The following is a 242,196-nucleotide window of genomic DNA, read 5'->3' as shown; positions in this document are numbered from 1 at the left end:
TAAAATAAGAACACTAGCAGGCCTATATTCTTTATCCTCTGCAAAAAAAAGACTAATATTACTATAAACTATTAGGCACGTACACCAGAATCAGTTCATTTCCTTGAAGCAAAAAAAGTGCTACAAAAACAGTTTCAAATCTTTACTTTCTATTTAATTATGTCACTACTGTTATAAGAAAGTACAATATTATAGAGTGCTATTTTTCTCATTAAAAACATACTACAAAAACAAATTAATGGCAAACAAGAGGACACCACTAATGAAAATGGATGGATGGATCTTTATTGATCCCCTGGGAAAATTCATTCAGGGAAATGTTCCAGCAGCATTTTAAAGAAGAAAAAATATCTATAAAATATGCAAAGAAATAAACAATAATATATATTTTTTTTAAAGAAAAAGAAAAAAGGCAAGACTGGAATTTGCCAAACTGCATGTTGACAAGCCACAAAGATTGTGGGAGAAAATCTTATGGACAGATGAGACCAAATTTTTGACAAGGAAGATCCACTCTATGTACAAAATGAAGCATACAGAGAAAAAAACACTGTGCCATTTTTTGTTTTTTGGGGGGTCCTTGCCTGTTTTTGTCCATGAGCTGAGCCTTGAACCACAATCCAAAAGCAATGTCTGATTTTCATTAGTGAATTTTCATATATTTTTTAATTTATTATTACTTTTGTTAGATTAAAGCCTTTTCTGTGATCACTGTTTTTTTCTTTCATTATAAGATCTTTGTGCAGTTTGTCTTTTTTTTTTTATACTCGCGACTGCCACCTCTGGCCCAAAGCATAACTGCAGCATCTGTGTCAGGCTCATTCATGTGCACGATCTTAAAGCGACAGCCACAGTTGACAAACAAAGACATGACTTCAAATGAGGTAAGAAAAACTCCGCCCCTCCCCTATCCAAAGAAACTGTGCAGGGTCCCCACACTCCACTATAAAGGGAAGATAAAAGCTGATAGATGCAGTCAGATTAAAACAGACAGGGCTCTTCATACTCACGTGGGCATTGGTGGAGCATACATGATGTAGAAAAAGCTTTAACATTATCTTTTTAAACGGCACAATGCACTTTAACACAGAATTTTGTCTATGTGTGTACAGTATAAACTTTATCATGTGTTTTTTTGACCTGGTCAATGTATGAAGTGTCTTAGAATAAATAGTGCCTTTTGTACCTTATATTTTCCATAGAATGGGTGTCTTCCTCCAGTGATCAACATGTCTTCATCTCTGTCCAACATGCACCTGACAGGTCGTCGCAGCCTGGTGCACAAGCAGAAAAACCTTATCGGCATGAATGTACAAGCCTCAATGAGAAGTGATTGATAGGCGTACTTGTGTGCTGCCACGGAGACCACAGTGGCCAGTAAAGTGGTCCGACTCTCTTTCCCGCCGAAGCCTCCACCCATCCTTTTTACTCTGGCTACCACCCTGTTGGCAGGAACGCCCAATGCCAAGGCCACCAAAGACTGACATGGAAACAATTAAGGCCTTAATCAAATCACATTCTCACAAAGTTTTCCCTCACCTGTGCCTCAGAGGGATTCTGAGTGGAAACAAAGAGTTCCATTTCACCGTCTTCCCCTCGAGGGACAGCCACAGTCACGTTGGTCTCCAGGTAGAAATGTTCTTGACCGCCGATGTGCATGTCACCTGTCAGTCAGTCAGTCAGTAATGTGAGCAGTTGGATCAAGTCCATTTGCATTCACGAGCTCACAATTTCACCTTCCAGGATGTGATCTGCCTGTTTGAATCCGGCCTCCAGGTCTCCCTTCTGGAGTGTTCTAATGGGCTGGTAGAAGGACTGGGCGGCAATAGCTTCCTGTCAAGCAGACCAGAAGCTTCTTAGAAGAGCATTTTTGAAAGGCCAGAAAGAATATTCAATCCAACATGGCGTTTATTCTGCAATGCAATTTTGACATGGAGCCAGTCACAAGAAGGAGTCATGCCAGGCGGTTTTTAAGTTGTCCTGCCCCCAATTTTAATCACAATTTTACGATAGGATGGGCAAATAAATCCAATCCACACATATTTGGGACAAGGTAAATCAAACAATATGTGACTTCTATGCAGGCTTCCCTAAAATGATCACTATCAGAGTGCGATAGTGCTATTTTATTTCTTTCATAAACAATTCCAGTTGCATCACTTCAAACTTAATTTCAATTTTCAGAGTTTCAATTTGACACCGGTTGCCAACAGCACAATCTGTTCTGAGTGAACACACAATTCAGTGCACTCCAAGGTGATTTTCATTAACGAAATAAAATAAAAATGAAAACTATATTAAAAACTAAACAAAATTACATGTAGCAAGTGGGTTGTGGTAGCCCTTTAACCAAATTAGGGTTAAAAGAGAGCAGGTGCTTGTGTGGTGGTAACGCCTGATTCGGTTTTCGTCTTTGATAATTCATTTAATGCATGAGCCTTTGGGTTTAATTTTAAATGTGATTTAAGTACTGTATACTGTATCTATTTAACCGTAATAAGAAGGTTTGAAAGTGTGTCACATAGAAGTGACGCCATCTACAAGCAGCCAATAGAAAAGCACCTTCAGATGACGTCGCTCCTAGGCGACAATTTTGCTGAGCTTTTTCATTTAATTAAGCCGAAATACATTTTTTTAAAGCCAATACCAAAACTAAGCATTTTGGAAATAACTAAAACTAAAAAAAATTAAACTAACAGAGCTGCCCTGAAAACTAATTAAAACTAACTAAATTTAAAAACTAACTCAATTAAAAAAAAGAAACTATCGTGAAAATTCCAAAACAATAGCCCAATACTGGAAAATCCATCCCCATGAATTCTAACCTGTATGGTGATAATAGGCTGCAACTCCTCATACTGGATCCTGACAGCTTTGGCGGCTCGCTGGGCATGAAGCTGAGTGTCCGCCACAACGGCGCCAATGATGTGACCCACACATGTGACCTACAATGAGAGTTGACACCTGAACAGCGGGATCATAATGCAAGCCTTGCGAGTGACTAGAAAGAAACCTACCTGGCCATCAGCAAGGACGGTCTCATCGTGCATTATCCCGGTGGTGTTGCTGCCAGGAATGTCGCCGGCAAAGACACAGCAAATGAAGCCGGGCGAACACTCGGCTGCTGACGAGTCAATGGAGCTGCGACACAAACGCGCGGTCGTGAAGAGTTGACAGTGGGAGCATTCGTGTACAGCAGTGGTCCCCAACCACAGTACCGGTCCGAGACATTCGGTGGTGGACCAACAGACCCACTCTGGGTGTCACTGTCTCTCGTTACCCCAAGATGGGAACAGCTAGTTGAAGATAAATGAGCAAAAAGCTTCCACTAACTACAAAAAATACATTTAGCATAATGGTGAGGTGTAGTTTGATTACTTCACTTCTATTCGTTTCAATATTTATTGGTCTGTCAAAATATTGCTTTTGGTGAAACGGGTCGGTGGTGCCAAAAAATGGTTCGGGACAGCTGTCTGAGCTGAAGTGTGCAAGCGAATGTCTTACATGATGCGAGCGTGCGCCTTGCTGCTGGTAACGAGCGCCAAGTACACCTCGTTCTCAAACAGTGGTATGTCGTCGCAGTACACCGCCTCACCCGTCGCCTGCTTCAGAGCTGAGAGGTGCATCATGGGATGTCCCAGCACGTCATCTTGGTTCTGGGTCTGTGGTACCTCCTGCAGATGAACGCGTTCATTTGCTGTTTTCTTGGCAATGGGAATATATGCCAGGTGTTGGTTGGTTGTACCTGGTAGATCTGAACGCTGGATGGCGTCTCTTGATGGTAAATCTCTGTTGCACTCAGGAGATCAGATCGGACCACTTCCACATTCAGACCCTGACAGACAACCGCACTCAAGTTGAGTCTTTTAAAGATGATTGACTAGATGGCTGTTTTGCTAGTTTCATGTCGGTTAAGTCATACAACAAGAATTCTTTGTGATGATTTTTTGTCAGTACATAGGCTATTAATGTCAATTTTGTTAACAAAAACTAAACAGAAATATTTTTGTCAACACACCTTTTTCACCGGATGAAAACTAGACTAAACTAAAACCCTCATTAATAAACAATAACAGGGACTAAATCAGTATGCATTTTCATCGACTAAATGTACTTCACTTGATAAAAACGGGACTAAAATCTACGGACATTTTAGTTCATGAACGACGAGACGAAAATTGTATGATTTTGTAAAATCCTGTCTGCTTATCTGTCACTGTGACACTGTCATGTGACACACAGTCAGGGGACGCGGCCTGTGTGTCGCTAGCCTGGAAATCCAGAGGCGGAGAGTGAGTTTGGTCAACAGCCCTATCAGTCGCATTTCTGAGGCGGGGCAAACCTGAGCTAACAGACCAATGAGTGAAGAGCAGACGTGACGTCAGAAAAGCGCCTCGTTGAAGAATTTTTTTTTTTTTTGCCGAGACGGAGTAAAAGGAAACCGTAGTGAATGACTTATGTCGTTGTTGCAGGAAAATCTTGAAGATTTATGGTGTCATGAGTCACTCTGCATTAGCAAAGACGATAGACAAATTTGATTGTCCGACCTGTTTTTGGCCGAATAGCTGTCAATGGACGCCTGTCCAGACCCAATTTCTTTTTCAAGAAAGTAGGTGTGGCCTGACAGGCTAGTGTGTCGCAGCAGTGGCCGGTAACGGTGTTAGCGTGTGACTTACGGAAGTTGTAAATCTGTGGTATTTACCCCATAAAATGTTGTTGTCTTGGACTAAAATGATAGATTTATAGTCGACTAAAAGTTGACTAAATAAACACGGGGTGAGGTTGACTAATTCCATCCATCCATCCATTTTCCTAACCGCTTGTCCTCATTATGATATAAAATCTAACAAGAGTGATTGAAACTGGACTAAAACTGAAACTAAATTTAAAAATCCATCCATCCATTTTCTTAACCGCTTACTCCTCACAAGTGGCGCAGGGATTCTGGCGCCTATCCCAGCTGGCTCTGGGCAGTAGGCGGGGTACACTCTGAACTGGTTGCCAGCCAATTGCAGGGCACACAGAGACAAACAACCATCCAGACTCACAATCACACCTGGGGACAATTTAGAGTGTTTAATTAACCTGCCATGCATGTCTTTGGAATGTGGGAGGAAAAATCAAGAACGCATCTGTCGAGGAAGGACGCATCTGTACCTGCTCCTGCACTCGCTCGTGACTTCTAACAATTTTTGTTGACATTGGGATTTTTAACTAAATTGTTGCAATATGCCTGGCGGAAAAAGAGCTGACGAAATTGAGGAGATAAAATCTTCTCTTGCAAAACTCAAAGAAATGGTCACCAAAATACTTCGCATCGAGCATCGAGTCACTTATGCAGGAAATTCAGCAGTTGAAGAAAGAGACACAAGAAAAAGATCGACACATTGTCACCTTGGAACAAAAAGTGGATGATTTGGAACAGAATCTAGTTACAGGTTACACATTAAACCACACCGCGGCCCTCGGGCGAGAGCTGCGGCCAGCACAAGTGTAGCTGATTCTGACCAAGCTTCAGCGAACGAGACTGTCGAGCAGCAAGTGACAACTCGACTCAGAGATTTGGGATTAATTGAGGATCCAGCGCACATTCAGATGTGCTTTTCGCTTCCAACTGGGGGGACACGACCACCGGCAGCTCTGATCAGATTTGTTGACGAAAGAAAAATATTGCTCTTTTGAGAGATAGCTACAAGCTTAAAGGTAAACATGTCTACGTCAATGAAAATCTCACAAAACGAAATGCTGACATTGCCAGAAGGGCGTGACAATTGAGAAAGAATGGATCTTTATCCAAACAAAAGAAGACTCATCTTCTCAGAATAAAATAAACGGATCCTGAAAAGAGTGGGAGAATTGGCGGAGTTTGAGAGACAATAACTGCTATCACTAACTCACATCATTAAATTGTGGATTATGTTTTACTTAAATGAAATTAATGTAACATATTGCTAATTAACCCAAAACTGGAGCTGTCATAATTTGAATAATATAAATATAGCATATGATTACTTGCTGACACTGCCATGGTTAACTCTCGTTTATACATCTGCATTGATAACATGTATTGCTGTTCCTGTAAGAATGTAAACATTGTCTGGCTCTATTTCTGTTTGGACATTTGTTGCAACATGCAAGGCTGTCGTGATAAGGTTGTATTGTGGCTGCAATGTATCTGCTGTAAATAGTTACAATGGGGTTGGTGAACATGGTTCCGGGATGCGGCTAGCGGTGGCTACTCCGCCGGGTGGGCTGGCCTTGGTGAGCGAACTTAACTTCAGACTTATTTGAAGGCTAAGAATGAAGACTTTCGTCTTACACAGATGTGAGTGAGACACCGGTTACCTGCCCTCGGAGCTTCTGCAGTACTGTCAGGTAGTACTTGTAGAATAGACTGAGGCTAAGAGTTCGCCGGTATGTCACCATGCCCCCTGGCGCAGAGGGATCGAGGGTCAACTCCTCTGCCAATGAGGAGCAAGCTTCTTCAAGCAACTCCTCCCCCCAGCATCTGGATGATATCAGAGGGCGTTACGTTCCCTCTTCCTTCCTTTATCCATTTCTATTTTTTTTTGCTTATACCTTCCCAACAGTTTGTTTGCTGTATTTTTTGCAAGCACTGTGGTCGCTGCCATGCCGCCATAACTTAGCCTCAGATCCTCCACGACGCACGTCCCGGGCGTGAAAGTGACACTCATCGCCGCGGTGACAATGCTGATGTCGTCCTCTCGGCGAGGTGACTGTTTGAAGGCTGAGACAAATTGATTCTACAGAGGATAAACAGAAACATTTAAGTAACAGCACAGGATTATGAACCAGTACAGGAGCTGAATCAGTACTTCTATTTTTACAACTTATATTTAAGTATGTGTGAGAGCATATGCTCATACTTACTGACACTTGGTTACTCTTTCAATTGCATTACTCTTTGTCCTATTTTATTTAGACTTTAGTTTCAGGGTGACAGACAATGGTTAGCTGATCTACCTTCCTGCTATAGGGAATCTGGATGGACAGCAGGATTTCTTGTGGTCGCAGCACAGTCCTCCTGTAAGCCACAAAGAAACTGTCGTCCATCTGAACCACACGACTGCCATCTAATGAAGAGAGAGGATAGGATAAACTCACTTAATTGTCTTACAAGTGAGGAAAACGCTACTAGTTCATGAATCTTAAACTGTGTCTAACCTTTGTCCATCAGTGTGAGTTTGCTGTTGGCCGCCATAAAAACAGGATTAAGGTCTGATATAGGGCTGGCAGTCATGATGTTCCCACCAATAGCCTGAAATGCAGCAAACACACATTTGATTAATGTCCGGAAAAGTGAATAATGACAATTCAATTAAAGGGGAATATGTTATATGCAGCCACACTAATATAAACACGAAATTCTGATTAATATTGCGTGTATGGATAAGTTAAGAAGCAAAATCTACAGGTTGTTATCCATCTCATGGGGGGTGCATTTTTTCACTTGCTGTCGACTGAAAATACTATCACAGTTGCTCAGCAAATGACAAAATGGCCTGAGATGGATAAAAACAGGTGGACTTTGCTGCTTAATTCATATTCCACAAAAGCAATATTAATCAGAATGTCGAGATTAGAGTAGTGGGGATACATACAACATATTACAGCAAAGAAAATTTTGAATTTTTCATTAAGAAAAAAATAATAATAATAATGTTACTTTAAAAGGAACCATGACTGTAATGACAAGTTTGCTCTATATTATTTATTTGGTTGTTACTAACATAACTATGAGATTTATTTTTCAAAACTCATTTCCAGTTGAATACATTTTGTAAAAATTTTATTTGGACGTACACAGCCATTGTTATTTACGTCTCAATGCATTCAGTGCGTAGTGACGTAGAATGGTGGTTTTCTCTCTTCCGAGCAATGTGAAATGCCTATAAAGAAAGCAAGGTAAGCCTCCGTGGCGTTTATAAAGGGACGATCAAAACTCTTGAATGGTGAATGACGGGAGCACGGCGTGTGCGAGGGTGACTCTCCCGATCGCATGTTGTTTCTTTAGGAACGCTGCGATGCTTACCTTGCTTTCTTTATCGGTGTTTCACATTGCTCGGCAGCAAAGTTATCATAGTTTTGGAATTTTCATATTAGTTTTTATTTCATTTTAATTTTTTTAATTTTTTTTATTTAGTTAGTTTTAATTAGTTTTCAGGGTGGTTCTGTTAGTTTTTATTAATTTTAGTTTTTTTTTTAAATGCTTAGTTTCAGTTAGTTTCAGCATTAGTTTTTTTTTTTTTTTAACGTGTATTACTAGTGCGCAAATCCAGGTCCAGAAAGTAAAAAGCTTGCCACAGTCTCGCTTTAGCCGTTGATGCTAGCTAGCTAGCTCCCTAGCAGGTAAACGAGCACCATGGGAGCTAGCTAGCTAGCACCTGGGGTTAAAGCCAAACTGTGCCAGGGTTTTTACTTTCTGGACCTGGATTTGCCACCTCTGCTTGTGCGCAAAATTTAATAAACGGCATGGTAAAATGTGAAAAGTAACTAATTTCTTAGCTAGCGTTGCATTTCGTTGTCGCCTCGGAGTAACGTCATCCGAAGGTGCTTTTCTATTGGCTGCTGCTAGATGACGTCACTTCTGTGTGACACTTTCAAACGTCCTAATTCAGGTTAAATAAATATACTTAAAATCACATTTAAAATCATCCCCAAAGGCTCATGCATTTAATTACCAAAGACTAAAACGAAGGACATTTTTGCTATAATTGTAGTTAGTTTTAGTTAGTTTTGTAAACGTAAAATGTAGTTTCAGTTAGTTTTTAATTTTTATTTTATTTCGTTAACGAGATTGTGTTTTGAATTTTTGTTTTCGTTTTTTCGTTAGTTTTTGTTAACTAAAATCACCTTACCCGGCAGAGAGCCTGCCTCCATTGTATGTCACTACGCACTGAATGCGTTGCTATGTAAATAACAATGGCGGCGTATGTCCAAATAAAATTTCTACAAAATGTATTAAACTGGAAATGATTTTTGAATAATGAATCTCATAGTTATGTTAGTAACAACCAAATAAATAATACAGAGCAAACTTGTCATGACAGTCGGGGTTCCTTTTAGTTTAGTTGTAGTTTTGTCTGAGTTTGTGAGGGTTTTTATTTTGATATAAAACAAAAAATTTGGTAATCTTGTAGTTTTATGCCTCATTTCTTAGCCCTAGCTGCCCTGTGTGGCCGCACATAATGCACACAGCAGGGGTGCTCGCACTCACCGCAACGTTGCGTATCTGCTGACCCGCAAACCACCGCAACTGCTCCAGGATGGCGAGGAAAACCTCGGTCTGATGTGAAGGGAGCTCTTCCACCGCCTGTTTCAGTACCTCACCCACTTGGGTGAGAGTGCACGCTGCGCCAAACACGATACCTACAAGCACGACCCACACAGACTCGTTTTCATAATCACATTTCCTAATCTATTTTTAATAGGAGTCACGATCTGTCTCAGTAGTCACCCTCATCAGTGTGTGTCACTCTGTGGAGTTCCGGGATGAAGGCTGGAGCCAGAATGACGGGATAGACCATGTTCTTGAATTTGACTTCTATACCTACATACGCACAAACACAGTGAGCAGGTGGTTTGAGATACTCAGTGTGTTTGTGTTTGAGTGAATGGGAGTTGACACGTACCCACTTCAGTGTTTCCCACCACCACTCGAGCATCAGGATGCTTCCATTTCAGACTGAGAAACTCATCCAAGTCGGCAGGCTGCAGCCACACTGCCCTGTCGTTGCAAAAATGCAGCGAGCGAGTCTTCGGACTTTTGCTCAGGGACTACACGGGTGTAGACATGTAAAAAAGTGAAAGTACTCACATGGAGTAAGTAAGTTGAAGTACAAATATTTCAAAGTCCAAATACAAAGACACACAAAATGCAGGGTTGTTTTCCTAGCTGTGGATTTTGAGAAGAATGGTAAAGTGGATTCTTCTTCTTAAAAAATGTTGGTAATAAAATGAGTATTAATATATCCAGACAACCACAGCATCTTTGCTTCGACTTAAATACAGAATGAGATGTCAGATGTTTTGTTTCTCACCATCAGTTCTGGAGGGAAGATGACTTCCTGCGTGGGGTCAAGTGGTGCAAAGTCAGCAGCGTTGAACAGCCTCGAGGACACCTAAAAATGTTTTGCATACGCTGTTACTTCACTTAATAACGCTGTCTTGTTAAAGTGCAAAACACTTACATCCAGTTCCACCTCCTTCTCCTCTGCATTGCCATTTTTCATACAGCAGCCGTTGTTCCGTCCCTTCCCACCACAGCATCCACCCTCCTAAAGGGACAACCTAAACTGAGTGATTCACAGACTATAATAATCCCTAAACCAATGCACAATAAAATAATAATATCAGGTATGCCATAGAATATAAACCCATTTGGTCCGAAAATTATTAATTTACTATAAATGATGTCTCTTTATTCATCTATCGCTGCCAGTAACGTTTTGTGATTAAACACGAGTTGAAAGAAGGATACAGTACAGTTAGCCTGTGTCTCCATTTCATGTGGCCTTTATGTTTGGATGTGTGCATATTTTCTTTATCCTCTGCACAAAACAACAACAACAACAACTGGTAATAGTATTGCAGTTATTGAGGCAAGTCATCTGTTCGTATCTTCATGACTGATGGCTAAGTAAAATTAATCATCATCACAAATTGTTTAATTCTTTCCATTCTATTCAATTATGTTTAAAAATATATATATTATAGAATGCAATTTTCCTTTTTATAACATGTCACTTTTGGGGGGGGGTGGCTTGGAACATATTAATGGCATTTCTATTTATTTTAATATATTGCAAAAAACTAAAATTTACCTGTAAAATTTAGAAAATTTAGAAAATTATACTTGGCCCATATCAACCACAGCGGTCTTGAAAATAGTATTTTTAGACTAAAAACAAGTAAATATTGACTTTTTTTCAAGCTGTAATAAATATAACTATTTTCTTAAAATACATAAGTATTTTTTTTTTATGGTTGGATAACTTAACCTGAGCATCAAGCAGCGAGGTAACAGGACCCATTTTTATTGCCTTTGATATGACCCAAACAGGGATTGTACCCACAACCTCCGAGTGTAAATCTTAAAATAAGACAATTCAATTTAGTAAACCTCAGTTCAGGGCCTTTGATGTTGGTTAGTTGTCATCTTAAAATGTGGAAAATGCTTGTTTTAAGCCTCACAGTACTTCAAACTGGCTGTTAACACTCAATGCCTAGACTGCTTGATCAAACAAGACAATTAAGTAATAAATATTTTAAAATAAGCATAAAATAACTTAAAAATAAGCAAATTTAGGTTAAATTTAAGAAATTATATCTTACTTAAGATTTCAGTTTTTGCAGTGTAGTGAAAGCCAAGATGATTTGTGTTTTGAGTTATAAGTGTAGTCTTGCAACAAAATCAAAGTACTTTCTGTATGAGCCTTGTGGCTCAATAAAGGTTGAGAAACTCTGGTCTAATCTGACTGTTTCTCACCACAGTAAAGGTCTTGTAGGCCTCCAAGATGGGTCGATATCCAGTGCAGCGACAAAGGTTTCCTAAAAAAAAAAGAGTATACTTTGTTGAAATTAAACACAGAATATGCAGCATACAAATTACATGTTAGGGATATTTCATGTTTGTAAACAAGTAGCACCAGGGTACTTCCTGGTGGCAAAAGCGAGTTGCAAACGCTGCCCTGAACTGAAAGACAAAAACTTGTAGTAGTGCACTTGGTAGTGTTGCCTGATACAGCCCATAGCTATCCTTTGCACTGTCAAAAAGACACATCTGTGCCATTAATCTGACCAACAGAAGCATCTGCTGCGTGTCCAAAAGTTCTTAGATGACTTTTTGTTCAGCAGATAGTGACAATTTCTGGCAGACTTTGGTTAGATAAGATGGATAATAGACTGCCAAACCCTAAGAGATAAGAGATGTAAATCAAACAGCAATAAGTCACAAAAAAAAAAAAAGGCTGACTGGTAAGCTAGGCTCATTTGCTAATTATGCTAGTATGCTAGCCTTGAGGCTATATCTACCATGATCAAGTTTAAGGCCCTTTATTTTTGGGTATCTCCTGAACTAATTAGTTAGTGCTTCAATGGTCATGTTAACTTGGGTCCATACCTTCGAATAAGTTAATCAGTTGAAATTTTAATTATGGCCACCATTTTGTCGCTTATCTCATCTTAGTATAACATCACACATTCAAATTTAAACTGAACAGCAGAAGGCTAAAATAATCATTAATCGTTTGCAAACGCTCTGCTTCGGCCAAATAGAAATTTTTGTTACACATTAAGCTTTTGTCACCCGGAAGTACTATGCGCGTAATGTGATGGTGAAACTTTCATTACCTTGGAAGGCCTCCTCCACGTCAGCCATTTTGGGAATGGGGTTGTTTTTTAACAGTGTGTACATGGACATAACGATACCCGGAGTGCAGAAACCGCACTGCGAGCCATGGGCCTTTGCAATCCGCTCCTGAATACAACACAATAAATAGTTCTCCTTTTTAATGACTGTGTCAAGTGTTTGTCGAAACTGGCAGTTCTACTTTCACATCACTTTTATTGAAACTAAAGTCCTTCGTCTGCACATCATAATCATTGTTTTAGTGGCAATTTCACCATAAATTCAGAGGTGAACTCACTTGTACATGTAATGTCAAGCCTTTTAAGGCTTTATTCAATGTCCTACTAGAGTGCTGAATTGTCTAGGAACTAGTATGCTTCATTCTTACTTGTAGCAACTGTGTCTTGCTACTGTTGTTTTCCATTACTGCCTTCCACTGCCGCATTACTTTACTGCACACTATAGTGTAAACCAGTAAAGTTTTTGTCACTCGTAAATTTTAAGTAACTTTTACAAGGAGAGTTTTGAGTACATTTAACGTGTTTATATATATTAAAAAAAAATAAAATAAAATAAAAAACAAAAGCTATGTAAGCGTTGAGGAACAAACTCATGACCTTCAGCTTGGGTGACAGCCACTCTACTACCTGAGCCATGCCACTCCTTCTATATGTTAGTGTATTGCTGGAGTCAGATGGAACTAGTCAAACGTACTTACTCACAACTCTCCTTGTAACATTTACTTAGAATTTCTGAGTGAAAAAAACTTTACTAGGTTTTTTCAAGTAAATATTACTCATTTTTACAGTGTAGTAAAGCAAATACACTTTACTAGTGAGGCAAAACTGTGCGAACGGTCAAGAGTGGCATGGCTCAGGTGGTAGCATGTCTATCTACCAAACTGAAGATCATGACCTTGTTCCTATATATATATATATATATATAAACTAGTCAAACTTACTCACAACTCTCCTTGTAACATTTACTTAGAATTTCTGAGTGAAAAAAACTTTACTAGGTTTTTTCAAGTAAATATTACTCATTTTTACAGTGTAGTAAAGCAAATACACTTTACTAGTGAGGCAAAACTGTGCAAACGGTCAAGAGTGGCATGGCTCAGGTGGTAGCATGTCTATCTACCAAACTGAAGATCATGACCTTGTTCCTATATATATATATATATATAAACTAGTCAAACTTACTCACAACTCTCCTTGTAACATTTACTTAGAATTTCTGAGTGAAAAAACTTTATTAGGTTTTTTCAAGTAAATATTACAAATTTTTACAGTGTAGTAAAGCAAATACACTTTACTAGTGAGGCAAACCTGTGCTCTAGTTGACAACAGCTTGCTACTAGTACTACTAGAGAAATTATACAATTGTACTCGTTACCATCTAGCGCTTAACTTAACTAGTAGAACAGGTAACGTGTAGATGTGAAATAGTGTACGTTTTTGCCTCACTAGTAACATTTTCTACTAGTGCACTGAAATCTCATACAGTAGCGGAAAAACCTTAGCAGTAATACAATCGTTCTACTAGTGTAAGCTAATCCACTCTGCTAATGTGCAGAAATATCTTACAGAACTGAGGGGGGGGGGGGGTCTCATGACAAAGAAATAGTTCTTATAGCACACCCTCGTTATTCTACTAGTGCGCAGAATTGTCATAAAGAAGTGGAAGGCAGTGGTAGTAAAAGTTGTAACAAAGACATAGTTTATTCTACTAATGCACTGAATTGTCATAGAATCATGGAAGGTAGTAGTGGAAATTAGGTTACTAGTAAGGCATGGTAGCTCTACTAGTGCATTTAATTGTCTTGGACTTTTCAGCACACGAGTAGGTCATTTAAAAAAAATTATGAATGCCTTTCCATAGGACAGTTTGGGATCCGTTACCTGTACGGGATGCAGCTGCCTCGCAACACTGCCGATTCCTTCCACTGTGGTCACAGCAACCAGATGCAAGGAGCAGATCGGGGCAAGGCAGGCGTTCACAGCATAATGACTGAGCAGCGCTAAGGACTCTGCCATATTTTCGTAGAGAGGCACCCGTGCGCTCAGCGCACATCTTCATTTTTGTGCCGGGCCAAGTCTAGTTTAGAGTTTGCCAATTTGACAGCTGCATCTTGATAGGCATCGCACGCCACCTTGCGCTTTGGCAATTTGTTGACCAAAGATTTGACTGGGCTAGATAAAAGGACGTCTAAGTTGTGGTGCAGGTGGTGTAATGTAATTTTGATGGATTTGATCAAGGTGCAGGCAGACTAATCCTGAGCTCTGCGGATGTGTGTGGTGGATGTCATCGTATGTCATTCATAAATATGACAGCATGGTTATCAGCTTGAAATCAGTTTGCTCTCGACGTCAGGTGGCAACACATGACTGTGAGTTGGCAGGATACAGTAGGTTTTGCGTGTGAGGTTGGTATTTGGACAGCATCACTGTGCACGCACCACAGCCACCTTCGGCACAACCGAGCTTGGTCCCCGGTAGGCCCACTGAAAGAAAACACACATACAAATAAAAAACGTACACATTCCATACAAAGCGTATAAAGTCCTCAATGGGTCACAAGGAAAAAAATTGATTGATTAGAGTCTGTGTGATGCAGGGCTGCAAAGTCAGCCTGGGAATTTGAGTTGGAGAGGCCCTCGATGCGCACGAAACAGAGGTATACAAAATAAACGGTGACAGTGAATTTAGGTCTCATCATTTTTGTGGTACAAACTGAAGAGACTCTTATGACGTTGACCTTCAAAGCACTTAAGGATGCCATGTTGATGCCTGCCTTACATGCACGCATGGTAAAAAAAAAAAATTAACATCGCACTGCCACTAAATAAATAAAAAAATCGTATAGCCTATCGGAGACATTCACACAGAATCAACCAAGCCAGCTACTGTGACTGTACTAAAATGTGAACTACTTTTCAAAACCTTAAACATCAGAAATGGGTTATTTACGAACTCAGTCAACATAATCCAGAAACTTTATGTAACCAAGTGGTGCAGATATCCTAGCAAAAATAAGTAAGGCACACTCCATCTAAAGGTGAAAATGTAAAATAAATGAATAAATAAAAGTATTGGGCAGTTGAATGCAATACTGGCTAAGTTTTATCAAAGGCAGTCAAATCACATACATGCAGAGTACAAATTATAATGACAAATATATTTTTTTAAAGTCCAACTCAATTTACAGAATGTCAACCAGATAACCATGACAAAATCTTCAAAACTGAACATGCAATGAACCAAGCATACATCAATTAACCAATAACAGCGGTACTAAAAATAAAAAAAAGGAAAATAAAAAGAAGCAGCTTTATCAAATCAAAAATATTGAGACAAAAAAACATCCATATCCCATCCTGAGTAGTTCCACAAAATTGATGATTGATTGCTTTTCTGTATGCATTCATGAACATGCTCTTTGAGAGTCACATCAAATTTGGCTTCTTGGCTTAGCTGTCACAATACTGGACTCTACCTCTGGTGACACGACTGCTAGATCTGTATGAGCAAAAACATTGTAGGCCTAATCAATAACATTAAAAAGGAAGATAGACGTCTAATTCATCAGGCCATCAAAACTACTACAATAGTGAATAGGCTCCTAATTCCGGTTTTATTGTACTTGGAACATAAAAATAAAATTATTGTGTAACAGTTAACTCTACGCATAATACAGGACAATTGCCAACCCAGTACAACACAATCTGTACAAGTCTGCTTAACTAGTAGCTCCTGCTTCATTTGGTTCCTTCTCCTCCTTAAATGAGGCCAACACAACTCCCCTGACTGAACGTGCCCTCGAGCTCGCAATGTGAACATCACTTGACCCAACCCACAAAACATGTGAGCCGTGATATCCGCAAACCCGCTCTGTGGCATAAAAAAGGTTGGGGAGTGCCGTACTGTGCTGAAAAAAATATCTATTACATCATTAATCACTTGACTTCCACTTTGTTATAGTCAACTATAAAAATAAAATAAAAATAAAACTGAGTATTTCTGCTACTTCATGAGTGTGTGTGCGTGCGTGCGTGTGACGTACGCTTCCTCCTCAGATAGGTGAGTAAGGTCATGTCAGGATCTGCATTTGACTCCACAACCTGCACAACAAGAACAGAAAATTTCACTTCCGCTTTGTGCGGTCTTCACATCAATAAGTCATCCATAAATTGCTGAAATAACAGATTGCCTCCCCATGTGATGAACTAAATTCTATGTAATGATTGTGTTGAACAGATGTTGCAGCCCAAAATGTGAGCAGTTACTTATTAACAGCTGCAGGCTTGTTTGCAGACCACACTGTCGGCTGCTCTTTAAAACACCGTCGTCACATTTGCTGTCTTCAGCATTCGTTATTCACCAGTTAAGATTATCACAAGGTAACAAAAAAAAAAAACTTCTCCAAAGAACCATTTAAAAAATGATCTCTTAAGATACCAAAGCCTGCCAATATATGAATTATTTTTGCCAAATATGCTTAATACAGTAAATCATGTTGGTATATTTGCCAAAAAATTGTGGCCAAAACACATATATGACAAACGTGTACCGATATGTAGGCATATTTGCAAATGCCCCCTTTAAAAAAATATAAATAACATTACCGGGTACTAATTCTTTAGCTCATTTCTTATTTTACAGATGAAAATTAGCTACAACGCTATAATCTGGTCTTGAGTTTGTTTTCTGGACGTGGTCTCTGACAAATAAACAAACCTCTATTATGTAAATAAACAACTGTGATAATTGTAATTAATGACGTTTTTTTACCTTTTTCCCATTGACGAAGAAGACGAGGTCATCAGATGAGGAGCGGGCACAGTTCGTGCACCCCCTCATGTTGTTGTCCAGTTCCTTCATGTTGTGAAAGCGCTCTGTCCCCTTCAGAGTCTTTTATGATTCCAAGCGTCTGCTGTCTGGAGAGTGTGTGGTTGTAGCCCCACCCCTTGCAGCAACCCAACAAGGTTCAAGTTTCAACTTTATTGGTCACATACTCAATTATACACTTAAGCGTCTTTGTTTTGAGGGTGTTAAGCTGAAGTTTGCCTGATGGATGATCTTGGTCGTCATTTAGCTGTGCTCTCTCTAAAGAGTGTACAGGGAATAGCAGGGGGGTAAGCACACAGCCTTGGGGTGCCCCGGTTATGTGGGAGGATGAAATGTGGAGACTCAAACAATTCGGTTCAGTTTTCGAACGGAGCCTGAATCGTTGATTTGCTTGCCTAAAGTTAGGTTAGGAGCAGATGATACTGGTGCTGGATACTTGCAAAGCTTCAAACAGCTAATGTTTCTTCACTTCAAAATAGAAGTCCAATGTTTATTGTTGCACCACCCAGACATTTAGATAATATACAGTAAATTGCTGGACAAATGTTTTGCAGTTATTTTAAGAGCTTTACAACTATTATACAAAATATTTTAAACATAAAATCATGCCTTAGTGTTTTATTTGACTCGCTATAAAATTATATTTTCCTTTTTTTTTTTTTACTTAATCTGTTCACTTAGTTGCACCACCTGACATTTTGGGCTTTTGAGCAGCCAAAACAAAATAAAATAATTATTTGAATCCTAATTAATGGCCTAAATAGGTTTTTATTTTATTTTTTTAAACAACATTTTTATATAATGATAACATCATTGATAACAGATTTGTATGTTATTTCATTCCCTCACCCAATGAGAATTGATAAGAAATTAATAAGGAGTATCAAGACTGGAAGTGGAATCCCTAAACTCATATCAATTAGCCCGTAATCCGATCTGGACCGACAGCCTTTCACATGTGAGTCACCTGTGTGTGCGTCATGTCAACAAAACATGAAAAAGCTAGTGGCCCCTATGGTTTCATGAGAGATCAGAAATGTTACTTTAAAGGCCCAAATATTATTTACTGCAAATAAGATAATAATAAAATAATATATCTTTGTTCATAGAGCTATGCCAGTGATGTACAGTGACAGTAAAAATGTTCTTCTTGTGTATCGACTTGTTGCCATTCAACAACAAAATAGCTTTGTGTTTGATTGCATAATTCATGCTGTGATCGTGACGTTTCTGATCCACTGATTAAAAGGAAACTTTAAATCGCTCCGCTTTCATCTATTACCACCTCAAAACACAAAGTCTATGCAGGAATGGTGGAGAAAAATGTTGGTTTGTTTTGATTATATCATGTGTTCTTTTAAGCGCTTTGTTACAGCTGCAGCTGTTGTGAAAGCGCTACATACATAATAGTTGTGTTAATTAAAACAAACTCAGCAGATCTGCCGCACATTATTTTTTTAAAGGAAGATCATTTCTATGAATCTTGCTCAGTGGTTGGTAAACATTTATCCAGATCGCTGGATGTGATCTTTGACACCTGACAAAGCACAGGAAGATCGTATGAACGGTATAATTATTTACATTTGGCCTGCTGTCTGGAGGCTAAGGTCCAAATATACAGCCAGCTGTTTATTGGTAATCTGTTTTTAGTAGAGCAAAATATTTTTAGAATGCCATTATAGTAAAGTTATGTTTTACATAATGTTAAGGTCAAATTTGTCATCAAAAATACTGCTGCTATGTGGTATTATTTGAAGCAGTAGCGCCTTGAGATTTGAGTGACCGTGTTTTTCCAAGACCAGCATTTAAGAGGCGTGCTTATTCAGGATGGTCACAAGTTGCCACGGGTTGCCACATCAAAATGATGATGCAGCACTTTATCCAAAATAACAAAAATTAAGCAATATCATAGAGTGATGTACTGTATAAACTAAGTATAAAATAGCTGCGATTCGGTCGTGGATACAAGGTCGCCGTATACAAGCGCAATTTGTTAGTTAACAACAGATAATGATTTGTTTAATAAATTATTTGGCTCTGCCAAGACTAGTATGACAACTAATTCCATTAAGATGATACTGCTGTGTTATTTCCATGGTGTAGTTTTGTATCAGCTGGCTGACAGTGACATCAAACTGTTGACCGTGTTGTTTGACCCAACTGGTGATGCATGTAGCATTTGAATGCTATCGCTAGCATTGAGTTAGCTGTACAAGTTTGGGACTTGAGGATAACTTCATTGTCGTGGATTTTTATTAACACCTCCACTTTGAGCCATTTTATACTTATCTACAATATATCAACACTGTGCGCTGCTAACATTAAGTATATCGCTCCTGTAGCCACGTGTCGTGTTTATTCCTGCTTTGAGGATTGAATGAAGTTTGACACATAGCCAGCCGAAATGAAATATATATATATACATAATTGATTGATTGGTTTTAGCGTCTGTTGAAAGTGGCCCTTTGCATCCTTCCATTTTTCTGTACGTGGGCCCTGAAGGGGGAAAAAAGGATACCAAGAGGCACGATACCATCTGTGACAATCATGCATGTATTTTTGTTTGTTGTATAAAATTAAATACATTTGACTAAATGTGGGCCCTGGGAGGAACCACATATCTCATATAGACCTCACGCGGAAAGGGTTAATACGTGATAGCAGTGACTTAAAGTGACCTCCCGCGCCACTGTGTCATGCACGGCCCAAATCCATCAAGTTTCACATGTTACGGCAACCCGTGTTCAACTTGTGACCATCTTAATTAAACACGCTTCTGACGCATGAGGTGTCAACGGATACACGACTAGAATTCTTTGTCCAAACATGTATTGTTGCCCATTACTCACTTTTTAGGCTATTTTAATCTTTTATTCCGTTAAATTATTGCTATTTACTCAAATTCAACTCAGATTTTTAAGCATGGCAATAAATACCTGTATCACAATGGAAATACAACAAACACCAATTTATCGCAGGGAACACGTTCCTATTCCTAAACCACACGAGACAGGGTGCGACGAGGGATCCTGGAAGTTAAAGTAAGCTATTTTAAACTAAAAAGTTAAACCTTTGCATAGGATGACGCTGCTGCGTCAGTGCATCAGTGTACAGCAGGGCACAAAAAAAAATCGGCCCTGGCATTTTGACTCGTGCCCACCGGCCCTGTCCGGCCCAACTCCTGACCATACCTAAAATGGAGTAGTACCTCTAAATTGTGAGCCGGTCTCTTTGGGTAAAATGGAGGAAAATAATAACTAAAAAGCACTGCATCTGCCCCAAAAGATGCCGGCCCACCGGGCATCTGCCCTGTACGCCAGATGGCCAGTCCAGCCCTGGTGTACAGTGTACACTCCGCTTCAATACAGATGTACATCTTCAAATAAGTGCAAGAATGAGGCTCTGTAAAGCACTTTGGACACCGCAATGTTGGTGGACAAAGTGCTACATACTGTAAGTGCACGTTAACATTTGGATCAAATTGGATTTTTCATTTGTTGGACTAGGAAGTGATTTTTTGGGAAAAGTAAAGTAACCGATTCGAGTTCATTTGGTATTGGCTCATTAAAGTGAACTGTAAACACCAATAGCAAACGTCGATTTTTGGCTGCGCATCCTGTTGCGAATTCTCCAAATCTTCAAAATAAATGCCTACGTTTTTATTTTCTTTTTTTGCCTAATCATCTCATGATGCAAATGGTTCCATTTTTTGTGTTTCCTGAAAAATCAGAAAAAAAATGACTTTGGCGATTAGGTGTCAAAATAAGCAAAAGTGCACTTGCTTCAAGTCTAAAACGCTCCAAGCTGTGTATTTGTCACTCCCAGTTGAGATGGACTATGAACCTGACAGAAAACAAAAGCATGTGAAATAGCAAAATATTAAACCAAACCATGTCATTTTGTCAAACAAATGTCTGTTAGCTCAATGCTAACATCATGTTAAGTAATGCAAAATGCCTTTGACAGGCAAAAATATGCTAATACTTACCGTATGCTAATTATAAACCTTTAAACAACTGCTAGTGTACCACACAGAGACGCATCACATATAACAAAAGAATTAAAGCTCCTGGACGCAGAAAATTGAATTTAGAATCGCTACTACCACCTGTGGCCGAAAAATGAAACTGCATTTTCCCTTCTACACATATACAACCAAACATGACATCACATCCGCTGACAGACGGCTGGAAATTCGAACCCGATGTCTGTCTGAAGACTATTGGCCAGAGGTTTGCAGGAGTACCCATTGTAAACAATTTAAAGGTGTTAATCTACTAATTTGAAGACGTTTCAGTCATAAAATGGTCAAATAAAAAGGCAATTGTAAAGATTTTGTTGGCTAAATTGTTACAGAGAGCGGCTTTAAGTATTGCATATTAAAATAGCAAAATGATTAACCGACCATACAGTACAACATTCCTCTTCTCTGCTGCGTCTACAACCAGTAGAGCTCAACGCAGCACAACGGAGGACTACACAGGAGACGTGCAACTCAATTTGGACTACGGATGCAAATCTGCGACATACAAGTGGCATTCACATTGAAATGCAAAATAGCAAAGTTCACTATAGATGAGTAAGACAAGCACTGGTATTTTTTTTGGTGCATGTTTATAAAACCCAAGGACTAAACTGTGACTGATTATATATGTCCTCAGAATAAAAACATACATTCATCTTTAGACTTTTAAAGTTGTATTCTTTTCTTTAAAATAAGAGCTATAAAATACATTTGTACATCAAATCATATAACATGATGCAGACATAAACTTTACAGTCATGCATTGTTCACAGATATACAGCGACACAAATACATTTGAACATTTCTTACATAACAATTTGCCAAGTTGTCTTTTTTTTTGCAAGACTACAAAAAGATGACAATTAATATCATTGCTTTATAAATTGCATTCTTTTATCAACACTTTAGGTTTCTTTACTGCTTTCTCTTTCATTCATACGCATAGACAACAACACTCATGGGAGGAGGGAAGCAGACAAGTAAATATGTTGCGAGTTCCGTTTTCCGGAAAATATGCCTGTGAGCATTTTGTTTTGCCGGAATGTGACGAAACAGTGCAGCCAATTTACATGAATTAACTGCACCCACACTGCATTTGGCTGCTCATGATCCACCATTTTTCGGCACATGGCCGGACTACGCTGTCTAAAACCCTGTCAAAGGCAAGAGGTAAGCACAGCTGCAATTGAGTTTTGTTGTTAAAAAGAACGCACGGAGCAGCTACGATGAATAAGCCTTTTCACAATGTTTCTAAACATTAGATGCCGGGGTACTTCAAACTGACTAGAACAGAAAACGATGACAGGATTGGTTGCGTCTGGAGTTGTGCCATTGAATTAACACTAACAATTTTTGAGGTTTTTTTGAATTTGTAAAATATAAATTAATCCAGCCAAACCTGTGGAACAGCACAGCCATTAATCCTAGCATTAGCAACATAAATGTACTAAGTTCCAGTCCCTAAAAGATCATGTGACTTATGCCACTTACCTCTTGAAATGTAAATCACGGCCGGCGTTCTCGCTCTCCCTTGGAAGCAATCTACCTCACGTAGCATCTTCTTTTCAAATGACACTTTACACCGTCAAACTTTGGCAGTAGAGAAAAAGGCTAAACTCATCATTCAAGCCATTGAACCTGTTTTCCCAATAATCACTCTGTCTTGGTCAAATGATATGAAAGGGTTTAACTAGTGGTGACAACAGAGTTTGACATCACGTTGAAAAGGTCCAAAGACTTAAGTATATGAAGTGTAGTGTTGAAGTGTTGCCTCTATAACTGGAAATTGTTTTGTTGTCTTTACAAGTGCTTGCTTTTGAAGCCACTTGCCTTGTCACAACCCACTAGCTCCACCCCCAGTTGTGGTCAGTTTAAAGTGAGTAGGGATGAATCAATGCTCATTTTCCTAAGACCACAATTGCCCCCTGGTCAGCTGTATTGGGTTACTTAGATGAAAGCGTGTCACAGGCATGTTAATTAAGACACCCGGAAATTGTTTCAAACTGTGAAAAAAAACAAAAACATAATAGTCTCCTTTCAATACAAACATGCACAATCAGCAAGGCAAACTGATGCATTTGTGTTTCATCGGAATTCACGCACACTTCGGAGGTAGACTTTAATTCATGTAACTATCCAAATATAATAAATGACAATAATTTAATAGAAATGACCTGTATATTCTGTCTGTTACCTTTAGTCTAAATCAAGTTTAACACTGACCTTTGACCTGCTTTTGCTCACAACTTGCGGCACCATGCTGACAAACATGCTAGAAATGCAAAAAGAAAAAGACAAAAATGAAAACAAAAAACTCAACCAAAAAAAATTCCCCCATTATAAATCCTACGTAACATCATGAGATGATTTAAACGTAAGCTCTTGCACACACATACTTGCATGCGTTCAGAAATAAACGTAAAACGGGTTTGGCAGAGAGTAACATGGCACCGAAGAGGTGGAACGCAAAGTGCTTTTAAATAAAGAACTGTGAGACTGGATGTTTTACGTGGGTTGGCGTTATTTGATGTTCTTCAGCAGTGAGGTGCGCGCGTTCACCACCGCCTTGAATGCATCTTCACTCCCGGGGGCCACACATTTGTCCGGGTGCAACAGGACCGCCAGTTTCCTGTACGCCTTGTTGACCTCCTCCCTGGAAACAAGCATGTAGGAAGGAAGGGAGAGAGAGAAAAAAAAAAAAAAGATTCGCTCAACTCATTCAATGCCAGTCATTTTCAGAAAGGACAACCCTATAGAGTGCAAGCCGATTTCAAGTATTTTGACTTATTTTACAACACTTACAAAATATTGTGTTTTAAAATTATCCGTACAAAGAATCTATCTTCTTATTTCACCAGAAAAAAAAGTTTAAATCGATTTTAGTAATCAACAAAAGAACACAGCTAAGTTTGATATCAGGGTGATGGCAAGAAGAGCTCATCGCTAAAGAGGAATGGGCAAAAATATCCACTGGGTCATGCAAAAAGCTGATCAGCAACTATAGGATGTGTTTTATTTGCTGTAATAGCCAATAAAGGCTTTTCTATTGATTTTTGAGAAGGGCATAAACAATTTGGGATGTGGCATTTTTTTTTTCAAAATGTATATAAAAGCTGAGGAATATATTTTTTTTTACACAATAATGCCTCTTGTACAACATCCTATTATTTTCTGGGAGACGTGTCATTTCCAATCCGGGTAAAAAAAAAAATAATGGTTGAATACAAGTAACTTTCGATCAAAATTTTCCGGAATTATAAATAATTTCGGGCTTGTCTGTATGTTCCCTGTTCGAGCGTATGATTCCAATTGTCTAAGTGAAAGTCTGTTGAGTGCCGCCATTGCAGCCACGTAAAGCCCTCCTTCCCAACTAGTAATCACATGACGTTACCGACCCCCACCTATCGACCCAACAGGCCTTTGGGTGCGGGTGCTGCAAATGGCCAGTGAGACAAATGCTGAGGAGCGCTCGTTTTGCTTACTGCAAGTTACTTTGATTCATTCATTTGTTCATTCATTCCAAATTTTCACGAACCGCTTCACAATGGTGCAAAAATAGGCCGAACAAAGATGTAAAACAAAGTTTCACACGACATCATTTGCCTCACATTGTACTGTATGCCGTTCACGGGTCCATGGAATGTCAAATGGGAACGGACAAAGAGGTGTCCGGAATTGGAAATATACATCGGAAGCATTTCCTACCGACAAAGTCTACCAAAGTGTGTTCTGACAATTTTGATGAAGGTAACTGTCATTGCTTTTACCATAATGCAATGATGGTGATATATGTGAGCTGCTAGCTCTGGCTTAAAATAGATCTGGTGGTCAACATTTTTGATTTTGAGATCTCTCCAAAGGTCTCTTATTTTCCTTTCCCAGCAGCCCAAAAGTTTAAATTGTTGTTAAAGTGTACAGAAATAAGTGATGAATCAACAATGTTGTTTTGTTGTAACATGCTAGCACAGTTAACGTAGCTAGCGCGGTCGGGGAACTAGCTAACTGGCCAAGATTCTTCACCTTGAATTCACAATTGATAAATGAACATGGCAACCAATAAAAGCCAAAAATGACGGGTGTGTCAAAACAGTGATGAATGAATCAATCAATCAATTAATCATTCAGCTACTTTCTTGCGGCGAGTGGTTCCCCATTTTCATGAGACAGGATCAACCCCTCAAAACAGGCTGAGTTTGGGTTAAAAATGTGTGAAAGCGTACTGTAATTATGTAATAATGGGGGGGGGGGGGTATTTGGATGAAAAGGAAGTCACAGACTTGCTAGCAAGGCACCCGGGAACCGTTTTAAATTGTGGGTTGTGAGAACCTTGTGTCTATTTCTATTTTGCCTTAGCTTGTCAACTCACCGTGTGGCGCCGGGTTTGACCCCCAGCATGTCCCAGGAGTCCTTGCTGTTTCTGATGCGCCTGATAGTGTCTGCTTGCTCTTTGGTGAAGCCTACGCTGACCTCTGACACGGGGCGCTTCCCGCCATTCTCACACATGTCAGTGATGGAGGAGAAGAATGCCTGGGCACAAACAAACACACCAGACTGAGTCGACATTACGGTTCAGAGCCAGGTGAGACCCCGGTACGTTCTCCCACCTGGAACATCTCGTTGATACCCTCTCCACTTTGCGCCGACGTCTCAAAGTAATGAAACCCCCGAGACTCGGCCCACAGACGCCCTTCACCCTCGTCCACCACTCGCCGTTTCGTCAGGTCCACCTGTGAACACAATCAGGTCACTTCCTGCCTTGGGAGTTCGCTGCCAATCAGCCTGAGGGGCCAAGCGGGACCTTGTTGGCGCAGACCACGAACACGATGCTGTCCATGTTGGCCTGAGAGCCCATTTCCTGTTTCATTTCGCCCAGCCAGCTATCCAGGGCGTCAAAACTGTCCCGAAGACCGACGTCGTACACCAGCAGCACGCCCTGGCTGTCCTTGTAGAACTCATTCCGCACCTGCAGAAGTAAAGCTGGATTCATCCAAGTGCACCCCCTGCTGGTGTCTTCGCACAATATTAACTACTGTACAGTAAAGAGAAATCTCAAAAACACGCAGGACTCTTGGATCTTGACACATTGCTATAAGCAATTACAAACAGGCAGTTTACTGTTTGAACTTTTTCAGACTCACTTCGTAGAAGAAAGGATGGCCAGCCATATCGAAGATATTGACTTTGATTTCTCGGTCGCGAACCTGCACCCTGACAACGCATGTCTTCATTAGGGTCATATTGCAAGTACATGCAAATCTTAAACCGCACACACCAACAAAAGTGAACACACTTACTTGGTGACGCCATAGTCAATTCCAATAGTGGCCAAATATTTGGGAACAAACCTCTTCTCACAGTAACGTTTAATGATGCAACTCTGCAGGGAGAAATGAGAACGCCTTACATTTAAATCCATTTGGCATTAGAAATTAAGATTGATGGACAAACGATACATTAATTTGCTATCACATGCAAAGATGGTTCTTAAATGTCATACAGGGCTGAAGAATTAATACAATTCAAATTTACATCAAATTGTAGTGGAATGCAAGTTTATTAAATCTAAAGGACCACAAATTTAATTTTTATCTCACAAATACACAACACAATTACAATCGGAGGCTTTAATTAGTCTAGTGTAAAACTGGCACCGGAATTTCATTTTATAATGCATTTATTATATTTTAGCCAATGCATATTCAGCAGTTTATTATTATGTAATGGTGAAAAACAGCCAAACACAAATACAAAATGAGAACACTTGCAAAGAGCTGCTGACATCCACAACTCATGTCCAAACTCTCTCATGCAAAATACCCCTACACTCTACCGGATTCCAGTTGCTGACTTCACTCACTAAGCCACGCCCTTTATCTGTACACGTCCAAACACTCGAATATCACAGTACAAATTATACTTTACATAGGCAGTTAATTTATTTACTTTAAAAAAACTGTATTACACAATATAGTGTTAACTTCCTTTGTTTAAAACACGTTAAGGAAAAATGGTGGCTGTTGAATGAAAGTTTAATTACATCACGACGTTACTAAATGATGACGATTGATCATTAACGTTAAACTTACCTTCCCGACTTCAGCGTTGCCGAGGCTTATTACCTTCACGCGGAGCGGCTTCTTGTTGTCTCGTCTCTTCGGCACGCTCGTTTCCATTTTTTTAAATCCTTGAAAACTGAAACTTTGGAAGGAAGCAACGACCAGCGGCTAACGACAAACGTTAGCAGTAGCACCTAGCACGATCCATGAACGCGCGACTGAATCTATACGATACAATTACGTTGAATTATTTATGATATGTAATTATAATCAAGTATGGAACGAGTGACATCATTTGGCGATCTGTCGTAAAAGGCAGCATAAACAGCTAGCGAACTTGCTAGCGCCATAGCCCTAATGCTGTTAACCGCTGTGGTAGGAGATGTACTTCCGCTCGTCCGTTTCACAATAAAACGACAATAATGCTCAGCCGTGCCAAAATTAAATGCATACATAAGTAATGAATTGATTCCTAAATACATGTATTTCTCATTTTATATTGTATGGAGAACTAAAAGTATTCACATGAAATATAGGGGGGGGGTAACTATGTTAAATAATTGATTAAATGAAGGGTCAAAATGAGGCAGAGGTGGTATCATCTTGGCTATGATGGGTGATAACCGATACGATACTGTCTGATTTTAAGATATCAGAACTCGCGGTGGTGCCCTATACCATTATCGGCCGCCCTCCTGCAGCCATTTTACGATGTGGGACTAGAAATTTGAAATTGTATGAATATAAAGTTGCCATTAGTTTTTGCCATTTAAAAAAAAACTACAATCATTTAAAATTCATCCACTAGTGCATATTAAATTGTAAATATATGACTTTGGCGATGGCTGGCAACAGTTGCTCCGTGATCTGTTGCTTCTTTGGTACGTTAACGTTTAAAAAAGGAATGGGAAAAAAATAAAGCTGTTTCTTCTTATAGATATAGCGCCTCCCTAATGGTGCAACACTGCAACTGCAGTTATAATGCGTTGCTGCCGAGCTCAATCAACACAGCTGGAGCGCTGTGTTGAGCGATATCAGTGGCTCAGGCTGGAGGTGGCCGCCTCTGAATTTTGTACGCAGGAAAAACCCTGATTAAATGAGTCATTAATTAATTAAAATTTAAATTAAAGGCTAACTCAACAGGATATCCGACTCTTGCTACACCCCCTCACTAAGATTTGAAATTGGCGCTCAAAGGGGGTGTTGCCTGGAGGACCGTTGGGTTGCGAATGGGGAGAAGCCGTTTAAGGAGTACGAGAATGAGCCGGTGGGCGGTGGGGGTAACAACGTCATGCGGAACAAATGACGTAGTATGTATTGTCTCGTGTAATGAGAGGATAAACAGCCAAATTGAGTTTATCACAGTGTGTTACCTGAAGATGGCACCAAACACATGTTTTTTTCCCCAAAATTCAAGCATTCAACAAACATGCACTAAAATGTCAAAGTAATGACCAGAACATGTAGACAGAATTTGTAGACATCCGTTTATACAGTTCATCAGCAAAAAATAATAAGAATAATAATGATTTGGTGTTGAGTTATCCTTTAAGTTATTAACCTTTTAACACATACACACTGCTCATTTTCCAGAGGTGGGTATTAATGTGCCACATTCATTCCATTACATTCACTCAAGTAACTTTTGAGATAGTTTAGATACATAATTTTTACTTCTATATTTTAAAAATAAATTTTATTTTTAACTCCATTACATTAAACTGCATTCAGTTCACTGATTTAATTTGATCTATTTCTGAATTTATTTCTTTGATAAACCTCAACTTAATTGATTTTTTATTTATTTTATTTGGGTGGGGGGGGGGGGGGGTCGTCTGCGAGATTTCCTGCTCGGATGCTGTTCACCAACCAATGATTTCTCAGTTATAGAGGAAGTTACGAGCGTCTGAATGTACAGGTGCAAATGATGTGCACATGTACCCACACTTCCACCCCTCAGTCAAATGTGTCACCCTGGCCATCCCAATGAAGGATTTCTGGCTATGACCCTGCACATCTGCTAACAGTTTTATGGTCATATGATTTGACATACTGTATGTAGCCAAACTGTCAAATGTGCATCCTTTGGCTGTCTCTCTCCCTCACAATATGGTTGTAGTGCAACTTTGGTACCCTAAAACATAGCTATAGAAAGCATACTTTCAGACAAACTATTTATTATTGTTGCTGTTTTAAATGTCTAGGTCACAGAATATTCCACTATCCTGGTGTGGTGATAACTAATAAATTCCCTGTAAACGCCTTGATATTTTTGTTTATTATTTTACGCTCAGTCTGCATGTGTTGCTGCAGCTTGTGTTTAAATGAGCGTTGTTTAAAGGTTTATAATCACCATAACATCAATGCTAGTTTCATTAGCCCATCTTTGACGTTTTGCCTTGTTTGTTAGCATTAAGCTAACAGATGTTTTGCAAGACAAAGTTAATGTGGTTTCTATTTGTTTTATATTTAGTTTGATGGTGAACTTAAACTGTGAATGGCAATGATCAGTTTGAAGAGAGCTCTTGGCCTCTTTTTTTTTTAATAATTGTCAAACTGCTGTTGGTTGTGTTACCATAGCTAGTAGCTACTCAAGACAACAACAACAACAAAAAAGAAATAGGTAGAACAACACATCTCGGAAAATATCAGGTCGGGTCACTCATAAGTCGAAGCACCACTTCATACACCGTAGGTGTGTCTAGCCTATTTTTTTTTTTTTGGGGGGGGGGGGGATCTTAACCCCCTTAATGTAAATCCAAGCAACCACAAAATTAGAGAGAATTTCAGATTTAATTCACTGTGTGTCTTTCTTTAAAAAGCTTAAGTGCTAAAGTCAAACACAAACACATTCATGAAAGTGCTGCAATCAAAAAGAAATACATTTGTTTACATATTCATTTTGTATGCATATTGAAAGAAAAAAGATTCATCACCAGTACTGACAATGTTTATATGTCATTATACAATTAAACATATGTGTTATTAATTAATGATATAAAACAGTAGAGGTTGATTGATCAGACATGGAAAAGAGCAACAAGCATGATATCGTTCTAGCGGGCAGGAAACGGCTGCATCTTGAGTGCGTCGTATGTGTCTCTGGTCGCTCTGCTGAGACCCTGAAGTCACATTTCAAACGTGACATTTCCGTGTGAATGTGGTGGAAGATGAAAATGATCATTATTTACTGAAATTAAGATTGCACTCACTTGGTAAACCTGATCGTTTTTTCGGGGTCGCTGGAAGCAGCAAATTAATGTGAACAGATAGAACATGTAAGTGTCTGAAACAATCCCTGTCATTCGTTTACAAACAAAATAATTTGATAATTACTGTTTTTTTTTATCTGACACACAAAAAGAACAAAAATGCTAAATCTCTATATAATCTGCAAAAAAAACTAAAAATGCAAGTTCAAAACCACAATTGTATCTAATGTTTTGTCCTTCCTTGTTCTTATATTGTGGCAGTTAGCAAAAAAAAATCTTAACGGTGCATTAGCACCACCAACTGATATTGGCCTTCCATTGCAAGGAAACCAACGTGATTTAGGATTGAGTTAAATTTGCTTCTGCCATACAACGGCGGGAGACTGAAGCATACACATATCTCAGATTTTTGCTTGTATCTCAAAACAAAAACATATTTTGAAAAACGCGTTACAGTATGAGTACCTCAGGGCACAACTGAATGAAAAATCAAGCATTTTTGTCATTCTTTTGTGCTAGAAAAAAACAAATTATCACTTTTTAAAAATGTTGATTGTCAAATGGAAAGAACGAACGATAAATGGATTGTCATGAACGAATCTGAGACATTGAAGCAGACACTCACGTCTCTTTTTACAGGAAGTTCTTTGTACTCGTCTTCTGTTCTTCTGTTCAAGCCCTGAAATGGCGCACGTGACACAGTTTTATTTTGTTTTCAAAGGACAAACTTAACTCAGATGTACTGGTACCGTGTATGTTGAATTATCATTCGTCCAGCGATTCTGTAGGACAGATTAAAGGGAGAACATTGTGAAATATGGTACACATATATATCTCACTGGCATGTTGTGTTCTTTAGTTTTAAGTTTCTGCATTCTTTTACACTGAACATTTGACAGTTCTTGAGATCTTCATATTTCATTTCCATTTATGCTTTTTGCCATTTTTAAGAATATTCCTCAATTGGTTTTCTCCAGGATACTTACATGTCCTCTTTCCAGGTCTCTCAGCAGCAAGTCCCCGTCACCTCTTTGGCCTCTAACACCCTGATCGAGCGAACGAGACAGCATCGAGATTGTCACTAATCAAAATGGCGGCAGGAGATGCTCCACTACTGCTTGTGGGTCTCACCGTGTAACCGCCGTCTGTCACGTCCTTCGTTTTGAAGAACTGCAGAAACGTTTAGAGATTACATGGTTGCAGTAGACTGTGTTGTATAATCAACAGACTGACCTTCTCCTTGATGAACATGGCAGTAATGACCAGGCCGTACAGACCCAGGAAGCCATCCAGGATGTAGCACAGCATGGGGTCATATAGCGTCATCATGGCATCTACAGATGAAGTTGTGGTCAACAACAATGTCTGCCAATAAAAGCTTCCCTTCTTTAGTTCGAGCAAAGGTCTTCTTTTCAAAGAGGAAAGCATGTTCCTGAGCAGCCGAGGTGGTAAAAACCACAAAGTTGCTTCCTGGTTGGCCGCCTCAAGAAAATCATCTCATATTGTACGTAGATGATTACTTTAAAAATTAATCCATCCTTTTTCCAAACCGCTTATCATCAAAATCAGTTTGGACTATGTTCAAAATGCACAGTAACATTTATCAAATCTAACCAGGTTTGTCTTTTTTTTAACACATGAAGAGAAACATCTCAAGCACTTCCTGTGTGCTTCAAGTAACAGCCAAGCACAAAATAAAAAACGACTTTTAATTTGAGGATTTGATAAAGAGTTTTACCTGCGGGCCCGATCGTCAACACTAGAAGACCTGATGTCCACCAGAACGCAATCCTGAACTCCTTGGAGCCTCTCAAACGTCTTAGGCTGTGAAGTAGGACAGGAAGTGGCGAGAAGCTACTGCGGCAGGTGACATCGCGCCCACGTCAACTCACACGCAGTCGTATGTTTTTGAGTACTGACAGCATTTGAATGAAATTAGCTCCACTAAACACTAAAACCCAACGGTGGTAGGCTTTGAGATTACCTCAGTGATACACATGATTACGCAAAGTTGAACTCATTTCGTTATTTATTGAACCTTGTATGTATGTATTTTGTTACCTATAAGTATTTTCTAACCATATGTATTCATTTGAACTCCAATGACATTGCATAGCATCACTTAAAGCTCTGCATTTTCTCCCTCTGTATCTGGATAGTGCCTGTGGTCACAAATATATTCTGATTAATATTACACTGGTGGAATAAGAAATAAAGACCCTTTTTAATAAATAAATAAATAAAATTGAGATTACCGTAATTCAAATCCATCCATTGTCACCCTCAGAGCGCAGCCATTTTGTCCTTTACCGCCCCCTGCTGTCGACTGAAATTATATGTGTCTTCAATCCTCGCATTGCGAACGTCACGTGTCCAAACCCAGCAAACAGGTGGTTGGAAACACACAAAATGAAAGAGCTTTGAAATAAGTTATTTTATACGTTTAGCAGGGATCTGCGCAGTATTAAATGCTATTTTAGATTCCATTTATTTTAGACTGAGACCATATGACACCACAGTTATGGTGTTCAAATAGCAACATCTTAACTTTGTATTAATATTTATTTACAAACAGGGGAGGTAGAGACATTGTTATATTATACAAACTTTATTTATAAACAATATTTTCATGTTCTTTCTAAAAATATAATTAAAAATCAAACATTCTTGACTAGGGTGGACTGGCCATCTGGCATCCAGGGCAGATGCCCGGTGGGCCGGCCTATGCAGTGTTTTTTTCATGATTATTTTCCTACATTTTACCACAAGAGACCGGCCTACAATTTAGAAGTGCCAGTCCATTAATCCATTTCAAATATAGATAGCAAACTGAAACATAATCAATAAACATCAGTGGCAGAACGACATGTTAGGCAAGACTGCCTGGGCCGGGCCGGTGGGCCGAAGTTAAAATACCAGGGCCGTTTTTTTGTTTTTTTTTAAGTCAGCCCAACCCTGTACTCGACTAAAGACAGATTCTGTTAGCATTTATATTCAGATCAATTGTAACTTTAAATATTTGGTTACCCTAAGTCAGTGGTGTCCAAACTCGGTCCTCGAGGGCCAGAGTCCTGCAGGTTTTGGATGTTTCTCTTCTCCAATAAACCTGCAGCTCATCAGCGAGCACTGCACAAGCCTGATAACGATCCTGTTCATTGAAACAGGTGCGTTGGAGCAGGGAAACATCGAAAACCTGCAGGTCTCCGGCCATCGAGGACTGAGTTTGGACACCACTGGTCTAAGTGAATTGTGGCAAGGCATCAAGGCATTTAAGAATACTGCATTCATGTGAAAGTGGCAGAAAAATCACAGGTAGGAAATTCTTCCCCTAGAAGCGGAGGTGGCCAGAGGCCACCCCTGGTCACCACGTAGCTCCGCCCCTGTGGACCCATATCATTTTCCAAAACCATCTCATTTCAATTGTGCCCGGTCTTTCAATATTTATAACAAGTCAATCCAAACAATGACACTGCAACTGTATGTATGGCACTTGTAAATGACAGAAGATCAGTGACTTCACTGGAAGGCATTCACAATATGATTCACTGCAAAGAACACACTAAACCCTCATGAACGTCACTTGTGCATATTAGTTGGGGAGGCTTGGTAGTATTCATCCGGACTGACTGTCTTCACCCCGCCAAAATAATCCAGCACCCACACCTGCAACACAGAGGGTATGACAAGAAAGATCATGTTTTTGTTGTTTATTTACAGTTCTTGACGATTCCGAGCTTACGTCACAAGTCAAAATGGGGGTCTAATGCTGCATTCGAGGACAAGAGGAAGATGGTAAGTTGGACTTTTCCGACTTCAAACTTTGAGATCCGAGTTGTGAACTATACTATACCTCTTGAGGTTGGGTTAGAGCCTTGGCAGCATGACTCAAACCTACCTGTGTAACGTTGAACTTGGCAAAGAACCAGTTATGGTCTGAGGGCCAGTCGATCATTTCGGGGTGTCGAGTGAAGAGGGCTTTCTTCGCAAACTCTGCCTCTGTCCCGTTCACCTGCAAAACAGCAGGGGCATGTGAATGGTCTGACATAAACCTTTTTTTTTTTTTTTTAAAACACCAATAGCGTGAGTGTCAGTGTAGTGTCCGTGGTGCCACACCTCCAGCATAGATCCCGATAAAATGATGTGAGCGCACAGAGGACTCTGAGGGTCGAAGCCCTGCTGCCGGCAGTAGTCAGTCTGAGCCAGAGACATGGACAAAGACGCCTGTTGGTTCACCTGCACGGAGACAAGGTTTCAGTTCACTCCATTCAAGCATTATAATGGACACACAACTAAAATAAGTGCATCATTTAAATTTCAATTAAGGCTCATTCGATATGGATTTTTTTTAGGCCAATTGCAAATTCAGAGAACCGAATAATGGGCCGATTAATTCAGAAAATGTATTTATATATTATTTTTGTCTTATGTTATAATGTGTTTAAAAAAAAAAAAGATTGATATATCGGTTGAGCCCTACATTAATTTCTTTCACTGAAGAGCCAAAACAAGAGCCAATGTTGTATTAACTAGAACTCATCTCCCCAATCCATTCAAAAATTAACAAAAATGCAACCCACATCCAAAAACACAAGAAATTGCCTTGTGAAAAGTATTTTTCGATGTGTTTCATGACTGGACATATGTTGCACTTTTTGAATTTAACTACTGCAATAAATGTACTACGTCCTACAAGATCCTAATTTATTGAAATGCATCTTTATTACTCTTATTTAACATCTTAGTTCATATGACATATCGACTGACTTTTCCCCACTCCCTAATTTGACGGCAGTAGAAAAAAATAATAATCTGATCAGGCCATATTTTCACGTGACTGCATCTCCAACATGTGACTGTATGTCAAAACTGCTGAGGCACGGTTGAAAAGCTGCTGAGTCATGGTGACAATTGTGCAGTTGCATAAAGTCGTCATGTTACATATTGACTTATTGAATACACACATGAGCAAAAATGGAACATGAAAAACATGAGTGTAAACCGTGACTAAGAAACTAGATGTTAAAATTAGGGCTGTATTGCATGGATCTTAAATTATTGCATCATCAAGTGAGAGATATGCAACAGATTACATACAATTAAGAGTTGTATCAAGTCATTAATTATTTACATCCCCCTAAATAGAATTACCGCATACATTAATTGTTCATGTACCAGCCGATCCGCAGACCTCACCCCAACGGATTTCTTCGTTTGGGTGTTGTCAAAGATAAAGTACATTTTTCTAGAAAAACAGCAAACACGCACTGTTGATGTAAATTCTCTAGCAAAGTAAAAGACCGAATCGCATCTGTCTCGCGCACAGGGCAGCTAAAGCCAAGTGCATTAGGAATTTTTGACACTTTATGTGTCACATTAATCGAAAATTACCTCCAGGTCCTGCACGGAGATCTCCATGCGGGTCAAGTACATGAATGGCACGCCAGAACTGGAGCCCGGTGGCCCGTCACTCACGGAGAATACATTAGAGAAGGGCTGTCCCACCACCGGCTTGTGGCTGCTGATGGTGGCCAAGGAGGCCCAGTCGCACTGGTGGACGACGAAGCGGGCGACCCGGGCAACCTGATCGTGGGGGGGCAGGCGGAACCGGGAAGAAGCCGCGGCGAGCCCGAGAAGAAACAGGCAGACACCCCGCAAAAGAGCTCTCATGATCGGCTGTAAAATTCGGGGGAACAACACGGCAGAAAGCGCAAGACAAGAATATAAACAACTGGCTAACTGGAAGATCCGGTCCAGATTTTCAAAGTCATACAAAGTCGCTAGTACTTCCGTAAATAAAAATGACGGACATGTAACCAATGGGGAACGCGAAGATCCTGTCCATATTTTCGAAGTAAAAGTGATAATCTATCATACTCGTTTCAAAATAAGACCAGTACCACTGTAGGCTATAAATTGTAGCCTAAAATGGGCATAGCTTAGTTTACAAAATTAATACTGAGAATTTGTATGACTGCTGAGGATTTGTATGATAGCTCCTGCTGCTGTAATTAAATAAATCTTGAACTAAAAAAAATAAAAAAAACTACAGTTGAAATGCTGGTGGGCTGAAGTTTACTTTTAATCTTTTAGACTCCAATGCAAACATTTTACATGATAAGAGCTAGAAAAAAAACAAACATAAAGCCGTCAGTCTTTACACCTACGCATTTAGAATTGGTCTCCGTGTGATTAATTAAACTTAAAATCTAAAATGTATTGACAGATAAAAACGCTCTGAACTTTGTTGCCACTTTCAACCAGGCTAATTATTTTTAAACCATTGTATTTGCAGTCCGTGAATCCGTGTTTCACTTGTAAAACTGTATTGAACCCTCAATACACCTTCAAATTATCCTTCATCCTTTTCCATATGTCTTCAAAATAAAACTTCCTCTCTCTCTCTCGCGCGCTCTCTCTCTCTATATACATACATATATATATATATATATATATATATATATATACACACGTGTGTGTGTGTGTGTAGGTGTGTGTGTGGACTGTAATTGTTATATATAAACGAGTGATATTTGAATATGTTTCTAGTATTTACCCTTTTTCAAACTATTTTGAATAGATATTTTTCTCGAACGTCAGATGTTTCCCTCCCGCGGTGTGATTATGTCATCATTCAGCACTAAATACTAGTTAGCAGCGTGATTAGTAGCATATCTACGTGATGCTGTATCAATAATTTATTTTAAAAATAATTTTTTCTTGTATTCGCGGTAGCAACGTCGATATGGTGACGTCAGAACGCGGTCTGACCCGGAAGTGACGCAAGCGGGCCCGTCAGACTGTGTTGATGTTTTGTGCACGAGCTCTCGCCCGGGAAGACGGAGACGTATTTTTTGTTTTTTTCTCGTTTGTTTGTACGCTGTGTTCCGTCCAAACGTCGATGGGAATCGTCGTGGTGTCGACGGGGAACATTCGCTCGATGATTCGCGGCTAGCCAGCCAGCTCGACGCCGAACACAGACAATTTTTTGATCCAAAAAGGCGGACTGACTCGTCGCCCTCTACCCCTCCACCCCACCCCCTCCTCCTCCCGCTCCTGCTCCTCCTCCTCCCCACCATGACGATCCTACCCAAAAAGAAGCCCAGCTCCGGGGTCGGGGTCGCGGATCACGCTGATGACAGCGACCGGCGAAGCGTCGCGGACACTCACCAACATCCGCACCCTCACGCGGGGAGGACCGGAGCCCGGCCGCGGGCTTCTCCGCCGCCGTGGACGTACCAGCCCACACCGCCTTCCGCCAGAGACGAGCGGCGGAGCATCGAGGCGAGCTCCCGGCCGCAGCAGGCCTCTCCTCCGCCTGGCGGCTCGGTGGCCTCCGCAGGGCCGTGCGACGGCAGGGAAGGCGCTGGCGGCGGCGGCGGATTGGGGGCGACCTCCCGTGGGGACTTGGTGGTGCAGGCCGGGGTTGTGGGCTGTGGCGGGAGTATCGGCGGTTGTTGCTCCGGGCCCGGACTCAGTAAGAGGCGACGGCAAGCGGGCACCTGCTCCGGCTCGGCGGCGCTGGCCGGAGGAGGGCAGGCCGGCGTGAGCGGTCCCGGTGGCGTTGGCTCCAGCCAGGAACCGGACGAGGGAGCTGGTGGCAACAACAGCGAGGACGAGTACGAGAACGCCGCCCGCCTGCAGGCCGTTGACCCGGCCACCGCCGAGGAGGTAAGCGCCACAATTCCAATACCGTGTGGAGGTCCTGGGTCGCGTCTAAAATGGACGCTACGGTACGTGGGAATGAGTGAATGACAGAATGACGACGATTTTCGGTTCACGTCTATCTTGTCGTCGCCATGGCAACACGTGGTTGGGCTTGCATTTAAATACGTTTCTGATAGCTAGTAACGTATTACACAAACCTCGCTGCTACATTGAAGTACATTTTTCTAATCACTTTCGCCCACTACATTTGAAAACAGATAAACTGTAGGCTGTTTACTTTGTACACCAAATTTACTTTGTCAGATAATGAATGGATGGAAGTCTAAGAGCATAAACAAAATGTGCCAGGGTACTTAGGGTGGCTGAAAGTGATTGACTACAACTGACTTGAGGTGAAAACCATATGGTGCCCCCCCACCTTCTTCGAAAAGGACAAACATCAGGCTTGGCATTTCAGGTATTTTCCACAAGTATATGTAAAATGCTTGGTTGGTGTTGTCATTATAGTAATTTGGCAAAACATAATGGTAGGCATGCTAGAAGACAACAGTGCGCTATCCATTTAATTGTCAAAAGAGTACATCTGTGCAATGGAAAACTTGGGTTAATTATACAGTCCCTCTATGCTCATGTCGTAAGTTTCCACCACCTCTATTTTTGAACCAAGTTGACACTTAAAATGTAAATTACTACTGGCATTCTGTCTCACCTCAAAGCAACTTACTTGACGTCAAATCTTTTTCAACTGACAAACAACGGTGGTAGAGGAGAAGGTGGAAATTGCATTCAGAAGACGTGTGACGTCATGGCGTAAAGCTAGGGTAGTTACTTTTTCAACGTCAACGGATGCCAACGACCTAGGAAAGATGTAAATAGAGAGAGGAAAAGTCAATGGTTGAGATCTTGAATGATTAATTGATTGAAATCTTATGCAGGAAAAAAAAAGAGCCAGAGCAATGATGGCAAAGCATTAATAACAAGGGCAACAGATTGGGCTAAGCAAGATATTTCCCATCCATGGCATTATTTAATAGCACAGTCTATTGTTGTCTGCTACAAGAATGATTTGTGGCAAATGTGTTACGTCTCATGCCAGCCTAAAAAACACCGAGCTGAACTGATTGAGCAGCGGAAATGTGACAATCCCGACGGTTTTAGATGTAAATAGAAAGAAAAACTTCCTTTTAATGAAGTTAATACACTGCATCAACTCGCAGGTGTAGGCTACACTCCAATGCATTTGAATGAGATAAGTGAATATAGCTTTGTAAATGTACGATGAAGAATAAGCACTATATAAGTGCACTCCATTTACCATTTAACATTTTGATAAGTCGACTTGTCATTTGTTGGACTATGATGTGTTTTTTTTGTTTGTTTTTTCGGAAAAGCGCATGTTTCAAATCAATTGGCAAATGGAGAATTTGGGTGCGAGCCTGAGCTGTACTTAATATAAATATGCTCTATTAGAAGTATACAGATTAAAGTATGCTACAGTGAAGGTTTGTAATGTACACCATTAAATGTCATTTAAATTAAGGCAGCCCAAGCTAACTTAATTGCCATGTTACATTTAATATTTGTATTTATTTTTTTGTATTATTGTGTACTGGGATATTTTTGTTGACCTGCGTTGGTTCCTGTGTAATTATTTACATGCAATTTGCGTGTTGTTGCAGATGTTCTGTGAATGTAAAAAAAAAAAAGGTATTACGCCACATTATTATAGGCGTCTTTGGCGCCATGCATTCTATTTTAATTGGATTGTTATTTACTGGAATTAGGACATTTTTACTGTGTTAGCGTAGCTTTGTGATAGACTACAGCACGTTCTGGACGCCAAAGGCATAGCGCTATATATTACATTGCAAAAGCGATAATTTAGTCGTATGTCGCAAACTTTTGACCCAAGGTATGTGCGTTTTATCTGGCCTGTGCAACACCTCTACATGGGAAAAGCGTGCAAGAGCGCTAGCTGGCAGCAGCCATGCACTTACACAGCTCGTTTTTAGGATGTTAAATTGTTGGAACTGAGTTGGCGTGGATACAGAACTTGCTTGTAAACCGAGGACTTTCTATACAGTGTTTTCACTCCTCGCTGCTGTAATGACAATCAATAATTCTGACTGTGTGTGTGTGTGTGTGTGTGTGTGTGTGTGTGTGTGTGTGTGTGTGTGTGTGTGTGTGTGTGTGTGTGTTTGTATGTGTGTGCAGCAAGAACACTGGTTTGAAAAAGCTCTGCAGGACAAGAAAGGTTTCGTTATCAAGAAGATGAAGGAGGACGGAGCGTGTCTCTTCAGAGCCGTCGGTAAGTCAAATGCTTCCTCTTTTGGCCACCATGTGGTGTTTGGTTAACCAAAAAAGTGATTATAGTAATGTCTTCAAAGTTTTTGAGTTGACCTTTTTTTGGTTGATGTTTGTTTTGTTGTGTGAGCCAAAATTTGAGGTATATGAGTGACTTTCAAAAAATGCATTTGCTTTTGGGAAAAATGAAGCAAATCAAGTAATGTAATGTCCTCGCATTTGGACAATCAGAGCCACAGTCACTGATTCATTTTCAGCGCTTTAATGAACAGGACAAATATTAATATTACATCACGTTTCTTCTACACCATTATTTTCTTTGCCATGAAGTGATGACTTGAAAATAAAAAACAGTGATGCCTTTCTTAATTGGTAAAAACACATCATCTTTGACAGAGCATTTGAAATAAATGATGTACGGAGCGATAGTTCAACTTGGTGCCAAGAAACTATTTTGAAGTGAATCGAGGAGTTTCATTTAGACAAAGTAGTGTTTTGTCACTGTTTGTGGCAGGGTTCGGCCCCTATTGCTGATGAACACTCTAGAAATGTGTTTGGCAACTTTTGAAAAGTGACTTAAAACGCTAAAATTGATGCACTTTACCATTAAACGACACCAAAAAAAAAATCTTGTTACACAGTCAACTGACTGCAGTTGATCAAATTACAAATTAAGGAGCCAAATCATTTAAAAACATTAAGTTCAGAATCACACACATTAGTATTAAGTTAATACTCGAACATGTCGAACCAGCACCGATCTGCGAAGGTGAGCACCGCGGTGGGTGCGATCGCGCCTGGGTCTGGGTGGGTCTCGCCGTTTGAGACTCGCCAGGTTAGTGATGGAGAAACCGAAGCTTTCTGAAGCAGTGAATCAATATTAAGCATTGTGTTAAAATGGTTCAGTCAGTGTTATGAAGCATTTGCCACAAATCAGTGTGGTGAGTCGTGACACCGCTTCACCGCTGCTTTCTGTACCACTGACTGAAGCAATTGTGTATAATGCTTCTGCGCTTCAAGGCATATGACACAATTCAGTGTGGTGACATCTGCTGGACAAAAATATATTTCATTTTCAGTCAGCAAAAAGGGCAAAGTGTCATTAAAAAATAAGACACTATTGTGTCAGTTTTAAATAAAACAATGAAATGATTGTGCAATGAAAACTGGGGATTTGGGTGTTTCACAAAAAACGTAATTTCTGCAGCATTTGGTTTCAGTCCTATGACCTCTCCAGCTTTGGAGAAGACTTTTTCGGTTATCTGATTTATATTATAAAATCAGTGTATATAGTGTGTGAATGAATGCCGACAATATGTGCAATTGCAAATTAATATATTGTGTAATAATCTAATTTCACCTCCACTGTAAAGAACAAAAAACAGGGGGGTGATATTTACTTAGAAAAAAAATTGTTAAGTTTTTTTTATTTATTATATTGTAAATTTTACAAGGGGAGTTTTGGGTACAATTTCCCAGTTAATTTATTTATTTCAAAAGTTACTAAACTGTTGAGGAGCGAACTCATGACCTTCAGCTTGGTAGAGAGACACTCTTCATGTGAGCCATATTAGTTTTGTTGTTTGCCATTTATAGGCTAATGTATTTCTGGTGTAACTCGAGCAAAAACAGCTTGGAGGTACGAGGATTCCACCTGACAGCAGCAACACGGCAGGAGTGGCATGGCTCAGCTCTTAGCGTGGCTGTCACCTATTCTGAATGTTGTGGCCCTTGTCGACCCTTGAGTATTTTTTTCATTGAAGAAAAGCATGATAAGATCTACTCGTAACACTTCTTGTAAAATGTACTTAATTCTGGAGTGAAAACACTTTCCTAGGTTAAGTAAATATTACTCATTGTTTTTTAGTGCACCTTTCCTCGTTCTCAGTGACTTAATGCACGCAAAAGCTCTCCTCATCTCAATCTTGCCCCCAAGAAGCATTGTGAGTTTGACTCAATCAAATTGACTGACTCAACAACTCCTTACCTGGAGTGACACGTCGACAGTCATGACCGACATGCGAGTGACGTAACAACGCAAACCAAAGTGCATTTAAACCAAATTAACAAAAAAAAATCCTCCAAACATATCATTCAACAAATACATTCCCAAATCTTCACTCCTCGCACCTTCCAGCCTGGTTGCTTCCCTCAAACAAGAACAAATGCAGTAAATATTCAGACAAATATTAACTAAAGTGTGCACGCCTTAGAAAATGCTACTTACTTAATATTAACTGAAAACATTAAATAATTAAGCTAAAGCAAATTCAAACAATACTGACATTAGATGGTGGTGATAAGGGTATCCACCACAGTACATAACTCCACATCAGTTCATACATCGTGTTGATGCCTTCAGTGAGAATCTACAAAGTAAGCAGCCATGAAAATAAAGCAAATTCATTGAATAGGAAAGTGTGTCCAAACTTATGGTCTGCACTGTATATTCAATATTAAAGTTATTAAACTGCGCAAAAGTCAAAACTTGGTTGATTCAACATCGATTCAACATATGTTCGAGACATTTTTAAAAGTGGTGCTTCCTTGATTTGGCTTGTGCAAAAACAGTTATTAGGCTTTATGTTCACGATTCAGTGATTTCACTCTGTACTCGATTGAAATTAAAGCCAGCCCTGAAAGTCTCTCCTAAGCCTAACACAGACAGTCATAAACAATTCTTACTTAAAGTCACCACTGTCTTTTCTTTTCTCTTCTCCCTCTTTTTTTCCTTCGTTTTTCACTCCCAGATGGATAGCTTTTCTTCATCCTGTCAGTCTTGTCGGAGAATCTACTGTCACCCTATTTGTTTACACTAGCACATGCAAGCTGCATGTGTCTCTAATGAGCAACAAGTGGGGGAGGGGCGAGTTTGGCTCGCAGGGCCCCTATAGGGAATTTGAGATAGTCAATTGTCATTGCACTTTGGCACTCCTAATGTGAAAGAATAAGATATGCGGTTTGTGTGAAATCTGTTGACCCTCTGGGGGGCCCTCTGACTAGGGGGCCCCAAGCAATTGCCTGGTTTGCCTAATGGCAAGCTACGCCTCTGGGCATCGGAACAACGTATCGAGACACATATTGCCGCGAGCGCTCGACATTTGCCGAGCGTCTGCTTCGAGCGTAACATCACTAGTATTAACAAGCACATCCTCACTCACTGCAGATAAAATCAAGCTCGTCCAACTTTAGTTTTCATTTCTCCGGTGGCTTGTTTGCTAACTTGAAGTGATGCGTTTAAATAGTTCCCCACTTGCAGTTAAAACCAAACAGATATAGAGACATATATATTAGATATAACTAAAACAAACTTTTAATTTGTTGTTTTCTTACAAATACAAATTTAGAATGATAAACTAATCTTAGTTCACACATTTAAATATATCATCACGCCATGGCAAGGTCATTTAGCAACCAGCCAGCAACATATCTGGAAAAGGAGTTGGCAACTCTAAATATGTGTGTGTGCGTGTGTGTCAGCTGACCAGGTATATGGCGATCAGGACATGCACGAGGTGGTGAGGAAACACTGCATGGACTATCTGGTGAGTGGCACTTTCGAGTCATTCCTACAGGAGGTTAAAGAAAAATGTGTTCAAATGCATGTTTGTCATGCCTTTGTCTATGTGAAAAAATGTATTAGAATATTATCTAGTAAAAATATGCAAGTTGTATGGATTTTTTTTTTTAATCCGACTTTTTCCTCACAGATGAAGAACGCCGATTATTTTTCCAACTACGTGACGGAGGACTTCACCACGTACATCAACAGGAAGAGGAAAAACAATTGCCATGGCAACCACATTGAGATGCAGGCCATGGCGGAGATGTACAACAGGCCAGTGGAGGTGTACCAGTACGGCACAGGTGTCTTCTCTTCGTTCTCATCTCGCTATTAAATTGTTAATTTTAGGGCTGCAATGATTATTCGAGTAACTGTAGCAAAATCTCTGCCTTAAACCTTTACAAAGATAATCATCCACATGGACTGATGTTGCTGCAGTGACACATCCCACTCCGTGTAGAAATAAGTTAGCATGAAGATAAAATGCTATATGTATAACAAAAGCACGTCTACGATCGCCAACACAAGGAAATAGCTCACACCCACGTCACTCACCAGACCAGGCCTGCCTTTTAAAGCCATGCACACTCAAAGATACACATACTGCAGTAGAACGTGAGGCTGGTGGCCAAGTGGAAAAAATAATACTGACACGTCACATACATGTTAATGTGTTATTAATGCTAAATCAATTTTTATCCAATGATTATGTGGTTTAATCTGAAGAATTATCGAGTCTGATATTCGATATCTGCAGCCCTACTTAGTTTTGTTACGCCCATTGTAACTATCAGTCATCTGCCTTCACGTTAAGCCCCGCCTCTTCCTGCTACAGAGCCAATCAACACCTTCCATGGCATCCACCAGAATAACGACGAGCCCATCCGAGTTAGCTACCACCGTAACATCCACTACAACTCGGTGGTCAACCCCAACAAGGCCACCATCGGTGTGGGCCTCGGCCTGCCCGCCTTCAAGCCAGGGGTACGAACCTGCATCCTTGCACACACATAGGGGGGGGGTATTTGTAATTATTTATTAATCCATCTTGTCACCTTTAATTAACTGCAATGTTTTAAGTAACAGTATTCACATATTATACAGTGATACTTGAATTTAGATGTGCCCCAACTCGCATTTTGAATTTAATTGAATTTGAATTGGCTGAAAAACTCTTTGTGGTAGTGCTTATTATGCTAATTAACCATACTATTAGGCCACATTGGGAGCTGATGTGCAGATCAACACATTTAGGAAAGTAGTCAGAAAACAAAAAATTGACTTGTTTGTATAATTTGACACTTAATGGATAGGCAGACATTCCTGACATACAACAATGTAGATACAACACATTAAAAAGTAATTTTACATATTATGACCCTTTTATACCACGTCCTTAGTACGCGGACCAATCTCTGATGAAGTCAGCCATCAAGACGTCCGAGGAGTCGTGGATTGAGCAGCAGATGTTGGAAGACAAGAAGCGAGCGAGCGACTGGGAGGCCACGTGCGAGGCCATCGAGGAGCAAGTGGCCAGGGAGTCGTACCTGCAGTGGCTTCGGGACCAGGAGAAGCAGGCCCGACAGGTCAGCGCCTTGTCTGCTACTTTTGACAGAATGAGAACAAGGGTAAAACAAAAGACAATTGCTGTGGTAACTTGATTAACAGGTGTCCTAGGCTAAGTTATCATTTGGTAATTTTTTTGATTTTGCTTTGTTTTGTTTTTGCGTTAAAAAGTAAGGTAAACAGCACTTACGTGAAGTAAAACAAATGATACAATTAAGATAATACAATGCCCTTACTTATGGGCAAGATGATTTTTGTGCTTAATTCATATTCTGCAAATGCAATATTAATCAAAATACCCTATTAAAAAAAAAAATCCTTTACTTGACTTATGTTTTAAACCAACACATTTAAAATGTTGATAACTCATAAAAGTAAGCAACTTTGCCTACTGCAAGACAAAATAATATACATGAGATATTCATAAATAGTCTCACTTAGTGCCATTTCTGTCACTTTTTTCATTCAAATCTCTTTGGGCGTGTATTAAAGTAATTCCTACCTATTACTTGCAATCTCCCTCCTTCCAGCCCAGGAAAGCCAGTGCCACCTGCAGCTCAGCCACGGCAGCGGCCTCTAGTGGCCTGGAGGAGTGGGTTGCTCGGTCACCGCGGCAACGAGAGACTGACCCTTCTCACTCGGACCTCACCAGCGCCCCTTCGACCGTCATCAAGCCGCCTTCTCCCGCCGGCGCCGCCCTCATCCTCAACAAACCGCCCTCACCTTGTGCGCCAGGTAACGCCCACCGGTGACTCGGGTTGCAAAGGGGTGGAAAATTGACAGTACATTTCTGGATAGTGTGGGGTAAATTCAAGTCAGATGACAGATTCTGGAGAAATGTTGTTTTGTTTTCTTGGCCTTTTTGGTGAACACTTTTATGTGATACTGCATGATCAAAAAATACCTTCAAATTACAGTTTCAGTTAAAAATATTCACTATTAAGCTCGTATGAGCCAAAATTCTGAGGAGTTCTCCTAATAATTTGATAATTTTGCAACCTGCCTGGGCTACTTTGTGCGCGTGCGTGTTTTTAACGTGTTAAAATGTGTTTGTGTGGTTGCAGGTCCCAGTAATCCGAGTCGTCATCATTTAGAGTACAGAGCCATTATGCAGGAGATGTCACCTACAGCATTTGGTGAGAAACATTAAGTGTGTCTACTATGTAGGGTTGGGTGATGTTTTTCACAAAATCCATGGTTCAGTTCTCGGTTTTGTGGTCACGGTTTTCGTTTTCGTTTGGTATGCTTTGACTCTTAAAAAAATCAATTATGTTTTGTAGTTATAAGTGAAAGTGTATATTCACAGCACTATTGTTGTATTATTTAAAATCTTATTTTGTTCTATCTATGCCAGTAGTATATAGTGGCTGGCATAAACAATAACTGCTCTTGAGTTGGATGGCAAAAGGTACACGAAACCTGTGAATCCATCTATCATAATTCCCTGCAAATACAGTGTTCCCTCACTTTTCGCGGGTTACGTTCTACGCTCAACCACGATAAGTGAATTTCCGCAAAGTAGAGGACTTTTGTTTTGCTTTTTACTGAGCCATAACAAAGCCACCACACAGTTCCCACCCTTCTAAACACTTGTTAACTTTGTAAATATAATAAAACAATAGCAGAATAAATGAAGAATACATGAAATCTGGGAGTGGTGGATAGCAGTGCGTGTGGGCAGGGGCGGTGGTAATAATCTCTGAGAAACCTGCGAAATAGTAGAACCCAATATAAACCCCGTAATGTATGAATTTTTGACCCAAATACGAATCTGCGATATAGTGAATCTGCAATAAGTGAACAGCGAAGTAGTGAGGGAACCCTGTATATCATATTAGTGTTCAACTATACAAAATTAGATTTCACACTAAGGCTACGTTCACACTGCAGGCAAATGCGACCCAGATCTGGTATTTTTGCCGAAATGCGACATGTATCTGACTTTTTTTTTGTCAGTCTGAACGGATTAAGACCTGCAGCGTGAACGTAGCCTAAGTACATCAGTGACTAAACTAGGTCAAGATCATTTATATAACAGTTAGTTGGTCTATATGTGCCTCCCAGTTCTGAACAATCGGCGGCGGCTAGCTGCATGCTAGCATCAAATATCGCTGGATTAAGCCAAGTTCCAGTGAGAAACAAAAAGTCATGAACAGCCAGTTGTAATTCCAACGTCTGCGTTATGTACCATCATACCATGTGACATTATTGTAGGTTCATAGCTGTGCTTTTATGATCTTAATCTGACAAGGAATAAGACAAATATTCTTTAGAAGTTTTGGAAGTGTTCAAACTAAAATGTAAGAAAACAAATATTTCCTTAGTTTGAGTTCACCAAAACCTGACAATACCTACCATTTAACCAGTTTTGGCACCACACGTTTGTCATTTTGTACTGATGTCACCATGTAATTCAACTGTAGTGTCTCGGTCTGAACACTAAAGAGCACCAATATAATGACTGTCTTAAGGCCTAGATACACCAATCCGACGTCAGGAGTCGGACAGCGTTGGGCGGATGGCATGAGCCGTGTGATCAGTGTATAAATTACTGTCGTAAAGTCGGATCGAGTTGGAATACATCGGGGGACGGGGCAGCGGGGTTCCCCACAGTACTCCGAATCGGGCTGTCACTCTCTCCCAGAGTGTTCACACGTAGTGAATGTCAGCCTAAGTAGATGGGGTGCAGTTTGGCAACACAAGACTGCTCAAGGCCGGTGGTCTGCAGGGGACAGGTCGCTGCACATCAATGTGCTGGAGCTGCGGGCTGTGCATCAGGCCCGCATTAATTTTCTGCCCTTCGTGGCAGGGCGCCATGTCCTGGTACGATCGGACAATACCTCCACTGTGTATCACATCAATCATCAGGGCGGGACGAGATCTGCCCAGTTGCTACGAGCCTCACGGAGGCTTCTCAGATGGGCCACCCGCCGTCTTGCCAGCCTGTGGGCCATGTTTCTCCCGGGCATTGTCAACCAGTCAGAGGATTCCCTCTCCCGCCATCGTCCGCCTCAGGGGAATTGGCATCTCCACCCGGAGGTGTTGAGCGCCATTTAGAGTCGCTTCAGGAAGGCGACGGTAGATCTTTTTGCCTCCGAGGAGTCCACTCACTGTCCCCTCTGGTTTTCCCTGAGTGAGCAGAGCCGCTCACTCGGCCAGGATGCTCTGGCACACCCCTGGCCAAGGCGCCTGCTATATGCTTTCGCACCTTTCCCCCTCATTCATCTGACGCTTCGGAGGGTCCTTCTGGAGGGTCACACATTGTTGCTGGTGGCCCCTCTTTGGCCAGCCCAGACTTGGTTTCCTCTCCTCCGCAGTCTCTGCTCCTTCAAACCGTGGCTCCTGCCCAGTCGTTTGGATCTACTGTCCCAACAGCAGGGTCGGATTTGGCATCCCGATCCTCGTCGGCTCCATCTGTGTGTCTGGCCGCTGAGGGCCGAGACCCATTGCTGACTGAGTGCTCGTCTTCGGTTAAGCATACGATCCTTAATGCCAGGGCTCCGTCCACTCGTTTGCTGTATGCTAACAGGTGGAAGTTGTTTGCGGAGTGGTGTGCAAGCTGCTGGAGGGATCCTGTGACGTGCCCTATTCCCACTGTTTTAGAATTCCGTCTGTGGGTTGCCATAGCCCAGTGGCCTTCGTTCTAGGAACCCGCCTCGAGTCCCCACCTGGGACCTTCGTCTGGTGCATGACGCACTGTGCATGTCCCCTTTCGAGCCCTTGACCGAAGGGGAACTTCGCTGGCTGTCTCGTAAGACGGCATTTCTACTCGCTAAGCGGGTGGGGGAGCTCCACGCTGTATCTGTTAGCCCCGAGTGTCTTCGTTGGCATCCCAACGGGGCAGGGGTCACATTGTGGCCAAATGCTGCTTTTGGCTCCAAAGTTTTGTCTGGCTCTCAAGCCAACCACTCTATTCGTCTCGCTTGTTTGACTCTACAGTCGTCGGATGGGGTTGTTACTCCAAGTCTTTGTTGTCCTGAGGACGCTCCGGTCTAATTTAGATGCTACGGCATGTTTCCGTACATCCACCCAGCTTTTTGTGTCTTACGACGGCCCGAACTAAGGAGCTGCTGTTTCCAAGCAACGTCTCTCCCATTGGATCGGGGATGTGATTCGACAGTTGTACCGGATCATGGGCCGTTCTGAAAGGAGTGTCCTTGGAGGACGTCTGTGCGGCTGCTTCTTGGTCGCCGCCTTGCACGTTCTCCAGATTCTACAGTTTGGATATCACCTCTCCTCATCCACTGGATGTGGTTCACGGTCCTGCGAAGGCCCCTCTGTGAGGTACATTTTCCAGGGTCTTCGTGACATCGCTGGTATTCGGCGTTCCATGCTGTTTCAGCACCGCCACCTGCAGTCGGGAGGTACGAAATAGAACAACAGTTACGTATGTAACTACGGTTCTATGAGTCCCGAACGACCGCCAGCATTGCTTGTCACTCAGAGCCCTCGTGTTTGCGCGACAAGGTTCCGGTTGCGATGCTCTTTTATACATGAGGATCACGTCAGCTGGACCCCTGGAAATATCCTTTTATGAATTCTTTCTCGAGTGACGGATGCGCGTGGTGGATTCGACATGTTGAATCGGCGTCGTGGCATTTGATCACTGTGATTGGCTGTTAGCTAGCGAATCAGCACACAGGGCAAGAAGAGAAGGTGATGTACTGATGGAAAGCCTTGACCTTTTTTTCCCCCGCTCATATTTCATGGAGTTTAACTTTTTTTGTCAACGCCATAACGTGTGCCACCAAAAGAGAGCATGTGTCATTGATTTTTGTTTTTGTGACAACTGAAAAAGAAACCACTGTTGTATCGAGCAACATACATCGGCCAAGGGTATCAGCAGATGGCAGAAATATTGTGCGAATAAGTGAACGTATCACAATCCGCTGTTCGAAGAAAACTTCGAAAGAAGAAATATTCAGTAGATGCCACAAGGTGCAAAAGGAATTTCAGATTTACAAAGAAGCACAGAGATGAGCCACAAATTGGAAGAAGCTTTTATAGACTGATGAGACCAAGATTAATCTCTACCAAAGTGATTGAAAGGCCAAACAAAGTATGGTAAAGAAAGCATCAGCTAAAAAGACCCAAGTTCATCATCAAGGTGTGAGGCAGGGTGGAGGTAATATCATGGCTTGGGCTTGCATGGCTGCTTCTGGAACGAGCTCACAAGTCTTTATTGAGGATGTAACTCATGATGGTGGCAGCAAAATGAATTCTCCAGTCTACAAAACAATTTTGTCTGGCAATTTACTGAAAAATGCAACCAAACTAGTTAGGAGAAGCTTTGTCGTGCAGCAAGACAATGACCCAAAACACACACAACACAACTAAGGACTTGATCAACCAGGGGAAAAAAGTGGAAGATGTTAAGCTGTCCAAGTCAATCACCGGACCGTAACGCAATAGACCCTGCATTTTTCCTCATGAAGAGGAGACTGAAGGGAGAACCCTTAAGAAACAAACACAAACTGAAAGAGGCCGCAGTAAAGACCTGGGAAATCATTTCAAATGAAGACTGCAACAGTCTGGTGAAATCGACGGGTTGCAGGCTTGAAGTAAGAGTAATGCCACCAAAGTATTAAATGTATTCACGTTCAGTTAATTGAATAATGTCTGTTCCAATACTTTTGCTCATTTGAAAAGTGGGTGGCTTAAAACAAGGTTCTCTGTCCTGAGTTGTTTTAACACATGTAAATACCACAAAATAAAAGATGGAATTATGAACTTATTGTGTGTATTCATCTTTTGATGTAAAACCCAAATTTTGTCAATATACAGTCAGTACAACAAAAACAAATGAATTGACCTTGCCGTTCCAATACTTTTGAAGGGAACTATCTGCCGTAAAACACCCTCCCTCTCCCCCCAGGTCTAAGCGACTGGGAGGACGACGAGATCCTGGCATCCGTCCTGGCCGTGTCCCAGCAGGAATATTTGGACAGCATGAAACATCAGAGCGGCGCCATGCAGCATCGAGAGCGAGAAGCGTCCCCCGACAGCAGCTGATGGACGCACATACATGACCTACGAACCCCTCCCCCTCGTAAACCACTGAAGACAAAGCCAGAAGAAAGAAATGCATTTATTTTTTTCTCTCAAACTGTCATCCATCCTTCCCTCCCTATCTTGTCCTTTCCTCCGAGCGGGAACTTGAGCAGATTCTGGCTCAGCGAGCCAGTCGGGAACCTGCTTACCACACAATATGTCACGTGAGAGAGCTAATCCATGGGAACAAAACACGCGTTTCTTCTGCTAGCATGTTCCGCATTATCACATATGATCACTCACCCGCCATGACCACAAGCCAGCTCTTGGCCACCGGAAATAATGTCCTCAGATGACCTCACTTTGATTTTGTTTTAATTTATTCTGGTTTGCACAAGTTACACTGCTCTCAAAAAGAATACAGGACTTACGGGTGAAATTTCAGGAAGAACCTAAGATGGGATATACGTTTCCCGGGTGATACTACATTTGACCTCCTGTTAACTTTTGAATGCACTTGTCCTGTGAGATTCATCCTGAAATTTTGCCCAATATCCCAAATTTTATTGCGAGTTGTGTGTGTATATATCGAGAGGAGTTCACGGCAACCACCTCTCAGCCATTGCTTCATTCTGATTGGTTGTCGACCCAACTATAGATTCATTTTGTCCAACAGTAGCCAAAACACAAAAGCTTGCAAGGTCATGATGTCATCATTTTAAAGGATAGTTTCTAATTAGCTCCTATGCTAATCTACTGTTTGCGAAAACGAGATTTCCTAGTGCCGTGTTATCTGATAGCAGTTAGCTGGGACAAAGGGAAATTTAAACCAGGTTGAATTGTTTTCAACGTTCAAGATATTTGTTAGGTTCTACTTCAGTGAGTGAGCATAAATCCCCTAACTGCAACATAAGAATGTTGTCACTTAGTGCGGCTCAATTGTAGCGGTTCTTTTTGACGAGTTAGCATTAGCATCCTTTCAGTTGAATTTCTGATGACTGGAAAATTAAGTTTCCCTTCTCGTGGAAAGATTGTTATTGAACATGTAGCACAATAAAGTGTGAGGAAGGCTAATCTGACAAAAGACAGCGGCGCCTCATGCCACACTTAACGCCTGAAGTCTACCCTTCCTGTTGGTGACCAGCTTGTTCGAGTTCCATTGATAGCTTGGAAATCTATTTTCTAAAACGTGTGTCTTCCTCTTCTTACCTCCATCATCATCATCCTTTGCTGCATGTTTGATCATGACCAATATTGCCATGGAGACAAAGCGACAAATGAGAGGCAAAAACAGAATTGTCAACACTTATCCTCTTTATGGTTGATTATTGTTATTATTAATAATATAAGTTTGTTTTTATTTTATTGCTTGGGATGAAAATACCTTTTTTTTCTTGGAATAAAAAGGAAAAATGTTTCAGACAGAATGAGCTGCGGATTTGTGAGTGCATTGCAGATTTTTTTAATTTTTTATTTTGCTTTACAGATTATTCACTGCAGTATGGTACATTTTGTGCTGATTATTTTTCCACATGGACTATTACTGCAGACTTGCGTGAGCCAGGAGGAAAGTATGACGGACAACTTGAAAAGTATCATTTCACACTTAAAGCTTAAGTGTGATGTACCTTTTGGAAAGTATACAACAAATTGTAATCGCCAACAGGCGGTTTGGATAGACAGAAAATGGAAACAGCCACTGGTGTTCGTTCAATCACTTTATTGAACAAGCATAATATTGTGAGTATGGCAACTCAAAGTCAAGTGGAGAAAGATAATACCTGTAGTTCACATGCATATAATTTATTCAGAGCAACCAACTTCATAGTGCAGATTTATTTGCATTATTTATATATATCTATATATATATGTGTGTGTGTATTTCGCCAAACTATGGGCTTGAGGCAAATTGGCAGAACGAGTGACATTAAAGCAAAGATTTAAACAAAGTGCAAACTATCCACTTGACTTGGGTATTGTAAACAAATTGCATACAGTACAGTTTGCAAACAATACAGTCACACAATGATGCTAAGGGTAACAAGTAACAACAACAACAAAGCCGGGAAGTGCTGAAAGTATTTGCGTAACTGCACACCTTAAAGCTTGCAAGCATTGTTTAAACTGCTTTCAGCCTTAAGTGACAAAACTACAGGTGCATTTTGTACCATTTTTAACTGTCCTAATGGAGTTTCTAGGCAGCAAAAAACACCATTGCAAAGCTCGAGAAGACGGAAGTGTACGCTTGTAAACCTCCGTCCACTCTGCCCAGTGGTTGAAGTGGCTGGGGAGAGGAAAGTCTGGTTTTCCCTCCTAAAGCTGTTGCCCCCGCAACCCGACCCTGGATAAGCGGTAGTAAATGGATGGATGGATGGATTGATGTATGTTTTGGGAATATAACTGTCAATTTTACAGACGGGATGACATAAGATTTTAACCTTTAATATATTTCTAAGAGGAAAAAAAGGCAGAACAGTCACTCAATAGAGAATTAAAGAAAAAAAACACTCACTGTCATTTAGGATTAATTTGTAATAAGTTAACAAAAGTGCTGATTGAACTGTCTATAAAGATGGGCACCTTCTAGCGCCCATTTTTGAAGGCTGAAACCATTACAAATGCAGTATTTGCACCAAAAGGAGAGAGTTTGCATATATTGTGGCACATCTGCAAACTCATGAGAAGACAGCTATTTGTCATGGAGGTATGTTTTAGTTTGGAGTACCGTATAATCAATTTAAAGGTGGGGTTTTAAGTTTTTACTCAGAAATAAACACTTCATAAACACTGGATGTATGCACATGAAATCCTTTTCAATCAACACCTCTGTGCTTCAGTAAATGTGTGGTGGTGATTTTGCCATTTATTTTGCCATTTTGTTGCATTTTGCCATAAGAGGGACCTTTCTGGGTGGAAAGTCAATGTTTACCCCTTCAGCCAATCACAGAGCGGGGGGCGTGTCGCTGAAGGCAGGCAATGTTGACGAGGAGAGTAGGGGTTGAGCCATGGGAGGAGTCTATTTTGAAATGTTTGTTTACAAATAGAAACTGTCAAAACTTAAGACACCACTCTTGTTTTTTCAGCATGAAAGCATAGGTGGTGTTGCAAATTATTATTAGAGAATTTGGAAATTGAATGGGGCTAACCCTTGAACCATTGTTACACATTATTAACATTTTAATTCTTTATATTAACCTTGTCGAAATGTTTTGTGTCCTGTGCAGAGCAGGTGGTGTTGATTTCGGTTTAATCTGACCTTAAACTGGGACATACTATTTAGTCTAAAAAGTTCCTTCTCAGCGTTTTGTGCGAAAATACATTTGGTCCTTGAGAACAGAATCTGTTTCAAACACGCACTCCTGACTCTGTTTTCGCCATCGCTCATGGAAAAGTACCCAGAGAGTATGTTTTGTCTACAAATGAAAGAGAGGAGGTCTTTTAACTATAAGAAGCCATTGTACACGCGGAAGAGACACATTTCGACGCTCTGAATCCCACTTGTTTAAGTGATGAATTAGAGGCTGTTAAATGTCCAGAGATCTCTGTTGGATTAAAAAATCATTTTTGCAAAGGTGTTTTTTCTTACATTAAATCTGTCTTCAAATTTTGGAACACGCAAAGAGGACAAATAATTTTATTCCTCTTTCACCGCCGGGGTCCCGTTGAGGTGTTGGATGGGGTGGGTGGTGATGCGGTGGGCTGGTGCACCTCCTGCCCCCGCCGGGTTGGGAGATGCCCCGCTGGTTGCTCCTCTTAACTCACTGCACTAGTTTTGCACAATACACTTTGTTAATAGACACGTAGGGCACATAACACACACTTTGGGGGGGGGGGGGGGGTGGAGACACCGTTTTCGCCCTACAACTCCCCTCCAATTTTAATGCACCCCACAACTAGGGGAGGCGGGTGTGTCGGGGTGGGGAGCCATAGGTTGGGGCAGACCGCAGTATTAAGCATTGCTCCGGTCCCCCATCTGGATCCTCGCCGCGCCACCATGCCCCCCCCCCCTTATTTTTGGTTTAATGCACGTTGTGGTGGGTGGCGGGTGTGGGTGAGGGGAAGGAGGGGGGGGGTCGAGGGGGGAGCGAGGGCTGTGGGCCGATGGGGTGCCTAGTGGGCCGTGTTGGGGGTGGGGGGCGCTCCTGGCTCCTGGGTTTGCTCTCCGGCCAGTGGCGCTTGCGGGGCCCGGGGGTTGTGCCTCGGCGCTGCCCCGGCCTGGGGGGCTCTGGGGGGTTGTGCTTGCTCTGTCCTGGCCAGGGTCGACGGCTCCCCTCTATGGTGGAGGTTTTCATGCATGCCAGATCCACCACACCAATATCTACCGAAATTCAAACACAATCTGCTTCTTCCTCTGGTCGTTGAATCGTGGAGGCTGGTGTCAGTGGATCTCACTCTGCTTCATCTATCCTTCCTTCCTTTCCTCAGTCTTTCCTTTGGTCTTGATAAAATTAGAAGAAAAAAAGATCATTGAGGTTTCCCTAATTTGTTGGAATTTAGATGTTTCTGGAGTTGGTGAAAGATTCTGGTTGGTAACCCATTGGGTAGTAGGTGATGTCTGGTCGGCGCTGGATTTCACTTTTCTTTCTTTTCTTTGATCTTTCCTCGGGTCTCCTGACAACTTCACGACTCTAGCTGGATTCTGAAGTATTCGGTTTGATGAACGATATGAGATTTTTAAAAGGTTTTAGATGAATTAATGAGCACACACTCACACGCACGCACATATGCACACACACAAAAAGAAAAAGAAAAAAAAGAGAGAGCAATGATGATGACATGTTGAATCGGTAAGATTACCGAATGAACAATACTGAGCTCTCTCAGAAGAAAAAAAGGACTAACCTGAAGTTATTTAAGTGGAGTAAATTACATCAGTCTCCTTAGTCAATAAAAATGACAATTTTTGAGGGAGTTGATGTGCAATATATTTATAAGAATAACCTGTGTTGTAATATCCATTAAATCCCAAATAAACTTCTCTTTAGGTTTGAAGAAACCTGGTCTCAAGGTGTTTCAGTAAAGCCTAAACTTAGAACATATATGCAAATCAAGGACTTATTCCTGAACAATATGTTTTATCTCGATTGTCTAAAAATCAAAGATCATTGGTTGCTCAGCTAAGGTCTGGTATTCTCCCTCTAGCCATTGAAACCAGTTGTCCTTTAAGACTACCTGTAGCCTGGCGGGGGAGGAGTATTCCTAGGGCGTGCCGTTCCCAGGACAAAGGGCGCTGGGTGTTCCCTTCTGCGACCTGCAATCAGATATAGTTGCAAATGGGGAGGAACAATCATCTTGACGACAGGTGTGGGTGAGGCCTTAACCCCAACAACACCATGCCAATCGTCAAGCATGGCAATGGTAGTATGCTGTGGGGTTGTTTTGCTGCCCATACAACTGGAGCTTTACACAGAGTTAATTGGATAATGAAAGAGTAGTATTAACTACCTTTAGTTTTTTTTCCAAAAAATAATCACCTCAAAGTTTGGATTTTGGACACTGTTGGGTGTTCCAACAGCACAATGACCCAAACACACATCAAATGTGGTAATGGAATGGCTAAATCGAGCTAGAATCAAGGTTTTAGAATGGCCTTTCCAAAGAACTGATTATTATTATTATTATTATTATTGTTATTATTATTAAAACCCCATTGAGAACATGTAGACAATGCTCAAGAAAGTTCCTGTCAGCAAGCCAATTTGACTGAACTGCACAAAATTCTGTCAAGAGGAGCGGTCAAAGATTCAACCAGTAGCTTGTGGATGGTGAAGGATTAAAATATAATTTGTAATCTTTTGCGTGTTCAAATAAATCAAAGATGAGATTCTTGTGAAGAGGGTCCTTGCAAGGATGGTTTATTACAGAGATCTCTGGTCACACAATTGAATATCACCAAAGCAGTGTCATCCAAGAATGTGTGATCCTCCCCCCCAGGAGACACACCCCTTTTATTCAAAACATCAGGAAACGCCTCTGTCATCCCGTGAGGTACAGAATGAGTTTGCATTTTGCCAGTAAACTAGATCGTCCTTGAACTTGGATTTTCACATTTAGACAAAACAGGTTCTCAGTATGCCAGATTGCACTTTCTTCACATTTCGACAAAACAGAATCTCAGTATGCCAGATTGCACTTTCTCCGCATTTCGACAAAACAGAATCTCAGTATGCCAGATTGAACTTTCTCAAGCAGGACGAAGAAAGGGAATTTATTCAAAACAAGATAACAGATAGGTTATGGTCGAGTTATATTGAGTTTAACATTTTTAAACCTGCTCTCACATCTATAACTAAATTCAAAATGGTTAAAATATAAAATGTGATAATTAAAAATGTTAACAATGTTAACAATGGCAACCAAAAGTGCCTAATTGAAGTGAACATGGCCAAGAGACCAAATATTAACATTGCTGTATGTATATTTTTGACCCAGCAGATTTGCTCACTTTTTCTGTTAACCCCGAATAAAGTCATAAAAGAACAAAAATTCTTGAATCTTTTTTGTGACAAGAAAGTATCCGTTCCAATTGCTCTATCAGAGAAAAATGTGAGTTATAGAAATAACTGGAAGCTCAAGAGAGCCAAGGCATTGTGTTCTTTACAAGTGTATGTAAACTTTTAATCACAACTGTAGTTTAAAATAGAGGAACTAAAGTTTTGTTTTGTTTTTTAAATGGCTCATGGAAAGTCTTTTTTTATTTTTTTTTTTTTTTCCTTCCTTTTTTGGCTCATGGAAATTCTGATTGGCTGGTAATTTTAGGCGCGCTAAGTTGAGATAATTTTTTTGCGTGAAAGTAGCCTCAAAAAATATATTTCACATAGGATATCGATCAGTTGCTGCTAGGGTATTATATTCAACACACACACACGTCAGAAATTCATTGATTACTGATTGTGTAGGGATCATAAATGTTTATGGCGACCACATTCAATCATAGAAATTCTGTCTTACAATCATTTCCTAAAGACACTATTTATCAGTTAAAAACTAAATATTTTAAATTATATATATACATGAGTGGCTTCATCCGAACTTTTTCCAGTTAAGAGAATTTTCTCTGCAAGATGTTTCTTTTGGTGTTGTTTTAAATGTTACAAACAACTACATGACTAATAATCTTATCCTAGGGGAAAAAAATCTATACAAACATAACATTTTGAAGTCCCAACGAGTTTGTTTATTTTTCAAAGACCCATACACTTATAAAAAAATATGTATAAATGCTTTCAATCTTATTTGCATAATTGACAAATACATCTTATGTTAAAAGCCCTAGATAGTTTTATTTTATTTTATTCTATGTTATATTGTATACTGGTTCCTGTTTGAACTGTGTAATTTACTATAATAAAAGCCATAATTGCTGTGTTTGACACAGATGTTCAATATTATTTAAAATATATATATATATATATATATATATATATATGTATTTTCGAACGCGCCCGTTATATCAGGTGAACATGTGAGCAGCCAATAAGATTCTTTCCAACTCAACAGCCAATAGAAATCCTCTATGAGACGATCCAGAATGTGTTTGTTAGTAGGATCTGTGAAGAGGTCTCACTCTTGACAAGAACTTGTCCACTTTGTCGATTTGCATAGGTTCATCCAAAGAGTTTATCTAGCGAGAGTGACACGTCACGCCAAGGTGTCTCGCACTCGCCAACACAGCGGAGAGTTGCCTGTTACCCGGACGTTGCAGCTCTTCGGCGGGCTGCCTCCCTCCAACAGACTCGGTGATCTCCCCGGTGCTGCTGCAGCGCCCTGCCCCGGCTGACGCTGTCTCTTGGACCCAAATCTCGTCTGTCAGCCACGTTCGGACGCCTGGTCGGGCCTCCGTTTGTCCGGACGCCGCTAGTCGCTGCTAGCGGGGTGTTAGCCGGGCAGGCGTTAGCATGGCTGATGGAAAACGCAACCTGGTGGCCGAACACAGGACGAAGCAGGGACACTCTGAAAGTAAGAGAAGTTGTGGGTGTGGGGGTCTTTTGGTGTTCCTTTGGGTGGGTGTCATTTGGTGCTCCTTTAGGGGTCATATTAGTTGTAGGTAATTTGTTGGGACTTCTAGTGACTGAGTGGTTTTAGTTTGTAGTTCTAGTTGTTGGTGCAACATTTTTATAAATCACTCCGACGTGACGTCATTGTGGTGCGAAAGTTAGTGAACAGGAGAAAAAAAGGAAGTGACGTGAGCAGGTACTGTTAGTTGTGTTCCTATGCGGGCGTGCCACGGAAGTGAAAGCAAGTTGGTGCCGTTGCTTTCCCAGTGCAAACATGGGCTGAGTCAATATTACTATAAGGAGCCTTTTGTGATGCACTCACACATCACATTTAAACTTTTTTTTCTTTTTTCTTTTTAAACAAGGCCCCCATTCATTCTAGCTCACACTACGTGGCGTTTGACGACTCTTTCTGCTAGCATTAGACCGTGAAGAGGAATAAAATAATTTTGTCCTCTTTGCGTGTTCCAAAAATGAAGATAGATTTAATGTAAGAAAAATACACCTTTGTAAAAATGATTTTTAATCAATCAGAGATCTCTGGACAGATAAACGACTCTATCATCACTTAACTCTTTGACTGCCAGACGTTTTCAAAAACGGGTTGTCGCCAGTGCCAGCCGATTTAAGCATTTTGAGTGATCTTTCAAGGTCCACAGAAAATGTTGTGTTTGGACTATGGAAACACACATCCTACCAAATGAAAGATTGGACTCTCATCTTTCATCGGAAAAAAAAAGTTTGTTTCTACCTTATTCCGTTCTTCAGTAATCAACAATAGAAAATGGTTACTTTCACCAAAATTCTCTGTTTCGAAACAAAAAACGGAGAAAAAGAGCTTTTTGTGAAACGATGTTATTTCATGCACTCTAGTGAATTGTACACTTCTTTTTGTCCATGAATGATGCCACAAACACCTAAATAGTGCTTTACTTCTGTAAAATGCTTTCACCAACAATGAAAAAGTGTTTTTTGATTGCAAAATGCGTTTATTTCCATTCAACAGTGTAACAATTTGACAAAACAATTTCGCATACTATTTACAAATGTGTGCAACTGTGGTACTACTTACAATTATGTGGATGTTTCAAATACAGTTTTTCTTTTTGTAACGCTCTCCTGCGTACAAGGAGACGCCAGGACTCGCACACAGTTTACTTTCACTTTCGCATTGGTCCGTTTTGCGCGCAAACGTTACACTTTCTTGATGGCCTTTTTTTCCAGGGAATAAAAAGCAAGTAGCAGACTGTACACACTTCCTCCGATGAATATGCATTGGACTCGGGGCACTCTCCGTCGTCCGATCGAACGTCCGCCTGTGCGTGCTCGGTTGCGCTCCGCGTTACGACACCGTCATAGCCGCCGCGTCAGCGGTTCCAATTTCGCCATCAAGCTCGGATTCACCTTCATCATCATCGATGATGACCATCGTCGTCATCAATGTACTCTTTTAGCGTTGGTCGATGACTTTTGTCTTGTTAGTGTAGAGCTGCTTGCAAACGCTCGCCATTGCCCGTTCCCTCCTCCATCTAGCTCCATCTAACGTCTTCTACTGCCGCGTCAATGCTTTACAATCACGGAGTCACCACCATCATCTTCATCATCGATGATGATCATCGTCGTCAACAATGTGCTCTTCTAGCGATGCTTTTGGTCTTTGAAAAAAACGGCTCTGGCGTGAGCTCCTCGCGACCGGCCTGCTCGACGCTCTAGCTCCGCCTCTACTGACGCCCACCCGATCTTGTCAAAAGAGAGTCATCGCTGCCCTCTAGGGGCCAAGAATAGTCATCAGGCTCACGAGACCTGCTTAAAACTTTCAGGACGGCTCCGCAAGCCTTCCCAGCACCCGTTTCAAAAAAAAAAAAAATAAAAATGGGAGGACGTCTTTGGCGCTCCTCCGTAGGTTTTTGCAGAACGTCATTTAACCTCTTTGGCAGTAAAAGAGTTAAACATCGTGGGATTCAGAGCGTCAAATGTAGCTCTTCCGCGTGCACAACGGTTTCTTATAGTTAAAAAGACCTCCTCTCTTTCATTTGTAGACAAAACATACTCTCTGGTACTTTTCCGTGAGCGATGGCGAAAACAGAGTCAGATGTGGGTGTTCAAAACAGATTCTGTTCTCAAGGACCAAATGTGTTTTCGCACAAAGCGCTGAGAAGGAACTTTTTTAGACTAAATAGTATGACCCAGTTTAGGTCAGATTATACCGAAATCAACACCATCTGCTCTGCACAGGACACAAAACATTTTGACAAGGTTAATATAAAGAATTAAAATGTTAATAATGTGTAACAATGGTTAATAAAATAAAATTAAGTATTAAAAATGTTACAATATCTATCAACCGCCATTTTGACTTGTGACGTAATATGGGAATTGCCGATATGAAAAGGATGTAACAATAAATGTTAAGGAAGAAGTTAGAAAGGCACTGAAAAATATGAAAAATGGAAAGGCAGTTGCTCCTGATCAGGGGCGGACTGGCCATCGAGAATTTCGGTAGTTTCCCCGAACAGATCGGTGCCGCCCCACTGTGTCGATAAATGTTAAGTGTGCTGGCCGTGTACAGCCGTTCCTGGCTGTAAATAACAGTGCCACCTGAATTTTGAATCGTTAAAGGTGGCAAGTCACAATAATTTATTACCAAAAGTAGCAATAATAATTTAACACACAACTAGAAACAACAACCCTATTACGCCCTATCTTTACAAAATAACACACATCCGGTATAAAAAAAAAAATCTGTCAGAAATAGGGGTGCACCTATCGATCGGCCCCGATTTCCTTAGTTTTGGGGGATCGGCGGATCCCTTAAATATAAACTGATCTTTTCCATCAATCTCATCTCCCTCCTCAGAGGTCTGAACAAGTCAGCCACTGTCCTCTTCTGCTGTGATGACTAATAAGCTTTTCATTTTTATTTCGGAAAACTACTTAATTTGCAGTTGAGACAACTCGTTTGTATTATTTCACAGATATTGTTCAATGTTTTCCAATAAAATGAGATTGGAACTCTGAAGGTGTATGCTGCTTGTTATGAAAAAAATCGAGATCGGAAAAATCGGGATTGGCAGGTCAGATTTTTTGAAAAGATTGGTGATCGGCCAGAAAATTGTGATCGGTGCATCCCTAGTCACAAATGTTAATTTTAACTGCAGCAAAGCTATGCCGCTTCTTAATGGCCTGCTTACAAAGTTTGAGTGGGGTAAATTGGTATTATTGGCAATACTGAACCCAAGGTATCGGTATTGATTCAATCGAATTCAAGTGCATGCAAACAATGTTATGACTGGCCATAGTCTGTTCTCAGTACAATAATTTAGTTTTTTGTGACGTTAGTCCATCGTGAAGTTTAATGCTTCCTCTTGAGATGCACCATGGCATTTTCAAAGGGATCCTTCCAACATATTGAGCCTCAAAAGAGTAGAGTAGTGCCCCAGACTTTATGTGACTGGGTTTCAACTTTCAAAAAGTAAAAAAAATAAAAACTGGAAGTAAATGTTGTTGACTCTACAAAGTTTTGATAATTCAGCCTTGCGTGAACTGTGAAGTTTCTCAATGCTTGTTACCAACCGACGTTTGGTCCCTTTTTGTCCATTTTAACTATTTGTGTTCTCTCATACCTGTTTTGTTTTTTTAATGGTCACATTAGAATAAAGTGTAATTGGACATCCACTACATTAAGTGGCAGTGACGCTCTCATTGTCAGAGTGTGTGTCGGGCAGCATAACAGTAAGGGATAGCGCATTTAGCGGCAGCTGCATCTGTTGTGGCATCAGTTACGTTACTTCCGTTTATGGTGCGCCATCAGCCACCGCCTTTGCCTTTTTTCTGACGCCATTCAATTTGGTGCCACTGCCGTTACTCATTTCATGGCATCGTGTGCGTTTGTAAACTGATAATTTTTTGGGTTTGTATGTGTTTACGAACGACGTGTTTTTTTTTTTTTTGTTGTCAATTTGCTAAATACTTTCTTATTTTCACTGACTAAATCACAAGATGTCGCTGTTCCACTTGCTTCCGGCGCCACTGCATTTGGCATCATGCCATAATAAATGAATATTGTTTTATTTATTTATTAGACATGTTGAATTGTCTCTGGGTGGTTTCCACAAAAAAGAGCCACCTTGCTTCAATGTTCCTTTTGAACTTGGTCATATAATTTATGTAATATTTCAAAGGCCACTTCCTTCACCTTATTAGTAAGCAAATACTTATTTGGAATACACTAGACCTTTTTTCATTTAATGGCCGTTATAAAACAGTTCCAATACGTAACAACATATGACAATATTCTTCTGAAACGGAGCACGGATTTTCTTGTTGCCATTTTTACGTTGTGTCAAGCAGAGATGACCAATCTCTGTCTCTAAAATATTGGGGAGAGAAAGAGGACAATATAAAAGTATTTTTAAAAAACATTTTAACACCAGTCGTTATTGCATCAAACAATTTGGACGCTAACTATGACAATATCAGTAGGACAAAATGCCAGTATGACACAATACAATGTTGGAATACAAGTATATATTTTTTAAATTAAAAATATAAGAGTTGCCTCCTGTAAACATCATTAGGCATATCATTTATCCATGAATTTAAGGCCAGTTATAAAATGTTTGAAGTCCTCTTGTTAATGGTTAAAACATCTCCAATTTTGATACTGTAAATGTACAGGATCGTATGCTGAGAAACGTTTCTTGGGAGTAGTAATATGGCGGCCCCGTGGCTTCAAAAGTCTTGGCCTATATACAGATCAGTGGCTGTGTCACAATGGTGGACTAGCCGCCATTTTAGCATCTCGCTGGCATCGTTCCATATTTGGACCGGTCGGGCCCTCAAAGTAAGTGACGTAGTCAGATGCTCATTTAGCCCATTTTGCAGTATATCTACCTTTCGCACGTGACGTCACAGCCCTCATGGGAATGCCCCCGCATGGGAACGCCCCCTCGGGGAAGCTGTTCGGCAAAAGAGCCACTTTTCCGCCTGCATTATAACCATTGAATCTGGTACAGCGTAAAGTCCTTTATCTAATCGATTATCTTATAAAATGGTCATATCGTGCTGTGCGTTCGGTTGTACAGACAGACAAAGGAGTAAACCAAATGTTGCTTTTTATCGCATACCTACTAATGAAGACAAAAGACGTCGATTGTTAGCAGCAATCGACATAAAGGACTGGCAGCCCACAAAGTATTCACGGATTTGCAGCGACCAATTTTTGCCAGGTTAGTAAATAAATATTGTAATTAGTAGATAAATGTTCAAACATTTTACTAGTAAACGTACACTCTAACAAAGATTGTAACAGAGGTGTCGAATTGCGTGTTACAAATCACATTGCCACGAGCCAGATAGTTAGCGTCCACTACAACTGCACGAACACAGCTTAGTTTTAAAAGGCACCTTCTTCAAAACTATTAAGTGCTTAATCAAAATCAATCTCCAGAATCATCTTGTGCTCAATGTGGGGAAGACAGAGGATGTGATATTTGATACAAAAACTGTGGGTGACCACGGGGCCAGTCGTCATTAAAGGCAACCACATCAGCCAGGTGGGTTCATACAGGTATCTGGGGGTCCACATTGACGACACACTCAGCTGGAGGGTACATGTTGGAAGTCTCTGCTCCAAACTCCAACAGCGTCTCTATTTCCTACGCAGACTGAGGGTCTATGGAGTGGAGCAGAGGATCATGCTGTTGTTCTACCGGGCTGCATTGGAAAGTATCATCAGATACGGCATTGCGGCCTGGTACGGCAACCTGACTGTGCAGTCAAGGTCACAGATTGCCGGTCTGGTGCGGACTGCCATGAAGATCATGGGGGTCAGGAATCATCCTTCCCTACAGATGCTTTATGAGCGGTCCGTTACCAGACTGGCACAGAAAATTGTTACTGACCCGACTCACAAAAAGTTCGTCTTCCAAACATTTATTTCCCATAGGAAACCATTAAAATGAGAATAATCCGTTCCCAGGTCCCCATAAAACATAATTTTCTACTAAATAAGCCTTAAAACTACACAAAATATACCTTATTCTATGTATAATAAATGTGCGATTGTATTGTAATTAACTAAGTCACACAAACGCACACCTCGTTCGTGTTTTTCGATGATCTCCTTCTTCTGCTCGACCGTAATTTTCTTTAAGGTCTTCTTAGGCTTAACACTAGCCTGTGGTTGGGTCTTTTTCAGTCCCATGATAGCAAAAGTACACTCCAAAATGGTCCAAAATGTCTACCAAACACAAATCACGTCCGCACTCAAAGAAAGGGGGTGATGAACTGGGACGCCGAGAGCGTGCGTCAACTTCTCGTGATTTCTCGTGTCGCCTGATTTGGTTCGTCCGCCGAAAACTAGTTCGTCAGCTGAGACTATATGCTCGCGAATTTAATGTTCGTGAGGCGAAAAGTTCGTGAGCTGAAGCGTTCGTCAGCCGAGGTATCACTGTAGAACCGACTCTGTAAAAAGAAGTCAGTTAGCATGATAAACAAGTTTTATCTTTGCATTACGAGGTATTTTGTCCCCCGGTGTGAGCGTAGCATCTCGTCCCAGAGACTCAGCTAGCGACAAGCTTTTAAATCAGCCCCAATGTAAGGAGAAGAGACGGCATTGACTACGTAATTGATATAGGTCGTGCGCTGTGAATTCTGGTAAAGTCGGCGATTTGATAAACTTGGTAAAAGCAGCAGGGAACAGAAGGTAACGGGCTGTTTTCAAACTAGCAATCTCCAACTAAAGTAAATATCGCGCTTTGAGTCTCGACTAAATTGCAACTTTGGTTGAAGTAGTAGATTCCATGGCTCGATGGGCAATAATAACTTTTAATTTGTAAAATAACAGCCACTAAGTCGCTCCGGGTCACGTCCACTTTTTTTTCAACAACCATTTCCTTCCGCCGTCCGATCACGTGGCGTCGGTGCAAATGCTCAATACAGATGTATTTTACTATGTGTGGGGTTTTTTTTACAAGCAAGAAACGTGTAGCTATAATATATATTAAAAACCATACAGTTTGAAAGTAATATTTAAACAACAAAAATACAGTACACCCCCCATTTGATTGAAAATGGTTTCATCCAACTGGACCCCTCCCCTCTCTGCTTTTCCTTACAACGAAGCAGTGCAGAGAGCGGAGCGTGTCGTCCTCCTCCGTCCATTCACGGGGTATGTCTGTCTCGAGTAGTGAAATGAAGTGTTCCTTACTTACACCAGGATATGTGAAAAGTATTTCACCTTCTACCACTCAACACCAACACATTATTTTCATTACTAGTCTGCTTATTTGCTCCTCAATCATGTTGCTACTTCCTAATGAGGGAAACTTACGTGTAATTCTCACTGTAAACTGTGTGGAGCTGGTTTACTGTCGATGCGTATGTTGAGCTGTTGTATTAAAAAAAAGAGTACCCTTCCCAAGAAATTAGGGTTATGATATGTTTATATGTTAAGTACTTTCCTCCTTTGAATAACTTTTATTAGATTTGGTTTACGCACTGACTTCCCATGCCATTTTTGGAGCCAGCAATAAAATGTGGTTATGCGCGCTACGGGGTTTGATAACGAGGATTTCTTGACAGCAACCATGTTTGTGTTTTGTTTGTCTGCGTGTGTTGCTTTTGGTGTCAGTGTCAGTCCACCACAAGCTGAAGTACATAAGTCTGGCGGTGCTGGTGGTCCAGAATGCCTCACTCATCCTCAGCATCCAATATGTGCGCACGTTACCCGGCGAGAGATTCCTGGCCACGTCGGCCGTGGTCATGGCGGAGGTCCTCAAGTTTCTGGCGTGTCTTGTCATCATCCTGCTGCAGAAGAGATGTAAGTCTCAGGTTCCTTTCATCACAATTATCGGTACTGATAATAATGATGTTTCTTGTGTGCGCACATGTGCTCAGTCAAGGTGAAGGAGGCAGCGTTGCTCCTGGTGGACGCCATCTTCTTTCAATACAGGGACACGTTGAAGCTGGCTGTTCCGTCGCTCATCTACACGCTGCAGAACAACCTGCAGTATATCGCTGTCTCCAACTTGCCCGCCGCCACCTACCAGGTCACTATATGAAGACAAAGCTTGCCCTGATTGATAATGGCAGCAGTTTTACCCTCGGCCCTCGTGGGACTTGACCCCCCGCATTCAGCTTGTTCTTGGCCATTTTTGGCAACGTACAGAAACAATTCATAGTGTATACAGACGCTCCCCAACTTAGGAACGAGTTACGTTCCGAGCGATCGTTCGTAATGTGAATTTGTTCGTAAGTTGCTTCAGTGCTATATTTTGTATTATAATTTATGTTTAAAGAGAATACGTACAGTACTGTACTACGTATGTTAGAGAGAGAGAGCGAGAGACACACACAGTATGTACATGTACGTAATAAGATAAATAAAATGAAGTTTAACTTACTTTTGGAAGATGTACTCAATGCTTAAGTATTTGATGGAGGAGGAGGAGGAGGAAGAGGAGGATTTTATATCATGAGAGGTTCTTCGTCGTCGCTGGAATGGGCTTCAAAAGTTACTTCCTCCTCCGTAACTTCAATGTAGGAAGAAGTTGAGGGTCGCGGAGAAGAAGATGAGGGTTGATGAGTATCTTCCTTGGAGGATTCACTAGAAACTGGCCGAAAGAAGCGATCTAACTACGATTGCACAGTTTTCTTCTTTTTTCATCATAAATGATGCGGTAGCACTGTATGGCATCATTCAATTGATTTGCAACCTAGCCTCCAATGCTGGGTGAGCTCTCACAGCACCAAGCGTCGGTATTAGCGGCGGAAAGAAGCACTACAGTACTCGGAAAAAGGTGCGCAATGAAAAATCTAACTTACAGCATCCCTTTCCGAACATTTTTTGACATGCGCGCAGACATGTTCGTATGTACCGTTGTTCGGAACACGAATGTTCATAAGTAGGGGAGCGTCTAATTAATTAATGTTGCTCCTTTTACAGCTTAGTTTTAGCAAAAGTTCTAGATAGGTGTATAAAATAAATAGCCATTCATTTTTGTTTTGAATTTGAACCCGTCAAATGCCAATTTATATATATATATATATATATTTATATATATATATTTATATATATATTTATATTTATATATATATTTATATATATATATATTTATATATATATTTATATATTTATATATATATATTTATATATATATATATATATATATTTATATATAATGTGTTAAGCTTTTTAAATTTCTGGAATTTGACAACCCTAGTAGTGAGTGAGTCATCTATACCAGGGGTTCCCAACATCCGCAGGCCTGTTTTAAAAGATAGTGAGACCTATTGTCAGTTATTCAATTAAACCACTAGGTGGCGCTAAGGACTACACACTGGGGCTGAAAAAAATTAAATAAGTGACACCCAGTGGCCAGAAAAAAAATCCTAATCAAACTATGTGGTTGTACTTAGAGCTACAATAAAAAGGGAAGTCAAGTCAAAAGTGTTCCTTACAATAATATGTTCTATGTGGCTCCACTAGTGTAAACACGGTATTATGATTAATATTGTGTTTGTGCAATATGAACTCAGTGGCAAAATCCACCCAATTTGATCCATCTCAGGGTGTGGACATTTTGTCTTCAAAGTTTTATAATTACCTTTAATTGTCACAAGATGGCAGCAAAGCCCTTCAAGCTGTTCGGCACCAAAATGCCAGAAGATGGCAAGATGGATTTGATGTTGTTTTCAGCTTTTGGCCCCAACCCAAAACGGAGTCAAGTTATTTAATGAATAACGTAGGATAGATGCACATTTCAATCCATATGCAAGTAAATTGCATTAGGAGGTTGGTCACAAAATGGATTAAATTTCTATCACAATTCTTTTTTTCCCCAGAAAATAGTTGCAGGAATAAAGTCATATTTATTCCCAAAATCAAAAGAATCACTTGTAAACTGACAATAATGAAGTCATGTTTGTTTGAGCTAAACTGTTTTGTACTTCTGTGGAGGTGGGGGGAAAAGTCATATTATCTCAAAAATGAAAATACTGTATTACGACAATAGCTGTATTTTAATGGGTCGCTCTTTGTATTACAAGAATAGAAATTGTTATTTTTTTTCTCATGCTGGTGAAGTTTGTGACTGCGGTGTTTGGTTCTCAGGTGACGTACCAACTGAAGATCCTGACCACAGCGCTCTTCAGTGTGCTGATGCTGAAGAAGTCTCTGTCCAAAGTGCAGTGGTTCTCACTACTGCTGCTCTTCATCGGTGTCGCAATTGTGCAGGTAGGCCACCTGCGCACCGCCAACCTCATTTTATGATATATACATAACTGTGTCAATATATTGTTCCTTCAAAATACAACCGTTAATCTGGCAACAAAAGTGAGTACACCCCTAAGTGAAAATGTCCAAATTGAGCGCAGTGATTTTCCCTTTCCAGTGTCATGTGACTTGGTGGTGTTACAAGTTCCCAGGTGTGTTACATTTGGTATTACAGCTCTCACACTACCTCTTAAATTTCAACATGGCACCTAATGGCAAAGAACTCTGAAGATCTGGAGGAAAAAAATCTGTTGCTTAGCAGTTTAAATGGGACAAATTCCACTCCGAACATGCCCTCATCACCACGTGTGTCCGCTCATTGGTCTGCAGGTGCAGCAGGGCGGCAGCAAGGGGGCGGAGAAAGCCAACTATGCGGTCGGCCTGGCGGCCGTGGTCGTCAGCTGCCTGTCGTCGGGATTCGCCGGCGTCTACTTTGAGAAGATCCTGAAGGGGAGCTCGGCGTCGGTGTGGGTGCGCAACGTGCAGCTGGGCATCTTCGGCACGGCGCTGGGCACGTTGGCGCTGTGCTGGAACGACGGCGCCGCCGTGGCTCGCCACGGCTTCTTTGCGGGCTACACGTCCATGGTGTGGTGCGTCATCTTCAACCAGGCGTTCGGCGGCCTCCTGGTGGCCGTGGTGGTCAAGTACGCCGACAACATCCTCAAAGGCTTCGCCACCTCCTTCTCCATCATCGTCTCCACCGTCATGTCCGTCTACCTGTTCGCTTTCCGCGTGGACCCGCTGTTTGCCGCCGGCGCCGGGCTGGTCATCGGCGCCGTCTACATGTACAGCCTCCCTAAATCGGCACCCAACCTCAATTCGTCTCCCGCGGCGCCAAGAACTGAGGACGGGGTCAAGATGGAGGCCTTTCAGACAAAGTCAGTGGTGGTCAAGTGACCCTTCAAACCCCCTCCCCAACCTTCTTGTCTCTCATTGGCTGTGTTCGAAAACACTCACATATTCTCTACTCCTTTATGCGTACACTGTGTCAGATAGGGAACAAGCCATAAAAAGCCAAACATTTACGAGTAACACCTCCCCAAAGAAGATTAGAGTTGCTTATAATGCCACAAGATGGCGCCAAAATAATTTTATATTCCACGTGGCTTTGGACTTAAGCACTTTAACAGAGCAAACAGATGAGTTTTTAATTGAATAACTGACAATAGGTCTCACTATCTTTTAAAACAGGCCTGCGGATGTTGGGAACCCCTGACATAGATGATAGCTTCTACTCACTACTAGGGTTGACAAATTCCAGAAATTCAAAAAGCTTAACTGGCTATTTGAGGAATTTACTACGTTGAAAGTTGTCTCTTCATGTAGTTGGGGGGGAAATGTGAGCATTTTGGATCACAGCCTCGCACTTCCTGTCTGCTTGTGACCTTTCCCACCTAACACACTAACTGGCCGCACAAAGCACACGGGAGACCGAGAAGCAGCCTTAAATAGAGGGGCCTTATTGATCACTGATTTTTCGTGATCTTTTATGCACCACACGCACTCCAAGAATTGAAGGCTTGATTATCGTTAGAAGTGTGTTCGGACGACTGAGTGCAGCTCGCCTGCGGACGGGAGACAGGTGCCTTTTTCTTCTCGTCTGGACCCGAGCCATACCGTTGGGTCACGTGACCCCGTGGCAGCATTATCCGCTCATATCACAGCCACCTTAATTAACTGATAGCTGGCAGCTGTCCACGTGAAATATTCATCGTCGTGTCCATGCATCTGCCAAGAACGGCAGCGGGGTGGAGCAGTGGGCTACTTGACGCCCTGCTCTAAATTGTTCAGAGGTCGGATTGTGGGTTGTTTGTCAATGTGTGTCCTGACATTGACTGGTGACAAATCCAGGGTGGACCTCCGGCTCCAGCTCATCCGGGACCCAAATGAGGACATAAAAATGGATGCATCGATAAAACAGTCCTTTATTTTCCTACAACATATTTCTATCAAGTGAATGCAAGAAGGTTAAGAAAAAAATCAAAATGGTGTCATCAATGGGATTTTTGTTTTTATGTATGATTTGTATTCAATGCAAGTTTGGGATTAAGTGTGTGGGTTAAAAGAAACAGCTTGTAGGGCTGGGCGATATGGCCTAAAAATATAGTCTGCCAATTCCCCCCCCCCACAAAAATCTATTTACCGATTTGAATGTGTTTCAAATGTATAGTCTTGTAACTGTATGGATCCAACCAGTCTCCACCACCCTCATAAATTGTACAGGTGAGGCAAGGTGAATTGGTATTGATGACTTGTTTGCGCATACCTCACACACTGTCCTTTCTTCTCGGCAGCCATATTGTCAGTGTAAGCAGAGGGATGTACTTTTTTTTTATGTGCATTTTTTTAAAATAAAAAACAACAACCTGATGAATAATCTGTAATGAACGTTGAAATGGATCAATCGCCCAGCCCTAGCAGCAGGTTGGTTGCTCAATTAAATGAATCATGTTGATTTCTGAACAAAAGTAATTGTTTCTGTAGCATGTTTGTTTCATGAGTGACACCAAAGCAAATTCCAAATTGACAAACTGATGCACATTTGGCAATGTTGAATGCTGCTGTGGGAATTTGTATCTGTGAATTTGTACTTGATTGACTTGTATGTGTGTGTATATATAAAGCAAGAAAGTGGATTGCAACACCGTTTCCACCATTGTTGTTACTTGTGGTGGAAGTCAAGAATGTATTGTTGTTTTTCTGATACATACCATCAAGTCAAAATAAAGGTGTCGTTCGTTACTAATATGTATTAACACATTCTGTATATTGATACCATAAGAGAGAATGAAGGAAGAATTAACGTGCATGCATGAGCTTCTGATAATTGCTCAAAGACAAAATAAAATAAAACTTCCTGGGGCAGATCAATTTTGGTATTCTTCTAACCATGAACCTCTTCCTTCTTCTCTTCTGTCTCCGTCGTGCAGGTGCGACAGGAAGCAGAAAGCATCTTGAGAAGCAACCCGTCACACACGAGACGGCACCCTCTCGTGGCCTTTTGAAGGACCTCTCTTAAATCTTTTCTTTTCACTTTGTATTTCCAATGACTGAATATTTAGCACCGCCATTTCAAAGATAAATTAAAACTAGTATTTTGATAAATGACTGCGTGATGCGGATGTGTTTGTATGACAATTCCGAGTTTACGTCACAAATCAAAATGGTGGCCAACCTATTTTGAATTCAAAATGTGATGAAATGTCGTTTGTCTACTGTAATAATTTACCTGGGTTGTATGCTAGTCACAGGCAAAAGCAATACAAAGACGCCCTTTGTGTGCAACGTTTTCACCGTGTAAAGACAGTATTTGCCGTCCGTAAATATCATAAATGCCCGGATGTTCGGAATTGTCAGTATAGTGACCCAACTGGATGCTATCATGTTCCCGTTCGCTTTGACTGACATTTGAACCCCATTCCTCACAATGTCCAAAGTTATTCGTGTTTATGATACTCTTAATACTCTAACTGTAACTAACATTTCCCGTCATTAAAAAAAGAAAAAAAGACCTCTTACATCAGTGGTGGGCAGTGTCCTGCAGGTTTTGGATGTTTCCCTTCTTCAACACAGCTGGCGTATGACCAGCTCATCAGCAAGCTCTGCATATGCCTGATAACAATCCTGTTGATTGGCATCAGCTTGTGTTGGAAGAGGGAAACCTCCAAAACCTGCAGGACTCGATCCGGCCCTCGAGGACCGAGTTTGCCCACCCCTGCCTTACATCCACGATTTCGGCACGTGTCTCTACTCTCTTCTGTAGAAAGCGACTCCACAAGGGAGCGCAAATTTCCCTACCAACGATTGTCCTATTTCAAGCCAGGGTTAGGATTTCAAACAAAGGGAAAGGGTTTTTAAAGTAGTTTAGTAGCTACAGTTATGGATTCAAGGCTAGTTTAATGTTTTTAAAAAGGGATCGATTTTCGTTTCAAATTAGGGTTTCCACTTCAAGCACTTGGTAAGGGTTTTGAACAAGGCTTGATTCATTTTGCGGTTAAAAGCCTGTGTTAGGGTTAGAGTTTTAACAAAGGGTTTCAAATTTGGATTTCAGGCCAGGGTCAAGCTTTTAAACTAGGGTTAAGGTGTAAAACAATTACTAGTGTTTCAAACCTGGGAGCGGGAGGACCCCATCTCATGTCTGCCGTAATCAGAGCACATGGTTGTAGTTTGCTCCTGCGTCCACCAGAGGGAAACAAAGACTTGGTTAATTATGGACGAGGACAACAAATCCAATTAGTGATTACGTCACTTTAAGCCCCGCCCCCACGTCAACTGCTGCACTTTTGATGATCAGTGGCACGATTACGTTCATTCAGTCAAGTGATCCATATTGAAATAAATACTTTGATTTATATAAGTCCTTCAAAGAAAGCAAACTACTGAGCAATAAAAAAAAAAAAGTGTGCGCGCGCGCGTGCAATCCACACCACCTATGACCCATCCTCTCGTGCTGCCATTAATGAGGCTCATTCATTCATGCTGCCCTTCAGTAGGGAGACCCTTGCCTGTGACGTCAATAACGGTGGGGGGCGGGGCGGGCGCAGTGACGTCACCCTGAGCAGCATCCCCTTTAAAAAGCTCGCTCTGGCCGCCCGGGCGCTCACAGGATCAAGAGCAGGATCAGCCAACCCCCACTCGGCCTGCGTGCGTCTCGTTACAAGAAGACGTGCGCGTTCCGGTGCAGACCCCCGAGCACCCACACCACACGGACTGGAAGGAGGACTCGGCGACCCTATGTTCGTCGGGCGGTGAACCCCCTCCCTCCCCTCAGTCTGCCCGCTGATGAGATTCTTCAAGCTGACGTTCAAGTGTTTTGTGGACTGTTTCTGAACGTCGACGTTAGAACCTTTTGGACGTTTGATTTGGGTTTGATTCTTTTGGAACGTTTCCACCTTGATTTGATTGACAGCTAATACTTGATAGGGGAGAAGGGAAAAAAAGAAAAGAAAAAGCTTTTGGATATTTTGGACCGAGCGCCTTTTTGATTGATGGACAGGCAGAGTGCGCCCCCACTTCCCTCCACCTGCTCACTGCTGCCCCCGGAGGAGACCAGGGGGAGTCACCTCGGGGGAGAGCTGATGGCGGCGGCGACGGCGGCCGGGCCCGACGGACCCGGGTCGGACGGACCCGGACCTGAGGGCAAGAAAGGCGGTGTGGTGGTGGGGGGGCCACCGCCGGTGCGTCAGGAGCGCGAGACGTGGAGCAGACAAATGGACTTCATCATGTCGTGCGTGGGCTTCGCGGTCGGCCTGGGGAACGTGTGGAGGTTCCCCTACTTGTGCTACAAGAACGGAGGAGGTGAGCAAAAACTAAAAAGTATTAAAACTTTTAAAAATTAATAAATAAATAAACTTGCCGCTTGTCTCCGAGCTTGGACCGCCTGAATGCCGACGCACTGCAATCAAGTACAGTACAGCACTGGCTTTTTTCCAAACACAAAATTCGGAAGAAATTTTTTTTTTGCTCTCTCAATAGATAAACAAGAAAAAGTATAATACATTTATTGTAGTTTCCATAGTACGTATTACAAAATAATCATAATAAAAATAATTTAACAATTCACAGTATAGCAAAATTAACAGAATTAAGTCATATTCTTCACCAAGATTATTATTATTATTTTTTTTATATATAAAAACGAAAAAAAATTCCCTTAATCAAGTCGTGTTTTTGCAAATAAGAATTCGTTTTGACACATAATTAAGTCATGCATAGAAAAAAGTCTCAATGTTGCCAAAACGAAGTTCTTTTTTAAAGAGACATACAGTATATATAAACTATTGCCCAAATTATGCTTTTCCAAGAAAAAAATTCAAAATAAAACGATAACAATAGTAACAGAACAAATTCATACTTTCACCAAGATGAGAATTTGTGAAAAAACAAGACAAAATAAAAGCATCATTGTCACCAATTAATTTGTATTTTTTCCAAATAAGAATTCACGATAAAACAAGAAAATAAGAAAATAAGTCATATTTTTCAGACATTTTCAGTGTAACTCTTTTTTTCCATGATAAAGACTCTAAATGAAACAAGAAAAATGAAACAATATAATCAGCATAAAGTTGCATCTGCAAGAGCGAGACAAAATATTAAGAAAATTAAGTTTGTTTGTTTTTGTTTTTTGCTTCAGCTAACAACATGTCTGCAAACAGACGGAAGCCGCTTGAGAAATGATGACAAGTGGAAGATAATTTGTCAATTTTGTTGCCTTCTTACAGTGTTTGATGCAAAAGCAAACATTTATGAACGTTAGAAACTTTTGTACTTTGTGCAAATATTTTGCCCTGGCCGGTCACTTTGCCTCGACTGGACGCATTTTGACACTCTTAGCCGTTTGACGGCCATTTTGTGATGAGGAATTATTGACCCATTAAAATGTAAATTTTTATTATCATGCATAACATAAATGTTTTGACAAAAGTGTGATTTTAAAGGCATCCCTGTATTGCAGGCCAATAAAATTGAGATCGTATGTTGGATTTCCAAAGTAACGTTTAACCCTGCCCACCGGCAGCGGCCATTTGCTTTGTCTTTCACGACTTGGTTGATTGATTGACAGATTGACACCACAGTCACTTGGAAATTGTTGCGCCCCCATTGCCAATGTTCAGAAACTCACACACACAAACACACTACACGCACACACAATCACAGTCATACAAACTTGTAAAAACTCACCTACACCACATGCGCATGCGCACACCATCTGCTGAATCAGCGGCGGTGTTTGGGAGAAGTGATGGCTGTGGGCGCGGGGAGGGGGTGCGAGGAGGAAAAGGTCCACTCGCTCTCACAGGATGCAGATGAAGGTGACACTTTTCTTCTTTTGTGTGTGTACTGTACGCTGCCGTCTCCAACCAAAAGTGATCGCTCACCTCGCAAAGACGGCGCCGAGCTCGTTACACGCATGAAGGTCACTTGAACGTAAAGTTGCCGTGCGTCGCCGGACGCCCGCTGACTTTAGCGCCGTTTGAAGGTCAAACAAACTCCTGACATTTGTCAATGACTCAATGGGCGGCCATGACGGCTCGGATCTTTGTTAGTGTTCGGTTTAATTTCTTTCCCTACTTCCTTAAATTCTTCCAGCGTCTCCTCCTCCATCCCGTCACATTGTGTGTTATATGTGTGTGTGTTTAGTGTTGATTGATTGTTTCTGCGTGTGTGTTGATTTGTGCATTTGTGGGTTGTGTGTTTCTGGAGAGATTCCAGGATCTAGGATTCTTTTCTGGCTGAGTCATCAGTCTGGTTGCCTGGGTAACCTGTCTCTTGCCCCGCCCCCTCTCGACTATTGATGGTTGGTTGCCATAGTGACTCGGCGCAGCGTGTTGCAAGGTTGAAAGGCGTGGGATATTTTCAGTGTGTACAAGCGTGACGCGGTCATCCCTGACGCCACGTGCGCCACAGTTTAGCGCCAGTTGACAATAATCCTTTAATCCAATTGGCCGAGCCCCAGGTGCCGCTGCCCGAAATTGGTGAGCGGCACCACCTGCTGGCGGGGAGGCCCGACGTACACGTCAAATCGCATTGATGACAGTTCACCAAGATACGGCAAATCATTTGTTTGCTTCTGTGAATCATCCACTCGTTGGCATCAAATCACAAAGACTATGATTTGTCACACAGGTCGGGGTGACAGAGTCGCTTATTTACTGAGAGGATAAATCGTTGGGGTCCAAACCAATACCCTCACTAGTGCTGACCTGTAGCCTATGTCAGTGTTTCTCAACCCGGGTCCTCGGGGCACACTATCCGCTGATCCCAATGACAGCTCAAAAGCAAGCTCTGGAGAAGCCTGATAATGATCCTCAGCTGCGACTAGGGAGACATGAAAACCGGGCTGGATATTGTGTGCCCCGAGGACCAGGGTTGAGAAACACATGGCCTATGTGAAGGAACTAGAGGTTGAAAAAATGATTTTAGTTTATTGTTGACTACAATGTGATGAAAGCTGAGTCAAAGTTGCTTTTTTTGCACCAGTTTCACTTAATAATATATACAACTAATTTGGTGTCCTGTATTGTCAACGAACCGGACTTTCATCTTGCCTTTGTGCTCTTTACAAAGCTTTGTGGAACAGCAAAATGTCCAGCTAACAAGTCAAGTCATCTTTATTTACCGGTATATAGCAGCCATAGCTGTTACAATGCGCTTTACAGAAACAAAACAACATAAAACATTAACAATAATAAAATCATAACAAACCAACAAATCTTCCATTCCCACAAAGGCTTTAATGTTTGAAGCAGTTAAAGATGAAAGAGGATTAAGTCCTTCCAACAAGGCGAGACATTCTTCATAAAATGGTGGCGGAAGGGAATAGCGGTTAGCTTTGCTAGCTTCAGCTATTACGATCACTGCTAATCTTAAAATATTCATACTAGCGGCGGGACTGGCACCAGGGAACAGAGCAGTGGCACAAATGGCACATATTTCTAATGATTCACAGTTACAGACAACAACTGCGTGTTAACGAGGACTTTATTTGCGACGACATTAACACTGAAAGCGACTTTCGGAGACTGGCGTCATAATGTGCTGTAAAATGAGACAATGCAAGCAAGCTCCTGAAAATTACAATCATTCCTCAAGTTCACTTGTCTGTTTTTGTTTTTATTTTGCAATGCTGTGCGTCAGCATTCAACTTCTGTAATGGACAAACTTCTTGTTCGCACACAGCTATCTGCGCGTTATTAGCCATAACATTTTGGCAACAAAGATAGAGTTTCACTTGGTGTCTTTGCCCTCGTCCACCACCAGTACAAGGTACCGCTGGTACTGCTGGTATCTTTCAAAACTACTGGCAAATAGAAGTCAAAATTAGCTAGGCTAACTGCTATTCCTACTCACCACGAGTTTATTTTCAACATATGATGACTGTGTCGCCTTGTTGGCTACACATTTTGCTTCTCCTCAGGACGACGGCAGCAGAAAGGACAAGTTGTACGTCCTTTGTAAATTGGACGATTTAGACGAGATCCCTACAAAAACGTGATTTGCGATGAGTTGACTTCAAGCGTTAAACGTCAATGCGGAGTAGTTAAGCTGACTCGTTGACTACTCAGTCACTAATTAATGATAATCACAGGCACAACTTTCTCTTAGGCGTTGTTTTCTGTGGGGTCAAATACAAGAAGGAAGAAGCCCGTTTTAATCATGGAAGCCAAGATGGCTATTTATATCAGTTGAAGAGACGAATTGCACTCTGGCCCTAACTCAACTGCTATGGCCTTGAGGAGGCGTTACATGAACGTGAGACTGAACCTGGAATTGTATTTCTACAAGACCACAGGGAACTTGAATATTTGTATGAACAAAGTCATTTTACACAGTGTGTTCCATCAAAATAAACTTTCAGTTCAGTGCTCTTGTTGTACTAAGTTTGCTTGTCTTGTTAATGATATATCAACATACTTTCTGTTCATTTTCTTTTGTAAATAAAGTGTTTTTCTAAAAATAAAAGTAAAAACCCAATTAGCACACTGACTTAGCTAGGATTAGCCAGATTATCTTGCTAACTGTAGCACTGGCTGCAGCTTAGCGTGGTAACACGTTTCACTTTGTGCTCTCCGCCAATCGTGTGCACGTGACGTGATTCCGTAGCCATCAACGCTGAATGGCAGATTGTCATTAACTCATTCACTGCCATTGACGGCTATAGATGTCAAAAATTCATTTAAACTATTTCTATTCGTTTTCCCCCCACTTTTGTTAACAAGAGTATGAAAACCAATACATTTTGTTTTGTTGTACATTTAGAACAGATATAAAATTTGTGTTTAATCGTGAGTTAACTAGTGAATTCATGCGATTAATTACGATTACAAATTTTAATCGCCTGACACCCCTAATTTTTAATAATCTTTTATTTTCTTTTTGTAATCTTTTTTTTTAAATAATTAAAAAAAATAACTAGTGAAGTCATGCAATTAATTACAATTAAAAATTGTCATTGGCTGACGCCCCTAATTTTTAATAATCTTTTCTTCTTCTTTTTTTTTAAAAAAAAGAGAAAAGATTTTTTTTTTTAAATAACAAAAGGGGAAAAATGCTTAACTAATAGAAATAGTTAAAATGTTTTTTTTGTTTTTTTTTACGTCTATAGCCGTCAATGGCACTGAATGAGTTAATATCAACAACATGTCCTTTAGGGCTCATTTATGTCCTATTTCATCCATGTTAATAAAAATGTATAACACGTCTCAAAGGGAGAGATTTTAGCCAAAATTGTTAATTTTAACTTTGGCTCTTTCAATACATCTATAGGGCTTACATCATCACCTTTACCATCTTCATTTCCATATTCTTGTCCTCATTTTCATATTACTGTCCTTAGCTGGTCTCCTGTGACTGTTGGTCAACAAGTCAAGGCCACTTCACCACCACGTGGTCTATTGGCATAATAATTTCAACACAAAGTGTAAATTGTGTGCTATACACCTACATCAGGGGTGCTCAAGTTCGGTCCTCAAGAGCCCCTATCCAGCCTGTTTTCCATGTTTCCTCCCTGCAGCACAGCTGAATCTAATGATCAGCTAATCAGCAAGCTTTGCAGTAGCCTGATAACGATCCTGATCATTATTCAGGTGTGTACGTGAAGAGAAACATGGAAAACAGGCTGGATGGGGGCTCTCGAGGACCGAACTTGAGCACCCCTGACCTACATTATGTCATTCATTAATAACAATGACAGCAATATTACTACACTAACTATATTTATTGTAGGTCTACAGTGCATATTGGATGTGGCTTTGTTGTGAGTTAACCGTTATGGCCCAAAACGCGTATGTGACAAAAAGTAGAGCAGGTTAATGGTTAACTTGACGAGGTCACTTAGAAACACTTCTCCTTCCTCTCTGTTCCCGCAGGCGTCTTCCTCATCCCGTACCTGCTGATTGTCTTTATGGGCGGGGTTCCCATCTTCTTCCTGGAGATCTCGTTGGGTCAGTTCATGAAGGCGGGAAGCATCAACGTGTGGAACATCGCGCCGCTTTTCAAGGGTAGGCCATGCACCCACTTCTCCTTGTCCTAATTATGCCATCGGGAAGTTGAAGTATGCTTCCCACAAGGAGGACTCGCAAAGTGCTGCACATGGTAAAAATAGACCAGAGGTTCTCAACGTGTGATACTGTATGTGTATTGTGTACCACGAGTATTAGTGGACTCCCTCTAGTGGTACGTAAAAGAATCACTTAATTGTGTGACCGCTGACCGCTTATTTGAAATGCATCTCCTTCCACATATTCCATCCGATTAACATCATTCCAATTTCAACATATTCCAGAATTTCACATCTTTGGGGCTTGTATTTTTCTCATTCCAAATATTCACGGTTTTCCCAAAATTCTGCATTTTTCACCCCAAAATTCCCCATTCATCCCAATGAGGCCAAGTTTCCCCAAATGTTTATCATTAATTACAATGTCACATTCAACATTACATATTTATATCATTCACATTTGAAATTTAAATCATTTATGCTCATTCAATTCTCATTGGGAACGATTTTCAAAAAAAAATACAGCATTCTCACCATTACAATACACACACAAAATTCCCTTTTTTATTCTCAATGATTTTTTTCAACATAACAAACTCAAAATTTCCTGCTCATTCAATTCAAATGCCAAAAATTCAAAATGTTCCCAAAGAAAGTTTCCACAAAAAATCTCTATTCATTCTCAGTCACATATTTATATTGCAGTTTTCAATATCATTCCACGTGTCATTCCATTTCTCCTGAAATTGCAAATGACTAGTTAAATCATCAAACTGTAGAAAATGTTACAGTCGCTTAAACCTTTTTGTTTAAATCCATAGCAGCTCACTTGTTAAGTACAGTTCAGTTGTATTTAAGTTTTAACATCGATCATTATGTCTGCAAAAAGTTTGAAAGCCACTGTCCTATCCTCCTTACGCTTAGGTCTGGGCTACGCGTCCATGGTGATCGTATTCTTCTGCAACACGTACTACATCATGGTCCTGGCGTGGGCCTTCTACTACCTCATCAAGTCGTTCAGCGCCCACCTGCCGTGGTCCACGTGCGACAACCCCTGGAACACCCACGCCTGCGTGGACGCCTTCAACCTCCACCAATGCAACAACGCCAGCGATAACGCCACCATCGCCGGCAGCAACCTCACCTGCGCCCAAGTGGCCCAGGCCACATCGCCCATCATCGAGTTCTGGGAGTGAGTGCCCTGTAACGTGTCATGTTGAGTCAATGTTATGTGTCATGTGACAGCGTGATATCTAGTGTAAGTTGTCACATAAAGTGTAATATCATGTAGTGTGTCATGTAGTGTCACAGTTTGCTTTATAACTTTTCATGTAGTGTGTCATGTGACATGACGTCTATTCTGTAATGCGTCACATAACGTTCGTGTGGTGCGCGTGTGTGCAGGAACGAGGTTTTGAAAATCTCCTCGGGCTTAGACGAGCCGGGTCAAATCAACTGGGAGTTGATGTTGTGTCTGATGGCCGTGTGGCTGCTCATCTACTTCTGCGTGTGGAAAGGCGTCAAATCTACCGGAAAGGTAAAACACGCTGGCAACATGCTAATACCGCATGACGCAGACTCACACTGCTCGCATCATCAGCCAGTGACGTCAGAGAGAGAGAGGAGCGCATGGTTGGACTCAGTTGCATACTGACCTTGTCGGTGTGTCCTTCGCGCGAGTGTGTGTGTGTGTGTAGGTGTGTTTGTGTGCGCTGCAAAGCACTCACGCGTGGTCAAAGTTCATGTGATCAGCCGCCAAACCCAAACGAGCCTAACTCGAACCCCAACGTGAGCGGGCACTCTGAGCGCAAACACACACGTAGTTACATGGCAGACTAAGCGTTCCCATGGCAACGATGCTGGGAGGAGGTCTGAGTAGGGACACGGCGAGACTGTGATGTGGCGGCCTGTGATTTGTCCTTGGTGAAGGGGGGAGGGGTCATTTATTCTGCAGTGGGACGTGACTGAGACGGTGTGTGTGCGTGTATGTGTGTGTGGACTAATGTTACATAATGCGTCACATGAAGATGGTATGTGTATTCCAGCTATGACATCACACAATGGGACAATGTCGCTTTGACTTCTGCATGGGGTGGGGGGTGGGGGGGTGGGGGGCTTGATGCTGTGCCTGTCGCAGTAATCAAACATTTTGAACCATTATTAAAAAAGGGCATTTGATTATTTTTTTTTTTTTAAAATTGGGCCGAAACCTCAAAAGTCACTAATTGGTACATTTCTTATTTTTTTCCACGAATCTTTACTATTGGTCGGTCCACACAGTCTGGGTATTACTTTTACAAATGATTGACCATTATTTTTACAAATGACTTTTGGGGTTTCCTGAAAAGTGACTATTATGCAGGTACAAAATAATACTGTTTATTGTACCAATAATTTGTATTACAATATATCAATTAAACAATTATTTCCTACAAATAAATAAAGCATTGTTTGAGCCAGGCCGGGAGTGAGTAATCTGGCAAATTCCCAGGCTGCAATATAAACTGTTTGGGCCTCTACTCCAGCCAGCACATTAGTAACACATTTCCTGATTACAATCAGCAAATATTAATTCAGCGTATGCAATTAAGTACACTTTGCACCTTGTACAAAAGAACAACAATGCATCAGACAGGCCATTACTTTAAATCTAGTACTGAGTACTTCCTGCCCGCCTTTGTTATTGAGGTTATCACCAAGTCACAATAATTTAATACCTACAGTAAAAATAGTTTAATACATGACTAGAAATGAACAACACAAAACCTGTGACGTAACAGCAATGACACATAATGGCGACAGATGACTGTCGTCTTTTGGTGATCATAAAGTTAGAATCAGTTTGTCAAATAGCGCACCAGAAGTGGTGAGAATAGGTTTCAAAATAAGAGCACTAACAGGAAGTGCATTGTTAGCTGCTATTTTGTTGGTTCAAATGCGTTTGATAAATGTAAATGTCTGATCCGATATTATGCATACTTGCCTTTTGGTCAGTTTTTGTCCTTTTACCCATTTGAACTATTTAATTTCTCAAATTAAAAACTGTGATCATGTAAGCACATTTTAAATGTGTTTTTTGATCAACTGCAATGTGCGGGAATATGTTAGATTGATAAACTATTAAAGGTGAAATTGTATAACTTCATTAAAATGTTGACGCTCGTTAAAACGTCTGAGCCCTGAAACTCCAAAATGAGTCCCTGGTTCGAGCCACTGACGGCGTAGTGGTGACGGTGTGAATGGTTGTGTGACCTGTGATTGACTGACCGGTCCAAGGTGTGCCCTGCGACCCTGAACCCGACAAGCAGGATAGACAGTGGATAGTGGATGAAAATATACACTGGTACTCATTGTACGCTATTGTTTATTTTATTATATTTACAACAATATAAGAATTCTATCACTTGAATGAGAAAAAAAAGGCACATGAATGATAAAAACAATTTCATAAATAAATTTTAGGGGGAAAACTGTAAAAGAAATGCAACAAATACTGCAGGACTTTTGAAAAGAGTACATGTTAAAAGTAACCCCGACTGTCATGACAAGTTTGCTCTATATTATTTATTTGGTTGTTGCTAACATAATTTTGAGATTCAGTTTTCAAAAATCATTTCCAGTTAATCACATTTTGTGGAAACGTTATTTTTGCGCATGCCGCCATTGTTATTTACGTTGCAACGTGACGTAGAATGGCGGTTTTCTCTCAGCCGAGCAATGTGAAACGCTTATAAAGAAAGCAAGGTAAGCCTTCGTAGCGTTCCTAAAGGGATGATCAAAACTCTTGAATGCGTCTGGTGAATGACGAGAGCGCGGCGTAGGGCGAGGGTGACTCTCGCATGTTGTTTCTTTCGGAACGCTACAAGACTTACCTTGCTTCCTTTATACGTGTTTTACATTGCTCGGCAGAGAGCCAGCCGCCATTCTACGTCCGCAGGAATGCGTTGCGACGTAAATAACAATGGCGGCGTACGTCCAAATAAAATATCTACAAAATGTATTAAGCTGGAAATGATTTTTGAAAAATGAATCTCATAGTTATGTTAGTAACAGCCAAATAAATCATTTATAGCAAACTTGTCATTACAGTCGGGGTTCCTTTAAAATAAACTGGATTGAATAACGGAATGGGCCACGTGCACCAGCGCTTATCTAGAACATCAAACCGATGAGTAATACAATCCATTGATAACAACCTCATGCACTGCATGCGTGGATGTGTGTGCGTGTGTTTCGATGAGCGTGTGTGTACGTGTGCGCTCTCACGGAGCTTGGCTCTCAATACAAACATCCCTGATGGCGTTCAGCGGCAGGTGGTGCAAAACTATACGAGGTGCTCGAGGTGACTCGGGTCGTCGAAGCACACACACACACGCACACACACACACATTCACACACACATGAGAATGAGAGCAGTAAAAATAAATGTTGAAGTCGTAAAGGATCAAGCCATGTGAGCTGCTTGTTAAACCTCACCTCACTATTCATTTCAAATGTAACCAATGAAAATAGTCTAAGGTTTATTCACCCTAAAAATGACCTATAATCAAATGATGTATTCTTACGGGCCAGTGTAGACGAGTTTGAAACAGTCCAGAGAACTGTCTTGTGTTTCCACCACATTCACACACAGAAAAGTTTGTCTTTGGTGGATCGGGTGAAATGGAGTTGCGTTCTCCTGAACTTGATATTTGCCTTCATCGTGTTTTAGTTTTTCTTGCCCCACTTTCTCAAGTCATCACGGAACATTCCGCAGGCAGACATTTGACCGTGCACGTGCCTGTGTCGGTTTCAGATTGTGTACTTCACGGCCACCTTCCCGTACGTGGTGCTGATCATCCTGCTGGTCCGTGGAGTCACCTTGCCCGGAGCGTACGACGGCATCATGTACTACATCAAACCTGATTGGTCCAAACTGGAAGAGGCTCAGGTCAGTCTGGGATCACTGAGATCAGAGACGTATTCTGTATACACAGAGACACCTCATTGAGTGGATTGGCCCGTTTCTGTGATACAACAATGCATCTGCCATATTGGATGTGGCAGATCTGCCTTGTAAATGTCCAATGGACTGAACTTCAGACACAATTAATGCCTCTCATTCTTTAAGACATGATGACTACAAATGTTCACTCCCAAAATGTTTAGGATATACAGTAGGTAAGCCCCAAACTAATGAAAGACAGACGTTCCAGCCACTAGAGACAAGGTTCTAGTCACAAGATACAAGGTTGTAGTCCTGAGACAAGTTTCTGGTCCAGAGAGAAGTTGTCAAGGTCAAAGTTCAAGTCTCAAAAGAAAGTTCTCATCCTACGTAGAGGTGCTAGCCTGAAAAGAAGATCCTAGTCCCCAGTGAAGGTTCTCATCTCAAGAGAAGGGTGTACTCCCATGTCAAGGTTTGAGTCCAGCAGGCGATTGCAGTACCTAAATAAGGTTCAAGTCTCAAGTGAAGGTTCTCATTCCACGTAAAGGCGCTAGTCTAAAAAGAAGAGCCTAGTCCCAAGGGAAGGTTCTTGTCCCAGGGGAAGGTTTTAGTCCTCAGAAAAAGTACCAGGTCTGAGAGAATGTTCAAGTCTTGAAATTGAATTGAATATTCTAGTCTTAGTGAGGGTTATGGTTAAGAGAAGAGACAATCGACCCAAGAGATTGTTCTAGTCCTTAAAGAAGAGTCCAGAGAGATTAAGAATTCAGTACAAGAGAATAAAGTGCAAATTTTGTGAGAAAATTGCAGTCCAGAGAGAAAGAATTAGTCATCATAAAAAGTTATAGTCGAGAGAAAAGGTTCTAGTATAAAGAGAACGTCCCCATTTCAAGAGAATATTTTAGTTTTGGGATTAGGTTATTGACTCAAGAGAAGGTTCGAGTCTTAATAAGAGACAGTTATAGCCCCAAGTGAAGATTTTAGTCCAGGGAGGAGATACTAGTCCCTGGAGAAGGTTCTATTCCTGAAAGAAGATTCTAGTCCAGTGAGAAGGTACCAGTTCTTAGGGAAGGGTCTAATCCAGAAAGAATGTTCCAGTCCAAAAAGAGGATTTAGTCCCCAGAGAAGGTTGCATTTGGAAGAGTAGGTTCTCGTCTCATCCCAAGCAAATGTTCTTATCTCCTTATGGCTTTGGCCATCTCTATGTGGAGCAGCAATTATTATTTTTTTGGATCCTCATGGAGTTCTTTCCCATGAGGTACTATATTGAACTTCCAGTATGAGAACAGTAACGCCAAAGTTAACACACCTGCTCCCCATTCACATGCCAAACCTAACAAGTCGCATGACACCAGGGAGGAAAAAGGTCTTATTGGGCCCAATATTTTCACTCAGGGGTGTACTCACTTTTGTTGCTGGTGGTTTGTGTTGAGTCATTTTAATTGTGAGAGTATTTTCTTCAGTGTTGTCCCATGAATACATACAATAATGTATCAAATGTGAGGGGTTTATTCACAAGATACCTTATGTATGTATGACTACATTTGCGGCTGAGATGATCAACTTTGAGACGTGAACCCCGCAGGTGTGGATCGACGCCGGCACGCAGGTGTTCTTCTCATACGCCATCGGTCTGGGAGCGCTGACAGCTCTGGGCAGCTACAACCGCTTCAACAATGACTGCTACAAGTACGTGTAGGAGTAGCAGCGGCGCAACGGTGGAACCGAAACGGCGCGCTGCTCAGCGTTTGTGTTTTCCCGCCCTCAGAGACGCCTTAGTGCTGGCACTGATCAACAGCGGGACCAGCTTTTTTGCCGGCTTCGTGGTCTTCTCCATCCTGGGCTTCATGGCGGCCGAGCAGAATGTGGACATTTCGCAGGTCGCAGAGTCAGGTGACCACTTTTCCTCTGGTTGTCACGTTAGCTTGATGCTAAATGCTAAATCTTTGGGCAAGCTTGACCATCGTGGAGCTAACTTTTAACCACGTGGAATTAACTTTTAAAGTTTTTTTTTTTAAGCCATTTCCGTTCCCCTAAATGTGTGTATGTGTACCTCAGGTCCTGGTTTGGCATTCATTGCATATCCAAAGGCGGTCAGTTTGATGCCAGTGGCACCATTGTGGGCAGCGCTCTTCTTCTTCATGCTACTGCTGCTTGGCCTGGACAGTCAGGTGACAAACACACACACACAAGCACACGCACCAATGCGCTATTAGTGCGATGGTCACAACGTCCCGTGTGCGTGCGTTCAGTTTGTCGGCGTTGAAGGTTTCGTGACGGGCATCCTGGATCTATTCCCCGGTAAATACGAACACCGCTACAAGAGGGAGATCGCCGTCGCCGTCTGCTGCTTCCTGTGCTTCATCATCGACATCTCCATGGTGACGCAGGTCGGTGGCCGCCGCCAGTACATTGGCCCGGCGCCGCGCTAGGCCTTGAATCCAATTTGTTGCAATTGCAGGGAGGAATGTACGTGTTCCAGTTGTTTGACTACTACTCGGCCAGCGGGATGACACTCCTGTGGCAGGCCTTTTGGGAATGCATGGTGGTGGCCTGGGTCTACGGTACGAGCATCATCGCTTACAAGTTTCATATAAAAAATGCAATGAAGTCGTAGGCTATCATCCAAGTGATTAAGCACATCGCCTTGAAGCATTTTTATTTATTTTTTTAAACCTCATTCACTGCCATTGACGGCAATAGACGTCAAAAATTAATTTGAACTATTTCTATTAGTTTAACATTTTTTCCCACTTTTGTTAACAAAAATATGAAAACATAGATTTTTTTTTGTATTCGGTCAGATATAAAATTTGTGATTAATCGTGAGTTAACTAGTGAAGTCGTGTGATGAATTACGTTTAAAAATTGTTATCGCCGGATGCCCCTCATTTTTAGTAATGTTTTCATAAAAATAAAAAAAACATTATTAAAAATAAAAAAATAAAATAAATGTTTTTGTTTTGTTTTAAAGAAAAGAAAAGATTCACTAAATTGTATATCTGTTCTAAATGTCTAAATGTCTAAAAATGTTAAACTCGTAAAAAAATAGTTCAATTGAATTTTTGACGTCTATAGCTGTCAATGGCAGTTAAAGGGGAAGTCAACCTTAAACATTTCTTGACAATAACGTTATATGAGACCTCACTAGTCTAAACATGGTATTCTGATGAATATTACATTTGTGGAATATGAGTTAGGAAGCAAAATCCAGCTATTTTTATCCATCCCAGGGGGCGGCCATTTTAACACTTTGTGTCGACTAAAAATGACATCACAGTTACTCAGGGCTTAGGCAACAACCAAATTACAGCTTACCCATTTTATGAAGCTGAGCTGTGATTGGTTGTTACCCGAGACCTGAGCAACTGGGATGCCATTCTCACTCGACAGCAAGTGACAAAATAGTTTTGATAAAAACTGCTGGATTTTGCTGCTTAACTCATATTCTACTATTGCAATATAAAAATAAATAAATAAAATAAAGCAAACTATATTTAGTCAAGTAGGGCTGCATAGAACATATTATTGTCAATATTTTTTTTGTGGTTGACTTTTAAATATATATATTTTTTAAATAATTTTGAAAATAGATATAAATAAATAAATAGAAAAAAGGATTAGAATTGTTTGGTTAATTATAATTAAATACATTTGAAATAAATAATACTATTTAAAATGGATTAGAAATTTTAACATTTGACTAAAACGCTGTCACTGTATTATTTTTATTCGCTTTTTCTTTTATGTAATATTTCTAAATGATTTATTTTTGTAAATAAGAAAATAAATTAGTACAATTTAAAAAATCATTACATTTTGTATTTGTTTTTAAATAAATTATTTAATCATAATATATTTAACTATAAATAATAAAAACAATAATAAACACCACCACTGTATCTATTATTATTTTATTCATTATGTTTATTTCTTTAATTAAATAATTGATTTATTGTATATAAAAAAACATATTAGTACAATTAACAATTTCACATATGCATTCAATGTTCCATTAACTTACTAACTTACTAACTTAACTATACGTTTAAAATGTATTCTAATTGTATTGTAAAAATAAACCATTTTACATGTATTTCTTAATGTTGTATTATTTATTCATTTATCTCAATATACAGGTTTTGTATTTATTCTCAATAATAAAATAAAAATTTAATAGTAAAATCAACAATTTCAGATATACAGTACTCAGTAAATTAATCATAAATAATGTTACAAAATGTGAGCGAATGAATCATTTTTGCATCGTGTTTTTACACATTATTGACAATGACGAATACCAATGCCGATGACGTTGTCTTCCATTGGCAGGCGCCGACCGCTTCATGGACGACGTGGCGCGTATGATCGGTTACAGGCCGCTGCCCTGGATAAAATGGTGCTGGTCCTTCATCACGCCGTGCGTGTGCATGGTACGTCACGCGTGGGATGACTTCTTACGCCTAACGCCTCCTCAGTTAGGAATTTCATCGTCAATGCGGGAACTTTTGGGAAAGTTCTCTAATGCTGTGATTGGGCTGAACGCTTTGAAGTTGGAAATTGATTATTGATTTAAATATGTCAAATATCTGCAAAATGTCTGATGTGTGTGTGCCTTGCAGGGCATTTTCTTGTTCCATCTGGTCAACTACAAGGCGCTGACGTACAACAACACGTACGTGTACCCGTGGTGGGGCGAGGTGATTGGCTGGTGTCTGGCGATGTCGTCCATGTTGTGTATCCCGGTCAGTCTGGTCTACAAAGTGTTCCGCGCCAAAGGCTCCTTCGTACAGGTCAGAGTTCACATCCGCATAACAAAAATCTTTATTTGCTGGTCTGGGATGGGCAAATTCTTTGTAATGTAACTTTGCTATAGTATTTTTCAGAAAATGTGCATATGATATTTTGCGTTTGCAGCGCTGGGCTCATCTTACCACGCCGGTGTGGGGGAGCCACCACCTGGAGTACATGGCGCCCGACGTCAAGCCGCTCAGCTCGCTGTCGCCCGCCAGCGATGACAACAAAGTCATCATCTTCGAGAGCGTCATGTGACCCCCCCCCCCCCCCACACACACACACACACCCCCCACAACGTCAGCCTGCTCGCTCACTCGCACTTTATCACGCTCGTCTTCCTGTCCCACCCGCCAAATTAAAACACTGTGAAGCAACACAAGAACGTACCCGGCAGCCCGGAAAGAATTTACCAGCACAGGAAGACAAAAGAGTGGTCGTGCGCGTTGCCTTACGCTGTTGTCTTAATGCCATTTATTGTTCACCAGCCAATCAGCAGACTTTTATTTTGTTGATGCAAACAGGAAGTACAGTATGACGAATTTTCATGCAGTATGTGATAAGAGTCTTTGGGCTGTGCTTTTATTTTGGTTTTAACACTGACTAAAGGGAATATTGTTGTCGGTTTAAAGGAGACATATGCCATAAGGCACTTCTCCATATGTCCCCATTAACACCGACTTAAAAGTATTTTTGTTTTATGATTTTTTTTCTTAACGTTCAGTGCAGAAAAATTTTCAGTTTTTGATCATTTTAACTCTATTTTTGTAAACTGTCACCACCAAACTCAGAAAACATACCAAATATGGTCGATGTAGGATCTACTTCCATGCGGCGAACCATTAACCCGAGCCGCCGCATCACATGCTTCCTGTCGCCATTAGCTTCTACATCAGTGATGACGTCATGTAGCAATTTTGGTTGTTGACCGTTTTACGCATCACACGAGTCACATGACCAGCATGGAAGTTCAAACAAAAACACTTGAAATCCGCGAAAAGAAAATGTGAAAAAGTTGTAAATAATGTTGTGTCGTTTTACTGTAAAAATGTGACTGGCAGGAAGTGGTGTTTAACCCTCCCGGATTCGGGAACAGCAATAATGATTCGAGGGCGTGCTAATTAACCTAAAGTGTCAAAAACGGGAAAAGGTTCCACTAAACATTGCTTGTATCTCATAATTAACTTCATTACTACTACTAGCAATACTCATAGATGATTTTTAACCCTGAACAAATACTGCTTTTAGCATTGTTTACTTAAAAAACGGGTCAACTTGACCAATCATTTAGCAAGTGTGTTAACCACAAAAGATCAAAAAAACACACAACAAACTGTCACTATTTCAAAATACCGCAAAAACACATGCATTTGAATACGGAACATTCGGACATTTCATTTTAAAATCCAAATAATCCTCATAAATCAAATGACAACCATGCAACGTCCAATGCTTTTCAATGAGTGAAGAGAGTTCTTTCACCGAATTGACCGCCATTTTGACTTGTGACATCGTCTCGGAATTGTCAATAGCCATCAATTATACGTGGATTTTCACCACTTACGGGTCAGCCTGGTCTCTTTCCCCCTTGAATAGCGGGGGTCCACCATAGACAAATAATGGGCTGGTCACCAGTCAACGTCACACTCTAAACAGAAAATTGTTGAACCAATTTAAGATTAGAAATTGGATTGTTGATCAACTTTTTAAAAATCGCTTCAATTGGTAACACACGATTGAATTAAGATAGTACACAGTAAATATATTAAGTTTCATTATGAGTTAATTTAATACTTTGGATTTGAGTCACTTTGGATAAATGAATTCAAATGAATATATTAATTTAAAGGAATTCATAATTCAACTTAATATATTCACTTTGGACTAAATTCAATCGTGTTACCAATTGAAACGATTTTTTTTTTAAAGTTGGTCAGCAATTCAACATGTAATCTTAAATTGGTTCAGCACATCTCTTTTTAGAATGGACAAATAAATACACAAGACTGATCAGCATTTACTTTGATATATATATTATCCAAAGTAAACATTCTCCGACCTTTGTAGGCCTTCATAAAAGCAGACTTATTATTTTTGTGTTTAATCAAAATGTATAATAGATTTTTAACTTTGAAATCGTCTAAATGCTGGACATTTCAGATTCTCAACAAAAAATATGTGATTTCTGCTGTCCTCCATGAGCCGAGTGATTATATTTGTGTTGACTCAAAATAAAACAATTGCTCTTATTTTGGAAAACAATGATCAACATTTCCGTTTTCTGTCATGTTACTTACTGAACCACTAACTGAATCATAATCAATTTATGAACAATATAATACTTCATTTAATAAATGTTTTTAATGTGGGAGGAACCAGATGAAAACATAATAGGATTGCCTGCGCCCAGATTCAAACCCGAACCCAGAAGTGTGAGGCAGACATGCTAAACACGAGCCTACTGTACAATAATAATGACCTCACCATCATATCACTATTGCAGAATTGGTGTTAAGTTTTATTTGGCAAATGAAGGCCAACAAGTCCTGTGGTCTCTCATTTGAAACGGGGAATAGAGCATCTGCTCACTAGAAAACATCTTTGATGCCAGAGTGTCGCTTTCTTTCCCAATATGGCGCCGTTCTCAGCAGCAAGGTGGATGACGGTGCCAAATATAACTCGGTGGCTGGTCCAAGTCAGCATTTTGAGGAACAAGATCCTGGAGGAGGGGGTGGTCCAAAATAAAGAAGTGCTTTCTAAAAGAAGGCCAACAGCTGCCTTTCAACACCAACCCCACACCCCCACCTGCCACCCCTATCCAGCCACTATGTACACATTTAATGTACACACACACACACGTACAATGACACACATTCAGTCAAGACACAAGTTTGTGTCATGTTTTGTATTGGAGATGACACGTTACAGGTTGTGTTTGCAGTTTCCATGGCAACATATCACAAGTCACATAAGCGAGTATGGCTAACAGTTCATGCTAAAGGCTGAGCCGAGAGCGTCAAACACCTGTTGAGTCAATGGGCAGCTCGGGTCACGCACTTTTTTCCCACCCCCTATGTTCTTTTTGTGTGTTTTTTTTTAAACCTTCAACAATGGGAATATACGCTCTTATTTTGAAGTGATCAAAGACAAAAAAACAAGCTAAAAACAATAACCAGGTGCTTTGAGGCGCCAAAGGGAAGTGACATCACACCACAGAGCAGGCCCACCACCATGAAGATGAAGAGCATCCATCTTCATCATCCTCAGTCAGTCTTCTTATCACCGCTGGCCTGCAGACAAAATGAATAATTAAATAAGCGCCTCCTGCAGGTTGCAAAAATTGCCATCAAACTGTGTGGATAAGTTAAAGTGCGTTTCAAGTATTTTTTGTTATATCCAAGGAGGAAGAAAATATTATTTGTGTAAAAAGCACCACTGCCACCTACTGTAATGGATGCGCAATTGCACTCATTTCTACAATGGCAAGACTTTTTTTTTTATCTTGAGGCCATATGCCCCGCCCCCTATTTGATAAGGATTGAGTTAACAGTTAAGCATAGAATGGGTGCAAATTCCTTCATCAAGAAAAGTGTAACAATTGAGAAAAATGGGGGGGGGGGGGGGTGTAAAATAAAAGGAGATTGAAGAGATAGATGACAAAAAAATGGAATGGAAAAGAGAAAGAGTTTCGAAAAAGATGAGAAAGGGACTAGAAAGAGTAACCAAAGAAAGGAATTTAAAAAAAGGGAGAAAATACAAGAAAGAAGCAAGAGAAATAGAAAGATGAGAAAAATAAAGGAATAAGAGGAAAATGAGTGGAGAGAAAAAAAGAGGCAAAAGAAAAAAAGTGAAGGATAAAAAAGGAGAGAAAAGAGTGGGAAATTAAAGTAGGAAAATCGAGAGAGGAAAAGAAATACAAAAGAGGGAGGAATAAGTAAAGGGAGGAAAGAAAGAGAAAAGAGCAGTGAGAAAGGGGGAGAAAATAGAAGCAAGAAAGAAAGAGAGGAAAGGGAGCAAATTAATTTCCAAAAAGAATAATGTCAAAAAGAGGAGAACGAGAGAGAAAACGGGAGACAGAAGACAACATGGGAACTTCTCTACAGTTATTAATAACTGTGCCACTTTTCAAAGCCTTTTTTCCTCTGCAATGGCACAATGCATGATGGGATACGAATCTTTTCCATCGGTTCACTACTTTCCGAGACGCATTGAGGGCAACTTGAATAGACTACGAGGATGACGACACATTTCAACAGCACCGCAAAATGGCCGACTCGCAAAATGGAGGAACGGGAGAAGGACGCGAAGAAAGAACGCGTGCGTGCGTGCGTACAAGTAGTTTGCTGTGCTCGTCCAGCAGTCTGTCATACTCCTTCGTCAAGTTGGACGCTTGTTTCTTGATGGCGGAAACGTCGCCGTCACTCTTGCGCAGGGCTGCAAACGCACACACATACAACTTCGTTAAAGGGGACATGTGTATGTCAATATTTTCTCATTTGTGCAAAAATCCAGACTTGAGACTTGAGAAAGATCCATCGCGTGGAACCTGGGAATGAGTTTGAACTGCCCAATCAATCAAATTTAAATTGTGATCATGAGTATGGCTGCCATCTTTCTCACTTTTTAAAATTGTGAGAAAAACAAAACAAAACATTTGTCTAACTCATTTAGTGCAACAAATTTGAGAGCGTTCCTCCTGGTCTCCTCACCTTTCCTGGTGGCATCCAGTTCCTCCTTCAACGTCTTCACGTCCTCCTTCAGAGTCTTGTTCTCTTCGTGGACTCCGCCTCCTTTCTTCCCCACCTCTGGCACATCCAAGCCGGCTTCTCGGAGTTTCTGTCAGAAAAAAAAAAAGAGTCTTGGGTCACGTTTGAAAGAGGGTGAGAAAAAAAACACCACTCCCTGGAGAGCAACAGGTGCTCAAACCAAACGTCCTCCGACGTTATTGCGACATGAGTACTTTGTGATGTCATCATCATCATCAAGTGTCCGGACTGAGAAGGGTCAGTGAAGGCAACACGGTGAGTGGCGAGAGCAGCTGAGCATCGAAGGAGTCAAACAGCTGCCGACGCGTTGTCTTCGTCATCATCTCGCTTTCCCGCACTGACGCCATCGGGACTCTGACCCTGCCCACAATGCAGCTAGACAGCCACACACTTTTTATTTATTTGATTCACCCTCCACTCTGTTTGTTTGTGGTTGAGTTAACCGGTAACTGTGTGTGAGTAACTTTAAATAACAAAATGTTATTTTTAGCCCAGTCCAAACTATCAAAGTCCTCCCCCTCCCTTTTTAATCTGATCCAACAGCAGTGGGACACCCCCCCCCCACCACCACCTTTCACCCAGTGTCTTCTAATTGAGCACAACGTGACGAATGAAGCCCCTCCACTCACTCCTTGCAGTATTTCGTTTTCATCTATGAAGCTTTTGGCGGCGTTGCTGGCGCCCTCCGCCTGCTTCTTGAAGGCCTCATTGGACGCCATCAGGGAGGCCTGCTGGGAAAGAAGAGTGGCCAGACGACGAAGCAACCTGCACACACACACACAAACGCTCAATCTTGTTCCCGTTCTCAACGGAAACTTTTCCAGCAACTAGAAACAAAAGGGAAAAGACTTGTTGCAAATATGATACAACTGGTAAAGGTGAAGCTGAGCAATCCTCAACTTCTCTCTGGAACGCAACAGCAAAAGGTGACATTGATTTGCTGTAAAAATCCATTGAGTGAAAGTCAACATTTGTCAGTGTCACCTTGCATTGTTGCAATTGTGAAGGTACAAAAGTTCAAAACCTCCAACAATGTGAAGAACTACTGGTCTACACTGAACTTACATCAGCTTTACACTGAGTTTAGATCAAGGTGAGAACTGAAATTAAATCAGGTTAAGACTGACCTGAGACCATTCTTGACTATATTTGGAATGAGACTTAGACTTAGTTTAGACTGTGTTACAAATGAGTTTAGATCGGGTTCAGACTGTTTCAAATGAGTTTAGATCAGATTTAGTTTGTGTTACAAATTAGTTTAGCCCTGGTTTGGACTGCTCACAAATGAGTTCAGATCAGGTTCAGACTGTTTCAAATGAGTTTAGATCTGGTTTAGATCAAGTTACAAATGAGTGTTGATCTCATTTAGAACTAGTTACAAATGAGTTTAGATCATGTTTAGACTGTTCCAAATGGTTTAGCTCTGGTTTAAACCGTGTTACAAATTAGTTTCGTTCCGGTTTGAACTGCTTACAAATGAGTTTAGATCCAGTTCAGACTGTGTTTCAAATTAGTTTAGTTCTGGTTTTAACTGCTTACAAATAAGTTTAGATCCAGTTTGGACTGTGTTTCAAATTAGTTTAGTTCCGGTTTGAACTGCTTACAAATGAGTTAAGATCCAGTTTAGACAGCGTTTCAAATTAGTTTAGATTAGGTTTAGACTGTGTATCAAATGAGTTTAAATCTGGTTTAGACCAAATTACAAATGAGTGTTGATCTAATTTAGAACTAGTTACAAATGAGTTTAGACTCTTTCAAATGGTTTAGCTCTGGTTTAAACTGTGTTACAAATGAGTTTAGATCAGATTTAGAATGTGTTACAAATTAGTTTAGTTCCGGTTTGAACTGCTTACAAATGAGTTTAGATCCAGTTTAGACTGTTTCAAATTAGTTTAGATAAGGTTTAGGCTCAAATGAGTTTAGATCTGGTTTAGAAAGAGTTACAAATTAGTTTTCATCTAATTTAGAACTACTTACAAATGAATTTAGATCATGTTTAGACTGCTCCAAATGAGTTTAGCACTGGTTTAAAACTGTGTTACAAATGAGTTTAGATCAGATTTAGACTATTACAAATTAGTTTAGTTCCGGCTTGGACTGCTTACATATAAGTTTAGATCAGGTTTGGACCATGTTTAGAATGAGTTTAGATCAGGTTTAGACCATGTTTCAAATTAGTTTAGATCAGGTTTAGACCATGTTTCGAATGAGTTTAGATCGGGTTTAGACCATGTTTCAAATTATTTTAGATCAGGTTCAGACTGTGTTTCAAATGAGCTTAGATCTGGTTTAGACAAAGTTACAAATGAGTTTAAATCTGGTTTAGACCGAGTTACATATGAGTTTAGATCTGGTTCAGACTGTGTTTTAAATTAGTTTAGATATGGTTTAGGCCAAGTTACAAATGAGTTTGGATTGGTAAAAATGAGTTTAGATCAGGTTTAGACTGAGTTACAAACGTTTTTGGGTTAGGTGCAAACTTTAAAATGAGTTTAGATCAGGTTTAGACTGAGTTTCAAATGAGTTCAGATCAACCTTCCATTGGATTTGAAATGAAGCAAGTTTAAAATCGGCGTACGTACTTGCACACATTGGATTGAAGTACACACAAAAAGTTATGCGCGTCAACTTATATTTAGTAACACACACACACTGAGCTTGTGGTGTTGACACGTGGTACTGATGATGTAAAAGTAACATGACAGAACTAATGTCAGTCATGTAAAGTAACAGACACTACGTAAAAGGACAAACGAACCAGGGCGGTGCGTTCCGGCTTACGTTTATCGAGGAGCCTAAGAGAGTAGGGAGGAAGTTAGTCAGGGCGTCCAAATATGGCTGAGGGGTTATATACAGTCCGGAAATATCCGATCAGCTGCCGACACTTTCCGCTAACTAGTCTCCTGACTCCCAACATGGAAATCCACCAGTCACTGTCTATTACAGCGCTACGTGTGAGTGACTGTGTGTGCACACACTCCCCCTGCTGGAAACTCCTCTTAGTACACCAACACGTTGGTTCTGTTTGAGGCACTAGTTCTTTTAAGCCTCCTGTCATGTCAATTGGAGATGACACACGTGTGTGTGTGTGTGTGTGTGTGTGTGTGTGTGTGTGTGTGTGTGTGTGTGTGTGTGTGTGTGTGTGTAAGCAAAACATATGTGTCCAGTCCATCAAATATGATATAATATATGAGTTAGTGAATAACATTTTGGAAAGAAAGAAGTGATTTTATATGAGGTCAGGTCAGGCTTGAGGTGTGTTTAGATCAGTTTTAGACTTCGTTTAGATCCATTTTGGACTGAGTTTGGATACGATTTAGACTGAGTTTAGAGCAGGTTTAGACTGAATGTAGATACAGTTTAGACTGACTTTCAAATGAGTTTCGATTAGGTTTGGATTGTGTTTACATAATTTTTCAGTTTCAGTTTCATGAGACCTGGTTTAGACTGCATTTCGATCAGGTTTAGACGAAATTCAAAAGCAGTTCAGAATTAGTTTAAATTTAGTCTAGACTGCTTTTCAAATACTGTTTAGACAGAGTAGATCAGTTTTATGTGTGTGTAGATCAGGTTTAGAATTTACTTAGATCTTGTTTAGGCCAAGTTAAGCTTTGGTTTGGACTGTTTAGATATGATTTAGATCGAATTTAGATCAGTTTTATCTGTGTGTAGATCAGGTTTAGACTGTGTTTCAAATAAGTTTAGATCAGGTTCAGAATGTGTTTATATTTGGTTTAGACCAAGTTAAGATTTATTTTGAACTGTTTGGATAATGGTTTAGACCAGGGGTGTCAAACTCATATTAGCTCAGGGGCTGCATGGAGGAAAATATATTACTAAGTGGGCTGGATCTGTAAAAAAAAAAAAAAAAAGGTATATAACTTAAAAATAATTGCCGTCATTTATACGCATTTTTTCGCTATTTGTGGGCCAGCCCTAAATTACGGAGCTCAACTGTAATAAAAAAACAACACTTATGCAAGTGGAACGCGGCAACACTTTGCCTGTTTAAGTTCTGGATGTGTTAAATCTACCTGTTTTGTATATATTTTGTTCCCAGTATGAATAGCGGGACGCAGTTAATGAAGTTATAGGGACGTTAAGCCTTGTCATATGTATTTGTGTTACCAGTAATTGAATGTGTGTCATATTTAACACATTTATGTCGGTCTATGATTAAAAAAAAATGTCTTTTTAAACAAACCGTGACTTCAGGTTGTGTTTAAAATAATGACATCCAGGACAATTCTGTGCACAAGTCGCATTGCTCATCTGTGGACTGCTTGTGAAATTACGAATGTATACGTTTTGATTGTGGCCTTCTGATTAATTGGTCCGACATTACAAATGTTTTTTTTTTACTTTCCAAAACTATCTCGCAGGCCAGATTAAACCACTTTGCGGGCCTAATCTGGCCCGTGGGCTGTATGTTTGACACCCCTGGTTTAGACAGTTAACACAGAATTTAGATCAGGTTTTTCTGCATGTGTATCAGGTTTGGACTGAGTTTCAAATGAGTTTTGATTAGTTTTGGACCTTGTTTAAAATAACTAAACTAGCTTTGGGACTGCGTTTATAGATTGGTAATGTGACGACTCAGGAAAGACAAGCTAGACTGTGTGCGCGTGTGTGTTCTCACAGGCAGAGCAGGAGTGCAAATCCGGCGATGTAAAGATTCCTCTGCGCTCTGAACAGTTTCATGTGAATGTGTTCAATGGCGGTGGGATTGTTGGTCAGGTCCACCTTCTCCGTCACGCTGTACTTCCTCACCTCGCGGAAAGCGTCTGCAAACACAACAAACCGAAACACACACACACTGCTATGTGACTTCATCAGACAAAACCAACTAACTCAGCTTACTACTTGTCGTGTATACACACAGACACAGACACACGCACACACACACCAATGAGGAGGAAGACAAGGATGGCCATGGCCACCATGAAGGAAGTGTTGCCATATAAGGCAATGGTTTGGACCAGCCGAGACCTGAAGACTCCGCTCCACCTGGACGCACGCGCACACACACAAAAACATTGTATTATAGTAACGTGCATGGTAATCGCGGTGACTCCTATTGTAATTGTAATGAATTATATCAGAATTGAAGAGCTGCCAACATACAATAATCGCAGTTAATCAAATCAAAATTGGTGGAATTAGTATCATAATTGTAGTTAATCTTAGTCTAGAAGAATAAAATAACTCAATAGTATCATGAATGGAGTCATTCACATTGTATTGTCTTGCTCAATCTAATTGCCAAACAAGCACCTGAAAGACAGCAGGTCACATGATTGCTGCGGTCTTCACAATTTGTCAAGTTAAGACAAGAATGTACAGCATTCCATTCAGACTCACTAATCTGCATATTAATGTGTGTGGGAGCACCACCTCTTAGCAGAAATGAAGGGAATGCAGAGGAGGAGCACCAAGAAGACCTCCACGTACAAGAAGGTGGCCACGGCGGTCCACTGGAGGCTCATCACTGCAACACACACCCACACATCGACTTATCATTAACGATGAATAGTCATCAGTGCTTGTCCAAACCAAATCTGAATTCAGTCTAAACTTGATCTAATCACAATGGAAATCTGATCTAAAATAATTTGAGACTCAGTGTAAACCGGACCAAAACTCATTTGAAATTATCTGATTTGAAATAATTTGAAACGCTGTCCTTTCAGTTCCATCGTCAATAAACAAACTGTCTGCTAGCTAACCAAAGTACAAAGTACTCCCATTCTTCCATCGTACACACAAGCAGACAGTGGTAATAAAATGTTACCCAAGTTGTCCACGACTAAGAACAGCTTTTAAAATACGTACAAGCTAAGCACTCAACAGGCGCGGTCTATTTACTGGAGAAGCGTGCAGGTAAAAACACAAAACTGGCTCCAGAGTAATACGGTGGTTTAAAAAAATCAAAGAAAAATAATCTCTAAAACTCACCTGCAGATAGAGCACTAACACGCACTAATACTAAGCGAAATAAGTTTTCAAGTGTGAGTTTTTTACAGCTTTGAGAGTTTTCGCTTGCTACGCAGCCAACTCTTCCTACTTCCGGGGGAAATGCCAGCTCATCTGGAGGACGCCATGTGATTGGTTAGCTACGCCGAAAAGGGAGGGGCGACAGATGATAATGATTGTTGCATAATTTTATGTCAACTGGATAATTGCAAGCATACTATTTTCGATTTAATAGCCATCTATGTGGAACGTGATGCATACCTATGCACATTTCCATTTGATCACGTACGCGTCGTGTTTTACGTCATTGCGTCACATTGATCACGTCGACGTTTGGATGAGCGTGACGGGACTGCAATTCATGTAATATCCAGCAGAGGGAGCCACAATCCACACCTTCTATATGACGACTTCCACCAACCAATATTTGTGGCAAGATTCATTTAGCTCCCCACCCCCAAATTAAATTGTACTTTTTAATTTATGCAGCCAACTAAATAATTGTTTTCTTTATTCCTTGCAAGTAAGGAAATAAAAAAATAAAACATGTTTATTTTAAGATACATTTGACATTTTATTTTTACATTACATTCGTATTCATTGTAAATATTAAATGTTTTTATAAATACACATATTATTAACGAAAATTTTAATTTAAAAAAGTATTTTTCAGATGATATGTTACTTTATGTTAATATAATAATGATAATAATAGTATAATAAAACGAAGAAAAAAAATACAATTTCACAAAAATATTTTTCAACATTTTAAGTTAGTTTTTTTAAACGGTTTATTTACTTATATTAAATAATACAACAATAATTATAAAATGAAGGAAACTCAAATTTAAAAAAATACAATAATTGTACAAACTTTGTTTAAATTGTATTTTCTTTTTAATAATTGGTTGATTTATTATAATGCAATAAAATACGATTTTGATAATACAATTAACATTTAAAATTATAAATAATGGTTTAAGTTAACCATTGTGAATAAAAAAGTAAACAATGTTGTTTTAAAAAAAGTTTTTTAAATAAATGGTTGATTAATTTATTAATTAATTTATTAATTTCCCCTCCGTGAGTCATCACCTTATCATGGTGGAGGGGTTTGCGTGTCCCAATGAGCCTGGGAGCTATGTTGTCCGGGGCTTCATGCCCCTGATAGGGCCACCCAAGGCAAACAGGTCCTAGGTGAGGGACCAGACAAAGCATGGCTCAAACGACCCCAATGACGAACACAAACCTTGGATTTTCGTTTCCCTTGCCCGGACGCGGGTCACCGGGGCCCCCCTCTGGAGCTAGGCCTGGAGGTGGGGCTCGAAGGCGAGCGTCTGGTGGCCGGGCCTATACCCATGGGGACCGGCCGGGCACAGCCCGAAAAGGCAACGTGGGTCCCCCTTCCCATGGGCTCACCACCGGTGGAAGGGGCCAAAGGGGTCGGGTGCGCAGTGAGTTGGGTGGCAGCCAAAGGCGGGGGCCTTGGCGGTCTGACCCCCGGCTGCTGAAGCTAGCTCTGGGGACATGGAATGTCACCTCTCTGACAGGGGAGGAGCTCGAGCTGGTGTGCGAGGCTGAGAAGTTCCGACTAGATACTGTATAGTCGGACTCACCTCCACACACGGCTTGGGTTCTGGTACCAATCCTCTCGAGAGGGGCTGGACTCTCTTCCACTCTGGAGTTGCTTACGGTGAGAGGCGCAGAGCAGGTGTGGGCATACTCATTGCCCCCCAGCTAGCCGCCTGTATGTTGGGGTTTACCCCAGTGAATGAGAGGGTAGCCTCCCTCCGCCTTCGGGTGGGGGGACGGGTCATGACTGTTGTTTGTGCTTATGCACCAAACAGCAGCTCAGAGTACCCACCCTTTCTGGAGTCCTTGGAGGGTGTGCTGGAGAGCGCACCCCCTGGAGACTCCCTCGTTCTACTGGGGGACTTCAACGCTCACGTGGGTAATGACAGTGAGACGTGGAGGGGCGTGATTGGGAGGAATGGCCCCCCCCCGATCGAAACCCGAGTGGTGTTTTGTTATTGGACTTCTGTGCTCGCCACGGACTGTCCATAACGAACACCATGTTCAAGCACAAGAGTGTCCATATGTGCACCTGGCACCAGGACACCCTAGGCCGTAGTTTGATGATCGACTTTGTAGTCGTGTCATCGGACTTGCGGCCGTACGTGTTAGACACTCGGGTTAAGAGAGGGGCGGAGCTGTCAACTGATCACCACCTGGTGGTGTGTTGGCTCCGATGGCGGGGTAAGATGCCGGTCCGACCAGGCAGGCCCAAACGTACTGTGAGGGTCTGCTGGGAACGTCTGGCAGAATCCCCTGTCAGAAAGAGTTTCAACGCCCATCTCCGGCAGAGCTTCTCCATTGTCCCGGGGGAGGCGGGGGACATTGAGTCCGAGTGGACCATGTTCCGCGCTTCAATTGTTGAGGCGGCCGATCGGAGCTGTGGCCGTAAGGTGGTTGGTGCCTGTCGTGGCGGCAATCCTTGAACCCGCTGGTGGACACCAGCGGTAAGGGATGCCGTCAAGCTGAAGAAGGAGTCCTATCGGGCCTCTTTGGCCTGTGGGACTCCGGAGGCTGCTGACGGGTACCGGCTGGCCAAGCGGAATGCGGCTTTGGCGGTCGCTGAGGCAAAAACTCGGGCATGGGAGGAGTTCGGTGAGGCCATGGAAAACGACTTCCGGACGGCTTCGAGGAAATTCTGGTCCACCATCCGGCGTCTCAGTAGAGGAAAGCAGTGCACCGTTAACACTGTGTATAGTGGAGACGGAGTGCTGTTGACCTCGACTCGGGACGTCGTGAACCGGTGGGGAGAGTACTTCGAAGACCTCCTCAATTCCACCAACACGCCTTCCTTTGAGGAAGCAGGGTCTGGGGACTCTGAGGTGGGCTCTCCTATCTCTGGGGTCGAAGTCGCCGAGGTGGTTGGAAAGCTTCTCGGTGGCAGAGCCTCGGGGGTGGATGAGATCCGCCCGGAGTTCCTGAGGGCTCTGGATGTTGTGGGGCTGTCGTGGTTGACACGTCTCTGCAGCATCGCGTGGACATCGGGGACGGTGCCTCTGGATTGGCAGACCGGGGTGGTGGTTCCCCTTTTTAAGAAGGGGGACCGGAGGGTGTGTTCCAACTTTAGAGGGATCACACTCCTCAGCCTCCCAGGTAAGGTCTATTCAGGGGTGCTGGAGAGGAGGGTCCGTCGGGAGGTCGAATCTCGGATCCAGGAGGAGCAGTGTGGTTTTCGTCCCGGCCGTGGAACAGTGGACCAGCTCTACACCCTCAGCAGGATCCTCGAGGGTGCGTGGGAATTCGCCCAACCAGTCCACATGTGCTTTGTGGACTTGGAGAAGGCGTTTGACCGTGTACCTCGGGGAGTTCTGTGGGGGGTGCTTCGGGAGTATGGGTTACCGAGCCCCCTGATACGGGCCATTCGGTCCCTGTACGACCGATGTCAGAGTCTGGTCCGCATTGCCGGCAGTAAGTCGAATTTGTTTCCGGTGAGGGTTGGACTCCGCCAAGGTTGCCCTTTGTCACCGATTCTGTTCATAACTTTTATGGACAGAATTTCTAGGCGTAGCCGAGGCGTTGAGGGGGTCCGGTTTGGTGGCCTCAGCATTGCATCTCTGCTTTTTGCAGATGATGTGGTGCTGTTGGCTTCTTCAAGCCGTGACCTCCAGCTCTCACTGGAGCGGTTCGCAGCCGAGTGTGAAGCGGTTGGGATGAGGATCAGCACCTCCAAATCCGAGACCATGGTCCTCAGTCGGAAAAGGGTGGAGTGCCCTCTCCGGGTCGGGGAGGAGGTCCTGCCCCAAGTGGAGGAGTTCAAGTATCTTGGGGTCTTGTTCACGAGTGAGGGTAGGTTAGAGCGGGAGATCGACAGGCGGATCGGTGCAGCGTCTGCAGTGATGCAGACGCTGTATCGGTCCGTTGTGGTGAAGAAGGAGCTGAGCCGAAAGGCAAAGCTCTCGATTTACCGGTCGATCTACGTTCCTACCCTCACCTATGGTCACGAGCTGTGGGTCGTGACCGAAAGAACAAGATCCCGGATACAAGCGGCCGAAATGAGTTTCCTCCGCAGGGTAGCCGGGCTCTCCCTTAGAGATAGGGTGAGAAGCTCGGTCATCCGAGAGGGACTCAGCGTCGAGTCGCTGCTCCTCCACGTTGAGAGGAACCAGTTGAGGTGGCTCGGGCATCTGGTTCGGATGCCTCGTGGACGCCTCCCTGGGGAGGTGTTCCGGGCATGTCCTACCGGCAGGAGGCCCCGGGGACGACCCAGGACACGCTGGAGAGACTATGTCTCTCGGCTGTCCTGGGAACGCCTTGGGGTCCCGTCGGATGAGCTGGCTGAAGTGGCTGGGGAGAGGGAAGTCTGGGCTTCCCTGCTAAAGCTGCTGCCCCCGCGACCCGACCCCGGATAAGCGGAAGAAGACGGACGGACGGACGGACGGTTGATCAATTTGTAAATTGTTATATATAATTTTATCAAAATGGTCAAATAAACACGGGCTATTTGATCCCTTAACAACCAGTGTCAGACTCTGGTCCGCATTGCCAGGAATAAGTCGAATTCGTTTCCAGTGAGGGTTGGACTCCACCAGGGCTGCCCTTTGTCACCGATTCTGTTCATAACTTTTATGGACGGAATTTCTAGGCGCAACCGAAGCGTTGAGGGGTTCCAGTTTGGTGGCCTCAGCATTGCATCTCTGCTTTTTGCAGATGATGTGGTGCTGTTGGCTTCTTCAATCCGTTAACTCTCACTGCAGGGATTCGCAGCCAAGTGTGAAGCAGTTAGGATGAAGATCAGAACCTCTACATCCGAGACCCTGGTCCTCAGTTGGAAAAGGGGACGGGGATGAGATCCTGCCCCCAAGTGGATGAGTTCAAGTATCTTGGGGTCTTGTTCACGAGTGAGGACAGGATGGAGCGGATCGGTACAGCGTCCTCAGTGATGCGGACTCTGTATCGGTCCGTTGTGGTAAAGAAGGAGCTGAGCCAAAAGGCGAAGCACTCGATTTACCAGTCGATCTACGTTCCCACCCTCACCTATGGTCACGAGCTGTGGGTCGTGACCAAAAGAACAAGATCTCATATAAGCGGCCAAAATTATTTTCCTCCGCAGGGTGTACAGGCTTTCCCTTAGAGATAGGGTGAGAAGCTCGGTCATCCGGAAGGGACTCGGAGTAGAGCCGCCACTTCTTCATGTTGACAGGAGCTAGCTGAGCTCGGTCTGGCATCTGGTTCGGATGTCTCCTGGGCGCCTGGAGAGGTGTCCTCGGCATGTTCCACCGGCGGGAGGCCCCAGAGACGACCCCATGATACGCCTTGGGATCCCGCCGGTTGAGCTGGTTGAAGTGGATGGGCAGAGGGAAGTCTGGGTTTCCCTGCTAAAACTGCTGCCCCAGCAACCTGACCCTGGATAAGCGCTGGAAAATGGATGGATGGAGTAAAATAACCAAATTTACACTTACATAAATACATTTAGATTTCAAATAATTGACTTTTTGTTGTTGTTGTAAATAATGGAATACTGTAGTGGTAAAAAAGAAAAGAAAAGAAAAGGTAACTGTACATATAACACATAACTTTTACATTTTTAATCATTTTAAATAATTGGTTAATTTATTTATTATAAATAATACAATTACATAACTAAATATACAATCTTAATATTATATTTGCCATTTTTTAAAATGAAATGTGTTAAATAATTGCTTAATGTATTAATTGTAAATAATAATAGTTTCACATTTACATCTAACAGTAATATTTTCATAAGGATTTCTACATGGTTGAAATATTTAGTTAATTAATAATTAAATACATTATTATTGTTAATATAATTAAAAATGAGAATTATTACATTATTATTAAAATTAACTATTTGTCATATTTTACATGCACATTTTATTTTTCCATTGTAGTTTTTTATCTGACCCATCTGCTCTTTTAAAAATAAAATGTGGCCCTCAGCACAAAAAAGTTTGGCCACCAGGGTGCTGTGTGTGTGTGTGTGCGCGCGCGTTTTGGGGGAAGGGTGGGGGTCTTTTATGTGTTTTTTTAGGACACATTTTGTTCAACATGAAGCAGTAGCCATGTTGCTGCTCCACTTTTATTTAGCTTGGCTTTTTTCCAACCCCCTCCCCATCCCTCCATAATCCGACACCCCCCACCCCCAAGAGTGCTGTTATCAGCAACATGCAGCACCCCAATCCTGGCAGTTCATTCTCAGGCTAATGTGGCTTCCTGTTGGGGGAAGGGGCGTCACGGTGCTTGAGTAAAATGATTAAGAAACATCAAAAGGACACACTGACAGGAGACTTGCTAACAAGCTAACGCTATTAGCCTTGTTGGCCTTCTGTTTCTCCATTTCACTGCCTATCATTTATTAAACATGGCAGCTGTGGTCATGTGACTGGCCACCACCCAATCATAAATGATGCACAAGACGGACTGGCTGGCTGTTGCCAGGCGGATTAACTCTGACAATCCCTTTAACAGGATGGGAGGCGTTTTTTGTCTTCCCAAATAAATGTGAGCCGCAATGAGCCTTGTCGTTAAAGTACCGTGTAACTTCCTTGCCTCGAAAACATAAATTTTTGCGCTGACATGATGTCATGCTTCTTGAAATACAGGTTACCAGGGTAACCGATTGCTCTGTTGGGAGGAGGATTGTGACGTCATCATTTTAGTGACACTGTCTATTTGATGGACTGCGGCTGTGTTAAATGTTCTCAATCCAATGTCAGAGCGACACTGTCTATTTGCTGGGTTGTTGGTTTGTCGTAAAGCTTTTAATGTGTTGTAATGTAAATGTATTTTTTGTAGCAGCACTGTCAAGAGGTTAGTTAGAGGCGGAGTCAGGTGTCGTTTACTCTTTAGTAATGATGTCACAAAGTCCAACAAAGGCAATGGCGATGTAGAAAAAAGACACAGGCTATTACATGGACATGGTGTTCATGGTTACATTTCAAAGTAAAAATCAAACAAGGCAATGCTTTTCACAAATAAACATGTTTTTTTCCTTCTTTTTTTTTTGTTCTGATGACATCATGGAGAATCTTCCTGGTCATCAAGTGTTCTGTCCAGGCAGTCGACCCACTTCCCGTGGTTTGGTTTCCTGACGTGACGCCCACCGGACGCCGTCAAACACAAGTCACGTGACGCGCTGCGCCATTTGCATGGCAACACGTGTTAAGCGTGTTTGTGACTAACGTTCCCGTGAAACGCCACCAGCAACAAGCTCATCAACACCTGGCTGGTTGGTTGGCACCCACAATAAATAACGTGTAAACAATAACTTAAATAAAAAGTTTATCAATAAATACCCTTGTGTGCATGTGTGTGATTTCAGTAATTGGACCAGACCAAACAGCATTAACCAACATTTTCAAGTCTGATTTCAGTTATTAGACCGGGCCCAGCAAAATGAACTAGCAATTTCTGTCTGTTGATTTCAGTAATTAGACCTACCCCAACTGCACTAACATTTTCAGATGATTGATTTCAGGAATTAGACCAGATCCAACAGCACTACCATGTTCAGTCTGTTGAGGTGAGCAATTCAACTTGATCCAAAAGCATGAACTAGTATTTTTAGTCTGTTGGTTTAGTAATTAAACCTGACCCAAAAAGCACTAGCTAACATTTTCAGTCTAATGAGTTCATTAATTAGACCTGACCCCACAGCTTGAACTGGCATTATCAGTCTGTTGCTTCCTCCCACACATACGCACGCACGCACGCCCACACAAACACACATACACACAATACACACACGCACACAGTGGCATTGGTCCAGTAGTGGCTTTCCTTCCTTCCTGGTGAAGAGCCAATCAGGAGCTTCCCCTTGATGCCGAGCGTAAACGTCATTGTTTTGTCTCTTAGATTCTACTTTACAAGGTCTTTGAAGTTTAGTCCATTTCAGCTTCGATCTTTGATCTCGGCTTTGGTCCAAGTCTGTTCTGGTCTTGGTTCTGGTCTTGACATGGCACTGCTCGCCGGGCACAGTATTGGCATCATGGCGTCCTGGTAAGAGGGCGAGGCCGGCGCTGGAATGTTCCGCAAGGTGGTACAGTCCAGAGTCGTATAGGGCAATGGGGGGCAGTAAACATTTAAGAGTTCTCCCAGCCAATCGGAGGCCAGCGTGGCTGACCAATGAGGGATGAGGAGACACAGCTGTGGTCGGTTATTGGACGTTCACTTCCTGGTAGCTCATTTTCCCGCTTGTGGTTATTTACATGGCGTGAAGGGTCCTTCGTAGCCCCGTTTAGCTCTCAAGGCTAATTTCACAATTGGGTCCCAGCCCGTCGCTTGGCAAATAAATAGCAAATTCATTGATTGATTGGTACAGTTCAGATAAAAAATAAAAATAAATCAGACCCCCTCCCCCAGTTAGCAGGCGTCTTGGTTTTTGCCTCCTCAGCTTCCTGACATCAAGTTGATGGCTTGTTCCAATTTGTGGCGCAGTTTGTGTTTGCGGCAGTAGGCGTCGCGGTCCAGCGCAGTCAGAACCTGCATCATCATCATCATCATCATCATCATCATCATCGTCATCATCATCATCATCATTATATTAACGTCACTGTCATCATCATCGTCGTCATGATCATCGTCATGATCATCATATTAACGTCATTATCATCATCATCGTCATCATCATTGTCATCATCATGTTATAGTCATTATCGTCATCATCATCATATTAACGTCACTCATCATCATCGTCGTCATGATCATCGTCATGATCATCATATTAACGTCATTATCATCATCATCATCATCATCTTATCGTCATCATGTTATAGTCATTATCGTCATCATCATCATATTAACGTCATTATCATCATCGTCGTCATCATCACCATCGTCATTGTCTTCATCATCAACGTCATCATCATCATCGTCGTCGTCACCATCATCATATTATCGTCAATATCATCATCGTCCTCATCATCGTCGTCATCATCATCGTCGTCATTATCATCATCATCATCCTCGTCCTCGTCATCATCATCATTGTCATCATCATCATCTTGTCGTCGTCATCGTCATCATATTATAGTCATTATCATCATCATCGTTGTCATTGTCATCATCGTCATCATCATTATGTCATCATCATCGTCGTCATTATCATCATCATCATATTATCGTCATTATCATCATCACCATCATCATCGTCGTCTTCATCATCATCATCATCATCATCATCATTGTCGTCGTCATCCTCGTCATTATCATCATCTTCATCATATTATTATCGTCATTATCATCAACGTCTTCATCATCATCGTCATTATCATCATCATATTATCATCATTATCATCATCGTTGTCATTATCATCATCATCGTCTTCATCATCATCATCATCATCGTCGTCGTCATCATCATATTATCATCATCATCATCATATTATCGTCATTAACATCATCTTCATCATCATCGTTTTCATCTTCATCGTCATCATCATATCCTCGTCATCGTCATCATCATATTATCGTCATTATCATCATCATCATCATTGTCATCATCATCTTTGTCGTCGTCATCATCGTCATCATCATTATCATCATTATCGTCATCATCATCATCATCATCGTCATCATCATTATGTGACTGGTCAGTACATTAGCCAGGCTCTGACCAGGCAAGTAAGTTAATTGTAAAACTTATTATGATTATTGTTATTAACTCACCTCCTCCTTGTACTTGTTGATGTAAAAGTAAAGCTCACTTAGTGCGCTTAGCGTGTTAAATTCGTTGCCATGGAGACGCGACTGCTCCACCAAGTAGGCGTCCATGTCCTGGTCGCTAATGCTCGGCATTTTGGTGATGTCTCTGTAGTACCTGCCAGAAACAAAATAAAACCGTCCACAAAATGGCCAAAACAAAATGTCAGAAAATTGATTTAAGAAAACGTTCACAACGTAACCATAAAATGTCCAAAAACAACCGTTAACTCATTTGCTCACAAAAACATATAAATACGTTCTTAGACGTATTTATACCTTTTTATGTTTTTTTATGCTAGAGACAGAAGGCTTTGATGCAGCCTCTGAACTGAAGAGGTCGCTTAAAGCAATGGCAGTTATTACAAAAACTGCCCGCAGGTGGCAGCAGAGCATATGAGATCAACCAGGGCTATGTTGCAAACAAGCTAATTTACCCACAGTTCTGAACAGATTTGTGAATAATGGTGAAACTTAGCTATATTCTAATGCTGTAAAACGGAAACAGATACAAATATACTTTTTTCCCCCTGATGAATGACTGTAATCTTTCTTTTGATAGGTTCCATGTTTTTATAGCAATAGAACACAATATTCAGCCGGGAACGAAGGGGGTTGCTTCAGTGAAAATGGCTGGGAGTCAAAAAAGGCAGGAAGAAATGTAAAAAAAAAATAGCCATAAAATGTGAGGGAGGCAGAAACGGATCATTTGTCCATAAAATGTTCAAATTTGCAGAAAAGTCTATAAATGTATGAAAAATGGCCCCTCCAAAAAGTAGAAGAAAATGAATCTCTATATATTTATTGTCTGTTGACTATTTTTGTGTTGTGGTGCAGCTCGAAGCTAGCTACCTTTCCACCCAGCTCTTGTAGTTGGGGATGTCTTTAGCGTAAAGCAGCTTGTTGGACGGCGAGTCTTTCCCCAGTCGGTGTTCCGATGTGGAGCACGAGTCCATGAAGGTCTGCGCCACGACCGACAGGCAGGCGTCGGTGATGCTACTTTTGTGGATGTCGAAAACAAACTGCGGATTCTTGATCACGTTGACCCAGAACCTGAGAGGAAGACTGGACACGCAGGAGGACAATGTCAAAAGCAGTCCGTGTTTTTATTTATTTATATGAGGCAGGCTTGGACTCGTTACCAGTTGCTCTTCCAGGTGTGTCGCACGTCCGGGTCGCTGATTTGTCGCTTGTCCGCCTGCTCGTCCAGAAAGTCGAACATGTATTTGATGGCCAACGGCAGAGCGGAACCTCGATGGGCGGTGCTGAAGACCGTCTCGAACAGGTCGTCCACAAACTTCTGCAGCGTCCCCTGGTGGCAGGAGGAGCAAAGCGCGTGCTCAACATCAATTCCGTACAGTAGGAAATTTACAATGTTGTAAAAATTGTAGGAGTTGGCGTGAGACCTTGGTGGCCAGCAGGCGCGTCAGGTAGATTTCCGAAACCATTTTGCTGCCGCGATCTCCTTCGCGCTGATCGCTGTGCTCGTGGTTCTTCACCAGGTGCCACAGTTTCGTTCCTGAAACATATTACGTGGATGAGCGGTGTAGTAGACGCACGCTTGTCTTAGCAAAATGGCAGCTACCTGTCTCCTGGTCTGGGGTGATCATGGGCGCTCTGGACCTCAAACTGTCGGGACTACTGGACGTGCGCAGTAACGATTCTGCATACACAAGCACGCTGTTAGTTTTCATGTATTAGGCACACTGCATTAGTAGAACTACACTATAATACAATTGACTCTAATTCCAAAATAACTCAAACCCGATTAGGATACGATTGATTGTAATTACGATACGATTCAATCTGATTACAGTATACGCCACTAGAATTACGGATAAGGTTCACTACAATTTGGATCCAATAAAGTTAACTATGATTATGAAATAAATAAGTACGATTAAGAAACACTTCAATTCGATTATGATTCGATTTATTACAGTTATGATTCGATTACTGCAATTATGATACAATTGAATCTGATAAGATTAGTGAATAAAATCTAATAACCAACTAAAGGAGCTAGGTGGACAAGGAAGCTAAAATGCTAACCCGCTAGCTATAGCCTAATATGTGTAATGTCATCACCCTCGTAAAATAATTGCCTACGTCATTTTTTTGCCTAAATCCTTTAATCATGATGCAAATGGTTCACTTTTTTGTGTTTCCTGAAAAATCTGAAAGAATAATTTAGGCAATTATTTTAAGAAGGCGTCGATGTAGTATTAAGTGTGTGTGTGTGCCTTTGTCTTTGCTACATTGTCGGGCCCATGCACGCGTGTTTTTCCAGGTTTAACTCACATTGTGGGGCCCGACTTGAAATTGTGGGGACATTTTGGTGGTCCCCAAAAGTTCAGACCTCTTTTTGAGGGTCAAGACTTGGTTTTAGAGTTTAGGTTTGAATTGGGTTATGGTTGAGGTTAGGGTAAGGAATGGGGGAAGGCAATCATTTTTGATGGGTGGGGACAGGGGGAGGGGCTAGGAAATGCATCAAGTCAATGAGATGTCCCCACAAAGATAGTAAAACAAACGTGTGTGTGTGTGTGTGTGTGTGTGTGTGTGTGTGTGTGTGTGTGTGTGTGTGTGTGTGTGTGTGTGTGTGTGTGTGTATACCATATCTGCTGAGCGATCTGGTGAAAGTGAAGCTGTTGGCAATGTTGTAAGCAGAAACCTGCTTCTGGACCAGCGCCACCAGGGAGCCGTCTGTTACCTGGCAACACGTTGGCATTCAGGTGAGGCTGCATGCGCCATTTCCTGGTCACGTGTCGGGGCGATGGCGAGAAAAACATACCTGATAGTGAGCGAGCGTGTTGAGTCGCTTCCAGTCGCTCTCGATCTTCGTGGTCACGTCTTCGTCCTGCAGGATTATCCGGGTCAGCCGACCTTGACGCCACTCTGAAACACAAAACAATGAAGATGGTGATAAGGAGTCGGAAGCACATTGTATGGCGTGAATCGTACCAAAATCGGAGGGAATTGTATCATAATTGGAATGAAGTGTATTGTAATGGGAGGGAGAGGAGCATTACCGAGGTCCATGTCGTCGGCCTGCGGTCGCTGCGAGAAGGGGATCCCCTTGTAGACGGCGTCCAGCAGCTTGTCTTTGACCTGCGTCACCGTGTCGCAGTTCAGCACCTTGACCGGCACCTCCGTGCCCGCCTCGCCCTCCGGAGGGATGCACATCATTGTCTAACGGGAGATGACACGGTCAGCGGAGGCGTATCTGCGTGCGTGCAAGCATAAGCGTGTGGACGCGTTACCAGCTGCTTGTAGTCAATCTGCTGCCTGATGAGTTTGTCTTCGCTGAGGGAATATCGCGCTTCGCCTGTGATGGCGTCGATGGGCCCTTTTTCCATCTGCTGCTTGATGGCGCAGTAAAGCATAAACAGCGGCTCGCCAGCGCATTCCTGATGGCGAAAGGGAAAAACACATTTTAGGTGATGTTAGTCAGTTAGTTACTTCTGCACTAAACTCTTGTGGTTGGCATTGTGTAGTGACTTGAACTGCAATTTAGTCAATCGTATCATAATCAACATGGATCATGTTGTAATTTGAGTCAATTGTGTTGTAATCTGCATGAATCATACTGTAATTAAAGCGAATTGTGTATTGTAACAGCAGTAAATCATATCATAATTAAATTAATCGTATCGTAATTAGAGTGAATCGTATCCTAATTGCAATTATTTGTGAAACATATACCTTGATAATAGTCACATCGAAATGAATCATATCGTAATCAAACTGAATCATATTGTGAAGTGACTCATATTGTAATCAAATTGAATCGTAAGATAATTGTAGTGAATTGTGTGGTTGTCATTGAAGTGAATGATCGTAATTAGAGGGAATCGTATCAGAATTGAAATCAATCGTAAATCATACCGTAATAATAGTCAATCGAATCCAAATGAGAGGGAATTTATTGAGAGTGGCGTAAATCGTAACATGATTCCGGTAGACATAACATAATCAAAGTGAATCATGTCGTAATGGTCATAAATCACACTGGAATCGAATGAATCGCATCATAATCAAACAGAATCATATTGTAAAGTGACTCATATTGTGATTAAATTGAATCGTAAGATAACTGTAGTGAATTGTATCATAATTGTAGTGAATCGTGTCAAAACTGTAATGAATCGTGTCTTAATCGGAGGGAATTGTATTATAATTGTGAATCATTTTGTAATTAGAGTGAATCATACCATAATAGCGGTTAGCATGTTAGCTCCCGTCACCGAAACAAACGCAAGCATGTCAATCACCTTGAGAAAGCGATACAGGAGGAAGGTGAACCAGTTGGTCAGCATCTTTTCAGCCACAGACTCTGTCCTGCAACACACACTTAAAAGGTCAAACGGGGATCTGGAGGGGCTACAAATGGGGGCTCAGGGTGAATGGTCGCCCACTGACCTCCTCAGCAACAGTTTGGGGTGGTTCCGGTTCTCCAGGTTCTTCTCGATCAGGTCCGCTAGCAGCTGCTTGAGCACCACCGTGGCGTACTCCATGCGACCCTGATGCAAAGTCACGTTAGCATAGCGACGTTGGCGCTAGCCTAAGTTCATGTTCAAAATGCTACATTAGCTTTGCGTGCTAACAGTGGCCACGGCAGAATTTGATTAGGGCTGGGAAAAGACGTCGAACAAGTCAGATAAGTCGACTTTAAAAATAGGTCAACTAAAATTTAGTTAGTGGGTTTTTAATAACTTTTAAAATCAATACAGCACATTGAGCTTCCCTAAAGCACAGCAAAGGAAGTTCTGAACGTCCTAAAAAGCACTTGGGCTGTAATTATTCCAAAATATGACCTGCCAATCGGTTTTAGGTGTTCATCACTTAACCACTAGAAGGCAGTCATGCACTGAACGTGCCCAGAAGAAGACGGGAACGGGAAGTTATTGATCTCATGTAGCTAACAGCTAGCTCTACTTTTGTTTACTCATGAAATAACGTTGAAGCATTGTCTGTTGGTGACTTTTAAGACACTATTACATGTGTAATGTACGTGTGAAATAAGTAGCATTTAATGTTTGTTGTTGGAATAAATGGTATTTAATGTTAGTAATTGCTAGTGTGCTAATGCTAATTACAATCAGTAACCATTTGGCATAAACTAATTTTGTTGGTGTTTAATAATGCATATTTATAGAAGATAATAAATTATGAGAACTTATATTCACTCAATCAATTAAATTTATGTCCAATTTAGTGGATTAAGAAGGTATTTAATAATAGTAATTGCTAGCGTGCTAATGCTAATGCTAATCGCAAACCATTTAGCATAGGCTAATTTTGTTGGACTTTAACTCATTCACTGCCATTGACGCCTAATTTTTAATAATCTTTTCTTTTTATTAGATTGTGAGTTACCGAGTGAAGTCACACGATTAGTTACAATTAATTTTAATCACCTGACGGCCCTAATTTTTAATAATCTTTTCTTCTTTTTTGTTTTTTAAAAATAAGAAAATATTTTTAAAAAAAGGTTATTAAAAATTAGGGGCGCCAGGCGATTAGAATTTGTAATCGTAATTAATCGCATGACTTTACTAGTTAAATCACGATTAATCACAAATTTTATATCTGTTCTAAATGTACAATAAAAAAAATGCTAGGTTTTCATACTCTTGTTAACAAAAGTGGAAAAAATGTTAAACTAAATAGAAATATTTCAAATGAATTTTTGACGTCTATAGCCGTCAATGGCAGTGAATGAGTTAATAATGCATATTTATAGAAGATAATAAATTATGAGTACTTATATCCACTCATCAATCAATTCAACTTAGGTCCAACCTAGTGGATTAACTAACAAAAAAACAACAACCAAACAAACAAAAAACAACAACTTTTTTACCTGTAGCGCAGCCATCAGCAGCGAGGCCACGTTCCCGCGGTCCCGCATGGAGAACGACCTCTGAGCCTCCAGCGTGTGGATGAAGGTCAACAGGAACATTTTGTTGTTGAGAAGTTGACTAAAGAGTCGGAGGGCTTTCTCCACATTGGCCGGAGACTGAGATATCAAATACACAGTCGTACCCGTCACTCAGTTGCCAACACGGACTGTGCTTTTGTAAGCTAGGCTTCGTGTGTGTGTGTGTGTGTGTGAGACATACATCCAGCTCCTTGAGTACTGGATGTTCTTCTATTCCCGGGAACATGACCCTCATGGTGTAAGTGCGATATTCCAAGAAGGGAATCTTCACTCCGTCCATGTCATTGGTCAGTTCCTGAATATCGGTCTGCAGCTCGGCGAAGGCTTCACAACACAAACACACACGTTAATGCGAAACACAAACACGTGTGGTGGTCGCGTGTGGGCGTGCGCACCCTCTTTGCACTCTAGCGCCACCCGGCTCTCTAGGTTGTCCATCTGCAGCTGGAGACGCTTGAGCGTGCGGTCGGCGTCGCGCGTCTTGCGCTTGTAGGCGATCAGCACGGCGATGATGGCTACCAGCAGCACGCCGCCGCCCGCGCCGATGCCGATGATGGCCGGCAGCGTCAGGGCGCTGTCCGAATAGATGTGCAGCGTTCCCGGCGAGAACTCCAAACCTCCCACCAGGATCTGCGGGAAAGTGCAGCTGGAGGTTAAGGCCGACGACCCACATTAATTTATTAATTAACTCACTCATTAGCTGCCATTGACGACTAGAGACGTCAAAGATCCATTTTAAATGGCCTGGCATGCAGTGAATGAATGAATGAATTAATTAATTACAATTCATATTTTCAGGTTGAAATTGTTTGAATCATTGGATAAATGTGGGTGAAAATTATTGGAATAAAAAAAAAAAACAGGGAAAAAAGCTGGGTCAAAAATGTCATAAAATGACAAGTAGGAAAGTAGCAATTGTTATTTTTAAATACACCGACATCCTCTCATAAATTTGTTGGTTAATACTGTAAAGCGTTGGTGGGTGGAGAGCTCGCTCACCAGCACGCGTTGCTCTCCGGTCAACTCAGGCGAATCACAAAGCAGCTGATGTTCCGACACGGTCAACAAGCACGGGGACTCTCCAATCAGAACGGTGTAGTTCAGACGGTTGTTGCCGGGGGCGGCCGGGACCAGGTTTTTACCCTGCACACAAATGCGGTTCACATGTTGTGCTCCAAGTCCGGACTTTGTGTGGGTTTGTGTTGCTTCTCACCTTCAGGATGATGGGAGAGCCTGGCTTGACCTCCAGGATTCCTGACATGCCCAAGGGTTCGAAGGCCGGGTTGGGGTAGTGTGTGAAGTGGGTGGAGTTAAGCACCAGCAGGGTTGACACCTGATAGCCAAAATGTCATTACACCAAATAATGAATAAAATTAATGCTAATGATGTACCCGTGATGTACCCACACTGCTGAGCCAATGGCAAACCTGGTTTTGTTAGATTGACTAGTGGTCCTAAAGATAGTCAACTTTCTATGCTACGACCACTTTAATGTTCAAAACTGGTCACATGCATCACCTGATCCAAGATGAAGCCAAACTCGTCGGCATGCAGCGCCCCCTCTGGTGGGTTGGGTTTGACGTAGACCAGGCCGGGAGCCAAACACGTCATGACGCTGTCGTTGACCGCCGTGCAGAACTGAGGACATAAACCATAGGAGGACGTTATAAGCCATGTAGGGCTGAGAGGGGAGGGTGACCAAGGATGTGACGACTTTATAAACATGTCGACTGAAAATGCCGCTGGAACCATGTTTGTGTCGCAGTCCATGTTTCTACACGGATCTCTTTTGCAGGCGCACGCAGTGGACAGGAAGACACTATTACATGTGTAATGTAGAAATAATTATACATGTGTGAACTAAATGGTGGTTAGGGTTTGTTTACCTTAAAGGGTAATTGCTAGCGCGCTAAGGCTTATTGCGATTGCTAATTGTGTTGGTGTTTAATAATGCTCATGTACAGAAAATGATAAATAATTAGTAGTTATATCCACTCAATTCAACTCATGTAGATATAATGATGTATATGCGAACTAAATGGTGGTTAATATTAGTTTACCTTAAATGGTAAATGCTAGCACGCTAATGCTAATCGCAATTGCTAACCGTTTAGCATAGGCTAATTGTGTTGGTGTTTAATAATGCTTATGTACATTAGATAATAATGAGTAGTTATATCCAGTCAATTGAACTCACGTTGGTTCAACCTTCGCGATTATTTGTTGGAATATTCGATAGGATAATCCATTTGAAAAAGATTCCTTAGTGGCAGCCCTAAAAACGTGTGGTGTCATGAAATGTGACGTCTTAACTATTTGACAATGTGTTTTCATAAGCACGTGATGTCAATATTACATCAGCAATGTGCTTTCACAACCATGTAAGGTCCTAACCAGGTGACGGACGGGCACTGATGGTGTAAACATTTGGAGGAAAAAAAAAAAAAAAGACATAACAATGTGGTATCAAAACCATGCGACATCTTAACAATGTGGTGCTATAAAAAGGTGATTTCTTAACTATGTGATGGCAAATGTGTGTGATGTCATAAGTTCATAACCATGTATGTGATGTCATTACAATTATACGTATACCTAAAATGATGATGTAAACATGTGAGTGGTCTTACGTTGTTGGTCTCCACGCCGCCATATTTGGCTCTGACTTTGGGCTCCTGGATGGTGAGCAGGTTAGTTCCTGTTACTGTGATCACTGTGCTACCACTACACGCACACACGGGGGAGGTGTCAGAGATCTGTGCTGTGATTGGTGGACATTGAAAGTGGGCGGTGGCCTACTTGAGGATCGACCAGTTGGGTTCTATGGAGGTAATGGTTGGATCCTCCGTGTATGTGTATTTGATCTCTGAGCTGGTCACTTCTGCCTTGTCGATCATCAGCCGGATGGGGGCGGGGCCAACTCCGGACGGCGAGGCGGGAGTGATGCAGACCACCTCCCGATTGATACGTCTGGATGAGAAGAAGAAGAACGTTCCACTTCAACTTCTGCTGCCGCGAGGAATGTTTTCTGTTTTCATGACTTACTTGACAAACAGACACTCGTCTTTGTCGATGAAGACCGACACGCTGCTGCCGGCGTCCAAGTTTCGACCCGCCACTGTCAGTCTGGTTCCCCCGGAAACTGGACCTCTCTCTGGACGAACGTTACTCAAGCTGGGACTCTGTGAGTGATTGAGTGAGAATGAGAGCGCGAAAGAAAAGAAATCAAGAGTCTGCTTGGCATTGGCAACAATGAGGAGACGAAGACTCACCACAAAGGCGTACGCTTGCGTGGACATGGTGCGGTACTCCGCGCTGCACACGCCGATACACAGCTCTACCGCACCGCCGGGAGAGTGAGGCAGCAGCGCTTCGGCCATGTCGCACACCACCCTGCATGTGCACGCACACGCAATCACTATAACACACTATTCTAGTGCTTACACTAGTTAAGCAAAATAGCAAAATAAAGAAAAGTCCACCCATGCACACAGTTAGTTGTTCAGCAATCACAAATTACCTAAAGTAAAATTTTTCCTTGATTATTTGCGAGAAAAGTGTTTTTTATATTTATGGAAAAATATTCGCTCCATATGTATGTATATTTATTTTATTGTACTGCTCCTTTAATTGCGACAACAATCACTTACTGTCAGCCATAACCACGGCAAAAACGTAAGATGGCCACCAGCAGCCATCTTACGTTGCCACTTACTAACTTGAATACATTGATTTCACTGTGGCATTATTCATGTTATTTTGTTTGTTTGTTTATTGAACATATGAACAAGTCGCATCAAAATAAAGATTTAAAAGAAGAAAAACCTTATACAGTCGTCATTAATCACGGTTTACATGTTCAAAAGGGAGTAGGAAGAAGTTGAAAACGTATCTAGTCTTATGGGGTAGATGCCACGGACTTCCAACTTGCAGGTTTTACACATCAGCGCCGTTTGCGGCCACTGCTGGCCGCGTTCCAACACTCGCACCCCCAGCCCTGCGCCCCCAACCGCGCGCTCCCGCTCATCGGCGGGAGGGCGTCTCGGCTATCTGAAATGCTTCGGCCAATGAGACAGACACTACACACTCGCAGCCTCGCACCCGTTGACGGGAACCTGCAACCGAGGGGCACAAAGGCGAAAACGCAAGTACTGGGACGCGGCCCACACGTCTCAAACCGGAAACGGAAACAAAGTTGATGGGTGAAAACCCGGAAGTCGGAAGTCCCGCCTCCTCCGTGGCATATAGTCCATTCGTTGCATGTTTTGACTTAATTTATTATTGATGCAATAATAGGTTAATATACAGAAAATGTATAAGCCTGCTCATTGTATACAACTGCAGTTTGACGTGCGTACATTTGCCAGCAACATGTACATGAAATTCATAGGCATATACCATAATGTATTTATGAATCATACCCTAACACTCACATATACAACTTCCATTACACTCATACTGATGCATCTAAAAAAAATTACAACATTTATGCAATTTTACTAGCTCATGTCTGATGTATTTATTTATTATTACTTTGCTTTTGAACAATATTTTAAACTCAGCAAGTGACTCACAACTTTTCAGGTCAGTTCCAAAATTATTTCACAAATTAACACCTATTACAAACACACCTTTATACTAAAATAGTTCTCAAATGTGTAAAAGACTTGTCTGTGCCATGCATTTGTCAAATTTGACTTTGGATCCAATATTTTTGCTGTCCCTAAATCAGCCAAAAAAACGCTCTGTTCAAAACAGCCTGTTTTAGGGGTGTGTCACTTTTATGTAAATAGCTGCACCAGGCCACGCCTAGGACATACCCTTCTCTCTCTCGAAGGGGCAGTGATTTCGGTCATGGTAGCCATTGGTGATGGGCATGACAGTTCTTTTAAGTGAACTGAATCTTTCGAATCAGTTCATTAAAAAGAACCGTTCAAAAGATTCGTTCATCGAATCGTTCTTCTACACAACCCCCAACTAAAAATACACCAGTACAATGATCGAAGGTGCACATCTCTTATTAGAAAGGATAGGAAGGAAGGCTAAATCAAAAACGTTAAACTTACATCTTTCCTGTTTGCAGTCGTGTCACACTGTTGAGACCGATCCATTATGTTTAAACGTGTTGCAAATCCAGTTCTGAACAGGCTTTCACTAACAAAACAGTCCTTTGATAAATGATGTCAGTACACGTCCTTCAAAAATAAAAGTAATCCACTGTCTTCTCAAAGACTAGGGACAAAGGAAGCAACCACTTTTTCCTGATCATTGTTTTCCCTCTCCACGGAGCATTTGCAGGGGAAGAAAAAGAAAGGAGCAGCCAGCTTCTCAAATTTCAGTGGGCGTGACAAACCTTTACCAGAGGCGGTGCCACTAACCCGAGAGGGCTGGGTCGAGTGCACTTTCGTGTCTTTTTGACGTCACTAAGTCACAGAAAATTAATCTGCCCATTTGAAGCACACATTTACAAAAGAGGAGAAAGCTAAAGAAGTCGCGGACGGATTTTTTTCATACCTGGTTGGATTGTAGACAGGTCGGGATGCATATTATTGATAGAAAACCCCACTAAAGAGCATTTTCATACTATGGGACCTTTAATATTTGTTCTTGTTTTGTTTTTTATTTTCTGCCTCTACCGCGAAAATTCCACTGTGTATGACATACAGTTATACCAATATACTAATGATATATAATATACCAATAAATTTTCTCTTGTAAGGTATATCTACGGGTGCTACTCAAAGATTCGTCTTTATCATGTCGTCAGACCAATCAATAACCAAGTGAGAAAAAAAACATCAGGAAAATGCATGTATTTAAATAATACAAATAATGTACAGTAATTTCTGGACTATAAGCCGCAATTTTTTCCACTTGCATTCGACCCTGCGGCTAATACAAAGGTGCGGCTTATCCATCAGCTCACAAGGGGGCGCACTACAAAGGAAGCGCAAGAGCGTCAGGCAGAGCAAAACCAACAAAGTGAGCCCAAATACAGTAAGAGAGACAGAACGAGAGTGAGACAATTTCCGGCCTCAATATGGAAAAGAAAATAGTGGGAACCCGGTGCGGTAACATTAAAACACCTGCGGTTTACAATCAGGTGCGGCTTATGTGTAACAAACTCGAGTATTCCCCAAATTTAGCTGGCGCGGCTTATAGTCAGATGCACCTTATAGTCCAGAAATTACTGTATTTGCGGGGGAAATGTAAACCTTACCTCTGTGAGTAACAATTCATAATATTGAGAAGATATACTCTGAATGGTGAACACTGAAGTTTGCTCTTTGCGAGGCTCTCATTACTCCATATGGGGATCCAAGCACAAAACATGCATTGATTTGATAACAGTGTGTTTTCTGTAAAAGTGGCAACATAAGATGGCTACCCTCTAGCTTCAGCTGCAAGGGTCCTATTGACAGTCCATTCATATATACAGTAGGTCCATGGACGGAAAGCAGAAGTCCGTTGTGTGAGTGTGTGGGTGGAAGTTCTGCCTACACAACATCCAACCATAAAACGAACAGCAGCCGTGTTATATTTGTGATTGAGAGTTAGCAGCGGGAGAGTGTTACTGATAATTTGACTCATGATAGGTTTGCCGAACGAGGACTCAACACGTCATCAAAACTTACAGAATCCGTATCAACAGCTCAGCGGAACATCGTTATACTTATCTACAACTGCCAGTTTGTATTGTCACTGCATGGATCCGGCCGTGTTGGGTTCAGTAAACACAGAAGCGCTAACGGCTACATCAGCAGCACATTTTCCTACCAGCACAACTCCACAAAAGTGTCAGCATACGCTTTGCCACATGCAGTTGAATGTTCATATTTTTACATCAGATTTAGTTAGTCATGAAAAATTGCTATTGGCTCAATCACTATCCACTGTGCATATTTACTAAACCTCAGCTACACACTGAAGTCATGTCACACGTCCACTATACACTCCATATGTGTCATTCACATCTCAACTACATGAGTACGAGTGTTAAATGTCAACTCCACAGTGAGTGGTGTTAGTCAGCATATTTCAGTGACGCTGCAAAAAAGTGCGCTTGTTTGCTTCACACTGACCTCTCTGCGCTGATGTACAGCGAGGGAACCGGGTTACAACGAACGCCGGCCACCTGCACGTGCGTTATCTCCTTAACCTGCAGGCCCAGGTTTTCCCCCTCGATGGTCACTCGAGTCCCCCCCTCGCGAGGTCCCGTCAGAGGAGCGATCTGCGGGATAAAACTTTTAATGGAGAGGCGGGTGCGGAGACGGAGCCTGAGTCGTCCGTGGGCGCTCTTACCTTGTTGATGCGCGGGTGGCTGCAGCGCACGTTGTGGCGTCCGTGGTGCATCCAGCTGTGTTCCGGCGCCGTGCAGTGCTGACGTAACACGCACTTCCTGCTTTCGGCGCACCAACCGCATTGGAAGGCAGTTGGCGCTTTCAGGCATTGGCCGCAGCTGGAGCGTTGAGCTTCGCACTTGTACAGCAACGCTGAGTACGAAACGCCACATAAACAAGGGAAGGGGAGGGGACAATTTTCACAAATTATTATATTTAAATACTACTCTGCATAGTGGCCAGTGAACTTATAGGATATAATAATAAAACTGTTAAAACACTAGGACAGCATTAACCACTTTTTTGGATGTATTTGATGTTAAGAAAAAACACTAGGAAGCTAAAATTTTCAGCAGATTGTCATACATAATATGTAGAAGTTCAAAATGGCACTATGCGGTAATTTCTAAATTATTGCAAATGGGAGAGAGAGATTTATACTATGTTTATTTATAAAATGCCAATTTTGGTCACATTGATTCCCATTATAAATCATAATTTTTTACATACAAAAAAAAAACAGGGATACATAAAAATTTCTGCTGTTATGATGTCTTGACTTTTTCAAGGCTGTAATTACGTCATTTGAATTTGAAATATTGAATTTTTAATATATATAAAATATGTAGCATAATTTTGCTCATAGCACAATATTGCTTTTATTGTCCATAGCGTAAAAAAATTAAATAAAAAAATAATAAACTATATGTGAATGGATAGGTCTGATGCCACTGAACATTTTGAGTAACTTGAAAGTAAAAATATATTGATAATTGACTTTGTAATCACAGTTCAAGAGCAGAGCCCATTTTGGGCTCAAATAACGCAAGTCTAGTACAAAAATAAATAAAAATACAACCCAAGGGTTAAGCAGCCAGATGTTCAATGGCTAAACCAAAAAAATCAGGAATATTGTTCTTGCCAGTAAGCTTGTTGCACACAAAATGGACAGTGAAAAGGTTTTTAATGATTAATCCATGTTTAGTCAAGAAATTTTGGGGTTAAAAGAAGATAGAAAGACAAAACATACTGTTAATTTTTTTTTCAATACAATTATAATGGCCGTCAATTATATGCAGATTTTTGTTATTCGTGGGACAGCCTAGTCCCTATCCCACTCCACTTTTTAATTACTTTTATCCTCAATGAAAGCACATAAATTATCTTTGTGTTTTTAAGCAAAACAAGTCATTCATGAACATCAGTTTGGACATAACGAAAGGTGACCAACAACTAGAGGGGATAGATTTGGAAAGTCAATTGTCACGCTACCTTTCATAGATACTGGCTTGTCAATGAAGAAGTCTCCATCCCAGACGATGTTGAAGTCCACCGGAAGGTCAGCTGCCTCCGTTCCCTCATACCAGTACTAAGCCATACAAGAACATGCAAATATGTCAACACATTAGCTCATGTCAGAGCACATAAGCACTTACATACACTGTACAAGAAGGGACAATTTAGTGACTTAGCTAGCAAGCTAGCATGCTACATGTTTTCAGAATGGGGGAGGAAAAATCAATACAAGTAACAGGAAAATGCGTTCTCCTTCCTGTTTTTTCGTTCTGGGGACTCTATTTGCACTTCAGCCCATCTCTTTGTACGATGATTCTGTGTGTGTGGGTGCCTAATGTTTCCATTACCATTAAAATCATCCAGCTGAGCCCACCGAACGGCCTCAGCACACGCGGACGCATACACATTCTCATGAGACTTGTTATAAGAGGCCAAGCGATGAGTTATCTCTAATCAGGATTTGTGGTTGTTGTGCTTTGGTACAAAATAAATTCGATTGTATTGGACGGATTTCAAGTGAACCTCACACGGCAGGAGGTTCAGGGCCCCCAGAACCAGGCTGAACCGCTACAAGAACTCATTCCTGCCGACATCCATCAAATTACTTAATAACCGACATTAACTAAGTGGTGCAATATATATATATATATAGGAGTGTGTGTGTATTATTTATTTATTTATTATATATTTATTTTATTTATTATTTATTTATTTTATTTATCTCTCTATTCTGTTGTTTTTCTTACTGTAAACTACTGCTGCACTTCTTATTTAATTTAGATTTTATCTCTTTCTATTCTGTTGTTTTTTCCTTACTGTAAACTGCAGCTGGACGGAGTCCAGGAAAAAGTTCCCCACGGGGAAAATAAAAGTATATCGTATCGTATCGTATCGTATCGTATCGTATCGTATGATTAAACTCCAACAAAAATACACAGACATGTCACAAACATACAATGGGCTACTTGAAAAATAAATGTTGATTGAGTCAGGAATATGCCAGCAATGTCAGTATTGTGGTTTTATTGGACTAAATGCTCAATTTCCTCCTCATTTAAAACACCCCCACGCACACACATCTACTCAACTGGTTTGCTGACACAAGGACAAATGAAGGTCATTGTGCTGAGAAGACGACTGTGTGTCTCAGTCAGAGGCGAAGCAGGCTGGGCAAGACAGTGGGGGATGCGGGGCGTTTTACTGGAACATTTTCCAGTTAGTAGGGCTTGTGAGGGGGAGGCGGGGGAGATATTGATATTGCAGCATATTAACCAACATCTTTGGGTCATCTTTTTTTATTTCAAAAATCTCCAAAGGCTTGTCTTTCTTGTTTGGGCTCCATGTGCAGAAGCTGTTTTGATGGATGTATTGCTTCATTTGCGAGCTTGTCGCCACATATTATGCAGAGCGGGTTTTGTGCGTTTGAGTCAACTAGCAATAAACATACCTGAAGTTGGACTGCTGATATTGTCTGATACTGTCTCATTATGTAGCCAGTTTCCCAGAAGCATGTTTGTTTTTTCACAAATTTTTGCCAGCTTCACCTGACTTTCAAAATAAAATATTCAGACTCTGATGTTCACTGAAATATTTTGGGGTTGGCCTTGTATCAGTCCGCCACCGAGTAATTGGGGAAACCTGGCATTTAGCATACTGCTTGTGAGTATTGAAACACCCGTCGTCTCAGGAAAGGTTTGTAACTTTCGAGCCCAATGGCCCCATTTTGATATTCACAATAAATTATTTAATAAGATGAATTAATGAGAAAAAAATGACAAAATGAATATAATAAATATTACAGGACTCAATAATTTAACACACACATTCTACTTGTAGAACTACAGGGCAACAAAATTAACAAGTAAACAATAACGATTAATATTGAATTGCAAATTTCCCCTTATATTATTTTATCTTTTATATTTAGTGTGTACAAAATAATCTTGTTTGTTTGCTTTTTCAGCAGGTGAATAGCTTGAATGATGTCACGTTATGCAAGCGGTAAAGAGTGACAGTTGGAAAGCGATAAGTAAGGGTATTGAAAGTGACGCACTTACCAAAGTCGGAGCTAGCAATATTTCCCCTATTACAAAAGGCGTGCCCATGAGAGGTAATTTCATGCCACCATTTTACAGTTGTCAAATTGGCAAAGTTCATGTCGTACCTCCTACCTATTATGTGCTAAGTTAGTATGTGATAACATATACTGTATGTATTCTGATTCATATGCAGATTCTGAATTTAACTAGCCAAATTGCTTAAAAAAAAAGAAGTAATCAGATTACTTTTTCAAGGTAACTGCGGCAATGCTGGTGCTGATTTATTTTGACAGTAAGACTTGGTAGCCAGCCAAGCATGCTGGGTAGCCTTACCGAAGTGTTCTGACACTGGATACAGGATGAGTTGAAGCGCACCGCCGGGATTCGCTGGACTTTCCCTTGGATATGGAAAACGCATTCGTAGTTCTTCTGGCCCGACTGAGGCTGCGGGAGGTTGCGCGCTCGCAACGTGATTGGACGAACCAGACCGGCTGGTACCAGGATGTCGGACGTGGGCAGGATCTGAGGACAGCCCTGTGGACGAAAAGCCACACAATCAGCAAGATGGCGGATGTTTTTAGCATTAGCATCCCCAGTGTTCATAAATGGTGGAAATGCATTATTTTTCTTGATTTATTTTGACAGCCTGCAAAAAATGGAATTTTGTATTATTAGCAATAGCATCGGCAGCTAACAGGTGGAAATGGATGTTTGTCGGAGAAAAAACACTAAGCCCTAAGCATGGGTTGTTGATTTTGTATTTTTTTTAATTAAAAATAAAATTCATACCTGACATTTTTTGTTGTTGTTTAATTGACAATTTGTGATGATCGATCCCATTGACATTTTGATTATTTTGTTCACTATCTTCCTGATTTCACATTTTCACGGCGTTTCATCTCAATGTGAGCACCTCAATTGTTAGTTTTGACTTTGTGTCCCAGGTGATGAACTCGTATACTGCCAGTTGAAAGGTCATGATCAAAAATCGTCAATAGGCGACAGATCTAAGCTTTGTGACTTTGACTGCAGGAAGCCTACACACACAGTATTTCTCAGAGGACGTTAAGCTTCGCGAACGAGCATCAGCGCAGTAATTAATTGCCTTGTGACTGACAGGAAGCCTGTTAGCACCACAGGAAGTGGACCAGAGCACAGCATGCTGCAGTGACTGTGGAGAAATGCTTTAAATGCTTTCAAGGGACACCTCACTTATTTGCACACATGCGGGGATAAAGACACACACTTTCCGCACCCACACATCAATCAATTCATCCATTTTCTATAGCACGTCCTTATTGACTTTTTGAGAAGTGCAGACACCCTGGACTGGTCGCCACTCAATTGCTGAACACATATGTATATACAAACAACACACTGGTACTAGTCGATGTTAGTGCACAGAGACAATGAGGCAGACATGCTAACCAGTAGTGCTGCTTTTTTTCAAGCATTCAAACATGGATTTATACAGAGTGCGCTCAGTGGAAGCAGCATTTTACCTGGGCTGTGCTGACACGTCCCTCCAGGAAGGAGCAGTCCTCCAGATTGTTGGTGCACATGTGACGATATTTGCACCAATGACAAGGAAACATGCTGCCCACACAGGAAGTACACCTGCAAAGAGGAAGTAAAGACAGGTGGCGGGGTTAAAGACAAAGAAGACAACGACAGAGGGGCGGACTGGACGTCAGGCTTACGAGTTGAGCACGGAGCAGTTGTAGAAGGTGAAGTTGGTGCTGATGAAGGTGCGACTGGTCTCGCTGGATCGAAGACTGAGTTGGACGTCTCGTTTCTCTCCTGCCGAGACAACACCACGCATTATCGCATGTGACCAGTGCATATTTGCGTGTGTGAGGGGCCGTCAGGAACATCATTCAGGATTACTGAAATGCTCTCACACAAACAATGGAAACACTCTCACACACAACTGAAATGCTCTAACACATTACTGAAATTCTCTCACACAAATAAGCAAAACATTATCACACAATATTAAAATGCTCTCATACATCAAGTGAAACACTCTCACACATTACTGAAATTCTCTCACATTATTAAGCAAAATATTTTCACACAATATTAAAATGATCTCACATATCAAGTGAAACACGCTGACAAACTGCTGAAATGCTTGCACACGCTACTGACTCTCACACACTGCAAGAAAACTCTTAAACACACTCCTGAAATACTCTCTCACTAACGAAATGCTATCACACTATTGAAACAAAACACTCTCACACACACTACTGAATGGATCTCACATGTACACTACTAAAACACTGTCTCAAACTACTGAAACAGACTCACACTACTGAAATGCTATCACCCTATTCAAACATTCACACCCATAACTGTAAAGCTTTTAGGCATACTACTGACGCACACACACGCACACAAACACTACTGAATTAATCTCACAAACACTGCTGAAACACTGTCACACACTACCAAAACACACTCACTAATGAAAGGTTCTCACACAATCAAAACAAATACTCTCAAAAAATGCTGAAACACTCTCATCTGCAACTGAAATGCACTCAAACACTGCAAGGCTCTGAAACTACTGAAACTCTCCAAAAAAAAAACTCCTGAAAGACTGTCACACGCGATACTGAAACACTCTCACAAACTACTAAAATGCTCTCATACAATCAAGTGAAACACTCTCACACACTACTAAAAGACTCTCACAATCTACTGAAACACTGTCACATGCAATACTAAAGCACTCACACAAACAATGGAAACACTTTCACACTCACCACTGAAACACTCTCATATACTAATGAAAATTAGTATAACGTTTCAGTAGCGTGTGTGAGAGGTCATCCAGAATGTTGTCCCTGATGGCTCCTCGTGTGTGTATGTGTGTCTGTGTGCGTATGTGTCACCGTAGGAATGTGGCGGCAGGTCTCTGAGCGTGGGTGACATGCACGTCACCTGACCGTCTGCCCCGACCTCTGCCGGGGTTTCGCTGATGTCCTCAAAGACGCAGGACACGCCTCCTGACAACGCGGGCACGTGGTGGACTCGTACGCTCAGCTGCACACAGACAACATTGAAATCTGTGATGTCATCGACCCGAGGAGCCCGAATGCAACAAGACGCACAGACATCATACAGTATATACGTAGATGTCGCTTTAATCACGGAAGGATTTGTTTGAAGCAGAATCAGGACCATCAGAATTCAGTAAAATGGATAACTGTTTAATAAATCAGTGAATGAATGAGAGGCGTTCGGTAGATTGTCACTTTCTGAACTAGTTTACAGGAAAGATTTGCCACATCGAATGTGTTTGATGCACCGGTATATCGCAGACACAGGCCAAACTGCACAAGGCATGTTTGATGTCTATGATGGGACGTACCTGCGTTGCTGGGGCGGTGACGGACATGTTGCTGGGGGTAACGGAGATGTTGACACACTGGTCCAGCTTTGTGTTGAAATGCTGAGGCTCCTGCCACTTCTCACATGCTTCCTGTCTGGAACATCTAGTGGGGTCACATGACATGGTTATCATTTCCGGCCATTTTTAATGGAAAATGCATATGAAATGATTCAGTGATTTTTGAAGAACTTCTTGTTTTAGTTTTTTTTGTTTTTTTATATTTCAAAAATTTAGGAATTCTTATTTGTGGCAGAGCTCGATGCTTATCCTCTGCGAATAGCAGGGGTTCACCACATTTCCAGGGTCCATATTTAAATGAACTCCTCTAACTAGTGACTCAGCACAACTGCTAGATTTTCATTCACACTCTTCCACAATATCCATAGCTTTTTGCAGAAGAGCACACATCAGCAAGGTTGCAGTGTTGTATGCATGATCATATTATTAAGTGATAGCAAACGCACTGAAGCCTGAATGAGTGCAGCCATTTTTCTTCCTGAGCAAAGAGAAGGGCTCTTTAATTTTGAAGGCCAACTTGATTGATGTTACAGCAAAGAGGAAATGTCTCCACCTGGACTCTCAACATCAAAGAGGCCCACAAACTGTGTGTGCAAGTCAGTGTGTGTGCGTGTGTTCCCATGTGGCTTCATTAATGTTTCTATAAATGCCCTTCACTCACACATGCACGGCAGAACATCTGAGCTAATCAGAAGCGAGCATCAGTTCTTTGCAGAAAATTCAGCATCGGCACAATTCTCATCTTTTTACATACAGGCTTTTTTCATGGAAACTGCATGACTTTTTTTTTGCATTAAGTTTTTTAAAAAATAATCATTTAAAAATTTAATTAAATCAGATTTTAGAGGAAAGTGCAATAAATAGAAAATTACAGGACACTTGATATGAATGATTTGTTTGTTTTACCCAAGCCTACTAACGCATTCAAACCCAAAAAAGTGTAAATACATTTTTTAACACTTTGTCCTTCACTCCCAAAAAATGTACAGAAGGCTTTGATGCAGCTTAAAGAGGTGGCTTAAAGCAATGGTGGTTATTACAAAAACAGCCAGCAGGTGGCAGCAGAGTATAAGAGAGCAACCAGGGCTATGTTGCAACAAGCTCTTTTTGACAGTGTTTTCACCAGGAATGCGAATATTGATGAAACGTAGCTATATTCTAATGTTAATTGCTGCAAAACGGAAACTTTTTTTCCCTGATGAAAGAAGAGACTGTAATCTTTCTTTTGGTAGGTTCCATGTTTTTTATAGCAATAGAACACAATATTCTGTGGGCCTTGCAAAATCAGTCAAAATCCAGTATAACAGCCGGGAGCAAAGTGAAAATGGCTAGGAGTGAATGAATTAAAGATGCAAATAAAATTGGTGGTGACTAAATGCAATCTTTTTAGATTATATGAACAAAAAGAGCATTTGCCTAATCATTTAGAAATAGTAAGAAATCATAGTGTATGTCTTACTTGTTGTAAAGGACACACCAGCCACAGTGAGGGTCTCCTGAAGATAAACAGCCTGAACAAGATTGATACTGCTCACATTTCTCCACAGGAAGTCTGGTCACCTGAAACGACAACATGGCCGAACATGTCAGACGCGTGGACATGTGTGACTGTGCCTTATTGCGTGTGCATGCAAACCTGTCTGTCACTGAGCAGGTAGATGTAGAGGTGGTCCGGACTGAACATCATGTCTCTCAATATGGGCTTTCCTTCCACCACGGTTACACTCTCGTACAGCAAAGCATTGTGGGATGGCGGCGGGAGTCCATCTACACGGATCTTAAACACACACACACACACACATATATTGAGGAATTTAATGACCAGTCCGCTGTTTACTTACAATATGTGCACTGACAATGACTGGTGACCAGTCCAGGGTGAGCCTTGCCTTATATCTAAAGAGGGGTACACACATGCTAATCATCAGGCCTAATTTCAAATATTTTTAAAAAATACATATTTTTCTTTTTTTATTTATAAGTATTTTCCCTCCCCCATCTGCTTGGAAATCACAAATGTTAAACTTATTTAATAGTTCCATTGTCATGTCCATCAAGCCATTCACCACAACAGCAAACGCAATAATGAAGTTACAGTATCAAACAAGATAACAGCTAGCATAGCCAAGTTCTTATAGCCTCTTCTACTATTACTACTTCTACTTTGTACAACTACTACTATTGCTATCGCTATCTATACAACTGCCACTAACACTACTAAAACCAATAGTATGCTTTCATCTTCTTTGTGATTTGTGTCAGCCTGAATGCCCTGCGGCACTGTTCTGCCTCTCACAGGTCAGTCTGGGTACTACAACAAACATGGTACCGATAATTGAAGTGTGTGGTGTTTGGTAATGTGTTGGCTCTCTCATTTAAAAAAAAAAATCGGTTGGCATGTTAAAATCAGGGTGTGTAGTCAAGAAATAAAAATGTGCTTTCTTATTTTTTTTAAATAAAATCCATGAATGATAATTTGTATTTTATGTAGCATTACAAATGTAATTGTAGTCAGACAACTGTGGCATAAATATTGTAATAGAAGGTGGTCTAATAAATTTGCTAAGTATGTTTTGTGTATGCACTGTCTATATACATATAGGGAATGGTGTCTTCTTTTTGAATAGTGAGAAAGTTGGACTTTTACAAGAAAAAAAGGGGAGAAGCGATCTTCACTCACTTATCAGTCATCTCACAACTTTTAACTGTAAAATATATTGAATTGTTCAACACTGCTATTGTTTTTCTTTTACTGTTGTTAAAATGTGCATGCATATTTTTATAGTAACAGCTTTTTCCCCTTTAGGAGTGTTGTTATTTATTGTTCTATAAGGTGCTTTTATGTGGAACTGCCATCATTTTTGTATGTATAGCACGTGTCTGTCAGTGTGTATAAGGACATCACACATCGACGCCACAGTACAGTAAAATGAACCGTGGTACTGATGTCTTCCACACTCGAAAGCTTGGCTCTTCTGAGTGTGACCCAAAAAAACAAGACTGATGAGGGTGAGGGGTGTGGGCTGTGTGTCAGGTGGGGGTTAGTGTGGTGGGCTGAAAAGAGAGAAGCAGGTAAGGAGAGAGAGTGAGACTGTGTAGTTGTCAGTGTGTTAATGAGCTGTCTGCTTGTTGTGCATTTGGTCCTAATTTGAGCTGATGAGCCCCCCCCCCCCTCTCACACACACACACACACACACACACACACACACACACACACACACACACAGAACAGTATGGAAGAAGAGGAGGAAGGGGCTTGAAAGTAGGACACTGCAGCCGACAAGAACGATACACACTCATGCTCACACATACACACAAATGCGCACACTCACAACACACAAACGAACAAAACCACAACAACATTGCTAGTGGCAAACATGCAGATGTTGTTTAAATTTCACAAGGCAGCTGACATGACACTGGAGTCGCCACCCGATACCCCCCCCCCCCCTCCCCCCAGTACGACCCATGCAAGAAGAAGAAAGGAGTGATTCAGGAAGAGGTGACCTTTCACCTGTGACTGTGACTCAAACCCTAAACACACACGCTCAAAACCGCGCACACACTGACACATGAACTTTAACCCCTAACCTCCAAGACAATCTGGGCGAGTGTGTGAGCATGTGCGGCCTCCATCTTATGTGTTTTGAAGTCACTACCCCCCGAGACCCTCACAAGGGTTCCATCCGAATTGCATATGTATATTTGTGTGCGTGTGAGTATGTCTGGGCCAGTGATTACGTTCAGACCCCCCCCCCCCCCCCACACACACACACACACACTTGCACACACAAACACATCATCGTGGGGACATCTCATTGACATGATGCATTTCCTAGCCCCTTCCTAACCCCAACCATCAAAAATGATTGCCTACCCCCATTCCTTACCCTAACCTTAGCCGTAACCCAATTCAAAGCTAAACTCTAAAACCAAGTATTGACCCTCAAAAAGAGGTCTGAACTTGTGGGGACCACCAAAATGTCCCCACAATTTCAAGTCGGTCCCCACAATGGTAGTTAAACCTGGAAAAAATATGCGTGTATGGGCCCCACAATGTAGCAAAGGCACACACGTGACCTCAAGGCTCAATGGTGAGGGAGACACAGCGTGTGCGTGCGTGTACACTGTACAGCATATAAGTCGAAGGTCGTAAAACAGTTAGCTTTTATAAACATACTACAATTTTATAAAGATACTAAAATTAAGTTGCATTTTGAGTTAAAGATGAGAAAATGTGTTTATTTTTTCAAGTTTCATGTTAATAATCCATTCCAGCGCCCTAACAAACACTATAAAAAATGTTGTAATAATGTTTGTTGTGCCGTGTTATTACCCCAAAATCAATGCTAGTTTTGTTAGCCTGCCTATGGTAATTTGCATTGCACATTAGCATTTGCGGACTATTGTTAGACAAAGTTCATGTGATTTGGTTCAATATACAACATATCATACAACTCTTTGTTTTAGCTTTTAGCTAAGTTTTAGCTTTAAAGTAAATTTGAACTAGGCTTGACAATAAATACCTTGAAGCAAAAAAATTATAATCTTGAAAAACTCATAAGTCTGCTCACTCGTAAGTCTTGGTGCCATATTTTTGTGGGAAAGAAAAAGTCATAACCTCATGAGAATGAATTCAGTGAAAGAAAAAAAAAATCATAATATTCTGAAAGTAAACTTGCATTTTTTCCTCCCCACAAAATCAAGAAAAAACATCTGTTACTTTTTTTTCTCAAGAAAAAACATTGGGAGAGAAAAAACGATTCATATTACCGGGAGTGCTACTGCATAAATCAATTGACAGCAGAGGTTTTAAACGCCATTTTTTTCCACAGTCGAATGCACAAGTACTTACATATAGATATGTCTGTTAATTCTCTATCGAAATTTTAAAAAATAACACATCGTTCACGGTTGTCATGATGACCACAAAAGAAAAACATGGCTGGATATAAACAAGGAATTTTGTGTGTGCATTTTGCTGACACACACACTACACATTGTTCATTGAGCCATCAGAGCCTCAGGGAGGAAGACGAGAAGGAGGAAGGCCAGTGAGGGGTGACATGAGGGGGGGACTGTTAAGCTTATTAGCTCATTCCCATCCCCCTAACACACACACACACACTAACACACACACACACACACGCACACACACACACACACACACACACACGCACACACAATGGATAATAGCAAGACCACCAACTGATGCTTGCCACCCTCCAGTCACACAACAAATATGAAATTTTTGCTCGTTTTCTTCCAACTTCCTTCAGTAAGCAGCAAGCACTTTATTCTAGTAACGCTCAAATGGCCACACCACCTTTTGTGAAGTTGTTTTGTCATCTGCATGTAACACATGACTACCGTGAGAAAGCTGCCAATTCAACCCTCCTGTTATGTCGCGGGGTAAATATTATGAAACGAGAAAAATTAACGGCCCTCACACTTCTTTTTTTCCACAGTAAAGTATGAGCCACAGGAATTCTCCAAATATGGCTGTTTCAAATTAAAATGGCTGACTTCCTGCTTAATATTGTACATGGATCCTAAAGACTTGTTCGTTTTGATAAACATGTCTGTCATGTCTGGGAAGATCTGACTTTGATTGAGGGCCCTGAGTGGGTTCCCGCCCTTCCGCGGGTTGACCAATCTGGGCCCTCAGCCACTTGTGCCTGGCCCCAGGTGTGGCTAGTTACCCAATTAGCGTGGGTGTATTTAGTTCCCGGGTGGTGATCAGTCCGTGTGGGATCATTGCCGCTTGTCACGGTCACCCCCGGAGTTCTGTCTGTCATTTTGATTTTGTATTGTTTCAGTTCCTTGCTTATTTTATGCTAACCAGTTCCTCGGTTAGTGTTTTCTGTAAAATAAAGCACGCCAGTCTCGCCTGCACTCCTGCTGTGGTTCTCCTGCCTCCCTGCATTTTGGGTCCTCCACCTCACACGCCGACAGACATCACGCTGCTCCGTGACCACACCGTGACAATGTCACCCAATTTTGTGTCCATACAGTCGTGTAGTTGGTATGCAAAAAAATTTCTAGCCTTCTTTCTACTGGGTACTTTTGAGCCCTTGTGTAGGCGACCGCTTAAATGTATAAATTTTCACCAAGACACGCAAACTTGCGAACATGTGTGAGTTTTCGGGAATGTTGAGACCGGCAAAAAAAAGTCAACCTGGCAGCCACCGTTGTCACCTCACCATCATGTCAGAATTACTATGGTAACATAAGGAGAGACAGAACATGGTCCAATGTGAAGAGTCTTCACTGACACATCCACTAATTCTTCCATCGTCTCCATGGCAACAGCATAATAATTAATCCTCAGTGTTTGTGCCAGTGTGTGTGTTTCAGCAGGGAATTCTAGGAACGCTAAGTAATACACTTACTGGGACACCATCTCTTACAAACACACACACAATGGGAACAGGAAACACAATGTTGGACACAAAGAAGTTTTTGTCAAAAATACAGACACACACACACACACACACACACACACACACGCTCACCGGCTTCCGTCATAACCATGATAACAACAATCCCATTCATCCATCCATACATTTCTATAGTGCTCATTAGGAGCCTATCCCAGCTGGGTTTGTGCAAGAGGGTTTATGTTGGAATGGTTGCCAGTCAATGGCAGGGCACATATTGATAAGTAATGGATTGGTCGCCAAGTAATGCCATGGCAAATATAGACAAATAACAGATTAGTCACCTGTCAAAGTCATGACAAACAAGCAGTCCAACTCACAGTCCTACCTATGGACAATTTCTTTATTTTCAATGAGGCTAACATGTTTTAGAATGTGGGAGGGGGAAAAACACAGGAACAACATGCAAACTCAACACAGGAAAGTTGGAGAACATCAGAACTGTGAGATAAAAATGAGCGACTCGTCCATCAGGCTCTATCACTTTTCTGTGAATGTTTACGGGTTGAGACTGCGACCAATATGCTCGCCAATGCAGTCAACTTTTAAGCATGTGCTGGTAAACATTTCATACTCGTGTGTTAAAGGCTCCCTTTGCAGTCTCAGTGTTTAAAATGTGGTTGAAAGTCACCATCTTTTTCACTATTTCAGCCAATCTCCTCCTCCTGTACGCTCCAATTGCAACCAGACAGCACCATATCGTTATCTATGGGTGCGTTCGGAATATACTCCGACCACGCTCTGCTTCATTCCAACCATACGGAAACTCAAAGGGTTTTTCAAATATATATATATATATTTATTTATTTATTTATTTTTGTGTAGAATGCACATTAATCAGAGTAAAACGCATCATTGTTTGCAGTATACCTCATCTTATGAGACAAGACCAAATTTGGTCTTGCTCCCTCTCTCTTTTGTGCGTAACTGCGGTCTCTCTGCTCCTCAAGAAGGAGGGAAAAAAGTTAATTGGAGATAATTAACTTCAAAAGGCGGCTCCTTTACTCAACTCTACAATCAGCCAATCGTATTGTACCCTGCTTAGATGTCCCCTCAATAAAAAGACAAGAAGGGTTCATTACCAGTATTAGCAGTTATTAAAACATCACATTTTTAAACACGGTAAACCTTCAAACCGGCCTAGTCATAACATAGGATTCGTTTGGAACTGAATGAGAGGGGAACGTGCTCTGCCTCTCTGAACGACCCTTTTTATTTGGGTTAGACACCACCCGCCGCAAAATGTTTAGCTGGCTGCTGCTTCCAGATTGGATGCGTGCAGTCGCGTATACGCAAACCACATATACGCATCGCAGAACGAAATGAGAGGAAGCGTTTTGCTAATTAGAAATCAATGAAACCATTTATTTCATTTTATTTATTTATTTTTTTTTTTTTTAACAAAGAGGTGGATAGTAATGATGGTGAGGAAAATGTGCGAATCAGATGGTAGTGATGATGAAAAGGACAGGGAGACATAACGGCCAAGAGAGCACGTGAAGAAAAAAAAGTACTGCTCGATTGCAGTATGCCATATTTTATGTTTATTATCTGTTGCAGGCCAGTTCAAAGCTTGTTACAGCTTGTTGTTGTCAGAATTAGGTTTGATATTAGAGCATGACTTCATACTGATACTAGAGGCTCCATTATAGCAGTTGACCCTTCTCATTTGAACAAAATAAAATTCACATAAAAGCAAAGCCTGTGTTTTTTGTTTTATCAGCCAGTGCTTGTTGTATACAAAGTTTTAGTTCCAGTAAAATATTTTGCAAATACCATATCTTGAGTCAAAGTCAAGTTTTAAGTCATATAACAAAACTTTTACGACAACTTTACATCCATCAGCAAATATGATCATGCTGTACTTCCTGGAAAAAAAAGGTTGCGACCAACTGAAAAAGTTGGTCATACAAGTGCTTACCAGTGTAAAAATTAACATCGAGCCCTGATGTCATAATTCAAGTAAAAAAAAAAAGAGCTTTTTTCTGTGCTTCCACGCTAGGCTAGTCTAACCGCTAGCTTTATTGGCCCTGCGGCACAAGGGAGCTGCCAGGCTAGTAGCATGCTACATTAGCGCGGTGACGCCATCCGCGATACTAGCGTGTGGCAGGCACACACTGGGTTTCCTCCCATGTTCACATTTAGACTGGGTGTGTCAGCCCGCTGACCACACACACACACACGCACACACACACACACACACACACACACACACACACACACATTCGCACACACCATGAAATGCTTAGTTTTCTATTCAGACCACACACACTTTTATGGCAGTGTGTGTTTGTATGCGTGTCCTTGGGGACGATGTTTATGGATTATAAAAAATGCTGTAGAAGGACAGAGAGAGCGATGGAATGAGCCATGAGGATGAAAAGAACGCATGTGAATGTGTGTGTGTGTGTGTACTGCATATATGTTTTTATGACAGACATTTAATGCTAGCAAGGGCACATAAAAACACAAAAACATACCCACACTCTTGGGTAAACATTTGTTAGCAACCACCAACTTTCCGGCACATGTCATGAGGATGCGTGTTTGTAGTCACATGACCATGACAGTCACATCATAATGCTGGTGTTTTACATCAGTCAACCAAGAAATACATGAAATATTTCACCCAAGTTGCCCTTCGCAAACTCAAATGTGTGTGTGTTTGTGCGTGTGTGGTCAGTACGACGGGTGTTTGTGCGAGCATGTGTGTGCGCGTTGTCAGTACAGCGTGTCTCCTCTCTACCCTGTGCTGTTTGTTTTGAAAAGATGAGTGTGCACAAACACATGCACACTCGCACAAACACACACAATCTCTCAGAGCCAATCAGCTGACAGCAGAGTACAAGTCCTCTCACTATCTGTCCATCAAATACTGTACATGTACTCTATTGCATTCAATTTGCGCACGCACACAATCACCTCTTGTAGATTTTTCAAACATCGGGTGTGGATGAGCAACATGAGGTTTGATTTTCCACTTAGCACATTGAGTTCCTCCAAATATTGACTTAGTTCACAGGCATATTACGTTCCCCTTCATCTAACCATTAGAGTGGATTTTAAACCGATAAGGGCCAAAACATGCCTTAACAGATGTGCTGCGACGATATATTGTGGCAGTTTTAATATCGCGATATCACGATATAGCCGTTATCGTTACATCCCTAGGAAAAACCCTGATAGTATAAATCATGTCCTTGCATCAAAATTATAATCCCTCAAAAAAGCACTCACCTTCTTCAGCTGGCCGCTGCGCGTCCCCACAAAAACCACCGTGTGCTCGCCGTACGTGTACGCCGCTACGGCGCCCATGCCCTCGGTGCGGTCCTCGAACAACGGACTTCCTTCGATGACACGCAGACCCCCCAGCGGCTGATTTAACACCAGACCACAGAAGTCGTCTCCGATCTGCTTCGGCTGGCAAAAAAAGAACACAAAAATTGTTTAATGATAGGTACTGGTCCTTAAACAGGAACATAAGATGTATAAGTGATACTTAAATATGATGTATACAAATAATTGCATGTCTGGAGTGCCTGCTGCTCACCCAGCAAGTAAATCTTTTGTACTTCCAAACAAGATCTTGAGACGCAAGTCCTTCTCTGCTGGCCTTAACACCATCCGAAGCACTGACCTACATTCTGTTAATTTAATAACTGCCCATTTAATTTTTAACTAGTTGTCACAGTATCAATAAAATTAAATAAAATACCACTATGCTTTCTAAGAATTGTTTGTTTGTTTTGGCTGGGTACATTTCCAGGCATTTGGATCATGGTAATCCAAAAAATGTAATCAAGGCAAATCCTTTTCTTTACTGAATTTGTGGTGGGGGGTTTCTTGTTTTCTGAAAACAGTTTAGGCTAAAGATTTAAAACATAAATGTGTTTATTTTTTAATGTAATTATAAAAAAAATATTACTAGTGTATTCACTACATTTCATACCATTTCTTTTGGGTACACTCCTTCAAGTACATATACGTCGATGATATATATATAAATATATATATTTTTTTTTTATTCAGATTTCAGCCTCTAATGTGCTTTCATGTCAATCTAATCTGCCCATGGCCTTCAGAATCAATAGTGTTGACCCAAGTAACTTAAAGCTAATTAGCAATGGGGCTATTTCTTCAACCAATCACATGTCAGCATTTCTCCATCGTGTAATTGGTTAGTCAGAGTAAAACTTGTTCCCACCATATTCAACTAGCAAAACATGTCTGTAACAATTTGCACACATTAATGCATTTAATAATCAGAATCTCTAGTGAGTGCGATGTTTTGGGTCTTAAAAAAAAAAGTTTTTGTCATGTTATATTGATAGATATTGATTCTGAACTGCTGCATAAGATGGACATGTCACAGTTGAGTGTTGGTATACCGTGTACTTGTATAATGGTTTCTATTATTGTGACATGACAGTGATATATTAATGTGGATTAAGGCAGGTAAATCCCCACTGAAGGCCCAGGTACCAACACACCATTTTATTTCAGCTAGGCTGGTCAAAAAGCTTTCAAGTAACTGGACTGAGAAGCAATATTGCGTCAAAGATGTCATTTGGCAACCTGGTGTTTAAGTGCTGCCTCCTTGAGTGAAAACGTAACACCATAAAAACAGGCTCGTTATGTTGCAAGTTGATTTTGCCTCAAGAATGTCAGCAAGCTTTTATGATGGTAATTAGGATTTATTTTGTGTGTGAAAACAAATTGTGCACACCTGTAAGATTTTCAGTGAGCGTGGGGATGTAGTTTGATCAGATGTGACGTGACTCACTGTATGGATACAGGGCAGCTCCTTGTTGAGTAACCATGGCAACGAGAGGCGGCCTTCCCCACGGTAGCAGGAGCGAATCCTCTCTCTCATGGCCAGGTTGATGTCGTGCAGCGTGAACAGACACAGGAGTGTCTCTCTTGGGGGGTTCGAACGGTTCTTCTGACCCTGAACAACACACACACATGAGAGCGGCCAATTAAATGGAGCGACATCATCTGGAGGTGGAGCATGACCAAGGAAATCAATTACGGTATGCTTAGTTTGAACATTTACACTGTGTTTAATAGAGAGGGGGGGGGGGGGGGGGGGCTCTACTTGCTTGGTCAAGAATGGACCAACCCAACTTTTTGAGTTATTTAACCCAAAAAGTTGGGTCAAATGACTAACCGACAAAACAAGCCGAAAATCAATTATTATAAATGGTTTATAAAAAATAAAAAAAAGGTTAAATTAGTAACCCACAAATCAACCTAGTTTGCTGGTGTTGCTTTGTGGGTTATTAATTTGATCCAACTTTTTGTGTCGATTAAATAACCCACTTGAATTGGGTCAAAATAGAGCCGAGCCAACTTTTTGAGTTATTTAATCCAAAAAGTTGGCTCAAATTAAATTAATAACCCACAAAGCAAACCAATTTTTTACGGTTGTTTGTGGGTTATTCATTTCATCCAACTTTTTGGGTGAATTGAATAACAACCACAATTGAATTGCCTCGAAAATGATTGGAACCATCTTTTTGAGCTATTTAACCCAAAAGTTTGGTCAAATTAAATTAATAACCCACAAAGCACCCCACTTTTTTTTAGGTTGTTTGTGGGTCATTCATTTCAATGAACTTTTTGGGTGAATTGAATAACCCAGTTGAACTGCATAAAAAATGATTGGAACCAACGTTTTGAGCTGTTTAACCCAAAAGGTTGGGTCAAAATAAATTAATAACTCACAAAGAAATCCATTTTTGGGGGTTGTTAGTGCGTAACTTATTTGACCCAACTTTTTTGGTTGATTACAAAAAAAGTTGAGTCGGTCCCTTTTTAACCCAATTTGGGTTCTTTTTGACCCAACTGTTTTTAGAGTGTAAACAATGATTACATTAAAATGTATTGGAGATAAAATTCATTATCTTTAGCAAAATGAGGCTGCATTCATATCTTACTAGGAAACTCCACTTATGAATGTATCGTACTTCAAAGTAAAATACAACAAAAAAAAAAAATCCACTGGTGTGTCCTTAAGTGTTGTTTGTTTGTTGTAAGACGACGTTTGAGATGCAACAGTTTCAAGCAGTCATTGCTCAGAACTTTGCTACATACAACAAACTATGTACAACAAACATGGGAATAAGTACGGTACTTTGAGAATGACTGAAATAAGTCACCTGAGAGAAGATGACAAACAGGACATCGTCGTCCTCCGACAGGCCGAGCGCCTGAGCCAAGCGTCGCCCTGGTTTCTGCTTGTAGGCGGCCTGAACCAGTCGGTACTCCACACCGTCCTTGGTGCATCCTAGAGGGAATTCCACGTAGGAGTAGAACTCTGTGTCGTTGGAGCACATCCTCACGATCTTGGAGGTGAAAAACTTCTCTCCGCCAGCGTCCATCTGCGTCAACTGTGTGTCCAGCTGCAGCGTCAGGAAGTAGACGTAAGTGCGGCTGGAGAAACCGTAGACATAGTAGATGTCGAAGGCCGGGTAGAGGGACAACGTGTCTGACGGGATCTTGATCTGCGATGACACAAACTCATCCTGGTAGACCAGCGAGAACATGTTAACGCTCTCCTCGTCGGTCACCAGCTTCCTGCTGGACAGCGTGGGGAAATACTCCGACTTTCCGTCGATGGCGGCGCCGATAAAGAGGCGGCTGCCGGCCTTCGCGGTTTTCTTTCTCTTGGGGTCATTGGTCCAGTCGTCCTCGCGGACAACCACACCTAGAGAGAAGGGTTATGGTTACCATGGCAACACCAAATGGTCAACACATTGGTTTGTCTTTACTTGTACTTGAAGGGCATCTGACAATGTGACTGCACCTACTGATGTCATCTTCTAATTTTACTGAAGATTAATCCATCCTTGAATCCATTTTCTATATCGCTTATTCTAATTAGGGTCGAAGGTTAGTAGGAGCCTAACCCGATGCATGTTTTTGCAAAGTGTAAGGAAGCCAAACAACCCCAAAAACAAGGAAACAAAAATATAAAGGAAGTCTGAAGACTGGATTCAAACCCCCAACCTCAGATCTGTGTGGGAGTTTGAGCTAACCGCTCCTCCACTGCGCCATGCTGACATCTCATATCACAATAATGTCATTCATCTTGGTCAATCCTTGACTTCTGCGTGCCATCTCCCTTATTTTGCCAAATCTTTGGAACCAGTCATGACACTTGTCCCCGATCTGGCTTCAAAACCCGAGCAGCCTTTCAACAGCTGCTCATGTGAAGGAGGTGTGAGAATCTCCGCCTACCTGCCATGCCATCAGCCTCTCTGGCACCAGACAAGTAGTGCTCTTTGCGGTGGTGAGGCTCCCCCAGTTTGAAGAGGTCCTCCAGTCGGAGAAACTGGCAGACGCCCTGCCAGATGGATCCGCACGCCACCAGCCTGTTTCCAGTGTAATCCACCAATAGAAGCTTGTTTACGTTGTCCAAAGAGTCCAGGCTGGGGAAACGTACAGGTAAGCAAACAGACAAACATGCAGACAGACAGTTGTGGGGTGAGACAAACCGGTGAGCGCAGGCCCTGACGCTAGGTGGCGGGTAACACTTGGCGTTGTCCTCCACCGGTCCGGTCATGTGACTCCTCATCTCGGTCAGATTGGCCGACAGCTTGAGGACTCGGTTGACGGCTCCGACGAAAACCTCGCCTGTCCTCTTGTGGACGGTCAGGTGGGTGAGGGAGGTGTCAAACACCCGGTACGTCGCTCGGCCACCTGCCGCCACCAGGGGGGGAGGCGGTGCCGCCAGAGCACAGAGGAGGAGGAGGGGCCAGGAGAGCAGGAGGAGCGAGAGGATGGGGACGGGAGAGGGAAGCATGGTGGGAGATGGACAAGATGGGAAAGGAAGGAGGAGTTGTCCACTGGTGGATGAAGGGTGTCAGCAGGTCATGACTGAAAAACAAAAACAAAAGATTGCCACCATTAGTTAGGTCAGCGCAGTCATAGTGATTAGTAGGGCCCGATCGATATGCATTTTTGGCAGAAAAAAATACAGATTACCGATTAATCTGCCGATTATTTAAAAATATATATTTAATGCATAAAATTACCCCCCCCCCTCCCCCTCACCCAATTCATTTGAATGGGATCCTCCCTTTGCTTTTAGCATTAGGGCTAGGCTAGCGATGTTTTAAAAAACAAAGGATGTTTTGTTTTTGTATTTAAATAAACAGTGGATGTAATTCTTATCGTTGTGTGTTTAGTTAACTACAACTGGGGAGTCATGTCATTAAACATCACAATGGACGCTTAAGGACAACAGAATAACCAGAATAACATATGCTACACACTTGGTTGATGCTAATGCTACACAAGCAAAATGGTGCATTCAGGGTACTTTCACAGCGTCGGAAAATTCCGTTTTTTCGATGATAATGTTTAAAGGGGAAAATAATCGGCCATTTGACCCAATTGGCCGTGTTTGAAGGGCAATAATTGGCCGCTGTTTAATCGGTCGGGCCTAGTGATTAGTGAGAGATCATAAGGTGTGTCATGGGAAATTATCCAATTTTATTATTATTTATTATTCCAACTTTTACTTTATTGGCCCAAAAACTATTATTTACTAGGAATAATGTGTATTCATTCATCTATCTGTGCCAGCAACATATTGTGACAGGCAAAACATTGAAACACGCTTCCTTTACAAGTTCCACTTAATCGGTATGCACCCATTACCATTAATGCAGCATAAAAACAGCCTTGGATTCAACTAAACAGTATTTCACACGGAGTCCTTTATTGAGTAAAGTGAGAAAAAGCTCATTATTATTTTAGCACATGTCCTTTTTGTGACGTTGTTGAGTGAATAATCAGTGATAGCACCTTCGCCTCAATTGAAAAAACACATTAGGTATGAACGTTGACGTCTGCTGAAGGAGGAGCTACAGAAGAAGCGCAGAGAGTACAGAGAGGCAACGGGCGATGCCCTTGTGGTAATCGGAGCTGTCGGGGGCTGTGACTCCCAAACTGGCAAGTGGCCCCAGCAGATTCCAAAAACATCTGAGACCTCTGCGGAGAAGAGTACAGTCCTTGAAATCCATTTTCAATTGTGCTTGTCCTCATTAGTGATGCGTTTGAGCTCAAGTTTATCTCTGCTGAATTTGTGAGAGAGGCAGGGTAACCCTGGACTGGTCACCAGTCCAACAAAGGGCAATCGCAATATAGAGCAACTGTTGTTGTACTCACCACTCCTTGGATTCGATATTTCTAAAGAGCTGAAGGTATTCATATAATTTGTGGAATAAATCCACCTGTTTTAATCCATCTCAGGGCGGCCATTTTGGCACTTGCTGTCGACTGAAAATGGCATCACAGTTGCTCAGGGCTCAGGCGATGACCAATCTCGGCTCAGCTTCAGAAAACAGCTCATTTTTAAGTTTATAGCCAGTGGCAAAATGGCCGCCCCCTGAGACGGATTGTTACTTAACTCATATTAATTACAATCCTGTGTTTAGACTAGTGGGGCTGCATAAAGAAAATTTGGGGGTTGACTTCCTCTTTAATTCTGCTACATCGTTCGGAGAGCAAGCAAAACTTTATTTCAACATTATTATTTTTATATTAATGATATTACTGTACCTGCTTTCTCTAAAAGCGAAGACGGGTCCAATTAAATCAGAAATTGGATTTGTGTCAAATAAATAAAAATAATCTGAGATTAAGCTAAACTGTTTACTGCCTCTTTGCATCTGAACACTTGTTGTGTAGGCGGACGTGACTAAAAAAAAGTCCTCGCTGGAGGTAAATACATACAAAAATAACAAGTGTAAGTTTGCAGGCTGATGGATGGTCAAATGAAATTGAAGAGCACTTGAAGAAACACACACACAGGTCCATCTGTCGACCCCTCCTCTCTGGTGTCCCCCTCAGCCCAGCAGGCTAATTAGTTAATGTGCTGATCTTTCACTACTTGTTGGGGCTTCAGTGTATGCGCGTGCGTGTGCGCGGCCATGACTGCTGTGCTTGGACTAAAAGTTTATTAAGGCGATGTGGTGGTGGATTCCGTCTCATTAACCACTAATCATCACGAGTGCGATGCAAGCAAGCAGGAGAGGCGCCAGACAGTGTACATATGTTAACTAGCGCTCCAGCTATGAGGGAAAAAAAAGGTAGCATGTTATTTATTTTCTTTAAATGGGACAAAGAGGCCAGGACATTTAACATAATACAACTATTTATTCATATTTTTAATTGTACTATTTATAAATAACATATTTGTGTATGTGTAAATTTGCTTAACCTGGTTACTTAACACACGACTGTTTCCAAATAGCAGATAAGAATTGAGCAAACTTTTTAAAAAGGTTTAGTTTTTTTTTTTTACAGTGATCTCACTGTCTGGAATGCCTGGCAACTGTTGCTATGGCATTGGGAACCAAGATAGTCCTTAAGGTCAGCAAATGAGACTCACACAACACACGCACACACTTCACTACAACACACTGTCATTGTCATCACAGGATGTGCGCCGACTTCGAGCATATCCAGTTGGGCCCGACCAATTAATCGGGCAAAATCAGCGACTAAACGGGTGATGTTTGCCAATTATTTTTACCATTATGAACTCTAACCACTTACAACAGTTGTACACAAGTGACACTAGTCTCATCATTTATAACACGTAAATCAACCTTACATCGCAAAATGACTATACTATATATTGAAATTTGTTGAGGAGGTGTGTGTGGTGGACCTGTCATTCAAAACAAAGCAAATGCTAATTTTTACATTTAATGCTGAGGTTAGCATTGCAAGTTGTGCAAGGAATTGACCTGGATGTCACTACAACCTAAAATCAGATCTGGATTTCACAAACTTTACACATGACTTTAAGTCAGAGTTTGTTAAAAAATAAAATAAAAAAAATAGTGCAACATAAATCACAAACTAATTTGCTAAATATGACACATATTCAACTACTGGTAATCCAAACACACATATGAGAAGGATTAATGTCCTTATAATTTAAGTAATTGAATGCATTGCGCCACACAATGCATTCTAGGAACCGAAAAGGAAAGTTATTTTTTTGAACAATATATTTACAGTTAGCTCTTGCTATTCACAAGGAATAGGGAAAACCCATGTATAATTGATGCCCTTTGAAAGGCATTAGATTTCTCTTTTTCATTTAATCGACCGATTAATCGGTAATCTCTATTTTTTTCTGCCAAAGATCGGTATTAGCATCTGCCTCAAAAAATACTTCACATACAGAATAAGTATGCATAGGGCAGGGTGTTATCGCCAAAAGATTAAATCTCCTTTTTTAACACAAATCCGATGTGTGGTTTTACCATAATGACATACTAAAATCAGAAAACATAATACAAAACTTGCGAAATGCATCGAACAGAACGCTGCCAGGAAAGTGTGGGATTCCTGTTCCGTGCTTGGCTGTGATTGGCCACTCTTGACTTGCGTTTATGGGGCATGACTTTCAACACACCAGTTGGTGTGAGAAGTGAGTGTCAGGTGTTAAAGTTCACAACTCTGTTACAGCTTCCAGCGCTTCCCTTTCACACAGACGCCGTCTTGCCTCTGATACAATGCGCAGCCTTCCCTCCATTTCTGTGGCGCTACCTTTCATAAAGAACAGCGATGCTGGAAAAAAATGTGGGGAAAAAACGATAAAAGACGCTTGCTGACTGTTTGCGTGAAGACTGAGGATGGATAAAGTAGAGGCGTCTTTCTGACACGAGTCATCGTCTGGCCGATTTTTTTGCTTTGATTTGTGAGTAAAAATTTGAGATACGAGCACTGTATGAGGGCAAGAAAGTCAACTCACATTGCAAAAAGCAGCACTTTGGCAGATAGTAAATAATAAATGGGGGGAAAAAGGGCTGCTAGAAGTTCAATGCCCTCTCCCAGTTGAAATTTACTGCCACACTAAACAATCAATAAAACCATACTTTGCCTAAGTTAAAAGATACTGTCCGACGTTTTTCCGTTGCTGTTTGTAAACGCAACATTCAAAACAAACTCGAGGAAGCCGAGGACAGCGGCCAATCAGGAACGGGCGTGAAACCCGCCCACCGACAAAGCGGGGGTTCGTACAGCCGAATTTGCATATCTGGAATCAAACTCGCAACACGTCCGCGGAAACAGTCCACCAATCGGCAGCCGGGGTTCGCATTGCAAAATTTGAATATGCCACTATAGTATCTTGAAGAAAAACAGTGAGTCTCCGTCCAGAGATCGGATGATACCTTTAAAGACTGTTAGCTTGATGCTAACAACGCATAATGGCAAATACCACGGCCGGGCAAATGAATAGCATCATTGTCACGGTAATACAACCCTTCCAGCAAAAAAAAAACCTTCCAAATCCCAAAAACGGCAACTTGACTCTGAATCAAGTCAATTCATATGACTCAAGTCCCCAATCTATGAGTGACCCCCGTCTATACATCTGCCCCAAACAATGGGGCTATTTAACATGATAAAGCATCATCACAACAAGGTGATGAAATGCTGCCTTAATGCAATTGAATCTTTATGGGCACTCAAAGAGTGTGTATTGGGAGTATGGCTAAATGAATGGTAAGAAATGAGGCAATTACTTAATTGCTCAGGGCAGGGTTCATGGGGATGTTTCTATGCATCGCCAAACTGCTTTCATTGTTAGGGATCTCGCTTGTTTTCTACACTGGCCTCTGCTTCCACTAATAGAAGGAAAAGCAGCCGGCAGCCGCAAACACTCGAATGAGGGACAAGAGGTGAAAGACAAACACCAGCACCGACAACGCTGGTTGTCAATCCAACGAAAGCCTGGCTCGCCATTGGCCCAGCAATACGTGGGGCGGGGAGGGGGGGGAGCATTCACGACTCATTCAAGGGACGATCTGCGCTGTTGATATGGCTGTTGTGCACATTGCTCTCTCATCCCTCCGTACTTAAACTCCGTCTCTCCATTTGAACCCAACGAGACGAGACAGACGGTCGCCCCACACGGCCTGAGTTCTGTTCGAGGTTTCTTCCTTGGAAGGAGTTTTTCCTTGCCTCTGTTGCCAAGTGCTTATTCATGTTGGATTCAGTTGTTTTTTCTTTCATGTATGAGAAGTGTGCTTCTTGACCTGATCCATGTGTAAAGTGCTTTGAGTTAGCTTCTGTTGTGAATTTCATGTATATCTTTAAAATGTTACTGCCTTGACTCACTACATGAGACAGATCGGCAATTAAAACCAGCTAATTTTACTCATGGCGAGATACTGGGAACAAACCCTGCCACAAATAGAGAAAAACTGCCAAAAATCCTCCCGCAGATGTTTAGCATTGCTAATAATTCAGATCACAAACTATGATCCCAAAACACTCGGATATCATTTAAAAGTCATCTTACAACATCAAGCTTACAAATAAACTGCTAACTAGACAAACAAAGCTTGTTTCTGACAGTCAAGATGACGTCAAGATACTTCCTTGGGCTTTTGGTGGCATCTCAGAACATTTCAGAAAGTGAATTTTCCCCAGAAAAAAAGTGTGAATGTGAGAATTCATGAATAGTTTATCGCGAATATGTGGAAGATCAATATTGTATGCTGTAAACATTTCTCAATAAATATTTTTGGGATGAAAATTTGATACCTCGAACTCTTAAATTGTGAAAAATGCACGTCTTCTTTAATAATAAAGCTGTCTCACACACAGTCCCCATTGCTGCAGGTCAAGGGTCATCAAGAGCGGAAAAGAAAAGGAGCAAGTGATTGTTTCCTTTCAGTTGTTCAGCACATCCTGTCTTTTGTGTGTGTGTGTGTGTGTGTGTGTGTGTGTGTGTGTGTGTGTGTGTGTGTGTGTGTGTGTGTGTGTGTGTGTGATGTTTCAAGCCTCACAGCACTGACAATAAGCATGGAATGAGATGAACTTTGACCCCGGCCACCTGGGACATGCTCAGTTTGTCTTGCTTTGAAACACACACACACACACAAACACACAAACAATCAATATTACATAATAACTGTGCAGTGACATCTTTCCTATAATAACATGATGAGGAATATTCTGTAGAGCAGACAGAGGAAATCTCATTATCATGACACTGAGATGACATCATACAAGCACAAACAAGAGCGTGCAGCGAAGCAAGCCTACAGGTTAAAGAAGCCGAAAAAAGAACATTTGCTCATGTTTGTAAACAACAAGCGCCAGGTTACCTTGGGCTGGCTGAATGTCACTGGTGTGCACTGAAGGCCTTCAAAGCCTCTCTGCTAGCTTAAGCGCTATCAAAAGCACTGACCTACATGTACAAATGACATGAATTGCTGATCATTTATTTCCAACAGTCTTTTGCCTTAATTTCATGGTGTGTGTCTTGGCTGTCCTTTTTTCTCTTTTTGTCCAATCAGATTTCTGCTTCTATGTGCTGCCATATTAACTCATTCACTCCCAGCCATTTTCACTGAAGCAACCCCCTTCACTCCCGGCTGTTTTACTGGATTTTGAATGGTTTTGCAAGGCCTACAGAATATTGTGTTCTATTGCTTTATAAACATGAAACCTACCAAAAGAAACATCTCTTCTTTTATCAGGAAAAAAAGTGTATTTTTTATCCGTTTCAATTTTGCAACAATTAGCATTAGAATATAGCTAAATTTCATCATTATTCTCAAATCCATTTAGAAATGTGAGTAAAAGAGTTTTGTTTTTAACATGGCCCTGGTTGATCTCTTTTGCTCTGCTGCCACCTGCTGGCCGTTTGTGTAATAACTACCAATTCTTCATTCGTCCTTTGCAGTTGAGAGACTGCATCAAAGCCTTCTGCATGCTCTAGCACAGGGGTGGCCAAGTTCGGTTCTCGAGAGCCACTATCCAGCCTGTTTTCCATGTTTCTCCCCACTAACACACCTGATTCATGATCAGGATCGTTATCAGGCTTCTGCAAAGCGTGCTGATGAGCTGGACATTAGATTCAGCTGCGCTGAAGGAGCGATACATGGAAAACAGGCAGGATAGGGGCTCTCGAGGACCGAACTTGGCCACCCCTGCTCTAGCATAAAACAACATAAAACATATAAATACGTCTTTGGGACACAAAAAAACATTTAAAATAGAACGTATTTATACATTTTTGGGAGCAAATTAGTTCATATAATCTCCCCGGGCCTTCAGACTCAGGATTGCTGGCCGATGCCAAAAAGACATCATAGAGAAGGCTGGTTCTTTTTTCCAACCTGAGCAATCAGATTTCAGATTCAATAGAGCTAGCGAGAAGGCTCAGGGTGGTGTCAAGCACTTTTCCGTCCTCTGATTGGTTCCGAGATACCTGAGTGGGATTTTCCCTAATTAGGTGAAGCCGGTGACTGAATAAGAAGAGATGACAAAACATAACGTACATGATAAAAAAATTATTTGAAAAGAATGTACAATGTGAGGATAAGTCAGATGTTTCAACTAGTGATGGCAAAATAAAGCTTCATGAAGCACTTGTGATTTTTTTTATGTCCCCTAGATGGTGCTCTTGGTTTAAATATAAAGGCTAGTGCAATGGAAATGTATTAAATTTCCACTGCATCTTCCAACCAAGCGTACCATCTAGGGGACTTAAAAAAAATCACAAGTGCTTCATGAAGCTTCATTTTGCCATCACTAGTTTCAACCCAATGACACATTTGGCACTTCAGGAACAGCAACAACTAACTAGCTCGCTCTGACTACCCAACACAGCTAGCAAAAGAGGATGAATCTTGTCTATGAATAATGAGCCTCTGATGGGTACGACATAAAGGGTGTGACTGGCCAGTCCCATGCGGGAGTGGCACTCCCTGTTGCAGAAGACACAGATTAAGTCTAACCAGCGTTGTATTACATGCATCTACCTCAGTTTATATATACAGTATGTATCCTCATCACGTACAGTATGTACGTATGTATAGGAAGAAAAGAGCCAAGCCAAGCGGAGACTGCGGAGTATGAGAAATACTGCAACGTCTACAACTAACATGTTAGTGCATGTATTTAGTTTATGAAAACTGGTTGGTCGATTAGAAAGCAAAAGTGCTTTAGGTCAGTAAGGTGTGGAGTGGTTTCAAAAGATAACAGTGTTTTTTTTTTAAATGTTTTATGACCTCCACCAAGCACTGTTTTGTATTGTTTCAATCAAAATTGTTGGTTGACTAGAGAGAAAAAATAAGCCAGCGAAATCAGCTTTATTCAACCTACATGAAATTGGGTGGACATATGTATCATAACAGAACACCTGAAAAAGTCAAGAATAATAAACCATGAACAAAATTGAACAGGAAGTCAGACATTTTAGTTTGAAGCAGCCATTTTGGCCCAATTCCAGTATTCATACTTTGATGAACTCCTACTAGGGAGCTGTCCCAAATGAGCCCAAATCAAAAGCAGGTATACCAAACAGATGGGAGACTCTAAATTGTGAAGCTTTTTTTGCCTATAGCAGAAATCTAATGGCATGGAATCAAAGTTTGATCATCATTTTGTCCATGAAAGTAGGATGGGAAGGCCAACTTATTGCTGCTTGCAGCTTTAATTGAAATCTTAACATGACAGTATGCCAAGAAAGACACATAGTTTTGTACTTTACCACATCATTATACAAATATGTATTTGCATTTAATAACTTTAAATATTCTATTGGAAAGTGGGTACAATCCCATAAATTGAACAGGAAGTGAGTCATTTTGTTTTCATATAAAAACGAAAAGCACCAACTGGTTGCAGTTTCACCGGTCACTACAAAATTGCGTGGATGTGCCATCATTTTCATAACGGGACACACCAAAAAGTCACAAGGTCGTTTAATGATCATTTAGAGGAGTTTGCCAACCTTTATTCACCCAAGGCACATATTTTACATGAGACAAATCTCACAGCTTACCGCCAAACAAACAATCGAGTTGAAGAGCATTTCATTACTCTGCCTGTCACTGTACGTCGATGGCATAGATAGATTAACAGTTATACATTATTTGTTGTAAAGGAATCATTTTCAGACCAATCGACTGAAATTTGATAATTTCTCACAGCACATCCGATGATTTCTGACAAAATACAGACCATTAGGAGCAGCAGCCTCAATCAACAATGGCCGCCAACACATGGATAAACAAGATGCTTATTGTTACTGTATTATTTTTAATTTATTCACTGATCAGTCAGAAAAACCTCACCGATTAATTGTATGTGGCGGTGTAAATTGAATTTCGCCTTGAGGGATTATAATCAGTACAATACATTTTAAATACAAATGGAAAAAAAAACTATTGACATGAAAATAACAGTGACTATACTATCATTACTATTCAACTAAGCAATATGGTGACATCATCCATCATACTAGTTCCCACTAAAGACCATCCATCTATCTCATAGAATTTATCTTCATTAGGAGGTCAAGTGAGCTGGAGCTTTTGGAACCAGCCCAGATTCAAACCACGGAACCTCAGCTCTCGCTCTTGCTCACCCAAGAGCCTAATGAGGAAAAGCGGTATAAAAAATGAATGGATGAATTCATGGCTCAACAGAAACGACTTTCTCTTGAATGGTGACGTCAGATGTGATCAGTCACTTTATCGATGCTCATGAAGTGGAGTCAGTGACTGATTGATTGATTGATCAACTGGATGATCAGAGGCTCCTTCACAGGCCAATCTGCTTTCATTCAACACTTCAATCCGATGTGACGTGACTTTATCGATCGCTGATAAGCCGCAACACTGTCCTCCCCTCCCCTCCTCTCCAGCAGCACATGGAGGTGGAATGACAAACATGGACCAAGCCTTGGACTCCCCGCTCCAACCCCTCGACCCCCCCTTTGTTCTTTAATGGATCAGTGTCTGGAGTCCCTCTGCTTGGAGGACACCCCTCCACCCCCTTTATCCCAACACACGGACTTGCGCAGGCATTAATGGCCTCTTTAACCTCCTCCCTTTTTTTTAAGGAGGGGGGGGGGGGGTACCCCGTTCTCCAACAGGCACGAGGACACCAACGTTCCGCGTGTCGTGGTGGGTCAAAGCGAGCAGCCCCACCTGGGTTGATCGCCCCCCCCCCCAACCCCTTCTCCGCTTTCCAGTCCAATGGTGGGGGAAAATGGGAAAAAAGGCGCACAAAAACACACAGCACGAAATAAGCGTGGATGCGCGCGTGGAAGCGAGACGCCGTCATCCAAAGCAACACCCCCACACCCCCTACCTTTAACTCCCCCCCGTGCCCCTTCCCACTACCACCACCATGAGCTAGCGGACGTACCTGGAAGCAGACAGGAGGGAGGGGGGGTAGGAGGTCCGTTTAGCTCGTGAATCCAAAGTGTCTCGTGTAGCTTTCTCCTCTCATAAAGGCTGCACGAGACCAGCCGGTTCCGCCAGAGGTCGACCGCGAAACGGCTCCGCGGTTACTGGTACCGGTACCGACGACAACAGGGCGGATAATCCGAAGGAGAAAGATACACAGGGACAGCCCGTCTGCTCGTTCACGCACAACCTGCTTCGACTCGGCTCGGCTCAGTGTGTGTATGTGTGTGTGTGTGTGTGTATGTGTGTGTGCTTGCGCCCCCCATCTGGACCGTACCACTCCTTGGCTCGTTGGAGGGGTGGGTAAGTTATTTTGCTGAGACCTAACTAACGTTATTTTATTTGTAATGTTCTTTAAAATGAAATATTACATTCCGTGACGCATTATCCATCACATATAATGATATTTTAACGTCGAATTTGACTTAAAACGCTTTTGAGGCAAACAACCTCCCCCCAAAAAACTACGAGTAACTGGTACGCTCCATCCAGATTCTGCTGTTTTTCTCCTCTTTAAGCAGATGTGGTGAGGGAGCGAAAGGGAGAGAGAGAGAGAGGTTGGTGCAGCACTTTGAATGGAGAAAAGCAACATGGACGGCACACACACACACACGCACACTAAATTTTCACACGTACACACACTATAAAACACTAGTATGAGGATATAAAATGGATGGATGGACGCACGTAGGTCCAAAACAGTGTGTGACTGCCGAGTGATGATGTCACCAAAGACAGTAAGCTACACATTGCAGCATATCATAGCAACTCCTGTACAGCATGTCAAATATTCCCTCTAGAGCCTGTGAGCAGTATAGAGGTTTTCCAGATTGTCAAAATGCAAAAAAAAAATATTTAAAAAATGGAACGACTGTAATTGAAATTGTATCAAAAAAGTGATGAACTGACTCACCCCGCACCATCCCTGTTAACAAATATTCCCGGAACGCATTTAGGTCCCCACTATGTCCCTGGTTCACACTCAGTGATTGTGTGAATTGGCTGTATGCCTCTATATGTGCCCCCTGATTGAGTGCCAACCAGTCCATGTTGTAGTGTGCATTTTGCCTGAAGTCAATTGGCTTAGTTTTCTAGTTGCCTGCGACCCTGAACAGGATAAGCAGTCTAGAAAATTGAGAGTTTTACTAAGCTGCATTCTTTGTTATTTGATTGCCTTTTGAAGAGGGAGATGATCATGTCATTAAGAGGGACGCAAATTTTTAGGACTATCAAATAAAGTGCACTGTCATCAACGCCTGGCTGAGTGTACTTTATGATGATTTTGTTGTGAAGCTCAGCGCTATACTCCATACGAGCAATGAAAATGCGTTGTTACAAAGCATTTTGAATTGTGTGAATCCGCTGAAATTGTACAAAACACTTAAAACGTCACATTCGGCAAAAGTATTTGCATTTCTGTCACTTAATCTGTCGATTACTGATACTCGAATACTGACTAGAATAAGGAGAGGCAATCATGTTTCTTTGAATGCAATTGAGCGAAAAGCCCCCCCCCCCCCCCAAAAAAAAATCTATTATTGTAGAATGTGTCATTTGTGACATAATTGCTGTTGTTGGCAAAATACAATGATACCATTTTCGACCCTTTCTGAAGACCCTCCAAAATGCTGCTGCTGACTGACTACAACTATGTGTGCAATCAGGTTTCCTTGAATGCATTTGACTGAATTTAATTCTTCAATATATATAATTCAATGTACTATGGCTTTATTGCAATATATTTGGTATTTCTGGCGAACAATGATCCCCATTGACTACACTGGGAGAGGCGATAGTTTTTTTTTTTAAATGCATTTGACTGAATTTAGCTTCTCTCCTACGGAACTATTTTTCAAACCCAACCCGATACTACTTAATTACTTATTACTTAATTTGGTCAGAAGAAGCAGAGTACACACTTACTGACAAACAAGGGACTGGTCAATAGCCAATGACATGGCAATTGTACTCAAAAATTGGACCAGTTGCCAGTAAATGTCAAGGCACATATAACAGACAAGCATCGACAATAAATTCACACCTATTGACAATTTAGTCTTTACTAAAATAAGGGGCTGAATGTTCATAAATATTCATAGGCTAGTTGCTAATTAAGATGCTAAAGTCTGCTCCATATTCATCAGCTATTGCTAAGCTAAGAAGATTAATCTTCCTCTATACTGGGCGGTGGAGGCTATTTGCTAAATTAAGAATGTTAAAGGCCCTTCTGTGTTCAGGGTTACTTGCCAATTAAGGCACTAAATGTTCTGATATGCCGTTATGTTCGGAGGCTAGTTACTAATAAGATGCTAAAGGCTTCCCTATTGGACAAACATTAGACTGGTTGCCAATGGGGGGAAATTGTGAAAAAAGGCGCATTCACATTGTCAAACAGGTATTCCCACTTACATTTATACCTTTGGACAATTTAGTGTCTTCACTAAAGCATAATAAGCATAAAAACATGTTTTTGGACGCAACCTGGAGCGACAAATGAGCTGAGATTCAAACCAGCAACCTCTTGACTGTAAAGCAGGCTTGGAAACTACCCTCCAAACTATCCTCTGCTTATTTCGGAGTAGACTGCTGACTCAGGCATATCCTGGAACATCCCCTAGTTACGTCACCATAGTCCAAAAATGTCTAATTAGCTGGTCTTTAGGTTCATGCAAAGATAATAAAAATTTGTATGCGTGTGTGGGGTGTGCTGATTACCATGACAACAGCCTCCTCATCAGTGAGGACTGATGGGTCACGTGGTTGCAGGGTGTGAGCCAGCAGAACCAGCAGCATTCCTTAGCGGAGGCCCGGGCCCAAAATAACGTCTGCTGACTTTTAAGGTTTGAACACTGAAGCCTGTAATCATTCCACCGCTTTTCCCCCTGTCATTTTCTTCACTTGATGTTTTCATCTTTTTTCCACTTTCACACACACGCGCACACACGCACACACACTCAGGAGGCAGGCTGAGAGGGAAAGAGACAAAAAAAAAGATGGCCAGGAAAAAAGAACCACAGATGAGGAATGTTTGCGTCTGTGGTTGGTAGAAGCAGGAAATGACATAGTGACAAGGACCGCTACTTCCTGTACAACATGGACACCTCTCAAGACTGCCTCCAACCTGTGACGGGGCAGCGGGGACGGGGAGGTTGTTGTCATGGTTACCAATGAGCTTCGCTTTGACCTGATTGTTTAAAAAAATACAACAAGGAGGGGAAACTTGAAAGGGGAGCTGCTCTGTTGCCTAGCAACAAGCTCTCCTTTCTAAATCACATCATCACGTGAAATCGAATCACTCATCGCTCGTTTTGTCAGTCTCACTTCTGCTTCTCTCTACAGTGTACATTTACAGTATGTGTATGCTGCAGCTTGATGCTAAGCTAAGACAAATGTGTCGCGGTGTGGATAGGCTACACGCTAACCTGCTAAATATGCTCCTTTGTATAATGACTGACAGGCAAAGTTGTTCCAGTATGTATGGTTGTGTATGTCGTTTCTCTATATGAGGAGGCTATTTGCTCAGCAAAGGTCATGGATGTTTTTGTATGTTAAGGGAATTAATTATTATGCTAAGACACTAAATGTTCTTGTACTGTATGTCCGTCAGGTACTTGCTAAGCTAAGAAGAGGAATGTTCCTCTACAGTACATTCAAGAGCTACATGTGGAGCTAAGAACATGGATGTTTCTCTATGCTCACAGCTAGTTGCTAAGTTATGATGCTAAATGGTCCTCTATGTTCAAATGCTAGTTGCGAGGCAAAGACGATAAAGGCCCTTCTATGTTAGGGGGATAGTTGCTAATTCAAAGGCTAAAGACTGTGCTATATTCATCAGCTACTTGCTGGCTATTTGCGCAGCTAAAACGCAAAATGCTACTCTATGTTTAGGGGCTAATTGCTGGGCTAAGATGTTAAAGTCTCCTCTATGGTCAGTTAGCTAAGATGCCAAATGTTCCTTTATAGGTAGGGGCCAAATGCTACAGGATGTACTGAACGTTCGTCTGTGCTTAGGCTCTGGTTACTAAACACCAGACACCACTGCTGCATTTGAGGAAGGTCGGAAGTCGGATTTGTCCCGCTTGGAATGTCCCAGTTCCAAAGCGTTTGAGGCAAATGTAAACAGCAAAGATGGCTGATTCTGATCAATTGTTCGTTGTTTTGGGTAACGCAATCATTTCAAACCAAATTGTGTGTCGTAAACCTATGCAATAATAATTTTTTGGTGCCCCCACCAGTCAAAACACAATATTCTGATTAATATTGCTTTTGTGGAATATTAATTCACTGTTTTTGCTGCCATTTTGCCTACAGGTAAGTTGAGCCACCCCTTGTTTCTAAGAATCAATTTACAAAATTGAGCATGTGACGACAAAATGTTATGGGGAAAGACTCCATTTCATAGAATCAGTAAAGATAAGAGCCACAAGGCATAATTGGTATAATTGTTTTTTTTACTTTTGCATACAAATAAAAGTTTTTAACTGATGACGTACAGTATATTTCTTCTATCACAAGGTTCATGATGATTGTAGACAAAGTACATCGTTTTAAAAGTGTTAAAAGCTGCTGTGTGTTATAGCTAGCATAAACATGCACGATCGGAATTGTACTGTTTACTTTGACGCAATAAATAAATTAGAGATGTCACAAAAGGAAAGGAAAAAAATGGAATTGAGATGGGCATTATGCCACATGTATAAGACAGTCCTTCTCAAATAGTGGGCTGGGCCCTGTTGCACTCATTGGCAGAGTGTGCATAGTGTAGCTCTAAAGGTGTTTTTTTTTTTTTTTTAATGCACCCAACATACACCCAACACACAGAACTAAAAGCAGGATATATGAACAAAGAGTGAAGAATGCCTTAGAGAAACCACAGAAAAATATTTAACATCATGAAAGGTGGAGAGACTAAAAAAACAACGCTAATAAAGTTAGACTTTGTTGTAAGTTGATCTATGTTTCTTGCATTTTTTCTTCTTCTTTGACATAATAAGGATAAGAGGTGTAGCTATGTATAACAATATTACAGGCAAATGATTACTAAAGTCATGGCAGAGAGTTGGGGCACTAAATATTTTCTTCTTCCTGGGGTGTGTGACATAACAGAAAATAATTGGGAGGCACTGGTATCATCGAAAAATGAAGAGCGGTTTACCCCCTACTGAAGTCCTTGACAAAGCAGCCAAGGATGTGCGAGAGGCAAAGTCTGTTCGTGTTCTCCTGCAACCCGGACAAATTCAATGTATAGTGGGGAGGTCGTGAAATTGGTGGAGAGAAGAGACGAGTAGATGAAAGGAAAGGAGTATGGAGGAGGGAGGGAGGAAGAAAAATGACCCGATGAAAATTCGAAAGATGAAAGGAGGGAAGGCTTGGGGACTAAGAGAGAGAAATAAGGGAGTTGGCTCAATTTATCCTGCTCCTAAACTCAATTGGGGTAAATTGTGCCACCCACAAGGCAATTTTTTTTTCTGGACAGATTATATCAACAGAAATGCTATGTTCGCATTCAATCTGCTTGTTTGTAGGGATGTGCAACTTCCTGAAGTACGTATACTCAAGTATTAGTTTGGCACAAAAACTTAACTACCTTCCTGTGGTGATCCTGAAAAAAGAAACTTGGTTCAATTTACTCCACTCTCCCTATTCTGACACCTGCTGACAACTGAAATTGACATCACAAAACCCACGCCAAACACAGAAAACAGGTGAGCCATGAAGTTTGCAAGGTGAGCCCCTAAGCACCGTGATGTCAATTTAAGTCGCCAGAGCGAAATGGCAGAGCCCCTTGAGATGGATTTAAAAAAGCAGGTGTTTTTTTCTGCTTAATTCATATTCCTCAAATGCAATATTAATCAGAATATTGTGTTTAGACTAGTGGGGGCTGCTTGATTACGAAGAAAATATTAATCACGATTAATTAGGTAAAAATTGAAATCACAATTAGGACAATCATTTGGGGTTTTTTGGAACAAAACAAGAAAACGTTTAAACATGTAAAAAATATTAAGACAAATCAATTTCTTTGAAACACTATAATTATGCAAGTTCCTTTTGGACCAAACAAGATTGATTAAATTAGTCATGTTGAAATAAAAAAGGTGCAAATATATAAATTTAAACAACTAAAAATTTATATTATAATCTTTTATTTTTGTTTTCGATTATGCCGATTTTGTAATTGAGGAGTGTAATAATTAAAATTGAATTTCAATTGCACAGCCCTATAGCACATACAATATTTTTATTGCAAAGAAAATGTTTGAGTTCACTTTCAATTTAATGTTTGATAAATAAAAGTTAAATAAAGTAAACCTTCTATTTTATAGACTCCTAAATGTTAAGGGCCTAGTTGCTAAAATTAGCTCCTCTATGTTCCGGGGCTATCTGCTGATTGAGATGTTAAGACCATATTTATCAGCTACTTGCTAAGCTAAGAAGAAAACAATGCTAAATGGTCTTGTACTGTATAGTGGCTAGTTGCTAAGCTAAGATACTAAATATTTCTATATGTTTAGGAGCTATTTGCTAAATTAAGAAGATCTACTCTATGTGTTCCTTAGTGCTCTAGGACTACGTACGAAACGAAAACTCTCCTCTACGGTGAGGGGCTAGTTGCCAAGTTAAGACGCAAACGGAGCGCTTGTTTCTGTATGTTAAAGGGATCCTTAATAATGTCCCTCTATGTTCAGGGGCTAGCTACTAAATTAAGAGATGAAATAGTCCTCTAAATTCATGTTTACATTTCAGACAATGGTTTGAAAATTTGGTTTATTTTAGACAACAAACACATGATAGAAATTCTGAACACGCCCAGTTGGATGCTTGTCATATCCAGCCAGCAGGTGGCGGTCTGGGTCCTTTTGGCTTTTGTACTCGGTAATTAAATTCTAAAACAGAAACCAAATAAAGTAACTGTATACAGATTATATGTATTGATGAAATTGTATATTGAAATGTTTACTTAACAACATGCTACATTATCATATATCTTTCTTTCCTTCCACATTTGTCACCTCTTCCCTTTCCTTTTGATCTTCTACAATTATTTACTTTCTCCTTCTTTCGTATGTTATTCTTTCCTTCCTTCACTTGCCATTTTTTTTCCATATTCACTTATACCAACTATTTGTGCACTAAATTCTCGCCTATGTCCTTGCTTCAAGTAACGTCTTTCCTAGCTTGCGCGGAAAAGATTTGAAGACTGACCTAGGCCGTCGTTCATATCAGTCACCGAGGTGGACAAGTCGTTGTAATCGTTGTGTGTGCCTGGAAAGAGAGCGTAATAATAATAATAAACTATTTTTCATTCACACAATGAGAATGACACCTTACTAACATGTTCCTGGATGATGTTGGCTCATTACCTGCCACCTGCTCCGCACCAGCACTAACCACTAATCCCGCTAATCCCGCCGTGCGTTTGGCAGTACGAGCCGAGCTCACAGCGCCCTCTAAAGGTTCGACCATGCTGTACAACGGCGCTGCTGCTGGAGAAGGATCGTTGTCATAGTGATGGGAGCTCTGCAGTGTCCTAGTGAACGTTCAAAAAAAAAAGGGAAACAAGAAACGAAGTGAAAAGTGAATGAGGGAAGAACAAAATATGGGGAAGGGGAAGATAGAGGTGACAAGGGAGCAAGGGAATAAATTAAGGAAGGGAGGAAAGAGGCGTACACGTGGACAAGGAAAGAGAATTAAAAAGAAAATTAGGGCTGGGTAAAAAAAATAAAAAATAGAATAATTGATATCGAATCGTTTTTCGTTTATTGAGTCATAAAACCATGAATCAATTATTTTATTATCTCTTTCTCCCCATAAATTCAAAAGAAAATAGAATTTTAAAGGGCCAAAATTTTTTGTACCATAGGGTTTTCTTGAAAATGACTGTTACAAATATTTTCTTACATTCATTAAAGAATAGCACTTTAAGGCAATTTAGAATCATTTTAATTTCTATTTACAATTATTGAATTAGAATTATTAAAATATTTTCATCTAGTCATCGCAGATATCAATGTCTGTGTAACACTTAAGTGATTATAACATGTGTTGCTTTTATTAATAAACTAAATCAGTTAACCAGTTATTGCCTCTGCAAAATTTTATTTGGAATTTAATGTTTGTGGAATTTTAATCACGTCCTTAATATTTAAAAAGAATTGATGTTCCATGATTAATATTGATTGAAGGGTTAGGGTTAGTGAATCAAATCGGAAAAAATCTCAATCGAATTGAACTGAACTTTTGTGAATTGCAATTGAATTGATTGAGGAAATTAGAATCAATACCCAGCTCTAATGAAAAGAAGGGTACTTAGGGTTAGGGTTTAGAAGAAGGGCTGACAACTCTCAACTTTAAAAGGAAAGACGTGCGCAATTAACACGGAAAGAAGAACAAGAGGAGGACCAGTGAATGAGCAAAGAAGTGAGACGTGAACAAGGAAAGGTGCAAGGAAGAAAAGACAGAAAGAAAGAGGAGACACGTGAACAAGGAAGAGACATGAGGAGAAGACTGCTGTCTTATATATATATATATATATATATATATATATATATATATATATATATATATATATATTTTTTTTTTAATTTTCGATAATGTAAATGTATAGGATTGTATGCCGGGAAACGCTTCTTGGGAAGAGTAATGGCAGCCTTGCGGCTTCAAAAGTCTTGGCCTATTGGCTATTCAGATCAGTGGTTTATCTTCTTCGCTGATTCTTCTTCTACGCTTTCCGTTAACAACCTGTGCTGCACTACAGCGCCACTCCAGACTTGGCATATACATTACAGCCGTAGCTGAGGGCACTGATTGGTCAACACACGAGAAGGGAAAACACACACAGGTGGTTACACGTGACGAGACAAGGAACACATAACAAAACACTGATCACACAGACAAAAGACAAGAACACCCAAAATCAAACAAAACCCCAACCCCACCGAAACAAAACATAACAGAAAGAAGGAAATGAAGGAAAGAAGTGACAAGCAAACAAGGAAAGAGGAGGATGAAGAAAAAAATGGATACTTGGTACCTGTTTTCTGGCGGTGAATGTGTTTTTTTAGGCTTGTTGACGACGGCGTACATCACTGTGGAAGACCAAAACTTCTAAAATTAAAAAAAAACGTACTTTTGAAAAAGTATATAATCTTGTTTTTCTAATTTTGGCTAAAACAATGGTTGTTTTGTGTTCAGTTTATGAAAATCTATGTGAAAATAAATATTTTGCTGCCAGGAATTTTGTTTCTTTTTTGATCAACATAGGATATTTTTCATAAATACTGAGGCGCTGATTTACAAAAATGTTAGGATGGTATTAAGTTGAGACTTGAGAGTCCTATGGTAAATTTGACTCCATTTAGTTTGCTCTAAAACAAAGAAAGCCAGAAAAGTTATGCAAATGTGACAATATTTATTTACATAATGACTCATTTGCATATTTAAACACTATATTTCCGAAAATTTTTAAGTTAAAAAAGTCTAAACTAGGATGTTCAACTGGGCATGTTTCATGGCAATATCTATTAGTTGTTTTGTTGTGGTTGTCGTTTTTACCCTACTCACCTGAGTCGTATGCTTATTTGAGGGCAAGGTGGTTTATTTGGAACCATCCTGTAGCTTTCCAGTAAATAGTTGGGTAGATTTTCCACTCAGGTTGTGATCTTTGAAGGTCCTAGATCTCATTTCTGGTGCAAAACCTTTTTAGAACATTCCATGTTTGTTTTCAATTTGGGCCATACAGAAGAAAAAGACTTTTGGCCACAGCAAGTGCAATATTTGAGATAGAAAGGCCATCTTGGACTCAAATGGAAGCTTATGAATTTGGGAAGTTTTCTATATTCATGTTAGTCATAGATATTCACTATAAAATGCTGAAAAATGCTAATTTTCATGAGCATTTTTTACGGTGAGAAATACCCCCCCCCCCCCCCCTCTAATTTGGGATGATAATGGATGTTATCGTAAAATAGAGGTGCAGCAAGCCCCAGAATCTTTTTTTTCCTGTTTTGAAAGTTGTAGGACTATTTATGCCATTGTAGTACCTAAATATTTGCATTATTTTCAATACTAGCACGCCACAAAGCGTATTCACGTCACCTTGGCATCACACACAAACAAACCCACGTAAAAGTCAAGTAAAAGTGTGCCAACCTGTGAGTTGATTGTGTTCTTTATGCTTGCCGTACTCAAGATTAAAAAGTGAAGTCTGGCCAAGCAGGACATTCACTTCACTCCAACGGTCTAATTTGCATAGAGGAAGTTTTACTTCCTCATTTCTGGGCGCTGTCACCATGTACATTTTGCCATCATGCCTTTCAACCAATCAGTGCCGGCCAAATATTGCATTTCATGCAACCGAAGTCATGTGATAGTCAGAGAACAGCTGGTGTATACAACTTACCAGAACACATAAGCAGCTGTTAGATCACTGAAGCACTTGACTGCTCATTTAATAATTAACATTCACCCACCCACGTTACACCACACACACAAACACACAAACGGTAGTGTTGTGGTAGTTTTGTGCTAAATGCCGAAGTCGTGTTGTGCTATTATTGTAGTAGTGCATTGGTACAATTGTGCTACTGTTGTGGAAGTGTGATTTTTACATGTTATTGTTGTGGTAGTATACTAGTATTGCGTTCCTGTACCAGTAGGTGTCATAATAGTGTTGTGGTGCTGTTTGTAGTGTTTCTGTACAGCAATGCTATTGTTGTAGTAGTGTTGCGAACTTGCAGTACTATTATGCTACTGCTACATTGCAGTGTAGTAGTATGTTAGGAGTGCGCTTTAGCTTTAGTGCTTGTATTAACTAACTTGTGTGCTACATGCAGAAGCCAATCACTTTGCATGAGACTCAATAGAACAGCTCCGCATCCGTCTCTCGTCTTATACTGCCCCCAAGTGGCTAAAGCAGGCACAGCGCAGGCGGGTGCCCTTTCACATTGATTGATTGATTGATTGATTGATTGATTGATTGATTGATTGATTGATTGATTGATTGATTGATTGATTGATTGACTGATTGATTGATTGATTGATTGATTGAGAAGACGGTACAGTACTACAATCAAACTCACTCAGTCAGGCATCACTGAGAATTAAAAAAAAAAAAAGCACACACACACATTAAAGCCCAAAACGTTCAAGACGACACTCTGAAAAAAAAAATCAGACGAAAATGAAACAAAAACTAAAATAGAAGCCATTCATTGAGACATGACGATAACTAAATTGACTGACAATTTCATTAATGACTAAAACGAAAACAACATTGACTAAATTCACAAAATCCAATCAGAAGAAGAAATTAAATGCGAGTGGGAGAAAAGAACCACTCAGAAACGGTTCACTGCACTTTATTTAATTTATTTTCAAACACATTCATTGTGCAGCTGAAAGATTAATCACAAGCAATTATGCACTTTTATTTTTTATTTAGGTGAAAACTAAGTTTTAAACTAGCATATTATTGTCAGTTCAACATGTTTGAAACAAAGTTTAATAAAGGCACCATTGTGTTAAGTGTGTCTTGTGTGTTAAACTAGTTACAAATAGGTGTTTTTTGGAAATGTATGCTGAAGGAAAACACATTTAGTCGACTAAAATAGTTCTTTATTTCGTCTACTAAAATTGCTCTTCGTTTACGTCAAGTAAAATTGGATTAAAACTAACATACAATCAGATGACTAAATTATGACAAAAACTTTAATTTTAGTCAAAATTCTGTAACTAAAACCAAATAAAAATTTCTTGGCAAAATTAACACTGCTCCATAGATGCGAAGCGCAGGAAAAACAGAGAATCTGGTTACAAATAAGAAATGGGGGGAGGGGGGGACATGACGTCACTCATACTGTCAGGTGAATGTCGGGCTCGGAAAGCAAAGCCCGAGTGGGAGCTCTGTCCCTGTGGTCGCTCGCTCTTCCCATCTCTGCTGCTATCTCATCTGTCTCCCCTTAGCATTAGCTTAGCCTAGCGACCTGCTAGCCGTCATCACATCATGTCGCAGGCGCTTTCAGAGGAGGAGTTCCACCGTATGCAGGTAAGAACACGACGGCACGCCCAGGTAATGCCGCGCCGAGTTGTCGTCGACTCAGTGTTGACGTTGTCCCAAAGTCGCCAGGTGAACGTTTTGGATGCTAACTAATGTTAGCTCCTTGGGGTGGGACGACCGCTGTGTCGTTAGCTTAGCCTAGAGACACCGTGACACACGCAAGGCTACATTAATGTTGTTGTCGTCGTCGTTGTTATCCATAAAGCAACGTGTAACAGAGTTCAACAAGCTGGCCTGCGCTGTCAACAAACACTGCTGTCTGTGCTAACCGTGTCAGCATCAATAAACATCCGCATGACGAAAGCACTCAGTTATAGCCGTTTTATTATTAGAATACAGTCATACATAACATACAATTCCATATTATGACACTGTTCAAAGAAAGTTTCAAAATAATTGCATGTCGGGTATTTAAAAGGGAATGATACAATTGTACTACAAAGTAGCACGATGCTAATCACATGACTTGGCATGACGTGTGCGTTTGTGTTGCACAGGCTCAGCTGCTGGAGTTGAGGACACACAACTACCAGCTGTCTGATGAGCTGAGGAAGAACTGCGCTGGTAAACTAAACTGATTGTGTGGTCTGTTGTGCTCGCGTAGTAACATCTTCATGTGAGATGATGATCATCATTATCATGCTGTGTGTTTCAGAACTGACCACCTTGCGTCAGAAAAATGTGGTGTTGGAAAGAGATTTTGTCAAAGCACAGAAGGTAGCTGTTATTATTATTATTATTATTATTGTCATTATTATTTTCATTAGTTTTGTTTCATGTTTGATGCTTTTCTGTCCTTAGGCTCTGAATAAGAGCAAAAAAGCCCAGGTGAGTGCTTTGCTCTTGCTTGTTACCATGGTTACTAGTGCCCCCTCTAGTGGTTGACCCTTCTCACGACACTGCCATACCAGAATGAGCCACTGCTTTTAGAGAAAATTGACGTCTACACAAAAAGGTTTGTAATTGCCTATACTGTAGATGCCACAAGATGTCGGCAAATCACTTTTTTTTTTCAATTAGACATGGCTTTGATCTGAGCACAAACCAGCAAACGAGTGCTTCAGTAATTAATAGAAGATAGGTAAAAATAAATAAATAAATTGAAATCAACAAATGTGCAAATGCAGTGCGGGGGCTCACTGCATAATAGTTGCACAACAACAGCGACAATATCACCACGACAGTACTACGATAGAATATTATAAAGTAGTAGCATAATAATAACAGCAGTAGCTCGACAATAGCCCAACACTGTTGCAAAAGGGCACAAAGCTACCACTTATTGCACTGCAACATAACAGTCCTACGGTGCTACAACAGTACCACAACACTACTTAAATATATACTACAACATAACAGTTAACGCAATGCTACTGGAATAGTGACTGCTACAGTACCACAACAGTACTACAACAGTAGCATAACAGTACAGCCACTACACCAAATTAGCATAACACAACTACAACAGTTACACTCGCAGTGTCACAACTGTACACTGTAGTAGAACAACAATCCAACGTCAATAGCACAACATTACAATAGCACTTAACAGAGCACTACTATAACACCACAACACTGATCCAACAATACCACAATAAGAGTAGCACTACACTACCGCAATGGAACCGCAGTAGCACAATATAACAGTAGCACAAAGCTAGTGCATCAATACCGCCACAATACTATATAGTGGCACTACACTACAACCACACAACAGTACCACAACACAACAATAGCACAATGCAACTACAGTGGCACAACACGACGACAACAGTAACGCAGAATTCACGTGGTGTCACAAAATTTGTGCAACAGTAAAACAACACTACTACAACAATAGCACAATAAGTGCACAACAGTACCGCAGCATTGTACAACAGTACACTATTACAACAGAACCCAAACACAACACTTCTAGAGCAGTAGCACAACATTTCCACTAGAGGTGGGAATCTTTGAACGTCTCACGATTCGATTCCGATTTTTGGGTGTGCAGTTCAATTCAGAATCGATTTTTGATTAAGAACGATTTTTGATTAAAAATTATTTGACTGACAATGACTTTTGCTTCAATTTATAGATGTTCAAAGAATCGTAATAATCTACTCCAGTCTGACTCGCTAATGCTAATTAGTGCTCTACTTGCGGCACTTTTTTCACTCAAAAAAATGGCTCCACGCTGCAAAAAAACAACTTTTATTTGTGACTTTTTCCTTCTACTCTCTAATGTGACTACAACTTAACAGTGTATCAGACCGCGTGGAACCACACTGCCCCTAAGTGGCCAAATCGGGTACAACATGAACAGCGCTCCCAATAAAGGCACACACAAACAAAGGGCCGACAGTATAAAATAATTAAAATAAAATTGATTTTGGGACATTTAAAATCGATTCTGAATCGTACTAAATGATAATCGCGTTTCTTATGAGATTGCCACACAATAGCCAAATTATTAGTTACCCCTGAAGTCAAAGTAATCGGCCTGCAGGAAGTGGAGGCGCTACTGAGCGAGAATGAGATGCTTCAGGGGAAACTTCACAGTCAGGAAGAAGACTTCCGACTGCAGAACAGCACGCTCATGGCCGAACTTTCCAAGGTACCGCCTGCTTCGACCGCAAACGGATAAAATAAATCGGTCAAGATTTGCCATTGTTGTTGTGTGATCGTTTCCAGTTGTGTACGCAAATCGAGCAACTGGAGCAGGAAAACCAGCACCTCAAGGAAGGAGGCGGGGTTGCAGCTTCCCAGCCGAGTCCCAACGCCAACTCCAGTCCTGCTGATGAAGAGCTGCTGCGCCTCCAGGCTGAGAACGCCACGCTGCTGAAGAAAGTGCGAGGTTTGTTTGCGGACAGGAGTGTCGTCTTCTAAAGGGCACATACTAAATTCAGTGATTGATCATCTTGCCCTGTTGAAATAAACAGAAATGCAAATAATCTGTTCCAGACCCCCGTAAAAAACACACCCAAATATTTTTGAACGTGTGCTTAATAGGAAAAAGTACACCCAACAGTATTGTACTGCGTGTTGTTCCTCTGCAGCTCTTCAGGAACACTGTAATGCCGAGCAGCCCAGATCAGCGCTTTCGCACGGAGACCAAAACACTACCCCACAGGCGGCCAGGCTAGCGGACGCTAATGGCTTGTCTGATGTCTGTGGCAAAGGGGAGGCGCGTACTGCAGAGGGCGACAGTATGAGTGAGCAGCAGGTGATAGGCAGGCGCTTGTTGGAGTCAACTTGCTCTCAAGTTACCATGGAGACCTGATTTTGTTTCTTTTTTTTTTTGCAGGGTGAAAATCCGCTGGAACAAACACAGTTACATGGTGAGAACTTGTGTATTATTTAATTATAGCTCCGTGATAGTCACAAGCTAAGACTACAGTGGATAGAACATGTAGCTCTATTTAAATCCAGCAGGTGGTGCTAAATGGCCATCAGAGTCAGCAGTGGCAAAACAATCATGGCTATTTGACTTCAAACTGACTCGCTAGTATTTAGACTACTTACAAAGAGTTAAGGTTATTTGGCTGTCCCACTGCAACAGTGCCACAGCCCTCACAAAGTTAGACTCGCTGTGCATCTGGGTCAAAACATCCCAACCTTCGATGGTGTAAAATGGTTTTATTGTGTGTCTGGCACACTAACTGTCAGACTGCCCCTGCTGTGTGCGGCGCCCCCTTTAGGCCTGTCAGAGAAGAGCGTAGAGGAGATTGTAGCTAAGCACTCAGCGCTAGGCTGGTCGGCTGCTCTGTGTCCAATAACTCACTGCTTTGGAGCAGAGCTGGAGGTCGCCCTGAACACCCAGCAGGAGGAGAAGAGGCTGCTGAGGGAGCAACTGCGCCACCTGGAGGTACACACACGCACAACCTGTCGTTCAGCTTTCACTCTGGCTCACACCTGATGCAAACCTGCCAACATTAATCATCATCACCTTAGTATGGAAGCCCATTCCTGCCAGTAATAAAAAAGAAATGTTTTTTAATTTTTAATTTAATTAATTAATTTATTTTTATTTTTTAATTTATTTATTTTTACCGTCAGAAGCCCATTTCCGCTGGGGTGTGGGGGGGATTGGAGGTATTTTTTCACTGTCAGAAGCCCATTTTTGACTGAGGATTTTTGTTGTTGTTGTTGAAGACCTTTTCTATCAGACCCCCATGCACAAGCCATCCATCGGTGAAGAGTTCGAAGGCTAAGTTTGATACTGTTTCCTCCAAAACTAAAATTTCACTTTTTTGGGAGACCAACTTCTGACAAGGGATTCTACCAAACTTTTTTTTCCACTTGTGATTTTTTTTTTTTTTTTACTCGTGGGAATGGGTTTCCATACCTTAGTAAGCCACTGTTGTGTCATGTGACTTCATCTTTGTCCAATCAACGTGCAGGTGACCAAACAGGCCGAGTTCTCCAAACTGCAGGATGAAATGTCAAAGGTAAACGTCACCAATGCTCACCAATTATTTAAGTGATCCTGGAATGATGCAAGATTTGCTTTTCAGCTGTCTGAAAAGTTAAAGAAGAAACAGGAGAGGTGAGACATCTTCATCACTTTTTGACCCATTTTGGTTGTGCGTTTTCAAACGATTCCTTGGTGTCATGACGTGTCTGTCATTTGCTTTTGTCAAAATACGCCAAGAATTGAGAATCACAGCGCACATTTTTTTTTTTTTTTTTACTTTGACGGAAATGAACCTGTTTTGAGACAAATTGCTTATGCAAATTAGCTGGTACTAAATCCGCCCCCCCAATTCTGCTGGATCAATGCTGAGTATGGTGGTGATATGGGGAGGGTATTTGTTGAGCCTTGGGTCTTAAATAAATAAATGAATAAATAAAGCTTGCCTTCTTTTTTTCAAGTTTTGATTGCATCTTGCAGCTCTCACGGTTTCAAACATATTTGTTGCAGTTTCCAGCGTCTTCAGGCGGAGAAGGAGGTTCTGTACAACGATAGCAGGTCAGAGCGATACATCATTGTCACGTCGGTCCACTGTAACAAGTCCGATACACGTCTTGTGAACTTGGCGATTTATTTTTTATTTTTTTCCTACAGGACAAAGATTGAGGAGATCAACCAGAGGAAAGAGGAGGAGCTCAAGTTGATGAACACGCGAATCCAGAAGCTTCAGTCTGACTTGGTGGCAGCCAATCAGGTCAGAGGTCAATGTTTGGCTGTCAACATGGCAACGTGAAGGTTAATAAAAGTTGTTTGTCTTCGGTGGTAGGTGACAGCAGAGCTGAGAGAGAGATTTCAGACCAGCGACAAAGAACACCAGCTGGCTGTAAGCGCTCTCAAAGATCAGGTCAGTTGACTTCTTTTGGCCTCAGCACTTCTTCTGTTCTGCTGTGTCCACCATGTTGGATGTTCTGCTCTTTTCCTGGGCTCTCTCTACTTGTATCTTCCTCCCCACCCTTTTCTCTTACCTTTGCTCTATGCTGCCCTCTGCTGGCGATGTGCTGACACTGCAGGTAGCAAGTCAGAGTGCGGTCAGTCAGGAGCAGGTGGACAACATCCTGCAGGAGAACGATGCTCTGAGGACTAATTTAGCTGCTCTAGAACAGGTAATCTACAAGGAGAACATGCAAAAAAAAGACATACTTTAGGAAAAAATAGAACTGGGATATTATGGGTCAAGATGATTTTTAAAGAAATATAACAAACCCTCGCTATATGGGTTTTATAGACAAAGGAAGAAAAAAAAAGATTATTTAAGATTTTATTTGAAGACCATATTGCCCAGCCCAACCTCGTTAGTGCTTTGCATGTTTCCAGCTTGACGTTGTGTGCTCCTGCTTCTGCTTCTTAAAAGTTCTTCTTGTGCTTTCTGTCTGCAAGGATCAAATATTCTGTAGATGTCACAACACTTTGTCAATCGCAGAGACGTTCTCAGGTCTGACCATTGATTTCAGATTCAGACCAGCAAGATGCAGGAGGTCAACCTGCTGCGCGAGCAGCAGGAGGCGCAGGCCGCCGAACTGCAGCAAAGTCGAGCAGAGCAGGAAAAGCTTCTGGCCCAGAGGGATGACCTAGACTCGCAGCTGCAGGTGACCTTGATGACCTTATTTGGACCCTAACACTGATGCCGTCAGCACTTTTATTTTATCAGTTAATTTTAAAGCAATTTTTGTTATTAAGTTAAATTATAATTTTATTCATCCCAGATACCATCATAAAATGTTTATTAATTTTGTGTATTTATTGTTCTATAAACCCTCCTAGGGTGAGTAGCAATACTGTGCAGAACTTAAACCATTTATAGACAATCTGTCTTGACTGATGAGCCTTGAGGCATTTTGCAGATACTTTTGTAACCATTTCCAGGGTTGTGCAAGTTAGGACATTTTTTTTGTGATCTTCTGCGAGGTATTTTGTGCAAGGTATGGTTCATATTGGGCAAAACCTCTTGAGAATAGAAAATTCAAGATCATGAACGATTGGGTTCACATTCATACCGCACTGCACCCTATAAATATTATCATGTATAAATATGATAATAATTTTATGACCAATTTACGCAAAAAAAAACATTATTATATTAATACAGGCTGTCACTTTCCTTGTGCCCTTGACTGTCCCTCCTTCAGGAGTCAAGTTTTGCAAACAGGAAGTTGTTGGAGCAACTAACAGAAGAAGGACAAGAAAAAGAGAAGCTGCTGAGAGAGTTGGATGAGAGCAAAAAGGTATGTACGCACGCATGCACACCATTCAATTTGATAATAACCATATACAGTAATCTGTTCTACAATATAATGTATATTTGTATGCAGACTGCAGAGAAGAGGAAAGCAATGTTAGACGATATGGCCATTCAGCTAAACCTGGAGAAGTCCAACCACAAGGAGGCGCTGTCGGACCTCAAACTGCAGCATGAGAAGGAGGTGAACCAACCAGTACTGCTCTTGGTTTTGTTACACAGTACAACTTTGAAATTGTGCTCTTTGCTCCTCTATTGTATTTTTTTCTTCTTCACAAATTCAAGTTAGGGCTTATTTTTTCCCTCCTGTGTCCTCACTCTGCTTTCTTATGTCGCGTCCTGCAGGTCCTTGGCGTGAGGGCCCGCTATGAGAAGGAACTCCGAGGTCTTCACGAGGAGAAAAATCGCTCAGAGGAGGACATCCGGCAGCAGCTCCGAGACGAAAAGGTGAACAAGAAGAAGAAGAGGATTTTGACGGCAATATCATGAAATATTTTGCGTTTCAGGCACGTAGCAAAGAGTTGGAGAGTTTTCAGACCAAAGTGCAAGAACTACACAGTCAGCTGCAGTCAATGGAAGAAACCAAAGGATGGTTTGAACGACGGCTCAATGAAGCTCAGGTGCGTGGTGAGGAGATAACACTGATGCTGTACGTCATGATCTTGAATTTGAAAGAGTCCTTTTTTTTCTTTTTTAAACAGTATAGCCTATTTAGTGTAAGCCCTCAAATGAGAAATGAGAGCCACATTGGCCGGTCCACATTTTAGCTTGTTAATTGAATGCCGAGTGGATTGGGCACTTTCCCCCTGCGTTAAATAGGGGTTCACTGTATTTATTTGCAGTGTGTGTTTGTGTGTGTGCGAGCAGGAAAACACAAACAAGTTGATGTTGGACCATCAGGCAGCTGTCAAAACTCTCCAGGAGCAACACACACTTGATCTACAGGTAAGAGACCGAATGGGACGTGTTCTGTATGTAGTTGATATCCTGTTAATATATGTATGAGTAAATAAATAATGATATGACTGAATGATTTGATATGATATAAATTATGAATGATGTGTTGTTTAATGTTTGCATTGTGGAGATTACTGGAAGTGAATTTCTCTTGTGGATAAATAAAGTAGCTATGTAGCGAGCTACAGTAACTAAACTATTTAGCTAGCTAGTTACACTGTTTAGAAATAGTTTCAAAAATAATGTGGAAAAAAGGCACAACACCCTTCCAAGTCATTCTTTGGTTGTTTAACAATTTCTGAAACGGTTCTCTGAGAAGGTACTTCTCACTTTTGCTTGATTGTAATGGTGACATGTGTAACAATAAGCAGTATCTCACAAATGGAAATATATAATCCAGGTCATCATTATGGGTGCTGGTGTGTGCTTTACAGTTCATTTTTTTAGACTTCAAGTAAAGATAGTTTTTTTCTCCTCCTATAATAAAATCATTAAAAAGTGCATTTTGCATTTACTTTTGTTGTCTTTGTAAGATATTAAAATCGGCTTAATTATCGGAAACATGTTGGTGTGATACTTACGTAAATCATGACAGGAGCAAATACTTTTTCACGGCACTGAACATGTTGTCACTTATGCACATCTCAGGCTAAGCAGTCCGAGACAGAAGCGGTCCACGGGCAGCTGTTAGAAGTCCAAAATGAGCGAGACGAACACCACAGCGCCATCGTCAAACTCAAACAGGTCAGCATCAGCATGCACACTACATCCATATTGAAATACTGCATATGCGCTGATGTTTTTTTTTTTTAGTGTATACGATATTTCTTGGCTTATATCGAACTGTATCAGTCATCATCACATTGCAAAATAGCACACTGCCATTTAGCCTCTATTTGTTGTTTCTCAGAAATGGCAATAATGTCCCTCATATTTGACCTGGGCAGGGTAGGCTACATTTCCAAGATTGGCAAAGATCTACATAAAAATAATAATAATAATAATCACAATAATCTCTGTAAAATTCATGCCGTAAAACTACTTGCATTTCAGATTGCATTTCTTGACAATAATATGTTAATGTGACCTCACATGACATTCTGATTAATACTGCATTTGCGGAATATGAGTAATGAAGCAAAATCCAGCTGTTTTTATCCATCTTAGGGCGCAGCCATTTAACCGCTTGCTGTCGACTAAAGATGACATCACAGTTTCTCAGGGCTCAGGCAACGACCAATCACAGCTCACCTGTTTTCTGAAGCCGTGCTGTGATTGGTTGTTACCCGAGACCTGAGCAACTGTGATGTCATCTTCAGTCGACAGCCAGTAGTAAAATGGCCGCCCCCTAAGATGGTTAAAAACAGCTGGCTGTTGCTTCATAACTCATATTCCACTAACGCAATATTAACCAGAATACCGTATTTAGACTAGTGGAGCTGCATGAGAACAAAATAGTGTAAATCATTTTTGGGGGGTTGACTTCCCCTTTAAATGTGTCAGTTTGACCCAATCAAGGTTTAAGATACACCAAAACACTCCACTTTTTACCCAAGAACTCGTCTTGTGTTTCTGCAGGAGATCAAAGACACAGTGGATGGGCAGAGGATTTTAGAGAAGAAAGGAAGTGCAGCGGTGAGTGTTTGTCTTCGTGTGAGTGTCCGTGCGCGCTTGTGTCCGAGATAAGATGGATGAGAGAAAGCCAAATAGCGTCACAACACAAAATAAAGTCACAATATTTGCAGATCTTTGCTTTTCTTTGGATTGTGATATGTAAATAAACAGCGCTTGTGTGTACGTTAGTCTGCGCGTAGTCAATGACGTATGGAAAGCCTGTATGCCCAAATATGGTCAATAGAATTGCTGTTTTTTTTTTTTAGATGATATCATACATTCATGATACATTTCAGTAAGCCCGCTTTGTTAAAAATCAATAGCGTAATGCTTCATTGCAGAAGGAAGCGTGTCAGCCACAAAGTTAAGTTTGCATGCATTTTAACATGTGCTGATTACACTGCTTAGTCATCATTTATGGCGCGGAGACCTTCTGAAAAGAGTTTGTGAATATGTGGTAACCGCAGTCGTTGGCTTTTGCAAAGCATTTAAGCCTTTTTGTGTTGTTGAGGGGTCAGCAGAAGTGCAGACTTTGATTATACAAATGAGAAAGCCAATAGCGTCACAACAAGAAGACTATACTTGCAGATTTATGTATTTATAGTTACAAGTATGTGTGTTTGTGTGTGTGTTTACAGTTGAAGGACTTAAAGAGACAGTTACAGCTGGAAAGGAAGCGAGCAGACAAACTGCAGGAGAGACTACAAGAAATTCTAACCAACAGCAAGAGCAGAACAGGTACCAGTCTGAGCGCCTCACAATCGCTTGACTAAAGGTGCGAGCAGCAACGAGCGTGTCCTGACGCCTGCTTTTTAGTATCAAATCCGTGGAATGATATCCAAACTTTTGATTTCATCTTACTCCGCCCACATTTGATAGCTTCATACAAAAATCTTCTGATCTGGACTCACTCGTCACGTGACTATTTCTCTGAACACGCCCCCCTGTGGCAGGAAAGTAGCGGTGCAGCGTTAATGGACTGCAATGGCGAGGAGGGCAAAAATGATGGACTGTCAGGAGGGCTTCTTTTTTTTCAGTTTGGCGACACTGCTATGTGGAATTGTCTTGCCAGTGAGTGCTTTCAAATCTGACCATACAAAGGCTTGACAAGTTTACACAATCCGGATTGATTTCCCCTTTATGTGCGGTCAAAATGCCATTGAAGTCAGCAGTTTATGTACGTTAGCAACTTAGCAGTCGCTTATTGGGCCACGGCCGCCGTCATTTACGCCGTAAAAAGTCTTCTTTATGGTGTTGGTCAGTTTTTAAATTCAACTGTGGAATATCTGTTAAACCGTAGCAGCACAAATGAACGAAACAGATTATTTCCACAATATTTGCGTGTGGTAATAGTTAGCATTTGCTGATTTAGCCACCATGTACAAAGTGCATGCTCGATCCTTTTTTTTTTTTTTTTTTTTTTGCCTCTTCTCGTTGTGGCAGCTGGTCCACAACAGCTGTCATTCATTGTTAAAGTGTGGCGTTTGCCCTTTACGCAAAGCGGCAGACGCGTTTTCTATGATGCGTGACGTCAACATCCGGATCTCTATTCCCTGGAATTCGCCCAAAATGGCCTCTTCAGACCAAAATGGCTGACCTATTCCGCTTCATGTTCTTGAATTGCATTCTATGGCCACCCAATTTCGTGTTGAAACTGCGGTCAGAGGATCTTTTTTTCTATCTTTCATTGGGGCGCTCATGAGTTTTGTGGACCCTTCAAATATGTATTGAAGACCCCAAAATGAGGAGAATACAGTAAGTGAAGGTTGTGTGTGTGTGGGGGGGGTTATGTGAATGGGTGTGTGCGTGTGCGGGGATTTGTTGAGTGAGCAAAGAATCCAAAAGATCAGCAGCATCATGCAAACTCGTCAGGAGGTTCTGCCTCCTTCCGGAACCTTCTCCTAAATATTTCATACAGCGCTTTGATTCCCTATTCTACACGTACTATCGCGCGCACACACAGAGAGTACCATGTATAATCTATAAGGACAGATAAATGTTTCAAAAGCATTTCTGGACGTTGGACAAAGCTGACATTCAGATATTTGAAGCAGGATGAGGGCCTGACTGAAAGGGATTTATTTATTTATTTGTACATATTGTATTTGTTTAAGTTTATAACATAGAGATAGATAAATAGGCAAATTTTGTTATTGTTGTCGATTAAAAAAAGAGCTAATATCATCCGATTAATCAGAAGAAGGACCACTTCCATACTAGTGCTTGCTGAAAAGGGGCGTGTCTTTGCCTGAAAGGGGTGTGTCTTCATCCTAAGGGGCGTTCTTTTCTAAATGTGTTTCCTTGCCCCTAATATTGATTTGGGCACATTTGTAGCTTTCTTTCCGAGTCATGTTTAGGCGGCCCTTGTGTGCCGGCTAAAGAGTAAAAAAAAAAACACTCTGCATTACAAACAAACTTCAAGTAGGTTGACAGTAATAGCAATCGAAGTTTGCTTTTTGAAATGAAGCCAGTGTTGTTAGCTAACTGGATGTGGTTCCTTCCTCTTCCCGCAGGCCTTGAGGAGCTGGTCTTGTCCGAGATCAACAGTCCCAGTCGCACTCAGCAGACAGGAGACTCGTCCTCCGTCTCGTCCTTCTCCTACCGAGACATGATGAAGGAGAGCCAGAGCGGCGGTCAGAACAAGGTGCATCGCGCCGGTCCGACTCATTGTTTGATGGTGTAGAGGGGGCTCACGTGTGAATGTCTGTGTTCGTTACCAGTCGGGAGGAGGAAGTCCTCAGTGCCAGCGGGCCGCCGAGCTTTCCGACGACGAGCTGGGTGAACTGTTCCAGAGGCTTGCTGAGGTCCAGCAGGAGAAATGGATGCTGGAGGAGAAGGTCAGTTACGCCATGAAACACGACTTGGGCCATTGCCAGGTCATTCATTTATAGATTTGGGAAACACCAAGAACACATTTTGTCACTTTTATTCTGCTGATTAGAAATCTAGTCCCAGGAAAGAAGGTTCGAGTCTTAAGAGGAGGTTCTAATTCTGTGACAAGTCCTAAGAGAAGTACTAGTCCCAAGAGAATGCTGTAGTCCAAAGTGAAGATTTTAGTTTGGAGTTTTCGTCTCAAAAGAAGTTATTTTTTTTTTGTCCCGAGAGATGATTGCAGTCCCAAATGCAGGTTCTTGTCCTAAGAGAAAGTTCTCGACCTGCTAGACTCTATAATAGTCATGAGAAAATCTTCTCTCAACCGTCGCTCTATTTTTCCACATCCAATATGGTGTCAAGGTACAAATCTGCTTGTACGTCTGCCGTCACTGGCATCTTCTCTGTCACGTGACCACTGAGGTGTGATCGATAGGTAAAACATCTGGAGGTGAGCTGCTCGTCCATGGCGGAGGACATCTGCAGGAAGAGCGCCATCATCGAGACTTACGTGATGGACAGCCGCATAGGTGAGCATTCAGTTGCAATTTCATGTTAACATTTGTAATCAATTATAATTATATTGAACTAAATACTTAACTATTATCTAAAATCATTTATATTAATATTCAAATAGCAAAGCCTCACTTTTTAATTATAACTTAATAGTTATGTAATAAATCGTTTGTTTTACAATATATCAATTAACTAATTACGGAATAAAAAATAAACTAAAATAATATAAACTTTTTTATTTTACCAAATATTTTTATTTGATTATTTATAATAATATTTAATCAAATAGTAAAAAGGTATAAAATGTATTTAATCTTACCATATTAGGTAAGGCACTGCAGCTGGATTCACGAGGAGGAAACAAGTCTCCAGGCTGTATTATTTGTACTTTTATTCATTTTGTTGATTATTATTTTACTGTCATGTTTACCATTAATCAAATAAACAAAAAATGACGCGCAGGCTGGGTTGTCCCAGATTATTGCTGTTGCGTCCTCACTGTGTGTCTTTTTCCCCGCTGTGCCCAGATGTGTCGGGCGGCGCCGCCGCGGGCGGTCACGGAGCTTCTCAGGTTGACCGAGGAGGTCTGGGTTCCGTCTTGAGGGACCTGGTCAAGTCCGGGGACGAGAACCTGCGCGAGATGAACAAGAAGCTGCAGAACATGTTGGAGGAGCAGCTGACCAAGAACATGCACCTTCACAAGGTAAAGTCCAACACATTTTGCTAAGCACTCTTACCAACTTCCGTGCTAACGTTTCACCGCCATGTGTCTGTCTGTCTTTCAGGATATGGAGGTTTTGTCCCAGGAATTAGTCCGTCTCAGTAAAGAACCAGCTCCCGATGGCAGTTCTGCTGGCTCCGGTTGAGACTACATCCTGAGCCATCCGGCCATTCCCAAAAATATCATACTCACCTCAGATGGAAGAGCAGGCTACGACTATCACCTGGGACTGAATTCTAGCGGGCCTAGAGCGTTATCTAGGCCGTCGGGGTTATGTTTAAATGCTGGATAGTCTCCATACATCCAAAGCATGCATGGAATGGAAATGCTCAGCTCATCGTTCTTAACGAATGTACTGTAATCAAATCATACCAAACTCACATTAGGTTCCACTTGAGCCTGTCTACAACCGACCTCCATTGCAATTAAACACTTGTTTCCATTGCACAGTGCCCCTCCCTCTACAGTATATGAAAAGAAAAAACCCTATTTGAGGTATCCGGTGTCTGCGGCCATCATATCAGTTCATGCCTTTACGTCATGTCTGGCTGTGTCTACGCTCTGGCCATTGACCAGGAGGTCCTACATTACACACAATGTCATTTGATTTGTGGCTGCGACTATTTGTCAGAGCACTTATTGCAGTCTTTACTTCTAATCAAAGCTTATATGAATGTGAGTGAAATATGAATATTTAAAAGAACTGTTTTTGTTATTTTTCTTTGTTTTGAAACTGTTCAACATTACATCTGTAAATTGAATTGTCTTAATTGTTGTTGGGCTGTGTCTATGTCCTGCTTACTGTATCAGATCTTTATTTATAAAAGAAGTGTTTGCTATCTGTGTTGCCTTTACTCTAAAACACTATTTCCTGGACTGCCACGTCCCCATGGCTTTTGTTTTGTTTTTTGGGGGGGGCTCTGGTCTGTTCCTGGACTCTTGGGATATGTCTATGTTCTGGGCCTTGAAAAGAAATTGAACTGAAATTAAATAGCTAAAAAGAACATTTCTATCATGAAGTAAAATAAAGTTAATGAAAAATTACATTTGTACCATTGCGTCATTGATTAAACTGAGCTTCAATGAAACTTTTTGAGGGAGGCCACGGTGTAATTCCTGGTATCCGACAGTCCTGGCTAGGGTTAGCGATACATGGCTGTAAAGTGCATTATGTTTCTCTGATGCATCCTGATTTGGGGGGCGTGGCTAAAACAGTGACACACATCTTGGGCATGAGTAACACGTGCAGTTAGCATGCAAAGCTATGCCAATATACAGAATTGCTCGGTGTCCATCCATTTTCTTCTGCTTCTCCAGAATTGGGTCACAGCCAGACATGATGTCGTTACTTAAATTCTCCACCGAAGAGGTTTTCGCTATGAGTGTGCCCAAAAATCGATTCTCATAAGAATCGCAATTCTCGTTTAGTTTGATTAAGAATCGATTTTAAATGTCCCAAAATCGATTTTATTTAAAAAAAAATTGTACTGTCTTTGTTTGTGTGTGTGCCTTTATTGGTAGTGCTGTTCATGTTGTACCCGATTTGACCACTTAGGGGCAGTGTGGTTCCCCGCGGTCTGATACACTGTTAAGTTGTAGCCACATTAGAGAGTAGAAGGAAAAAGTCACTATCAAGTTATTCCAATAAAAGTTGTTTTTTTGCAACGTGGAGCCGTTCTTTTGAGTGATAAAAGTGCCGCGAGTAGCGCACTAATTAGCATTAGCGAGTCAGACTGGAGTAGATCATTACGATTCCCTGAACATAAATTGAAGCAAAAATCATTGTCAATCAAATAATTTTGAATCAAAAATAGTTCTTGATCGAAAATCTATTCTGAATCGAATTGCACACTCAAAAAACGGAATTGAATCGAATCGTGAGACATTAATTTCCCACTGATAGTTTTCACCCATCCACTGGCCCAGAGCTAGCCCACGAGCTAGCTACAGGCTCTTTGAAATAAAATGTCAGAATTATTATTTTTTTTTTTTAAGTCAGGTATCCAATTTTAATCACCCCTCCCTTTTCTCATATAAAATAATGGTAACATGCTAGATGTTCTCAAGATGGGGAAATTCAACAAAATCTTAACCAACAGTTGCCAGCGTCCAATCACATTGAGTGAAAAAGTTTAAAAGAATGTGACTCCGCCCCCATCCCTCGCTTTCAGAGTAAAAAGTCGCAAAAGTTTGGAGGCGGGCGTCCACAGGGAGGTGACACTAATTAACCGTCCACGACTTCCTGTTCCGCCGAGAGAACGAGATTGCGGAGGTGAGAGCAGCGCTTGGCCCGGTAGCGTCTGATTGGTTGAGGGTTAATTGGGTGTGCTCTTAATTAAAGCCGAGCTCATGGGGAAGGCTACACCTCCACTAAATAATCGTCATGCATCAGGAATGTTATTAACCTTTACAACTTTCAAACTATGTTAACTCCTCTTTTTTTCTTTCTTTCTTTTTTTTTTTTTTTTAACTTGGGCTATATGTTTATTGACACCAATCAAGCCATTAGTTTTTCACGGTTGCATGCTGTTCTTATCTTCATTTTCTTTCTTTCTTTTTTTATTTATTATATATTTTGCTGTTTGGCACAATACTCAGACACCCAAAGATATTGTTGATTAAGTCCTATACATTTAATGAGAACGTTACATATTTGAATACTTCAATCAATCAGTGCAAATGTTAGCGCTTTTGCTCAAGAGTACAAGCTAGCTGGGTTTAGCTGCTATGCTAACTTGACAAGGAAACAGTGATATATATATATTTTTTAAACTACATTCATATCAATGTCTTGAAATAATGTGTAACACAGTTGTGTTGATTAAATTGACCCTGAACAAATATGAATGAAGACATTTCTGCTGAGTCATGTAGCTCACTATTTTTGCTTTAGCAACTGCAAAGAACATGCATCAACAGAAGCATATAAAAAAAAAGATGATTTGATTTATGTATTTTGGTCATAAAGAGGGAGTTAAAAGGAAAAAAAAAGCAATTTTGGGGGGTGCTCAAGAGCTAGCTGGTATTTTAAATAATATTTAGGATCCCTTTTACTATAACTACAGTTTTGTATTGTACTGTAACAACAAGTGCATATTTCTTTATTGTGTTCATGTTAAATGTCATGGAATGAGCCAAATTGGGGGACTTATTATTACAACTAATCAATCACCTTTTTGAGGGACACAAAGTGAGGCCAAAAAGTCAACAAGTAAGCCATATATCAGTTTTTTGTTTTTTTGTGGTAGACGAGCACAACAACTCAAAACACATCCACTAGTGACCCCCTGGGAATTTAGAAAATAGCTAACAATAGCAATTCCAAAAGGGGCCTCCAAAAATGGCGACTGTTTCAGTTGTTTTTAAACAGAATGATGATGTCACTGGGATGGCGAAGGGGAGGATTGCCGCGGCGATCCCAACGTCTGGCAGCCAACAGAGGAAGCCTGCGTCTAAAGTTTAAAAAATTCACGAGTTTTCTCTTGCAGCGCCTGGCTAAATATAGAGGGTGTGTGTGTGTGAGTATGTGCGTGTGTGCGTGCGTGTGTGTGTGTGTGTGTGTCCATCATAACCAACACCCCCTCCCCGCCCTGAACAGGAAACTGTTATTAGGAGAGGGCACTCACATTTCCACAGTGACAGTGAACACATCAGGGCCGGTTTCAACTTCTTCTAAAAACACACTTTGGCATTGAACAGGAAAGAGGACACGAAGGCATCGCAACGTCGTCATCTTCATACACGCGCACGCGCACGCGCGCGCGCACTTACAGCCTGAGGAGTATTGATCGGACTGTAATGAGAGCCTTTACGTTTGTTTTTAGCCTGAGTGGGAGAGGGATATGTGGCTCTGCGGCAACGCGTATGTGTGTGTGTGTTTGTGCGTGTGTGTTGGCGGCTGTAATTGAAGAAGTGCTGGTGTGATCACATGAGGCGCCCACCTACTTTCCTGTAGTGGAGATTGTTCCCGCCTATCGCGGTAGTAGGTGCCCTCTGATTGGTGGTTGGTAGATGGAAGCACTACACTACCAATGACTCTTCTACATTCAAGTGAGCCTCTACACTAATTGGGACACTCCTGCTGTCTGGACTGATGCCAGTGTACCACTACACTATCAACGACTCAACCGCAGTCAAGTGAACTACGTTAAATCAGTTAGAGTCAAGTGAACAACTACACTGGCAAAACTGGACTGATGCAACTGAACCACTACACTAGCAGCATTGGACTCCATGAAAGTGAACCACTACACTATCAGTGACTTGATGGCAGTCATGTGAACCACTACACCAGCAGTGACGGCACCACAATCAAATGAATCACTACACTAACAGTACTGTCAGCATGAAAGTGAACTACTACAGTAGTAAAGACTGTACCAGCATCAAGTGAACTATTGCACTAGTAGTCACTGTGTTGCAGTCAACCACTAGTACTCTACAACAGTCAAGTGAACCACTTCACCAGTAGTACCGAACTGCATGCAAGTGGGCCGCTAACTACACTATCAGTGACTTCAGCCGAACGTATTAAAACAGTCAGACAGACAGATGTAGAAGCGTCACCAATATTCACAGTGACGCAGGGCCCTAGGTAATTTGGTGCCCTAGGCGAAAGTGACGATTCTAGCCCCCCACCCCCGGCAAAAAAATAATAATATAATCCATCCATCCATAACCGCTTATTCCTCACAAGGGTCGCGGGGGTGCTGGACCCTATCCCAGCTGGCTTCGGGCAGTAGGCAGGGTACACCCTCAACTGGTTGCCATCCAATCACAGGGCACACAGAGACGAACAACCATTCATACTCACAATCACACCTATGGACAATTTTAGAGTGTTCAATTAACCTGCCATGCATGTCTTTAGAATGCGGGAGGAAACAGGCGTACCCGGAGAAAAGCCACGCAAGCACGGGGAGAACATGCAAACTCCACCCAGAAAGGCCGAAGCCCGGACTCGATGATGCGCGACCCCTCCCCCTACCTTTCACTGTAAACAGCAGCAGCGGGTCAGGTTCAGGGTGCCAGGTCATGATCTCATAGTCTCATGCTGTATGTGCTCATATATGTACAACAATTAATTTTTGGAAATGTATCATATTGTGATTAGATTAATTGTATATGTAGGGCTTTATTTGATCTTTTACTTGTTTTAGTGTAAGCAATGGATATGGGTTTATAACTTACACTAATATCTGTGCATTTAAGAAAAGTGCATGTTCTGTTTATTTTCCAGTATTTGTTTTCTTCTTCATTTGCTTTCTTTACTATTTTAATTATTTATTATTAAATATAATAACTTATTTACATGATATAAGTTAATGCAGGTAGGATTAGATAAGTTCTTGTACTTTTTCCTACTCCCCTTGAACATGTAAATTCTGACTTTAATAATTATTCTTTTCCTTTTTAACTTTTATTTTCTTTCTTTCATTTTTATTTTGTATTGCATTTATATGTTCAATAAACCACACCAAAACAAACAAAAAAACTAAGTATTATATAAAATATGTATGCTGTATAACATATTTTATTTTTGAAAACCTGAGGGGTGGGGTGGGGGGGGGGGTTATTTTATTATCTTTTTTAAAAAAAATTGCTCTGCAATTTGGCGCCCCCTCTACTAGATGGTGCCTCAGGCCTAGTTCGCCTATGCCCAGGGTCGGCCCTGCAGTGACACGATAAGCTGCAATAATGGTAATATATACTAGGCATAATAATAATAATAATAGTAAAAAATAATAATTCTTATTAATTTTAATTATTAATTAAAATAATTAATTTTATTATTATAAATTAATTAATTACGCTGCTACTACTACTACTAATAATAATAATAATGATGATGAAGATGATGATGATGATGATGATAATAATAATAATAACAACAACAATAATAATTATTATTATTATAATAATATATTATAATCATAATAATGATGATGAAGATGATGATGATGATGATGATAATAATAATAATAACAACAACAATAATAATTATTATTATTATTATGATGATGTTAATGATGATGATAATAATAATAATAACAATAATAATAATAATGATAAGTAGTATTACTTTAGTGCTTGTGGTTGACTTCCCCACGCGATTCTTCCAGGTCGCGCTGATGCATCATTTATGAGTCGGACTCGGCTGATGATCGATGCGACCTTCATGCGGATCACCCTCAGCTCAGTCACGACCAATCAAGACACTTGCTCAATTACTGCTGCTCTAATTGACTTTTATTATTATTTCTACTTATCTTGTTGATGTTCAAAGGGGACGGATCGATCAGCGTAGACAAAGACTTTTTAGAAAGTCATAGCCCGGATCGTCATAGGGTTAGGTAAGTGAACAAAGTACAAATACTTTGCTACTCAAGGTAGGTATTTGTACTTTTCTTGAGTGTTTATTTTTCTGACATTGTTTTTACTTTTACACATATATCAAGATACCAAGACTGTAGTAGGTCTGGACTGTTCCTATGTCTAGACTCTTGTGGACCTAGACTCTAGTCAGCCATAAATTTAGTCTCCACTTGGCCTAGACTTTGATAGGCCTACCCTGTAAAGTATCTTCATCATTATTAGCGGTGGTCTTCCTCTGCCTGCGGCTGTCTGTGCGTCCTCCAGAGGAAAGAAACTCATAAAAGTGGAGATGTCTGCCTTAATGTAAACATGGCCTTTTATTATTTTTATTCTTTTATTATTGACCTTTTCTCTGTTGCATTTATTACAGTTGTTCTCTTCATCACAGGCTAGCCTGGATCATCTTATTCTAGCTTTTCTCAAGTCACCTTTTCTTATCTTTAGCAAACGAGTCAGTTTGAATCTATACAAATCGTGATCTCTGTAAGGCTCAGTTTGAGTGTATTCGAGTCAGTTTGAGTCTGACTCTTTATAATTCAATGAGGTAAGTCCATATTTGTCGGTTTGAGTCTGTACAAGTCTGTCACAGTTCACGAGTCAGATTGAGTCTTGATCATTCAGTATGAGTCAATAGTCACAAGTCAGTGTGAGTCTTGATGAGTTGTTTTTTAGTCAATACAAGCCAGTATGAGTCTTAAAAAGTGAGTATGAATCGTTACATGTCAGTGACTATGAGTCTTTATTAGTCAGTTTGATCCTACACAAGTCAGTCTAATTGTATTTGAGCCAATTTGAGTCTATACAAGTCAGTATGAGTCAGTTTGAGTCATCAAGAATCTGTTCAGTCTATACAAGTGAGTCTGAGTCTCTTTGAATCTTTGAAAGTCAGTCTATGTGAGTCTGTGGGTTCAGTCTCTACAAGTCAGATTGAATCTTGATGAGTCAGTCTTTGAGTGTGTCTTTACAAGTCAGTGAATGCTAGTCTGTATTAGTCAGTTTGAGCTCATATGAGTCAATATGAGTCTTTCAGAGTCTGTTTCAAGCTTTACAAGTCGGAACAAGTCAGTGTGATTCTTAAAGAGTGAGTATGAATCTTTAAGTCAGTGACTATGAGCCTTTATTAGTCAGTTTGATCCTACACAAGTCAGTCTAAGTGTATTTGAGGCAATTTGAGTCTATACAAGTCAGTATGAGTCAGTTTGAGTCGTCAAAAATCTGTTCAGTCTATACAACTGAGTCTGAGTCTGTTTGAATCTTTGAAAGTCCGTCTATATGAGTCTGTGGTTCCAGTCTATACAAGTCAGATTGAATCTTGATGAGTCAGTCTTTGAGTGTGTCTTTACAAGTCAGTGAATGCTAGTCTGTATTAGTCAGTTTGAGCTCATATGAGTCAATATGAGTCTTTCAGAGTCTTTTTCAAGCTTTACAAGTCAAAACAAGTCAGTGTGATTCTTAAAGAGTGAGTATGAATCTTTAAGTCAGTGACTATGAGCCTTTATTAGTCAGTTTGATCCTACAAAAATCAGTCTAAGTGTATTTGAGGCAATTTGAGTCTATACAAGTCAGTATGAGTCAGTTTGAGTCGTCAAAAATCTGTTTAATCTTTGAAAGTCCGTCTATATGAGTCTGTGGTTCCAATCTATACAAGTCAGATTGAATCTTGATGAGTCAGTCTTTGAGTGTGTCTTTACAAGTCAGTGAATGTCAGTCTGTATTAGTCAGTTTGAGTCAATATGAGTCTTTCAGAGTCTGTTTCAGGCTTTACAAGTCAAAAGTCAGTTTGAGTCTTGACTCAGTGTGAGTCTGAAGTTCACCACGATTGAGTTTTGATTCTGGACAATTGAGTGTCTTGAAGAGTTAATTTAGGTCATCAAGGGGTCAATGGGACCATGTGGCCCCCTGGCACACTGCCCCCTAGTGGACGTGTGGCATAGTGCTGATGCGGTAACTTTCAGGCATGAAACTTTGATGATGCGAGTGCGACGTCGGCAAAACCACAGCTGACCAGCACGCCCTGGCATTCATTATTGAGTGCGCGTGTGCAGGTTTGATTCCGTGTAACTGTCTTACTATCTTAGTATGCAAACCATTGCACCATTAACATAATGATGACACCACGATGAGGAGGAGGACAATAAAGTAGATGTCAACATGGCAGCTACAAGTGATCCTAAGTGATGACGTAAATGTGTATGCATTGAATGTGTGTGAGCGTGTCTGTGTGAGTGTGCATGTATGTTGAGGAAAAGAGGAAGTGAGAAATGACAACAAATAGAAAGAAAGGGAGAGAAGCAGGATGGTTGAGCGAGACCGTGGAGGTGGAGCTTTATTGTGTGTGTGACTGTGTGTGTGTGTGTTTGTGTGTACGTGTGCGTGTGGAAGAGAGAGAGAACCAGAGAGAGAGGATGACAGCAGATGTGCTTGTTGCCGCGGCGGCAGAGCACGACAGCCCGAGAACGTAAAAGAAGACTCGTCCATCTTCATCTTTTCTTCATAACTCACCCTCATCTTTTCATCCGGAAACTTCTTCGTCTTCTTCTTCCTCATCATCTTCATCCTCCTCCTCCTCCTCCTCTTCCTGGTGTGGCAGGGCGTCAGAAGCAGCGGAGGTAAGTAGGATGAGATGTGCTCCACATTCACTGGTGCCCAGAATAGAATGGGATGGGATAGAATAGAATACAAGTTGAGCAGAAGCTGCAGGAGGAGGATGAAAACAACAACATAGAAGGGAAGTGAATAGACCGCAACACATGCGTGTGTGACATTATGCCAGTTCTACATATAAATTAGTGACGAACTTTGGTGTGTCTGCATTTATGATTGTTAGTGTGCATATGTACACGCACACACACTTGTTAATAATGTGAATATTGCATGAACACTTGGGTCTGTAGTTCCCACAAGGCTGAAAATGACTTTTTCTGAAGCACAAAAAGTTCATTCCGTCATAATATTCTGCTGTCGAGTCAATACCTCCGAGTCAAGTCCTGTGTTCTTCTGACTCCTTTTGCTCGGTCCAGGAAGAACACATTTCCTCTCCTCAGTGTTAACCTATTTGAGTCTAGGAATCCGAGTCTATCCGACTCAGTGAGCGTGAGTCTATACGAGTAAGTGCAAAACACTCACACAAACAAAAGTTAAAAATTGTCCATTGCAATAGGCCTGAGTCTATGCGAGTCTGCAAGCAGGCGTGTTTGGTCAGTGTGAGGTTAAAGGAGTCGTCTGTATATTGATGAGTCAATGTGTTGTCTTTCCTTCGAGTTGTTAATACACATGTGAATGTGCGGCAATTAAGCGAGTCTGTTTGAGTCAGAGTGAGTTTTTAATCAGTCTGTAAAGAACTCTGTATGGGACAGTGAGTACAAGCGTGATTCCATTTTAGTTTGTCTCAGTCAATACAAGTCAATGTGAGTCTATACAGGCCACTTTTGATGAGTCATGAGAGGATTTGAGAGTCTCTTTCAGGCTGTATGAGTGGTCTGTATGAATTAGTTTGAGACCTGACTAGTTAACGTGACTCAATACGAGTCGGTTTGAGTCATGACCAGTCTGTTTGAGTTAATACGAGTCAGTTTGTGTTCATGCAAGTCAGTATGAGTCCGTTTGATGCGTCAGTGTGAGATTTAAGGCTCTTCGGTTCGTCGAGTGTGAGACTGTCAGTCAGTGCCAATTTATCAGTCAGCGAGTCTATACAGGTCAGTGTCTTTATCAATTCTTTATCAATATGGATCTATGTGAGTCAGTGTGTATAAGTCAAGGTGAGTCTTTTTGAGTTAGTTTACGTCTAAAAGTCAGTTCTGTATGTGTTTGTCTTCTCCGCGCTAGTATATACTTAGAAATACTTCTGTCTTAATGCTTCAGTCTTTGACATTCATATGGGCTATAAATATATATACTGTATAAATATATATGCTTGTGTCGTCATGCTTTTGTTTTATGCATGCTTGTGTCCCTGTAATCCTGTGCGGAGGTTTCAGTCTACATGCTTCAGTCCCCATTTTTCAGTTTTCTATGTGTACTGTACGTCTTCATTATCTTCTACATGCTTGTCAACATTCTTCTGCCTTCTACATGCCTTTATCTTCTATCCTCCTCGATAGTTTCAGTTCAATCTTCAACAAGCTTCTGTCCTCATGCTTCAGTCTTTGTAGCATTGCTGGGCTAAGGTTAGAGTTTCAAGTCTCTCCCCCTAACACACACACACACACGCGCAAACACACACACAGCACAAGTCAAAAGTGTGTTCATGAATTATGAATCAAACTTTCAGCCTGACTGGACTCTTCTGACTAGCTGCTCTCACGTGCGTGTGCGCACACAGACACACACAGAGCCAGTAATCAGATTACTGTAGATTTTTTGAGAGCCTTCCTCCTGGGGCCTCCATCCTTTCCTTCCATGTCTCTGCTTCTTTTCACTTTGTCCCTCTTTTTTTTCTTTCCACCATCTGACAGAACAACCAAACATGGACGCCGAGCCGCCGCTGCTCAGCCAATGAGAGCGGGGAGCGGCAACAGGAAGTTAGGACAGGCGAGGAAGAGGGCGGTGGCGACGTGGAGCTGCAGATGAAGCCGAGAAACACTTAGAGGAGGAGGAGGAGGAGATTGTGTTGAGCTTGCAACTTCACCAGCATCATCACAATTTTATAAGACTGCGGCGTGGCAACACACACACATTCATTTGAATCTGAACAGCAACTAAGTTGTTGTCCTTCTTCCCCCCAAGTGTCATCTACACTTCCTGCAATCCTTTTTCATGACGTGACGCCCAGCAGTGATTGGTCCCCCTCCCTCCCTTTGGCCCACCCCCTCATCAACATGTCAAGCCGCCGCCTCACCAGGAAGTCAGGGCAGGGTCAGTGACGTAACGCCACCGCCGCCCCCACCCCCACCCCCACCCCACCCCTTGGGTTTGATGCAAGATGGCGGCCGGCGTGGCAACATGGCTGCCGTTCGCGCGGGCGGCGGCCGTGGGCTGGCTGCCGCTGGCCAAGAAGACCATGCCCAAACCTCCTGTGGACAACTCGTCCAGATCAGACGAAATACTCTATGTCAATGTCAGCGGGGTCCGCTTTCAGGTAAAGGGTTCCAGACATGGTTCAAACCCGAAAACTATCTATCTATCTATCTATATATCTATCTATCTATCTATCTATCTATCTATCTATCTATCTATCTATCTATCTATCTATCTATCTATCTATCTATCTATCTATCTATCTATCTATCTATCTATCTATCTATCTATCTCTCTAGCTACATTTTCTAGTTAGCTACATTATCTAGCTAGCTACATTATCTCTCTCTCTCTCTCTCTCTCTAGCTAGCTACATTATCTCATTAGCTTCATTATCTATCCATCTATCTATCTATCTATCTATCTATCTATCTATCTATCTATCTATCTATCTATCTATCTATCTATCTATCTATCTATCTATCTATCTATCTATCTATCTATCTATCATTCGTACCTAGCTATGTAGCTAACCTCTAGCCCTCCCCCTCAACCACCACCACAACCCAAACTGAAACTTACTCTAAACCATACAACCCTAACCACATCCTCACAAGTCACCACACATGAAGTAAACCTAACCAGTCGTTTGTTTGTTTAGACATGGAAGAATACGCTGGACCGCTATCCCGACACGCTGCTTGGCTCCTCGGAAAAGGAGTTCTTCTACAACGACGATACTCAGGAGTACTTCTTCGACAGGGACCCCGAAATGTTCCGCCACATCCTCAATTTCTACCGCACCGGGAAGCTGCATTACCCGCGACACGAGTGCATCCAGGCCTTCGACGAGGAGTTGGCCTTCTACGGAATCGTGCCGGAAATCATTGGCGACTGCTGCATGGAGGTAAACAAAACCCTGTGATTTCTTCCTTGTGTGTTAAAGTTCATCTTGTGGCATCTTGATACCAATGTTGAAGTGAGTTGATGCACTTTATTTCAATAAAAGGTGTTCTTTGATGGCATCTTGTGGCATTTTAGTGTCGAGGAACTGTGTTGATGTGAGTTGAGGAGCTTCATTTAAACAAAAAGATAATACTTTGCCGCCATCTTCTGGCATCTTGGTGACAAAGAACTATAATGAAGTGAGCTTAATTTTTCCAAAAGTAGTGCTTTGATGTGATCTTGTGGTATCTCAGTGCCAAGAAAGTGTGTTGATGAGTTTCATTTAGATATAAGTAGCGATTTGCCACCAACTTGTGGCATCTCAGTTTTAAGGAAGTATGTTGAGCTTTATTTAGACAAAAGTAGCGCTTTGCTACCATCATCTTGGTGCCAAGCAACTATGTTGAAGTGAGGAGCTTCATTTGCATAAAAGTAGTCTTTTGCCATCAATTTGTGGAATCTTGGTGCTAAAGAACTATGGTAAAGTCAGTTGGAGAGCTTTGACAACATCCTTTGGCATCTCATCTCAGTGCCATGGAACTATGTTGGAGTAAGTTGAGGAGCTTCATTTAGACATCGTGGTTTGCTGCCATTTTGTGGCATCTTGGTGCCAAGGAACTTTGTTGAAGCGAATTGAAGGTCTTCACACATAAAAGTAATGTTGTGCCTCAGTTATAAACCTTTGCGTCAATTGCTATTTTTGTCTGCCTCCGTCTCTGTCCTCACTGTAGAAGTCGATAATTTCCCCTCCTCTGCCCCTCAGGAATACCGAGACCGGAAAAAGGAGAACCAGGAGCGTCTGGCCGAGGACACGGAAGCTAACGAAGCGATGGACGCGCCCCTGCCCCCGCACAGCACCCCCAGAGAGCGTCTGTGGCGAGCCTTCGAGAACCCGCACACGTCCACCATGGCGCTGGTCTTCTACTACGTGACGGGCTTCTTCATCGCCGTGTCGGTCATCGCCAACGTGGTGGAGACGGTCCCCTGCCGGCCCCCCAAGGGGAAGGTTAAGGACCTCCCGTGCGGCGAGAAGTACCAGCTGGCCTTCTTCTGCATGGACACGGCGTGCGTGCTCATCTTCACCTTCGAGTACCTGATGCGTCTGTTTGCCGCGCCCAGTCGCTGCAAGTTCATGCGCTCGGTCATGTCGGTCATCGACGTGGTGGCCATCATGCCCTACTACATCGGCCTGGTCATGCCCGAGAACGAGGACGTGAGCGGCGCCTTCGTCACGCTGAGGGTCTTCCGCGTCTTCCGGATCTTCAAGTTCTCGCGTCACTCGCAGGGTCTGAGGATTCTGGGCTACACGCTCAAGAGCTGCGCCTCGGAGCTGGGCTTCCTGCTCTTCTCGCTCACCATGGCCATCATCATCTTCGCCACCGTCATGTTCTACGCCGAGAAGGGGACCAAGGGCTCCACCTTCACCTCCATCCCGGCCTCCTTCTGGTACACCATCGTCACCATGACGACGCTGGGGTGAGTCGCCCCTCCCGGCCTCCCTTGTCGCCATGGCGACACGCAAGCCTCGTGTTTGCGCGTCCTGCTGAGTGCGCCTCCCACGCCGCGCTGCTCGAGCGTGGCGACCAATCCTCATCCTGCCGCCGCCCACACGTATACAGTATGCGTGTGTAACAATGGTCATGGCGTCTTAACCGATGTGTTGTCACGGATGGGCAAACACACATTTTCACGCTTGCTGTAGTAGTGAGTCACAGCAAGTAGCCGTGAACTGTAGTGAGTCACAGTGTGTCCTTCGTTGTAGTGTGTCGGAACATGTCGTTGATTGTTGTAGAAAGTCACAGCATGCAGGCATCTCAAATAGGATGTCAGAGTGTTAAATCCTTTGCAATTTCTCGATCTATGCTGAAGTGAGTTAAGGAACATCGCATTTGACAAATAGTAGTGTTTTGCCGCCATCGTGTGGCATCTCAGGGCCAAGGAACTATGTTGAAATGAATTGTTGAGTTTTCAATTTAGACAAACGTAGTGCTTTGCTGCCATCTTGTGTCATTTCAGTGCAGAGAAACTGATGAAGTAAGTTGAGGAGCTTTATTTTGGACAAAATTTGTGCTTTGCCACCTACTTGGTGCTAAGGAACTTTGTTGAATTGAGTTAGGGACCGTCATTCAGATATAAGTAGTGCTTTGCCACCATTTTGTGGTATCGCAATGCTGAGGAACTATGTGGTGAAGTAAATTGAGGAGCTTCATTTTAGACAAAAGCAGTGCTTTGCCACCCTCTTGGTGTTAAGGAACTATGTTGAAGCAAGCTCGGGGCCTTCATTTAAACCAAAGTAGTTCTTTGCCACTCTCTTGATGCTAAGGAACTCTGTTGAATTGAGTTAGGGACCTTTATTTAGACAAAAGTAGTGCATTGCCACAAGCTTGTGGCATTGCAATGCTGAGGAAATACAGTATGTGGTGAAGTGAATTGAAGAGCTTAATTTAGACAAAATCAGGGCTTTGCTGTCATCTTGTTGCATTTCTGTGCCAAGGAACTATTTTGAAGTGAATTGAGGAGCTTCATTTTAGACAAAAGTAGTGCTTTGCCACCGTGTTGGTGTTAAGGAACTATGTTGAAGCAAGCTCGGGGCCTTCATTTAGACCAAAGTAGTTATTTGTCACTCTCTTGATGCTAAGGAACTCTGTTGAATTGAGTTAAGGACCTTTATTTAGACAAAAGTAGCACTTTGCCATCATTTTGTAGTATCGCAATGCTGAGGAAATACAGTATGTGGTGAAGTGAATTGAAGAGCTTAATTTAGACAAAATCAGGGCTTTGCTGTCATCTTGTTGCATTTCTGTGTCAAGGAACTATTTTGAAGTGAATTGAGGAGCTTCATTTTAGACAAAAGTAGTGCTTTGCCACCGTGTTGGTGTTAAGGAACTATGTTGAAGCAAGCTCGGGGCCTTCATTTAGACCAAAGTAGTTATTTGTCACTCTCTTGATGCTAAGGAACTCTGTTGAATTGAGTTAAGGACCTTTATTTAGACAAAAGTAGCACTTTGCCATCATTTTGTAGTATCGCAATGCTGAGGAAATATGTGGTGAAGTGAATTGAAGAGCTTAATTTAGACAAAATCAGTGCTTTGCTGTCATCTTGTTGCATTTCTGTGCCAAGGAACTATTTTGAAGTGAATTGAGGAGCTTTCATTTTAGATAAAAGTAGTGCTTTGCCACCCTCTTGGTGTAAAGGAACTATGTTGAAGTGAGCCAGGGACCTTTGTTTAAACCAAAGTAGTGCTTTGCAAAGGTAGTCAAAACAGGTTAATGTTTGGTGTAGAGTTGCAGTGTGTCAAAGTGAGCCGTAGGGCGGCTTTGATGTTTGTCAGGTCATCATTTAAAAAAAAGAATGTTAAAGATCACAACATACATGTGGTCATCTGGAATAGTGTGTCAAAGAGAGTCCCAACAGGTTGTGGTTTGATGTCGTGAGTCACAGTGTGTAGATTTCAATTGAACTTGTGTGAAAAATGCATTTTAAATGAATGTCACAGACAGCTTTTATCAATGTAGCTGTTTAGGGACGGAAGGAAACTCTGCTCTAGCTGTTTACTGTGTACTGTAGTTGTGTGTCAAAGTGGGTGTCTCGCAGTGAAAAGATCACAAGTTCGACTCCCAGATCCAGCTCAGAGCAGCTGTTGTACTTTAACAGACAAAATCACAGAATATTCTTCTTTTCCAAGCCTTCATTTTTTTCTGCTGCTCTTTGTTTGCTAGCTTTGTTGTCACAGGCGCTTGGTATCAGCTCGCCTTTTTCTTATCATCATCTCGTCTTTTTATTGCTCTGCTCCGCTGGACGCCACCGTGATGACGACTACCACAATGAAGAACTTACAGTTCGCATCTTCAGCGGCAACAAGAAAACTTTTAAATTTTCTTACCATTTGGGCAGTTCATCTACACGGCGGCGCCGTTTCGGAGCTTGAAACCAATCACTTTTGTGACCGAGCTCCAGAGCGGAAAGATTTCAAAACGCGCCCGTGACCTTCCAATATGCGGGATACTCCTCCAGTGATGACAAAGTGGTCGCAGTTCGATGACGACGCATTGTCGTAGTTTGATGACGCATGCTCCAATTTTCGCTTGTCTGCGCGCGAACCGGCAGTCTGTCAACAATGACGGATAGCCGTGTCGTCGTTTTAAGCAACCTCCTTAGCTTTTACAGAAAAATATTTAGCGTGATGTTGTACTTAAATCACCCGCCATTGTCACTCCTCCTGTGTTTGTCTCACTCATCTGTATATATTACTGGATAGCCGTTAGCCCATACGCGCCCATGCAAGTCGTTGAAGCGACAGGGCGGCCATCTTACGCCTCCCATTTCGCGAGCGGACTACTTTTTAAACTTTACGTATACTTACAGATTAGATTTATACAGCTCGTAGGCTGTTAGTATAGGGCCGGGGGTGGTCACTAATTTTTAACAAGTAAAGGGAAAAAAATGAAAGAAAGAAAATTAACAAGTGGACGGTATGTGCTGCCTTGAAGACCCCCCTTTTTTTATTTTATCGCTCAGTTATTTAGACCCCAATATTAGATTTGTCAGAGGCATCTTTTGTTGAATTACAGATATAATTCTTTAATGAAAAATATATATACAGGTTTCCTCCTGTCCTTAAGCAGATAATTTATGCATGTATTTAAGACAAGTTGTAAAATGTCTGAAGTCCTATTGTTTATGTTTAACAAATTTAAAACACCAATAAGTACTGTCTCAAATGTTCTCCAATTTCGATACTGTAAATGTATAGGATCGTATGCCAAGAAACGTTTCTTGGGAGTAGCAATATGGCGGCCTCGCGCCTTCAAAAGTCTTGGCCTATCGGCTATCCAGTCATATATTCAGATCAGTGGTTCGTCTTGTTCGTTGATACTTCTTCTACGCTTTCCGTTAACTCCCTGTGGCTGCGCTACAGCGCCACTCCAGACTTGGCATATACATTACAGTCGTTAAACGTTCTCAGCGTCTTCTTTTGGACACCCGTGTGCCTTGAAACGTTTCTCTGTGTACGAGATTTTTTTGAGGAACAAAGCCAGCTTTGCTTCCTTGCGAACAGGGCCTAAATACACACACGCTAATTGGCTCAACAAGAAACACCTGGGCAAGACACACATGGCTGAGGGAGCTGATTGGTTGACACTGGCGACTTTGTATTTATCTTTTTTTTTTTCTCTTCGTCTTTTTTATTTATTTATTTATTTATTTATATTTTGCTGGTACTAGTGTGTTCATTAGCTAGCTAGTGAGTGTTACTGTGCACATATATATTTCATAGTGAATGTGATTGTTATTAATGAGTTTGTGTAATTTTAGTAGTTGGTGTGAAGTGTTATAGTAGCGAATATTACTGTGACTAATCTTATTGTGTAAGTGTGTGTAGCAGTGAGTCCCAGTGTGTACTAGTAGGTAGTACTGTATACCAGTGTGTGTTACTCTGTATTTAAGTTTAGTAGTTACTAGTTAGTGTTACTATGTACTAGTGTGTTAGTGTGTCCTTGTGAAGCAGTGAGTGTTACCGTGTAGCAGTATGCTAAGTATACGGGAAGTCTATGCACTATTATAAGAATTAAATGTACATTATATAGTATAGACTGCATCTGAGCAGTATAGTGAAAATGAAACATACTGTGTATTTTTGATAAATTAATGGTACAGTAATTTGATTTTATATACTGTAGTAAGTCATTCTGTAAGGACTTTTGACCAAAATATATCAATAGAGACGGCGTACGTAGTACAATAGAATACTGCTAAAATGAAGTACATTTAAATACTAATGGCTAGAGAGAGAGTCACATCTTCAGCAGACGGGGAGAGAACACGGAACCAGCATCCTTCCTCCTGCAACTTTCATCATCACATTATCAATTAAACATGGCTGGCAAAGAGGAGAGAGAAGATCTCACAGAGGGCGAAAGACAAGCAGGACGAGGAAGACGAGGACTCCGGCGGCCTTTAAGATGCACTGGAAATGAACAACAAACTCGATACTGACTTCCTTGTGACCCGCCACTGGGACTTTGACTATATTACACAAGACAGAAACGAGAGACAATCAACTATAGTATGATAAGAGAGTCAACTAAAATGCCTTTTCATGCTGCACTTAGCAGCGCGCCATCGACGAATCCATTCATTGTGTATGTGCTGAGGGGGCGGACCGCGGATGCGGTGAGGCTTGGGCCAACTCTCTGCAGGAGGCTTTCACACTGCTTCTTACTCAGCCTGAAATATACCACAAAGCGTTCTTGGTGCCATTATAGCTCACAAAAGAGATTTAACTCCGAGTTCTCACTCATCCCTTAGCATGGGATGCGGCCATAACTTGTTTTTTCTGCTGCTCATCTCATCCTCCTCCTCTAAAAAACATACACTTGTATGTCAGCTATTGTTTGTTTAATGTTGTTTGGGTGAAGAATGCCCTTGAGAGAGAACCCATGAGTTAATTACGACGTGAGAGTCAAATATAGTCAACAACAACACGAGAGCCTCAAGACTCAACTATGAAATGACAGTCACAGTCAAGATAGCCTGAAGAGTCAACTACGAAATGAGCCTAGGGTCAAACACGAAACGAGTGCTGAGCAGAGAGAGAGAGAGAGAGAGAGAGAGAGAGAGAGTATGAAATGAGCGTGAGGTAACTGCATCCAACATGAAAAAGCTTGAAAGTGGAGTCAGTGACTGCGCAGGAGGACTTTTTGTCTCCTCTGAGTGAAGTGAACCATAAATCAATTAGCATTGGCTCTCTGTGCTGAATCACGATTGGCTGATAAGCATCAAGCCGAGAGTCTGATTGGTCAGTTCACCACTAATGGAGTTTTTCTTGTATTTCTTTTATGGGGCCTGATCTGGAATCAGCATGTTTACTTTCAGGCCCATTAGCAGACTTTTCATCATTCCTTCCTTTTCTGTCCTTATTTCCTTGTCTCCTCTTGTGTCCTTGTGGTAATCCTTATCTACTAGAAGCTTGTCTGTCAGGTTAATGTGTCGGTTTGTCTGACGGTTGTCATGGTGACCATTCAACTCTCCAACATCTTTTTTTTAAAAAATTTTTTAGAGTTGTTGCCGCTCTTCTAGAACATTTCCTCCTCAGAGTTTCCCTCCGCGTTGAGTGCAGGATGACATAATCCCGTCATGAAATATTTAAACAGTAGAACCGGGATGACCCGGCCCTTTTGGGACCGCCCACTCTTGTAAAACCTTTATTTGTCCTGACGTCTGACCAACCGGAACCCTCTCCTGTCCTTTGTGTATATGTGCGCGTCACATGAGAATAACATCATGTGACATGATTTTGAGATAATGAAGATGACATGAGAATGACATCATGTCACATGACATTCCCACAGTTTGAAGCCACGGTTCCTCACGTCACCATTGCGGTCCGCAGGTACGGCGACATGGTTCCCAACACCATCGCCGGGAAGATTTTCGGCTCCATCTGCTCGCTGAGCGGCGTGCTGGTCATCGCCCTCCCCGTGCCCGTCATCGTGTCCAACTTCAGTCGGATCTACCACCAGAACCAGCGAGCAGACAAGATGCGAGCGCAGCAGGTTAGGGCACCAGACAACCATGACACCATCAGCAGCAAAGTCAATACATTTCCTGTCAAAAGAGCCATTTTAGGGCAAATAAAGACCCAAAAGCTGCACAATTTTGGAACATTGTTTTGAAGGAAACTGTGTGTTGGAGTTAGTCTAATGTACTGAAGGCGTAAGAGGTAGAGCTGCACCATAACACAAAAATATGCAGCATCCAATAAAGATTTGTTTTCTTCTATTTTTGGATATATATTTTTGTTGGCAATTTTTCAGACTTTGTTTTTCAATACATTTTTAGACTTTTCTGCCATTCTGTCATTTTTAAAAATATTTTTGGCAATTTTATGGACATGGTTTTAGCATCTCTTCTTCCTTACACATTTTATGGCTACTTTTTGACATTTTGTTGTGCCTTTTTTTGCTATCGGTTTTCTGACATTTTGGGCAATTTTGTAGACATTTTAAGGTCATTTTTGGGACATCTTTTTTTTTGGACATTTGGACATAGCTACTTTTTAAAGTTTTCTTTCCTGCCTTTAAAAAAATAATAATATTCTGACTTGGCAATTCTAAAGACATTTTATGGCAATTTTTCGGATTTCTTTTGTTTTTAGACATTTTATGGTTACTTTTGAACATTTTATTTTCTGGCTTTTTTATTTAATTCTCTGACATTTTTGCCAATTTCACGGACATTTTATGGTAATTTTCTGCTTTTCCTCTTCCTTTTTTGACATTTTACGGTTTCTTTTTGGACATTTTTACGTTGATTTAAAAACTTTTTCATCTGAATTTCATCTCTTTCTGACAACTTAAAAATGTGGCCTCTGACATTTTTTTTGAATGTTTAATTGTTAATTGTTAAATCTAAATCATTAATTCATTTAAAGAATACAGTATTAAATGTAAAAAAAAAAAAAGTAATGTTTTTTTTTGTTGTTGTGATTTTTACAAAAAATAGAAAAGAAAGAGGGAGCCACAGGAGAGGGACTAAAGAGTCACATTAGCAGAGCCAGGTGTTTCACAGAGCCAGACTCCTGGTCAATACAATCACGTCATCGTGTTTAGTACATTCAAGAAAAGTTCAAACTTGACCCACTTTTACCTTCACCACTGATACTGATCTATTGTATCTATGGGCTCCGGTTTACTTTAGACTATCCAAACTACACTACATTATTTACACTGCATGAACCACATTCCTTTCACCACACAACTCCAACTACACTATTTTAACTACACTACTTACGCTACAATACTCCATACTGCTAACACTACAGTTTTATGGTAACTACATACTCTAACTACATTATTCTAATTACTGTAATCTCACTACACTCCTGTATTTACAAAACTCTAACTGCTCTACTCTCATTACACTACTCTAAGTGCACTAATCTCATTACGTTCCTCTAAATAAGTGGTGTCCAAACTATGGCCCAGGGACCATTTGAGGCCTGCCATCCATTTTTAAGTAGCCCGCAGCATGCACTAAAACTGACATCTGCTACAAATAAATGTGTGTTGTATACTGAAGAGCTTTTCTTAACATGCAAAGATGCAAATTAACTATTTACAATTAAAGAAATCTCTCTGGGGCGGGATTTGACTTGTCAGGGTTGATATTTTCTGGTGAGTTAAAGGTCTCGGCCACCCCCAAATCTCGTAACAGTAACAGTTAAAAAACACACTAGTAAATGTATATACATTATGCAATTGCTTGATTGATTTGAATGATTTTTGGTGTGCTTGATAAATTAAAGTAAAATATACTCAAAGCGGTCTTGGTTATCTTGCGATTTTTCTATATGTGGCCCTTGGAGGCAGAAGTTTGGACTCCCCTGCTTTAAATAAAGTACTTTAACTACACTACACTGCACTAATTATATTGCTACACTAATCGAACGACATTTGCCTGACAACACTACTCACTCAAATAATTATCTTACCACAGTACTCTCACTACCCTACTCTAACTACAATACTTTACTACGCTTTCCCTACACTGCACTAACTATACTACTGTAACTCTTTCACTGTAACTATGCTACTCTAACTGACTCTGACACTACTTTAACTACACGGCCCTCACATGACTAACTTCACCATTCTAACTACACTACACTCAGTACGCTAATTTCACTACACTACTTTAACTAATATCATACTACTCTAACTACATTTCTGTCATGACATGACTAACTAGTATCTACACCACACTAACTAGACTACCCCAACTGTACTACTTTCTCAAACTACAGTAAATTACTGTATTACTTTAATTGCACTACTTTTACTAGACTACTCTAACTACACTTCTCTCAATACACTATTCTAACTACACAACTCTAACTACACTGCAATAACTTCACTACTTTCACTACACACCTTTAACAATACAACTCACTGTAAAAACAGTTGGGTCAAAAAATAACCCAACTATGGCCCAACTATGACCCAACTTTAAGTCAATAAATTGGTCTTTTAGTGTAAAACAACTCATAGATAATGGCCAGATCCTCTACTTGGGTTAATTTGACCCAACGTTGGGTAAAAAAATTGGGTCGTTTTTTTTTTATAAAAGTTGTGTCAGATCGTCTACTTTGAGTCAAAAATTTTGTAATTTTGCATAAAACAACCCACAAAATTGGGTCAGATTCTCTACTTGGGTTAATTTGATCCAAGTTTGTGTAAAAAAATTGGGCCTTTTTTTTTTTAACAACCCAGAAAATTGGGTCAAATTGACCCTTGAGGTAGATCGGTCCATTTTTAATCCATAATTGGGTTATTTTTGACCCAACTGTTTTTAGAGTGCTCCTCTAACGAAACCACATATCACGCTACACAAACAACACTACTCTCAGTATACTGCACTAACTACACTTGAACTATCTGCACTACACTTTTACCACACTACTGTCTTACTCTCAACAATTACACAACTTTTATGCGACGCCCCTGACTCCAGGTGTTTGCACATCTTTTATAGCACAACGTTAATAATTATTCTGCGTTACAGAAAGTGCGTATGGCTCGAATCCGCATGGCAAAGAAAGGAACTACTAACGCCTTCCTGCAGTACAAAGAAGACCGAGCCCTTGGGGTGAGACATAATACAGTACTTTTACAACAGCACAATGCAGCTCGTCACATTGCGCACTTTCTGATGATGTGCATGTGCAGGATCGGGACAGTGACAGCAGTGCTCTGTGCGTAAGGAACAAGTCGGCATTCGAACATCAACATCATCACCTTCTTCACTGTTTGGAGAAGACCACGGTCAGTAGAATATGCATTGTCATTAAATGCCCTAAAATGCCACAAGATGTCGCCAAAGCTCCGGTTAAAAGGAACGTAGCACAGTGGAGCTTTGGTTTTGGTGTTTCATTTGTTTGAAAATTTCTGATGAAAATTTAAGTAATATTTCTGATATGAAATTATGCATCACACTTTGCTATGAGTTATTTCCTGAATTTTGTCATGTTTCTCCCACTTCCTGAACTTTCTTTGGCCCCATGATGGTTTATTCAGCAGTCAAGCTCAATAAACCAGCACAAAAATATGGATTATTAAGAAATGCTTTGGATGAACGCGCAGGGTGATGTTCACTCAAGGAGAAACAAGGACAGACTGAGTCACGAACGCATGGGATGCTTTATGTGGGTGCTTGATTCAGGAAAATAAGCTGCAGAGTCAAGCAGTTTTGGTAGGAAATGCAAGCGGATGCATAAAAGCTGGGACAAAATTTTGACGAAAAAAGTTGTTGAAAACCAAATCGTACGAAAATTAGGCCATATGAAAACTGAGGTTCCATTGCAATTGATGTAAAAGAAGTAAATGCTACATCTAAGATATACTAACGTGGCGTCTTAATCACTTAAGCTACGAGGTTAGCTCCTGTTTTCAGCAAAAACAAAGACAACAGCGTTAGACAACAACAATAACATTATTTTGGAGTTTAATTATATCAATATGTGGACTGGGAAGACAGTGGTACACCTCATGCGGGAGGGGTGTGTAGAGTGGCAAAATACAACAGAATGTAACAGGACAGGACAGTAGTGGTAAGCCAGATATTGCTACAACCTGAAAGGAAGTGATGTGACAAGTAGCAAATAGGACAGAGCAGGGCAGGATCAGCAACCAACACAATGCTCCACCGTGTTGAGAAAGGGATGTGACGCGGAGCTAATATGACAGGACAGTACAGGACAGTAGGAGTTGTTAGCAAGACAATTCTACACCATGAAAGGAAGTGATATGACAAGTTGCAAATAGGAAAAGATAGGGCAGGATCACGCAGCAAGACTGGAATCCACTGTTTGAGTAAGGGATGTGACGAGTAGCAAATACAACAGGACAGGACAGGAGTCGTAAGCAAGACAATGTAAGGAAGGGATGTAACGAGTAGCAAATACTATATGACAGGACAGGGCAGGAGCGGTAAGTCAGGCAGTACTATACCCTCTTAGGAAGAGCTGTGACAAGTCACAAATACGACAGAATAATATAGGACAAGAGTAGTAAGTTGGACACTCCTACACCGTGTAAAGAAAGGATAAGATGACCAAATACAGCAGGACTGGACAGGACAGGGGCAGTAAACCAGTTAGTGCCACACTATGATAAAGGTACTGTATGTGACATGTAGCAAATACAACATGGTTGTTTAGGACAGTAGTGGTAAGTCAGGCAATGTTGCACACTATGAGGAAGGGATCGGACAAGTACTAAAATAGGACAGGACAGAAGCAAGGAGGCAGGCAGTGCTACACCATGTGAGAGATGGATGTGACAAGTACCCAGTAGAACAGGACAAGACCGATGTGGTTAGACAGACAATGCTACACACTGTGAAGAAGATATCTGACTAATAGCAAATAGGACAGGACGGAGCAGGATCAGTAAGCAAGGCAATGCTACACCCTCTGAGAAAGGGATGTTAGTTACTGCATGGGACAGGATAGGAATCGTAAGATGAGCAATGCCGCATCCTGTGAGGAATGGATCAGTTGAGTAGCAAACAGGACAGGAGCAGTGAGGCAATAGAAATCAGGACAGGATGGGCTAGGACAGAACAGGAGTAGAAGAAGGAACTATCCTGTGCCAATCACCACACAATTGTTCCCCCACAGAACCACGAGTTCACGGACGAGCTTAACTACAGCGAGCTGTGCATCACCGGGTCGGTGGGCTTCCGGACCAGCCGTAGCACCTCCCTGTCCAGCCAGCAGGGGGCGCCGAACCACTCAACGGGCTGCTGCCCCCGCCGCGTCCGAAGGCGAGCGGCCATGCGGCTGGCCAACTCCACCGTGTCCGTGAGCCGCGGCAGCGTGCAGGAGCTGGACACGCTGCACGGAAAGGGCACGCCTGGACCACCACAGACGTAAACCAAAACATCAACAAATAAGATTGCTGTTGTTGTGGGAATACTGAAGCGCGTTCACACTCGAAAAATTCATTTCAACAATTCATTGATCTCTTCATCAGTTCAGTATCAGATCTTCAGCATTCACACGCAATCTCTACACAAATTCTCAAGTTGTTGTTCCTGACACGAACGATTGTTTGTGTTTTAGTCGTTCCAGCCTCAACGCTCAGATCAACCTCAAGCTGAACTGTGGCGAGCAAGACTTCAGCGCCGCCATCATTAGCATCCCCACGCCGCCCGCCAACACGCCCGACGAGAGCCTGCCACCCTCACCCGCCGCCATCCAGGGCGGCATCCTGCGCAACACACGCGCCACAGCCTACACCCCTGGCGCCGTCAAGATCTCATCCTTGTAACCTCTGCCAGGGCCTGACCCATGCGCCGCGCACCCTCTTGCCTGCCTGATGCCCGCCGCTGCTGACGGTCTGCAGCTGGCCGAGGATTGCGGGTAGAAGACATAAAAACACGTACTCTGTTCTTCCCGGCTTTGTCCTCTGCTGATGATGAAAGTGGACATCCAAATATGCAAAGTGGGAAGTAATCGCAAAGTTGGAAGTAATCATCAATAATCAACAATAGGATGACATGTTCGTGTGTTTGACATAAACAAAACTAGTGGGCAAATGAAGCAAAAACTCCGAGGTCAGCTTTCTTCCATCGTACAATGAGGGTCTTATTATGCTAATGTGATTACATTTAACACAAGAAAAGAAACAAATGCACTAAAACTAAATAAAAATGTCATGTGTAGCAATTTCTTTAAATTATTTATTTATTAGCAGCATGGTTGGCTACTAGCTAGTAAATCTGTCTAATAGTTTTTGGGTTTGAATCTTGGCTCCAGCCTTCCTGTGTAGTTTTCACATTCTTGCTGTGCTTGCATACATTTTTTTCCTGCCACATTCCGGAGAAAAAAAAAATATGTTAGCTTAATTGACGATGAAGAAATTGTCCATAGATTTTAATGTGTGTGTTTGTCTATGCGGACATACAGTAGACTGGGGACCGGTCCAATTTTTTTCTATGAAATATATGTCCTGATATTGGCTTGTGATCGATCAGTCCATTGTTTGTCTATGTGCCCTGACATCGACGGTCAAGGAACATTTAGACAAACAATGGACTGTTGCCATCTTAATTATGGATATTTTTCCAATTAATTCACACTTTTCAGAATGTTAATTAATGATATAAATGTTAAATCGCATTTGTTGTTGCGATGGAAGAAAACTGATGCTAACTTGACCACCTGCTAGCTTAAACATTAGTGCTGCTTGTGCACGTGACCTCTTTGACATTCCTCAGTTTCCTTCTCGGCCACACTCGGAAGCGAGTGTGCGAGCGCGTGACCAAGCACAAATTGTAACATATTTTGTATCATAAACGTTTACCTGCACCTGTCAATCAACCCCCCCCAAATGTAAGGGAAAAAAACGTCTGGACATCGCCACCTGGTCCGTGCATGAGCCTCTTAAGACTTCGAATTTAGCCAGCGTATTCCAAAAAAGAAAAATACAATGAGGGGGAAATTATTATTATTTTGCATGATGACTTTCTTATGGTTTTTGTTTTGATTCAACCACCGAGACGTGGCATCATTCAGGAATGTTCCTGGGCTGGAATGCTGAGAGACGTCACTACTATGCATGGATACCGTTGTAGGTATTTGATCTCAACACACTCGTTGTTCACTGGACTTCTACTGACAGGCACACCAATAAAAGGTGAACCATGCTAATGTTGGCACGATAGAAGCTAATTTGAGATAACTTTATCATTAACATGATGATACAAGCAACCTTCTGACTGTCATCTCACTACTTCCTGTGTAAGCCAACAACAGCTAACGTTAGCAGCGACTGGTGCTCTTTTGCACCCCAGATTCTAAGGTGGTCATGCCAACAATAGGCTAACATTACTGCAAATTTGCATCACTTTTTACTAATGCTAATTACAATTAACAAGTACAGTACACATCATTTAGCAAGTATCTGGAGCATCCAAGATGTCTGCACCAATAACGGCTAAAACTAATGCAAATTTGCACCTCACACAGGAACTAATCGAAGCATCCAAGGTAGCCATGACAACAATGGCTAATGTTCGCGCAAATTTGCATCAGTTTTTGCTAATGTGTGTGCCTCACACAGGAAGTAGCTAGAGGATCCAAGATGGTCAAGATAACAATGGCTAACTTTAGCGCAAATTTGTTGTGTTTGCTCATGCTAATTTGTGCTAACATTTACACCTCACACAGAAAGTAACTGGAGGGTCTAAGATGGCTGTGCCCACCAGAGCTACCATTAGTGATGACAAATGCTAATTTATGCTAGCATTTGTTGCCTAACACGGGAAGTAGTTGAAGCGTCCAAGGCGATCACAAAAACAATGACTTACAGATGCTAATTTGCGCTCCACATAGGAAGAACTTGGGGCATTCAGGAAATCCTCACAAACAACAGCTAACGTTAGCAACAATAAATGCTAATTTGAGCTAACATTAGCATGAACCTTTTGACAAAAGTGGGGTTGGGGGTTCAGTGAACAATTAATAATGAATAAATGATAAAAACATGATTAAAGCACAGACATGTATATTCATGACACCAATAAATGACATGATATTAAAAAAAAAAATCTGTGCCTCTTTATTATTATTTATTCATTTGTTGTTACTGGATTTATTTACGTGTTAGCATGATCTTTAACAGGTGTTTGCACCTTTCTTAGAATTGAGTTATTTTTTATTTTTTTTCAAACAAACTGGTCTCATCTCCGCATTTTTTTTCCCGCCAAACAAGTAACCCATGAGAAGAGTATGACGCCGCGGTCACGGCCCTCATTTGTCATGCAAGCCGCGCCTAGCACAGGTGAGGCGCAAAGCTTCGTGGGAGGACTCAGTAGCTGGTCGAGGAAGTACACTTTTATTTTCCCCCCACCTGTGCGGGGCGGGAGAGACATAAATCCCGCACTTCGCCTTGTGCCCCCTTGCCTTGGCCACCTTTTCACGCCAACTTTCAATGGCTTGGACTTTCAGAAACTTTGGAAACGTTCTCGGTTTGTATTTTTCTCTCTCTTACACGGACGCGCGCACGCGCGCACTTATCTGTTCGCGATGGCGGATCACCCGCTCGGGGCTTGAGCGAAGTGAATAGCGAGAGACCACAGCGAGAAGAGTGACGTCATCATGGATCCCCTAGAGACGGGGCAGAAGTTCAACCCGAGACAAGTAGGTGACGTCACGACTCGACCAACCGGTTCTTGTCGCTCTGGTGGACTCGTGGTTAAGCATGTCTGCCTCACAGTTTCGGGGTTCTGGTGACTCCTGGTCTATGTTCCCATATATTATTATATTATTACTCTTTAGAAACAATAGCCATGTCACATTTGATCTTAAATGACAATTTTATCTGACTGGATCACCATGGCAACTCCCACCCTCTCATCAGGATCTGGACCTAGATGCCACTCTTCAGTTTTTGCCCACCCCCGACGCCAAAAAGCTGGAAAAGAAGCCTGCGCATCACAGGAAGCTGTGGGTTGGCGCTGGCCTTGTGGCGGCGGCCGCCGCTCTGTCTCTGCTGACCGGACTGCTTGTGTGGCGGTTCCACCGTGAGTGGACATCCTTTTGTTTTTAACCTGCCTCGGTCTGTGGATGCCGTTAGCATGTTTTGTCTGTCTTAATGAACCAATATTTAATGAAGACTAAAGCTCAAATAAAAAAAATGGTAATGAAATGAAATAAAAACAAGAGGGCTTTTTTTTTTTTTTACTCAATTTTACGTTTGTAAAACTATACTGTAATTATAGAAAAAAAAATCCTTCCCTTTCATCTTTGTCAATTAATTTTCATGCACTTCGGGGTTTATTTTAAATATATTTATTTGGGTGTTACTGTATGGCCGTACAGAAGAAAGGTGGAAAGCTAGTCGTTTGGAAATTGGAATTTATTTTATTGCATAATACTTTGTGACATTTTTTTTTATCTTGCACTCCACAAATACTCAATTTATTACTAAAACTAATACTGCTTTGTAAGACTAATAAAAACTATATTAAATGAAGCATTTTTGAAAACATAAAATTAACAAATCACTCTAAACACTAACTGAAACTAATTGTATTTAAAGGGGAAGCCACCCCCGCCCCCCAAAAAAACAAAAAACAAAAACAAAACAAAACATCTCGACAATAATATATTTTACGCAGCCCCACTAGTCTAAATACAGTATTCAGGTTAATATTGCATTAGTGGCATATGAGTTAAGCAGCAAAATCCAGCAGTTTTTAACAATATCAGAAGGCGGCCATTTTGCTACTTGCTGTCGAGTGAAAATGACATCACAGTTGCTCAGGTATCAGGTAACAACCAATCGCAGCTCTGCTTCAGAAAACAGTGAGCTGTGATTGGTCGTTGCCTGAGCAACTGTGATGTGATCTTTAGTCGACAGCAAGTGGCAAAATGGCCGCCACCCTGAGATGGATTAAAATGGCTGGATTTTGCTTCATTACTCATATTCCACAAATGTAATATTAATCAGACTGTCATGTTTAGATTAATGAGGTCACATGTAAGATATTGTCAAATGTTTAACATTGACTTCTCATTAAAAAAACAACAACAATCAAAACGAAATAAAGCTAACTACAACAAAAAATCCCAAACTATTCGAACCTAAACATCTACTTGTTATTACGTTGGCAGTGCACCGCGACGAGGCCGTGACGCGTGTCTACGTGGGCTCCATGTCCATCGCCAAACAGCACTTCCTGCCAGCCTACGAGGACCCTGGCAGCAAGCCATTTGTCAAGATGGCGTCTCTCGTCAGCCAGGAGGTGAGTGGCGGCGTGGCCCAGATGCATTATGGGAGGTCAGATGTGACTAACGCTAACATTTAATTTTGCAGTTAAGAGTGATGTATGACACAAAAGCAGCGTTGGGCAAATACTTCCAACGTTCGTCGGTGGAGGCCTTCAGGTGGGTCACGTGACAAAGTGGATGTCTGTACTATTTTAGATTTTATGGACGTTAAGCTTTTTCCTCTCCATAGATGCTCACTATAGACAAAATCATAACGTTAATCAATTGTCACAAAAAGTAATTCAATATGGATAACTCTATTAATGCCCATTCCGTTGTTCAGATTTTTCCCTTAGTGCCTATAGAGAGGAAAATGCTTAATGTCTAGAAATACATAAGTTGAAGTGGCCATTTTGTTGACGACTGATCACAGTTTTTATTAACTCATTCACTGCCACAAATTAATAAAAAAATAAAAAAAGCTTATTAAAAATTAGGGGCGCCAGGCGATTAACATTTTTAATCGTAATTAATCACATGATTTCACTAGTTAACTCACAATTAATCACACATTTTATATCTGTTCTAAATGTACAATAAAAAATTCTAGGTTTTCATACTCTTGTTAACAAAAGTGGAAAAAAATGTTAAACTAATAGAAATAGTTGAAATGAATTTTTGTCGTTTATAGCTGTCAATGGCATTGAATGAATAAAAAAAAAGATAAAACATTAAAAATTTGGAATATGAGTTAAGCAGCACAATCCAGCCGTTTTTTTATCCACGTTAGAAGGCAGCCATTTTGCCACTTGCTGTCGAGTGAACATGACATCACAGTTGCACTGGTTTCAGGTAACAACCAATCACAATTCCGCTTTAGAAAACGGGTGAGCTGTGATTGGTCGCTGCCTGAGCCCTGAGCAACTGTGATGTCATCTTCAGACGACAGCAAGTGGCAAAATGGCCGCCCCCTGAGATGGATAAAAACGGCTGGATTTTGCTTCCTAACTCATAGTCCACAAATGCAATATTAATCAGAATGTCATGTTTAGACTAGTGAGGTCAAGTCATGTTAACCGCCATCTTTGCCACCGCTGTAGCGACGGCGGCGATGATTCTGTGACGGCGTACTACCGCTCCGAGTTCAGCGTCCCCGCACCCCAGCAGGACTCGGTGGACGTCGCCATCCAGTCGCTGCAAACGTCGGCAGGAAGTCAACAACGTCGTCAAGGTCGAGTGCTTCTGAAACCCCAGCACGCGCTCAACGTCGACGCCGTCGTCACTCGAGGTCGGCCCTCCCACGCCGGTTAATTGTCAATCAAGCCAGGTAGCGGCCAATCAACTGAGACGTCCATGTTAAAAGTGTGTCATGTTTGTGTGCAGCCATCGATCCACGGATGACATCATCATCCTTGTTGGGTAAGAATACGATTTTTTTCCCAATTGCTTTTACCATTGTCAGGCACCCGGTCCATTGTTTGTCTATTTATGCCCTGGCATTGGCTGGCGACCAGTCCAGGTTGTACTCTTGGCCAAAGTCAGTTCTCTAATTAGAACAAGCGTTAGAGAAAGTGAATTGATGTTTTTAATAAAAGCATTGAGTTTGAAGCTGATATTTGATGTGAATAACAAGGTAACGACCTGCTGGTTTCCAGTCAAGAAGTCCTTTAACGTGCATGTCGGAGAGGGCGGAGTCGTTCAGTCGCCGGGTTTCCCTGATTCTTCGTACCCGTCCAACATCTACCTGCAGTGGCGCTTGAGAGCGGACGCTGCCCACCGCGTGCGACTGGACTTCCAAAAGCTGATCCTGGAGGACGACTGTCAACACGACTTTGTCAAGATTTACGATTCGCTAGCGCCCATCGAGCAGACCGCCATCGCCGAGTGAGACGCCGTATTTAGCATTCTTTTTAAATTGCTGTCATTAACTCATTCACTGCCATTGACGACTATAGACGTCAAAAATTAATTTGAACTATTTCTATTAGTTTAACATTTTTTCTACTTTTGTTAACAAGAGTATGAAAACCTAGATTTTTTTCATTGTACATTTAGAACAGATATAAAATTTGTGATTAATCGTGCGTTAACTTGTGAAGTCATTCCATTAATTACAATTAAAACTTTTAATTGCCTGACGCCCCTAATTTTTAATAATCTTTTCCTTTTATTAATTGAAGGACTACAGAAATCAGTCACAGTTGATATGCTGAAATTTGAGTATTTGGACAGTTTTACATAAAAAAAGACTATATATATATATATATATAAAGATTCTTAAAAAATTTGGGGTGTCAGGCGATTAAAATGACTTCGCTAGTTAACTCACAATTAATCGCAAATTTTTATGTCTGTTCTAAATATATAATAAACATTTTTTCCAGGTTTTCATACTCTTTTTAAAAGTGGAAAAAAATGTTAAAAAATGTTAAACTAATAGAAATAGTTCAAATGGATTTTTGACGTCAATAGCCGTCAATGGCAGTGAATGAGTTAATATAAGTATATAAGTTATATTATTATTAATTATATAAATTATATTTTTTTAAAAATTATGATATTTATATTTTTTATTACTATGTATAATTCATCTTTATGACTTTACATCATCTGTTTTTACGATTTCCATCTTTCAGACTTTCATTCATTATCATATCATTTTGTTGTGATTTCAGCATATACCTCACCAAATTTTGCGATTTCTGTCTTTATGACTTCAATCTTTACATCCATTTTCATGATCTCTACATTTGTCTTCAGTTTTACGTCTGCAATCGGCATCTTCATAAACTTCGTCTTTAGACTTGAATCTTTACATTACCCAATTTCACAATTTATATCTTGACTTCAGTCTTTAGTCTGTTTTATTATCTTGAACAATTAAACAATTTTTATTTTGAGAATTTTAATCTTTGCATTATTCCTTTTTCCTCAGTTTTTCCATCTAGTTTGAGATCTCAATCTTCACAACCTTCATTTTCATTTTCTAGGCCTTACGTGTTTGTTTCACACAATTTACATCATCCATTTTTATGATCTCCAGCTTCACAACTGTCATGATCACGGCTTCAATCTTTACGTTTTCACAATCTCCCATTTTTACAACTTCAGTGCCCCCCCCTTGCCCGACCACCTTTTCTGTGGAAACTCCACCAAAATGTCTGTGTTGTGTTTTCAGACATTGCGGCCTTCCTCACCGTTCGCTGTCCTTCGTGTCGTCGGGGAACGTCATGTTGTTGACGCTGGTCACCAACGAGGAGAAGAACTTTCCGGGCTTCTTAGCCAACTTTTCGCAGGTCTCTCTGGCGCCTCCAGGTCGGCATGTGACACATTTGCATTTCTAATGATCTGTGCTGTGGATGTTACTTTTAACCTCATGCTTGCCAGCAGGCTGTGGAGGAACCCTGAGCGGTGACCAGGGCGTCTTCTCTTCGCCGTACTTCCCGTCCAGCTATCCTCCTCGGACTTCATGCGTGTGGAACATCCAGGCCAGTACTGAATCTTCATCACTTGGCTGCAAACTGAGTGGCGCAAGTTCACAAAAGTTGAAGTGGCAATGCTGCTTGTGGTTTCTTTTGCAGGTGTCAAAGGGCAAGTTGGTCAAAGTCAAATTCGACAAGTTCTACGTCGGAAATGACTCCAACCATTGTTCGCGAGATTATGTGGAAGTCAACGGCCGAAGGTTTTTTTCTTCTTGCTTTTGTGTCATACACTGCAAGGCCAATGCTGAAGTGGTACATAACTGCATGTTATCTCATGTGCTATACTCTAAAAACAATTGGGTCAAAAAGAACTCAACTATGGGTCAAAAATGGACCGATCCTCTACTTGGGTCAATTTGACCCAACTTTCTGGGTTGTTTTATACAAAATGACCCCATTTTTTGACCCAAGTAAAGGATCTGACCAATATAAAGTGGATCGGTCCATTTTTTATCCATAATTGAGTTACTTTTGACTAGTGTTGTCAAAGTTAAAGCATTAACTAATGAATTAATCACAAAAAAATATGGCATTAATCATGTATTAATGCAGATTAATCACACTATTAATTTTGACTGCAGATGATCCTTTAGCTGTCAGTGGATGGTTACGATAACATTCACTGCCATTGACGGCTATAGACGTCAAAAATGCATTTTAACGATTTCTATTAGTTTCACATGTTTTCCCACTTTTGAGTATTAATAACTAGAATTTTTTTAATTGTAGATTTAGAACATATATAAAATTTGTGATTAATCGTGAGTTAACTATTGAAATCATGCGATTAATTACAATTAAAAATGTTAATCGTCTGACGCCTTAATTTTAAATAATATTTTCTTTTTTTTAAATTAGGGGCATCCGGCGATCATTTTTTAAAATTGTAAATAATCACATGACTTCACTAATTAACTCATGATTAATGACAAATTTTATATCTGTTCTAAATGTACAATAAAAAAATTAGAGGTTTTCATAGTCTTGTTAACAAAAGTGGAAAAAAAATGTAAAATTAATAGAAATAGTTCAAATGAATTTTTTACGTCTGTAGCCGTCAATGGCAGAATGAGTTAAAGGTAGCACAGGTTGTGTTTGAGCAATAAACATAACTATGTGCATTAAAGCAAAGTATTCAATAAATGTTTGTGTATGGCATTCCGAATATTTATTCATGTCAAAAATTGGGGTCATTTATTTTCCAATTTAAATGATGCAAGTAATTAATGGATTAGAAAAAGAGGAGAACGAGCGTGTGCAGTGGATCAAAAAATGTTGAAGATGTCTTCATAATATTAAATATCAAAAGAATTAACACATAGCGGGTGCCCTTCAAATTTGGCGGGCAAAAAAAAAAAAGCCTTTTTAATTAAGCAATTAATCGTGATGAATCAAAACTCTAAAATGTGTTTAATCTGATTAAAAAAATGTAATGGTTTGACAGCTCTACTTTTGACCCAACTGTTTTTAGAGTGTACACACAGTCACCAATATTACTGTGTTTATATTTACTGAACACATAACACAACTTGTATGTGCACATGTTCCTTATTTAATGTGTGCCCAATGTAGCATATTTACGTCATATTTAATGTTCTATATACATGTAATGTGCCGCATTCATATCTTATGTCTTTAATGTAGCATATTTGCATTATATTTAATGGCCCGTGCACATCTAATGTAGCCTATTTACACCACAGTTAATGATTCATGCATCTCCATCACATCATGTTTCCATCTCAGGCTGTGCGGTGCAAAAGTGGGAGGGATAACCGTGGCCAGCAGGAGCAACCTGATGACTGTCAAGTTCAACTCGGATTGGTCGTATGTGGACCAGGGTTTCTTGGCCAAGTACCAGGCCTTCATCCCCACTGACTGTAAAATGTTACATCATATTGAATTTGTTGTAAAGGGCCCATTTGTGTCCAAATGAGACATTTCTGTGAAAACGAGACATTCGTGCCAAAATTGATGTGTTTAACAATTGGTGCACCTCGAATCATAATCTGGTTTATATATGCACCTCTGATGGTTTTTGTTGCGTTTTGTTTCGGAGCAGCTTGTCCGGGAAGGTTCCGCTGCACCAATGACTTATGCGTGGACTCGCGTCTGCGCTGCGACGGTTTGGACGACTGCGGAGATGCCAGCGACGAGGAAGACTGCAGTGAGTTTCTGTTGAAATAATCACCTTTTAAAATGGCAATGGATAAGTTTGTCAAATCAACTATTTTGCATATTTGTTCATACATGTAATTTATTATTATTATTATCATCAACATTATTTTGATGTACCTCATCTTTGAATGAGTTGGCACCATCTGCAATATATTTAAATTAAATTACTTTTAAGAATTGACTCATTGAGCCATTTTCAGCAGTAAAAAGTGAATATTTTTTATTTATTTTTTATAAATAATGAAATTTTCAAATTAGTTCTGGACAAAATATTAACAAAATGAGTCAAGTATCCCTATAAGTACTTTTATATTTTTATTTTTTACATTTAAGTGCAGCGTTAATTATGCATTATGTTAGTGATTTACAATAATATTTGTAAATGTACATTTCCAGCAAAACAGTATCACACCTTTTTTGTCCCTGACAGTTCGCCGGGTCATTTGTAGACATGTATAAAAAAAAAATTTTTAAAGTTGACATGCGTATGTAAAATTTGATACTATTGTAATGAAAACTAGAAAAATTCCCGCGGAAATTTTGAATGGGACTGCTGACTCTTGTAAATGAGCTGAACAGTTTAAAATTTAAACGACTGGAATCGGTGAAGAAATGTGGACGTTAACCACAATCAACATCAACTAAAAATATCTCACTGTCCCTTTAAGAAAAATGCACTTTCACGCACACACATTTGACTTTGTAAATGAGCTGAACAGTTTAAAATTTAAACAACTGGAATCGCTCAAGAAATGTGGAAGTTAACCATAATCAACATCAACTAAAAGTATCTCACTGTCCCTGAAAATGTATTTAAAAAATGTAAATGAGCTGAACAGTTTAAAATTCAAACGACAAAAATCGGTCAAGAAATGTGGAAGTTAACCATAATCAACAGAAACTAAAAATATCTCACTGTCACTTTAAGAGCGCACACACATTTTTGACTTGGAGCCGTCACACGCCCCACTTTCCATTGAGATTGTATGAGAGACGCACCCCTTGAACAAAAGCCTCTCACGGCTTAACGGTTAGAGATACAGATTCAAGAAATGGCTATTTAAAACGGCAAGGGTTTGGGGAACACGAGCATGTTCTTATTTTTTTAATCGGATGAAAAATGACCAAATGAGAGCAGGTTGAAAACTTATGATTTATCAGAAATGCAGGGGTAAAGGCGCCTGAATTTAACATGGAAGAGATAGGCGAGTTCGTCCGACTTGTCCAAGCTTAAAGTGAAAATAAAGGTACTAAATGACACCTTAGCCAAATAAAAGTTAGTTTGTCTGAAAGAAGACACTCGTGACTACAAAATGTGAGAATTTGATGTATAGTGAGCAAAGATTGTGGCCATGGTGACGAGTTGAAGTGAAACTTTTGGAAGTACATTTATTTGTTCCCGCCACTCTAAAGTTAATTGCTCCACTCTGGCACTTGCAATACACAACAATGGGAGAAGGCTATTTGTCTGCTGTTTGCTCACTGTCTTTGAACCCGCACAGAGGGGAGAGCTTACATTCCTTAAAAAAGATTTCGACACTGAGCTAAAGATGGGAAAAATTCCTACAAAATGAGCTAAAATTCGTATCGGTCGGATAACGTATGCGTGCGCAGCGTGTCTTGGAAAAAGGTGCTTGATCTGTAATTTGTTCCCCCTTTCTCCATTCATTTCCTATGGGAGTTTTTTGGGAGTTTTTGGGGAATTGCGTCGCCATGGTAACTCGGAATTCCTAGAAAAGTAATGCCGCACCGAGTCAGATCGAGCCGCATCGTTTGATACCTCATTTGTCCCAGTGCGATCTACGGTACGGGCCGCATTTTTGCGGAAAAATCTCGGGATTTTCTAGGGTGGAGAGTAATATGTGCTGCTTTCAGCAGTCCCATAACAATGCAAATTTGTGCATGAAAGAATTGATCATGATTTGAATGAAATTTGACCTAATCTGTGTCTTTGACAGGCAGCTGTGCTCCCAACGTATTTCGCTGTAGGAACGGTCGCTGCGTCTCGCGGGCGACGGTGTGCAACGGCAACGACGACTGCGCCGACGGGTCCGATGAGTTCAAATGCGCAAAATGTGTGTAGGACCTCAATTGTGTCTCATGATTACCTCAGTAAAATATTTCACTTGTGCACACATTTGTAGAAGCAAGACATTTCTGTCCAAATGGGACATTGTCCAAATGAGAGATTTCTGTCAACATGAGAAAGTGATATCAGAATTTGAGTCCATGTCAAAATGGGATATTATATTTCAAAACGAGAACTTCATGTGGAACCATAATCTGTTGATTGTTGCACGGCTAACACACGCTTGGGATGTCCTACAGCGGTCGCCATGACGACATGTTCCGACTCCAGCTTTCTCTGCAGAAACGGACGCTGCCTGGACAAAGTCAACCCCGAGTGCGACGGCGAGGACGACTGCGAGGACGCGTCCGATGAGGAAGCCTGCCGTATGTCCATCTCACACGCACACACATGCGCACACCATTTAATCCATCCGTTTAAATTATGTTTAAAAGAGAAATAAATAGAAGTTTGAATAAAAATTTTAGTATTTTTTTTGCTAGGAATCTTTTATTTTTATTTTTTTTAGTTCATTTCACATTGAAAAGCTTCAATGCACATCCTCGTGACTAATCTTGATTTAAATCAGCTTGGTCATCTTGACCCAGAAAAGAAGAGGCGTCTTATCTTCTGTGCATCCATTTTCTATACCACTTACGCTCATTTGAGTAATGGGTGTCAGCAGACTTCTTAATAGCTTTTATCATAGATTTATATCTATTGGGCTTTTTTATATTATTTACACTATAGTTAATGGTCTGTGCACCTCAAATGTTTTTTTAAATCATATTTAATGGTCTACAGACCTCTAATGTACTCTATTTGTATCATATTAGCATAGCATGTTTTTTCTGTTTCTTTATTTCTGACACTTTTGGATAACTTGGCCAGCCTCGTGTTAGCTATTCCTAAGAAGCAAATGTAGCATAAATGCTAATTGTGTGTGTGTTTTTGTTATTTCAAGAGTGCGGTCTGCGGCCGTACCGAAGCTCTCGCATTGTCGGCGGTGAGGCGTCGCAAAAGGGCGAGTGGCCCTGGCAGGTCAGCCTCCAGCTGGTGGGCCAGGGTCACGCGTGTGGTGCTTCAGTGCTGAGCAGCCGCTGGCTGCTGACCGCCGCCCACTGCGTCCAGGACAGTGGTTCGGGCAGGTACGAGTAGTTGGGCTACTTTGTGGAGTCTTTACAGTCTGAGACTTTCTTCAAGACTCAACAGCCTTTCCATGCTATTTTAACTCATTCACTGCCATTATAGACGTCAAAAATTAATTTGAACTATTTCGATTAGTTTAACATTTTTTCCCACTTTTGTTAACAAGAGTATGAAAACCTAGATTTTTTTTTGTACATTTAGAACAGATATAAAATGTGCGATTAATTATGATTAAAATCCTGGCGCCCCCAATTTTTTAATAATCTTAATAATAATAATTCAAATTATTTTTTGTATAATATTTTCTTTTTTTAATAAAGATTATTAAAAATTAGGGGCATCAGGCAAGTACAATTTGTAATCGTAATTAATCACATGACTTCACTAGTTAACTCACAATTAATCACGCATTTTATATCTGCTCTAATACAATAAAAAAAATCTAGGTTTTCATAACTCTTGTTAACAAAAGTGGGGAAAATGTTAAACTAATAGAAATAGATCAAATGAATTTTTGACGTCTATAGCCGTCAATGGCAGTGAATGATTTAAGAGACCAGATGACCAATCACAAGCAAATTGTTTTGTGGGGCAGGCACTCACAGGCCGACCAATGGGAAGCCGTCCTGGGCCAGCACGTGCTGAACCGCGCTAACGAGTGGACGGTGAGGAGAAGGGTGATGCGGATCGTGGTCCACCGCGACTTCAAGCATCTCACTTTACACAACGACGTGGCGTTGATGGAGCTGGACTCGGACGTGCCGCTCAACCAGCACATCTGGCCCATCTGCCTGCCCTCCCCCGCGTACCAATTCCCTGCCGGCCAGGAGGCCTGGATAACCGGCTGGGGTGCCAGCAGAGAGGGAGGTGCGCAAAATGATTAGCTTGTGACCATGTGACGAAGGACCGTCAGTAAGCGCTTTGATGGCATCCTTGTGTTACTTGAAAGGTGTGGCGGGGAGCGTCCTGCAGAAAGCCAAAGTTCAAATAATCAACAGTTCAGTGTGTAACAGTGCCATGAACAACGAGGTGACTGATAGAATGATGTGTGCCGGCGTCCTCAAAGGTGGCGTGGATGCCTGCCAGGTAAAAAGACTTGAACAATGACGCTACTTTTGAGACTTGCCACAAAAAAAAAGTCATAAAATTGAGTTTAAAAATGTCAGAAAACGTTCAAAAAGTAACATAAAATGTCTAAAAACAAAAGAAGAAATCCTGAAAATTACCATAAAAAATCCACAAAACTGACAAAAATGCCCAAAAAAGGAATAGGAAAAGCAGAAATTTACCATAAAATGTCCATGAAATTGTAATTGAATAAAGACAGCATAAAAGAAAATGTTCAAAAAGTAACCATACAATGTCCAAAAAACAAAGGAAAAAAGGCAGAAAATTACCATAAAATGTCTTTGGTATTGTCAAAAAAGAAGTCATAAAATAGATTTTAAAAACGTCAGAAAACATTCAAAAAGTAACCATAAAATGTCCCAAAACAAAAGAAGAAATCCTGAAAATTACCATAAAATGTCCACAAAATTGACAAAAATGTCAGAAATTTGATAGCAAAAAAAAAGGCAGAAATAATGTAAAATAATAATAATAAAATATCCAAAAAAGGAAGAAGGCAGATGAAGATAAAATATTCCATAATATTGCCAAAAATGTCAGAAATTTGACAAACACAAAAAAAAGTCTAAAATGTTATGAAAAACGAAGTCTGAAAAATTTGCCCCCTAGACTAGTTGGGGTCTCTCAAGAGTTGTGGGGCAGTTTTTCAAGACTAGTCAAAATGATGAGTTTTGACCTTAACAGACTTTAAATATTTGTGGAACACACTTTAGAGACTAGTTGGACTTTCTAAAGAGTCGTCAAGAGTTCTTTTAACAATCTCATCTTGTTTCATCTTTGACTCTGTCAGGGTGACTCCGGTGGTCCGCTGTCCGTCATCAGCCCGAGTGGGCGGGTCTTCCTGGCTGGCGTGGTGAGCTGGGGCGACGGTTGCGCTCGCAGAAACAAGCCAGGCATCTACACACGAGTGACCCGATATCGCAGCTGGATCAAGGAGAACAGCGGCGTTTAGCGACACCGCTAACTCTACCGCGGGAACTTTTAGAGTTTCAAGTTGAAGGTGTGCACTTGTAACAATGCAACAAGTGTTATGAATCGAGTCTCTAAAACACATTGGAGACACAAAACTTCTCAAATAAGCAACTTCAGTTTTGACAGACTTTGACTTTCTCGTTACAGACTTAATAGGCTTTCTGGAGATATTTTTTTTTACAAAAACAATCTTTTGAGACTAATTGGACGCTCTAAGATTCTTCACTGACCTGTTGAAGAGTCTTGAGAGAGACTTCCCATGAAATTAATACGGTTATAAAACCAAATTATGAGATTTACATATGGTTACATCCCCTACTCAAGGTTTCCCAAGGTACCATCGTTGTTGGACTCTCTTAACTCATTCACTGCCATTGACGGCTATAGACGTCAAAAATTCATTTGAACTATTTCTATTAGTTTAACGTTTTTTTCCACTTTTGTTAAGAAGATTATGAAAACCTAGATTTCTTTTATTGTATATTTAGAACAGATATAAAATGTGTGATTAATCGTGAGTTAACTAGTGAAGTCATGCGATTAATTACGATTACAATTTTTTAATCACCTGACGCCCCTAATTTTTTATAATCTTTTTCGCGTCAGGCGATTTTTTTAAATTTTAATTAATCGCATGACTTCAATAGTTAACTCACAATTAATCACAAATGTTATATCTGTTCTAAATGTACAATACAAAAATTCTAGGTTTTCATACTCTTTTTAACAAAAGTGGAAAAAAATGATAAACTAATAGAAATAGTTTTAATGAATTTTTGACGTTTATAGCCGTCAATGGCAGCGAATGAATAATAAAAAAAATAAATTATATATATATATATATCTGTTCTAAACGTAAGATTAAAAAAAATCTAGGTTTTCATAATCTTGTTAACAGAAGTGGAAAAAAATGTTAAACTAATAGAAATAGTTCAAATGATTTTTTTTACATCTATAGCCATCAATGACAGTGAATGAGTTAAGAGACAAGTTAAGTCTTAGACTTGTAGAACATTTTTAGATATCTTTAATGGAGACAAAAGTCATACTTACAAATAAATGCTTGTCTGATTGGTGCCATACAAGTAAACCCCGGATGTCGGTTTCAACCACAACAACAGTTTGTTCTATCAGTCAGCCGATTCGTCTGCGAGTGTTCGGGGGCGTTTCCTCTGCGGCTGCTCCGATCTGTCGTCATCTCTGAAGCCGTCCATTGTGATTTGGTAGCTAACTGTCGCTTCCTCGTTATCCGGAGACTTAAAGATGGTCGCCTGCCTTTGCGAACCTGCCCAACGCAAGAGGAGTCTCAGGGTGGGAGCGTGGCCCCAGATCTCCCCCAGCGCAGGGACCAGCTGAGATTGTCCACCCTGCAGCCGCGTGGTCATCTGGTTGCTCAGGACCACCGCCATGTCGTGCTTGGTCGCCATGGCGATGAGCTGCTGGGCCAGGCCGTTGAGCAGGCGGGTCCGCTGAGTCCGCACATCGTCAAAGTGCTGACGGAAAGGAAAGGCCACGCTGTCAATCACCAGGAGGCGGACCTTCGGGTGACCAGACAGGAAGTCGGGCAGCAGGTAGATCTCGGCCAGGAGCTCCACGTAGTCATGGCAACGCACCTGAGGCACAACAAGACAGGAAGTTCCACTTCCTAATCATTTTTTTTTAACCTACAAGTGTGCGTACACAGTTTTACGCCATTTTCATGGCCCCAAGACTTCCTGTCGAGGTAGCGAGTGTCACGTTACCAGGAAGATGTTGGACAGGATGTTTTCCACGGTGAATGCGGCTGCGGCATCTCGCTGCTCGGCGTCCTCAGCCAGCACGGTGCAATGGCGGACGGCGGCGGTGGCAAGGTCCACCACCCTTTGAACCATGAAGCTTCCCTCGGTGTCGATGAAGACCACCTGACCTCCCAGGCCGCCGAAACAAGGAGGGACTTGAACGTCCACGGCCAGCTGCAGACTAATGACATCATTCGTGTCACATCTTCGTGCAATTTCATTTATTTGATCTTCTGCAAAGGACGACTTCTATTACTGCAGCTTACTGACGAGTTGTGACCGTCTCCGTTTGGGCCACCTTGAAAGGCGCTATAGAAATCTAAATTATTATTATGTGTCTCTTTCTCTCACCAAAGTTGTGTTTTTCCCACTCCCGGCGCTCCACAGATCTCTGTGGTTTTCCCGACAGGAAATCCTCCTCCGAGCGCAGAGTCCAGTCGCGAGGAGAACGTCACGATGCGGTTTAGCGCCTCTTCGTTCTGCAGAAGGTCAAGTGCGGTCAAAGAAGCTCCATCTTCTGCTGCTCCTCCTCCATCAGCTCCTGCCTCCTTCCTAACGGCCTGGAGCACCTCCAGCGCCTCCTCTTGGCTCAGTCCTGCCTCTGCAACAAAGAGATCTTCAGGTCATTTTGCTGGGAATTGATGTTCTTAGATTGCTTTAATACCAGACCAGTCCTCTATTTTCGATGGTGCTTGTCTTATTGTCAATAAGATCCTGGGTGAGTTATAGTCCAGCCCTGTTTATTTTGGGCCAAAGGCAGGTTACACCCTGAACTGGTCACCAGCCAATCGGAGTGCTTTAATACTCATTAGCTTTATTTATTTGTGTGTGTGCAACCTAAATTGGATTTTTAGCTATTCTTCCAAAATTATTTGCATTACGTTCAGGGCCGCTACATCTTATAGCAAATTAAATTCAAGACTTTGTAGTTCCATTTGAAATAAAATTTAAAAACATCTTTACATTGTGTCCGGTCCAGTGTCCCATGTTGCCCAAAGTTGCTAGTACAGCACATAGATGACATACTCGATTAAGTCCACATCTCTGTTTTGTTAGTCCCAGTGTCGTGAGGTTGACAATAATATGATGTAATGTCATAATATCGGTGTCATTTGTTGAGAATAATGTTATTCTTGTTTTGAATAATGGCATGTTATGCTTTTTTTTTTATAAGCACAAGGGGCCTTTTTGTGTTAGGAAAAATACACCTTAAGTCATATAAAAGTAGCACAAACAAACGAAAATGTACTAACATGTACCTCGACTAAGCTCGAGCGCGCTGACTTGCATGACGTCATCGAGCATCTGAAAACCTGCGTTGAGAACTTTGACTTTGATCTGCGGACTCAGGGGCAGAGTGGACAGCGGTCTTTGCATCCTGTTTGCAGCTAAACGTTAGCTTCTAGCGTTCAGAATGCGCCACTACGACATTCGTCCGTTCCTGGCATGCCTCGACTCACACTCCTGTCAACAAATAAACAAAAAAGTCAACTATCCGGATTACGCCCTAGTCCAAAATAAATGTACAAAGAATGCTATTAAACCTTCCCGCGCAGAAAACGTCGCATGTTCATGGCGACACAGCAGTGACAGCAACTCACTTCCTGTAACACACGTAACTTCAAAATAAAAGCAACATTGACGCCCGTTTGCATTACGAGCATATTTTCAAGTAACAGTACGAAACTTAATTAAAACAAATACTTCAAAATACCTTTTTAAAAATTCTGCAAAAGTATGGGTCAATTTTACAGTTTTCCCCAATTTTTCCAAAGCATGTTTGAGCTAAACAAACTTCAACATCACGAGTAAATATGGAAAATATATAATCAAAATTAAATGTCTTGAATAACATTTTTTAAAGGAATTGTCAACTGTACAAACGTGATGTCGCCATACTTTTAATGTGAAATGGCACCGAAAGTGAGCTGTCTTTGCTGTCGTCACTAACATGCGACTGCGTTTGCACGTGAAGGGGAGTAGTTGTCACGGTGAGTTTGTTACAATTTCTGCTATTTTTATATTTTTTTGACACAAAAAGCAAACTAAAATAACACTTACAAAGACATTACAGTACAATTATTTAACAAAGAAATGGTTAATCAATGATTTTATAAGCATAAATGCGATCTGCTTTTTCTTCATCGTGCCCATCGTTTCCTTTTCTTTAAAACGTTTTACTTGCATACTGTTACACACATCGCATAACAAAATATTACCGTGATATTCATGGTTGTGTAAAACTAATAGAAGATACTATACGAGCTTAATTTACACTACTATTTTTTGTGTGTTGACATGTTTACATCAATAGTTTTTTGTTATACGTTATAAGTATACGTAGTTACAACTTAAGAGTATTAGTTATCACAATAATAAGGAAAACTACACTAGTAGCTATTGTATATGCCCTATAGATGTGGAGCCGTGCCCTAGTATTAATCAAATATTTTCATTTCTACTAAATAAAGATGGGTAATGGGAAGAAGAAGACTGAGACAGCTGAATTAGATTTAGAAGAAGGGAGGATGATGACAGCTCAACCGGAGGAGGAGGAGGAAAAGACCACATCTGAAGAGGATGATGATAACAAGATTACAACTGAAGAAGAAGAACAGGAGGAGGGGGAGAGGAAGACTACAACTCAAGAAGAAGAGAAGGATGAGGAGGAGGATGGGAAGCTCTCAGCTCAAAAAGAAGAAAAGAGGAAAAAGTTAACTGTAAAAGGGTTGGCAAAGACTTCCTCTTCCTCAGACAGGAAGTGTGTTCCAGGAATTCTGTACCTGGGTCACATCCCTCCCAGGTTCCGACCCAAACATATGAGAAATCTTTTGTCCGTTTACGGCGAGATTGGACGAATCTTCCTGCAACCTGAAGGTATGGCTCAGGAATATATTAAGAGTTTATCCACTAATATGAGTTTATTTGTTAGATTTTTTTTATGCATCGTCATTGTCGAAAGCTTGTCCCGACTGAAAAAGAGAGGAATTCAAAAGCACAGTGTTGAGAACTTTTAATGGCTATGTTGCCAGAGTGACTGCAATCCATTGACCAGTGTGAGGACGCAGGGATTTGAAATGGTAAACTCACGACTATAGCAAAGTCACTCACTTTGGCGTTGAATGTAAACATTCAACTGCAGCTTTGTAACACCTAAGTTTGTCCATTTTGTTGGCGGAGCAAATTCACATTGCTCAACGGAAGGATCTTCAATGGATCTTCTGCCCCATTCAGTCCTCTCGCTCACTTTACTCTAGCCGCTCCATATTTCTTTTCCAAGTGTTTAGTGTTGTCGTAGTCTTCCTCATCTGATGGTGTTGTGTTGCCGGCGGTGCAGATGGCCAGGTGAAGGCGAAGAAGAAGCGCTCGGGCTCCAGGAGGAGCGACTTCACGGAGGGCTGGGTGGAGTTTCGTGACAAACGCGTGGCTAAGCGCGTGGCGGCGTCTCTTCACAACACACCCATGGCGACGCGGAAACGCCAGACCTTCGTGTCCGACCTGTGGTGCATCAAGGTGCGGTGAGCACTCGCTATTCATCCTGGCTAATCTGTAGCTAACAGGAAGTCTTTGTCTCGGCAGTACCTGCACAGGTTCCAGTGGACGCACCTGAGCGAGCGTCTGGCTTACGAGCAGATGGTTCTCCATCAGCGCCTCCGCACCGAAGTGTCGCAGGCCAAGCGCGAAACTAACTTCTACCTGGACAATGTGGACAAGAGCGCTCGCATGGAAAAAGAGAGCAAGAAGCGGAAGATGACGGACGGACAGCAGCACGTGAGTTACCAGCTTGTGTGCATTCTCTCTCGCACTTTTCCCCTTGACCTCAGTCTCTCTCTTTTTTCACTCTTTCCTTGGTTTGATCTTTTCTCTCTCTTTCATCCTCTCTTTAACTCTGCTACTTTTTTCTTAGTCTTTGTTTCTCTTGTTTTCCTCTTTCTCCTTTTTCTTTGTTTTTTCACTCTTAATTTCTTGTCTCTTTTCCACTATTTTTTTGCTTTTTCATTTTCTTCCTTGCTTTTGCTCTCTTTTTCTCTTTATTCAAACAGTTTTGGTTGATCTCTTTTCTCTCTCACTTTCTTTTGCCCTATAGCTGTCTTTTGCTCTTTTTCTTTCACTCTCCTTCTCTCTGTCTTTGCCTCGCTTTCTCTTTTTTTCACTTATTCTTTCTCCACTGTCTCTCTTTCTGTCTATCCCTGGCCTTTTTCCTCATCTTTTCTGTCTCTTTCTGTTCTTTCCATTCTTTTTTCCACCTCTTCTTTTGACCCCTATCTTTCTTTACCCTTTTTGCCTTTTGTTCATGTTTTCCTGTGTCTCTTTCTCCCTCTTTCCATCTCTTTCTCACTGCAAGTCAACCCATAATGCACTACATATTTAAGCCGTTATGTCGTTGTCAGGCGGAAGAGCGAACGTGGGACTTCACACAACGGCAGACAGAGGAGGAGATCCAAACAAAGAAAAAGAAGAAGAATAAAAAGACAATAATGACGATGTTGGACTCTAGCAACCAGAAGCAACAGGACAAGAACCGCCTCCACCAGCTCAAGAGCCAATCAAACGTCTCCTTGTTGGCCAAGATTTTTAACTCCCAACAGCCTTAGCAGCTGGTGAAAGAACAATGGTGTGACATTAAATATACAGAGCAAACAATTGTTTAAGCATGTAATTTAATAATGGTGTTGAAGCTAACAAGCTAACTAGCTAGTTTGGCTGAGTTACCAGCTACAAACAATGACCTGGTATATGAGCCTTAAGATGGATAGCAAGTATATGGAGTAAATGCTCAAATGGCTTGTCATTTGGCATGAGGGGTAGTAACACTAGTGTACCCCCTAATATTCTACAATTTGGGCCGACTACAAGATCTTGTTAATTTTTTTCTCTGACTGACAAACAAATTCAAGCTGCAGTAGGAAGAACAAAGATACAATTATTCAAGCCATATACACTGATTTCTCATTGCTATGGTCGTATAACTTTGTTTACTATTGGTACAGTTTTTGCTCGAGCTGGATCGAGAGCTCAGTTTGCATAAATGTGTAATGATTTTTTTCCCCTCAAAATAATGGATTAGATTAAAGTTGTGTATGAATGCTTTTTGTTCAATTTATTTATAAAAAGTTCACTGTTAGGAGTACAGCACTGGAGACAAGACGATGCGCGCGCACACAAGACATAGGGACTCGGGAGGGGGGAGTGACGTCACTGATGTGCGAAGGAGCAACATGGCGGCAGATTACTGGGAGCAGGAAAAATCCTCCACACTGTCACGCTGAACCGAGCCAAAGACAAGCCGGGCGACGCCGGGACCGGGCCTCCCGGTGAGTAACGCACCGCCGTATTCACGTTAGCTGTACCGGGAGGATGAGAAGGTGGAAGAGGGCAAGATGTTTAGCTTAGCGGCGGCGAGCAACTCGGGGTTCACGCCGCTCCGCCTCCATTTAGAAGACTCGAGGTGCAGCAAATAGACGGGCCCCCACAACCCGTCGAGCCCGGTAGGCGCTTCCTAAACAACAGCATAGTCTTGTCCCAGGAAAGCACCGGGAAGTAAGACGCCACCGTCGCTGGCTAACAGCTAACAACAAGCTGGCTGTGGTTAACATCACTCCCAATATTATATAGTGAGTTAGCCCTTTTGTAGTGCTGTGCGAATATGCCCTGAGCATAAATTACCCCCGTAATGTTTCCACTATGCATTTTGAAAAGGAAGAGAGTAGAGACCTCACTAAGGGCCAAGATTATTGAATATATCCCAGGAGGCATTGCGCCCGTACGCCGATACAGAAAGAAGATTTTCCGTTTCCGCTGGTTTTGAGTTGTGGCGCGAAATTAACTATTACAGCAACACTTCACAACACGGGTGAACATTCATTTGTCAGCATTACATTTCTAGAAAGCCCACATCTTAAAACAAAATGTAATTTATTTGTTCAATATGTATTATGTCGGTGGCACGTAAGCTACGTCGTAATAAGTGCTCAACGCATCTGCGCATGTGTGGAGAGTCTTTGTTTTAAAAATAAAGGCTACCAAATAAAGGAGCGGTCATTGTACTTCTCAAAGCTAAGGTGCTGAAAGACACGTGTATGCCTTAACTGTACACCTTAATTAAAGCTAGCAGACATTGTGAAAAGATTTTAAGCCTTAAGTGACAAAACGATATGTGCACTTTGCGTCATGTTAACTGCTCTCACTGCATTTATCGGCTTGAAAGCTGGAAAAAAAAACACCATTCCATTGCTCCCAATAAGTTCACCCAAAGACAAAAAGAGTAATTGCCGTTGTAAACCTCTGTTCATCCTTTACAATTTCCCGACAGAAAATAATGACTCAGACAGGCGTAAAAGATGGACTAAAATTGTACCTTTTAACAAATTTATTTTGTCAATATCTATATCAATAACGGACAGAGGATACTGTAAGCTAGCTAGCGTACAGCGAAGCTAATGAAGAGACAGAACATGGGATCAGCCCGACAAAAATCGTTTTCTAGTCACTGACTTTTTAAATAAAGAGGAACATTTCCACTTTCCAGTGTGTCTGTGTTAAATTGAGTGTTACACTGACTTTAGATATGTAATGCAACATATTACATGAAACTACGGTGCATTATAAAGAGATTAAAGACATTTCATTATGGTATGTATTGTCAGCACTAAATAGCCCCATTCAAAGCACTGCGCTTCATTCAGAACCTGCTTCTGAGCCCCTTGACCACTCACTGAAGAATGGTTCGTAGTTCCTACCTGACTCTTCCTCACGTCTCGCTGTCGCACCTCGCTCCCAGTGCAGTGCACACATCAAATAAGTCTAAAACATGAACTTTCCAGTGGTTGAAATGATCTTTACCAAGTCACAAAAATGTACCTTTACCTGAGATCTGCAGGTCGCTTATGTTTTTGCGATGCAGTAATTAACAGCGCGCCCAACCAGTGTTCCAAAACTATTTTTCATTTCACTGACGAGTGTGCTATTTAGTTCACTATATCGCTTATTTGGTATCAGGAGGCTGAACTGGGTCTGTGTTTACGTATAATTGTTAGTACTGCATTCACAAATCTGCACATTATCACGCTAAAATGTCAGACTTGATGTGTGCAGGTGCGTCGTCCACGCTGGCTGCCCCACCCCCCTCAGCTTCGCGGCCCCCCCTCATGGAGAGGATGAGGAAGATCAAACGACAGCTGTCACTCACCCTGGGGAGGGGAGGGGCTGGGGGAGGAGATCGGACGCTAAGCGACCACCAAGAAAACACATCTCACAGTGACTCGGGTAAAAATTGCTTGTAACTTGCTGTACACTTTAACCAGAACTATTTGCTTCCTTAACTCATTCACTGCCATTGACGGCTATAGACGTCACAAATTCATTTGAACTATTTCTATTAGTTTAACACTTTTCCCACTTTTGTTAACAAGAGTATGAAAACCTAGAATGTTTTTATTGTATTAGAACAGATATAACATTTGTGATTAATCGTGAGGTAACTAGCGAAGTCATGCAATTAATTATGATAAAAAATTGTAATCGCCTGACGCCGCTAATTTTTAATAATCTTTTCTTTAAAAAAAAAAAGATTAAAAAAAATAAAATAATGAATTTTTTTTTTTTTTAAGAAAAGATTTGTAAAAATTAGGGGCGTAAGGCAATTCATTTTTTTAATCGTAATTAATCTCATGACTTCACTATAAATCACAAATTTTATATCTGCTCTAAATGTACCCCAAAAAAATTCAAGGTTTTCATACTCTTAACAAAAGTGGAAAAAACTGTTAAACTAATAGAAATAGTTCAAATGAATTTGTGACGTCTAAAGCCGTCAATGGCAGTGAATAAGTTAATAAACCAGCAACAACTCAAAATAACACCAACACTTATGCCACATTTCTGCTCCTTTTTTTTCTAGCTTTTACAGCTAACTGTACACACAACATTATTCCACTGTGCCTTACTGCTATTTGCACTGCATAATTTAGTGAAGTTTAATATCTATATTTTTATATTATTTATGTTTCTATTCTAGTTTTGTATTTTTTAGCACACAAACATGACGTTGCACCACAATTTTATTGTATTTGCACCATACAATGACAAAGTCTATTCTTTTTTTTGTTTTGACCTCTCAGAGGCCGGTACGCTTCGTCCTACATCAGGTGGAGTGAAAGTCAGAGGGTCGTCCTCATCAGTTCAGTCTCTTTTCCAGTCGTACAGCCGCCGGCCTCGAGGTCTAGGACGCAGTCTGAGCTCATACTTGAACCACAGCAGCAGACTGGGTAGGACTTCCGCATGCAGCGTTAGGGTTGGATTAATCTTTCTTTGTTTAATCCCCCAAAAAATATCTTATATTTTTTCCCTTTGTTTATAGAAAAATCTAATTACAATTAAATATTTCTCCATTCTCTTTAGGCTAAAAAGGTTTTTTGTTCCCCCCAGCAGTAAAAAACAAAACAAAAACATATTTTCTTGCAAAGCATTATTAGGTCAGCACTTTACTTAAATAAATATTTAAAATGTTATGTTATGTTAATATTATCTATTTCTTTAAATTAAAGTCACTGCAAAAATAATCACTTGAGGTGTCAGAATACAGGTGCTCATCAAAAAAATTGAATATCCTCAAAAAGTTGAATAATTTCTGTAATTCCATTCAAAAAGTCACATTTTCATAGATTATAGATTCAGGGCCCACAACTTAAATGATTTCAAGTATTTGTTTGTTTATTTTTGCATAATTTGGGCTTCTAGCCATTAAAACCCAGTAAAACAGGATTTCCAAAAATTCACCATGCATACTTCCCAGTCTTTTGCATGAAAAAAACGCTGGATGGATGGTATTTTCAAAACAATATGTCAATCTTCAATAGTTGGTTGGATTTACTTTGCCTTAACCACTGCCTCGATGTGCCGTGGCATTGCCTGAGGGTCCCGGAAGCCCAGGCTTTATTGATGCTTGCTGTCTGCTCTTAGTTTTTGGGTCTGGTGGCCCACGTTTTCCTCTCTAATACAGTACTACCGAGAGGAAAATGACTTTTTGAATGGAATTACGGAAATTATTCAACTTTTTGAGGATATTCAAATTTTTTGACGGGCACCTGTAGTTGTCAAAGTGTAAGTCACGGCTGCCCTGTATTCTGTGTTTGGTCACCTGACGGTCGCAATGCAAGCCCGAGGGCACTTTGACGTCAATCCAATTCAATAGCATAGAACATATTGCAAAGAACATTTTTGGCTTGACTTTCCTTTATAAGTGTAGTGACCAAATTGCTAAGTTGGCAACACTGACTGCTTTTGGAAACGAGCTCCTCCCTGTTGTTAGTGTAAAGCAGTGTATGCTAGCGGCTACGTGCTTTGAATTACTGAAGCCGCTAAAAAATATTGACCTGACAAATAAATGAATCAATAAAATGCATAAATCTCCCAGCCCTGTCTCACTTCCTCACCGTGTCTTCTCAACACTCCTTCCTGTCATCCCGTATTTCAAGCAGAGATCGTACACGAGGATGTCAAGATGAGTTCTGACGGTGAAAATGAGCCCACGTCCTCTTCGGACGACGTCCAGAGTCCAGTCCGAGTTCGACTGAGGACCAAGAAGATATCCACTGAGGTGAGTCCCAACATGAATACACACATGTACACACTGACTATCTGTCTGTTTCTTTGTGCCTTCCTCAGGACATCAACAAACGTTTGTCATTGCCTGCGGACATCCGTCTTCCAGACGGCTACCTGGAGAAATGCAACGTGATTGGTCCAGCTCTTTTTGAACAGCCAATTAGCAGACGACTGCGGAGGGTCTCTCTGGTATGTCTGTTATGTTGTGTGACCGTGGATATTTGTGTTTGTGGTCGTTAATCCTCCTGTGTCCTTTTTATGTGCAGTCAGAGATTGGCTTCGGCAAACTGGAGACTTACGTCAAACTAGACAAACTGGGAGAGGTCAGAACTACTACATGTCTGTAGGGATGCACAATAACTGTTTTTTTCCACCGATACCGATAACTTCCTGATACAGATAACCGATAATTTTTTTCTTTGTTTTTTGGGGGGAACTACAAATATATGTTGTTACAGCTTAAAATAATAAAGGGTCATTGAAGGATACATTTGTCAGATGATGCCCATTTTATGAATTATCTGGTTTGACTAAAATGAAATAATCAATTTGGGACTTTTATTTTGAAATACATTTCACGATAGGAGTTTGTAACATCCACAAGACAGCATAGAACACACGGTAACAGCAATCAGGTTTGCACTGTCTTGCAACTATGTAAAAACAAGTTACCCTTTTAGCAACTGGTACGTAATGGTCATATTTTTATTATAACTTTGCTTGTTTTGTTTAGATGACTAATTGTTAAGCCTCATAAATTTGACTTAAGTTGAAAATATTACATGGTGTGATAAATCATCAGTACAGATAATAGTAATTAAAAGAATACACATTTAATGTTTTGTTTTTAAATTTAAAAAAAATATATAACTGCTTGGTCTGAAATCATGATCCGCCAATTCCCCTAAAAAATGTAAATCCCGCTTCTTACTAATATAGCGGGGTCGGAGGATGACAAAGTTGTCAAGCTCTTATGCTTATCAGTAATTGTTACTGGTAATACAATAACCTGCGTTTTGTTGCAACTCCCGCTAGTATTTATTAATGTTTCAACAAATACATCAGTCACAAAATGATTTACGTAGCACTAGTGACGTTTCAACAGTGCACATTGCACGCACATATTTTAAACTAAACACAGGACCCCAAGCATTTTAGTTAATGGCTACTGGCCATTTTGTAGACATTCGGACCGCAATAAAAACATAAGATAAAAAATATGACTCACCTTACAGTAGCTGAACTTGGTAGCGTTTACTATCCATCCATTTTCGGAACCACTTATCCTGACTAGCATCAGCTACTTAGCTAAACGACTGCTCGGCTCGGCTGCATACATTGCTTCGTACGGCAGACATGTCTAAAAATTATGTCGCCCCCCCAATATCGATCCGATAATTATCGTGCATCCCTACATGTCTCACTTATCAGCGTGCATGTCTCTCTATGCCATATCTGTCTTTGATGTGTGTCTAGGGCACCTATGCGACTGTGTACAAAGGCCGTAGTAAGCTGACAGACAACTTGGTGGCTTTGAAGGAAATTCGTCTGGAGCATGAAGAAGGAGCTCCGTGTACAGCTATCAGAGAAGGTGTATTCACATTGTTCAAACAAACAAAAAATTCAGATTTCTAATTTGAATCAAATCTGCCAATAAATGACCCCCCTCCCTAAAAGGGGTTTGTAATTGCGTATAGATGCCACAAAATGGTGGCAAAGCACTTAAAATGGAAGCTATCATAAAGCATCAACACCATTCGAGTCAAGAACCTATGTCACATCGATGATTGTATTCTGTACAAGCAAGACACCTTCACTTGAGGCTCACCAAATATGCACTATGAAATATATAAAAAAAAAAAAACATTTTGGGGAAAAAAAACCTTCAGTGACACTTGCTGTTTGTTTGCGTCAGTGTCTCTGCTGAAGGACCTGAAACATGCCAACATCGTGACGCTTCATGACATCATCCACACACAGAAGTCCCTCACACTGGTCTTTGAGTACCTGGTAAGACACAAACACAAATTTGTGCGAATATTTCCACGTGGTCACATGCCTCAACGAGCCAATTTGTGTGTTTTTAGGACAAAGATTTGAAACAGTACCTGGACGACTGCGGCAACGTCATCCACATGCACAATGTCCAAGTGCGTCATCCTCTTACACATGAGTACACTTTAAACCCGTGGAAGTGTTGACGTGACTGATCTGTATTTTTTGTCTTGCCAGCTTTTCCTCTTTCAGTTACTGCGAGGTTTGGCCTACTGTCATCGCCGGAAAGTTCTCCATCGAGACCTCAAGCCCCAAAACCTGCTCATCAACGAGCGAGGAGAACTCAAACTGGCTGACTTTGGTGAGCAAGGCTTCGTCCTTGACTTTCTGTGTGCGTTTACATGAGCTTTTATCGGTTTTCAATATGGTGTTCCATGGAGGTTCTCCGTGTGGTTGAAGTCTTTGCCCATATGGTTATAGTAGTTCTCCTTGTCATTTTAGTGGGTATTGATAAGGATTCTGGTTCTAGCTGGTCTGTGTGGTTTCCCAAATCATTTTAATGGTTGTCTTTGTTCCTCTAATCGTTCCCTGTGTAGTTCTTGAGGTTGTTCTAGTAGTCTAGGTTTTGTTCATGGGCCTCTAGTAGATTCCCTATGTGGTTGTAAAGTTCACCACAGTAGTTGTATTGGTTGTCCATGTGGTTCTAGTGGTCCTGCGTATGATTGTCCATGTGGTTCTTGTAGTTCTGTTTGTGCTTCTATTCCTTGTCCGCGTGGTTCGAGTTCTCCGTGTGATTTGATGTTGCAGGTCTGGCCCGGGCCAAGTCGATCCCGACCAAGACGTATTCAAACGAGGTGGTAACCCTTTGGTACCGCCCACCAGACATCCTGCTGGGCAGCACCGACTACTCCACACACATTGACATGTGGTTCGTTATCATGACAACACACGTGCCTCTTATCTGTGTGGACCTTTCGCTCACCTGTGTGTGTACTGTGTTTGTAGGGGTGTAGGGTGTATCTTGTACGAGATGACAACAGGTCGGCCATTGTTTCCTGGTTCTACAGTGGAGGAGGAGCTTCACTTCATCTTTAAATTGTTGGGTGAGAATCAAACTTTTGATATGTTTATCAGATGTGACACACATGTTGACAACGTGTGCGTGTGTGTGTCCTCACGCTCACAGGAACGCCAACTGAAGAGAGCTGGCCAGGAATCGGTTCCAACGAGGAATTTGTGGCAGCAAATTATCCTCAGTACCCCCCGGAGAACCTTGGCGATCACACACCCCGGTAACACCACTACCTCATACACAACTGCATTAAAAAAAAAAAAATAATCCGCCGATCGATGGTTTGTAACATGAAAAACTCCAAATTTGGGGCACTCGTAAGTCAATGTAAATACTATTATGACCAGGGCTGGACTGGCACAAATATTCGGCCCTGGCATTTTGACTTAGCCCTGCTGGCTCAGACCGATTCCTGACCACCCTTGGCTACCACATAACGTAGCTCTAGCACTGATTTTTATTGGTTCAGTTTGTTCTCTATATTGTGACTGGATTTGTGGGCTGGTCTCTCGGGATGAAATGGAGGAAAATAATAATTGAATAGCACCCTATCGGCCCCAAAAGACACTGGCCCACCGGGCATCTGCCCTTTATGCCATATGGCCAGTCCAGCCCTGATTATGACTACACAACTTCCATCAGTAAGTGTTGTGTGTTGAAAACATCACAAATGTGCACAATACATTTAAACAGCATGATTATAACTGAGTGTGTTTTGTTTTTAGGCTCAACAGCAATGGCGTCCAATTGTTGTCAAAGTTCTTGCAGGTCCGTGAACGCTTTATGCGCGCACACAAAACGATCATACAAATTGTATTTGTGCGTTACAATATATGAGTGCGTTCATGTTGTGCTATTATTGTGCTTGTCTAGTTTGAAGGAAAGAAAAGGACTTCAGCAGCTGAGGCTATGACTCATTGCTACTTCAGTAACCTTGGAAACAGAGTGTGTGCACTTCCTGACAGTAAGTAGTACACGCTATGCTAATACTGCTAATGCATTTTGTCCTTGGGGCTAACTAGTACACACTGAAAAGGCATCCGTGTATGCTCTCATCTTCGTCCCTCCTCCTCCTCCTCCTGTGCGCAACTGCTCACCCTGCCCCTCTCTGTTCAGTGGAGGAGGAGAGAAAAAAAAAGTTGCTGGCCTCTCCCGTTATCTTCAAACAGACGGCTTGTTTATTGATTTCTGCAAGCAGCCAATCATATTGCAGAAATGAGACTTTTCCTGTTTGGAGTACCCTCAAAAAAGGAAAAATACTCATTACTGGTGACAGCCAACATTAGCGATAATTTGAAACCTTGACTTTTTAAGGTCACGGTAAACCATCAAACCAGTAATTGGCCCATGCCTAGTGACAACTGCAGTGCCCAATAATAGTAACAGTGATACACAAGTGAAGCGAGGATGTCTCACTCTAATGTTTAATTCCAGCGACGTCCATCTTTTCTCTGCCGGAGATTCAACTGGAACGAGAAACAGTGAGATCAACAGATCAAGGTAACACACACGTATGGTACATGTAGCCCTTATTAGGGGTGGGCGATAATCATCGTCATCGGTATTATCGTCAACTTGGCTTTCACGATGTCCAATTTGACATTATTGAGTTTTAATACTATCGCTAAATGGGGGGGGGGGGAAACAACTCATTCGATTGGCTGAAAAGTAGGAGAAAGTGATGAAAGTTGTCATTTGGCGAATCAGCGTGCATAGACGGAAGAGGAGGAAGTGATACGTGTTCATTCTGCAAATCAGCGGGCAGGATTCAATCACGTGACTCGGTGGCGCCAGCCGTGAGGAAAACGGGAGAAGTGTTTACAAGGGACAACATGGAATTTAAGTCTCGTATTAGTGACTAATAAACTTAGCCAGACTTAAGTCCACGTCGCTAGCCTGGAAATTATTTGGGGTTGACAAGACCAAAATAATATCGTAACGTGTGCCGAAAAACGCTCGCCGTGAAAAGCACTTCTGTTCCAACACGGAGCATATGGAGGATTACGTGACTTAGAGACTCCACAAGTACGACTACCGCTAAAGATAAGATAAGTAAAGCAGCCGAAAACAATCAGAAAAGCCTCACTGCATTGAGCTAACACACACTGTCATTGACAAAGCAAGTCAACATTGGCAATGCCTCACAAACGCCACCGTTATGCAAGCCAATAAAAGTTGACCGGATGTTCCAATCCATATTGGCTTAATATTCAGTTTCTACACTCTTGTACTGCGCATCATAGCTAGTAATTGGCTGTGGTGCACCAGTACTTAGTGCAGATTAAAATGTGATGATGTAAATGGGTGAATGTGAGGCAAAGCACTTTGGACACAATATGGTGTAGTTAAAGGCGCTATATAAAAAGTAGTCCATTAATCATTGACCAGATCTGTTATTATGAAATAATAAAATACATTTAACTGTCAAAGATTTAGGAAAATCAATGAAAACACCTCATATAGCTTGGAAATAATAATAAAGCTTTCATTGTTAAATGTTGCCATAAAATATTGTTGAAAGAAAATTTATTGAGCATATTAAAATATAAACAAAGAGCTGTTCAAAAACGCTGTTAATAATTATTCTGTGAAGCGAGTGCAGATTTACAAGATTTTTTTTCTTTCTGTAGAATATCGTCAAAATATCGTTGCCGAGTTTTGGTTAAAAATATCGACTTACTTTATCTCTATATACTGTGGAACCTCACTTCTACATCTAAAAGCCTAAACCTTGAGTTTGAGCAAAATGTTGGGGAAATATATGCCTTAAAAATCAGTCTTCCTCAACCCTTACTCTGCCGTATTACGTTCCCCTTCATCTGACCATTAGCGTGGATTTTAAACATAGAAAGGCTAAAACATGCCTTGTGAAAATTAAACTGCACAAAAAAAACTAGCCACCAGAGGGTGCTAGAACTGCACACATTTTTGAACAGATGTGCTGCTTTTAATATCGTGACATGACGACGACGATATTGTGGCAATTTTAATATCGCAATATCACGATATTGCCGTTATCGTTACATCCCTAGTACACAACGCCAAGTTACATAAATGACTCCACTTTCACATGCTGTTAAGACGTTTCTCTATTGAAATGAAGGAATTCAAGTCGTGTTTTTTCCCCCCCGCTTCCAACAGTAAACAATCTGAGCAGGAGGCGGAGTCTCCTCTTCTGACATGGTCGGTGACGCAAAGGTTTGCATGCAGACGCCACAGTGAATGAACCACCAATCGGGAGACAGGACATTGTTTCCATGGCAACAGGTCGTCTTCCATTTTTATGAACATCACATCTGCTCTGAGGTCAGTTTAAGGCTCCGGTTGCCTCATTGATGACATCATATGGTGTTGGAGTGATTGGCCACGGCTGGAGCGGAATTGTTTGCACAGGAAGAGTAACGGGAAATGATGCGTTCTTCCGGAAGTCATGTTTGTGCGTGCGACTGTTGAGCAACGTTTGTGTTTATTACTGTAAATAATCTCATGATACGCTTGTCTGTCCAGTTCATTAGGGACGCCTAAAAGCACTCTTTGGTGCGCTTGGCTTCTGTCATCACGGCAACTAAAGTTCACACCGCCAGCCGCAAATCCAACAAAGTGTGGACAAACCCAGTTTGATTTGTCTTCAGTGGATATTTGGCTTAGGACATATCACGAGAAAAAGGTTTTAGCTCAAAGGGCACGTTTTATTAGGTGTCCATATGGCTGAACAAACCACATTAACACAAAATGTCTCAGGCAACAACCCTGTCAAAGTTTCCATGCTAATCTTTAATTCTGGCAATTTTTCCTTCGTGTGCCACAACTTCTAACAGAAAGCCATTAGACGGCAGTTTCTGGGTAACATGCAAAATGTTCCACATGATCATGAACATGGAACATGCATGATCAAAATGAGTCATTTTATCAATTAACTTGGAAAACCTTGTTTAAAAAACAAAAACAAAAAAACTGATTTGGTATTTAACCACTTATTACATACTTTAGTGGAGCACGTGCCCAAATCACATGCATCCAATTGGCCACTTGTATTCAAACCTCACATAATGGGTGGGCAGGCATTCCCGACACAAGACATGGAAGTGTCACTTTTGGCATAATGCGAACACTGAAGATCCCACGTGGCTGCGGCGTGAACAGGTTTGAATTTAGAGTTGCCGTTTAAGCTTCTTGATGAGGGCTGGGCAAATTTTTGTGTTCAAGAGCCACATGTTAAAGTGTATGTAAAATAGTTTATTTTAATAAGAAAACTACCAATTCATTCTCATTTTTTTTCATTTTATTATTCACAGTTCATGTCAATGCTATGAATTCACCAATTATTAAATGAAGTAAAAAAAATGTAAAGTGTATATGTACAATTAACTAATATTATATTGTCAGCAATAAATATCTGATTTACTGAGATAAAAAAATGAGTAAATAGATTTTAGTAAGAATTAAATGTATAAAATGAATATTTTTGGACTGTTGATTTATGTAAATGCTTGTAGGCCGGAATGAAGAACTACCTTGTACTGTATATACTTTGCCCAATCCTCTTCCAGAATCTTAATTAGGCGTCCCTAATTAACCGACTCCAAGGCATTTTAATTTTAACGCCATCACACGTCCCCGATTGGCTGGTGTCAGCAAGTCAACTCTGTCTCTGTCTCTCAAACGGTCCAATCAGCTCGCAGAATGTCCGACACCAACACTAGATTGCTGTGTTTCTAATGTTATGATTACGGTTATTTATATGGACTTGTAGCTTCAGGAAATGGGCTGTGTTTCATCGGTGCTGATCAGAAGGAATACTTTCGCTCATGCTGAAAAAGATTTGACTTCACACACGAAATGTGAATGCCACATGGGCTGAGCCAACTTGATCATGTGACTGTTGAATGTAGTATTGTTGGCTGAGTTTACATTTTCATTTGTTATTGAGAAAAGCAGAGAAAACAGAATTGTTGGCCAACTTTTTTTCATTTGCACAAGAAGGGAAACCTTTTATTTTGCAGTCTCCTGCCATATTTTTACTCCTGTCGAGGATTTTTGATTTCATGTTTTTCAGAGCCGATTCTGTTTTCTCTGCGTCTTCGGTAAATGACACCAAAGCTCTCTGCAATATAGCGCAATGCATGATGGGACTCGTCGTCGTTCTTCCAGCGTCTTCTTCTCGTGTTGTACTCGCAATATATTTACACCACCAAATATTAAAAGTTTTTATTTATTCTCAATGCTGCGGCTCATTCTTGTGTGTTGTCAGGTCACGTCAAGCCTTGGGCAGGTTGGGAAATGGCTTAAAGTGTCCATGATATCGAAAGCTTCAATTTGTTTTCTTTCTTTTCTTTTTCTTTTTTTTCTTTCGTTTTGTGTAACTTTTTCCAAATATAACAAAACAACAAACATCAATTTTACATAACAGAAAATTTTAATACAGGTCTGTTTATACAGCAATGGTTCAAGAGTCACTTTTTTGGTTTATAAACACAATCCATTTTTCCCAAAACAGAAGAAATGTTTA

The 242,196-nt window shown here is 41.2% G+C and overlaps 16 protein-coding genes across 31 annotated transcripts in view; 8 read left to right on the top strand and 8 right to left on the bottom strand.

Moving 5' to 3' along the window:
• Positions 1–18,760, bottom strand: part of xdh (xanthine dehydrogenase) — a 27,443-nt gene extending 8,683 nt beyond the window's left edge. Inside the window, exons 1-23 of the mRNA XM_077582919.1 lie at positions 17,161–18,760; positions 16,433–16,490; positions 14,777–14,873; positions 14,272–14,380; positions 12,373–12,499; positions 11,510–11,571; positions 10,212–10,298; positions 10,062–10,142; positions 9,654–9,798; positions 9,479–9,571; positions 9,239–9,390; positions 7,186–7,279; positions 6,985–7,094; positions 6,580–6,764; positions 6,346–6,508; positions 3,746–3,835; positions 3,505–3,674; positions 3,018–3,141; positions 2,826–2,945; positions 1,737–1,833; positions 1,540–1,664; positions 1,347–1,480; positions 1,187–1,274 (exon numbers count right to left, since the gene is read on the bottom strand). Coding sequence (XP_077439045.1) covers positions 1,187–1,274; positions 1,347–1,480; positions 1,540–1,664; positions 1,737–1,833; positions 2,826–2,945; positions 3,018–3,141; positions 3,505–3,674; positions 3,746–3,835; positions 6,346–6,508; positions 6,580–6,764; positions 6,985–7,094; positions 7,186–7,279; positions 9,239–9,390; positions 9,479–9,571; positions 9,654–9,798; positions 10,062–10,142; positions 10,212–10,298; positions 11,510–11,571; positions 12,373–12,499; positions 14,272–14,380; positions 14,777–14,873; positions 16,433–16,490; positions 17,161–17,250 — 2,601 coding nt within the window. The 5' untranslated portion in view covers positions 17,251–18,760. The remainder of the gene's footprint in view (positions 1–1,186; positions 1,275–1,346; positions 1,481–1,539; positions 1,665–1,736; positions 1,834–2,825; positions 2,946–3,017; positions 3,142–3,504; positions 3,675–3,745; positions 3,836–6,345; positions 6,509–6,579; positions 6,765–6,984; positions 7,095–7,185; positions 7,280–9,238; positions 9,391–9,478; positions 9,572–9,653; positions 9,799–10,061; positions 10,143–10,211; positions 10,299–11,509; positions 11,572–12,372; positions 12,500–14,271; positions 14,381–14,776; positions 14,874–16,432; positions 16,491–17,160) is intronic.
• A 3,138-nt stretch (positions 18,761–21,898) lies between these two features.
• dnajc27 (DnaJ (Hsp40) homolog, subfamily C, member 27) lies at positions 21,899–27,690 on the bottom strand. 4 transcript variants are annotated; one of them, XR_013296325.1, is made up of 9 exons: positions 27,328–27,690; positions 26,536–26,618; positions 26,380–26,449; positions 26,040–26,204; positions 25,846–25,968; positions 25,608–25,768; positions 23,751–23,894; positions 23,465–23,513; positions 21,899–22,831 (listed from the first exon to the last, which is right to left on the bottom strand). XR_013296325.1 is itself a non-coding variant. In XM_077582939.1 (8 exons), exons 1-7 carry the CDS (start codon positions 27,412–27,414, stop codon positions 23,762–23,764), a joined length of 822 nt encoding a protein of 273 aa, XP_077439065.1. In that variant the 5' UTR covers positions 27,415–27,690; the 3' UTR covers positions 21,899–23,513; positions 23,751–23,761. The 4 variants fall into 4 exon arrangements, 2 of the variants coding, with proteins under 2 accessions (XP_077439065.1, XP_077439057.1); XR_013296324.1 differs by having other exon boundaries at positions 23,465–23,894; XM_077582939.1 differs by having other exon boundaries at positions 21,899–23,513.
• A 2,381-nt stretch (positions 27,691–30,071) lies between these two features.
• On the bottom strand, positions 30,072–32,925 carry cd247 (CD247 molecule). 2 transcript variants are annotated; one of them, XM_077582895.1, is made up of 9 exons: positions 32,765–32,925; positions 32,248–32,333; positions 31,743–31,843; positions 31,641–31,679; positions 31,496–31,555; positions 31,259–31,291; positions 31,135–31,188; positions 30,510–30,539; positions 30,072–30,419 (listed from the first exon to the last, which is right to left on the bottom strand). In XM_077582895.1, the coding sequence occupies exons 1-9, from the start codon at positions 32,782–32,784 to the stop codon at positions 30,354–30,356; spliced, it is 489 nt and encodes a 162-aa protein (XP_077439021.1). In that variant the 5' UTR covers positions 32,785–32,925; the 3' UTR covers positions 30,072–30,353. The 2 variants fall into 2 exon arrangements, with proteins under 2 accessions (XP_077439021.1, XP_077439014.1); XM_077582888.1 differs by having other exon boundaries at positions 32,248–32,366; positions 32,765–32,799.
• Positions 32,926–33,098: 173 nt separating this feature from the next.
• Positions 33,099–36,407, bottom strand: creg1 (cellular repressor of E1A-stimulated genes 1). Its single transcript, XM_077582876.1, has 4 exons — positions 35,898–36,407; positions 34,623–34,742; positions 34,405–34,518; positions 33,099–34,172 (listed from the first exon to the last, which is right to left on the bottom strand). The coding sequence occupies exons 1-4, from the start codon at positions 36,174–36,176 to the stop codon at positions 34,086–34,088; spliced, it is 600 nt and encodes a 199-aa protein (XP_077439002.1). The 5' UTR covers positions 36,177–36,407; the 3' UTR covers positions 33,099–34,085.
• Positions 36,408–37,284: 877 nt separating this feature from the next.
• Positions 37,285–53,027, top strand: otud5a (OTU deubiquitinase 5a). 2 transcript variants are annotated; one of them, XM_077582854.1, is made up of 9 exons: positions 37,285–38,177; positions 40,389–40,482; positions 43,959–44,023; positions 44,189–44,345; positions 44,858–45,027; positions 45,444–45,629; positions 46,140–46,344; positions 46,674–46,745; positions 51,485–53,027. In XM_077582854.1, exons 1-9 carry the CDS (start codon positions 37,584–37,586, stop codon positions 51,619–51,621), a joined length of 1,680 nt encoding a protein of 559 aa, XP_077438980.1. In that variant the 5' UTR covers positions 37,285–37,583; the 3' UTR covers positions 51,622–53,027. The 2 variants fall into 2 exon arrangements, with proteins under 2 accessions (XP_077438980.1, XP_077438989.1); XM_077582863.1 differs by having other exon boundaries at positions 37,286–38,177; positions 44,879–45,027.
• Positions 53,028–59,188: 6,161 nt separating this feature from the next.
• On the top strand, positions 59,189–73,162 carry slc35a2 (solute carrier family 35 member 2). The gene is made up of 6 exons (XM_077582827.1): positions 59,189–59,559; positions 67,231–67,419; positions 67,497–67,648; positions 69,712–69,834; positions 70,204–70,751; positions 72,804–73,162. Exons 1-6 carry the CDS (start codon positions 59,499–59,501, stop codon positions 72,829–72,831), a joined length of 1,101 nt encoding a protein of 366 aa, XP_077438953.1. The 5' UTR covers positions 59,189–59,498; the 3' UTR covers positions 72,832–73,162.
• A 1,326-nt stretch (positions 73,163–74,488) lies between these two features.
• On the top strand, positions 74,489–92,861 carry slc6a8 (solute carrier family 6 member 8). Its single transcript, XM_077582816.1, has 13 exons — positions 74,489–75,171; positions 80,745–80,876; positions 81,800–82,067; positions 82,280–82,412; positions 85,671–85,805; positions 87,382–87,485; positions 87,565–87,689; positions 87,855–87,967; positions 88,049–88,186; positions 88,258–88,360; positions 90,129–90,229; positions 90,419–90,589; positions 90,714–92,861. Exons 1-13 carry the CDS (start codon positions 74,862–74,864, stop codon positions 90,846–90,848), a joined length of 1,968 nt encoding a protein of 655 aa, XP_077438942.1. The 5' UTR covers positions 74,489–74,861; the 3' UTR covers positions 90,849–92,861.
• A 619-nt stretch (positions 92,862–93,480) lies between these two features.
• Positions 93,481–101,478, bottom strand: bcap31 (B cell receptor associated protein 31). The gene is made up of 8 exons (XM_077582840.1): positions 101,312–101,478; positions 100,751–100,844; positions 100,263–100,363; positions 99,996–100,140; positions 95,986–96,121; positions 95,300–95,426; positions 94,924–95,024; positions 93,481–93,880 (listed from the first exon to the last, which is right to left on the bottom strand). The coding sequence occupies exons 2-8, from the start codon at positions 100,840–100,842 to the stop codon at positions 93,854–93,856; spliced, it is 729 nt and encodes a 242-aa protein (XP_077438966.1). The 5' UTR covers positions 100,843–100,844; positions 101,312–101,478; the 3' UTR covers positions 93,481–93,853.
• A 6,711-nt stretch (positions 101,479–108,189) lies between these two features.
• plxna3 (plexin A3) lies at positions 108,190–156,013 on the bottom strand. Its single transcript, XM_077582760.1, has 38 exons — positions 155,737–156,013; positions 145,035–145,416; positions 144,778–144,968; positions 143,697–144,244; positions 142,319–142,483; positions 140,773–140,955; positions 132,732–132,872; positions 132,555–132,655; positions 131,057–131,180; positions 130,578–130,728; positions 129,378–129,477; positions 129,180–129,294; positions 128,011–128,211; positions 125,615–125,711; positions 124,305–124,495; positions 124,085–124,233; positions 120,275–120,395; positions 120,048–120,184; positions 119,802–119,972; positions 119,633–119,726; positions 118,521–118,640; positions 118,216–118,335; positions 118,002–118,145; positions 117,398–117,632; positions 117,184–117,326; positions 116,925–117,080; positions 115,481–115,581; positions 115,333–115,399; positions 114,322–114,468; positions 114,091–114,250; positions 113,853–113,956; positions 113,675–113,771; positions 112,647–112,724; positions 112,468–112,580; positions 112,204–112,373; positions 111,914–112,126; positions 111,029–111,179; positions 108,190–109,843 (listed from the first exon to the last, which is right to left on the bottom strand). Exons 2-38 carry the CDS (start codon positions 145,340–145,342, stop codon positions 109,751–109,753), a joined length of 5,700 nt encoding a protein of 1,899 aa, XP_077438886.1. The 5' UTR covers positions 145,343–145,416; positions 155,737–156,013; the 3' UTR covers positions 108,190–109,750.
• Positions 156,014–162,530: 6,517 nt separating this feature from the next.
• Positions 162,531–166,194, bottom strand: LOC144060000 (uncharacterized). 4 transcript variants are annotated; one of them, XM_077579090.1, is made up of 6 exons: positions 166,180–166,194; positions 165,342–165,475; positions 164,812–164,866; positions 163,142–163,308; positions 162,984–163,043; positions 162,531–162,664 (listed from the first exon to the last, which is right to left on the bottom strand). In XM_077579090.1, the coding sequence occupies exons 3-6, from the start codon at positions 164,862–164,864 to the stop codon at positions 162,603–162,605; spliced, it is 342 nt and encodes a 113-aa protein (XP_077435216.1). In that variant the 5' UTR covers positions 164,865–164,866; positions 165,342–165,475; positions 166,180–166,194; the 3' UTR covers positions 162,531–162,602. The 4 variants fall into 4 exon arrangements, with proteins under 4 accessions (XP_077435216.1, XP_077435189.1, XP_077435208.1 ...); XM_077579063.1 differs by lacking the exons at positions 165,342–165,475; positions 166,180–166,194 and adding an exon at positions 165,930–166,076; XM_077579082.1 differs by lacking the exon at positions 166,180–166,194 and having other exon boundaries at positions 165,342–165,690.
• Positions 166,195–167,643: 1,449 nt separating this feature from the next.
• On the top strand, positions 167,644–182,250 carry gripap1 (GRIP1 associated protein 1). Of its 3 annotated transcripts, none has more exons than XM_077582711.1 (29): positions 167,644–167,823; positions 168,333–168,399; positions 168,491–168,552; positions 168,637–168,663; positions 170,327–170,434; positions 170,512–170,674; positions 170,877–171,043; positions 171,125–171,158; positions 171,615–171,685; positions 172,221–172,268; positions 172,335–172,366; positions 172,742–172,789; positions 172,886–172,985; positions 173,058–173,135; positions 173,302–173,394; positions 173,743–173,877; positions 174,418–174,513; positions 174,601–174,711; positions 174,873–174,974; positions 175,034–175,147; positions 175,395–175,472; positions 176,133–176,228; positions 177,063–177,119; positions 177,737–177,836; positions 179,612–179,742; positions 179,819–179,935; positions 180,406–180,499; positions 181,013–181,188; positions 181,271–182,250. In XM_077582711.1, exons 1-29 carry the CDS (start codon positions 167,782–167,784, stop codon positions 181,349–181,351), a joined length of 2,628 nt encoding a protein of 875 aa, XP_077438837.1. In that variant the 5' UTR covers positions 167,644–167,781; the 3' UTR covers positions 181,352–182,250. The 3 variants fall into 3 exon arrangements, with proteins under 3 accessions (XP_077438837.1, XP_077438820.1, XP_077438829.1); XM_077582694.1 differs by having other exon boundaries at positions 171,519–171,685; XM_077582703.1 differs by lacking the exon at positions 173,302–173,394 and having other exon boundaries at positions 171,519–171,685.
• A 7,664-nt stretch (positions 182,251–189,914) lies between these two features.
• On the top strand, positions 189,915–209,063 carry kcnd1 (potassium voltage-gated channel, Shal-related subfamily, member 1). Of its 2 annotated transcripts, XM_077551068.1 has the most exons (10): positions 189,915–190,190; positions 192,036–192,658; positions 193,199–193,444; positions 194,246–194,695; positions 194,768–194,958; positions 200,877–201,039; positions 204,047–204,130; positions 204,211–204,306; positions 206,163–206,413; positions 206,607–209,063. In XM_077551068.1, the coding sequence occupies exons 2-10, from the start codon at positions 192,503–192,505 to the stop codon at positions 206,812–206,814; spliced, it is 1,845 nt and encodes a 614-aa protein (XP_077407194.1). In that variant the 5' UTR covers positions 189,915–190,190; positions 192,036–192,502; the 3' UTR covers positions 206,815–209,063. The 2 variants fall into 2 exon arrangements, with proteins under 2 accessions (XP_077407194.1, XP_077407188.1); XM_077551062.1 differs by having other exon boundaries at positions 189,916–190,190; positions 194,246–194,958.
• A 262-nt stretch (positions 209,064–209,325) lies between these two features.
• LOC144061800 (suppressor of tumorigenicity 14 protein homolog) lies at positions 209,326–224,976 on the top strand. 3 transcript variants are annotated; one of them, XM_077582592.1, is made up of 19 exons: positions 209,326–209,687; positions 209,908–210,070; positions 211,164–211,294; positions 211,366–211,436; positions 212,360–212,547; positions 212,643–212,678; positions 212,915–213,143; positions 214,438–214,574; positions 214,650–214,747; positions 214,841–214,941; positions 216,488–216,621; positions 216,804–216,908; positions 218,878–218,994; positions 219,248–219,373; positions 219,952–220,135; positions 220,732–221,003; positions 221,086–221,222; positions 222,055–222,264; positions 224,424–224,976. In XM_077582592.1, exons 1-18 carry the CDS (start codon positions 209,646–209,648, stop codon positions 222,214–222,216), a joined length of 2,433 nt encoding a protein of 810 aa, XP_077438718.1. In that variant the 5' UTR covers positions 209,326–209,645; the 3' UTR covers positions 222,217–222,264; positions 224,424–224,976. The 3 variants fall into 3 exon arrangements, with proteins under 3 accessions (XP_077438718.1, XP_077438706.1, XP_077438698.1); XM_077582580.1 differs by having other exon boundaries at positions 224,402–224,976; XM_077582572.1 differs by having other exon boundaries at positions 222,055–224,976.
• On the bottom strand, positions 223,240–233,467 carry rad51c (RAD51 paralog C). 3 transcript variants are annotated; one of them, XM_077582643.1, is made up of 5 exons: positions 233,449–233,467; positions 225,274–225,478; positions 224,366–224,615; positions 223,979–224,195; positions 223,240–223,849 (listed from the first exon to the last, which is right to left on the bottom strand). In XM_077582643.1, exons 2-5 carry the CDS (start codon positions 225,389–225,391, stop codon positions 223,367–223,369), a joined length of 1,068 nt encoding a protein of 355 aa, XP_077438769.1. In that variant the 5' UTR covers positions 225,392–225,478; positions 233,449–233,467; the 3' UTR covers positions 223,240–223,366. The 3 variants fall into 3 exon arrangements, with proteins under 3 accessions (XP_077438769.1, XP_077438760.1, XP_077438750.1); XM_077582634.1 differs by lacking the exon at positions 233,449–233,467 and adding an exon at positions 225,559–225,615; XM_077582624.1 differs by lacking the exon at positions 233,449–233,467 and having other exon boundaries at positions 225,274–225,552.
• On the top strand, positions 225,921–229,105 carry abt1 (activator of basal transcription 1). The gene is made up of 5 exons (XM_077582655.1): positions 225,921–226,005; positions 226,486–226,891; positions 227,352–227,527; positions 227,594–227,785; positions 228,406–229,105. The coding sequence occupies exons 2-5, from the start codon at positions 226,486–226,488 to the stop codon at positions 228,607–228,609; spliced, it is 978 nt and encodes a 325-aa protein (XP_077438781.1). The 5' UTR covers positions 225,921–226,005; the 3' UTR covers positions 228,610–229,105.
• On the top strand, positions 229,174–241,909 carry LOC144061808 (cyclin-dependent kinase 16-like). The gene is made up of 17 exons (XM_077582608.1): positions 229,174–229,329; positions 231,110–231,280; positions 232,135–232,281; positions 233,494–233,612; positions 233,681–233,809; positions 233,887–233,943; positions 235,097–235,211; positions 235,536–235,630; positions 235,708–235,770; positions 235,853–235,976; positions 236,423–236,543; positions 236,621–236,718; positions 236,802–236,907; positions 237,413–237,455; positions 237,561–237,651; positions 238,122–238,187; positions 239,829–241,909. Exons 2-17 carry the CDS (start codon positions 231,163–231,165, stop codon positions 239,864–239,866), a joined length of 1,530 nt encoding a protein of 509 aa, XP_077438734.1. The 5' UTR covers positions 229,174–229,329; positions 231,110–231,162; the 3' UTR covers positions 239,867–241,909.
• Positions 241,910–242,196: the final 287 nt, after the last annotated feature.

This window comes from Vanacampus margaritifer, chromosome 1, assembly GCF_051991255.1.
Source record: "Vanacampus margaritifer isolate UIUO_Vmar chromosome 1, RoL_Vmar_1.0, whole genome shotgun sequence".
In the NCBI taxonomy this organism is placed as follows: Eukaryota; Metazoa; Chordata; class Actinopteri; order Syngnathiformes; family Syngnathidae; genus Vanacampus; species Vanacampus margaritifer.
The sequence above is the reverse complement of the archived record's forward strand: the minus strand, read 5'-3'. Positions and strand labels throughout refer to the sequence as shown.

Excerpts from the sequence above, each read along its gene's own strand:
- dnajc27 (XM_077582931.1), bottom strand. The coding sequence starts at position 27,414 with ATGGAAACGAGCGTGCCGAAGAGACGAGACAACAAGAAGCCGCTCCGC. Across the intron at positions 26,619-27,327 it reads GCAACGCTGAAGTCGGGAAG|AGTTGCATCATTAAACGTTA; the intron begins GTAAGTTTAACG and ends TTCTCCCTGCAG. Across the intron at positions 25,969-26,039 it reads TCGTGGTCTGCGCCAACAAG|GTGGACCTGACGAAACGGCG; the intron begins GTCCCGCTTGGC and ends TTGTGTTCACAG.
- cd247 (XM_077582888.1), bottom strand. The coding sequence starts at position 32,784 with ATGGATGGATTTGAATTACG. Across the intron at positions 31,844-32,247 it reads GTTGACGATCGGGCCCGCAG|ATGCCATGATGACGCTATAT; the intron begins GTAAAACTCTTT and ends CTTCATCTGTAG. Across the intron at positions 31,189-31,258 it reads ATGATAATTCAACATACACG|GGCTTGAACAGAAGAACAGA; the intron begins GTACCAGTACAT and ends GCGCCATTTCAG.
- creg1 (XM_077582876.1), bottom strand. The coding sequence starts at position 36,176 with ATGAGAGCTCTTTTGCGGGGTGTCTGCCTGTTTCTTCTCGGGCTCGCC. Across the intron at positions 34,743-35,897 it reads TCTCCGTGCAGGACCTGGAG|GTGAACCAACAGGCGTCTTT; the intron begins GTAATTTTCGAT and ends GTCTCCGTGCAG. Across the intron at positions 34,173-34,404 it reads CCAAGTTCAACGTTACACAG|GTGTGGGTGCTGGATTATTT; the intron begins GTAGGTTTGAGT and ends TCTGTGTTGCAG.
- otud5a (XM_077582854.1), top strand. The coding sequence starts at position 37,584 with ATGACGATCCTACCCAAAAAGAAGCCCAGCTCCGGGGTCGGGGTCGCG. Across the intron at positions 45,028-45,443 it reads TGCCCGCCTTCAAGCCAGGG|TACGCGGACCAATCTCTGAT; the intron begins GTACGAACCTGC and ends CCACGTCCTTAG. Across the intron at positions 45,630-46,139 it reads AGGAGAAGCAGGCCCGACAG|CCCAGGAAAGCCAGTGCCAC; the intron begins GTCAGCGCCTTG and ends CCCTCCTTCCAG.
- slc35a2 (XM_077582827.1), top strand. The coding sequence starts at position 59,499 with ATGGCTGATGGAAAACGCAACCTGGTGGCCGAACACAGGACGAAGCAG. Across the intron at positions 59,560-67,230 it reads GAAGCAGGGACACTCTGAAA|TGTCAGTCCACCACAAGCTG; the intron begins GTAAGAGAAGTT and ends TTTTGGTGTCAG. Across the intron at positions 70,752-72,803 it reads ATGGAGGCCTTTCAGACAAA|GTGCGACAGGAAGCAGAAAG; the intron begins GTCAGTGGTGGT and ends TCCGTCGTGCAG.
- slc6a8 (XM_077582816.1), top strand. The coding sequence starts at position 74,862 with ATGGACAGGCAGAGTGCGCCCCCACTTCCCTCCACCTGCTCACTGCTG. Across the intron at positions 87,968-88,048 it reads TGCTTGGCCTGGACAGTCAG|TTTGTCGGCGTTGAAGGTTT; the intron begins GTGACAAACACA and ends GCGTGCGTTCAG. Across the intron at positions 90,230-90,418 it reads TCACGCCGTGCGTGTGCATG|GGCATTTTCTTGTTCCATCT; the intron begins GTACGTCACGCG and ends TGTGCCTTGCAG.
- bcap31 (XM_077582840.1), bottom strand. The coding sequence starts at position 100,842 with ATGAGCCTCCAGTGGACCGCCGTGGCCACCTTCTTGTACGTGGAGGTC. Across the intron at positions 100,364-100,750 it reads CCCTTCATTTCTGCTAAGAG|GTGGAGCGGAGTCTTCAGGT; the intron begins GTGGTGCTCCCA and ends GCGTGCGTCCAG. Across the intron at positions 95,025-95,299 it reads ACTGGATGCCACCAGGAAAG|CCCTGCGCAAGAGTGACGGC; the intron begins GTGAGGAGACCA and ends GTGCGTTTGCAG.
- plxna3 (XM_077582760.1), bottom strand. The coding sequence starts at position 145,342 with ATGCTTCCCTCTCCCGTCCCCATCCTCTCGCTCCTCCTGCTCTCCTGG. Across the intron at positions 144,969-145,034 it reads GTCAGGGCCTGCGCTCACCG|CCTGGACTCTTTGGACAACG; the intron begins GTTTGTCTCACC and ends ACGTTTCCCCAG. Across the intron at positions 120,185-120,274 it reads CGCAAGCGTACGCCTTTGTG|AGTCCCAGCTTGAGTAACGT; the intron begins GTGAGTCTTCGT and ends AATCACTCACAG.
- LOC144060000 (XM_077579063.1), bottom strand. The coding sequence starts at position 166,071 with ATGGTGACAGCGCCCAGAAATGAGGAAGTAAAACTTCCTCTATGCAAA. Across the intron at positions 164,867-165,929 it reads AGAACACAATCAACTCACAG|TGATGTACGCCGTCGTCAAC; the intron begins GTTGGCACACTT and ends GGTCTTCCACAG. Across the intron at positions 163,309-164,811 it reads CATTCACCGCCAGAAAACAG|GACACTGCAGAGCTCCCATC; the intron begins GTACCAAGTATC and ends AACGTTCACTAG.
- gripap1 (XM_077582694.1), top strand. The coding sequence starts at position 167,782 with ATGTCGCAGGCGCTTTCAGAGGAGGAGTTCCACCGTATGCAG. Across the intron at positions 171,044-171,124 it reads ACAGTATGAGTGAGCAGCAG|GGTGAAAATCCGCTGGAACA; the intron begins GTGATAGGCAGG and ends TTTTTTTTGCAG. Across the intron at positions 180,500-181,012 it reads CGTGATGGACAGCCGCATAG|ATGTGTCGGGCGGCGCCGCC; the intron begins GTGAGCATTCAG and ends CGCTGTGCCCAG.
- kcnd1 (XM_077551062.1), top strand. The coding sequence starts at position 192,503 with ATGGCGGCCGGCGTGGCAACATGGCTGCCGTTCGCGCGGGCGGCGGCC. Across the intron at positions 194,959-200,876 it reads GTCACCATGACGACGCTGGG|GTACGGCGACATGGTTCCCA; the intron begins GTGAGTCGCCCC and ends TGCGGTCCGCAG. Across the intron at positions 204,307-206,162 it reads ACTGTTTGGAGAAGACCACG|AACCACGAGTTCACGGACGA; the intron begins GTCAGTAGAATA and ends GTTCCCCCACAG.
- LOC144061800 (XM_077582592.1), top strand. The coding sequence starts at position 209,646 with ATGGATCCCCTAGAGACGGGGCAGAAGTTCAACCCGAGACAA. Across the intron at positions 210,071-211,163 it reads GCTTGTGTGGCGGTTCCACC|TGCACCGCGACGAGGCCGTG; the intron begins GTGAGTGGACAT and ends TTACGTTGGCAG. Across the intron at positions 218,995-219,247 it reads TGAGTTCAAATGCGCAAAAT|CGGTCGCCATGACGACATGT; the intron begins GTGTGTAGGACC and ends GATGTCCTACAG.
- rad51c (XM_077582643.1), bottom strand. The coding sequence starts at position 225,391 with ATGCAAAGACCGCTGTCCACTCTGCCCCTGAGTCCGCAGATCAAAGTC. Across the intron at positions 224,616-225,273 it reads CGCGCTCGAGCTTAGTCGAG|AGGCAGGACTGAGCCAAGAG; the intron begins GTACATGTTAGT and ends TCTTTGTTGCAG. Across the intron at positions 224,196-224,365 it reads GTGGGAAAAACACAACTTTG|TCTGCAGCTGGCCGTGGACG; the intron begins GTGAGAGAAAGA and ends TGATGTCATTAG.
- abt1 (XM_077582655.1), top strand. The coding sequence starts at position 226,486 with ATGGGTAATGGGAAGAAGAAGACTGAGACAGCTGAATTAGATTTAGAA. Across the intron at positions 226,892-227,351 it reads AATCTTCCTGCAACCTGAAG|ATGGCCAGGTGAAGGCGAAG; the intron begins GTATGGCTCAGG and ends CCGGCGGTGCAG. Across the intron at positions 227,528-227,593 it reads CCGACCTGTGGTGCATCAAG|TACCTGCACAGGTTCCAGTG; the intron begins GTGCGGTGAGCA and ends TTGTCTCGGCAG.
- LOC144061808 (XM_077582608.1), top strand. The coding sequence starts at position 231,163 with ATGGAGAGGATGAGGAAGATCAAACGACAGCTGTCACTCACCCTGGGG. Across the intron at positions 235,977-236,422 it reads ACTCAAACTGGCTGACTTTG|GTCTGGCCCGGGCCAAGTCG; the intron begins GTGAGCAAGGCT and ends TTGATGTTGCAG. Across the intron at positions 238,188-239,828 it reads AGTGAGATCAACAGATCAAG|TAAACAATCTGAGCAGGAGG; the intron begins GTAACACACACG and ends CGCTTCCAACAG.